The sequence below is a fragment of the Eretmochelys imbricata genome, chromosome 20 (assembly GCF_965152235.1).
Source record: "Eretmochelys imbricata isolate rEreImb1 chromosome 20, rEreImb1.hap1, whole genome shotgun sequence".
In the NCBI taxonomy this organism is placed as follows: domain Eukaryota; kingdom Metazoa; phylum Chordata; order Testudines; family Cheloniidae; genus Eretmochelys; species Eretmochelys imbricata.
The window spans coordinates 8306447-8586737 of record NC_135591.1 but is presented as its reverse complement, the minus strand read 5'-3'; the positions used below and the strand labels follow the sequence as shown (position 1 = coordinate 8586737).

The 280291-nt window shown below is 48.6% G+C and overlaps 2 protein-coding genes across 22 annotated transcripts; both read right to left on the bottom strand.

Annotated features, from left to right (window-relative positions):
* Positions 1 to 4781: 4781 nt before the first annotated feature.
* Positions 4782 to 25400, bottom strand: LOC144277508 (uncharacterized). Of its 15 annotated transcripts, none has more exons than XM_077838316.1 (7): positions 25271 to 25400; positions 17528 to 17560; positions 16101 to 16185; positions 14435 to 16008; positions 13953 to 14275; positions 11654 to 11884; positions 4782 to 6942 (listed from the first exon to the last, which is right to left on the bottom strand). In XM_077838316.1, the coding sequence occupies exons 6-7, from the start codon at positions 11682 to 11684 to the stop codon at positions 5333 to 5335; spliced, it is 1641 nt and encodes a 546-aa protein (XP_077694442.1). In that variant the 5' UTR covers positions 11685 to 11884; positions 13953 to 14275; positions 14435 to 16008; positions 16101 to 16185; positions 17528 to 17560; positions 25271 to 25400; the 3' UTR covers positions 4782 to 5332. The 15 variants fall into 15 exon arrangements, with proteins under 15 accessions (XP_077694442.1, XP_077694451.1, XP_077694453.1 ...); XM_077838325.1 differs by having other exon boundaries at positions 11823 to 11884; XM_077838327.1 differs by having other exon boundaries at positions 4782 to 6939; positions 11823 to 11884.
* Positions 25401 to 101833: 76433 nt separating this feature from the next.
* On the bottom strand, positions 101834 to 257704 carry WIZ (WIZ zinc finger). Of its 7 annotated transcripts, XM_077838307.1 has the most exons (14): positions 257484 to 257699; positions 241410 to 241618; positions 241149 to 241193; positions 165727 to 165787; positions 158708 to 161265; positions 158014 to 158379; positions 116742 to 116906; positions 114088 to 114594; positions 110349 to 110828; positions 107951 to 108487; positions 106896 to 107426; positions 105187 to 105630; positions 104052 to 104244; positions 101834 to 103447 (listed from the first exon to the last, which is right to left on the bottom strand). In XM_077838307.1, exons 2-14 carry the CDS (start codon positions 241534 to 241536, stop codon positions 103291 to 103293), a joined length of 6171 nt encoding a protein of 2056 aa, XP_077694433.1. In that variant the 5' UTR covers positions 241537 to 241618; positions 257484 to 257699; the 3' UTR covers positions 101834 to 103290. The 7 variants fall into 7 exon arrangements, with proteins under 7 accessions (XP_077694433.1, XP_077694431.1, XP_077694432.1 ...); XM_077838305.1 differs by having other exon boundaries at positions 241149 to 241618; positions 257484 to 257701; XM_077838306.1 differs by having other exon boundaries at positions 158711 to 161265; positions 241149 to 241618; positions 257484 to 257700.
* Between the last annotated feature and the right edge of the window lie 22587 nt (positions 257705 to 280291).

The following is a 280291-nucleotide window of genomic DNA, read 5'->3' as shown; positions in this document are numbered from 1 at the left end:
GTCTCTTGTGATTTCCTCAAATGGGCCTGGTGGGAGGATGCTCTCTGTCCACCCCTCACCTCTGGCCCTCCAGACCACACCATCAGGCCCCTGCCCCCGCAAGCCTCCCTGGCTGCATCACCTAAGCACGCTGCGTGACCTGTGAACTGCGCCCAAGGAACAGTTGCTCCACACCCATCACTTCCTCACCCTCATGTCTCACCCAAACACCTGGGACCTCCTACCACCCACGGAGGGTGAGGAATGCCGGTGTATTCCACCCTGTATTCTGTATTCTACCCTGGTCCCACTACACACCCAGGATATTATTTGGCAGCTCTTTCACAGAGCCTTGAGCACGTGTAGTTCAGCACCTCCCTTGACACCTGCTCCTTCTGCACTGAGGGGGAGATGCTGGCGAACATCTACCTTGAGTGTGCCAGATTGCAGCCCCTTTTCTGGCTCCTCCTGAACCACCTCCTCACACTTGAGCCACACTTTCCCCCTCATCTCCTAATATATGCATACGCCACCTGTGGCCCTATGAAGTTGCGAGACCTCCTCACATTAACCTCCTCCTGGCGTTGGCCAAACGCCATACCAGGAGGAGAAAGCTAGATGTGCAAATGCTCTGTGGCTGTGGGGCCTATTTCTGTTTGTCCCTGAAGTCACGTCTCCAGGCACAGTTCCTTTGAGGAGCAGTGGGTGCTGTCCAGCATTCTCTGTTTGGTGTCCCCCTCTGGACCCCTGCTTTTGACTCTGTGACCCTCACTCCTGTCCCTGTTTTTTCATTTGTTGTCCCCCACATTCGGTTGAGACCTGAGTCTGGTAGCTCCTCCCCTGAGGCTAGGAGGAGGGGCTGTTGATTGTGGGTGGGCTTCCCCCAGAGCCTCAATAGGTGCAGCTGCATTGCTATTTTTACCATGAACTAGGGTGGGTATGTTTACTTCAGCTGGAGATTACACCTCCAGCTCCCATACAGACCTACCCAATCACTCTGTGCAGTAATCCAATCACTCTGCAGCTCCAATTTTATTTCACACTGTAGCTGCTCTCACTCAAACTAGTCTAACTCCAGAGGAGTTAGCTCGAGCGAAGGCATAGTCTCAGAGAGCTCCTGTATAAGCAGAGGGATGTTGAGTAGGAGTAGGAAAGTGAGAGATTGAAGGAGCTCAGTTTATGTAACTTATCAAAGGTAAGGGTGACTGGATCACAGTCTATAAGCACATCCAGGGGGATATTTCTGACAGAGGAGGGCAGACGGAAATGCAATAGCTGGGAGCTAAAGCTATCCAAATTCATGCTAGAAATAAAATGCAAATGTCTAATAGGAGGTGAATTAAACAATTGGAATAACTAACCCCAGGATAGGGTGGATTCTCTATCACTTGGAGACTTTTTATCAATGACTAGATGTCATAGTTTAAACAGAAGTGATGGTAAATAACTGGCCTGTGCTAGGTAGGTCAGACTAGATAATCATTATGGTTGCTTTTGGCCTTAAAATTGATAGCTATGAATGGTCAGCCCCAGGGGTTCAAAAATCATGACTCAGGCTCCCAAAAAAACATGAGATTAAAAAAAAAGAATGTTTGGGAGTTCTCGTGTTTTAGCTTTTTGCATTTGTCAGTTTTTCTCTGCAACCACAAGGGCTAGAAACTGACTTTAAAAAAAAAAGGCTATCATTTTCACAGAGTAACGACTCCAGAAGCTGGTGCTTATAACGGATCACAAATTGATTATGGGTGAAGAATGCGATGCTGTTGCAAAAAAGACCAATGTCATTCTGGGGTGTATTAGTAGGAGTGTTGTATGTAAGACATGGGAGGTAATTGCTCCATTCTGCTTGACCCTTGTGAGGTCTAAGTTGGAGTACTCTGTCCAGTCTTTAAGAAAGAAGTGGACAAACTGAAGAATCCAGAGAGCAAAAAAAATTATCAGAGCGTTAGAAAATATGACCTGTGAGGAAATGTTGAAAGAATTTGACATGTTTAGAGAGGACTGAGGGGGGACACAACAGTCTTCAAACATGTAAAAGTTTATAAAGAGGACAGTGTCATCTGTTCTCCACGTGTGCCAAGGGTAGGACAAGAAGGAATCGGGTTAATCGGCAGCAAGGGAGATTAAGATTAGCTAGAAGGGAAAACGTTCTAACTTTAAGTACTGGAACAGGTTACTGAGGAAGGTTATGGAATCACTGTATCGGGGGTAGCCGTGTTAGTCTGTATCCACAAAAACAACAAGGAGTCCGATGGCACCTTAAAGACTAACAGATTTATTTGAGCATAAGGTTTTGTGGGTAAAAATCCCACCTCTTCAGATGCATGGAGTGAAAATTACAGATGCAGACATAAATATACTGACACAAGAAGAGAAGGGAGTTACCTCACAAGTGGAGAACCAGTGTTGACAGGGCCAATTCAATCAGGGTGGATATAGTCCACTCCCAACAATAGATGAGGAGGTGTCAATTCCAGGAGAGGCAAAACTGCTTCTGTGATGAGCCAGCCACTCCCAGTCCCTATTCAAGCCCAAATTAATGGTGTTAAATTTGCAAACACCTACAAGATCTTTACCAAACCTTAAAACTACAATACCCACCTGGGGAAGTGAGGAAACAGATTGACAGAGTGAGACGGGTACCCAGAAATCACCTACTACAGGACAGGCCCCACAAGGAAAATAACAGAACACCACTGGCCATCACGTACAGCCCCCAGCTAAAACCTCTTCAACACATTAGCAACGATCTACAATCTATCCTGGAAAACGATCCCTCACTCTCCCAGACCTTGGAAGACAGGCCAGTCCTCGCTTAGACAGACCCACAACCTGAAGTAAATACTCACCAGCAACTACACACCACACCACAGAAACACTAACTGAGGAACCAATCCCTGTAGCAAACCTCGTTGGCTACTCTATCCCCATATCTACTCTAGCGACACCATCAGAGGACCCAACCACATCAGCCACGCCATCAGAGGCGTTATATATGCCATCATGTGCCATGTGCCCCTCTGCCATGTACATTGGCCAAACCGACAGTCCCTACTTAATAAATGGACACAAATTGGACATCAGGAATGGTAACATACAAAAGCTGGTGGGAGAACACTTTAATCTTCCAGGATATTCTGTAACAGATTTGAAAGTAGCTATAATTGAACAAAAAAAACTTCAGAAACAGACTTCAAAGAGAAACAGCAGAACTAAAATTCATTTGCAAATTTAACACAATTAATTTGGGCTTGAATAGGGACTAGGAGTGGCTGGCTCATCACAGAAGCAGCTTTGCCTCTTCTGAAATTGACACCCCCTCATCTATTGTTGGGAGTGGACTACATCCACCATGACTGAAGTGGCCCTGTCAACACTGGTTCTCCACTTGTGAGGTAACTTCCTTCTCTTCATGTGTCAGTATATTTATGTCTGCATCTGTAATTTTCACTCCATGCATCTGAAGAGGTGGGATTTTTACCCACGAAAATAAACCTGTCAGTCTTTAAGGTGCCACCGGACTCCTTATTGTCTTTACAGAATCACTGTCATTGAAGGTTTTTAAGAACAGGTTAGACAAACACCTGCCTGGGGTGGTCTAAGTATACTTAATCCTGCCTCAGCATGGGGGGCAGGACTAGATGACCTCTAGAGGTTCTTTCCATCCCTACATTTCTATGATTGTTTTCTTAAAATGAGTTGCAGTTACTACTTCCAGTGCAGCTCCAATCGCGGCAGCACCAGTGTACACTGGCTTCAGGTTTAGATGACACAGTGATTAAAATGCTAATGCCTGTCACCACCCATCCCTGCAAAAACTACTGGAATACCACGTCCAGTTCAGGTGCCCACAATTCAAGAAGGATATTGATAAACCGGAAAAGGGTTAAAAGAAGAACCACAAGAATGATTAAAGGATTAGAAAACATGCCTTATAGCAGGGGTTCTCAAACTGGAGGTCAGGACCCCTCAGGGGGTCGCAAGGTCATTACATGGGGATCACGAGCTGTCAGCATCCACTCCAAACCCCACTTTGCCTCCAGTATTTATAATCGTGTTACCTATATAAAAAGGTGTTTTTAATTTATAAGGGGGGGGGGTCGCACTCAGAGGCTTGCTATATGAAAGGGGTCACCAGCACAAAGTTTGAGAACCACTGCCTTATGGTGATAGACTTAAGGAGCTCAATCTTTTTAGCTTAACAAAGAGAAGGTTAAGGGGTGACTTGATTACAATCTATAAGTACCTATATGGGGAACTATTTATTAGTGGGCTCTACAATCTATCAGAGAAAGGTCTAACACCATCCAATGTCTGGAACTTGAAGCAAGACAAATTCACACTGGAAATATGGCATGAATTTTTAAGAGAGAGAAAATTAAGTTTACCAAGGGTTGTGGTGGATTCTCCGTCACTGACGATTTTTAAATCAAGATTGGATGTTTTTATAAAAGCTCTGCTGGAGGAATTATTTCAGGGAAGTTGTATGGCTTGTGTTAAACAGGAGGTCAGACCAGATGATCATAATGGTCCCTTCTGGCCTTAGAATCTATGAAATGTAGGGAATTTTAAGAAAAATATTCTAGCCTTGACAAGGTAGGATGGAAAGAGCTGTAAAGCCAGTCTATGAGCAAATGCCTTCAGACCTTAGACTAAATATTGCCCCCTGAAAAGAGCAGCTGCATCTTCAGTGATCACAGGAAAAACTTTTGTGGGAACACAGATGGAGAACCCATAATAAATCCCAGCTGGAGGCTAGACAGACACAGCATCTGAAATGGGACACTAGGATGGAAAATGGGTATGCTGGAGCAGGTTTTATTTCATATGGAGAGACACTGCAATACAACAGGAAATAACATATTAAATCTTAAATATTAATAACAGTATTAAAAGAAAATTTAAAAAAATGGGACTAAAATCTAGGTATCCAAGAGGAACTAAAATCCTGGGATGGAGTCTGGCCAGAACAGACAAAAAGAGGGAACAAATGCTAGGGAGCTGCCCATGGGACTGAAATGGCCTGCATTCTGTCTCCCACTGTCTATGTAGACAGCCTGTCCATATGAGGTTGAAAGAATGCATAAGTTAGACCCCCTTAGACTTGCCTTATTACAGGTTCCTTAGCTCTTGTGGCAAGTGGGATCATCTCCTGGATATTGCAACAGGCGAGGATGGGGCAGGCAGCCGCCGCTGGCAGTGTGAAGAAGTCTAACTCCTGGGGAGGGTTTCTAGTCTTTGGCATTGTACACTCAGTAATTTCTCCCCTTATTAAGTGTCTTGCTGGCCCCATGCTGTTTACTGCAGTGTTGGGAGCTTGCTCTGGAAACAGACACATTGGCCCGGCCCATGTTCAGGGTTTCTGTGCTAGGTGGGTTCTCTGGTGCTCTATGAGGTTGGAGCTCCAGCTGAAGCTCTTCCCACAGTCACTGCATTGGTAGGGGCGCTCCCCCGTGTGGATGCGCTGGTGCTGGGCAAGGTTGGAGCTCTGGGTGAAGCTCTTCCCACAGTCAGAGCACTTGTAGGGGCGCTCACCTGTGTGGGTGCCCTGGTGCCGGATGAGGTGGGAGCTCTGGCAGAAGCTCTTGTCACAGATGGTGCAGCGGTAGGGCCGCTCTCCAGTGTGGGTGCGCTGGTGGCTGACCAGGTGAGAGCTTTTGCAGAAGCTCTTCTCGCAGTCAGGGCACTGGTAGGGGCGCTCGCCCGCGTGGCTCAGCCGGTGGCTCAACAGCTTTGCGCTCTCCCCAAAGGTCTTTCCGCACTGGGGACATCGGTAGGGCTGGTCACCTGCATGGCTGAGCTGGTGCCGGGTGAGGTGGGCACTGACCCCGAACCCCTTTCCACAGTCCCCGCACTTGTAGGGTCTGTCACCCGTGTGAATGCGCTGGTGCTGCACCAGGTACGAGCTGCGCCCGAAGCTTCTACCACACTCCCCACACTTGTAGGGCTTCACTGCCACATCAGCTCGTGGCTGGCTGCCGGCAATGCGGGAGAAGCGTGTCTCACAGTCAGCACAGTGATGTGGTCGTGGCCTCTGCTGGATGCTCTGGGTAAAGCTCTTCCCACAGCTGGTACACGTGCAGGCCAACTCTCCAGCGGCATGGGTGCCCTGGTGCCGGATGAGGTGGGAGCTCTTGTTGAAGCTCTTCCCGCACTGTGTGCACTTGTAGGGTCTCAGCCCCTTGTGGATGCGCCGGTGCTGGATGAGCGCAGAGCTGCGGGTGAAGCTCTTCCCACAGTCGGGACACTTGTCTGGCCGCTCGCCTGTGTGCACGCGCTGGTGCTCAATGAGGTTGGAGCTCCAGCTGAAGCTCTTCCCACACTCTCCGCACTTGTAGGGGCGCTCGCCCGTGTGGATGCGCTGGTGTTGCACGAGGTTGGAGTTCTGGCTGAAGCTCTTCCCGCAGTCAGGGCACTTGTAGGGGCGCTCGCCCGTGTGGGTGCCCTGGTGGCGCAGGAGGTGGGAGCTCTGGCTGAAGCTCTTGTTGCAGTTGGTGCACTTGTAGGGCTTGACACCCTGGTGCACACGCTGGTGCTCCGTCAGGTGGGAGCTCTGGGTGAAGCTTTTGTCACAGTCGAGGCACTGGTAGGGGCGCTCGCCTGTGTGCACCCGCTGGTGCTGGGCGAGGTTGGAGTTCTGGGTGAAGCTCTTCCCACAGTCAGAGCACTTGTAGGGGCGCTCGCCCGTGTGGGTGCCCTGGTGCCGGATGAGGTGGGAGCTCTGGCTGAAGCTCTTGTTGCAGTCAGTGCAGTTGTAGCGTTTCTCCTTGGATTGGAGCCCTCTCTCCCAGGGTGGGGATCTGCCCAGCGGCTGCTGCTCTCTGTCATTGCCCCCCAGCAGCTCCGACCCGCCAGGACTCTCTGAGCCCACTTCCCGGGGGATGTACCCTTTGGGTCTACCCCCTTCCTCAGGACATCCCTGCAGAGGGCTCTCCACCTCCTTCTCACTCATGTTCCCATCTGCTGGAACAAAAGAGAATCCAGGCATCACTCACTCACTTGCCCCCTGGGTTGGGAGGAAAGAAGAGCTGCAACACAAGAATTTTTGGGGGCAAAAGTTGGAAAGGGGAATGTGCAAAAAAGGTTTGCTGTTGGACCTAACAGAGAGCACTGTCACTTTAAGGGCATGCTTATTACAGGGCCTCTGTCTCTTTAAAGCCAGGCATTCTGGCAATTGTTGGGTCTAGGGCTCAGTCATAGTCGGCTGAAAGCAAGGCCTGCTGGGATTAGACAGATAAAAAGCCAAGCTGCTGTAGTAGTAGAGAAAGGGCTCTTTTCTGGGGTGAGCAGCTATGGGTGTTAGGTCTTTTCTGGCCTGAGCTTGGAGAAGGAACCTGTCTGGAACTATAAGCGTAGACTGATGAGAAAGCTAAGAATTCCCTGCAGCTCAGCAAAGTGAAAGGGCTGTCATCAGAGTCCAGTGGCAGGGCTAAGGGGAGCCTCTGTAGCTGAGAGGTGAAGGCCACTGTGATCCAAAGGAGGCAGGACTGTCTGCAGACTGTAGTCTAGAAGCATAAGGATAAAGTGTGGCTGGAATTGGGGGAGGGTGTCCTGTGCAAGTATTGGTATCTTTTGGGCCATTAATAAAACCAAGACCTGGGAAGTCAGGCTACTTTGGAACTACAGCTGAGGGGGTGTGTGTGACACAATGTTGCCAACTCCAGTGACCTCTATTATGTGATATTTGGTGTCAGCCCTACTGGCTGGAATTAAGAGATTGCATGAGAATTTCCGCTTTAATTCTTCAGAGAGGTTTCCTGCATTCCTGGCTACAAAATACTGCTTGAAAATGTGAGTGCTTGTGTGCCTCCTGAAGCTCAAAACCAAGAAGGCAGATAAACCTGGTTTTGTTTTCTTAAATCTCATGTTTTTTAAGTCATTTGTGGTTTGTTTTTTTTTGGGGGGGGGGGGGAGAAGCTGACAGTTTTTGAATACTTGTAGTTGGGGATAACAGTCACTGATGGAGGGTGGGGGGGAAACTGAGGCACAACTGTACCCCCGATGAAGGAGTGAGTTGAACCTCCTACACAAACAGACCAAGCACTGTGTTGCCCAAACATGTCTAGAGGGGAAAGGCAAGGAAAGCCAATGAGCAGCTGAAGTAAAACAGAGAGCATAGATGAAGTGAGGGACAACCGCCAAAAATCCAGCTGGGATTGATAAAACTAGAGCGTCTCCCCTCCAGCTCGCCCCATAAAAGATCTCCTTCTCCCATTACTACAGTGGCTTGGCTTTTATAGCCTTCTCATCTCAGCAGGTGTTGACAGGCTGAGAGCAAGACATGAGCTATAGGTACTACAAGTCCCAGAACACCTGGGGACAGAGCACCTGTAACATGAGTGCTCTTAAAGGCTGAAGAGCAAAACTTTCTTGCAAATTCCTCTTTCCCCCCTGCCCCCCTGCCACAAACAGTCTGTTTTGCAGTTCCTCTTTCCTCCCAGTCATCAGTGGGTAGATTAAAAAAATCTAGCATTTCAACAAAGGCATCAAAGAAAAGTTTATGCTTGATCTTGTTTTAATATTACCTCTCCCTGTGCTGCCATGGAGTGAGCTGGCTGGCTTACAAGGCAGAATGGGGTGAGAGGCTGCTGGGCTGTGCACCCCCAGAATTAGTTTGAGATACCCTGCTGGGCTGTCCATGCTTCTCCCCATGTGGCCCTGGAGTTGGCTGGGTTGTGCTGGGGGAACCCTACTGGGCTGTGCATTTACTGCCCCCCAGCATTCTCCCATACAGCTAGCTGATTGGGTTGCAGGGGAGAGCCCTGCTGGACTGTACATTTCCCCCACCCTTTCCCCATGCTGCCTTGGAGTTGGCTGAGTTGTTGGACCTAGCTAGGCGCATCCCCACATCACCCCTGGTGCTGCAGGGCAGTGCACACCCCTGTGCGGCCCTGGGGCTGGCTGGGTTGGGGGGTCCCTGCAGGGCACTGCACCCCCATGATGCCCTGAGGCTGACTGGGTTAGGGGTCCCTGTGGAACAGTGCACCCCTCAACTCACCCCATGCAGGCGGTGCAGGGAGCCCCTCAGCCTGGCCCCGCTTCGGGAGAAGTCCCTCGTTAACACAGGGCACTTCTGAGCCTCTCTAGCTGCTGGAGGATTAAGCAGCTCTGCGGTTGTATCGCTCCCATTCCCAGCTGCATGTGGGGCCGGACCAATCCACATGCCCTGTTCCTGCAGGACAGCCTGGGTCGCTCGCCCATCACAGCCAGGGCTAGCAATCCAGCCACTATCACAGTAGCGATACTGGGGGGTTTCCCTTGCTGCCTGGGCCTTTAAGGGTGCGTTTAGGGCTGGTTCTCCAGCGCTTCTCAGCCAACGCCAGGGCCAGACACTCACTTGGGTTAAAGTAAAATCTGCGATTTCTCTGTGATCACTGGACTCCAGGAGCTGGGGCTTGAAGAAGAGCCACAGAAGTCACCAGTGTCAAAATGTGACCCCCTAAACGCTTAGCGAGGCAAGTAAAAGAACCCCAGGATAATTAGTTAAAGAATAACAAGACTTTTAAAATAATCTCTTGATTTTGGAATGTGTGGCTGACTTTTGAAAAAGATGGCTTTAGGTAGTCTTTAGAGTTCAGGGCTGTTGTTGGGTGTGTTCCCCCCCCGCTCAGAACCATTTAGTTATGGCTTCCCCACTGCAGCACTTCTCATTCCATAAGGGGGTGGAGGGGGAACCCCAGCCACAGACTAGAAATGTTTTTAAAAATAAAAGTTGATATTGCTCTCAAGAAATTTGTGTTCTTCCTCTCCTGTCTTACATGACAAATACACTAGTTAAAAATTGTAGGGATTTAGCATTAAGGTGGATTTTATGATTGCATGCAAGTTAACCAGTGACATAACTTTTATAACATGTCACACATGGAGCAGTACCAAATTTGGCAGCTGTTGAGATAGTCTGTGCTTTGGAGAGCTTACAAGTGAAGACCCTGATCCTGCCAAAACTTCCCACACTGTGTAGGCTGAAAATTGAGTATTTGCATAAATCTTGGTAGAATCAGAGCTTAAACAAATAGACAATTCATTAAGGGAAGGGATCTTGCATACCATCAGGGTGATGGTTTGCAAATGTCAAGTTAGAACCATGATGTTTTGTGTCTTGCTTAGAGACCCAAAACTGAGACTGGATCACCCAGCACAATGGGTCCCCAAATAGCTTGGAGTAAAAATAGGGTTGGTTGGGTTATAATCCAGTACTGGGTAGTTTTTGCTCTTGTCATAAATTAAAGGGAAGGGTAACCACCTTTCTGTATACAGTGCTATAAAATCCCTCCTGGCCAGAGGCAAAATCCCTGCACCTGTAAAGGGTTAAGAAGCTACGGTAACCTCGCTGGCAACTGACCCAAAATGACCAATGAGGGGACAAGGATACTTTGAAATCTGGCGGGGGGGAAGGCTTTTGTGTGTCTGTCTGTGTGATGCCTCTGCTGCGGACAGATCAAGAAAGGAAGCAGTTCAACTCCTATAAAGTTAGGAAGTAATCTAGCTAGAAAATGCGTTAGATTTTCTTTTGTTTTTTGGCTTGTGAAATTCATTGTGCTGGAAGGAATATGTATTCCTGTTCTTGGGTGGGAAGTGATTTTTGGAGTCTATTGTGTGGTGGCAGGAATTGGTTTTCCAGAGGGAAAGAGAATTGGGGGAACTATATTTGGGGTGGGATGGTTCTTTGAACAGGGAGCGAACAGATTGTGGGATGGGAGGGAAGAGCGTTGTGTAGTGAGGAGGCCAGCCTGTGGGGTAACATTCACAAATCACCTCTTATCCTTTGACTCAGCCCCACGGTTGTGGTGGGGGAAATAATCATAACTGGTTGCAGCTGGGGGCCCTGAGGAAGCCTGGGTGGTGGAGATGGGCTCATTAGCCCTCTGAGTTTTTCAGTGGGCCTGCAAGACCCAGTGGTAGCAGGATTGATAGGGGGAGGGGTCGTGCGTAAACTTAAAGATGCTGGGAAGTTGCTTCAGTGGGAAGCTCCAGGGCATGATGCAGGCATGTTTATTTTGTTTGGGCTTCTGTTGCAGTGTAGGGAACAAAACAAGAACCATGCATGCAAGAACCATGCTGGGGACAGCAGCTGGCTTAGTGGAACTTCCCTGCTAACACTTCCACATAGCACTTGATTTTATCGATAAGGGTAGCCCCCTGGCTCCCAGCCCAGCCACAGCTCCACCGCCAGCCATGGCTCCGCTTGTGGCCCTGTGTCCAACCCCAGCACTGGCCCCACTCCCAGTCTGGGTTTTTTTTTTGGGGGGGGGGGGGGGGGTGGAAGAGGAGAGGAGGATGTGGACAGGGGTAAGAGGGGAGTGTGAGGTAAAAAGTTTGGGGACCACTCATCTAGGTTGTATTTCCCTAGTTTGTTTATGCGAGATAGTATCAGAAACCTTACTAAAGTCCAGATATACCACATCTACCACTTCCCCCCCATCCACAAGGCTTGTTACCCTGTCAAAGAAAACTGAGTTTGGCTTGACATGATTTGTTCTTGACAAACCCATGCTGACTGTTACTTATTAGCTTATTGTCTTCTAAGTGTTTGCAAATGATTTCTTATTTACTCCATTATCTTCCCAGGTACTGAAGTTAAGCTGACTGGTCTGTAATTCCCCAGGTTGTCCCTATTTCCCTTTTTTATAGATTGGGACTAGATTTGCCCTTTTCCAGTCCTCTGGAATCTCACCCGTCTTCCATGACTTTTTGAAGATAATCATTAGTGGCTCCGATATCTCTGCAGTCAGCTCCTTGAGTATTGTAGGATGTATTTCATCAGGCCCTGGTGACTTGAAGACACCTAACTTGAGTAAGTAATTTTTAACTTGTTCTTTCCATAATTTAGCCTCTGCTCCTACCTCATTTTCACTGGCATTCACTATGTTAGACGTCCAATCACCACCAACCTTCTTGGTGAAAACTGAAACAAAAAAAGTCACTTAGCACTTCTGCCATTTCCACATTTTCAGTTATTGTCTTCCCCCTCATTGAGCCTACCCAGTCCTTGATCTTCCTCTTGCTTTTAAATGTATTTGTAGAATGTTTTTTGATACCCTTTGTTGTTAGCTAGTTGAATCTCATTTTGTGCCTTGGCCTACATACTTGTGTTATTTGTTTATATTCATCCTTTGTAATTGGACCTAGTTTCCACTTTTTGTAAGACTCTCTTCTGAGTTTCAGGTCATTGAAGATCTCCTGGTTAAGCCAGGGTGGTCTCTTGCCATACTTCCTATCTTTCCTACACAGTGGGATAGTTTGCTCTTGTGCCCTTAATAAGGTCTCTTTGAAAATCTGCCAACTCTCTTGAACTGTTTTTTCCCCTTAGACTTGTGTCCCATGGGATCTTACCTATCAATTCCCTGAGTTTGCCAAAGTCTGCCTTCTTGAAATCCATTATCTTTATTGTGCTGTTTTCCCTCCTACCATTCTTTAGGATCAAGAACTCTGCCATTTCACAATCACTTTCACCCAAGCTGCCTTCCACTTACAGAGAGGAACTGGTTGAGAATTTGTGTCAAAATCAAATCTAGAACAGCCTCTCTCCTGGTAGGTTTCTCCACCTTCTGAAATAAAAATTGTCTGCAATACATTCCAAGAACTTGCTGGATAATCTGTGCCCGGTGCTGTGTTTTCCCCCCCTCAACAGATGTCTGGGTACTTGAAGTCTCCCAAAACCACCAAGTCCTGTGCTTTGGATGATTTTGTTAGTTGTTTAAAAAAAGCCTCATCCACCTCTTCTTCCTGGTTCGGTGGTCTGTAGTAGACCCCTATCATGACATCACCCTTGTTTTTTTACCCTTTATCCTTACCCAGAGACTTTCAACAGGTCTGTCTTAATGGCTATTAGCCAGGATGGGTAAGGAATGGTGTCCCTAGCCTCTGTTTGTCAGAGGGTGGAGATGGATGGCAGGAGAGAGCTCACTTGATCATTACCTGTTAGGTTCACTCCCTCTGGGGCACCTGGCATTGGCCACTGTCAGCAGACAGGATAATGGGCTGGATGGACCTTTGGTCTGACCAAGTATGGCCATTCTTATGTCTCCTATTTCCATCACAACCTCAGTCCAAGTGTATATATTTTAAAGCAACATCTCCTATCTTTTTTCCCTAAGCAAGCTGTACCCTGGTATACCAATATTCCACCAAGTCTCTATGATGCCAGCTATGTCATAGCTGTGTTTATTAACTACCATTTCAAGTTCCTGCTTATTCCCCATAATTCTCGTATTCATATACATACGTCTAAGATAGTGATTTGATTTGCCCCGTGTTTTCTCTTGTCTCTTCCTTATCCCTGCTCCCTCCCAGCCAGAAATGAGGACAATGCACTATAGCTTTTAATAATACAATATAAAATGAAGGCACAGGAAAGCCCTGTGGTTTATTATAACAGACTTTATCTGAATGACCCCATCATCCTGAGGAGTCTAGGACCTTCTTGTCCTGAAGATTGCTATAATTCAGGATCAAGAACAATATCAGGCTGGAAGGACTTTGAGAATTCATCATGTCCAGCCCCCTGTGCTGAGGCAGGACCAGCTAAACAGACAGCATCCCTGACAGGTGTTTGTCTAACCTGTTCTTAAAAACCGACTATTAGAAGAGAACTCAGAGCTCTTTCCATTCCAATCCATAGCTCTGTCACCACCCTATATTGCAGGACTCTGATCTGTAAATGGATCAAGGAGGCACCAGTAGGGAACAGCAGGATTTACTGGCCAGGTTTCCATGGTCTTTCAACTGGAAACAAACAGAGCAGTGCTTCACAGAGATTCTTCTGGTCTCCTAGAGAGAGCTCCGCTAAGTGGGGCATCCCAGACACCAGTTCCCCGGGAAATCCACTGAGTGGCAGATCCCCACCCCCAAGCTCTGCTACAACATCAGGAAGACTGGTGACTTAGGACCTCACTTAGATATAAGGGCTTTGTATTAGTCTGTGATGTTTTTCTGTTTGGTTCTAGATCCAGGCTCTGCACTGTCCTCCTTACCTGACGGATGTGTTCTGGGCACTCACCAGGAAAGGAGGTGCACTCCTGTCTTGCGAGGGAGGCGTTGAAAGCTTTCTTGATCTCTGCAGGTAGGTGGCATGGGTTGACAAGAGCGTTGAGTCTTGTGTGTTTGGGCGCCCTGCACCTCTGACTTGTGCTCTACCCTTTGATGGGTACAATAGCCTCAGACACAGCGGGACTGATGCACTCTTCCCTGCTGGCTGTGGAATAGGGACAAATCCACATTCGTTCCAATTTCCTTTTCTGCATGCGAGGAACAGTGCTGTGCTTCCAGGGACAGGGCTCCAAGTGCTGCGAGTCTCCTGGCCAAGGAGAGACCCCGTAAGTAACAGTTCCCAGAAGAATAGTTTGCTCAGTAACCCCAGGGATTAGCCCCATGCATGTATGGAGGGGGCAGGGGAGGTAGATTAAGCACTTCCTCAGGGTGGCTTCATTAGTCTCCTAGTGGAAAGAAAATTTACCTTCTGCCTGTAGACTCCAAGGTGCTGAACAGAGCTTCTCCCAGGCCCTTTGATGGTAGCACCACTGTAGGGACAGATGTTCCCTCCACGGCCCCTCACAATCTTCTCTAACTATTTATTTAGGAAGGTTTAACAGGTTTACAAATCTCTGCCATGTAAACGTTGGAGACAAAATAGTCATTACAACAGTGAGCTCTTCTTTAGAGCAACCTAGTCATACAATAAATCAGCTCTATTTCACAGGGTGCTACCACTTTACAATGCCCACAACACACGGGTTCTGTGATTTTATCACAGAGAGTGAAATCTGATTGCACATATCGAACAAGCCAGGCCTATCAAATAGTAATATTCAAAAAAACTGGACAGGTGCACTGATATTTTGCAGGAGAATGTACTTTGCGTATTGAATAAAGGTAACCAAATATCTAAGTAACTATTTGTCCTTTCTCTGTTTTGCCGAGTATGTAATTGGTGCATTAATTTTTCCATAACAACCTGCCACATTTTTTGAACCATTCCTCTAGAGTTGGACTATTTTTTTTTCCTGCTAGGAGGCTAGCAGTAGCTTAGCAGCTACTAGCAGATGAGATTAATTCTTCATTCTGTTTGTGTGACCATTTTTTGCTAGAAGGATTATCGGAGGATCCTTTAGAATAGATATCCAACAGTTTGTGAAGTTTGGTTATGAATTGTATCCCAATGCTCTAACAGCTGGGCACATCCACTGTATATATATACACAATCTCCTCTTTCATCGCGGTTTTTCCAACATTTATCCCCATTTAGTATCTCACCGATGTGAGGCACCATTGAAGCAGTATCTTAAGACATTTTTTTGTATCATGTTACAGTTGCTGCTCCTCTCTTCCAAATCAAACCCCGTTTCTCTGGGGTAATTTGTCAGTCCAAATCCTTTTCCTAGCATGTCAGATATGGACTTTTTTTTTTTTTGTTAAGAAAGTGGTCTGCAAAGATTGATTTGTTTTAATTCTTTTATTTCCTAACTACCAGATGCCATTGCTTCTATGAAAGTTTTCTTTTAAAACAAAAAGCTCTCTTTTCTAGAACGGTGAGAAACAATGTTTAACCTAAAGGTACTGGTACCATGGGAGAGTGGGTCAGTTAAAATTGTGATCTCTGAATAAATTAGAAATGTTCCTCATTGAATGCACCTCACACTCTAACGTTCTTATCGTCTCCTCACCCCTTTGTACATATGGGGAACTGAGGCACAGAGAGAAATGACTTGTCTGAGGTCACACAGGAAACTCATAGCAGAGGCGGGAATTGAACCCAGGTCTCCCAAGTCCTTAGCTCATGCCTCAATCATTGGCCCATCTTGCCTCCTACCAGGGCCTTAGCTGGAGACACTTGGGCTTGCTACGCCAGCTCCTGGAACTTGTCCTAGTTGAGAGACACTGCTGTTGGCTGACTCTTCTAGATGCCAGAAGAGCAGAAATAGGCTTCTCTGGCTATTCCTCAGTCCTTTGTCTCCTTCCAAATGCCAGGCAGCTCAACTTTGCCTTTCTGGATTGTCCTAGTGAGCTGGTTCTTGCAATAATGGAACCTCTCTGTGAAGAAGGAAGACAGGAGGGCCTGATGCAAGGTTGATCAAGCCAGAGAAATCCTGTCTCCTTGGTCAATAAAGAGCACCCAGACTTACCCTTGCTCTCCCCTCCCTGATCTTCTGGAGGATCTGGGACAGCATAAACACTGGATGGAAGGGATACCAATAACTCTGGCTGTACCTGAGACAGAACAGGAGCAGTGGATGCTGTGAGATCTCACCTCCTGGAGATGAATATCTCATGGACGCAAATGGATACATTTAGCCAAAGCACTGGGCAAAGGAGCTCGAGCCCACTGACTGATTGCTCAAGCCAATCTGCTTTGGTACTCAGCTTCCCTTTTAGGGTGCAGAGAAGTACAGATGATCTCTGCCTGAACAGGGGGCAGAGGATATTTGGTTCCTCCTTGCTCACTGATCTGTGGCATGGCCAATGTGTTCTGCAGTAACAATGTGAGGACTCAGATGCCGTTCTTAATGTAAGCTGTACTTTGTTCTAATGTCTTTTGTAGTTTAAGAATATTTAATAGCATTAGAAGGTAGTAGACAGAGCACTTACCTAGGAGTCAGGATACCTCAGATCTATTCCTGATCTACCACTGACCTAGAATATCTTTGGGGAAGTCATACTCTCTCTCACCTTCCCTCTGTCTTGTCCCTTTAACACTGATCTTAAATGGGGACCTTAAGTGATACTCTAACACAAGTAGTAAAACAATGACACTGCTAGCAAGCTCACCTTACTGTATATTTTGACAAAATAACTAGTTGATTGAAAAGTGGGAAAAATCATGATTTTTTTTGGTTTTTACAAAAATAAGTTTTCCAGCTAGCTCTGAAGATAGTGAAAAGGTCAAAATCCTTTGTAAAACACCGACTACAGTTTAAACTACCAGTCAGTAAATACCAAAAACAAAAAAAACACACCACTATACTGTTCTGCTAGTCAGTCTTTGTGGAGTGGAGAGGGCTTCCTTGTGCTAATTAAAGCATACAGATTAGGGAGATTCTCCCACTTAGCTGGGCATCACACTCTAGTCTGAGCACAGTGAGCATGGCCTCTGGAAAAAGACAAGTATTTATAAAGGGAGACCTGTTTCAAGTTTCAGCCTAAATGCAGACACACTGCCATTTTGTGTGTCTTTCAGGCACAAGAACTAGAAATTCAGTCTTCTGGCATGCTAGGACAGCACTTTAATCTTCAGTGCCATTTCATAGCGAAGTGATAGACAGAAAGACTGAAGGAAAACAGATAGTGGATACAAACTGTGCTGACTTCTGGGAACAGAAATATCTGGTTTTGTTGATGCACAGGGCAGAATAGTAAAGAGTTGACTGTCACAGTTAAATGGGCTATGCAATGCTGACCGAAATAGACTGGTGTGTGACCTAAGAGGATTTTATTCAGACATGGGGGAACAGATTTGAGCTGTGAAAACCTTCAATTTTATAATAATTTTTCTAACTGATTACATTAAATGACATTTGTTCATGATAATGTATTAAGATTTTACTATACTTGCCTCTGTTTGTCCCAGAGTTCCAGTTGCCATAACCTAGAAAAAGACCAAAAGGTGGTCAAAACCCAAGATTATATGGTAATGCCAGCTGTTCTAGCTAGAGCATAAGGAGAATCTATGCTATTTAAGATCTGACCATCAAATGCACCCAAATAAGCCAGACTGTATCACAGTGGATACTCCTAAAAAGAGATCAGAAAAACGTATATTACTCCGAAAGAATTCTGCACCTCTGAGCGTATAGAATTCATGTCCCCCACAGATAAGGTTGGGGAAGCAAAGGGAAGTCTCAAGAGTGGTCATGTGTCTCTCCCCAGCAGCACAGCACCAAGAGCAGCCAGAAGAGAGGCAAATCGGGGGGAGGGGGTGCCCTCCCATGAGCGTAGTTTAGGGAGGAGAGGGGGTATTGCTCCCTCAACAGAACCGATGGGGGCTGTGTGGGGTCACATGCCACTGCCTATTTCTGAGAGTGCAGAGCTGCCTGGATGATGGAGAGTGCCCCTCCCACTAGCTGACTCTGCCTCCTTGGTCCTGGTGCCAGTCATGCCCCTCTTCTATCATAGAATATCAGGGTTGGAAGGGACCTCAGGAGGTCATCTAGTCCAACCCCCTGCTCAAAGCAGGACCAATCCCAAACTAAATCATCCCAGCCAGGGCTTTGTCAAGCCTGACCTTAAAAACCTCTAAGGAAGGAGATTCCACCTTAATGAAAAAGTTTTTCCTAATATCCAACCTAAACCTCGCGCACTGCAACTTGAAACCATTACTCCTCGTTCTGTCATCTGCTACCACTGAAAACAGTCTAGATCCCTCCTCTTTGGAACCCCCTTTCAGGTACTTGAAAGCACCTATCAAATCCCGCCCTCATTCTTCTCTTCTGCAGACTAAACAATCCCAGTTCCCTCAGCCTCTCCTCGTAAGTCATGTGCTCCAGCCCCCTAATAGTTTTTGTTGCCCTCCGCTGGACTCTTTCCACATCCTTCTTGTAGCGTGAGGCCCAAAACTGGACACAGTACTCCAGATGAGGCCTCACCAATGTTGAATAGAGGGGGAATGATCACGTCCCTCAATCTGCTGGCAATGCCCCTACTTATACAGCCGAAAATGCCGTTAGCCTTCTTGGCAACAAGGGCACACTGCTGGATATGAGTCAACTTCTCATCCACTTTAACCCCAGGTCCTTTTCTGCAGAACTGCTGCCTAGCTATTCAGTCCCTAGTCTGTAGCAGTGCATGGGATTCTTCCGTCCTAAGTGCCGGACTTTGCATTTGTCCTTGTTGAACCTCATCAGATTTCTTTTGGCCCAATCCTCTAATTTGTCTAGGTCCCTCTGTATCCTATCCCTACCCTCCGTATCTACCACTCCTCCCAGTTTAGTGTCAGTTCTATGCGTGCTGGGAGCCATCCTGTTTTCCATACAATGGTGAGTGCCACTGGTGAGTCATTGCAAGGGTGGCTGAGGGGGGAAAAGAGGTAGTGGGGAAGAAAGGGGGATGGGATGTAGGAGTGAGGGGAGGGAGATAGGAGCGGTGGAGAAAGGGATAGGATGGGGAAGAGAAGCGGATGGGGGGGATCCTGGTGCTGGCAGCAGCTGAGGCTCCCCTATTAAGCAGGCCCATTGAACCCCCACTCTAATAAACCCCACACCCCTGCACCTGGACCACCCTGATGAGCCCTCCGCACCTGGACCCCCACTGAGTCCTAATTGGCTGCACCCAGACCCCCAAACCCAGCAAGTCCCACTCCCAGACCCCCTCGCTGAATCTCATCTCTCTCCACCTGGACCCCCCTGCAGAGTCCCATTGTCCCTGCATCTGGAACCTCCCTTGTGCATCCAGATCCTCCACTGAGCTTCCCCCACCCAGGGTGCCCCACACAAAACCCTCTTATCCCACATCTAGATCCACCTACACTAAGCCCTCCACAGTTGGACCCTGCTGGGCTGAGCCTGCCTGCCCACAACTGGTGCAGAGCCCAAGGGTGTTTCTGCAGCAGGCCCAGCCCTTGTGCTGTGCTAGGGTCAGGTGCAGCCTCACTGCAGAGTCCCTGTTCAATGGGTGAGGGGCCTATAGGGTGATCTCCCACCTCTGTGCAGCCAGTGGTCTGTGCTCACCACTGCTATGCTGTAGCCTCCACATTTATTTATTAACAAATAAAATTTGCAAAATTTTAAAAATATTGTGTGCAGCATTTTTATTTTCTTGGCGCAGAATTCCCTCAGGAGTACCATAACAACAACAAGTAGGAAACTAGAGCAGTGGTTTTCAAACTTTTTTGCTGGCGACCCAGTTGAAGAAAATTATTGATGCCTGTGACCCAACGGAGCTGGAGGATGAGGGGTTTGGGAGGGGCTCAGGGCTGGGGCAGGAGTGCAGGCTGTGGGATGGGGCCAGGAACGAAGGGTTTGGGATGCAGGAGCGGGCTCCGGGTGTGTGGGAGGGCCTCAGGACTGGGGAAGGGGGTTGGGGTGCGGGAGGGGGTCAGGGTTCTGGGATGGGGGGTTTGGGTGGGGGCACGGGGTTGGGGCATGGGCTTACCTTGGGCAGCTCCCAGTCAGTGGCATGGTGGGAGGGAGGGGGTTAAGGCAGGCTGGTCCCTACCTGTCCTTGCACTGCAGACCATGCTGCACCCTGAAAGTGTTCAGCAGCAGGTCCAGCTCCTAGGTGGAGTCATGCAAGCAGCTCCATGTGGCTCTCATCGTAGGCATCACCCGCCCAAGCTCCCACCTGGTGGTTCCCGGCCAATGGGAGTGTGGAGCTGGTGCTCGGGGCAGGGGCTGGACCTGCTGCTGGCCACTTCCGGTGGTCAGAACAGGTAGGGACTAGCCTGCCTTAGTCGGGCAGCACCGGCAACAGGACTTTTAATGGCCCAGTCAGTGGTGCTGACCAGAGCCACCGTGACCCATTATTGGGTCGCGACCCGCAGTCTGAAAACCACTGCTCTCGAGAGTAGTGTCCTTACTCATGAGTTTCTGTATAATGTTATTTTAATTCAAGCTTAAGTTTCTAGCACTTGTGTCTGAAAAGATACCCTTCCAACGGGAACTGGCGAGTTTTGTTTTTCAGTATCTATAGAAAGATGCAGCTTGGAACAAAGGCTGTTATTTGCCCAAGGCCTAGATCACAGCAACATCTTGGACTGGAAGGGAAGGAATCACTAGCAACTTGCTTTGCATCTGGTAATACAGTCTTAGGGATGGGATATGCTCTCCATTGCCTGTGCCCTCACTAGGGGCTTGTCTCCAGTACAAAATTTGTCATTTACTGATAGGTGTCATCATACCAGTGCAGAACATGGATTAGCTGCAATGGTAACCATGGCCAAAACAGTCAGCACCACTGGATTTTAACCAAAGTTTCTGAACCCCCCACTGCCAAATCCCTAGTACACAAGAATCTCCCTGCTAGGTTAGGTTCGGCGTGAATCCCCTTATGTGGGCTCCCAAATTCCTATCCAGACCCAGAGTAGGACTACACTGGATCTGCTACACAGAGTGTCTGTTGCAGAGAAGGGAGCAGGACTGATCACCAAAAAAGTTGTGAGCCAGTAGCTTTTTAAAACTGGCATTATCGTCTCCTCTTAGAACCTAGAATACACAAGTTTCCTGACGAGTTTTAGCATTTTCCTACATCAGCAATAGTGCTGCATTTCTAGCCCTGCAAGAGGCTGACTGACATGCTTCTGTTTGATGCTTGATAAAGAAAGGTGACTCCTCAAGATTACACACACCTCAATAGGTGCCACATACAAAGCGAGCTCACCTCTTGAAGTTACCATCAAGTCACTGAGAATTTTAGTTAGAAACTGGAAGACTTCACACTAGACGATACCAATTTTAAACAGACAACTCCATTCAAGAATGGAGTTACATACAGATGTGTAGTCTTAGTTCTTCTAAAGATAAGGAACAGAGATATAATGCCTACTTCCAATACAAAGATAGGAGGGTTTTGCTTTACCTTTGCTTCTTGTACATGTCTGGGTATGTTTTAAGCCACTTTATATCAGAGATACAGAAGTTAATACAGAACGTATTAAGCTGTAAATCATGCCTCCTGTATATGCAAAACATTTACGTAGAATCCTTTACCAAAGAATCATTTAACCACAGATATATGAACAGATAATGGAATCTTATTAACTTTTCTGCTAATTGAATCACCTGTACAGAAAAACTGAATCACTATAGACATAATATACTGCAGGAAAGGGAACAGAAGGGCAACCAACAACTCAATTTACAACAGGGCTAAACTCTAGCCTAGACATACCTTAAGTATCAACCAAAGTTATATTTCTGGAAGATTTGAGTAGAACCTGGATGTAGGGCCAGGTCCATCATCCACCCTAACACCACACTCCACTCATTTCACAAGGCCAGAAACATCAAAAAGTAACTGTATTAGATGAAGACTGGTGAATTAAGTGCAGAAACCCCACTCTGGTCTCATTACACCTCTGACCACACACTTTTGCACACAAGTAATTGTATCAGCATACTCTTCCTGCTCCGTCTGTGTTCGTAGCTGGCAATTTCTGGCACCCAATTCCCAAAGTCAACCAATTTCTTCTGTTATGCCACATTCATCTAGCTTCAAAGTCTGCACACATTCTTCCAGGGCTGAGCTATTTAGTTGTTTTTTTTGGTTTTTTAATTTTAATATGGGCATCTATTTTGCAATGGATACTCATCACATAAATGTGTTTTCTAGGTGAACAATGATAAAAAACGTATGTATATCGAGCCATTACTATGTTCTACCCCTACCCCCACCTCCTCCTCAAGAAATAATCCGATAATCCATACAAGCATTAACACAGACCTCAGATTAAGGCTTTTAATTCCACAAAAATGAAAACCGAGAAAGCCTCAAGTAATATATATTCTTAATATTTGCAACAGCCTACAAGGTTGCAGTCAAGGAGTACATCCTGAAAACCTTCATCTCCCAATATAAAATGCATTATTGTTTTGAAGAGGGCTACATGCTTCACATCACTTTTACCCTATTTCTACAAAAATAAGACTTTCCCTACAAACTGTATAATAGACAAGCAAAACTTCTATAGTTCCTTCCAATATACCACATCAAAGCTCTTTACCATACTACTTAATAGGGATTCTTAACTTTTATCCACTGATGACCCCCCAAACCAACCACTTCTCCTTCTGTAATGCCACATCCCAGAACCTTTTGTGCTGTTTCAGCAATGAAAAGAGCTAGCAGTTTGCTTTTGCAAGTTCTTTCACCTATGGTAGAGAGGGGAGGGCACCCAGAGCCACAGGGGCAGGGGAACACACTCAGAACCCCCAGTTTGAGGGTGGGTTGCAGAGACTAAAATAGAGGGGGATGTGAGGGTGGCATTCAGGGAACTTGTGGGGGGAGAAAGAGGGATACAATCAGCTGCAGGTGCATGTTATGAGCTGGACATACAGAAGCAACAAATTCTATGACCCTCTAGTTATGTTATGGATGACTGAAATCAGTTATTACAGTCAATGCATGTGAACTCAATCATTTAATATTTAAAAATACATCAAGCAAAAATTGTTCATAACATTTTCCATAACGAAGTACAACTTTCCCCTACAAGATAGATTCAGTTCAGAAGGTTCTTCACAACCATAACAAATGTAAACAGTTTTTACATTAAGCCTTAGAGTCTGTAGAAAATGATAGCAGTTCCATGACCCTATGGTTGAGAATACTTGCCATACCTGCACAGCATTGAACAGGCTGCCACCTTGGGGAAGAAAGGGAGCAATACAGTGGCCAGCTATCACAGTGCACAGTTGATCAGTGGAGAAAATCTCACTTATCAAGACCCATATCTCAAGGTGAACCCCTTATATTTAGACACAAAAGTGTCAAGCAAAGCAGGAGTTACAAACCCAATTATACTATTAATTTGTCCAAATTGCACACGTTGTATTGGAAGGTAACGTTCTGAACATTCCACATACAATTGAGTATACCAGAATAAGGCAAATTTCATAGCTAGATTAATAGTCTTTTAGCAGTACAGTATTATTGAATCTGAGCTCTAAGGTTAGTACTTTCCCTGCCTCCCCCCACAACCTCTCATTTTATTTAATGCAAAACGTGTAACCCAGCACCCAAAGGCAGTTAATTGCAACCACACTGAGGAAGAAAGAAAATCTCAAACCTGTAGCAAAAAGCAGCAAAGCTGCAAATTCTGGGCTACCAGCCGAATACCTGAGACTCTGCAAAGGACAATTCAACTACCCTTTCCTTTGTTTCAACAGAGGGTAGGAGAAGCAGGGATTGACGCCCCCTCTCATATGCAGAATCCCACATGCCTTGTCACCCTAGCTGGGTATAAATCTCAATTTCTCTCTCCCGAGCTCATCAGATGCAAGGGGAAGGGAAGAATCTGTGCCAGCTTTATCCTGCTTATTCCCCCACCCTCCCCGAGCTCATCAGCCAGGGATATTGGTGCCAACTTCTTCTTCTTGCTTATTACATGCCCTCCAAAGCCCATGCAATGGTGTGAGGGAGAAAGGAGAGAAGATATCACCATCACCTTCTCCACCCTTATTATACCCAATTCCTTCAAGCAATGGTGAGTGTATGTGAGGAAGCAGTGTAAATTCCTTCCCTCATCCATCGTTGCCAAGTGACAGTAAGGTAAGGGTATAATTAATTCCACCTTTACCCTCACAGTCTCCAAAACTCACAACTGACAGAATATTACCAGTGCAGGTTTTCCCCTCCCTCATTATTTATTACACACATACTCACACCAATGCAATGCTGCATACAAGGGGAAACAACGTCAGCTTCTACTCTAGTTATTATACCCCCATCACCAGAGGCCCATTCAATGTTGCGTATGTATGCATGTGTGTGTGTCAGTGCCAGACACACACACACCCCAAACTCTGTAACACACTGTGTGGTGGAGATAATGTGTGTATGGGGAGTATCAGGCCCCCTGTAATGCTGTGTGGTAGGGGGAGGGGATCAGTGCCCCACTAGGCCCCACGCTATGCAATAAGGGGACAGGGTCAGCACCAACACCCCACCAGGCCCCGCACCAGCCCCCCACCAGGCCCCACACGGTGCCATGCGCCAGAGGATCGGAGCCAGTGCTGATCTCCGTGCTGTGCCATGCCATGCAGCAGGGGGTCAGGACCAGTGCCAGCCCTCCTCCCCCTTGGAGCCCGTGCTAACCCCCATACCATGCCATGCAGCAGGGGGGTCAGGGCCAGTGCCACCCGCATGCCATGCCGTGCAACAGGGGATCGGGATCAGGGCCAGCCCCACCCCAAGGCCCCAGGCCATGTTTGCGGTAGGCTGTCAGGGTCCGCCAGCTCCAACCCCTTCAAGCCCCGTGCCATGCAGTAGGGGGTCGGGGTCAGTGGCGGCGGCGGCGGCCCCCCCTGCAGATCTAGGGCAGCTCTGTGCTATGGGGCCGGGGTCAGAACCGGCCGGGCCCCCACAAGCCCCATACTCATGCGGCGGGTGGAAAGCGACGGTCAGGTCCCCACCCGCCGTCCCCCCAGCCCCACGGCGGAAGCGGTGCGCAATAAGGAGCGAGCTCCTGGGCCAGCCCTTCGCCCGCGTCCAGGCCCGCCCCGGGGCGCCGAGGGCACGGGGAGAGCTCGGAGCAAGGCCCGCAGGCCGCGGGGAGGGACGGGGGAGCAGGAGCAGCGCAGAACCCCCCTCACAGACGGGGGCAGCCGGCCCCCGCCCCAAGAGCCCGGTCCCGGCAGCCTCTCACCTGAGTAGCTCATGACAGCAGCTCCACGTCCCACGCTCACCTCACACACTCACCCCGACCCGCGGCTGCCTCCTGCGACAGACGGTAACGGCAGCTGTCCAGCCCCGCCTCCCGACCGCATTGGACGCGCTGCTCCGCCCACCTGCAAGTCATTGGTGGCCGGGCCTGCCACGCACCGCCTCCCTCCCTGTCCACCAGAGAAATTTCCCGCTGTGCTCTGTTGCCATTAGAAGAAAAAGCAGTCAATCAAAATCACTCTTACTTTCCATAGGGTGGACAAATGTCAATCAAGAACCTCTTCAAATACGAAAGGCGGACATTAACGTCAATCGAAATGATTTTAACAGCTCATTGGTCACGCTATTTGTCAGTCATTAAACGCCAAAGCAGAGCAGTGACGCCCGTCTGGGCTCCAGGCAGACGAGAAGGAAGGAGTGGTTGACACCGGGCACTGTGGAACGCCCTAGAAACCAGATGAGTCCTGAAGAGAGAAGTCACAAAATCCCAGAAGCTACAGGATAAATACCACGAGCCGTATAGCAGGGCACACCGGAGAGATGGCAAACTGAATTAAATATAATGATAATCTGGCAACACAGGCAGAGGATGCAGCTGCTCCTGGTGAACAAGGAGCCATTTGCAAAATGACCCGGCTTAACAGCAGTAAACGACAGACACCAACAAACACTCTCATCAAAAACAAACAAGGACACCTCCTAACAACTGAAAAAGAACAAGAAATGCGCTGGACGGAGCATTTCAAAGAACTGCTGACCGGAGAGCCACCTAAAGAGGAAGCAAACATCAAGGAGGCAAAGAAGATCTAGATATCAACACAGACATCCCAACTAAGGAAGAGATCATTCAAGCCATCAAATCCTTAAAAAATGGGCAAGCTCCTGGCAAGGAAAACTTGAATGCAGAATTGTTCAAGGTAAATCCTAAATTAGCAACATCTATCCTGGCCCCTCAATTTACATCAGTCTGGGAAAGGGAAAAAGTGCCAGATGTGTGGACCAATGGGGTTACAGTGTAGATACCAAAGAAAGGAACTCTCAGTGATTGTAATAATATCACACTTTTATCTGTGCTAAGCAAAGTATTGCGTAAGATCATAGTCCAGCGTATATCAGAGGCAGTTGATAGCATTCTCAGAAAAGAGCAAACTGGTTTTTGGAAAGGACATGGATGTACAGACCAGATCTTCACTCTACGAAACATAATAGAAGAGTGCTTAGAATGGCAACGGCAACTCTACATAAAGTTCATAGAATTTGAGAAGGTTTTTGATAGCATTCACAGAACCAGCCTATGGCACATTCTGCAGGCATTTGGAATTCCTTTCCATATAATCAACGTCATCAAAAGCTTCTATTTCAACTTTACATGCAGTGTTGATCACAGTGTGCTCAGTGTTGAATTCAAAACAGGAGTACGTCAGGGTGTGTCATGTCTGCAATCTTCTTTAACATTGCCATCGACTGGGTAATGCGATGTACAACAGAAGACATGCCAAGAGGCATTAAATGGACACTCTTCTCATCCCTCGAAGACGTGGACTTCACAGATGATGTCACTCTCCTATCACATACCCAACACCATATACAAGAGAAAACAACTCAACTCAACATATTCAGCCAGAAAATCGGACTGAAAATCAACTGCAATAAGGCAATCATGATCTTTAATATTGCCTCACCATCACCCGTACGGATAGATGATTATGTTCTCACCAATATAGAAACATTCACATACTTGAGCAACACCATCAGCCAGGATGGTGGAACAAGCCAGGACATCCGGAACAAAATCAATAAACTCAGGAACACCTTCAGGAGCTTAAATACAGTCTGGAAATCATCAAAATACAACACCAAAACCAAACTCAAGATTTATCAGAGCTGCGTACTTTCAACACTACTTTATAGTGCAGAATGCTGGGGAATGAGAAAGTATGACATGTCCAAACTGTCTTCATTCCACACAACTTACCTCAGAAAAATCCTCTGCATCTTTTGGCCCAGAACAATCTCCAACCAAGATCTTCTGACACAGTGCAACCAAGAGGATCTGAGTATCATCATTGCCTGGAGGCATTGGAGATGATTGGTCATGAGCTTCGGATGGAAATTGATTCCATCACCAGAGTAGCAATAAGATGGACACCTGAAGACAAGCGAAAACAAGTCCACCAAAAACAATATGGCGAAGAGCTGTGGAAGCTGCGCTGAAAAACCTGGGGCACAGCTGGGAAAGCATTGAAAGACTTTCCAGAAACAGACAGGAGTGGAGGAGCTTCGACACTGCCCTAAACGTAACAGGCGTAATAGGAACATGATGATGATTGATGATGATGAAATGCCAAAGCAAGGAGGGGGGATTGGCTGAGATAACTGTCAATCAGGAGGCAGGGTCACAGGCAGTATCCTGCTCTCTGGTTGGTCAGAAGGAGGCAGGCTAGGCTGGCCTTAGCTGTACACAGACCCGCTTCACCTTAGGTACAATGGCAGCTCGGTGAGGTTGTGATGCTGCGGGCCCGTGTTAGGGCGGGGACCCAACCCAGGCTGGCTAGACTACGGTGCCTCCGCAGGGACATGGGGCAGTGCAGCTGTCAAAGCCTCCCTGCCGGGCAGCCCGAGGCTCGAGCCAGGCTTCCAAGCTGTGGCACGCAGCTGGCTGGCCGGCCCATGAGGGTGGTGACACCTTGCCCCTTGGGTGGGACACAGCGGAGTTAGAGTTAGCGCAACCTGTAGCTGCTGCACACTGAGGCATCTGCCCTGGAGCGGGGGCGGGATCCCCAGCGTGGCAGCCGCATCTGCACGATCAGGGACTGGGGCTGTGCTTGGGAGGGCACCACAGCAGCCGCGGGAGGCTTGGTGCCTCTCGCTGCGCTCCCCACGCAGCTTCCAATATACTGAGGAGTGGCCTGCATCAAGAGCAGGCCTGTCCTCCCTTCCTCCGCAGAGAGCCCCCCATAACCGGGCCTGGCCCTGCGTTCCCCTGCTGAACCAGCTGTGGGCCCCCCAGTCCTGCAGAGCCAACTATGGGCGTCCCGGTCCCACCTTCGCTGCTAAGCCACTGCTGGGCCCTGCAGACCTGTCTAAGCCCCACTGTCCGCCATCGATGGGCCCTGTGGACCTGGTCCCAGTCCCATCTTCCCCAATTGAGCCAGCTGTGGGCTGAACATACCCAGGCTACGCCCCCATCTTCCCCCACTTAGCCGTCAATGGGCCTTGCAGAGTGGGGTCCAGCCACCTGTTTCCCCGCCAAGCCAGAGATGGGTCCTGCAGACCAGGCCCTGACCCCACTTTCATCCACGAAGCCATCAATGGGCCCCACATACCCAGACCCAGTCCTGCCTTCCCCCACCATACTATTGATGAGCCCCATGTACCCAGGCCCAGTCCTGCTTTTCCCCACCAAGCCATCAGTGGGCCCTGCAAACCTGGCCCTGGCCGAGCTTTCCCCTGCCGAACCATCCATGGGCCATGCAGACACAGACCTGGCCCTGCTTTCCCCTGCCAAGCGATCGATGGGCCCCAGATACTCACACCCAGTTCCGCCTTCCCCCACCAAGCAATCAATGGGGCCCACATACCCAAACCAAGTCCTACTTTCCCACATCAAGCCATTGATAGGAGTGGTCCTGCTTTGAGCAGGGGGTTGGACTAGATGACCTCCTGAGGTCCCTTCCAACCCTGAGATTCTATGATTCTATGCTCCCTCCCACACGCAGGGCAGAGACCAAACCAAGGGTGGCTCCTTGTTCAGAGGGGTAACCTGAAGGGAAAGACAGGCTGAGAGCTGGAGAACGAGAGAGACAAAAGCCAGGACTTTCAATGTCTTGGGAAGACTTACAGATTTCCCAGGACAGCTACTTAAAAAAATGGACAGTCCTGGACAGATGGCAACCCTTACTCTGATTGAGCTAGCATGTAAAAACAGCAGTATAGCTGTGGCAGGTCAGGTTAGCTGCCCCACGTACATACCCAAGGTTTCGGACGGGATTGTACTTGAGGCGGCTAACCAGACCCCTGCCCCTGCAGCTGCAGCTACACTGCTTGGCACACGCCTTCCTCTGCTGCCTCCCAGGGATCTGCTATGACTAGCAGCTCTTCTACCTCCATATGAAGGGTCTCCCGCGAGACCTCTATGAACTGCCAGTCTTTTACCACGACCGGGAAGCTAGTCTTGGTGACCAGGTCTGCGGTGACCACCGAGGGGGGAGGACCTCCTTACGGAGCCGTTGGTACACAACCCCCATCTCGGTATGCAGGTGGTGGAGTCCCCCTCGGTGCACTGGAGGTTGGTCCTGGCTGGTATCACCAGGATTGGAGATCCAGGAGACTACAATCGGAGGGACTGGGTGGACCTCCGGGTGCCCAGCCGGCACATGGGGCTCTCCACCCCTTGCATCCCCCAGTGTATACTCCAGGAGATGAGGGCAGCCTTACTACCTGCCTCTCGTGCTTTTCTTGAGCGGGCCCTGCGGGAGGGTGCTCTCTGTCCACCCCTCACCTCTGGCCCTCCAGACCTCACCATCAGGCCCCTGTCCCACGAGGCCTCCCTGCTGCACCACCTGAGCAGGCTGTGTGACCTGTGAACTGCGTCCAGGAAACAGCTGCTCCGCACCCATCACTTCCTCACCCTCATGTCTCACCCCCACACCCGGGACCTCCTACCATCCACGGAAGGTGAGGAACACCAGTGGGCCAGTTTGTATTCCATCTTGGTCCCGCTGCCCACCCAGGATATTAGTTGGCAACTCATTCATAGAGCCCTGAGCACAGGTGTGGTTCACCACCTCCCCTGACACCTGCTCCTTCTGCGTTGAGTGGGAGATCCTGGCGAACATCTACCTTGAGTGTGCCAGATTGCAGCCCCTTTTCTGGCTCCTCCAGAACCTCCTCCTCACATTCTAGCCATACTTTCCCCCTCATTTCCTGATATATGCATGCCCCACCTGTGGCCAGGGCCGTCCTTAGGATTTATGAGGCCCCTATGCAGTATTATTAAACTGGTGCCCCTACGCTCCACTGAAGGCGGTCCCCAGCTGGTGACACTGACCCCAGTGTTTCGAGGGGGCACAGACACCCTGCCAGCGGGCCCCCAGAACCCTCCCCCCCATTGCTGACACACACCGAGCTTTGTATACAGCAGAGGCTGTGGCAGTGACTCAAGACAGGCTTTGCGCTGTCACATGGAGGCTGCATCTTGCCAGAGCCCATGGCCTTCCTGCAGCCCCTAGCCACGCCTGGCTCACCACGAGCATTTTGACAGGAAGTACCAAGCAGTAATAACAACAACAATAATACAAGTGTGCACCTGACAGAATGAGTGTGTGACAGAGAGAGAAACTGTGTGTGTGTGTGTTGGGGTGTGTGTCTCTCACACACACAGAGTCTCAATCTGTATTGGGGAACTTGTGTCACTTTAAGTCCCCTCACTTCCTCCTTCCAACCCTGCACCCCCGTTGACTCACATGCAAGTTTCGCTCTGCCTGGCCGCCCCCAGAGACCAAGTGGTGCATGCCGGCAGGGTCCAGGGAGGAACTCCGCTCCGGGCAGCGCTGGGCTAGGGCTGTGATGCTCTCGGCTCCCTGTGGCTGGGTTGGATCCAGCCGGAGTCTGGAGCCCTCAGCCGGCCTGGCAGAGGAGTGAGGGCGGGAGGGAGGATTAGGGTCGGGAAGAAGCCCGCTGGCCCAGCGCGGGAGAGGGACCAGAGAAGAAAGGATTCCAGCAAGGGTGGTGCCCCAAATTTTCGGGTGCCCTCTGCTACCGCATATGCTGCGTATGCCTAGGGACAGCCCTGCCTGTGGCCCCATGAAGTCGCTAGACCTCCTCACATCAACCTCCTCCTGGCGTTGGCCAAGGTGGCCATCTGCCATACCAGGAGGAGGAAGCTAGACATGGGAGGTGCTCTGTGACTGTGGGACCTATTTCTGATTGTCCCTCTAGTCACGTGTCCAGGCAGAGTTCCTCTGGGCTGCATCCACTGGCTCCCTGGATGCCTTTGAGGAGCAGTGGGTGCTGTCCAGCGTTCTCTGCTTGGTGTCCCCCTCTGGACCCCTGCTTTTGACTCTGTGACCCTCACTCCTGTCCCTGTTTTTTCATTTGTTGTCCCCCACATTCGGTTGAGACCTGAGTCTGGTAGCTCCTCCCCTGAGGCTAGGAGGAGGGGCTGTTGATTGTGGGTGGGCTTCCCCCAGAGCCTCAATAGGTGCAGCTGCATTGCTATTTTTACCATGAACTAGGGTGGGTATGTTTACTTCAGCTGGAGATTACACCTCCAGCTCCCATATAGACCTACCCAATCACTCTGTGCAGTAATCCAATCACTCTGCAGCTCCAATTTTATTTCACACTGTAGCTGCTCTCACTCAAACTAGACTAACTCCAGAGGAGCTAGCTCGAGCGAAGGCATAGTTTCAGAGAGCTCAGGTATAAGCAGAGGAATGTTGAGTAGGAGGAGGAAGGTGGAAAGTGAGAGACTGAAGGAGCTCAGTTTATGTAACTTATCAAAGGTAAGGGTGACTTGATCACAGTCTATAAGCACATCCAGGGGGATATTTCTGACAGAGGAGGGCAGACTGAAATGCAATAGCTGGGAGCTAAAGCTATCCAAATTCATGCTAGAAATAAAATGCAAATGTCTAATAGGGAGGTGAATTAACCATTGGAATAACTAACCCCCGGATGGGGTGGATTCTCTATCACTTGGAGTCTTTTAACCAATGACTAGATGTCAAAGCTTAAACAGAAGTGATGGTAAATAACCGCATGGAGTTCACTGGCCTGTGCTAGGTAGGTCAGACTAGATAATCATTATGGTTGCTTTTGGCTTTAAAATTGATGGCTATGAATTGTCAGCCTCAGGGGTTCAAAAATCACAAGTCAGGGTCCCAAAAAACCATGAGATTAAAAAAAAAAGAATGTTTGGGAGTTCTCGTGTTTTAGCTTTTTGCATTTTTCAGTTTTTCTCTGCAACCACGAGGGCTAGAAACTGACTTTAAAAAAAAAGGCTATAATTTTCACAGAATAACGACTCCAGAAGCTGGTGCTTATAATGGATCACAAATTGATTATGGGTGAAGAATGTGATGCTGTTGCAAAAAAGACCAATGTCATTCTGGGGTGTATTAGTAGGAGTGTTGGATATAAGACATGGGAGGTAATTGCTCCATTCTGCTTGACCCTTGTGAGGTCTAAGTTGGCATACTCTGTCCAGTCTTTAAGAAAGAAGTGGACAAATTGAAGAATCCAGAGAGCAAAAAAAATTATCAGAGTGTTAGAAAATACACCGGCCCCTCACTAGAATGTGGGGTTCAGGATCCATGCGCAGCACCATGTTAACGCGAGGACCCCGTTGTAGTGGGGCCGCGTTATCATGGATCCCAATTTAAATATTTAAATTAGGGATCCATCACCGTGACCGCACCATACCGAATCCGTGCTATAGCGACGCACGCTCTGGTGAGGGTCCGCCGTATGACCTGTGAGGAAAGGTTGAAAGAATTGGGCATGTTTAGTCTAGAGAGGACTGAGGGGGGACATGACAACAGTCTTCAAATATGTAAAAGTTTATAAAGAGGATAGTGTCATCTGTTCTCCATGAGCTCCAAGGCTAGGACAAGAAGGAAGCAGGTTAATCTGCAGCAAGGGAGATTAAGATTAGCTAGAAGGGAAAACATTCTAGCTTTAATGCCTGTCACCACACATCATTGCAAAAACTACTGTAATACCATGTTTAGCTCAGGTACTCATAAGTCAAGGATATTGATTAACTGGAAAGAGTTCAAAGAAGAACCACATGAATGATTAAAGGTTTAGAAAACATGCCTTATAGTGATAGACTCAAGGCATGAATTTTTAAGAGAGAGAAAATTAACAGTTTACCAAGGGTTGTGGTGGATTCTCCGTCACTGATGATTTTTAAATCAAGATTGGATGTTTTTATAAAAGCTCTGCTGGAGGAATTATTTCAGGGAAGTTGTATGGCTTGTGTTAAACAGGAGGTCAGACCAGATGATCATAATGGTCCCTTCTGGCCTTAGAATCTATGAAATGTAGGGAATTTTAAGAAAAATATTCTAGCCTTGACAAGGTAGGATGGAAAGAGCTGTAAAGCCAGTCTATGAGCAAATGCCTTCAGACCTTAGACTAAATAGTGAAAAGAGCAGCTGCATCTTCAGTGATCACAGGAAAAACTTTTGTGGGAACACAGATGGAGAACCCATAATAAATCCCAGCTGGAGGCTAGACAGACACACAACTATTATAAGACACAGCATCTGAAATGGGACACTAGGATGGAAAATGGGTATGCTGGAGCAGGTTTTATTTCATATGGAGAGACACTGCAATATAACAGGAAATAGAGTATTAGAAGCAAATTTTAAAAAATGGGACTAAAATCTAGGTATCCAAGAGGAACTAAAATCCTGGGATGGAGTCTGGCCAGAACAGACAAAAATAGGGAGCAAATGCTAGGGAGCTGCCCATGGGACTGAAATGGCCTGCATTCTGTCTCCGACTGTCTATGTAGACAGCCTGTCCATACGAGGTTGAAAGAATGCATAAGTTAGACCCCCTTAGACTTGCCTTATTACAGGCTCCTTAGCTCTTGTGGCAAGTGGGATCATCTCCTGGATACTGCAACAGGTGAGGCTGGGGCAGGCAGCCGCCGCTGGCAGTGTGAAGAAGTCTAACTCCTGGGGAGGGTTTCTAGTCTTTGGCATTGTACACTCAGTAATTTCTCCCCCTATTAAGTGTCTTGCTGGCCCCATGCTGTTTACTGCAGTGTTGGGAGCTTGCTCTGGAAACAGACACATTGGCCCGGCCCATGTTCAGGGTTTCTGTGCTAGGTGGGTTCTCTGGTGCTCTATGAGGTTGGAGCTCCAGCTGAAGCTCTTCCCACAGTCACTGCATTGGTAGGGGCGCTCCCCCGTGTGGATGCGCTGGTGCTGGGCGAGGTTGGAGCTCTGGGTGAAGCTCTTCCCGCAGTCAGAGCACTTGTAGGGGCGCTCACCTGTGTGGGTGCCCTGGTGCCGGATGAGGTGGGAGCTCCGGCTGAAGCCCTTGTTGCAGTCAGTGCAGTAGGAGCATTTCTCCTTGGATTGGAGCCCTCTCTCCCAGGGCGGGGATCTGCCCAGCGGCTGCTGCTCTCTGTCATTGCCCCCCAGCAACTCCGACCTGCCAGGACTCTCTGAGCCCACTTCCTGGGGGATGTACCCTTTGGGTGTACCCCCTTCCTCAGGACATCCCTGCTCTCTGCCTCCTTCTCACTCATGATCATAGGCCGTGAGTTAAATGGGCCCGTGGTGCAAGGGCTCCAGCAATATTCAGAGGCCGGGGGCCCAGCTCCGCCAATGTTCAGGGCCAGGTCTCTCCCCCAGCCCCGCCTGCCACCCCCCAGCACCTCGCCGGAGTGTCCTTCGGCCTCCCCTTGATGCCCAGGCTCCCAGGGAGTGGAGCATCTCTGTCTCTCCCCTGCAGCTCCATCCTGCCTCCCTGCATCAACTGCCGCCGCAGGGTCCTAGTGCCCCCCACTTCACTGCCAGGGCAGGCTGACCCTGAGCCTGCCCTTCCCCCTCAGACACTTTCATTTTCCAAGGGCACCCTCCACTAGCACAGGGGGCCCCTATGCCCACAGTCACCGCTCCTGCCCCATGCTGGACAAGGGTAAGCCCCCACCCCCACCCCCACCCCCAGTGAAGCTACAGTGAGGGGCAGCAGCAGGGGAGGAGGTGCACATGTGATGGCAGCCCCCCCCACGGCACCCACCGCAGGGGAGGTGAGGGGGCTTCCAGTACCGGAAAGGGGCCCTAGGAGCACGTGCAATCGCAGTGATGCGAGGTGAGTGTGGTGCAAGGGGTAGGTAGGGGGGCCCTCCCCTGGAGCTCACTGCTGCCTGTAGGGAGAGGGCTGGGGGAATCCTCCTCTCTGGCCCTTGCCCCGGAGCAGCTTGTCTGCACCCCAAACCCCACATCCCCAGCCCTGTCCCACCCCAGAGCCCTCACCCTCTGCACCCCTACCCTCAACCCTCTACCCCAGCCCTGAGCCCCTCCCACACCCCAAACCCCTCATCCCCAGCCTTCTGTCTGAGCCCCCCGCACACCTCAAACCCCTCATCTGCAGCCCCACCCCAGAGCCCTCACATTTTTACATTATTTTAAAAAATATACAGTAACTCCTTGCTTAATGTTGTGGTTATGTTCCTGAAAAATGCTAATTTAAGTGAAACGATGTTAAGTGAACCCAAGGAGAGACTCCCCCTCCTTTCCAGCCAGAGCTCAGGGGCTGCTGCAGTAGGGGAGAGAGGGAGAGACCCCCCTTCTTCCCAGTCCCAGCTTGGGGACTGCTGCGGCAGGGAAGAGGGAGAGACCCCCCCCTTCCACTCCTTCCCAGCCCCAGCTTGGGGGCTGCTGCGGTGGGGGAGAGAGGGTACATCCATTGCATTAGAAAGATTAAGACCACTGATATTAAAATATGAGTTGTGTGCTTTTATGTGTAGAACAAAAAAAGTTCATTATTATTTAGGGGTTTTTTAATACAGCACTTTTATCCAAAGTGCTTTACAATAGTTAGCTAACAGTACAAACAACATTTGGAAAGATCATTAAGTGGTCTGCCAAGACCCTCAGCAATTTTCAAGTGGTCCGTGGAAAAAAAAATTTGAGAGCCACTGCTCTAATTAATCAGCAATGTAACAATAAAACAACGTTAATCGGGATGACTTTAAGTGAGGAGTTACTGTATATTGGCTTACAAGGTTGGGGGGAGGAGACTTGGACCTGTTCTGGGCACCACCAAATATTATACAAACCTGTCGCCCCGCTCACGATCCCATCTGCTGGAATAAAAGAGAATCCAGGCATCACTCACTCACTTGCCCCCTGGGTTGGGAGGAAAGAGGAGCTGCAACACAAGAATTTTTGGGGGCAAAAATTGGAAAGGGGAATGTGCAAAAAAGGGGAATGTGCAAAAAATTGGAAAGGGGAATGTGCAATTTGCTGTTGGACCTAACAGAGAGCACTGTCACTTTAAGGGCATGCTTATTACAGGGCCTCTGTCTCTTTAAAGCCAGGCATTCTGGCAATTGTTGGGTCTAGGGCTCAGTCATAGTCGGCTGAAAGCAAGGCCTGCTGGGATTAGACAGATAAAAAGCCAAGCTGCTGTAGTAGTAGAGAAAGGGCTCTTTTCTGGGGTGAGCAGCTATGGGTGTTAGGTCTTTTCTGGCCTGAGCTTGGAGAAGGAACCTGTCTGGAACTATGAGCGTAGGCTGATGAGAAAGCTAAGAATTCCCTGCAGCTCAGCAAAGTGAAAGGGCTGTCATCAGAGTACAGTGGGACGGCTAAGGGGAGTCTCTGTAGCTGCGAGGTGGAAGGCCACTGTGATCCAAAGGAGGCTGGACGGTCTGCAGACTGTAGTCTAGAAGCATAAGGATAAAGTGTGGCTGGAATTGGGGGAGGGTGTCCTGTGCCAAGTATTGGAATATTTTGGGCCATTAATAAAACCAAGACCTGGGAAATCAGGCTACTTTGGAACTACAGCTGAGGGGGTGTGTGTGACACAATGTTGCCAACTCCAGTGACCTCTATTATGTGATATTTGGTGTCTGCCTTAAAGCCCTAATGGCTGGAATTAAGAGATTGCATGAGAATTTCTGCTTTAATTCTTCAGAGAGGTTTCCTGCATTCCTGGCTGCAAAATACTGCTTGAAAATGTGAGTGCTTGTGTGCATCCTGAAGCTCAAAATCAAGAAGGCAGATAAACCTGGTTTTGTTTTCTTAAATCTCATGTTTTTTAAGTCATTAATGGTATTTTGGGGGAGGGGGAAGAGAGAAGCTGACAATTTTTGAACACTTGTAGTTGGGGATAACAACAGTCACTGATGTGGGGTGGCGGGGGGGAAACTGAGGCACAACTGTCTTTCTGCCCCCCCCCCCCCATGTTGGAGGAGTGAGCTGAACCTCCTACACAAACAGACCAAGCACTGTGTTGCCCAAACATGTCTAGAGGGGAAAGGCAAGGAAAACCGATGAGCAGCTGAAGTAAAACAGAGAGCATAGATGAAGCTAGGGACAACCACCAAAAATCCAGCTGGGATTGATAAAACTAGAGCGTCTCCCCTCCAGCTCGCCCCATAAAAGATCTCCTTCTTCCATTACTACAGTGGCTTGGCTTTTATAGCCTTCTCATCTCAGCAGGCCTTGCTCTCAGCCTGTCAACACATGAGCTATAGGTACTACAAGTCCCAGAACACCTGTAACATGCGTGCTCTTAAAGGCTGAAGAGCAAAACTTTCTTGCAAATTCCTCTCTCCCCCCTCCCCCCCGCCACAAACAGTCTGTTTTGCAGTTCCTCTTTCCTCCCAGTCATCAGTGGGTAGATTAAAAAAATCTAGCATTTCAACAAAGGCATCAAAGAAGAGTTTATGCTTGATCTTGTTTTAATATTACCTCTCCCTGTGCTGCCATGGAGTGAGCTGGCTGGCTTACAAGGCGGAATGTGGAGAGAGGCTGCTGGGCTGTGCACCCCCAGAACTAGTTTGGGATACCCTGCCGGGCTGTGCATGCTTCTCCCCATGTGGCCCTGGAGTTGGCTGGGTTGTGCATTTACTGCCCCCCACCCCCAGCATTCTCCCATACAGCTAGCTGATTGGGTTCAGGGGAGAACCCTGTTGGACTATGTATTTTCCCCACCGTTCCCCCATGCTGCCCTTGAGTTGGCTGAGCTGCAGGCGGAGGGACCAGCTAGGCTGTGCATCTCTGCATGCTGCAGGGCAGTGCACCGCCCCCCACTCCCATGCTGCTGTGGAGCTGGCTGGGTTGGGGGTCTCTGTAGGGTGGTGTAACCCCCGTGCTGCCCTTTCGGCTGGCTGCGTTGCGGTCCCTGAATGGCAGTGCAATCCCCGTGCTGCCATGGGGCTAGCTGGGTTGGAGGGCATGTCAAAGCTGATTCCCCACTCTGGCACTTTGATTGCAGAAGGTGAGGGCCTGCAAAGATTTGTACTAATCTCACAAAGTTACAGCTTTTTTCTGACCTTGGATTGGTAGATGCTGCCACCACCCAAGTGCAGAACCCCTTTAAGAATCCAGGAAGGTGCACTTGGGAATTCCTTCCTGTGGGGTACCCTCAAGCCCTTTCACCTCACCTTCGGGGAAGAGCTGAGGGGAAAAAAAGGGAAATCAGCTGTTGCCACCAGCTAATTAAACAACATGCACAAACCTCTTAATATACAAGCAACCAATTCTGTTCTTAAAAAAGGTAAATTTTATTTAAAATAAAAAAAAAGAAGAAAATAACATCTGGAAATTTAGGCTTTTGCTAGATTTAAAAACAACAACAACAAAGATTAAGCATCAGATTGGAGGATTTGATGCTCAAAGCAGGACCAATCCCCAACTAAATCATCCCAGCCAGGACTTTGTCAAGTCTGACCTTAAAAACCTCTAAGAAAGGAGATTCCACCACCTCCCTAGGTAACGCATTCCAGTGCTTCACCACCCTCCTAGGGAAAAGGGTTTCCTAATATCCAACCTAAACCTCCCCCACTGCAACTTGAGACCATTACTCCTCGTTCTGTCATCTGCTACCACTGAGAACGGTCTAGATCCATCCTCTTTGGAACCCCCTTTCATGTTGTGGAAAGCAGCTATCAAATCCCCCCTCAGTCTTCTCTTCCGCAGACTAAACAATCCCCAGTTCCCTCAGCCTCTCCTCATAAGTCATGTGTTCCAGACCCCTAATCATTTTTGTTGCCCTCTGCTGGACGTTTTCCAATTTTTCCACATCTTTTTTGTAGTGTGAGGCCCAAAACTGGATGCAGTACTCCAGATGAGGCCTCACCAATGTCAAATAGAGGGGAATGATCACGTCCCTCGATCTGCTGGCAAAGCTCCTACTAATATGCCGTTGGCCTTCTTGGCAACACGGGCACACTGTTGACTCATATCCAGCTTCTCACCCACTGTAATCCCCAGGTCCTTTTCTGTAGAACTGCTGCCTACTCGCTCAGTCCCTAGTCTGTAGCAGTGCATGGGACTCTTCTGTCCTAAGTGCAGGACTCTGCACTTGTCCTTGTTGAACCTCATCAAATTTCTTTTGGCCCAATCCTCTAATTCGTCTAAGTCCCCCTGTATCCTATCCCTACCCTCCAGCGTATCTACCACTCCTCCCAGTTTAGTGTCATCCGCAAACTTGCTGAGGGTGCAGTCCATGTCATCCTCCAGATCATTAATGAAGATATTGAACAAAACAGGCCCCAGGACTGACCCTTGGGGCACTTCGCTTGATACCGGCATGCCATAGACATGGAGCCATTGATCACTACCCATTGAGCCTGACGATCTAGCCAGCTTTCTATCCACCTTATAGTTCATTCATCCAACCCATACTTCTTTAACTTGCTGGCAAGAATACTGTGGGAGACCATAGCAAAAGCTTTGCTAAAATCAAGGAATAACACATCTGCTGCTTTCCCCTCATCCACAGAGCCAGTTATCTCATCATAGAAGGCAATTAGGTTAGTCAAGTATGACTTGCCCTTGGTGAATCCATGCTGACTGTTCCTGATCACTTTCCTCTCCTCTAAGTGCTTCAGAATTGATTCCTTGAGGACCAGCTCCATGATTTTTCCAGGGACTGAGGTGAGGCTGATTGGCCTGTAGTTCCCAGGATCCTTCTTCTTCCCTTTTTTAAAGATGGGCACTACATTAGCCTTTTTCCAATCATCCGGGACCTCCCCCGATTGCCATGAGTTTTCAAGGATAATGGCCAATGGCTCTGCAATCACATCCGCCAACTCCTTTAGCATCCTCGGATGCAGTGCATCGGGCCCCATGGACTTATGCTTATCCAGCTTTTCTAAATAGTCCTGAACCGCTTCTTTCTCCACAGAGGGCTGGTCACCCCCTCCCCATACTGTGCTGCCCGATGCAGTAGTCTGGGAGCTGACCTTGTTCATGAAGACAGAGGCAAAAAAAGCATTGAGTACATTAGCTTTTTCCACATCCTCTGTCACTATGTTGCCTCCCGCATTCAGTAAGGGGCCCACACTTTCCTTGACCACCTTCTTGTTGCTAACATACCTGAAGAAACCCTTCTTGTTACTCTTAACATCCCTTGCTAGCTGCAACTCCAAGTGTGATTTGGCTTTCCCAGCCTCTGGCACACCTCACAAGATGGGACATAGGTAGAAAGATCCTTGCCCATTCCCTCCCAGTGGAATGACTTCCCCAAACGGTCTTTGGTCCTGTTCACCCCAGCATGGCCACTAGGGTGATCTTGGGCTAAGCTCAAGAGCTTTTCCCTATACTTAGTTGGAACTAAGGTCCTTTCATGGATTGAGAACTGGTTAAAAGACAGGGAACAAAGGGTAGGAATAAATGGTAAATTTTCAGAATGGAGAGGGGTAAATAGTGGTGTTCCCCAAGGGTCAGTCCTAGGACCGATCCTATTCAACTTAGTCATAAATGAACTGGAGAAAGGGGTAAACAGTGAGGTGGCAAAGTTTGCAGATGATACTAAACTGCTCAAGATAGTTGAGACCAAAGCAGACTGTGAAGAACTTCAAAAAGATCTCACAAAACTAAGTGATTGGGCAACAAAATGGCAAATGAAATTTAATGTGGATAGATGTAAAGTAATGCGCATTGGAAAAAATAACCCCAACCATACTTACAATATGATGGGGGCTAATTTAGCTACAACTAATCAGGAAAGAGACTTTGGAGTCATTGTGGATAGTTCTCTGAAGACGTCCACGCAGTGTGCAGCGGCAGTCAAAAAAGCAAACGGGATGTTAGGAATCCTTAAAAAAGGGATAGAGAATAAGACGGAGAATATCTTACTGCCATTATATAAATCCATGGTACGCCCACATCTTGAATACTGTGTACAGATGTGGTCCCCTCATATCAAAAAAGATGGGTAAGGAATGGTGTCCCTAGCCTCTGTTTGTCAGAGGGTAGAGATGGATGGCAGGAGAGAGATAACCTAACAGGTAATGATCAAGTGTACTCCCTCTGGGGCACCTGGCATTGGCCACTGTCAGTAGACAGGATACTGGGCTCGATGGACCTTTGGTCTGACCCAGTGTGGCTGTTCCTTATGTAACTGTCCCTGAGAATGCCAGTCCTCCTTGTCCCCACCAGAAAGAGTTTCCTTGTATAAGAGTTCTTCTTCTATAACAAACCTGGACCTATTAGAAGAGCTGAGAGGTGGTAGGTCATTCCGCGCCACTGTCCAAGCTCCCTTGAGGCTTTCATCTGCTTCCTGCTCTGCCTGGAACTGCTCCCTTGATGCTGGAGACATTAGTTCCTCACTGGGTTGTGGACTTGGGCTTGGTCCCACTAGAAGTGATGCAGGTGATGGGGGGTGTCTCCATCGATTGTGAACCACTCTCCGCTGGTGAACTAGTTTGTATTTCAGGCTCCGGTTGAACTTTTTGCACCGGTTTAGCTGCTGCTGCAAGTGCAGGCTCTCTGGCACCGTATGGCGCTGGCCCCCCTGACTCTTGTGGGGTTGCAAGCACAGGCTCTGGTGCTGACTGCTCCACCAATTCTGATCCTCGGGTTGGTTCTGGCTGGGTCCCAGGAGCTGGATCTACAACTGCTGCCATAGACTTTTGTCTGGGATCTGGTTCCACCACCTCTGGCTGGGTCCCCGGGCCTGTGGTATCAGGGGACACAGACTGGGTCCTTGTAGGAGGCTCAGGAATGGAGTTAGGTGTGGAGGCCTGTTTAGCCTGGCTGCGGGTGATCATCCCCACCCTTTTTGTTAGCCTCCATGATTGGCTAAGTCTTCTCCCAGCAGCATGGGAATGGGAATGGGATTATTGTCATAGACTTCAGAAGTCCGTATTCCTGACTAGCCCTTGTACTGGACAGGCAACTTGGCCGTAGGCAAGTTAAAAGAGTTGGCCTTCCTAGACATTTCCTGATCTACTTACATATCTGGGGTTTTAGATGAGTAGTTTCTAGGCCTTAAAGGGTTGCACCGTCACTTGGGCCTCTAGGTTGATGAATTTGGGGTCCACCAGGGATTGGTGAATAGCTGACACCAGTGCTCCAGTGTCTTTCCACACAGTAATCTTCCTCCCACCCACACTCACAGTTTCCCTTCGCTCTGGGGGTGTTTGTGAGGCATCTGGGCCTGAAGACTCTCGGTGGGATGGCTGGAGAGTAGGGTGGTAGGACGAGAGGGCATCTGGGGTTTCCCTGGCTGTGTGGAGGGCTCCTCTTTGCGAGATGGGGCCTTGGGCTGACTCCGATGGAGGGGTGTTGTCTCGGGTTGCCCCTTCTGGTATCTGTTCCAACTGCTACAAGCTTTCTTCTTCTCTGCCACCTCCACTCATTTACAGTTTTGGGCTTCCCATCGAGGATGTACCTTTCTATTTCCTCAGGGACACCCTCTGAGAATGGCTCCATTTGCAGTAGGAGAGACCAATCTTCCCGAGACTCAACATGTGCTCCGGATAGCCAGGCGTCCCAATTTTTTACAGTGTGATGAGCGTGCTGGGAAAATGCCACGTCTGGTTTCCACCATCGGGCTCTGAGCCACTGATGGGCCTGCTTGGGGCTTAGTCCCATCCAAATTCTGGCCTTGTGCTTAAAACGTTTGTACTTGTTCATGTGTTCTTTAGGCATTTCAGCTGCCACCTCTGCTAAGGGTCCATTGAGTTGTGGCTTCAGCTCCACAATATACTGGTCTGGAGGGATGTTGTACCCATGGCAGGCCCTTTCAGAATTTTCTAAGAAGGACTTTGTATCATCGTCTACCCTGTATGTGAGGAATTTCTTGGAATGGGGAGTGGTACCTGGAGAAGGATTGTTAGGGCTACCTGGTTGACCCACCTTAGCCATTTCCAGCTCTAAGCACTTCAGCTCCATTTCTACCACCAAGTGCTTTGCCTCTCTCTTCTCCTCTGCTTCCAAGCACTTCATCTCTCTCCTCTCCTCCGCCTCCAAGTGCTTTATCTCTAGGAAGAAATTCCTGTCTTCCGCAGTTAGAACTCAGTCTGGGTTAAGGGCATCCCTCCATCCTGGCACCGGGATCTTGGGTTGGGGAGGGCTAACCCTTCCCTCCTGAGAAATCCCCAGTCCCCCATCCCCTGCCTGCATTTCTATCATGGAGCTGGATGTCTGGGCTTGATCTTGGTCTGTCTTCTCCGTGGCATGCTGATTTGGGAAGACTGGTTGCTCTAGGATTTCAGTGCCCGACTGCAACCTCATGCACAGGGCTGCCCTGCTCTAGCCTAGCTATTTCATTGCCATGAAGCTAGAAAAATATAAACAGCTTGTTGGACTCCCTGGCTTTGCAGGCCAAACCCTTTGCGGGCCTGTTCCCCCTCAGGCAGCAAAGAAAAGAAAAAAACCAAACTACCTGGCTTTGCAGGCTGCCAAAAGGAAAAAGGTGTCCTTTTAAAATCCTGAGGTCTGTGCCTCTGGTTCAAAGTGATCCCACCTCTCTGCTACCAAGTCAAGACTGATTCCCTACTCTGGCACTTCAAGTGCAGAAGGTGGGGGCCCACAAAAAATTAATATTTGCCACTCCAGGCTTGTATTAAACACACAAGGTTACAGCTTTATTTTGACCTTGGATGGGTAGATGCTGCCACCACCCAAGTGCAGAACCCCTTTGAGAACCCAGGAAGGCGCACTTGGGAATTCCTTCCTGTGGGGTGCCCTCAAGCCCTTTAACCCCCTCTCCGCCAGGGAAGAGCTGAGAAAGGGTGAGGGGGAATGGAAATCAGCTGTTGTCACCAACTAATTAAACAACATGTGCACAAACCTCTTAAGACACAAAAATCCAATCCTGTTCTTAAAAAAGGTAAATGTTATTAATTAAAAAAAAAGAAGAAAATACATCTGGGAATTTAGATTTTTGCTAGATTAAAAAAAAACCAACTACAAGGATTGAGCATCAAGAATAGCTTTCTTGAGGTCCAGCTTAAAGGTTACAAGCAAAACAAAAGCGCCTGGGGTTAGCACAGAGGAATCCACAGCCATAAAGAAATAAAAGGGATAAACCTAATTGCATCTTCCTAGGCATTTCCTGATCTACTTACATATCTGTGGTTTTAGATGAGTAGTTTCTAGGTATGATACTGACGATTTTTCAAACCTGGCCCAAGCTTCTCACAGTATAACTGCTCCGTCTGCCTCTCCCCAAGAACAACCACACACAGATAAAAGGGGAGCCTTGTTTCAATTTTAAAAAGTTCTAGCCTTCCCACTGGCCCTTTTGGCCAGATGCTTACTCACTTTCTTTTACCTATGCATAGCAGTAAGACTTTTTAACCCTCTACAGGTAGAGCAATTAGCGAACAGCTACTAAGGGGGATTTTATAGCTATTGGCTGGTTGGGTGTCCATAAGGGAGCTCCCCCCCCTTCATTTATCACAGGGGGGTTCCCTGTAGGGTGGTGCACACCCCCTCCCCCAGCACTGCCCTGGAGCTGCCTGGGTTGGGGTCCCTGTGGGCAGTGCAGCCCCCCTCATTGCCCTGGGGCTGGTTGGGTTGGTTGCCCTGGGGCTGGCTGGTTTGGGGGTCCCTGCAGGGCTGTGTACCCCCCACGTTGTTCTGGGGCTGGCTGGGTTGGGGCGGGGATCTCTGCAGGGCTATGCACCCCCACACTGCCCAGAGACTGGCTGGGTTGGGGTTCCTGCAGAGCAGTGCACCCCGCTGTGTTGACCTGGGGCTGGCTGGGTTGGGGTCCCTGCAGGGCGGTGTACCCCCTGACTCACCCTGTGCAGGCAGTGTAGGGAGCCCCTTAGCCTGGCCCCAGTTCGGGGTAAGTCCCTCGATAACACGGTACCCCCTGTAGGGCACTTCTGAGCTTCTTTAGCTGCTGGAGGACTCAGCATCTCTGTGGTTGTATCACTCCTGTTCCCAGCTGGGTGCAGGGCCGGACCGATCCACACACCCCATTCCTGCAGGACAACCTGGGGTGCTCACCCGTCATGGCGCTGGCCAGCAATCCCCCCGCTTTATTACAGTAGCAATACTGGGGGTTTCCCTTGCTGCCTGAGCTTTTAGGGTGCACATGGAGCTGATTCTCTAGTGCTTCTCAGTGAACGCCAGGCCAGACACTGGCTGTGGTTAAAGTAAAAGCTGAGACTTCTCTATGTTCACTGGACTCCAGGAGCTGGGGCTTGAAGAAGAGCAACAGAAGTCACCAGTGTCAAAACATGACCCCCCCTAAAGGCTTAGGGAGGCAAATAAAAGAACCCCAGGATGATTAGTTTATTTTTAAAAACTCTTTATTCTTAATCTCTTGATTTTGGAATGTGTGGCTGACTTTTGAAAAAGATGGCTTTAGGTAGTATTTAGAGTTCAGGGCTGCTGTTGGGTGTCTGTCCGCCCCCCCCCCAAAAAAAAAAACAAAAAAACAACTGTTTAGTTACGGCTTCCGTGCTGCAGCATTTCTCAGTCCATAAAGGGGGAAGGGAATCCAGCTTTTGTCCCAACCACAAAGAGTAGAAATGTTTAAAAAAATAAAAGCTGATTGTGATGTTGTTTTATGGAAATATGCTTATGAGTGTGAATATGATGTAACTGGAATATGCTTTATGCAAAAGGTCTCTTGTAAGGTATCATTGCAAAGCTTGTGATCTATTGAGTGTGTTCATCCCATTTGTTTGCATGTATTATTTCTATGGCTGGAGTTAGGAGAATAAGATATAAACTTGTATTACTGATGTAAGCATATTAAGTGGAAGCCATTAAAGGTGCTTCAGAATCAATGACGTGTAAATGGCTCTGTTTACTTGCAAACCTTCCTGGGTATGTGCAGGCCAGCCCTGGAAGAATGGAGGCTGGGGTCTCACAGGACATGTGAACATGTCACCTGATACTGGAATCCATCTTAAACCTGGTGCTTTTCCATTTAGAAGGAGGGGTGGGGACCCAGAGAGACAAAAGATTCCTACCTTGTGCCAAAGCTATAAAAGGGGGTGGAACAGAACAAAGGGGGCTTCCAGTCATGAGAAAACCGCTAGTTTCCACCTAAGATGTCTGCTGAAACTAACAAGAACTGTACCAGGGGAAAGGATTGAGCCCAGACTAGGAAGGCGTCTAGTCTGTGAAAGAAGCTTATTGGAACAGCTCTGAGGGTGAGATATTACCTGTAATCAGTTTCTTAATGTATTAGGCTTAGACTTGTGTGTTTTTTCTTTATTTTGCTTGGTCACTTACTTTGTTCTGTCTGTTATTACTTGAAACCACTTAAATCCTACATTTTATACTGAATAAAATCACTTTTGTTCATTATTAATGAACCCAAAGTAAGTGATTAATACCTGGGGAAGCAAACAGCTGTGCATATCTCTCTATCAGTGTTATAGAGGGTGGACAATTTATGAGTTTACCCTGTATAAGCTTTACAGAGAGTAAAACTGATTTATTTGGGGTTTTGATCCCATTGGAAACTGGGTGTCTGGGTGCTGGAGATTGGTAACCTGCTGAGCAGTTTTTGGTTAAAATCTGCAGCTTTGGGGGCTTGGAGCAGACCTGGGTCTGTGTTGTAGCAGGTTAGCATGTCTGGCTCAACAAGGCAGGGTTCTGGAGTCCCAAGCTTTGGCACGGAAAACGGGCTCAGAGGTATAATCTCAGCACATCAGGTGACAGTCCCAAGGGTGTCTCTGTAATCGAACCCGTCACACTGATTTTGCTGTCAGGAAATTTGTGTCCTTTCTCTCCTATCTTACATGACAAATACATAGTTAAAAATTGTAGGTATTTAGCATTAAGGTGGAATTTATGATTGCATGCAAATTAACCAGTGACATAACTTTTATAACATGTCGCACATGGAGCGGTACCAAATTTGGCAGCTGTTGAGATAGTCTACAAGTGAAGACCCTGATCCTGCCAAAACTTCCCACACTGTGTAGGCCCAAAAATGAGCATGTGCATAAATCTTGGTAGAATCAGAGCCTAAACAATCAACAGAAAGCTCATTAAGGGAAGGGATGTTGCATAAAATCAGGGTGATAGCTTGCAAATGTCATGTTAGTACCATGATGTTTTGTGTCGTGCTTAGAGACCCCAGACTGAGACTGGATCACCTAGCACAATGGTTCCCTAAATAGCTTGGAGAATAAATAGGGTTGGTTTGGTTATAATGCAGTATTGGGTATTTTTTGCTCTATTTTTATTTATCTACTTTAAATGTATGACAGGGTGGGGGTGGCTGGCTGTGGGAGGTGCTAAGGCAGGCAGGGGTGAACTAAGGGGGAAGGAGCACTGAGGGGAGCAGGTAGAGTGAGAGCATGAGGGAAGAGTCTAGAGCGAGCAGCCAATCAGCAGAGGGATGAGAATGTCTAGAACTGGACCAGCCCCTGTGATGACATAAGTTCTTGAAATTCCCTGCTGCTGCAGCTGCTCCTGCTGGCTGGAGGCTTGGAAGGAATTCTCCCTTACGCAGATCTATCTGGGTGCTGGATGCCTCACACCTGTCCCTGCCTGCAATGTCCTAGCCTCTGGGAAAGAGATGGGAACAAGTTGTGGTGTCTGGGCTACTTGCATGGTGGCTAGGGACAAAGGAGATGGGGGTGGGCTGTGCATTAACTGCCCCAATAACAGCTATGTGGGTGAAACCAGACAGACACTACACATTACACTCTCAAATGAACTTCCACAGACAAATGATAAAACACCCTGTCATAAATATAAAGGGAAGGGTAAACCCCTTTGAAATCCCTCCTGGCCAGGGGAAAGCTCCTCTCACCTGTAAAGGGTTAAGAAGCTAAAGGTAACCTCGCTGGCACCTGACCAAAATGACCAATGAGGAGACAAGATACTTTCAAAAGCTGGGAGGAGGGAGAGAAACAAAGGGTCTGTGTCTGTCTGTCTATATGCTGGTCTTTGCCAGGGATAGACCAGGAATGGAGTCTTAGAACTTTTAGTAAGTAATCTAGCTAGGTATGTGTTAGATTATGATTTCTTTAAATGGCTGAGAAAAGAATTGTGCTGAATAGAATAACTATTTCTGTCTGTGTATCTTTTTTGTAACTTAAGGTTTTGCCTAGAGGGGTTCTCTATGTTTTTGAATCTAATTACCCTGTAAGATATCCACCATCCTGATTTTACAGGGGGGATTTCTTTATTTCTATTTACTTCTATTTTTATTAAAAGTCTTCTTGTAAGAAAACTGAATGCTTTTTCATTGTTCTCAGATCCAAGGGTTTGGGTCTGTGGTCACCTATGCAAATTGGTGAGGCTTTTAATCCAACATTCCCCAGGAAAGGGGGGGTGCAAGTGTTGGGAGGATTGTTCATTGTTCTTAAGATCCAAGGGTCTGGGTCTGTAGTCACCTAGGCAAATTGGTGAGGCTTTTTACCAAACCTTGTCCAGGAAGTGGGGTGCAAGGTTTTGGGAAGTATTTTGGGGGGAAGGATGCGTCCAAACAGCTCTTCCCCAGTAACCAGTATTAGTTTGGTGGTGGTAGCGGCCAGTCCAAGGACAACGGGGGGAATATTTTGTACCTTGGGGAAGTTTTGACCTAAGCTGGTAAAGATAAGCTTAGGAGGTTTTTCATGCAGGTCCCCACATCTGTACCCTAGAGTTCAGAGTGGGGGAGGAACCTTGACACACCCTCTCTCCCATGGGTGAGCACTCTGTATCTGACCTCTCAGTCCTCATCCTCAAGGGAAACCTGCACGCACGTCTCTCAGGGGTGGATTTTTCACACCCTTGAGAGAGAGAGAGAGAGAGAGAGCTATGCCGACGTAAGTTTTCAGTGTAGACCAGCCCTGAGCACCTTTCCCAGATCTGAACAAGAGCTCTGTGAAAGCTCCAAAGCTCGTCTGTTTCATCTACAGAAGTTGGTCCAATAAAAGATATTACCTCATCCACCTTCTCTCGCTCTTGTTAGGATTGGGGAGAGAAAGACACAAGACTGAGTGTGGGAGCACTGATCTAGGGAGCAGGGGACACATGTAATGTATCCAGTGATTTGAGTTTGGGGAAGGGGAGATTGCGGTGTTGACAACCCCACGTGTTCAAAAATTATGAGTCAGACCTCAAAAAAAAAACACATGCTTCTGGCTGAAAAATCATGATTAAGAAATACATTTTTGGCTTCATTTTCATAGAATCATAGAATATCAGGGTTGGAAGGGACCTCAGGAGGTCATCTAGTCCAACCCCCTGCTCAAAGCAGGACCAATCCCCAACTAAATCATCCCAGTCTGGGCTTTGTCAAGCCTGACCTTAAAAACTTCTAAGGAAGGAGATTCCACCACCTCCCTAGGTAACGCATTCCAGTGCTTCACCACCCTCCTAGTGAAAAAGTTTTTCCTAATATTCAGCCTAAACCTCCCCCACTGCAACTTGAGACGATTACTCCTTGTTCTGTCATTTGCTACCACTGAGAACAGTCTAGATCCCTCCTCTTTGGAACCCCCTTTCAGGTAGCTGAAAGCAGCTATCAAATCCCCCCTCATTCTTCTCTTCCACAGACTAAACAATCCCAGTTCCCTCAGCCTCTCCTCATAAGTCATGTGTTCCAGTCCCCTAATCATTTTTGTTGCCCTCCGCTGGACATTTTCCAATTTTTCCACATCCTTCTTGTAGTGTGGGGCCCAAAACTGGACCCAGTTCTTCAGATGAGGCCTCACCAGTGTTGAATAGAGGGGAACGGTCATGTCCCTTGATCTGCTGGCAATGCCCCGACTTATACATCCCAAAATGCCATTGGCCTTCTTGGCAACAAGGGCACACCGTTGACTCATATTCAGCTTCTCATCCACTGTAACCTCCGGGTCCTTTTCTGCCGAGCTGCTGCCTAGCCACTCGGTCCCTAGTCTGTAGCCATGCATGGGATTCTTCCGTCCTAAGTGCAGGACTCTGCACTTGTCCTTATTGAACCTCATCAGATTTCTTTTGGCCCAATCCTCTAATTTTCTCTCCTTTCTGCTTTCTGAGCCTTTAAGGTTACACTTGGGTCACATTTTTAAGCATTACTCCTCAACATGGGGAGCTGGAGACCTAGGGTGTGTCTATACTACAAGCACTGCGCCCCTGCTGCTGTAATGTCGACATTACAACAACGGAAGGTGTTTCTCCGTCACTGTAGTAAATCCACACCCTTAAGAGCCAGTAGCAAGGTCAGTGGCAGAATTCTTCCATCGACCTACGTGAGTACACAGTGGCAGTTAGGTTGATCTAACTATGTCGTACAGGGCACAAAATTTTTCACAGCTCTGAGCGACGTAGCTAGGTTGACCTAAGTTCTAGGTGTAGACCAGGCCTCATTTTTTTTTTAAAGTAAAGGGTGCTGCTGTTCTCACTCAGTCTTGTGACTCCAGAAGCTGGGGCTTTGGGGGAAAAAACACCAAATATTGCAAGACTTGTGAGAACTGGTGTCACTGAGACAGCCCTATGGGAGGGGGAGACAGAACTGATCATGGCGATCATTGGCTGTTGGGAAGGAGGGGCTATTCTGTTGCGGGGGTGGGATTGTGGGAACTAATTTTTGGAGTCTATTGTGTGGTGGCAGGAATTGGTTTTCCAGAGGGAAAGAGAATTGGGGGAACTATTTTTGGGGTGGGGCGGTTCTGTGAACAGGGAGAGAACAGATTGTGGGATGGGATGGGAGGGAAGAGCGTTGTGTAGTGGGGAGGCTAGCTTGTGGGGTACCATTCACAAATCACCTCTTACCCTTTGACTCAGCCCCAGGGTTGTGGTGGGGGAAATAATCATAACTGGTTGCAGCTGGGGGCCCTGAGGAAGGCTGGGTGGCGGAGATGGGCTCATTAGCCCTCTGAGTTTTTCAGTGGGCCTGCAAGACCCAGTGGTAGCAGGATTGATAGGGGGAGGGGTCGTGCGTGAACTTGAAGATGCTGGGAAGTTGCTTCAGTGGGAAGCTCCAGGGCATGATGCAGGCATGTTTATTTTGTTTGGGCTTCTGTTGCAGTGTAGGGAACAAAACAAGAACCATGCTGCAGGTGACACACTGCTGGGGACAGCAGCTGGCTTAGTGGAACTTCCCTGCTAACACTTCCACATAGCACTTGATTTTATCGATAAAGGGTAGCCCCCTGGCTCCCAGCCCAGCCACAGCTCCACCGCCAGCCATGGCTCCGCTCGTGGCCCCGTGTCCAGCCCCAGCACTGGCCCCACTCCCAGTCCCAGCTTTTGGGGTGGGGGAGGAAAGGAGGATGTGGACGGCGTAAGAGGGGAGTATGAGGTAAAAAGTTTGGGGACCACTCATCTAGGTTGTATTTCCCTAGTTTGTTTATGAGATAGTCATGCGAGATAGTATCAGAAACCTTACTAAAGTCCAGATATACCACATCTACCACTTCCCCCCCATCCACAAGGCTTGTTACCCTGTCAAAGAAAACTCTTAGTTTGGCTTGACATGATTTGTTCTTGACAAACCCATGCTGACTGTTACTTATTAGCTTATTGTCTTCTAGGTGTTTGCAAATGATTGCTTATTTACTCCATTATCTTTCCAGGTACTGAAGTTAAGCTGACTGGTCTGTAATTCCCCACGTTGTCCCTATTTCCCTTTTTATGGATTGGGACTAGATTTGCCCTTTTCCAGTCCTCTGGAATCTCATTCGTCTTCCATGACTTTTTGAAGATAATCATTAGTGGCTCCGATATCTCTGCAGTCAGCTCCTTGAGTATTCTAGGATGTATTTCATCAGGCTCTGGTGACTTGAAGACATCTAACTTGAGTAAGTAATTTTTAACTTGTTCTTTCCATAATTTAGCCTCTGCTCCTACCTCATTTTCACTGGCATTCACTATGTTAGATGTCCAATCACCACCAACCTTCTTGGTGAAAACTGAAACAAAAAAGTCATTTAGTACTTCTGCCATTTCCACATTTTCAGTTATTGTTTCCCCCCATCCTCTCATTGAGAAACAGGCCTACCCTGTCCCTGATCTTCCTCTTGCTTTTAATGTATTTGTAGAATGTTTTCTTGTTACCCTTTGTTATTAGCTAGTTGAATCTCATTTTGTGCCTTGGCCTACATACTTGTGTTATTTGTTTATATTCATCCTTTGTAATTGGACCTAGTTTCCACTTTTTGTAGGACTCTCTTCTGAGTTTCAGGTCATTGAAGATCTCCTGGTCAAGCCAGCGTGGTCTCTTGCCATACTTCCTATCTTTCCTACACAGTGGGATAGTTTGCTCTTGTGCCCTTAATAAGGTCTCTTTGAAAATCTGCCAGCTCTCTTGAACTGTTTTTTCCCCTTAGACTTGTGTCTCATGGGATCTTACCTATCAATTCCCTGAGTTTGCCAAAGTCTGCCTTCTTGAAATCCATTATCTTTATTGTGCTGTTTTCCCTCCTACCATTCCTTAGAATCACGAACTCTGCCATTTCATGATCACTTTCACCCAAGCTGCCTTCCACTTACAAATTCTCAACCAGTTCCTCTCTATGTGTCAAAATCAAATCTAGAACAGCCTCTCCCCGGTAGGTCCCTCACCAAAGGCTCTTACGTAAATTAAGTTGTCATGTGGAAACGTAATGGGAACGGAGTATTCAAATCAGGCTGCTTTGAAAATCTCAGCCTTATTTTGCTGTTGTATAGGGTGACCTTCTGTCCCGTTGTTAAAGAGACAGTCCCATTTTTTGGGATTTTTTCTCATATAGGTGCCTATTACCCCCCACCCCCGTCCCGTTTTTTCACAGTTGCTGTCTGGTCACCCTACTGTTGTACTAAACTAACTAAAGCTGACCCCTGGGCGGGGGGTCAGGGCGAGTATGGGCGCTACTTGTTGCCTGGGGGCATCTGCTGCTTGTGGCTCCTTTGCATGACACCTCCCGTAAAGTGACTCCTTCCCTGGGTGCATACAGGGCTTGGGCAGGCCGTACCTGCTGCAGGGAGCCTCACATCAGAGCGAAACCAGACTCAACAGCTTCCTGCCAGAGATATGAAGAATACGAGAAAGGAGTGAGAAACCACAGCCATCCCCCTATGACTTGTCCCCAGCACTGAACGGGCTGTGATTGCTCTTGAGAAAGCATTGTGCCTTGCCAGGAACCACCACCCTGGCTCAGTGGGTGCCCCCCAAGCAGTGCACTTGGGACTGACTAGCAGAAGCAGGACAGGAAACCTCTTTGGGACTGGCGCCCCTGCTCTTGCCACTGCCTGAATGGCAGGGGCTCTGGCGCGGGGAGGAAATGGACCACACAGCAGGGACAGACATATTGGAGCCCCTTCCTCTTCTATCGATCCAGTTTCTTACATGAGCGCCTGTTACCCGGGGGGCATCTGAGCGCCTCCCAGAGAGGAGAGTGCAAGGAAGAGACTGTGGGAGGGATAGCTCAGTGGTTTGAGCATTGGCCTGCTAAACCCAAAGTTGTGAGTTCAATCCTTGAGGGGGCCTTTTAGGGATTGGTCCTGCTTTGAGCAGGGGGTTGGACTAGATGATCTCCTGAGGTCCCTTCCAACCCTGATATTCTATGAGTCAAGAAGGAAGATCCTCTCATGGATTGAGAACTTGTTAAAAGACAGGGAACAAAAGGTAGGAATAAATGGTAAATTTTCAGAATGGAGAGGGGTAACTAGTGGTGTTCCCCAAGGGTCAGTCCTAGGACCAATCCTATTCAACTTAGTCATAAATGAGCTGGAGAAAGGGGTAAACAGTGAGGTGGCAAAGTTTGCAAGATGATACCAAACTGCTCAAGATAGTTAAGACCAAAACAGACTGTGAAGAACTTCAAAAAGATCTCACAAAACTAAGTGATTGGGCAACAAAATGGCAAATGAAATTTAATGTGGATAGATGTAAAGTAATGCACATTGGAAAAAATAACCCCAACTATACATACAATATGATGGGGGCTAATTTAGCTACAACTAATCAGGAAAAAGATCTTGGAGTCATCGTGGATAGTTCTCTGAAGACGTCCACGCAGTGTGCAGTGGCAGTCAAAAAAGCAAACTATGTTAGAAATCCTTAAAAAAGGGATAGAGAATAAGACGGAGAATATCTTATTGCCCTTATATGAATCCATGGTATGGCCACATCTTGAATACTGTGTAGAGATGTGGTCTCCTCATCTCAAAAAAGATATACTGGCATTGGAAAAGGTGTTGATATGACAAAGTAACTCTGCCCTTCAGAGTCAGGTGAGCATTACTTAGTCTCCCCAAGCAAGGTTGAGCAATTCCCCAGGTGGGGCCTCATGCAGTTGAGTTATTGCATTGTAGCTCCTTTGCTGGACAATGGCTGTTGATGGGTCGTTTGACACCCCACTCGGGTGTTGATTACTTTCCTTGCTGTTGCCTCTGGGCAGCTAATATCTGGCTGATTCCCGCAACTTACAGCATGTTTTAATGACAACCATACAATACAATTCTCATAACTTCATGTGCATTAATGATAGACATATATGGATAGAGAAATGACTTTCAGCAGATCATAACCTTTCCCCTGATACCTTACAAGGCCTGCTTTATATGTAAGATCACGATTATATGAAAATGAAGAATATGGGTGTTACAGCACACTCCCACAAGGTGTAGAATGTCACATCCTCCCTGAATGCACCTCACACTCTTTAATGTTCTTATCATCTCCTCACCCCTGGGAGGCAGGGTAGGGCTATGGACTATGGAAAAGTCCCCTTTGTACAGATGGGGAAACTGAGGCATAGACAGACGTGACTTGTCTGAGGTCACACAGGAAACTCATAGCAGAGGCGGGAATTGAACCCAGGTCTCCCAAGTCCTTAGCTCATGCCTCAATCATTGGCCCATCTTGCCTCCTACCAGGGCCTTAGCTGGAGACACTTGGGCTTGTTACATCAGCTCCTGGAACTTGTCCTAGTTTTGAGTCAGTGCTGTTGGCTGACTCTTCTAGATGCCAGAACAGCAGAAATAGACTTGCCTGGATATTCTTCAGTCCTTTGTCTCCTTCCAAATGCCAGACAGCTCAACTTTGTCTTTCTGGATTGTCCTAGTGAGCTGGTTCTTGCAATAATGGAACCTCTCTGTGAAGAAGGAAGACAGGAGGGCCTGATGCAGGGTTGATCAAGCCAGAGAAATCCTGTCTCCTTGGTCAATAAAGAGCACCCAGACTTACCCTTGCTCTCCCCTCCCTGATCTTCTGGAGGATCTGGGACAGCATAAACACTGGATGGAAGGGATACCAATAACTCTGGCTGTACCTGAGACAGAACAGGAGCAGTGGATGCTGTGAGATCTCACCTCCTGGAGATGAATATCTCATGGATGCAAATGGATACATTTAGCCAAAGCACTGGGCAAAGGAGCTCGAGCCCACTGACTGATTGCTCAAGCCAATCTGCTTTGGTACTCAGCTTCCCTTTTAGGGTGCAGAGAAGTACGGATGATGATCTCTGCCTGAACAGGGGGGAGAGGATATTTCGTTCCTCCTTGCTCACTGATCTGTGGCATGGCCAATGTGTTGTGCAGTAACGATGTGAGGACTCAGATGCCGTTCTGTATCACCCTTAGCTCCAGGTAGCCAACACCGAGTCTCCTCTCCTCCCTCATTCAGGTGCTTTGCACTGTTTGTTTCTGCCTGCAGAAGTTCTGCAGTTCTCCAGTTTTGTATATAACCCATGCTGCCGCAATCTTGTCAGAACCTCACAGATGTGGTGGTCATGGCTTGCTTGGTCACTGGAGTAGATCAAGATATCATCTAGATTTGTGACCACATAGTAGTCTAGGATGTCTCAAAGTATGTTGTTAATTAGGAACTGAAAGGTGGCAGGGGCTGAATATATATATTCTAGATATTCTAGATATTCAAAATACCCAGGCCTATTTCTAAAGGCTGTCTTCCACTCATACCTCACCCAAGTGGAAACTAGGTTACATGGTCCCCTGCAATCCAATTGGGTGAATATCTTGGCCAACCATTCTCTATCCAAATGCTCTGGAATTAATAGCAATGGGTAACAATTCCATAGTTATTTAGTTAAGTGCCCTGTGATCCATACAAAGTCTTAGGGAACTGTCTTTCTTTTTAATGAAAAGTACCAGCACACCTGTGGTGGAAGTAGAGTGGCAGATAAAGTCTTTGTCTAGGTTTCCTGGATGTACTCTCTTAAGGCTGCTAACTCTAGCTCAGACATAGAATATATAGTTCTGAATGGAATTTTAGCTCCAGGTTGAAGGTCTGTGGAACATTTGTAATCATGATGCAGGGGTAATGCGTCTGCATTTCATTTTTTGAAAACATCTGGTACTGTTGGTATTTTATGGGAAGGCATGGTTCATCATGGAGAATTGGCATTTCTGGATCCAATAGAGTGGCCACCGTGTGGGGGGCGCTCTGCGTTCTTAGATCAGGGTTCTCCAGCTTGGGTTCTAGGATACCAGATTCTTAAACTGGAAGATGGTTCTCCCTACAGAAGCTAGATGGGAAAGAGAACCTGGGCTATGAAAAAGGCCATGAAATTATCCCCTGCTCTTGAGTCAATCAAGGCTCTTTGCACTGCAAAGGTCTGCTTGTTCTGCAGGATCCACAATTGCAGGGCTGGCAGAGATTTTGACAGGGCATATGGATGCTGGAAGTCCTGCTCTTCCACAGTAGAAACAGAGATTTTCTGTCTCGGGTGCTCCAGGAGGGGCTGCCCCTCGTTTATCTGCATGAGCTCTGACAAAGTGTGGAATGTAGATGGGGGCTTCATGCATTCCAGTTGTCGTTCATGAAATATGGTGTCTGACCTGATAAAGGCCTTGAACCTGGCAGGAGGGTCTGCCCATGCCAGCTTGTCCTTTCATTCATTGCAGAGACTGAGCCGAAACTGATGGAGGAGTGTGACATCATTCTGTGTGGTGTCTGCAGGCAAGCATCTAAATTGTGTGGCATAGGAAGGGGCTGACACCAGAGTTTGCTGAAGCTTACGTAAGTTGGTCTCTGCTGTGTGAGCTTTACACAGGTCATCAAAAATGGTGGCAAATGCATGCAGGAAAGAATCCCAATTGGTCAGCTCTGAGTGGCTCTGCGCTAGAAGGGGAGAGGCCCGTTCTAGGGCTTCCCCCATAAACAAGCTAAGTACCTGCCCCATCTTGACCTGGTCCATGGCATATTCCTGGGGCCTAAACAGGAGTCTTCACTGGATAATAAACCCATGAAACTTGCTGCAGGTGCCATCCTATCTCCCTGGTAATGAAGCTCTGGGGCTGGTCCCCCAAGCTGGTGTTGTAATGGGAGATATGTGGGTACCCAAAGCTGTCCCAAGTGTTGCAACTTGGGAGCAATTTTCGGTTTGCAGATGCTGTACTTGATTCCTCTGCTTCTGGTTCTCAGCCTAGAGGACAGTGACCTGTTCCTGTGGATGTACAGGTCCTGGGGCATCAGTGAAGTGGGAGCCTCAGCAATGTCTGTACTCAGTCCAGGGGTTCAGCAAAAAGTCCCAGAAGAGTCCAAGAATGGTCTGAGCAAACTGTCAGGGCCTGTAACCTGGGTGGTCTGACCTAGTGGTCAGAGCCCGGAGTGGCATTGGGGTCGTGGTCAGAAGCCATGCCAAGGGTAAAACTGGAGTTGGAGGCAGGAGCCATGCCAAGGTCTAGCCAGAGTCAGCAACTGGAGTTAGGGTGAGGAAGCAGGAACCGGAAACAAGAACCAGGCGAGGGAACAAGAACAAGGAACGGGAACCAGGCGAGGAGGCAGAAACGTGGTCTCAGGGGTCTGGTCAGCAGCAGGCCCAGTAACTAGTGTGGCAGGAGCAAGAAGCTTTATGCTAAATGGTGTCCAATCAGTGGTCTGCTGCTAAACAGCTGATCCTGCTGAGTCACCACGCACAGCCTCTGTTTGTGGGTTATCAGCTGTAGGTTCCTTATCAGCTCTCAAGTGCAGCAGCACAGGGGGTAAGGTTCTCTCTCGGTGACCCCACGGGCCTGGTCTCGAAACCAGAGGTACCTGACATCCCATCCCCGTGCTGCTTAATGGCTACAAAAATCTCCTTGCCTCTCTCATTGGTGGTTCTGCCTGTGGGCTCCCCAAACATTAGCCTCCAGTACATTCTATGGCACCAGCAGCTGTTCTGGAAGCACAAACCCATGTGCTGGATGGAGGAGGTGGTATATATCCCATTGCCCCAGCTGGGAACTAGAGGGGCTCTAATGTGATACCAGTGCTGCTGCCAGGGATGTTCTTCATGGGGATACACCCCAGCCATGCATTCCCTTTAACCTTCGTTGGTGAGAGGGCTGGGAAGGGGTCACTCTGGGCTAACATCACCATGTGGGCACCAATGATACTGCCAAGAATGACCTTGAGCAGGTCACTGCAGATTATGTGGCTCAGGGAAGAAGGATAAAGGAGTTTGAGGTGCAAGTCGTGTTCTCGTCCATCCTCCCGGTTGAAGGAAAAGGCCCAAGTCGGGACCATCGAATTGTGGAAGTAAATGCATGGTTACACTGGTGGTGTTGGAGAGCGGGCTTTGGATTCTTGACCATGGGATGTTGTTCCAGGAAGAAGGATTGCTAGGAAGAGATGGAATCCACCTAACAAAGAGAGAGAAGAGCGTCTTCGCAGGCAGGCTTGTTAACCTAGTGAGGAGGGTTTTAAATTAGGTTCGCCGGGGGATGGAGACATAAACCCTGAGGTAAGTGGGATACTGGGAGGAAACACAAGGAGGAGGGTGCAACAGGGGAAGCCTCCTGATTCATACTGAGAAAGTAGGGCAATTTGTCAGTTATCTTAGGTGCCTGTACATGAACACAAGAAGCCTGGGAAACAAGCAGGAAGAATTGGAAATCCTGGCACAGTCAAGGAACTATGGTGTGATTGGAATAACAGAGACTTGGTGGGGTAACTCACATGACTCAAGCACTGTTATGGAGGGATATAAACTGTGCAGGAAGGACAGGTGGGGGAGAAAAGGTGGAGGAGTTGCACTGTATGTAAAAGAGCAGTATGCTGGCTCAGAACACCAGTATGAAACTGGAGAAAAGCCTGTTGAGAGTCTTTGTGTTAAGTTTAGAGGTGAGAGCAACAGGGGTAGTGTCGTGGTGGGCATCTGCTATAGACCACCAGACCAGGAGGATGAAGTGGACGAGGCTTTCTTTGGACAACTAACAGAAGTTTCCAGATCACAGACCCTGGTTCTAATGGGGGATTTCAATCACCCTGACATCTGCTGGGAGAGCAATACAGCAATGCACAAACAATCCAGGAAGTTTTTGGAGCGTGTTGGGGACAACTTCCTGGTGCAAGTGCTGGAGGAACCAACTAGAAGCTGTGCTCCTCTTGACCAGCTGCTCACAAACAAGGAAGAATTTGGTAGGGGAAGTAGAAGTGGGTGGCAACCTGGGCAGCAATGACCATGAGATGGTCGAGTTCAGGATCCTGACAAAAGGCAGAAAGGAGAGCAGCAGAATACAGACCCTGGACTTCAGAAAAGGAGACTTTGACTCCCTCAGGGAGCTGATGGGCAGGATTCTCTGGGAGGCTAAAGGGGGAAAGGAGTCCAGGAGAGCTGGCTATATTTTAAAGAAGCCTTATTGAGTGCTCAGGAAAAAACCATCATGATGTGCAGAAAGAATAGCAAATATGGCAGGTGACCAGCTTGGCTTAACAGAGAAATATTCTGTGAGCTTAAACACAAAAAGGAATCTTACAAGAAGTGGAAACTTGGACAGATGACTAGGGAGGAGTATAAAAATATTGCTTGAGCATGCAGGGGTGCAATCGGGAAGGCCAAATCACAACTGGAGTTGCAGCTAGCAAGGGACGTTAAGAGTAACAAGAAGGGTTTCTACAGGTATGTTAGCAACAGGAAGAAGGTCAAGGAAAGTGTGGGACCCTTACTGAATGGGGGAAGCAACCTAGTGACAGATGATGTGGAAAAAGCTGAAGTACTCTGTGACATTGCACTCCATATGTTTTATGGAAATATGCTTATGAATGTGAATATGATGTAACTGGAATATGCTTTATGCAAAAGGTCTCTTATAAGGTATGTGACGGGGCAAGGTCAGATGGCTACAGGAAAGTAGTGAGGAACAGGTATGTTAGTCCCAGGCTAAATAAATCCCTGGTACCATGGTGTGACATTATTGACATAAGCTGGGACCGTACAGATCATTGTTGCAACCAAAGTCCTGTAGTGGCACCAAATCTTGTATAAAGGGGGTCAAATGAGGTGTCTAAGACAAGGTTATGGTTTGCTGGTTATGATTATGCTGTCTATATGTGTGTATCATTTTTATAGTTAAAGTTATGAATATTGGCGCTCTACTGTCTGTATTTCAAACTTGTGCTATGCTTCTGGGGAACACTCCAGACAAGTTGGTGTCAGTTCTTCCTAGCCTACTGGATAGCCCATTAAGGACCATCAGTTATACAACTGACCCATTGAGAGAAGGCATACTCGCCTTATGACTCAGCAAGGTATGCAGGGACATGCCTATGGACAGAACTCTGAGGTTTTTCCATGCCATGTGATGGACAGCTTGTCTTTGGGACAAAGAAAGAAAGAGAACATGGCAAGAGACTATAAAAAGCTGCTGCAGCTCCTCCATCTTGTCTTCAAGTCTGCTTCTGACCTCTGGAGGAACTTTGCTACACTGAAGCTTTGAACGAAGGACTGAATGACCCATCCCAACTGTGGATGTACTCCAGAGACTTGATTTGAACCTGCAGTTTATTCTATCACTGCTGCAAGCCTGAACCAAAACTTTGCCATTACTGTATGTAATTAATTCCATTTAACCAATTCTAGCTCTCATCTATATTTCTTTCCTTTTATGAATAAACCTTTAGATTTTAGATTCTAAAGGATTGGCAACAGCGTGATTTGTGGGTAAGATCAGATTTGTATATTGACCTGGGTCTGGGGCTTGATCCTTTGAGATCGAGAGAACCTTTTTTCTTTTACTGGGGTATTGGTTTTCATAACCATTTATCCCCGTAACGAGTGGCACTGGTGGAGATACTGGGAAACTGGAGTGTCTAAGGGAATTGCTTGTGTGACTTGTGATTAGCCAGTGTGGTGAGACCAAAGTATGCTCTGTTTGGCTGGTTTGGTTTGCCTTAGAGGTGGAAAAACCCCAGCCTTGGGCTGTAACTTCCCTGCTTTAAGCAATTTGTCCTGAATTAGCACTCTCAGTTGGTTCCCACCATGGGGGAAGCAACCTAGTGACAGATGATGTGGAAAAAGCTGAAGTACTCTGGACGTTGTACTCTATGTGTTTTATGGAAATATGCTTATGAGTGTGAATATGATGTAACTGGAATATGCTTTTATGCAAAAGGTCTCTTGTAAGGTATGTGACGGGGCAAGGCCAGATGGTTACAGGAAAGTAGTGAGGAACAGGTATGTTAGCCCCAAGCTAAATAAAATCCCTGGTACCATGGTAACCAAATGGCAGTTGCTCCAGGTTAATCAAGACACCTGGGGCCAATTAAGATCCTTCTAGAAAGCAGTGGAGATAGCTAGGTTGATTGAGACACCAGAAGCCAATCAAGGGCTGGCTGGAACTAGTTAATAGCCTCCAAGTTAGTCAGTGAGGCATGTGTGGCAGGAGCTGTAGGAGGAAGCTGCACTGCTGGAGAAACTGGGCAGTTCAAACCCTATCAGGCACAAGGAAGGAGGCCATGAGGTAAGGGTGAAGTACATATTGAGGAAGTGGGGGCTGCTGTGGGGAAGTGACTCAGGGAATTGTACTCGTCCTGTTTCAAAAGGTCAGCTACCAATAGCTGCTACTATTAGGGTCCCTGCGCTGGATCCCGGAGTAGAGGGTGGGCCTGGGTTCTCTCCCCCACTCTCCACAATTAATCACAGAGACTGTGGGACAACAGAGACTGTGCGAGGGCGGGTTGCTTCTTCCCACCTCCCTTGCTGGCTTATGATGAAAATGGCTCAGTAAGCTGTGACCCTTGCCTTTAGAGAGAGAAGGGCTACATGGAGGGTCACAGTGAGACTCTGAGGCTAGTGTAAATCATCTTGGAAGTGCAGGACCCACTGAGACAAGGTCGGAGCTTTGTCACAGGTATCATAACAAAGGTTATAACCTACTGAATATATTTCTCCTATTTGTATGTCTGCATCATTCTTGTATCTGAAGCTAGAAATATGAAGTATAACTCTGAGGTCCTATTGTAATTATGCAAAGTGTGGGCTATTAATGGTGGTTTAGAATCTTGATGGCTCCCATTGACTAGGACAATTGGTTGTAAATGGCTCTATTTACTTGCAAACCTTTCTGTGTATGTGTGGGCCAGCCCAGGAAGAATGAAGGCTGGGGGTCTCACAGGACATGTGATCATGTCATATCACCTGATACTGGAATCCATCTTAAATCAAATAAATTAAATCAAATAAAAATTAAATCAAAATAAAATAAAAAAGGAGGGGGAGGGACCCAAAAAGACAAAAGATTCCCACCTTGTGCCAAAGCTATAAAAGGGGGTGGAACAGAACAAAGGTGGCTGCCAGTCATGAGAAAACCCCTAGTTTCCACCTAAGATGTCTGCTGAAACTAACAAGGACTGTACCAGGGGAAAGGATTGGGCCCAGACTAGGAAGGAGTCTAGTCTGTGAAAGAAGCTTATTGGAACACCTCTGAGGGTGAGATATTACCTGTAATCAGTTTCTTAATGTGTTAGGCTTAGACTTGCATGTTTTTTCTTTATTTTGCTTGGTCACTTACTTTGTTCTGTCTGCTATTACTTGAAACCACTTAAATCCTACTTTTTATACTTAATAATATCACTTTTGTTCTTTATTAATGAACCCAGAGTAAGTGATTAATATATGGGGGAGCAAACAGCTGTGCATATCTCGCTATTGGTGTTATAGAGGGTGGACAATTTATGAGTTTACCCTGTATAAGCTTTACAGAGAGTAAAACGGATTTATTTGGGGTTTTGATCCCATTGGGAGCTGGGTGTCTGGGTGCTGGAGATTGGAAACCTGCTGAGCAGTTTTTGATTAAAGTCTGCAGCTCTGGGGACTTGGCCCAGACCCTGGGTCTGTGTTGCAGCAGGCTAGTGTGTCTGGCTCAACAAGGCAGGATTCTGGAGTCCCAAGCTGGCAGGGAAAATGGGCTCAGAAGTAATTTCAGCACATCAGGTGACAGTCCCAAGGGGGTCTCTGTGACCGAACCCGTCACATAATCAATGCTTTTTTTGCCTTGGTTTTCACAGACAAGACCAGCTCCCAGACTGCTGCACTGGGCAGCACAGTATGGGGAGGAAGTGAGCAGCCTCAGTGGTGAAAGAACAGGTTAAGGACTATTTAGAAAAGCTGGACATGCACAAGTCTATGGGGCCGGATGCAATGCATCCAAGGGTGCTGAGGGAGTTGGCTGATGTGATTGCAGAGCCATTGGCCATTATCTCTGAAAATGTGTGGCAATCGGGATAGCTCCTGGATGATTGGAAAAAGGCAAATATACTGTCTATCTTTAAAAAAGAGAAGAAGGAGAATCCAGGGACCGACAGACAGGTCAGTCTGCACCTCAGTCCCTGGAAAAATTATGGAGCGGGTCCTCAAGGAATCCATTTTGAAGCACCTGGAGGAGAGGAAGGGAATCAGGAACAGTCAACATGGATTCACCAAGGGCAAGTCATGCCTGACCAACCTGATTGCCTTCTATGATGAGATAACTGGCTCTGTGGATATGGGGAAAGCCGTGGATGTGATATACTTTGACTTTAGCAAAGCTTTTGATATGGTCTCCCACAGTATAATTGCCAGCAAGTTGTAGAAGTATGGATTGGATGAATGGACCATAAGGTGGATACAAAGCTGGCTAGATTGTCAGGCTCAATGGGTAATGATCAATGGCTCGATGTCTAGCTGGCAGCCGGTATCAAGTGGAGTGTCCCAGGGGTGGGTCCTGGGGCTTGTTTTGTTTAACATCTTCATTAATGATCTGGATGATGGGATGGATTGCACCCGCAGGAAGTTTGCAGATGACACTAAGCTGTGGGGAGAGGTAGATACGCTGGAGTGTAGGGATAGGGTCCAGAGTGACCTAGACAAAATGGAGGATTGAGCCAAAAGAAATCTGATGAGGTTCAACAAGGACAAGTGCAGAGTCCTGCACTTAGGAAGGAAGAATCCCATCCAATGCTACAGATTAGGGACAGACTGGCTAAGCAGCAGTTCTGCAGAAAAGGACTTTGGGATTATAGAGGACGAGAAGCTGGATATGAGTCAACAGTGTGCCCTTGTTGTCAAGAAGGCTAATGGCATATTGGGCTGTATTAGTAGGAGCATTGCTAACAGATCGAGGGAAGTGATTATTACCCTCTATTCGGCACTGGTGAGGCCACATCTGGAGTATTGCGTCCAGTTTTGGGCCCTCCACTACAGAAAGGATGTGGACAAATTGGAGCAAGTCCAGCGGAGGGCAACGAAAATGATTAGGGGGCTGGGGCACATGACTTACAAGGAGCGGCTGAGGGAACTGGTCTTATTTAGTCTGCACAAAAGAAGAGTGAGGGGGGATTTGATAGCAGTCTTCAACTACCTGAAGAGGGGTTCCAAAGAGGATGGAGCTAGGCTGTTCTCAGTGGTGGCAGATGACAGAGCAAGAAGCAATGGTCTCAAATTGCAGTGGGGGAGGTCTAGGTTGGATATTAGGAACCACTATTTTACTAGGAGGGTGGTGAAGCATTGGAATGGGTTACCTAGGGAGGTGGTGGAATTTACATCCTTAGAGGTTTTTAAGGCCTGGCTTGACAAAGCCCTGGCTGGGGTGGTTTAGTTGGTGTTGGTCCTGCTTTGAGCAGGGGATTGGATTAGATAATCTCCTGAGGTCCCTTCCAACCCTAATCTTCTATGATTCTAAACTCTACAGTGGGAGCCCTGGTCATGCAAGTGTGCAGGGCCATTAATTGCCTTCTGCTATATAGGACTGTGACTACCAGCAATGTGCAGGATTATAGTAGATGGATCTGCAGCAATGGGGTTTCCGAACTGCAGGGGGCATGATAGATGGCATGCATAACTCTCTTTTGGCACCCACCCACCTTGCCACAGAGTACATCAACAGAAATTGTCACTTTTCTCTGGTTATGCATGTGTTAGTGGATCAGTAGGGACACTTCCCTGGCATCAACATTGGCTGGTCAGGGAAAGTGCATGACACTCACCTCTTTAAGAATGCAGGACTGATCAGAAAACTACAAGCAGGGACATTCCTACCCAACTGACAGCTTACCACTGGTGAGACTGAAATGCCAACAGCAATTGTGGGGGACCCAGCCTATTCCTTACTACCCTGGCCACCTGGACAGCATCAAGGAAAGATACAACTACCAGCTCAGCAGGTGCAGAATGACCGTTGAATGTGCGTTTGGTAGACTGAAGGAATGTTGGGGGTGTTTACTCACAAGGTTGGATCTCAGTGAGAAAAACATCCCAATGGTTATAGCTGCCTGTTGTGTCCTGCAAAGGGGGAAAAGTTGCCAACTGGGTGGAGGTGCAGGAACTGTCTGCTGAGTTTGAGCAGCCAGACACAAAGGCCGTTACAAGAGCTCAATGTGGAGCTGTGTGGTTGAGGGAGGCTTTGAAAGAGCGCTGTCAAGTCACAGTAGTGGTCTATGCTGGACTATTCTCTGGCGCTGGAGCTTTGGGTTCTGACAGGGCTTGTGTAGTGCTTGCTGTACATTTATAAATATTAGATGTGTTTTACTGAAGCTATGAATTATATGGTGCTTGCTTTACATTTATACATATGACTGGGTGTTTTCTTGAACCCATGAGTTCTGTAGTGCTACACATTTACAAGTACTGGGTGCATTGGGTATTGCTATGCATTCTGCAATATGTGTTGTGAACTAATAAAGAGAATCATATTTTTTAAAAATCGAAATTTAAGTGGCAAATACAGTCTAGAAATACAATGTGCAAAAAAACAAAAAGAAGAGTTCAACTCCAACTTTCAACATAAATGAACAGAACTTTAAACCTGAAAAGGCAGTGATCAGTGCCAGTCCCTTTAGTGCATTACTGTAGTCTGGTCTGGCTACGCATACCCTGACCTGTGAGAACCATAGCTGGTGTATGTGAAGCTGTGGCTTTCCTTGCTGTCTCCTGGCATGGAGTGGTAGGGTAAGGATGTGGCCCATGATGTACGTGTAATGTTAAGGGGTGGAGGGAGCTGCTATCATGGGGTTACCCAAAGAGTGGAGAGTCTGGGATTTTTAGACCTGTAAATCAACCAGGGTCTGCAACATTTGTGTTTGATTTCTGAGAAGCCCTATTGTGTCCTAGTGAATCTCCCTCTCCTTTTCCTGCTGGGACTCTGGGCCTTTCTCCTGTCTGCTCTGTCCTTCCCCATGTCGACTCTCTGGGCCCTGTATTCTCAGTCAGATGCAGCACTGGCTTGTAGGATCTCACTGAACATCTCCTCCTGAGTTCTCTTCTTTCTCCTCCTCCTCAAGGTCAGGCGTTCTGCGGGTGTGGAGAGGTCACAGCTCAAGGCCACCAAGGCAGCAACTGCTGATTAAAACAGATCGATATATCATGAATTTACAATCACAACAGAAAGGGAAAGATATGTTTCAAAATGCCCTTCCCTTATTGACATAAAACTTTTAATAAGAGATGTTTATTGACATTTCAGCTTTGCAATGCCTCTGCCCAGCACACTCTTGAGCCTCAGTAAGACTGAGTGTGGCCCATGGGGATGGAGGGAATTTTCTGTTGCATGGAACAATAACATTTCTCTCCCTAGTCTATGGGTACAATCAGTGGCACTATCTTCCAGAGGTGATGGAGATTTTAAATGATATCATGAGGGTGAGAAAGGCAGAGCTGCTGTTGGTGTCCCAAAGCTGCTGGGGCATGTATGCTGCTAGCCTGTTTACCATAATGGTACCAGAGTGGTGTGGGAAAGCGACCTACTGCCGAGAAAGAACTAAGGCAGCCATCCCTAGAAACTTTGGGAGAAAATTGCAGAATATCTCTGTGAAAGTTTCACTGAGATCTCTCCGGAGGATAAAAGGAACAACTCTATGTGCGTAAACAAACTGCTCTGCTTGGAGCCCCCTCCACATCTAACCCAATAGGGTAATGAAAAGCAGGTAACTCTACCTCTGATTGTTGCCCCGCTGCCTCTTCTCGTACAACAATGAAAAGTCGATACCAGTGTCTTGTTAATTTGTGGCTGGGCTGGGCATCGGCTTTAAACATGGTAAGGAAAAATGCATGCATGTACTTATTTATAAATGTCAAGGCTAGAAGGGGTCATGGTGATCATCTAGTTTGACCTCCTGTATGACACAGGCCAGAGATCTGCCCCAAAATAATTCCTAGAGCAGATTTTTTAGAAAAACATCCAATCCTGATTTAAAAATTGTCAGTGAGGGAGAATCCACCACAACCCACAGTAAATGGTTCCAATGGTTAACTACCCTCACTGTCAAAAATGAAAGTGTAATTTCCATGTCTGAATTTGTCTAGCTTCAGCTTCCAGCCATTGGATGGTGTTAGACCTTCCTCGGCAAGAGTGAACAGCCTATTATTAAATATTTATATTTATATCCATATCCCCTTCATCAGGCTCTTCTATGTTGGGTTGGCAGCACTGGCTAAGAGTCGCAAACTGGTCCTGGGTCGTGGAATAGCTGGATCCCCTGCTGCCTGTCCCCCCTCCTTCTTATCTGTCTCACTGTTAACAGCAGGGTCTTGGTTCTGGGCTCCTCTGAGGCACTCTGCAAGGTGCTGGTGGGGTCTCTGGCTAAATTCCCTCTGAGCTGCATGGCCGCGCAGCTGCCTATTAAGCCCAGTGCAAGGGCTCAGGGCTGCGGCAGGGAGAGATGCCTCTCCCACAGTGCTGACCTGCCGCAGCAGGGAGAGGCACCCCTTCCCGCCAGTCACAGCACGGACCTGTGGCAGCGGGGAGAGGCACCCCTTCCCACAAGTCCCGCCATGGCGGGGAAAGGTGCCCCTTCCCGCCAGTCCCAGCACAGACCTGCCACAATGAGCAGAGGCGGCAGGTTTGGATAATTTTTGGTGGTGCCCAGAACCGGTCCAAGTCCCCCCGGCCTAAGGCTCTGGGAGGGAGTTGGGGTGTGGGAGGGGTGTTGGGCTCTGGGAGGGCGTTTGCGTGCAGGAGGGGTGAGGTGTCGGGCTCTGGGAGGGAGTTTGGGTGGGGGAGGGGGTCTTGCGTGCAGGCTCTGGGAGGGAGTTTCGGTGTGGGAGGGGGGTTGGGCTGTGGGAGGGAGTTTGGGTGCGGGAGGGGTGAGGTGTCAGGCTCTGAGAGGGAGTTTGGGTGCAGGCTCTGGGCTGGGGCTGGCGCAGGGGGTGGGGACGCAGGAGGGGTGAGGTGTCGGGCTCTGGGAGGGAGTTTGGGTGTGGGGTGTGGGCTTTGGGATGGGGCAGGGGGTTGGAGTGCAGGAGGGGGTCAGGGGGTTGGTGCTTACCTCAGGTGGTGCCAGCCCCCCGAAAGCGACCCGCACACCCCTCTGGCAGTGGCTCGGTGCAGGGGCAGCGTGTGGAGACTGCCCCCGCAGGGCCGCAGGGATGTGCCGGCTGCTTCCCAGAATGGTGTGGAGTGGGCAGGCAGGAAGCTGCCTTAGGCTGAGTCTACACTACCACTTTCAGTGCTAAAACTTTAGTCATTCAGAGGTGTCAAAAAACACCCACCTGAGAGACAAAAGTTTTAGTGCTGAAAAAAGCCAGTATAGACGGAGCTTTATAGCCAAGAGTGTGGCTCCCGGCAATAAAGCTACCACCCGTCATTCGGGGTGGCTATTTTAAGTGTGGGTGGAGGGGTCCTTCTGTTCTCTGTGACCCTTGGGCGGTGGGCTCACAACACAACAGCCATTGTTGGGCATTGAGGGACAGCTGCGGCAGGACCGTTAGGGCAACATTCGCCGTGCAGTGCCTACGTTTGCGCTGCATCAACCTCAGTGGGTTGTCCATGGCTCGGTGCCATTTGGGGAGCTTTTTTTTTTTTTCACTGAATCACCATCATGGGACGCTCACGTTAGCCAAAGAGAAATCTGAGTGTAGACACAAGTACAAATCAGTCGATGCACAGTGACTTACGTCAGCGTCACTTTGTAGCATGGACTAAGCTTCTCAGGCTCTCCTGGGCTCTGCTGAGGGCGTACAGCAGTTTCGTCTCCTGAGGGCTGCAACACTTCAGCCTAACCCAAGCTATGTAGCTAGGGGCTCAATGGGTGAAAATGAATGGCCTGTGCTAGGCAGGGGGTCAGAGACTAGATGGTCTGCGGGTTCCTTTGGGCCTGAAACTCTGTGGAACGATGGCAAACAGTTGACTCCAGTGCAAGGGAGAGAGAATGTTGGACTCCAAGCAAGTGTCCTGCAACTGGCTACAGTAGCCGCTCTCTGCCAGCTGCACTGAGGTCGCACATCACAACCACCCTGTGTGCCTGCCTTGCCGGAGGTAGAGAAGACATGGAACAGGCCCAGGGATGAGCCTGACGACCTGCTTCTTGAGGACCCCCAGAACGCTGCAGCCAGCACGACACTCACCTCCCCAGTCGCTGGCAGAGGTTGCAGCAAACGCAGGCTCCAGCGGGCAGCTCCATCCCAGCAGCAGGTCTCCAGGGACAGAGAGTGAATCATCATGCGTTCGAGCCGACTCCTGGCAGTCTCTGCTGGGCCAGGCGTGTCAGTGGCTGCTGGGTGTTTGTATTACACTTTATTTAACGAAAAGGGTGTGACAACGTCCCCTGCTGATGGGGTGGAGGTTGCCCTGCCATGGCACCGGACGAGTGAACAAATGCATTGGCAGCCTCTGAGTTGCTGCCTGGTGATGCCACTACCCAGAGGCTGGTATGGGCAACTCTCACTGGCTGCAGTCTGGAGAGCCCCTCGTGTCCCTGGTTTTGCTGGGAAGGAAGCTGGTACCTGGCTCCTCAAGCACTAGCCACTGACCATTGCAGAATGGTGGGGCTGGCAGGGAGCCATCAAAGACTGTCCAGGACTCTTGGGGCCAGCAAAGAGTGTAGGCGAATGACCAGAAGGTGAAGGCGTTGACCCGAAGGGTGGCACACCAGGGGGTGAGAGGGATGACTCCACTGGCCAGGCCAGTGGTTAGATGGTAGCCTGGGTGCGGGGAGATCTGAGTTCAGTTCTGTCTACCAGACACCCTGTGCCCATCGTTAGGTCTCTCTGTGATACTAGCTCTGCCCCCCAGAGCATTGTGACTCTACAGTAACGGGGCTGTCTAAGCACCATCAATCGCTCCAGCCCCTTGTTACTATTGTGATGAAACAGGGCTTGGAGCTGGGGCCTGTGCTATTAGGAGAGCAAAGGGTCAGCATTGCTGCAGTACCTGGGGAGAGCTGTGCACTGCTGCCTGGGGTACATCACTGACCAGTGCTTGGCTTCACACTACAGAAGGGGAGAAGCTCTTGGCCCCTGGGCTGTAGCTGATGGCTCATCATGAAAGCCCCAAACCAAATGACTGCTACTAAGTAGGTTGTGTCCATGGGGCCAGAGGGTCTATCCTGCTCCAGAGCTGCGGCTCAACAGAGGGAGTGTCTTGTATGCAGATGAGTAATGGGAAATTCCCCACCCTCTGCTACTGGGCCAGGATTCCCTGGTGACCAGATCAGGAACAGACCAGTCCCCTTTTGAGCTGCGCCCGGATCTCTCTCAGGAACTGAGGCAAACAGAGAAGGGAGGCAGGGTTTGGGGGGTGGGCAACTCAAAGGCTGCAGGGGCAGGGGGTTGTGGAATCTACCACTGACCATGGGGCCCCTCCACTCCACCGATTCCCTCCTGCCCACTCCTGGGAATGGTGAACAACACTGGGGGACCCACAGAGAGTGTAATAACTACCTGAGATGGACCCTAATGAAAGCTGAAGCTAGAGGAGGACTCGCTCTGTAGGGGGAGGGGGGACACAGAGGCACTAATTCCAAAGGGCTGAAGGGAAGGATCTGAGCACAGGCTCCATGCTCCTTGGGGGCAGCAGATAGTTCCCTCAGCCTCTCCTCGTAAGTCAGGTGCCCCAGACCCCTAATCATTTTTTTTTGCCCTCTGCTGGACTCTCCAATTTGTCCACATCCCTTCAGTAGTGGGGGGACCAAAACTGGACACAATACTCCAGATGAGGCCTCACCAGTGCCGAATAGAGGGGAATAATCACGTCCCTCGATCTGCTGGCAATGCTCCTACTAATACAGCCCAATATGCCATTGGCCGTCTTGGAAACACTGTTGACTCATATCCAGGGCACACTGCCATATTCAAGGGCACACTGTTGACTCATATCCAGCGTCTCATCCACTGTAATCCCCAGGTCCTTTTCTGCAGAACTGCTGCTTAGCTAGTCGGTCTCAAGCCTGTAGTGGTGCATAGGATTCTTCCTTACTCGAGGGCAGGGACTGTCACATACGGTGTAGGGCTTATGATGGAGCCTTGATCAAACTGCTGCTGCAATAGAAATGAATGAGTCCATTGGAGCGAAATCACTTTGAAAGTCACTGTAGTTGGAGAGGGAACAACTGTGCTTTTCTGCTGGCTTTTCTCTGTGAGAATAGCAGTACTGGAAGGTGTTAATGGCTGCCATCAGTCACTGTGCTGCGTTAAGTCAATGCGTGTACCAAGCACCCTTCATTCAGGCTAAATGAAGGAGCAATGAAATGCCCCTTTGTGTAGCGATAGCTGGAAACAGAAGCCATTGCCCAAGGCACTGGCCAGTCATGTGGGTCTGAGGACTTTTTGCAAATGCAGGAGCTGGGCAGTGACTGGTCGCAACTGTGCATAAGGCAAAAAGGGTCGGGAAAGTGGGAGAAGCAGAGGTGAGGGCTGCCCTGAGAGGAAGCAGAGCCAGAGCTCTTCAGGCACAGGACTGGCTGGTGGAGCCAGCTAGGAAATCATGAGCAAGAAAACTGCCTGTTGCTGTTTGTTCCTGCTGCATCTATGGAGACAGGGTTTGTTGCAATCCTGTTTATTGCCAGACAAAGAAATATAGGACGTGGAGCAGCCATTTCTTCTCCTCATGGAAACAGTGTTGCAAGGCACTGAATATTGGGAAACTGCTTGGGCCAAAGAGATGGGTAGAAAAAGCCACCGGGTGCTTTGGGCCAGCCCATCTCCAGGGCAGGGGCACCCAAGCAAAGTGTAACTGATGGCTTACGTTTGCAAGGTGATGCTCTGGTCATATCAGAGTTAAATTTCTTAAGCCTGTCACCCATTAACGCCTAGTCTGGGCTAACGATTCAGCTGGACTCTGAAACCCATGTCTTGAAAACGTAACCCATGGGAAACAAACAGCTTCCATCTCCATTCTTGCCTCAAACAAGGGGCCTCAACCCCACCCCCGGGGGGGGGGAGGGGTCTTGCTGGTTGAAATTCTTTATGACCACGTGGTCGTGGTCGTGGTGGGGGTCGGGGGGGGCGGGGCTTAGCTAGAAAGATGCCTGTAGTGGTGGAGGGATGTGCCTGTTACACGCTGCAAGGGAGACACCAGTTGGCAGACAGGAGAGAACCGTCCCAGTAGCCGAGGGATATAGCATGGTGCACAGGCATGGGAGTTGATCCCAGAGCCACCTATGCTGCTGCCACCCAAAAGACAAGGCCCTAGTGAGGTCCTGAGGAGGGAACGGTGCCCAACAGGATTGTCCTGCATGAACATGGTCAGAGCAGGGGGGGCCTGAGACAGAAGACCAGCCTGGTGCTGCATGAGGTTCCTGGGGCTGAGGCTGTGGCCCAGCCTGGCTCATGGAGGGAGGAGCAGCCTTACCCCAAAACATGCCCCTTTGGGATGGTGGAGGGCAGCCTTGTAGGTTTATTTCGTTGTTTTCAGGTAGGACTATGGCATGATTCATCATCCTGCTCAGCCTACCCTGATCCCTTGGTGAGCTACTCATTGACCCTGGGAAATGGACACAGCCTCTGGAGAGGCAGGACAGCTGTGATCTTGTGTGTGTGTGTATGTGTGCATAAGTGAACACCCTCCTGGGAAGACGAACAGCCGCTGTGAGCTTGTGTGTGTTTGTACACATGTAAACAACCTGCTAACTTGGCCCCCCCCCGAGGAGGACGGCATGATGCGATTCTGTGCAGATTTCTGAAAGCCTGATGTGCACCCAGGCGAGCCTCACAACGCCCAGCTAGGCCATGCCTACACTTCACATGTTGGGTGACACAATTTACGTTGGTGTACCGCTGCCAGAGTTTTTATATGGCTTGTGTGTGTACCTACTTGGCTGCTTGTGCCCACACTGCATATACTCACTGTGTGTGCTTGTGTGTCTGCACAGCGTGGTGCACCACAGTGGGGTATCCCAGTGTGCCGTGCGCCACCAGCCAGCGCAATGACGTTTGGGAAATTTTCATGTGTTGAGGGGTAGAAATGAGTTACACAGGAATCTAGGGGTCAAGTTCCCAGCATGCAACTTTTGCCATCCCATTAGGACATCCAGATCCCATCATTTTTGCACATTTTTTAAAAAAGATCCCACAAACCCGCATAGCACTTTTTGGCCTCTGTCATCTCGGACAGAAGCTGGGAGCCTGAACGGCTCTACACTGTTCTCATGAACATTGAAAATGCAGGCTGAGTGATCCTGTGGCATTTACAGACCCGCAGGAGGAACGGCAACAACATGGGCCTTGACGATGTCGTCCAAGGCTGATTGCTAAGGGACATAGTGAAACCCGTTCAAGGCTGGTGGTGATAGAGCAGCTGCAGACAATGGAACACTGCATCTGCCCCTGTGAAATGAGCCCTGCCTGGTGGGAGCGCATCGTGATACAGGGTTGGGATGATGAAAACTGGCTGCAGAACTCTTGGCTGCGAAAGGCCACATCCCTAGAACTGTGTGCTGAGCTCACCCCAACCCACCAGAATGCGCTGCACTGACAGTGAGGAAGCGAGCCGTGATCACTCTCTGGAAGCTTGCAATGCCGGATTGATAGCGGGCAGCGGGAAATAATTGTGAACTTGGAAAATCCACTGTGGAGCTGCTGTGATGCAAGTGTGGAGAGCCTTTAATTGTCTCCTGCTATGTAGGACAAAGTGCAGGGCAACGTGGATGGATTTGCAGCAGTGGGGTGCCCGGACTACAGTGGGGGTGATCGCTCATATATTCCTCATTTGGCCCCAACCCACCTTACCACAGAGTACATCAACACAGAGGGCTGGTTTTCTATAGTTATGCAGTCAGTGGTGATGCTTCATCAACATCAGTGTGAGCTGGTCAGGGAAGGTGCACGATGCTCACGTCTTTAAGAACACAGGCCTGTTCAGAAAGCTGCAAGCAGGGGCATTCTCCCCCCACCGCCCCCAATGGGTTATCCTTGGAAATATTGAAATGCCAGGAGTGATCCTGAGGCCCGGCCTACCCCTGGCTCATGAAGCCACATACCAGCCATCTTGATAGCACCTAAGAAAAGATACAACTACCAGCTCAGTGGGGGCAGAATGGGATTTGAATGCACTTTCGGCAGATTGATCAGATACTGGTGGTGTTTACTCAGCAGACTGGATTGACATGAGAAAATCATCCCAATGGTTATAGCTGCCTGTTGTCTCCTGTGTAATATTGGTGAGGGAAGGCAGAAAAAGTCGCTGCGAGGTGGAGGGCGGAGGCTAAGGCAGCTGTCCGCTGAGTTTGAACAGCCAGACACAGGGGCCATTATCAGAGCACAGCATGAAGTTAGGTCGTTGAGTGAGGCTTTGAAAGAACACTTAAACAGCCAGCCCTATCAACGTGCTGTGCTAGACTGTTCTCCAGGCATGAAGCTTTGGGTGCTGGAAGGATTTGGGAGGTGTTTGCTGAAGATTTATAAACATTACATTGTTTTACTGAACTAGGCGGTTCTTACAGTACATTTACACATGTGCCTCGGTGTTTTCTTACTAATTTGTATTCTGAGGTGCTGTACACTTACCCGTATTGGGTGCTTTGAATATCGCTATGCATTCTACAGTATGTAGTGTAGAAACTAATAAAGCAGATTTTACCACTCAAATTTCTATTATTTGAAAAAAAAAAAACCCATCAAAACAAACTTCTACCATAAATTAGCAGAACTTCAAAATTGGAAAGGCAGCAAACATTTCTGTCCATTTCAGTGCACAAACATAGTCCCTTTTGGCTACACATACACCGGCCATGGTTCTCCCAGGTCATTGTATGTGAAGCTGTACTGTCCCCTAGTATGGAGGGGTAGGGATAGGGATGGGGGATGTTGGATGGGGTAGGGAACTGCTAAACTGGAGTTCTCCAAGGACTGTAACGGGTGGCGAGTCTGTGAATGTTGGATCTGTAGGTCAAGCAGAGTCTGTAGCATGTGTGTTTGCTGCCTGAGAAGCTCCTTTATATCCTGGTGTGTCTCCCTCTCCTTTTCCTGCTGGGGCTTCTGGGTCTTTCTCCATTGTCTCCTGATCACTCTGTCCCACACCATGCCATTGCCATGTTGGCCCATCAGGCATTTTATTCGCAGTCCAATGCAACACTAGCTTGCAGGATCTTGCTGAATATGTCGCCCCAGTCCTTGTTTTTCTCCTCATCAGGATCAGGCATTTCAAGGCTGTGGAGGGGGCACCCCCAAGGCTGCAACGGATAAAACAAACAGATGTATTTTTGGATTCACACTCAATGGAAATTGGGAGTTTCAGAAGTCCCTTCCCTTATTCCCATTTAAAAAAAATAAGACATGCTTATTGACACTTTGCCTCTGCACAGCACAGGCTCCAGGCCCAGCCATGGTGAGTATGGCCCATGAAGGGTGGGGGGGTGGGGGTGGGAAAGGAGAAAGGCACTAAGAGTTTTGATTGTATTAAACAATACAATGTTGGGTCCTCTTTCCATGGGTATGAGCATAGGACACTGGCACTGAATATTGGCACTGTTGTCCACAGGCGATGGTGATGTTAGCTGCTCTCTCACTCCTGAGGGTATCAGTGGCACAAGAAAGCAAGGCGGCTGCTGGCATCTTGAAGCTGCCGAGGCCCATATGTCACTAGCCTGTTTACTGCAACAGAGCCAGCTGAACTCATGTCTGAGTGGCATGGGACAGAATCCTACTAGGGAGGAGGAAATAAGGCTGCCATCCCATGAAACCTTCAGGAGAAGATTGCAAGAGCATTGCAGAGTACCTCCATGGCCATGTCATTGAGATGTCTCAGGAGGATGAGACGAACATCCCTAAGTATGTAAACAAACTGCTCCGCCTCCCCGCCTAACCCTACAGAAGAATGAACTGTACATGCCAGCTACTCCGCAGTTTGTTGCACTGCCATCACTCTTGTACAAGTAAAACAATGAAAAGTCGATACCTATGTCTTGTTAACGTGGGGCTGGACTGGAGGCCACCTTTACATTTAAACGCTGCAAGAGAACATGCATGCACACACTTACCTGAGGTTCTTCCCCCCTCATAGGGATTGTCCATGCCCAGCTGGAGGGACAGGCTAGACTGCAGTGGAGTCTTGAACAGGTCCTGGCTCATGGCATAGCTGAACCCCCGGCTGCCATGTCTCCCTGCTCACAGGAATGGTTTCTGTCGTGGTGTCCTTGGAGGTGGCCACTGTGGTCTGTGGGGTGCTGGCAGAATCCCTGCCAAGTATGGCATGCAGCTTTTTGTAAAGCTGGCAGCTCTGGGGCTCAGCGCCAGATGGATCGTTGGCCGCCCTGGCTCTGATATGCCTGCTGCTGTTCCTTTGCTTTCATGGGGCACTGCTGCTGATCCCTGTCATGTGCTGTCCCCTGCATCCCCTGTGCACTCTGGTCAGAGATGGCCCCATTTCTACAGCTGTTCTGTAGCTGTGCCGGCACAGCCTCTGCTTCCTGGAAGCCCAGGTGATCCCGTCTCTCCGGGCTCCTGCAGGCAGGAAGGTCTAGTGCATGGAGCTGGCCTGGTCAGTTGGGCAGTTGCACGCAAGGGAGTGGTGCTAGGCATGTACACCGTGCTGGGCCATCAAGAAAAGGCATTTCAAAAACATGCAGGAGGCATTAAAGGTGTGGGTGGGGCTGCCAGTCTCCATGACTTGAGGTCCTGAGGTCCCTTCCAACCCTGATATTCTATGATTTGTGACAAAGTTCCTCCTCTACCTTGGTGGGTCTTGCGCTTATTGGCGGATTTGCTCACCTTGGAGCTTCACGGCAGCCCTCAGCTTGGCCGTTTTTCTGAACCCACGGTCCAGGTCGACTCCTCCTGTGTCTGACCAGGAGTTGGGAGGATTTGGGGGGAACCCGGGCCCGCCCTCTACTCTGGTTTCCAGCCCAGGGCCCTGTGGAATGCAGCTGTCTAGAGTGCCTCCTGGAACAGCTGGGCGACAGCTACAACTCCCTGGGCTACGTCCCCATGGCCTCCTCCCAACCCCTTCTTTAGCCTCAGCATAGGACCTTCCTCCTGGTGTCTGATAATGCTTGTACACCTCAGTCCTCCAGTAGCCGCTGCCGAACCACTTGCCACTGGGGTGACCTCCGCTGCTGCCCCGTCCCTCCCCCGCTCAGATTCTGGGGGAGCCCCCCCCCAGCTGGCAGGAAGGCTTACGTCTTGCAAACTGCTCTGAGGAAGCTCATAGTAGGAAGGTGATATGGAAGGGGGGGGTTCAGCTGTTGTGACCTGCACTGGATGTGCCATGTTTGTCTTTCTTCCACAGGACAGAAGCGACTTTGTCTGTACAAAGTGCAAGCTGGTCTCCATACTGGAAGAGAAGATTGAAGGTCTGGAGCAACAGATAACGACCCTGCGTTGCATACGAGAAACTGAGGATTTTCTAGACAAAACTCAGGATAGGCTTCTAGGGGCACAAAGCTCTAAAGATATAGAACAGGTTGCACAGAGGAGCCAAGAGGCCAGTGAAGAAGCTTGGCAACATGTGACCTCCAGAAGAGGTAAGCGGAATGTCCGGGTTCCAGTAACACAGACACAGGTAACTAACCGCTTTCATGTTCTCTCCGCAGGTACCGTTGCGGAGAGTGGACCAGATGATATGTCTGGGGCGAGAAAGCAGAAGGAGACTCCGCTGGTTGGAAGGCATGAGATGCGATGTCCTGAGGTTGGGGGTTCCATGACCACCACTCCCAAGAGGAGAAGGCGGGTGGTGGTGGTCGGGGACTCTCTCCTCCGGGGGACTGAGTCATCTATCTGCCGCCCTGACCGGGAAAACCGAGAAGTCTGCTGCTTGCCAGGGGCTAAGATTCGCGATGTGACGGAGAGACTGCCGAGACTCATCAAGCCCTCGGATCGCTACCCCTTCCTGCTTCTCCACGTGGGCACCAATGATACTGCCAAGAATGACCTTGAGCGGATCACTGCGGACTACGTGGCTCTGGGAAGAAGGATAAAGGAGTTTGAGGCGCAAGTGGTGTTCTCGTCCATCCTCCCCGTGGAAGGAAAAGGCCTGGGTAGGGACCATCGAATCGTGGAAGTCAACGAATGGCTACGCAGGTGGTGTCGGAGAGAAGGCTTTGGATTCTTTGACCATGGGATGGTGTTCCATGAAGGAGGAGTGCTGGGCAGAGACGGGCTTCATCTTACGAAGAGAGGGAAGAGCATCTTTGCCAGCAGGCTGGCTAACCTAGTGAGGAGGGCTTTAAACTAGGTCACCGGGGGAAGGAGACCAAAGCCCTGAGGTAAGTGGGAAAGAGGGATACCGGGAGGAAGCACAGGCAGAAATGTCTGTGAGGGGAGGGCTCCTGCCTCATACTGGGAATGAGGGGCGATCAACAGGTTATCTCAAGTGCTTATATACGAATGCACAAAGCCTTGGAAACAAGCAGGGAGAACTGGAGGTCCTGGTGATGTCAAGGAACTATGATGTGATTGGAATCACAGAGACTTGGTGGGATAACTCACATGACTGGAGTACTGTCATGGATGGTTATAAACTGTTCAGGAAGGACAGGCAGGGCAGAAAAGGTGGGGGAGTAGCACTGTATGTAAGGGAGCAGTATGACTGCTCAGAGCTCCGGTACGAAACTGTAGAAAAACCTGAGTGTCTCTGGATTAAGTTTAGAAGTGTGTGCAACAAGAGTGATGTAGTGGTGGGAGTCTGCTATAGACCACCGGACCAGGGGGATGAGGTAGATGAGGCTTTCTTCCGGCAGCTCACGGAAGCTACTAGATCGCATGCCCTGATTCTCATGGGTGACTTTAATTTTCCTGATATCTGCTGGGAAAGCAATACTGCGGTGCATAGACAATCCAGGAAGTTTTTGGAAAGCGTAGGGGACAATTTCCTGGTGCAAGTGCTAGAGGAGCCAACTAGGGGGGGCGCTTTTCTTGACCTGCTGCTCACAAACCGGGTAGAATTAGTGGGGGAAGCAAAAGTGGATGGGAATCTGGGAGGCAGTGACCATGAGTTGGTTGAGTTCAGGATCCTGACGCAGGGAAGAAAGGTAAGCAGCAGGATACGGACCCTGGACTTCAGGAAAGCAGACTTCGACTCCCTCAGGGAACGGATGGCCAGGATCCCCTGGGGGACTAACTTGAAGGGGAAAGGAGTCCAGGAGAGCTGGCTGTATTTCAAGGAATCCCTGTTGAGGTTACAGGGACAAACCATCCCAATGAGTCGAAAGAATAGTAAATATGGCAGGCGACCAGCTTGGCTTAACGGTGAAATCCTAGCGGATCTTAAACATAAAAAAGAAGCTTACAAGAAGTGGAAGGTTGGACATATGACCAGGGAAAAGTATAAAAATATTGCTCGGGCATGTAGGAATGAAATCAGGAGGGCCAAATCGCACCTGGAGCTGCAGCTAGCGAGAGATGTCAAGAGTAACAAGAAGGGTTTCTTCAGGTATGTTGGCAACAAGAAGAAAGCCAAGGAAAGTGTGGGCCCCTTACTGAATGAGGGAGGCAACCTAGTGACAGAGGATGTGGAAAAAGCTAATGTACTCAATGCTTTTTTTGCCTCTGTTTTCACTAACAAGGTCAGCTCCCAGACTGCTACGCTGGGCATCACAAAATGGGGAAGAGATGGCCAGCCCTCTGTGGAGATAGAGGTGGTTAGGGACTATTTAGAAAAGCTGGACGTGCACAAGTCCATGGGGCCAGACGAGTTGCATCCGAGAGTGCTGAAGGAATTGGCGGCTGTGATTGCAGAGCCATTGGCCATTATAAATGATCTGGAGGATGGTGTGGATTGCACTCTCAGCAAATTTGCGGACGATACTAAACTGGGAGGAGTGGTAGATACGCTGGAGGGGAGGGATAGGATACAGAAGGACCTAGACAAATTGGAGGATTGGGCCAAAAGAAATCTGATGAGGTTCAATAAGGATAAGTGCAGGGTCCTGCACTTAGGACGGAAGAATCCAATGCACCGCTACAGACTAGGGACCGAATGGCTAGGCAGCAGTTCTGCGGAAAAGGACCTAGGGGTGACAGTGGACGAGAAGCTGGATATGAGTCAGCAGTGTGCCCTTGTAGCCAAGAAGGCCAATGGCATTTTGGGATGTATAAGTAGGGGCATAGCGAGCAGATCGAGGGACGTGATCGTCCCCCTCTATTCGACATTGGTGAGGCCTCATCTGGAGTACTGTGTCCAGTTTTGGGCCCCACACTACAAGAAGGATGTGGATAAATTGGAGAGAGTCCAGCGAAGGGCAACAAAAATGATTAGGGGTCTAGAACACATGACTTATGAGGAGAGGCTGAGGGAGCTGGGATTGTTTAGCCTGCAGAAGAGAAGAATGAGGGGGGATTTGATAGCTGCTTTCAACTACCTGAAAGGGGGTTCCAAAGAGGATGGCTCTAGACTGTTCTCAATTGTAGCAGATGACAGAACGAGGAGTAATGGCCTCAAGTTGCAGTGGGGGAGGTTTAGATTGGATATTAGGAAAAACTTTTTCACTAAGAGGGTGGTGAAACACTGGAATGCGTTGCCTAGGGAGGTGGTGGAATCTCCTTCCTTGGAAGTTTTTAAGGTCAGGCTTGACAAAGCCCTGGCTGGGATGATTTAACTGGGAATTGGTCCTGCTTCGAGCAGGGGGTTGGACTAGATGACCTTCAGGGGTCCCTTCCAACCCTGATATTCTATGATTCTATGATTCTATGAAGGGCCAGAGTAAGAAGAAGGGGAAGGCCCCGCTAAAAAGACCAGGCCCTCCATGGCAGGGGCTGCCCCCACTGCCGCGGCCCCACAACTGGCCGTGGCATCCCTCCCCACTGCTCCCTCCACCAGCTCTGCGGGTGTCCCTCCCACAGCCCCCACGGCATACGCCCAGGTGGTGGCGGCCCCCCCACCTGCCGCTACATCATCTCTCCCGCCCACCGCCTCCGTTACCATCTATAGCGGCCAGAGCCCCTTTCCCACCATGACCAGGAAGCATGGCATCCGTTGCCTCCTGGTGCACACCTCACCCCACGTGTGGGCGTTGGTGAGGGTGGTGGGGCCCACGGCTATTATGGCAGCCTCCAAAATGTATGGCAAGGTCGTCTTCTTCTTAACATCGGAGGCCGCCGCCCAGGAGGCGGTGGAGAAGGACCTGGCAGTGGTGGGGGGGGGCGTGTTCGTCCCCCTGGAGCCACTAGAGGACCTGGGCATCTGCCTCGTCCTGACCTCCGTCCCTCCCTTCCTTCCTAATGCCGCCCTGTTACCCGCCTCTCTACCCTGGGGAGCCCGTCTCTGTCCTGAGCCCTCTCCCATTGGGCTGCAAGGACCCCGCCCTCCATCACGTCCTCTCGTTCTGCCAGCAAGTGCAGCTTCAACTGCTGCCGGCGGCGTGGGACAGAGAAGCGCTCGAGGGGTCCTTCCTGGTCCCCTACCAGGGAGCCCATTACCGGGTGCACTATTCCACAGGGGAGGCCTGGTGCTACCTCTGCCGGGAGATGGGGCACGTCCAGAGGGACCGCCCCCTGGCCCGGCAAGGGGGGGCATCCAGGACCCCTGAGCCCTGGCAGGGTGCCAGCCCCGTCATTACCTGGGCCCCCTGGCTGCCCGGCGCCTGGAGCCACCCCTCCTCCTCCTCAGTCCATCAGTACTCCCGCTCGGGCCCAAGGGTACTTCCCCGCAGCACGCCCAGACGAGCGGGAGAGCCCCACCTCTGCTGCCTGCAATCCGGTGGGGCCCCTAGAGGAGGGTGAGGCAGGGATATCGCCAGGCATGGGAGAGGGCCTGCCCCAGGGGGAATCTTCCCTCCCTCATGCTGCCCCACCGCTGCCTCCCACGGTTCCTGAGCCATTGCCCCTTCCCCCCGACCCGACCCCCGTTAGCTGGCCCCCATATGGTGCCATGGAGGGCTGGGCCCTAGTTCAGGGGAAGCGGGGCAAGCGGAAGGCTCGAGTTCAGCTCCTTTCCACCAATGTGGAAGCCCCCCGGAAGACAAGAATGGGGGGCACTGATGCCGAGCCTTCTGCCTTGCCCGCTGGAGTGTGCCATCCCCTGGTACCAGCTGGGGAAAACGTGGCAGCACGGGAGGGCAGTACCGTCCCTCCATTGGAGTCCCTTCCCTCCAAGGCCCCCGATGGAGCCCCTCCTGTCCCATTACCATCTGGAGCCCCTGTGAGCCCCAGGGGGAGCGTCGCTTCGGGCACTGGCGGGGAGACCTCCGGGGTGGTGGAAGGAGAGCTCCCCTCCATCTACGAGGAGATTGAGGCCCTGGGTCTGACCCCAGTCACCCAGGGGGAGGACGACCCTCTGCCAGTGGGCCTCGATCTGAGTGACTTCACCCCGGCCCCCCCTTCTCCATGCTCCCTCCCCCTAACCACAGTTTCCGCTCCCACCTCCGAGGGTTCCCTGGGCTCCTCCATCTGCCTGGCCGCGGGTGGCACCCTGCTGTGTGCCGCCGAGCCCACTGAGGCGACGGCCGGTGCCATGGGGCTGGGACCCGAGCCCCATGGGATGGCCCTCATGGGTATGGGGCAACCAACCTCCTTCCCGGACAGGGACCCCACTGAAGGCTGTTTACCTTTCGATGCCGTGGCTGCCATGGAGCCAGAGCCTGGCATCATGGAGGGCTCCCTTCCCACCCCCCAGATTCCTGAGCTTGACCAAGAGGGGCCATTTCCCAGCGGCCTGGCTACTGGGGCCCAGGATCCTGCCTTTGCCCCTCTCCCTGATTCTGCTCCCAATCCCTGCCCTGCTCCTACTCTAGATCCCTGCCCTGCCCCTGATGCCAACCCCATCCCTGTCCCCTCCACTTCCTGTGATACCATTGCCGCCCCTGGGGCCGTCATCGCCTCACTCCTAGAGGACAGCCCCCAGGAAGCGGCCTCCATATTTCCCTGTCCCGACTCACCAGGGGCTGCTATCTTCCCTCCGCCGCCCCCAATCGAGCCGGGGTTTGAGGCAGACTGCGTGGCGCCAGCCCATCGGACGCCACGTCGGGGGTCCACCCCTTGTCTGCCTGTCTCGGTGGGCCACGGGGCTGTGTCAGTGGTCCCTCCGGAGGAAAGCCGGGGGCTAGTGACCCCGGGCCCCCATACGCCGCAAGAGGAGCTGCGGGAGTTCCTTGAAGATGTCCATGGCTCCCGTAACAAGGTGCAGCTCGCTCTCTAGCAATGGGGGGATTTCTGTCAAATCCTCCGGGCCGCAAGGGCCCTCAGGGGGAGGGTAAAAGGACCAGGAAGCAGGTCCTACCAGCAGGTCCGCCTCTTCCGTGACTCCTTACTCGCCTACAGGGTAGGTCACGGACTGTTGCGTGGCCCGTTGGGAGCCACGAGCGTCCCTGCTGGCAAGGATCCCCCCCAGCCCTCCTAATGACACCTCTCACCATCACAACATTGAACACCCGAGGCTGTAGGATGGGTCTCCACAGGTGCCAGGTACTCTCCTTCCTTCGGGAGGGGGGTACTCTCTGGTTTTCCTGCAGGAGACCCCTATGGATCCGGCCACAGAAGACAGATGGTGGCTGGACTGGGGGGACAGGGTCTACTTAGCCATCTCACAGTTTGTACGGCTGGAGTGGCGATCCTGTTCTCCCCCGACCTAGGGCCCTAGGTGCTGGGGGTTGCCGAGCCTGTGCCGGGCCATCTGCTGCACCTCCAGGTCCATATGGAGGGGCTCGTGGACAACCTCGTTAACGTCTATGCCCCGACATCAGGCCTGGAGCGGCTGCAATTCTATCACCTTGGATCCTCATGAGTGCCTGGTCCTGGGTGGGGACTTTAACACCACCCTCAAGGAGTGGGACCGCTCGGGGACCGAGCACTGCCCGGCTGCCATGGACATCCTCCGGGAGATAGTCGAACACCATTCCCTTGTGGACGTCTGGTGTGACCACCACCCGGATGACATTTCCACGTTCACCTTTGTCCGGGTGGAGGCCCATCGGTCGTGTCACTCCCGGTTGGACCGCATTTATTTATCACGCTTCCACCTTTCACGAGCCCACTCCTCCAGCATCCGGCCGGCCCCATTTTCTGACCATCATTTAGCCACCATGACGGCCTCCCTCTGCGTGGAGAGGCCGGGGCCGGCCTATTGACATTTCAACAACAGCTTGTTGGAGGATGTGGGCTTCGTGTCATCCTTCCGGGAGTTCTGGCTGGCCTGGTGAGGGCAGCGGCGTGCCTTTCCCTCGGCGTGGCGGTGGTGGGTCCTGGAGAAGGTGCGCGCCCGGCTCTTCTGCCGTGACTACACCCGGGGCGCCAGCCGACAGAGGGATGCGGCGATAGAGCAGTTGGAACGGGAGGTCTTAGAGCTGGAGAGGCGTCTGGCCACCAGCCCCGAGGATCCGCCTCTCTGCGGAGCGTGCCGGGAGAAGTGGGAGGAGCTCCAGGTCCTTGAGGACCATCGGGTCCGGGGTGCCTTTGTTCGATCCCACATCTGTCTCCTTCAGGAGATGGATCGCAGCTCCCACTTCTTCTACGCCCTGGAGAAAAGGAGGGGGGCCAAGAAACACGTCACCTGCCTTCTGGCAGAAGATGGCACCCCCCTCACGGATCCGGTGGAGATGTGCAGGAGGGCGAGAGCCTTCTACACAAGCCTTTTCTCCCCGGATCTGACCGATCCTAACGCTTGCAGAGTGCTCTGGGAGGAGCTCCCTATGGTCAGCGTGGGCGACCAAGACTGGCTAGAGCTGCCTCTCAATGGCCGAGTTCTTGGAAGCCCTCCGTCGCATGCCCACCAATAAATCTCTGGGCATGGGTGGGCTGACCGTGGAGTTCTACTGCGTGTTCTGGGATGTCCCCAGCCCAGACCTAGTCACCGTCTGGGCCGAGTCTTTGCAGAGTGGCGTCCTCTCTTTTTTGTGCAGGCGAGCCGTGCTCGCCTTATTGCTGAAGAAGGGGGACCTCCGCGATTTACGAAATTGGCGTCCCGTCTTGCTCCTCAGCACAGACTACAAAGTCATAGCAAAAGCAATCTCGCTGCAGCTAGGATCCATGCTGGTGGACATGATCCACCCAGACCAGACCTACACCATCCCGGGCCGCAGCATCTTTAACAACCTATATCTGGTCTGGGACCTTTTGGAACTCGGGTGTAGGGATGGTCTGTCGTTTGCCCTCCTGAGCACTCTGTGAGCGTTTGGCTTCGGACCCCAGTTTGTGGGTTTTCTCTGGGTGCTGTACGCCTCTGCAGAGTATCTGGTCAGGCTCAACTGGACCCTGACCAAACCGGTCAGCTTCGGACAAGGAGTACGGCGGGGTGCCCCCTCTCGGGCCAGCTGTACGCTCTGGCGATCGAGCCCTTCCTCTGTCTCCTCCGTAGGAGGTTGATGGGGTTGGCGCTGCGGGAGCCGGAGCTGCGGCTGGTCCTGTCGGCATACGCTGATGACGTGCTAATCGTAGTCCAGGATCTGGGTGACTTGGCACGGGTGGAGGCTTGCCAGGCCATCTATTTGGCAGCCTTCTCCGCCTGGGTCAACTGGGTCAAGAGCTCTGGCCTGGTGGTCAGGGATGGCTGCCAGGCGAGCTCCCTCCCACCCACGCTTCAGGCCATCTGGTGGAGCGCGGGTCTGCTGTTCTATCTCAGCGTTTACCTTTCTGCCACGCATCCCTCTCCGCCAGAGAACTGGCACAATTTAGAGGGCCGGGTGATAGAGTGGCTCTGGAAATGGACAGGACTACTCCGGTGCTTATGTGCTGGTGCTTAATCAACTAGTCCTGTCCATGCTCTGGTACCGGTTCTACACCCTGGTCATAGAATCGTAGAATCATAGAATAACAGAGTTGGAAGGGACCTCTGGAGGTCATCTAGTCCAACCCCTTGCTCAAAGCAGGACCAATCTCAACTAAATCATCCCAGCCAGGGCTTTGTCAAGCCTGACCCTAAAAACTTCTAAGGAAGGGGATTCCACCACCTCCCTAGGTAACGCATGTTTCACCACCCTCCTAGTGAAAAAGTTTTTCCTAATATCCAACCTAAACCTCCCCCATTGCAACTTGAGACCATTACTCCTTGTCCTGTCATCTGCTATCACTGAGAATAGTCTAGATCCATCCTCTTTGGATCCACCTTTCAGGTAGTTAAAAGCAGCTATCAAATCCCCCCTCATTCTTCTCTTCATCAGACTAAACAATCCCAGTTCCCTCAGCCTCTCCTCATAACTCATGTGTTCCAGTCCCCTAATCATTTTTGTTGCCCTTCGCTGGACTCTCTCCAATTTATCCACATCCTCCTTGTAGTGTGGGGCCCAAAACTGGACACAGTACTCCAGATGAGGCCTCACCAATGTCGAATAGAGGGGAACGATCACGTCCCTCGATCTGCTGGCAATGCCCCTACTTATACACCCCAAAATGCCATTGGCCTTCTTGGCAACAAGGGCACACTGTTGACTCATATCCAGCTTCTCGTCCACTGTCACCCCTAGGTCCTTCTCTGCAGAACTGCTGCCTAGCCATTCGGTCCCTAGTCTGTAGCGGTGCATTGGATTCTTCCGTCCTAAGTGCAGGACTCTGCATTTGTCCTTGTTGAACCTCATCAGATTTCTTTTGGCCCAATCCTCCAATTTCTCTAAGTCCCTCTGTATCCTATCCCTACCCTCCAACGTATCTACCACTCCTCCCAGTTTAGTGTCATCCGCAAACTTGCTGAGGGTGCAATCCACACCATCCTCCAAATCATTAATGAAGATATTGAACAAAACCGGCCCCAGGACCAACCCTTGGGGCACTCCGCTAGATACTGGCTGCCAACTAGACATGGAGCCTTTGATCACTACCCGTTGAGCCTGAAAATCTAGCCAACTTTCTACCCACCTTGTAGTGCATCCATCCAGCCCATACTTCTTTAACTTGCTGACAAGAATACTGTGGGAGACCGTGTCAAAAGCTTTGCTAAAGTCGAGGAATAACATGTCCACTGCTTTCCCTTCATCCACAGAACCAGTTATCTCATCATAGAAGGCAATTAGATTAGTCAGGCATGACTTTCCCTTGATGAATCCATGCTGACTGTTCCTGATCACTTTCCTCTCCTCTAAGTGCTTCAGAATAAATTCCTTGAGGACATGCTCCATGATTTTTCCGGGGACTGAGGTGAGGCTGACCAGCTTGTAGTTCCCAGGATCATCCTTCTTCCCTTTTTTAAAGATGGGCACTACATTAGCATTTTTCCAATCTTCCGGGACTTCCCCCGATCGCCATGAGTTTTCAAAGATAATGGCCAATGGCTCTGCAATCACATCCACCAATTCCTTTAGCACTCTCGGATGCAACGCATCCGGCCCCATGGACTTGTGCACGTCCAGTTTTTCTAAATAGTCCCAAACCACTTCTTCCTTCACAGAGGGCTGGCCACCTCCTCCCCATGCTGTGCTGCCCAGTGCAGTAGTCTGGGAGCTGACCTTGTTCGTGAAGACAGAGGCAAAAAAAGCATTGAGTACATTAGCTTTTTCCACATCCTCTGTCACTAGGTTGCCTCCCTCATTTAGCAAGGGGCCCATACTTCCCTTGGCTTTCTTCTTATTGCCAACATACCTGAAGAAACCCTTCTTGCTACTCTTAACATCTCTTGCTAGCTGCAACTCCAAGTGTGATTTAGCCTTCCTGATTCCATTCCTACATGCCCGAGCAATATTTATATACTCATCCCTGGTCATTTGGTCCCGGCCCCGGGTTTCCTGGCCAAGCTCCGGACATCGATTCTGGAGTTCTTTTGGTCAGGATTGCACTGGGTCCCTGCAGGGGTTCTCCATCTACCCCTGGAGGAGGGAGGGCAGGGCCTGAAGCATCTGCACACTCAGGTCCATATCTTCCGCCTCCAGGCCCTGCAGAGGCTCCTTTATGGTGCAGGTAGTCTGGCCTGGAGTGTACTGGCGCACACCTTCCTGTGCCGCCTCTGAGGGCTCTGATATGACCGGCAGCTCCTTTATCTTCATCTGAGAGGTCTTCCGCGAGTCCTTTCTGGGCTGCCGGTCTTCTACCAGGACCTCCTCCAGACCTGGAAACTGCTTTCAATGACCAGGTCCGTGGCGGCCACCAAGGGGGCAGATCTCCTTGCGGAGCCCCTGCTACACAACCCCCAGCTTTGCATGCAGGTGGCAGAGGCCCCCTCTGTGCACCAGAGGTTGGTTCTGGCAGAAGTCACGAGAGTCGGAGACCTCTTGGAGTACGACTGGGGAGACTGGCTGGAGCCCCTGATTCTCGCTCAGCGCATGGGGCTCTCCAGACCTCGTACTCCCCGGAGTGTACTTCAGGAGGTGGGGGCCGCTTTGCCGCCCGCTGCTCGGGTTTACCTCGACCGGGTCCTGTACGAGGGCGTGCCCCGCCCACCCTCCACCCCAGGCCCACCAGACCTTTTAATTGGGCCCCTGCCCCATGGACCCAACCAACCCTTCCCCCCCCCCTTCACCGTGAGCCGGCTGCATGAGCTGCAGCCCGTCTGCTTCCAGACCGCGCCAAGGAAACATCTATACACGCTCATGCTCCACACCCTTCATGGCCTCACCCTCATGTCCTCCCCCAATACAAAATGGTGGGACCTCCTGCCACCTTTGGAGGGTGAGGAGCCCCAGTGGGCCAGCCTATATTCCACCTTGGTCCCGAGGCCCTCTGGGGATATCAGTTGGTGGCTCCTTCACGGAGCTGTGAGCATGGGTGTGTACTTGGCGTGGTTCACCCCTATCCCAGACACCTGCCCCTCTTGCGGCATGAGGGAAACCGTGGCACACATACATTTGGAGTGTGCCAGGCTGCAGCCCCTATTCCGGCTCCTCAGAAATATTTTATTACATTTTTGGTTGCACTTTTTCCCTCACCTTCTTATTTATGCACTCCCTATCCGCGGCCCCACAAAGTCATGGGATCTCCTGGTCAACCTCCTCCTGGCCCTAGCTAAAATGGCCATCTATAAAACCAGAGTGAGGAGGTTGGCCAATGGAGTCTCCTGTGACTGTGGGGCCTATTTCCGATCCTCTGTCCTTTCACGTATCCGGGCTGAGTTCCTATGGACAGCGTGCACTGACTTCCTTGACGCTGTTGAGGAGCAGTGGGCACTGTCCGGGGTTCTCTGCTCGGTGTCCCTGTCCAGTTCCCTTCGTTTGACCCTTTGACCACACTCTTGTCCCTGTTATTTCGTTAGTTGTCCCCCGTATTTATTTGGTGTCCAGGTTCTGTGGATCCCCCTCTTAGGCTGCGGGGGGGGGGGGGGGGGATCCTTTAGCAGTGAGCGGGCTTTGCCTACCCACTTCCCGGATCCCAATAGGATTATTCTCCTATAGCCATCTGGCCTGACCCTGTCACAGATTCTATGACCCAGGTAGTGGAGTTTGCAATTGTGATCAAAGCAGTCACTGTCGCTGGAAATGGGGCATTGTGGGACAGCTACTGGAGGACTGTTGGGGCCATGCAGTGTCTAGATTTGCAAAGCTTCACACTCAGTATGTTGATCATGGCGGTTCAGGCAGGTGGTTTTACTGTGTGGCTGCAGACACATACACAAATAGGGTGACACAAGGCGCTTAAGATGACCTACCTGTAGTGTAGCCCACACCTCAGACTGAGGGCGAAGAGGCAGTGCTATATCTTCACGTGCCTGGGGCAGTGAATCAGATACTACCTCTTCCCCAGGAGCTGGAGGAGCACTGTGCACTGGCCACCCTGCATTGCCTGTAGCTGTTAGCTTGCCTGCTGTTTGGTCTCTGGCAGGCTGGCCGCACTCCAGAGCCAAACACACACATGGTCCATGAGGAGATGTAAATCCTGTGGATGAGGCCTTTAGTGCCTCCTGGAGGGACCAGCTGGAAAACCTCCCAGGCAGATACTGCCAACAGGTCCAGAAACCAGGTTAGCAAGAAACTCCAGGCTGCGTGTGGACCAGGAGGAGGTTAGGGAGCCAGGGGGCATGCGCAGTGCAGGTCTTGTGGGGCCTCCAGTGGCAAAAGGGGCCACAAGGACAGAAACAAAAGACACAGGTGCTTAAGCCACACCTTGGCATTTAGCTTGGAGGAACAAGTGCCTTGTTGGTCACATTCCAGTGCTGGCAGTACCCCTGCCTGATAACAAATATGCTAAGGGTGGTAGAGGGACTGCATATCACCTGGCCCTTGGACACCCTGTGCATCAGCCGAAACCCATGGCTCCAGTTGGCCATCTCTGCAGTCGGCTGGGGAGAAGCTTCACTGCAGAAGAAGGAAAGACTGTGCTACCCAGGCAGCTCCAGGAACAGAGGGATGCAGCTGGAAGAAGGAGCAGGCTATGGAGGCTTCAGAGTGACATGTACAAGAGATGCTGTATTCTTGAGTCCCCCACAAAGCATCATGGTGGCTTCAGAGCCTGAAGGTCCCAGCCCTTGGATACAGAGGTGGAGCTGTGGCCATGTGACTTGGGGAGCAGGGGAAAGGCTCATGACAAGGACAAGCCAATTCTGAAGAACAAGATTGACTTGTCCTCTCTATTAGTGCCCAACGAGTGGAGCAGTGAGAGAACAGTACATCAGAGCCTCCCATTTATCCCCAGCAACTGCAGCCTGGGCTTTGAGAGGAAACATCAATATTTTGCCCTGGAGGACTGTTGGCCCCAGTACAGAGCGAGCATTAACCTGCCTGAGCCTCTCCTCTTGGCAAAGCATGCTGGGAAAGAGTAGGATGGGCTGGGCTGAGGATGGCTTTGAAAGCCAAAGCTGTGGGCGTGCAGGGCAGGACTCACGCAACTCTATCTCTCATAGAAAGCCCTGGCACTCTCCGGCCCTTGGAACCCGCTGCCCTGCTCTGTGGGTTAGGGTACAGTACTCACATCTGGGATTTTAGGGGTGGGTGAGATGTGGGGCCATGTGCTCCCTGTGCTGGATGGTGATGGTGGATATTGGTCAGGTGGGTGGACGAGGAAATAAGAGGAAGTTACTCACCTTGTGCAGTAATGATGGTTCTTCAAGATGTGTGACCCTATGGGTGCTCCACTTTAGGTGTCTGCGTGCCCCTGCATTTGTAATTGGAGATTTTTGGTAGCAGTGTCCCGTTGAGCCCGCGCATGTGCTCTCCCTCCCTCGTGGTCTGCCTCGAGGCTATTTAGCACTGCATGGGTGAACCCCCCTCACTTCCTTCTCTACCACAGAGCCCTATAGAGAACTCCAAAGTAGAGGAGGGTGGGTTGTGGAGCACCCACAAGGACGCACATCTCGAAGAACCATCGTTACTGCACAAGGTGAGTAACTTCCTCTTCTTCTTCGAGTAGTGTCCCTATGGGTGCTCCACTTTAGGTGACTCCGGAGCAGTACCCACCACTGGAGGCTGGGACTTCGGAGCAGAGATTTTTACTACAGATGTTATACCAATAAAATAAAAACCAGCAGGATCTTATTAAAGGGGAAAAGGCAAAATGCCACATTTATTGTGAATACAGAAAGAATCACAGTAAGCAGTCAGTTATAGCTATAACATTCCATTCAATTTCATATTTATTCACACATTCATTCCTACACACACACACACAGGTTCTGCAAGGTTGTTATCATAGTTACCAGCCTTAGAGTTGCTCATGCCAAGCCACTGGCCAGGTGGCCTGGACATGAGGAGGGAGCAGGGCCTTGTCAGATGCTCATCTGATGCTCCTGGAAGTTGGTTTGCAGAATCAGACCCCAAAGCTCTCACTTTCTAGGGTCCATTTTTATAGGAATTTCTTCCTATGCCAGTCTGTGGGAATTGCTTCATCATGCTGTTGCTGAATCAATCAGCAGATGGCACATTCCTGACGGCTCCGTGCTGCCAGATGTTATCTTGTTCTTCAGTTCTCCCATTCTTGAGGCTGTTGGGTGGATTCCAGTTTGCCCTCCGGGGGTCCTCTGGTTATTTCCACTTGACGCCTTCTTCAACCAATGGACACTGGATTCTTAGGCTGGCACCTCCCTGTTCATTCAGTTATTATCCACACCAAGCATCCATCCACATACATCCTCTATCTCTATTTTAATCACAATTGTTAACAAAGCAAGATGAATACAACAAAAGGGGCGGGGGGCGTATCTGGGTGCTGTTTCTGTTGTTACAGAGTATTGCTTTGAGTCTCTCTCTGTGTGAGTAGTAGTTGTTACAAAGAATTGCTTTGAGAACAGACTCTGTCTTAGAATGTACTAACACAATTAGTAGCTTGCAAGTTTCACATAGAGAGGGAGAGGAACAGTACCCAAAACCAAGAAGCCCTCTTAATTAGTAATACCCTGGAATTTAAACTATGGGGAATCAAACTCATTTGTGATTTTAATACAGAACTTCTTTAATATGATCCAACACAGAGAGTACTGTGGAGTCGAAGATGGTGTCAGCGGCCAAATCTTCAGTGATCGCATAATGTTTTGTGAAAGTATGGACAGAGGCCCCAGTCATTGCTCTATAGATTGGGGAGATAGGGGTATCCCTATGGAATGGGATTGAGATAGGAACTGATCTCATGGAGTGCGTATGGACGGAAACAAGTTGCGCCTTTGCTAAGTGATTAAAGCAACTAGAGACCCATTTGGATAGTCTTTGAGGAGAGCTTTTGGATCTTTCTGTGGATGAAAGGAAGAGTTTGGGGGATTTCCTGAAGTCCTTAGTCCTGTCCAAGTAGAATGCTAATGTCCTTCTCATATCTAGCATATGCACAATTGTCTCCCAGTTGTCACAATGTGGTTTTGGGAAAAAACAGGGAGATGGATCTGTTGATTCATATGGAAAGTGCAGAAAAAGTAGGGAGAAACTTGGATATGGCCTTAGAGTCAGGTTTTGTTTTTGTTTTTTTTTTTAAAGACAAAGGCCGTGAAAGATGGGTGTGCCATCAGGGCCGCTATTTCTCCTATGTGCCTAGCTGAGGTGATGGCAATTAGAAATGCTGTCTTTACGGACAGGTGTAAGAGAGAACAAGTTGCCCTGGGCTCAGAGGGAGGTCTAGTCCAAGTCCTGAGAACTAGATTAAAGTCCCAGGCTGGAGCGGGTGGTGTCACATGGGGGAAGAGAGTCCCAATGCCCTTAAAGAGTCTACACATTAGAGGTTGATCAAGCTCCAAGTGGGAAGCCATTTTTGCCATGAGATGTACCTTAAGGGAGCTGAGTGAGAGTTTAAAATGTAGTGCAAAATCAGAGGGAGGAAAGGAGAGTTGTTTCCATCCAACAAACTTGGAGTTGTTTCCATTCTGTAGATAGGTATGTGGAGGGGTCAACTTGTGGTTGTGTTGCAACATGTGTTTCAGCTTGCCAGAGCAGTCTGCTTCTTAGTCTTGGAACAAAGAAAGATCCACGCCTGGAGGTGGAAGGGGCTTCACCCAGGGGCTGCGGTGAAGGGTCAGCGCATTGTTTTGAGAGAGCGGGTGAGGAATGGGCTGACGTCAGAGGAACAGGAGGGCATATTGCCATCTGTGCCAGGTAAGGGAGCCAGACTTGTCATAGTCAAGAGGGGCAATCACAATAACTCTTGCTTTGTTTCGTTGAATTTTCAACAGAATCTTGGATAGGGTAGGAAACTGGGAAAAGACGTACAAGTGGGCCCTGTCCGCTGGGAAGATGAGGGCAGCTTCCACTGAATGTTTCCCCAGAGGGTGGCTATATCTTGAAGCACCTGTGAATTCAGTATACACTCATTGTCGTGAGAAAATTCCCACTGAGACCGTTGGTTATTCCGTTCTGTATCACTTGTAGACAGACAGCTGAGATGAGCACATTGTGACGGGTGCATCAATTCCAATGTGAGTGCTGTCTTGTAGAGGGAGGGAGATTTGGCAGCTCCTTGGCAGTTTATACAAAACATACAGGTCACATTAAGTCCAGCATAACCTTTGTGTGTTGTTTTTGATGAAAGGCAGAGTTTGTGCACAGGCATTCCTGACAGCCCCTAGCCCCAAAAGAGTGATATGGAAGGTCATTTCTGTGGAAGGCCATTTGTCCTGAATCTTGTTGTTGTGTAGGTGAGCTACCCAGCATATTAGGGAGACATGTGTCGCAGGGTGGTGAATGTTGGCAGTGAGAGGAGCGCTCTTGCTTGTACTGCATCAGGTCGGTGCTGATAAAGTCCAGTCACTGTACTGGGGTTAGTATGCCACTACAATGAAGTGAACCTTGGAGTCTACCCTGCGTGGAGCAGTCTGTACCTATAATGATCCTGCCCCAGAGATAAGCAGTAGGAAATCTCCTGTACGATGGTTGTATTGAGATATGGAAGTAGGCACCCTGTAAGTTCAGGGCTAGAGATCAATCTCTTTGCTCTAGAGCTGGTCCTAACTGCTGTGAAGTAAGGTAAGGTGACTTCTGAGTGGCGTGACAGGTGTATAGATGGCAGCTGATGCTGTAAGGTATCATTGTTCAGGCCCCCAACCAGCTCATCAAAGTGCTTATAAGAAGCAGTTTGAGAGATCATGGACTGGGGTGCAGACTGTTCTCACTTTTGAGCCCTAGGCCTCTTACACTATGGCTCATAACAGCACAGAGATGGTGAGTACTGAGAAGATTGTGATCTGTGGTGTGGTTGAGAAGTATATCTTCTCTTCTGTTCCACAGTGTAGATTCCTAAGGAGTGTAGTGCGGTCCGAGGATGTGAAGAGAAAATCTGTCTTCTCCGCAAAGAGTTTGGCCCTTCAAATTGGAAGTCTGTAGCTCTTTGGGCAATCTAGAGAGGTGTAGCAAACAAAAAAAACCAAAAACCCCACAACCCACCTCAGTACCACTGTCATGGAGACTGGGTGGGCAGCTCTAACAGCTACATCCAGTGGTGTCTCTAGGACTGGTCTGGCTATTAACTGACCTTCTCTAAGACTGAATGGTCTGAATCTGTTCTTTTTGCGTTTCCAGTAATGTTTCAGAAACATCCTGGGTTTCCCAAGATTAACAAAATTGTTTTGGCCATGACAGTTTGGTAATTTATGACTCTAAACAGTAAAGTTGTCGATGAATATGCCATCTTGCAAAGCCTGATCACATGGAGTTGACTAGGCATTATGTTGCTTGCTTCATGCATTCACCGCATCCACTATGATGGAGTTTGGTTGCGGATGTTAAAAACAAAGTCTGCCTCTTTGGGGTTGTAGAGTTGTTTTTGTTTACACTCTGCTGCTGGTTGGTGCGATGGAGGCTGGCTCTGCCAGATGATTTTGGTAGGATCTAGAATCAGCTCATTAATTGGGAAGACAGTTCTAGATGAGAAGGTAGTGTGCAGAATTTCCACCAACATGTGATGTGTATCCGCCACCTCCTGTAAGGGAATCTGCAGCTCGTCTGCCACTCTCTTGGTAAGAGCCAGAAAGTTCTTAAATCTTCACCTTGTGATGAGGGGTGGGCAGCAAAGTCTCATCTGGGAGAGATGAGGAGAAGTGTGCTGAAGAGGTAGCTTCCTCTTCAGGTGTGGTCCCCCCCTTCTTCCCCCTTCTTTCCTGTTCTGAAAAAGCTTTCTCCTGTCCTCGCTCAGGTGCTCTCCAGCCCTGGCTCAGGTTCCAGGCTGTAGCAAACCATCTGGTGGACTCTCCCTGAGATACACTGGAGACGGTCGCGCCATGTGTGTGTATATACCCGAAGAGTTACAATATGGCCTTGGGAGGGAGAGGCAGGAAGGTAGGCATGGGTGATTGGCATGATGGAATTGGGGATGACCTTTGTAGTGTGGTGGTGGGCCACCTTGAGGGACCAGGGAATGATCTCCTCCTGGCCAGTGTCAGATTCGTCAGTGGGTAAGGGTGCCGCTGACTGGGGTATTGGGAGTATACAGCCCAGTGCTAAGAGCGATTCTGGGTGCCGGGATGTGCTCGATACCGGGGTCCTGGTACCAAGTAATGGGGATTGTGGTTCTTCCCCAAACATCAGGTCTCCAGGGTACCAGAGCTCATGCAGTGCCATGGGTTCATTTGGTACCACAGAGGAGGGTCCGTGGTACATTGTCAGTACTGATAGTTGGGCAGAGCACACCCTAAATGAGAGTTTTGCCCAGTACAAAAAGTTTGTTGGTGCCACTTTTTTAGAGATGGTATGGTAATTTTCAGAGTAGCAGCCCTGTTAGTCTGTATTCACAAAAAGAAAAGGAGGACTTGTGGCACCTTAGAGACTAACCAATTTATTTGAGCATGAGCTTTCGTGAACTACAGCTCCCTGGGTACTGCGGCCACAGGTCTCCAGAGTATCAGAGCACCTGTGCTACCATGGGCTCATCCGGAACCCCAGAGGAGTGTCTGTAATCGGTATCAACGGTTGGGAAGGTGCAGAACACTTCCTAGATGGGAGTTTTGTTGCATCTGGTACCAAAGGGTTTCTCTCTGCTGCTCTTTTAGAGCTGGTATGGTAACTGTGCCCTGGCGGTGCAGTAGCTGCCCAGAGTAGAGCCCAGAGCGGCACAGAGCCGAGGGCAGAGCTCAGAGCAGGGCCAGCTCACAGCAGGGCGCCCCTTCTCAGCTTTCAGCTTCCAGAGCTTCCCTGCGGAACTGTGAAGTGTGCGGCAGCTGAGCTCGCAGCAGGAGGTTCCTCTGCTGGTATTGTCCTACTGAGAGGGCCGCACTGGGGAACACCCCCTGGCTGGCCAGTTGCTCTGGGATCGGTGCCCAGACGGCCGCACTGGGGAACACCCCCTGGCTGGCCAGTTGCTCCGGGATCGGTGCCCAGACGGCCGCACTGGGGAACACCCCCTGGCTGGCCAGTTGCTCCGGGATCGGTGCCCAGACGGCCGCACTGGGGAACACCCCCTGGCTGGCCAGTTGCTCCGGGATCGGTGCCCAGACGGCCGCACTGGGGAACACCCCCTGGCTGGCCAGTTGCTCCGGGATCGGTGCCGAGACGGCCGCACTGGGGAACACCCCCTGGCTGGCCAGTTGCTCGGGGATCGGTGCCGAGACGGCCGCACTGGGGAACACCCCCTGGCTGGCCAGTTGCTCGGGGATCGGTGCCGAGACGGCCGCACTGGGGAACACCCCCTGGCTGGCCAGTTGCTCGGGGATCGGTGCCCAGACGGCCGCACTGGGGAACACCCCCTGGCTGGCCAGTTGCTCCGGGATCGGTGCCCAGACGGCCGCACTGGGGAACACCCCCTGGCTGGCCAGTTGCTCGGGGATCGGTGCCGAGACGGCCGCACTGGGGAACACCCCCTGGCTGGCCAGTTGCTCCGGGATCGGTGCCCAGACGGCCGCACTGGGGAACACCCCCTGGCTGGCCAGTTGCTCGGGGATCGGTGCCCAGACGGCCGCACTGGGGAACACCCCCTGGCTGGCCAGTTGCTCCGGGATCGGTGCCCAGACGGCCGCACTGGGGAACACCCCCTGGCTGGCCAGTTGCTAGGAGGAGCCTTTCCAGGGGGATTCTGCTGGTCGCTTCTTCTTCTTTTCTCTCTCTCTCTCCTCCTCTTCACCACTCGACCCCTTTTGAAGTGAAGACTCCGGGGACAAGCCGGGGTCACCACCCACCCGAGTCCTCTGCAGACTGAAGTGTTTTCTCTATAGGGAGGATTTTTTACTTCAGCTCCCAGCTCCTGTGAGGCTGCCGTTTTAGATGTGGCAGGTAAAGCAGTTCTGTGAGGGTCTCCCAGGCACAGTGAGCGTCTGGCCTGGCAGGAGAGGCACGGCTTGGAGCAGAGAGAGCCAGGCAAGCCCCTGGGCAGGGGTCTCATCCTCTAGCAGGGAGGAATATGCAGAAGAACGTCGTCTTTACTTTTTTTTTTTTTTTTTTAACTGAAAAAGAAAATAATTCTGAGTCTACCAGATGCCTGGCGGGGGGGGGGGGGGGGGGGAAGCCCCCAGCCAGGGAAGGAAAGTGAAGTTCTTTTCCTTTTTCTCTTTTCTTTTTCAACCAAAGGAATAAAATAAAATAAAACAAAACACTAGCCTGAGTACTTTTAGGGAGAACAAAGGTAACAAAACCACCACAACTTATGCTAATGACACAGATAAGGAAGGGACAACTGCTCCTTCTGTCCCAGGCCCAAGGCGGCAGAGAAGGAAGTGAGGGGGGTTCGCTGGTGCACCTCAGCAGGACACTGCTACCAAAAATCTCTGATTAGAGGTGCAGGGGCACACAGACACCTAGCGTGGAGCACCCATAGGGACACTACTCAAAGAAGAACATGGAGTTCCCTGAGAAAGTCTGTCAGTTGCTCTTTTAATGATATTTCCTCGGATTCTTTTTTGCACCTCCCCCTCTTGTCCATCCACCCACTCAGTTTGCACAAGCCCCAATTGCCCCTTTGCAACCCTGCCTTACACCCAGAGGTGACACTTGGTGGAGGGAGTCACCCTCCCCACCCCAGATTTCTGCCAGGGTGAGAGTTGAGCTGAGCGTGCTTGAGGAAAGGCACTAGTCTCTAGGGCTCCCCCTGAGCCCTGCTAGGAGGCACCTGGAGAAGGAAGAGAGATGGGGTGGGAGTGCAGCACAGCCAGGGGGGTGCAGGGAAGCCCTCTGAGTCCCGTCCCTTCCTCACCCACAGCTGCAGCTATCTGCTCGGCGGGAGGTGTCTGGAACCCACCCCAGCCTGCGCTGTGTCCGCAACAGGAAGGCAATGGGAGAAATGGGGCAGGAGCTGTGAAAGGATTGGGGGCAAGGTGGTGCCAGCATGGAGAGCGTGTGGGAGGCAGTGGGGGATTGGGAAAAGACCAGAGGCAACATGTGGGGCCATCCCCCAACCTTTAAATTGTGACACCCCTCATCAAGAGTTACAGGTCATCTCTGCTTGCACCATTCACCCCCTGCCACAGCTGCTCCCTTCAGCCTTTGCACCTACCCCCCTTCCCAGACTGAGGGCTGTCTTGGGCTTCTCCTGCCAAACTCCAGGGGATTTCCTGTGGCCCCTGTTGGTCCCCTATGCCCTGGCTGCAGCAGTGCAGTGAGATGCAAACTCTTCTCTGGTTTTTGATCATCTCCACCCCTACAGCAGCTGCACAGCCAGCGGCGCTGGAGTATGTCACATATTCCAGCCAGGGTGTGCAGCTGCACACTGGGTTTTGTTGTGCAAGAGGCCTGGATTTTAATTGTTGAAAGCAAGCGAAGGCTACCCAGAGCACAGCTTGGTCTTGATAACTAAGCAGAAGCTAGCGATACAGACCCCTTCATCAGCTGGCTGCGTTTAAAGGCAAAACACCCCCTCCCCCACAGTCTGGGACTGCTAACACCTGTCCCCCCCACACCTGAGGACACAGGTGGCACAATGGTGTGCTGAGGGATTCTAGAAAGGGGCTCCGGCTGGAATCCCTGGAGGAGTGTTTTGTTGGGTAGCTCGGAGGAGATTAGGCTATTTCCTTGGTGACTGGAGGTTGCAAACTGAACAGCTCAGCTCTACCAAAAAAGTGAACACGGTGGTATCAGGCTGCAGCTCTGCAACCTCAACCTATCACACGTCCGGGCCTTTCTTCTGCTCCCAAAAGATCCCCTGATTTGCCTGGGCCAGCACAAGCACTAGCTCCCCTCCTATCTGATTTGGCAGGTCCTGCCCACCAGCTGGGCTCTGAATTCCTAGTTCCTGTGGCCACACGCTCCCTAATGTAAAAAGAAAAGGAGGACTTGTGGCACCTTAGAGACTAACCAATTTATTTGCTCAAATACATTGGTTAGTCTCTAAGGTGCCACAAGTCCTCCTTTTCTTTTTGCGAATACAGACTAACACGGCTGTTACTCTGCTCCCTAATGTATCATTCTCCTCCCCTCCTTGTCACCTGAAGAGAGGCTCAGCCACCACATCAACTCCACCTTCAGCCTGCCTTTATCATAGCAGCATGGGGGTGGAGGGTGTGCTTCAAAGAGCCCAATGCTGGTAACAGCTGGCCAGCTCTCAGGGGCGCTACTAAGGCTGCTTACCACACTGGTAACCTCCCAGCAAGAAGAGATGCTGCCTTGTCCAGCCTTACGACTTTTCTCTGTGTTTTGTCAAAGGGAAAAGGAGGCGATTTGGACAAGACCTCAAAATACAATCATACAATCAATGCCATAAAATCCTTTCCTTGGACAGCTACAGGGAATAAGAAAAACTCAAAGCTCACAGTTTCAAAGGCTTTCACTGTATTTCCTGGTGTGTTTAACAAAAGTCCAGGGGGGTTCTGAGAATGGGGCTCAGCAGGGAGAATTATGCAACCCCCCAAAACATAACTGACTGGTCAATGTAACGGTAACCAAAGGGTTTATTCAAATCCAACTCCTGCTGGGCCCAAAGTCAGCCCTCTCCAAAGAAAGCAGCTGGACAGGCCTGTGGAACACGGGGAGCAGGGAGGGAGGTAAGCTGCAAAGCTTTCTGGAGTTAAGTGCTCAAGGGCTCTGGCACAGCTCAAGGGTTCACTTTGACCAGCTGTTCCCAGGTAACACTCCACCTTGGCCCTGCCTCTGCGAGGATTTTACACCTTTTTTCCAAGCATACACATGGCCTGAAGGTGGGAAATGCCTCAGTTCACTTCCACTCAGGGCTTCCACAGGGGATCAGAGAAATCAGACCTGACTTTTTCTCTACCCAACTCATTCACACGGAGGGGGAGGCAGCAGCAGAGAAAACAGACATTGTTTCATATAGCAGGTGAGATGAATCGACAATCCCAACTCTCAGCAGAATACAAGCTCCAGCTCAACTACAAGATACAGGAGACACTGGCTGAAATTCTCTGGTCTGTTCCGCATGGCTGGAGGGAGGCCTTGACCTTGATGAGATGCACAGAGGCTGAAGCCAGCATTCCTAGGGAGTCCTATCAGTTTCTGAGCTCCTTGCAACGTGAATATGCCTTAGCTTTGTGTTGCATGAACTCGTGGAGAGTCTCCATGGATGGACCCTCATTGCTGGCTGCCTTCCGACACCTGCAGTAGGCAGAGGCAATGCTACCCCTTCCCTTCTGGGCAGCTCAGTTACCGTGTGAGTGGAAAGATTCAGTTTTAATCTGGTGTTTAATGATTGATTTTTATGAGATTAGCTCTGTCTAGAAGACATGCTTTTATCTAGCCCCTGTGAAAAATTCTACAGCCTCTGGCTACAGCTGGTCAGATCAGTCATAGCCATTACTTCTAGCATCAGAGTCTGTGAATTGAAATTGGTGCCCATCGCTGTAGTGAAGAAATGTGAATTACAGTTACATGGTTTTGCTGACTCTGGTTTGAATGTTGCCTTCTGCAGCCATTCCATTCTGAACCAGTAATGGGGGGTAAGGGGGAGGGCGATTTCCTGCTAGTGCAAAAATCTAAGATACTTGGAAAAACATCTGCAGAAATTCCTAAAAACGAATCTTCCCAAGTCGATTTATTGTGGTCAGTAAATTAAGAGGTAACAATTCATAGAAAACGCCCAACTGGGTTTATCTATCAAAGCATCACAGAAGGAATTTTGCCTCTTAAATTGTGATGGTCCTCTGTGCAAACAACATCCGATTCCCACTCCTTTCTGTCTGGATAATATAAATGCACACACTGTAGGATGCTTGGCTTGGTTTCCAGAAGAGAAGTTTAATCTAATTTACATATTCCTAGGTACATTAATAACCAGAATATGCCCAATGAAAAAAGTTAAAAGGTAAATTCCTTCCAAGCTCTGCTCAGCTTGGGATTCCAAATAAAAATGAATGCTCGTTATTTCTACACAAAACTAGAGTTAAAAAAGTCGAGGTTCTATGCAGCTAGACATAAAAAGCAACAGCGAGCAGGGCTGTGTGGAGAGAGTCCAGGTTCTCCTGGAGAGCGCTGGCGACCGCCCCTGCTGCTGTTTTGGAGTCTGAATTGGCAGGAAAAGTGTTAGTAGCACTCAGCACTTCCCCAAAGAACCCTGGAAGCCCATGCCCGCCATTGCGCCTCCTGGGATAGGCTTGGCTGGTATTTACACACCTGAACTCAGGCAGGAGTTTACACACCCACCCTTCAGACAGGTGGGGTAGGAGGTCGCACTGCGGAGATCTTAAGACATTCTACAATTGAAGGCTAAGAAAGGAAAGGAAGGCAGCGTGCAGCCTAAAGCTACCCCTTCCGCTCGTGGTGGGTCACCGCCACGGGAAGCTAACAGCAACAGGAACCCACGGGGCACTGCACAATCTCAAGTGAAATGGTTAGGATGACAACTGGACAGCGAGAAGTTGCGGGGAGGGAAAGAATGAATGTAGACATTACGAGATGGGTGGAGGATCAGTAAATCCATGACTTGCCATTTAATGTGTGGGATAAAGTTGACCAATGATGTATTGTCTGGTGGAGAGGGATGGATAACATGCAGCGCAACCCAATAAGAATGGATTCTGACATCTACGTGAACTAAATTCATCATCATCTAAGGAATCGAATATAATTAACTCTAGGGCCATATACATAATTAACAACATTCACCATCACAGACAGAGTTGCTTTCTCCTCTCTCCCTCTCTTGTTACAGATGGCCTGATGGACCGTCACGTTTGCAATTCTCATCGAAACCTGAATTGCAACAGAGCAAACACGCACTCCTCTCCCTGGGACCAGAATCTCTGGACTAATCTGCATTCATTAGAGGGATCCCCACAATCATCCCCCTTCTGCAGGGAGCTCCCCTTCCTGGATGGGAAAACGAGTCTCATTTCACACTCTCCCTTCGTGACAGGAGCGTGTCCAAAGTGTGTCAAGATTCTGTGCAGCAGCCTCCTCGCCGGCTTCATGGGACCCCCATGGGGTCCCGTCTCCAGTCTGTATGGGTTGTCTCCCCCAGGAGAATGTCTTACGTCACGTAGTGCTCAACGCTGGCACTCCCATGCTATGCGAGTCAGCACAGGAGAAACTGGGCTCCGGGAGGCTGCAGAGCCCAGCTGTAAGAATTTAGCTACCTCCCCTTGGTAACTGTCTGCAGCAGAGTCCTTCAGCATGCTCCTTTGGAAATGTGCTCGTACAAGAGAGGGGCAGAGGGATGCCGGCCAGCGGGCTCTGTTACTGAGCCTCAGCTACGGCCTGCACCTCGGGGGCCTCTGGCTCGCTGCGCAGGGGGTCGGCTTTGGAGAAATTCATTTCCAGGATGTGTCGCTGGAGATGTCGCACCCACTCCTCCTGGATGGAGAGAGGACCCTGGAACTCCACCTCACAGAACCTGCACGCAAGGGAGGGCAAGGGGGAACAATGTCAGACCCTGGATGAGACGCTCATTGAATATTCTATTATGGCTCCAGTTGGGACCAGTCCTGTTGTTCTGGGCACTGCAGCCCAACCCTAAGGAGCAAACTCTGAGGAAAGGGGATGCAGATGTGCGCAGTGCGTCAGAGGAGGTTGTTTAACTGTCAGGACTTTGCATTGACTGTCAGGCATCCAGAGAAACCAGTCTTGGGGGAAGCAGCTACCACTGACCTCAGCACCAGACAAAGACAAACATGGCCCTTTCTGGAAACCAAACGTTACCTTAAACTCCACACATGGCAAATGCTAGGAAGGACCTTAAAGGAAGAGGGGTCCCATAGCCAGGACTGGCTGTAGTTACACAGCATGAAGGGGTTCGAAGACTAAAGGCACTAACGGCAGGCTGAGGGACAGCTACTGGCATTAGGAATCAATGTGAAATGCTACACGTAGGTGGGGTCTCTCTACACGTACTGCACAGTCACTGCCAGGAGTCCATGCCCCCAAGGAGAGAGTGCTGTGGACTGGGTGCCACCCAGTACTCCGGATGGGGAAGCATGGATCCCTCTCTGCAGACATACCTGCACTTCAGGGTGTAGATGTTACCCACAAATTTCACCAAGGATGTCTGCGGAGGCCTGGGGACCAGCGAGGGCACCGGTCTCATCCTGGGTGGGGGCTGGCGAGCTTCCTCCATTTTCTGCTGGAAGTCGCTGGCCTCCTCCTCTCGGGAGAGGGGGGCCTCTGGGGGTTTGGCTTGTCTTCGTTCAAACTCTAGGGCAGAAGAAGCATCTTCAGAACACAGCACCATTGGCAGACACATGCCGCCCAGGCTACAAGCTTGATGCTGAGCTGCAAGGGCCTACGATGGCCCCCCCGCTTCCCATCCGAGGGGACTGGCCGTATGATCCCACCATGGGCGGTACGTAATGGCTGGGGGGCTGGGGGAGAGGAAAGGCAGTGGCAGATTATTGCACTGGCCCATGGGGCCTGTGCCCAGGGGCCTCTGGCAATTTGGAGCCCCTGGAAAAATCTTCCCCCACCACGGCCTCAGGGCTGGAGGAGTTCTCACTCCCAGCAGTGGGGGCTCAGGGCCACGGGGGGCAAAAAGGAGCGAGTGGGGGCGTTGCCTCAGGGGGAAGAGGTGGAGTGGGGGTGGAACGGGGATGGGGCTACAGGGCGGAACAGCATGGCGCCATAGGCGGGCCCATGGGCAGAAAGGGGGAGGGGCTCCAAGCTTGGAATTCTGGCCAGGGCTGAGAACTTCATAGTGGTCCTGGCCGGGGCCAAGCTCTCAGCCCCCCCTGCCTCAGGCCATGCAGGGAGAGGCCAAGCTCCCAGCCCCCTCCCGCCTGGGGTCCACAAGGGGGCTGAGAGAAGCAAGCGGGGGCATGGCCTCAGCCGGAAGAGGCGGGGCAGGGGGCTAGCCTTCCCAAGGGGGAGCTTCACCTGCTGCCCATGGATCCCACCAGCCCTCACCAACAGGAACTGTGTCATCACGCAGTGGATTGGCTGGGGAGGGAGGCCCAGGAAACACAGGATGCCGACTGCCTGCCTGTGGGCTCATCCTTCCCTCCCTGGGGGTGGTGCTCTGGACAAGGGTCTCCCAAGCTTTGCCAGCCCACAACACCCCCAGAGAGTCCCCAGGGTAAAGGTGTTTGCGTGCTCCTGCTTGGCAGTGAGCTCAGGGGCAATAAGAGGCGGCTCCCAACTCACTGTTGATGTTCTGGCGATGCTCCTCCACCTTCACCAGTGACAGCGGAGAGGTGACCATGGGTCGCTCGCCACCCCCACCACTGCCCCTCTCCAGGAGTTTGCTGGGCTCACTGTGCCCCATTTCGCCCACCAGGCTCTTGCTCATCAGGGGTATGGTGCCTGGCTGCAGACCCAGGGGCAGCCTCTTCCCTGTGCTGTCCTGCTCCCGTGAGTGGGATGAGTTGCGGAACTTCTTGGTAAAGGGCCGGCCCCCCTGGATGTAGCTGCGATAGGCTCCGGCCTTCTGGGGCCTGTGCTTGATCCACTCGCTCAGTGTCTCGATGGGTGAGCCGTTCACACACCACTCAGTCACACCAAACTGCCGCAGATGAGCCCGGGCATGGCTGGCCAGTGCCTTGCGGTTCTCGAAGTAGAGGCCGCAGAGCTCGCAGCAGGCTTCACTGGCTGGAGACAGAGAAAGCAGGGAGTAAAAGCTTGCAGAGAGCCTGGGAAGCAGATGGCAGCCAGCAGATGGCAGCCAGCAAGGCACCACCCAGCAGCTGGAAGGCAGAGAAACACTGGGGTGCTACGATGCAGCAGGAAGGAGTTGCTTGCTCCCTGGCTCTCCCCCCAATCCTTCTCCTCCTCCGTGGTGTCTGTTTGGGGCGGGGCGATAGCATTTCCACAGGCTGTGGAATCTGCTTTGGAGCTTACCCTTTACCATCTGTAACCTACAAAATGGCTGGATCTGTCACGTGACCCAACTCCCCACAATCCTTTGCATCTGCAGAGGGCTGTGGGATGGAGTGGGCTGCATGATGATCGTTGGCCATTCTGTGGGTCACAGACCACTAGCCCAGGCTGCCCAGTAGTGAATTGCGCTACTTTGGCTACACGGTGTCCAGAGACCACCGTCAAAGCCCTCTGAGAGCTGCAGGGGGTTTTCAGGCCCGTCTGGGTAGGGAGGCAGCTAAACTAATCCTGCGGCCTGTGTCCTGAGGTGGTCTCACTGCTTGATCAGCCAGCTCCCTCTGGGTGTTGGTCTACTCTGCAGCTGGGAGGCTACTTCCCAGGGCAGGTAGACAGACAGGGGCTAGCTTTGCTCAGGCTAGTTCTTACAGCAGTGTAGCTGGGAATAGCACAGGTGGGCATCTCTGACTAGCCATCCGGACACATACCAGGTGGTCTGGGCAGGTCTGTATCCAAGTGACTAGTGTGAGCCATTGCCCGTGCTTCCCCAGCTACACTGCTATGGTTAGCCGCTCGCTCCAGCAGAGCTAGTGCAATGACCTGTGCTGGGCAGGGCTGCAGTATAGATGTATCCAGGGTAAGGGCTCAGAATATCCTCTGGTACCAGACAAGCTGCTCTTGTGACGTGACAGGTTTGTGGCACCAGATCAGAGGCCCAGAGCAGCGGACTCCTCAGTCCTTTTATGCTCCCTTGGTTTCTGGGCATGGGGTAGCAATGGAGGAGACAACAAAGCAGGAAGTCTCTCTGCTGGGAAGTGGGAAGGAAAGCGTTAACATCCCAGCAGGGTGCTACCTGTCCCCCTCTCCATGGGATACAGCTCAGCAGTGCTCTCCACCCGCCCATCCCTCCCTATAGGATGGAGCCCTGGCATGGCACTCCACTGGGCCCTCTGTGAAGGGACGCAGCCCCTGCAGGGCCTGTCTCCCCCGCCACGATGGAGCCCTGGCACAGCTCTCTGCCTGCCCCTGCCCCCACTTACATGTGTGCGAGGGCTTGTCATGAGCCGCCTTGGCTTTGAAGGGCAGCTCAGTCTGGATGTAGGTCTTCTGCTTCACTTCACCATGGCCCCCAAGCCGCTCCTCCTGCAGTGGCCGCTTGGCGGAGAGTGGAGTCAGGAAGCCCCCGTGGGGTTTGCTGGTGAGTGGTGAGAGCGAGATCTCGCGGCTCATGCTGGAACCACTGGGGCTGGGCTTCCCCGTCCTTCCACCCAACGGGGAGAGGGACATGGCCTGCAGCATTTTCCCAGGGGACTTGAGGGCTGCACCTTCCTCTGACATCGGCTTGGGGGGCTCAATGCTGGAAGCATGGGGCTCCTTCTTGATCATACAGGGCTTGGACTTCTTTTTAAGGATCTCCCGCAACGTGTCGATGGGTGAGCCATTGACAGACCACTCGGTCACCCCCATCTGGCGCAGGTGGGACCGGGCATGGCTGGACAGTCCCTTCCGGTTCTCAAAGAACTCGCCACAGAACTCGCACCGGATGTCCCTCACAGGGTCAGCACGGGAGGCTGCAGGGGGCAGAGACAGAGAAGGGAGTGCCTAGGGTCCCCAGGCAGCATCCAGCCAGACCCCTTCACACCACTGGAAGGCTCACCAGGCAGTGCAGACTGGCATGCCCCCGGCAACCTGCACACCACAGAAGATCTAACAGCAAAGGCTGGCGAGCCACACCTCTGCTATTGCAGCCCTCTATCCCCGTAGCAAGGAGGCACTGGGACAACATGTAGATTAAACAGCTGCTAATATTCTGCCACACCTATAATGGGGCACCTGAGGATCTCAAACCACGCTACCAACACTGTCACCCCCCATGAGAGATAAGTGTGATCCCCAATTAACAGATCAGGAAACAACGTGCCCAAAGTGGCCAGTGGCAGAGCTGGGAACAGAACCCAGAAGTCCTGACTCCCAGTCCCCTGCTGTGCCCAAACACTGATTTGTTTACCCCCAAGCTCTTGCCTACTATGGCAGGTGATCACTGAAGTCAAAGTCACCCCATCATGCTAGCAGGAGTGCTGCTGCTCACACTTACAGAGGTTCAGGGGGGACATCTCCTCCCGTGGAGACCAGGTCCTGTCAGATGGATGGGGCTCACCGTGGAGGCTCCCAGATATCATCTCTCGCTTGATCTCCATTCTCATTTGGTCTTGTTTCAGTTTCTTCTGAAAAGAGGGAGGGGCCATCCCTGGAAACATCTTCCTGGCTGTTGGGGGAGGGGAGGAGGTAGGCGAGTGTCCCATGGGATTTCCTGGCTGCTGGACCTTTTTGGGCATGGAGGGCACGTGAATCTCTCCTGGGCTGCGAGGCTCCAGCGATCCCATGCTGCTGATGACGGTCTTGGTCATGGCTTTCTGCCCTGGGGCTGGTGGGTTTGTGGTGCCACCCCGGGGCTGAGCTCTGCGCTTGAGGATCTCCCGCAACGTGTCGATTGGGGAGCCGTTGACATACCACTCGGTCACCCCCATCTGGCGCAGGTGGGACCTGGCGTGGCTGGACAGCCCTTTCCGGTTCTCGAAGTACTCTCCACAGAACTCGCACCTGATATCCCTCACAGGCTCCGATCCAGAGGCTGAAACAAGGAGGGGAGACGTGCATTTACTGTAGTACCTGGCAGGCGCAGCCCTATGCCATCGGGGCACTGGGACACTAGCAAGATCATCCCCCCCAACAGGACAGGACAAAGCAAACACGCCACACGCCAGAAGTCAAGACAATGGCAAAGCTGATCCCGGAGCAAACTCAATGAAAGGAATCAAACCATCAAACAATCCCTGGGAAATGCAACAGGCAAGGGCAGTGCAGGGAGGACAGAGCACAGGGCAGGCTTTGATGGCGGGGCAGAGAGCAGGCACTCTCGGTGAGCCTAAACACAGCAACCGCTATGGCTAGAGGCCTTGCTAGGAGCTGTGGTCCAGGAGGCCTGGGAGAATACAGTCACTTCAGTGTCTTCCTTTGTGTGAATGTCCTGCTTGCCCAAGGCTTTAGAAGTGGGTGTCTATGTGTGCTGAATGCTGAGGGAAGGAAGGGCACCTGCAGGCATGCTAGAGCCCGGATGAAGACATACATTCCACGTTTGTTTGAATCTCCTTCCCACAGACACTGGAATGATCTGTCCAGTAAGCCTGGCAACCCAGGTTTGTATCACGCACTGGCTTGTTGTCCACCAAGCAGCTAAACCAAATGTGTCCTTGTCACTTTTGGCTAATCAAAGTGCTGAGCACTCTTCCTTCAAATGCAATGTATCCTTAACCCCATCCCCTCTTGGCTTCTGCAGATCTCCTGCCTGCAGCGTGATCCGGGAAACCCTGATTTCTCAGTGTGTGCTTGGAAGGACCAAGAGGAGTAACACGACGCAGTATATATTTTTTGCCACCATAAGCAAGCTGCAGTCTGAGCCATGCAATCTCCAGGAGGTAAATGCTTAGCGATGAGCGGGTGCAACTTACACATCGTCTTACAGGCTGCTTGAAAGGGGGAAAGCTTAGCAGCCAGTCAGCATTAAATCACCAGTTTATGGAGAAGAGAGTTCACAAACTTGCCACAGTCCCTGATCACCCCTCCCCATCTGAAGGGGAAAGCAGAACCTGCCCCCTTCTCTGCACCAAGGTAAGGGGAGAATAGAAACAGATACCCTTCCCCCCGGCCCAGAACGGGGACCAGACTCAGGCCAAAGGCCTGATGAATGCTGGCCTGAAATGAAAGGACAAGAGAGGTTGATTCCCCCTCTGCCAAGGACAGACAGGGCAATTTCAACCCAAGATGAAAACACCCAGCAGTGGGCTTTCTAGCAGGGTCCAGGCACTGAGTCACCATGACATACTGTACAGGTTAGGCCACCAAGTACCCTAGAAAATGCAGCAGTCTCTGTGTATCAAGCAGCACTGAGAGAGCTCAGCCCGCACAAGGCGACAGGCGTTCTGCAACATGAGAGCACCAAACAGCCTGGCCTCCCCTCCCTGATCCAGGTGGTCAAGCAGTCAGAACCTGTTTGACTCAAGGATTCCTGAATGGATGGTGCCCAAGTGGGTGCCTGGTGTTACCTGGGAAGGGAAGGGGCTGGGCTCTTTAGCTACTCAGGACTGAGGTAGGAACGTGGTGTGTGTGCCTGGCTGAGGATGGACACAGAAGCTGTCTCAAAAAGTGGTGTGAGAGCACTTTATGGGGAAAAGGAAAATTAAAGGGCGTGCGACCAAGAGCCCAGTTTATTCTCTGTTATTGCCCTGACACAGAACCCAGGAGTCCTGACTCCCCGTCCCCTGGGCCACACTCCATCCCAGCACTGGGAACAAAACCCAGGAGTCTCGATGCCCAGTTCCCTGCGTTAGCCAAACAATGGTGAAGGCTCGATAGAGAGTGGCATCAGGCCTTGCTTAATGTAAACAAGGGGGAGAGGAGGAGGGAAGAGGAGGCAGTGATGAGAGAGAACCTACAGAGGTTGAGTGGAGACATCCCAGCATCTGAAGCCCAGTACGCGCTGGAGGAAAGGCCCTGTTTTCTTTGCAGATTGGCCTCAGCTGACAACCTGTGGGTTTGTGGCTTCAGTTTCTTGGAAGGTGGAAGGGAGTGAGGTGAGAGGATGGCTGGCTGTTTGCCCAAAGGCCTTGGTGGAGGTGGTTGTTTCATGTCTGTTGCAGGTGCTGCTGCTGTGCTCTTTGGGCTGGGTCTGTCCGAGCTCCCAGCCTCCACTAATGATTTTCTCTCACTAGGGAGGAGAGAGGAAAGACGGCTTTTGAAGTCTTCATTTTGGATGAGGTCATTTAAAACATCAATTGGAGAGCCTTTAGCATCTGGATCATTCACTCCCAGGTGTCTCAGGTGGGCTCTAGCATGACTCGATAACCCCTTTCTGGTTTCAAACCAGGCACCACATAACTGGCAGTCAATTTCTTTGCCCGAGTCACTATCTACAGCTGCGGAAAAAAAACACATTGATCATAATACATACGGTCACTGAGGAGAATGTCTTTCAAGCACCAGTTACAACCCAAAAGGGACTTGGTTCAAGTGGCCTGGGTTGTCTCTCCAATGAGAAGTTATATGCTGCGTCGTCTAGAGATTTTAAACAGGCAGACCTAAAGGAAAGGTAAATCATCATACTGGCCCACGCAGCATTGCTGCTGCTCCCTGATGGTTATGCTGAAATTCCATCAGAAACCTTGACTTTCAGGGCTTCTCCATCACTTCTGTGTCTCCATTTACAACATGTGCCAAACAGCTTTAGAAGGTGGTAGCCAAAGGCTGTGCACAGTAATCAGGGATCAACATTTTATTTTCTGTTTGCTGGCCCAGGTGCAGCCTCTGGAGAATGTTACTGTTCCTGAAAACCTGTGTGTTGCTCCTCCAGCTAAGCAGTCCTTCCCATATTACTTCAATAGCCAATATCCCATGAATTGCTAAATTTAGAGATTAGCGCTTTACACCATTTGAAAGCTGGAACTCCAAAGTGTCAGATGGCATAAGGCTCTAGTTTCAGCTCTAGCGGACCTCAGCGGTACCAGCTCCTACAATCAGGTCAGATTTAAAGTTGGAAAAAACAAGAAGATAATCAGAATGGAGTGATTTTAAATTCCAATATTTTGCGACAGGATGGGACTAAAAACAAAGCTTTAGTGTAAGTGCTAAATGTCTGGTGTTCCCTAGCCCCAGTTCTTTGCAATACCAAACCTTAAAACTATACTGGGCACACTGGCTCCTCACACTACCTGTGCTCCTTTGACACTGGTACAGAACTGAATACAACCAGCTCCAGAGCATTTTATTTCCCCATCCCTGCTGAGTAGCAAGGAACATCTCAGACCACATTTTAAACATGATCTGATTTTTAAAAGGGATTTCATTTTAAGAAGTTGGTGACTTCCACAAGGCCATGCATGGCAAGGCTATCCCACAGGTGGTACCAAGAGATTAACGAGGGCTGGGATTTTCTGAGGGAAAGAGCCCTCACTTGAACAGCTAAGAGTGAAGACTGGAACACTGTTACTGAGCACGTGCAGAATTGGTGCGTTGATCATTACAAGCTCACAAAGTTCATGCAAATTTCTGCAGCAAAACTGCCATATGCGCTTACAGTGGCAGTCTCTTCCATGCAAGTCTATGAATGTCAAGCAAGCACATAAGATGTCAAGGTAATGACAAACCTCTTGATTTGAAATCTGCACTCTGGTATATGGCTGGCTACTCTCCAAATTGCCCAGCCAGACCCCAGCAGCCTAGGTGAAGGTTAACACGTGGGCCCTAATATCAATGGGAGCACTGACCACTGCTGTCTCAGTGACTTGGATAACTGAGAAGTCTAGGCCTGGTCGTCGTAACTGAGATAATGAAGATTGGTACATGAGGATGCTAAGGCATGAGACAGTCAGAGAAACATGTCAAGCGGACAGTCACTTTCCCAACTGTTTCTTTCAGCAGAATAAGAGCAGCAGAATCACCCACATCTAATCAGACTGGATTCAGGGCTTTAGTGCTCAGGTAAACTAGGCTGTGGAAGAGTTCTCTAAGTGATACATGAAGGTCAGTCACCCATTTGGAATGACACAAACCTTGATGAACAATAGGAAGGGGGACTGGGACATGGAACTGTTCGTCTGCAGGGGCCTGGATAGGATGGCTGGTCTGTGAAAGTCCAGATCCAAACAGATGATAGACAAGACACATCAGCACAAGTAGGACTGATTGCCGCCTTGCTGCAGAGGGTGGGGACTGGATGTGCCACAGAGGCCAAATTCCCTTTAGTGCTAGAGGAGGTTGCTCCAGGTCATACCCGGGACCCTGGGGAAAGGGGAGTATGCAACAGCTTGTGCTGCTGCAGCCTACTTCCACGGAGAGAGGAATTCAGTCTAGTCCTGTCAGATCAAAACTAATGTTATGTGAAAAGTAACAGAAGTTAGGCTCCAAACCATACTCTGCTGAGCTTAGCTATGGCAGCATTTACAGTGTGTAAATCCATGGGCTGCCTGACACAGGAGATCTAGCAAGGAGTGGAGTGCATGTGCGTGGGCTAGAGGAGAGTGGGTAATTCGTTGTGCGTATTTAGGACTATTTCCAGTTGCCAATTCCACAAGCAGTCAGCACCCGATGCCTCACTTCTTGCTCAGGGTTAACAGACACTGAACTGCTGCAGCCCAGTTTGGACAAGAGCTGCTGAGAAAATCCACCTGTGCTTTCTATGCAGAACTGAAGAGTCTTCTCAGAACTCAACCACGCCGCGTTGAACAGTCGCTGCACTGACTCAGTCTGGCTTACGGGGTGTCTCAGCTCAGATTTTGTAGAAAAGGAAAGCTAGTTGGTTGGCAAACTAGTTCAGACTAGGATTCCTCCCAGCTGGCTGTTGTATCCCCACAGGGCACTGCAGGGAACAGTTATACAGAGTCTAGGAACAAAGCTGGAAGGCAGCAAGTGGCATCTTACAGGAGGGTGCCCTCTGGGAACTCCCCTAGGACTCCCCTCCAGGAGTAAGTGGGGTCAGGCGCACGGCTGATAGACTTGCTTAGCCCTCAGAACAGGACTGGGGGGATGCCTGCTGCACGCATGGAGAGAAACAGCAAGATGGACGACCAATTTGGCTGCCCTGGTACAAACACACAGCAAAAGCAGCAAGAACAGGGGTCTTTGAGGAGGTGGCCTGCTCCACTTCTCTGGCTTGAGAGAAATGTGGTAGGAGCTGGGGGGGGGCAGTGGAAAGCTGCAGGTGTAGCAGGGGCACTTACTTTACCCAGAACTGTTTGGGCGGGGGAGGAGAGAAGGAACGAGGAAACCCTCACCAGCTAAATCAGAAACAGATGACAACCACCTCCCACAATGAGCTATTAGCACTCATCCTCCAGAGACAGGAAAGGAGCCGCACGCTTGTCAGCAAGACACACGGAATGCAGTCCAGGACCAAGTTGGGACTCACTGCCCTGTGGATGTTTGCAAGGCATATCCAGATTAGATGGCAGCAGCCCCTATGGGACCTTGCTGGAAAGCTGCTGACAGCTACACTGAGTCCCACCCACGGCTGAAAGACAGGAGAGCCCTGCACCCATTCTCCCCACAGGGCAGCGAAGGGATGCCTTGTAGCAAGTTACCCAACAAGCCAGCAGCATTGAGTTTTGGTCAGCAAGTTCCCACACACTCAGCTCTCCTGCCACATATATAGTGGGAAACATCAAAGGTAAAGAGACTCACTTAGATTTAAGGGTCCTTCCTCCTCCGGCTGCGGCCACTGTGCTTTTGGAGAGCTCTGCAGGGGGCTCAGGGGCAGCTTGGGGGTCTTGTCCTCGGGGTGTTTCGGAGGGGGGGATCCCGAGAGCGTGGATGGCACTTTCTTGAGGAGGGGGGATCCTGGCTGCGAAAGGCTCTTTGAGGAGAAGCCTGGTGGGGACTTGATCGCTTTGTTCACCGGGGGATCTGGCAAGCGATCGCCTGTCTTGCTGAGTGACAGCAGTGTTGGCCGTGGGGAGCTGCCTGTGCCTTCTTTGGGGGAGCTGGATTTTTTGCTGAGTGTTGGGGACAATGGGCTGCTGTCAGGTTTGCCCTTCTGCTTCATCAGTTCATAGAGCAAGTCGATGGGAGCTCCACTGCTCTCGGACTCTGCCACGCCAAGCTGCCGCAGGTGAGAGCGAGCGTGGCTGGACAGGCCTTTGCGGGTCTCAAAGCAGGCGCCACAGACCTCGCATGTTGTGAGGTTTTGAGCTGAAAAAGAAGAGCAGCTGTTAGCGAGTCACAGAGCTCCACAAGATGCAACGCACAATCCCTGCACGTTTCATGCCGGGTGCCCTGGGCCTCAGTGCCTGGAAGCAGCCCCCGCATCCTAAAGTGCTCCTCTGAACTACTTTAACTCCCAAGACTACTTAAGCAAATGTAGCTATCTTTCTTCTTGCCTTGTCGCCACCTATCAGACCCCTGCACTGTGAGCACGCAGGGGCAAGCACTGCCTTCTGTCCACTTGTCTCTAGAGCACCTAGCACATTAAGGCGCTGACCAAGGCCTCTGGGTATCAGTGCAACCACCAGCAATAAACTGGAAGAAGCTGGGGATGAGGGGGAAGCAGACAACACGTCAGGCATGAGTCTGCAGTGTGATACGGCAGAAAAAGGACAACAGATCTGGGCCATCCCCCTACAGATGTTAACTTTGCTGCTCCCCTTGCAGTCCCTTTCCCCTCACAGTTTATTATTCTTTATTGTATTGCTTCTTAGGTTATAGTGTAATTCTCAGGCCAGGGACCATGGGTGACGTTTTCAGAAGCACCCATGTTCCTTTTAAAAATGGTACCCGAGGGGTTTCTGCTGTCTGTACAGTGCCTGGCCCACTCTGGGACCTACAATAAGGGATATGGTGCAAACTGAGCTGGCACGTTGTATACATTTCTAGGCATCTCATTATCAGCAAACCCACAAACTGGAAGAAACCAAGGGGCTGGAGGAACTCAGTTATGAGGTCAGACTAAGACTGTTTAAGTGAGCCCTAACAAGGACAGAGAAGGGACATACCTGCCTAAAGACATCTGAAAGGTGCAAACACCCAGGACAGAGAGGAATCATTTACAAAGTTATAAGAGTGTAACTAAACCAATCTCTTTCACTAAGGGCAGAATTCAAGACAGACACCAGGAAAAGCTTCCTGATCATGCAACCTTCTACTTACGCTGAATCACCTGCTATGGGAGGTACTGGACAAACCCACATTTGGAGTAATGAAGGTATCATGGGAACTGTCTTGGTTGGCAGTAGAGTGGAGCAGATAGCCTAAGAGGCCATGCAATGCTCCATCACAATGTGTGTTGTTTGGCAAATTGCCCATGACAGCTCTGATCACAATAAGGTGCTGTAGTCTGGGACCTCTAGCCTCCAGGGCCACACTAGAGTACTAAGAACAAAGATGGCAGCAGTCCCCTCCAATTTATTCATATTAGAGCCAGCCCTTCAGTTCATGGCAAATTGCCAACATGACTCCTCACCACAGCAATGTGTGAGCACTGCCCTGCTCCAACAGGACCATCTTTCATTCTATCATCCCATGCACTGAATAGGCACAGAGGCCCAGCCTGCCTGCCAGCTCCATTCCTTTCTCAGAGAGGGCACATTTGATGTTGTTTTGAATGAAGAGGGATTGCAACAGAAGAGCTCAATGGTGCTAATCCAGTGATTTTAAGAGAGACTACTTGAAAACTCCACCTGTTGCTCAAGGCAGACTAAAACCCCAGAGTCTCTTTCTGCCAAGTTATGATGAGGATGGAAGAAGTCTGAACTGCAAGTACATCAATGACCTTCCCACATCAATGACAATTCCCCATAATTCCGAGCAACAGGGAAACAGCCAAGGGCAAGGAGTTTTCATTTATTTTTAACATGACTTGCTGTCTATTAAATCACAAACAGGAATGTGGGGTCTGGGTAATCAGGAACAGGAGCCAATAAAGGCCTTGTCCTGTTCTTATATCCTTGGAGCACAGACCATCCTCTTAAAGTTTTGGAAAGTGACTGGCACACAGTAGGTGCGATCATCAATAAATCATCATCATCGAGCTCTTTCTTTACGGACATCTTCCCATTTTGTCACGCCCACTAGTTTGCTATTGTAGGGCCTCTCTTGTGTGCTGGTTCATGACTGCAAGATGCCTTGTAAGTGATGGACTTGGGCAATAATTTGTTCATGTAAGGAAAAAAAAGCTTAATTTTTTTTCAATGAAAATTACATGCAATAAAGAACAACAAAACAAGGCTCCCAGGGTTCCTCTGAAATAGCTGAGAAAAGTGCCTCTCCCTCAGTACGAGAGGCCAGCTGCTACGGAGATGAATTACAGAATGAAGTTGAGCCATAATCTGAAAAGCACTCACTTTTGGAATCCTGGGAGTCTGGCTTGTTTCCAGGAGGCTCAGGAGACAGTTTGGTCCCTATTCTGTTTGGAGTTTGATCCAATTGCCCGGCGGAAGTGCTCTTCTTTGGGATGGGTGGTGACCCCACTTCCATGGCAACCATTTCTTCCTCCTCAGAGGCCATAACTGCCAGGGAGAGAAGGAAACATTCAGTCTGAGCTGTAAACAGTAAAGCATTAATGAAACTCACTCAAGGGGAACAGTGAATAAAGGTTAAACCATTCCACATTTGATTAAAATAACCTACAAGTTACTCATTAGCTCAATGTTATCAGCCAGGCACCAAGAATGGAAGTGAAAAAATATCCCAGTTAATACTATATATTAATGGAAAAACAAGTTTTTGATAGGTAGGTTTACAGTAAACAGATGCTTTTGGAGCTGGATCATTAAGAGAATAGGGACTATAGCTCACGGATGCAAATGCAGGGGTCAAGTCATCACTGCATTGGAATATACAGAAATCCACAGTGTAAGCTTAGAATCATAGAATATTAGGGTTGGAAGAGACCTCAGGAAGCCATCTAGTCCAATCCCCTGCTCAAATCAGGGCCAACACCAACTAAATCATCCCAGCCAAGGCTTTGTCAAGCCGGGCCTTAAAAACCTCTAAGAAAGGAGATTCCACCACCTCCCTAGGTATCCCATTCCAGTGCTTCATCACCCTCCTAGTGAAACAGTGTTTCCTAATATCCAACCTAAACCTCCCCCACGGCAACTTGAGACAACTGCTTCTTGTTCTGTCATCTGCCACCACTGAGAACAGCGTAGCTCCATCCTCTTTGGAACCCCACTTCAGGTAGCTGAAGGCTGCTATCAAATCCCACATCACCCTTCTCTTCTCCAGACTAAATAACCCCAGTTCTCTCAGCCTCTCCTCATAAGTCATATGTCCCAGCCCCCTAATCATTTTTGTTGCCCTCCACTGGACTCTCTCCAATTTGTCCACATCCCTTCTGTACTGGCGGGGACCAAAACTGGACAAAACATTCCAGGTGTGGCCTCACCAGTGCCAAATAGATGGGAATAATCACTTCCCCCGATCTGCTGGCAATGCTCCTACTAATACAGCCCAATATGCCACTGGCCTTCTTGGCAATGAGGGCACACTGCTGACTCATATCCAGCTTCTCGTCCACTGTAATCCCCATGCTTCCATGCTATCAGCAGTGACTCAGGGAACAAAGAGTGGTATGAAATGATGGTATTCGCCACAGAGTGCGAAACACATTCCATATCTTCTTGTCTCTAGACTGATAGGACCGATAAGCCTCAGCCATGAATCAGGACACCACTGAGCCTGGCATCGTACAAGTACAAAACAAAAAGAGGGTCCCTGACCACTTCTTTGTAGCTAGTGAGTTGTTAGTTTACATAGCATCACTGATATCCATAGCGTTTTACAGTCAAGCCAACAGGTCCCGGCCTTGAGGAAATTACAATGCTGCCAACAATTCCTACTGTGTGTAGCACTTACTATCAGGACATCAGTAAGACTGTTCATAGCACAAGGACTATGCTGAGTAGTGTTTACATTACAAGGTTAGATGGCTGAAGGCACAAGAAGTGACAACCACAGGGAAGAGAGAACACAACTGGCTTGGTACATTGCTTCGGGGAGAACATTAATTACGGACAGTTGGACTGTTTATGTTGTGTTTGTAATATTTGCTTTATTTTCATTGAGAGCCAGCAGGATAGGGGAAGCACCCAGTGGCACAGCTGAGCTTACTGAGAGCAAACTGGATAAAAAAAGTTTTGAAGGGGTATTTGAACGGAAGGGTGCCTGGAACAGTATGACAGGGACACTGTACCAGGCACAAAGATCAGTTGAATCCCAAAGAGGAACAGACAGAAAATATTAAAGATGACATGAACAGAGAGGACAACGGGAAATCTCCAAAATAAAATGTGGGAAGTTTATAAAAATCACTTATTTTACCTACTTCTAGAAGCCATAAAACAAAACAAAAACTTAACGGTTGTTTAGAGAAAAACTGCACTGTAACACAAAAAGAAATTCATAGCAATGTGCCCAACTACAGGGGAGTAAGCCACTGCTCTTTAAAGGGCCTTAAATATTAAATGTGGTGTTTGGAGTGTTGTAGCCCAGGATATCAGAGAGACATGGTGGGTGAGGTAATGTTTTTATTGGAGCAATTTCTGTTGGTGAAAGAGACAAACTTTTGAGCTGAAGAAACGCCCTGTGTATGCTCAAAAGCTGGTCTCGTTCATCAACAAAAGTTGGTCCAATAAAAGTTATTCCCTTTAGTTAAAACAATCAAACAGGAAGCTGTCATTTTGACAGTTTGGAAATGCAAGGTAGGGCTTTAGCTGCTTTATTATATAACAGGAAAAGGCTGATTCTTTCAGTTATGCTAAGGTAAACTGCTACATAGATTTGGTTTTTATGGTTAGTTTTACAGATTAAAGTGACTCAAGCCTTTTCTTTTGGTTAAATTTAACTACAGAGCTGTACTCTGAAAATTTCTGAGGGTGACATCAATTTCCTTTGTTCTGTTTCATATCCTCAAACTGAGACTAGTCACTTTCTGCAGAAACACCTCAGCCTCACTCACTAGCCAGAAACACAAAACAGGACAAGAGTTTTTAAAAGTGATTCAAAAACAGTGTCTTTTAACAGGCTCTTGGTAAATATTGATGTTGCTTCCTGAGATTAGTGCTTGGGCATCATGATGATGCATAAAATCCTACAACATGAAGGGATGCGTCTGCTTATATGGTGAGGGCATCCAAAATTTATATCAGCAATGACTGACATCCCCCCCATTCCTGTCAAGAGTTTGGAAGAGTTAAAAACCCTCTTGCTTCAAGATAACAGGCAACTGCTACCTTTGGGGTTTAGGAAGTACCTTCCCCCATAGGCAGGTTATTCCACAGCTCTCCTTTACAGGGTTTCTTGCACCTTCCTTTTAACAGCTGGCACTGGCTGCTGTCAGGAACAAGAGACAGGGCTAGAGGGCCCCATAACTAGACTGGCAAATCCTCTGCTCCTAGATTCATGGTGTTAGAACTACTCCTCACTGGGAGGGCACAATCAAGGAAAAAGAGACCATGAGAAAGGGCTCAGACCTGGGAACAGCTACCCCCGACCCCAGAGGGGAGCCAAGTTTGTGGTCAGGGTAGGGGGCAGTAAGCCCAACCTGTCAATGTGGAGGAGCACAGAGCTGAATTGAGGGTGGGAGAAGGCAATAAGCCCAAACTGTCACTATATTTGGGGGAAGAAGCACACTGGGCACAGCTCCCCAGGGACCAGGGTGAGCCAGGTGTACTGGTAGAGAAGTAGTCAGCCCAGCCTATTAGTGCAGAGGAGCACAGCAGAAAGCACAGCCCCATGACACCAGGAAACCAGTGAGCCTGGCCTGTCAGTGTGTGAGAAGCAAAGAAATAGGCAGAGCCCTGCCATAGTGGGGGCGATCTGGAAGGAGGAGTGAGGACAGTGCTCCAGGCATCCTGTCAGTATGTGTTTTGTACGTGGGAGGAGCTCAGCACGGCCTCCTAGGAGTGAGGAGGCAGAGAGGGGGGCAATGAGCCTGGCCTATCAATGCAAAAGGGGGGCAGGGGAACGGAACTAGGTGCAGCCCCTAGGGAGTGAGCCCAGCATGTCAGTATCGGGGGAAGCTGGACACAGCCCCCAGGGTGGAGACAGGGAGTGCACTGAGCCTGGTCTAATAGCGTGTGTACTAGGCACAGCTGGGGGGAGTGAACCCAGCCTGTCAGTGCGGGGGGGACCCAGAAGCAAGCCCAGGCTGTCAGTCTAGGGCAGGGGGAACAAGCTAGGCACAGCCCGCCAGGACACCGGGGATCACAGTGAGCCCGGGCTGTCAGTGCAGAAGGTGATCTGGGCAGAGCCCCCCGGGGTGGGGGCAGGGCAGCGAGCGGAGCCCGGGCTGCCCGTGCGGGGGGAGGGGAGGCGCTGGGCAGAGCCCGGGGGTTGGGTGGGGGAGCAGGAAGCGCGCTAAACCCGGGCTGTCAGTGCAGGGAGGGGGGTGCTACATGGAGCCACGGGGGCGGGGAGCGCGCTAAACCCGGGCTGCCTGGGCAGAGCCCCCGGGGGAGGCCGGGGAACGGGGGCGGGGACAGACTACAGCGAACTGCGTCTTCTCCCCCAGACCACTCGTTCATCGACGGGAAGGGCCAAGGAGCGGGCTCAGACACCTGGTGAGACCCGGACCCTCCACCGCCGGGGAGGGGGGAGTCCGGCCTGCTCCCTCCAGCTCCCTCTCCCGTCTGGCTGCGGGCTGGGTGGGGCCGCTCCCGCCGCCCAGGCCCGCGGGTGGAGCGGGGGGTCCTCACCGGTCTCGGGCGCCGCCTCCAGCTCAGGCTCCCCGTCCCCGCCCTGCTCCTGGGGCCGCGGCGGCGCCGCCGCTTTTGTCACTTTCAGCGGCGAGGCGGTGGAGGCCGCCATCTTGGGTCCGGCACATGCAGGGCAGCCACAAGGCGGGGCAGCCGAGCGCCGAGCCACGGGCCGCGCCAGGTCAGGCGGGGCAGCCGAGCGCCGAGCCAGCCGCCTCCGAACCAGGCCCCACAAAGCCAGACAGGAACAGTCACCTGCCGAGCAATCGATACCCAGCCCTCGAGGCGGGAGCGCAGACACTTGCCACGCACGTAGGCAGGCCGGAGCAGAGGAGAGCCGAGCTCGCGTAGGGCCCACAGGCCCAGGCGAAGAGCCAGGCTGTGGAGGGCCCCAGGGGGCTGGTAGGGGCCTTGAGGCCGAGTCTGGCTGGTGCTGCCTAGGGCAGTGTCAGGTGGAGTTGCCCCCCCCCCCATGACCCCCTTGCCTTCTGCCGGCAGGACGGCACTCCAGCCTTGGCAAAAAGAAAAGGAGGACTTGGGGCACCTTAGAGACTAACCCATTTACTTGAGCATAAGCTTTCGTGAGCTACAGCTCACTTCATCGGAGCTGTAGCTCACAAAAGCTTATGCTCAAATAAATGGGTTAGTCTCTAAGGTGCCACCAGTCCTCCTTTTCTTTTTGCGAATACAGACTAACACAGCGGTTACTCTGAAATTCCAGCCTTCGGCCAACTGGTGCTTGGGCATCTCTCCCGTGAGGGGCGGCCCCGCTGAGCCCAGAAAAGGGGCCCCCTTTTCCCCACTCTTGGCTCATGCTATAGGTTCCCGCATCTTCACCTCCCCGGTTACTGAAATCCTAGTTCTCCCTCCTGCCCCTGGTCCCTCACACCACTCGACTTTTCCCCACATGGCCCGGTACGCTGCTAGAGCTGGCTGCACCTGTCCCTTTCCCCTAAAGCAGGCTCTCAATGGAGGCAGACTGTCCTGCTTGGCTCATGGCAAAGCCTGGCAGCAGGAGGTTGATAGATGGCTAATGTCTCTCCCCCTTTTCCTGCCTGTAGTGCCAAGAAAGGCTCAAGGAGGGAAAAGGGCAGGACAGGCCCCCTCACAGCAGCCCCAGGGGACAGGCGGTCAGAACTGATTTTAAATCCCATGCCAGTCTGCTAACATAGTACAGCAGGGACAGCCAACACATCCCTACTTACTGCAGCTCCTAGAATGCACTTCAGCATTAATTGCTCCATGACATGTCAAGAAGTGGCTCATTTTGGACCTGCATAAATACAAGGAAAAGAAAGTGCCCCACCCCCCAACTTCCCCTTTTTAAGAGCCAGAGAATGGCCTGAACGTAAGGGATGCTTTGCTGGATTTGGAACCACAAGGCAGCTAACGAGCCTTAATTCCAAATCACTCATTAACTTGTGCAATGTAAAGAGGAAATGATTTGCCTTCACCAGGAGAAGAAATACAGGTGACTTTGACATCGTTCTTAAAGAGGAAGTTACTCACCTTGTGCAGTAACAATGGTTCTTCGAGATGTGTCCCGCTTGCGTCCCTGTGCTGCTGCTCAGAGAACTTCGGTAGCAGTATCCCTTCAGCCCGCACATGTGCTGTCCGCCCCTTGTGTTCTGCCACAAGGCTAACCAGCGCTGCGCAGGCAAACCCCCCCTCAGTTTCTTCTCTACCACAGAGTCCTTGACAAGAACGCCAAAGCAGAGGGGAGGAGGGTGGGTCATGGAGCACCCATACAGACACACATCTTGAAGAATCGTTGTTACTGCACAAGGTGAGTAACCTCCTCTACTTCTTCAAGTAGTGTCCCTATGGGTGCTCCACTGTAGTTGACTCCCGAGCAGTATCCCTAATGGGAGGCTGAGGCTTCGGGGTCGAGTCAGTTATGGATGACAATACTGCGGAATCGAAGATAGTGTCGGAAGCAGTCCCCGGTAATTGCATAGTATTCTGCGAAGATATGTGCAGATGCCCAGGTTGCTGCTCTGCAGATTTCAGAGATAACTACATTGTTGAGGAAGGTGACAGAAGAGGAAACTGACTTCATGGATCATGTGCATATTCTGGATGGAGGTACGATGATGTGACCTGATCGCTTTGTCTGATACTCTCCAAATGGGTCTCAAACTGTGTCTGGGACGATAGTGCTGGGCCTTTAGACCTTTCTGCAGTGGAGAGGAAAAGTTTAGGAGATTTCCTAAAGGCCTTCATCCTGTCCAGGTAAAAGGCCAGGGCTCTTCTACGTCTAGTGTGTGCAGAATAGTCTCCCTGTTATCACAGTGAGGCTTAGGGTAAAAGGTCTGGAAGTAAATCAGCTGGTTTATGTGAAAAGACAAGGTCACCTTGCAGATTAACTTTGGGTGCGGTTTGAGAGTAACCTCATCCCCAAAAAATAATGTATGAGTGGGAAGTGACATAAATGCTATCTCCCTTATTCTCCTTGCTGAGGTGACTACCACCAAGAATACTGTCGTCACAGACAGGTTTTTGACCGAACAAGGCGCCATGGGTTCAAAGGATGGCCTACTCAGGCTCTTTAGTATTAAGTTCAGATTTTATGTTAGGGTGGGCTGTCTGGGTTGAGGAAAAAGGTTTACTGTACCCTTGAGGAATCATATGTAGTTGGGTGTGAGAGCACTGAGTATCCTTCTATTTGTTGATGGAAGGGTGCTAAGGTCACTAGGTGAACTTCGAGTGAGCTAAGAGAGAGTCCTGATTTCTTGAAAAAAGAAAAGGAGTACTTGTGAGCTGTAGCTTACGAAAGCTTATGCTCAAATAAATGTTAGTCTCTAAGGTGCCACAAGTCCTCCTTTTCTTTTTGCGAATACAGACTAACACAGCTGCTACTCTGAAACCTGATTTCTTGAGAGTCAGTATATAATCTAGGACCATTGGGAAAGTAGCAGATGTCGGGGAAATTTGTCTTGAATTACACCAAGTCTGACACCTGGTCCACTTTTTCAGGAAAGTACAACAGATAGCCAATTTCCTACTATATAGGAACACTTCCTGTACCTCCTCAGAGCAGAATCTTTCTATGTGCTGGAACCACGAAGGACCCAACCTTGAGTCAGAGTATCCACAGGTTGGTGTGGAGAGTGCGTCCTTCATTCTGCAAGAGGAGACATGGAGTAGGTTGAAGGGAGACAGGTGGACACATTGCCAGTTGTGACAGCTAAGGGTACCATGTTTGTCTCAGGCAGGAGGGAGCAATCAATAAGACATTTGCTCTCTTTTTTATTTTTAAAAACAGATCTTTTGATAATAGAGGGAACTGGAGAAAGGTGTATACAAGGTCCTTGTCCCATAAAAGGAGAGCATCCCCTAAGGAGTGCTGTCCGAGGCCTGTTCTAGAGCAGTAGCATGGACATTTTTTGGTCAGGTAAGTGGCTAAAAGGTCTATAGTTGCTTTCCACCACTGTCAGAAGTAGTACTGTTGAGTTCATTTCACATTTGTGGTCGTGTGGGAACTTGCAGCTGTGACTGTCCGCTATCGTGTTTAGTACTCCTGGAAGGTATGCTGCTGCTATTGTGACACTGTGGGAAATGAACCAGTTCCATAGCTTTAGTGCTTCTGTGCAAAGGGAGGGTGATCTGGCACCTCCTTGACAATTTATGTATTACATGTATGCTATATTGTCTGTCAAGACTCTTGAGTGTGTACCTCTGATTATCGGAAAGAAGTGGGTGCAGGCATTCCTGATGGCTCGAGTTCAAGGAGGTTGATGTGAAGAGACATGTCTGTGGATGACCACTTGCCCTATGTCGTAAGATTGTTGAGATGTGTGCCCTACTCTATGAGGGATCCGTTGGTGGTGAGAAGTAGTGATGGGGAAGGCTGTGAGAAGGGGATCCCTGTGCAGACATTTGCTGGGTCTTTCCACTAGTCCAGGGAGTGTTTAACTTTGGTGGGCAGTGATAGAGGTTTGTCCAGTCTGTCACTGTTCGGCCTGTAGACCAAGCTGAACCACGTTTGGAGGCACCTCATGTGAAGTCTGGCATGAGATATCACAGACATGCCTGCAGCAGTATGCCCAAGGAGTTGGAGGTAGTGTCTAGCTGATATTTGAGAGTTGGTTTGTACTGCCCCGATGAGCGTGGACAAGCTTTGGAACCTGTGCTGTGGTAGGAGTGTCATTGCCTGTAATGAGTCTAGATTGGCTCCTATGAACTCTAGGAGCTCTACAGGGGTGCACGTCAATTTTTGGATGTTCATCTGTAGGCCCAGATCCATGACCAAGTCTACAGCTGTTTGGTTGGCCCGAAAGGCCTCAAAGGAGCAGGCTCTGAGAAGGCAATTATCCAGGTAGAGGCAGATCATAATTCCCTTGGAGTGTAGGTGAGCTGTCACCATGGAGAGGACTTTGGTGAATACTCTCAGAGCTGATGAGAGGCCAAAGGGGAGTATTCTGTACTGGTAATGGTCCTGACCCAGGATAAATCTGAGGAATCATCTGTGGGAAGGTAAGATCAGTATGTGAAAACAGGCATCCTATATGTCAAGGGCAGAGAACCGATCTCCGTGTTCCAAAGATGGAATAATCGCTGCTAGTGTGACCATCCTGAATTTTTGAGCCTTTACAAATTTGTTCAGTGCTCTGAGGTCCAGTATGGGTCTCCAACTTCCCTCCTTCTTGGGTATCGGGAAATAAGACGTGTCTTGTAGGTGCTGAGATACAGGTTCTATGGCTCATAGACAGAGGAGGTGATCTATTTCTTGTGTTTCCTCAACAAACTTATGAGAAGTGTCTCTGAAGAGGGACAGGGAAGGGTATTGGGGGAGAGGGGCGGAACAGTTATTGTGGAACGAAGCAAGGGGCACCCACATGGATGTGATGGGTTGGTCAGCTGCAGTTGGTGTTGAAGGGAGTGGTCTGTCAGTGCCCCGACGAGGATGTCAAAACCGATGTTTTGAGGCAGATGGTTGTGAAGAGGAAGATTGAGGGCCTGATGTTTATGTTTGGAAATATGGATTTTTTCCTTTGAGGCTCAGAATGGCGTTGAGTTAGAGAATGGGGTGTGGGGGATTTATGCTGAAGTTGACGACTAAATTTTCTTTTTTGTCCAGGTGTATAAATTCCTAATGACTGGAGAGTGGCCCTGGAATTTTTGAGCACATGAAGGGACGTGTCAGTCTACATTGCTGCTCTACAGATGTCCTGGATAGGGACCTGTACCATGAATGCAGCTGAAGATGCTTGTGCCCTAGTGAAATGTGCCATCAGGGCCAGAACAGCCAGGTTGTAACGTGTGAATACAAGAGGTGATCCACAGTGAAATTCTCTGGGCTGAGACTGGAAAGTCTTTCATCCTGTCTGCAATTGCCACAAACAATTGAGTAGTTTTCCAAAATGATTTAATCCTTTCTATGTAGAAAGCCAGCGCATGTCTGACATCTAATCAGTGAAGTCTCTGCTGCTGGCTCTTGGCATGGGGTTTTGGATAGAAGACCAGAAGGCACATGTCCTGGTTACTATGGAATCGTGAAACCACCCTCGGGAGGAAGGCTGGATAAGGACGCAGGTGAGGTGAGAGCCCTAATCTCCAAGACCCTTCTAACTGAAGTAATGGACCCAGGAAGGTCTAGGACAACTAGGGAAGAGAACACGTTGCCAAGGGCTCGAATGAAGGACCCACGAACCTTGACAACACCAGGTTAAGATCCCAACGTGGAACTGGTCATTGTACCTGGGGGTATAGTCTGTCCAGCCCCTTCAGAAAATGACTACAAATCGAGATTGCAAAGACATACTGGCCATTCACTCATGGGTGAAATGCTGAAATAGCAGCTAGGTGGACTCTAATTGATGAAACTGATAGCCCTTGCTGCTTCAGGTGCAGCAAGTAATCCAGAATGAATGCTACTGATGATTGCGTGGGTGAGACACCTTTCTGCGTTGACCAGATGGAGAACCTTTTCCACTTTGCCAGACATGTAGGTCTAGTGGATGGCTTTCTGCTCCCTAGAAGAACTTCTCAAACCAGACTGGAGCATGCTAGCTCTGAGGGGTTCAGCCATGGAGCTTCCAGACCGTGAGGTAAAGTGACTTGAGATTCAGGTGACGCAGGTGGCTGTGGTCTTGGGATATCAAATCTGGAACCTCAGGTAGCCAAATTGGCATTTCCACTGACAGGTTCATGAGTGTAGTGAACCAGTGCTATCGTGGCCAGGCTGGGGTTATCAGGATGACTTGCGCTCTGGCCCATCTGATCCTTAGCAAAACCTCACATATGAGAGGAATGGGTGGAAATGAATAGAACAGATGACCCATCCAGGCAAGAGGAAGGCATCTGTCAAATATCCTAGACTGTGGCCCAGGAGGGAGCAGAATTCGAGACACTTCCTGTTGTGCTTGGTTGCAAATAGATCTATTTGGGGAGTTCCCCACTTCCACAAGACGGCCTGTAGGACCTCTGGATGAATAGACCATTCATAGTGGTTGGAGAAGACCCTACTGAGATGATCTGCTAGCTCGTGCTGAGAGCCTAGCAGATAGGAGGCCCTGAGGTGAATCGAGTGGGCTATGCAAATTCCCATAAATGAAGTGCCTCCTGGCACAGGTGAGAAGAGTGTGTTACACCCTGCCTGTTGATATAGGACATGGCTGTTGTGTTGTCTGCGAAGACTGACATGCACCTGCCCAACAGGCCAGGCGAACTGCCCTGAGCTCTCTGATATTGATGTGTAACAAGAGTTTTTCCAGAGACCAGAGGCCCTGAGTTTTGAGGGACCCCAAGTGAACTCCCCATCCCATTATGGATGCGCCTGTGATGAGGGACTCTGATAGTTTGTTCTCGAGAAAGGGACTCCTGTGCAAACTGCTAGTGGGTCCAGCCACTATAAGCCTTTTTAATGCTTGGAAGTGTGCTTCTGCGAGAGAACCCCTGGCCTGTACTGAGTCCAGAATTGCCCCAATTAATTCTATCCTCTGGACCAGGGAGAAGGTGGATTTCTACGCATTTATGAGCAGACCCAAGTCCTGGAAGATTGACTGAATTAGACTCACATCTGCCTCTACCTGACATCTGGACTGACCTTTTACCAGCCAATTGTTGAGGTATAGATAGATCTGGACCCCCTGCTTCTTGAGAAAGACCGCGACCACCAAGCATTTTGTGAACATCTGAGGGGCCACAGAGACCGAACGGGAGCACCATAAGTTGGTAGTGCACCTGGTTAACAACAAATCTGAAAAATCTGTGTTTCTGAAAGATGGCAATGTGGAAATAAGCATCCTTGAAGTCAAGGGTGGCATACCAGTACCCTGGATCCAAGGAGGGAATGATGGAGGACAAGGAGACCATGCAGAACTTCAGCTTCTTCATGAATTTGTTGAAGTTTCGCAGATCCAGAATCGGTCTGAGACCACTGTTGGCTTTCTAGATTAGGAAATAGCGGGAGTAGAACCCTTGGCCCCTTAGCTCTGGTGGAATCTCCTCCACTGCTCCTACCCTTAGGGGAGACTGCACTTCCTGGGCTAGAAGCTGCTCGTGAGAAGGGCCCCTGAAGAGGGATGGGGAGGGAAGGTGGAAAAGAGGGGTACAACAAAACTGAAGGGTGTATCCTAGTGCTATCATGCGTAGCACCCATTGATCCGAGGTGTTATGGGCCCACACCCGATAGACGTGGGATAACTGGTCTACAAAAATTGGGGAACTTGGATCCAAGCATTGTCCCGGCATGTCATCCCCGAGCGTACCATCAAAATGCCTGCTTTGACCCTGCCAAGTGTCTGGGGGTTGCAGATACAGATGAAGACTATGTCAGAGGTCTCCTCCTGTAGCCCCTACTCCTTCTCCGACTATAGTCTTGTCAAACAGGTGGGGGGAAGAAGCGAACTGCCAACTGTGGCGTATAATGATTCCTCACTGGGGATAGAGTGGGAAGGCCCAAGGATTTAAATGTATCATAGAATCATAGAATATCAGAGTTGGAAGGGACCTCGGGAGGTCATCTAGTCCAACCCCCTGCTCAAAGCAGGACCAATCCCCAACTATATCATCCCAGCCAGGGCTTTGTCAAGCCTGACCTTAAAAATATCTAAAGAAGGAGATTCCACCGCCTCCCTAGGTAACGCATTCCAGTGCTTCACCACCCTCCTAGTGAAAAAGTTTTTCCTAATATCCAACCTAAACCTCCCCCACTGCAACTTGAGACCATTACTCCTTGTTCTGTCATCAGCTACCACTGAGAACAGTCTAGATCCATCCTCTCTGGAACCCCCTTTCAGGCAGTTGAAAGCAGCTATCAAATCCCCCCTCATTCTTCTCTTCCGCAGACTAAACAATCCCAGTTTCCTCAGCCTCTCCTCATAAGTCATGTGTTCCAGTCCCCTAATCATTTTTGTTGCCCTCCGCTGGACTCTTTCCAATTTCTCCACATCCTTCTTGTAGTGTGGGGCCCAAAACTGGACACAGTACTCCAGAAGAGGCCTCACCAATGTCGAGTAGCTTGAGTCCTTCAAGCTGTGTAATTTAGAGTCTGTCTGCTCAGAAAAGAGCAATGTACCCTCAAAGGGGAGGTCCTGCAGAGTTTATTGGACCTCATGTGGCAAGCCCGAGGATTGAAGCCATGAGTTCCTGAACATAGTGACTGTTGAAGCCATGGGGTGGGCTGCCGAGTCCGACGCAACAAGAGCTGCAAACTCTGGTCTTGCTTCCTGAGGTAGCAACTCCTTAAACTTTTGCATAGAGTTCCAGGAATTGAAATTGTGTCTGCTCAGGAGTGCCTGGCTGGTTGGCAATCCTGAGCTGGTGACCCCCTGTCGAATAGACCTTCCTCCCAAAAAGGTCTAACTTTTTGGCATCTTTGGCCTTAGGTGTTGGTTCCTGTTGGCCCTGCCTTTCCCACTCAGCCGACACCTCCAGTGAACCCAGTGGCGTCTGTGTGGAACACAAACCCTTTCGCTGGGACAAAATATTTCCTCTTCTGTCCTTTTTGCCATTGGCTCAAGAGATGTCTGCCACTACACCTTGAAAGGGTCCATGATGGCATCATTCAGGGGCAGTGCCACACTTGCAGGGCTCGTTGCTGTCGATATGTCCACAAGAGAGCGGGAGGATTCCCTAATTTCCTCCACCTGGATCCCCAGGTTTTGAGCTACCCTCCTTAGGAGCTCTTGATGTGCCCCCACAGGAGGATTATAAGGTACAACATCAGTTCCTACGACTGCCTCATCTGGGAAAGAGGAGAAGGATGCTTGGACCGGCACTGAGCCCTGCTCTTTGCCTTCAGTACCCACCAGTGCTGTTTCCTGATACACAACAGTGGCCTCGGTACCGGAGTCTGGATCATGTTCTGGTGGTGGAGGTAGTCTGGGCTCCGAAGCCACCAAATATGATTTCCTGGCATGGGACCCAGTTTGCACTGGGAATGCCCAGGGCTTCCAGAAAAGCCATTGCATGGGGAACTGCCACTGCCCTGGTGGCCACACTGCTGGTCGGACCCCTTGACTCGAGTCCATAGCTGGATAGTGTCTAGACTGGTGACGCTGGCTTCTTTGTGAGATGTAAGACTCCACCTCCGAGTCCATCTCTGAGGATCCTTCTGGATACCAGGGTAGAGTGGTGCTGACCGGTGCCTCTGACCGGTGCCAGGAGTGGGAGGGGACTGGGACTGCGCCACAATGGCTGGTTTTCCCTTCGAAACTACCTGTGGCCTCGAGCCTGCAGTGGTCTGTCCTGTCGGTGCCTCCCCTGACAGTTCCCAGAAGGCCGGAGATGACAGTACTGGTAGCACCCGTAAGTCTCTCGCTGCCGCGAAGGCCTCCTGTGTCAATGCCACGGGTAGGATTGTGGGGTTCTGGTGCCCCTCTCTCAGTGGTGAGTCTACCGGTGCTGGACTCAATGGCTCCCTTTCCGGGACTGGAGTCAACAGCACGGCATGGAATGCCGGTGCCACAGGATGGCCCTAGCCAGGTTTCACTCTGGCAGTATCCCCGTCTTGCTGATCTGTGTTGGTGATTGGCCTCTGTTGGTCTTTGTTGCTTCATAGACACCGACGATGGTGAACCATGCCTAGTGTCTCTCACCGGAGCATCTCTCTTTGTCCCTGGAGATGCAATCGGAGTGTCTCTCCTTGGTGCTGGAGACGGGGAATGGTGCTGGGTGTCTCAAAGTAAGGCCGGGGTGCTCCTCACCGAGGCAGTCGGTAGTTGGTGATGGGTCTGAGTGTGCTGGCTCCGATGGAGGTCAGAGCACTGCCTCCATGAGGACAGAGCGAAGTTTAGCATCCCTATCCTTCTTGGTGCAGGGCTTAAATTCCCTACAGATGTTGCACCGCTCTCGCACCAGAGCTTCCCCCAGGCACTTAAGGCAGCTGGATCGGGGGTCACTCACAGATATAGGCTTGTGACAGGAATCACAAGGCTTAACGCCTGAGGAACGAGGCATGTCCCAATGCCAGGGAGGGAGGGGGGTTAATCCCGGTTAGTGAACCCTGCTAAGTAACTAAACTAATAAACTTACTTCTAAACTGCAATAAACTATATATAAACAAGAGTAGAGAGATTCCAGTGGGGAATACTTGCAGAAACAAGAACGAAAAGCAGTTCCAGCAACCATCATGAGTGGTAAGAAAGAACTAGGGGGGTGATGGGTCGGCAGGGACCTTTATATCGGTGCTATGAGAGCACAACTCCAAGGGGCACCAGAGCTGACCTGATGGACATCGCTGAGGGAAAAACACTTTCCAGCAGCGGTGCTCGGAGTGAGCACACACCTATATTGGAATGGACATGAGCAAGCACTCTAGGAGGAACCACAGCTGTAGAGATGAACCAAGCTGCTGTGTTGGCTGCATCAAGCGCAGTGTGACTCCGGGAGCTGATCAATAAATGTGTAGAGCTTGACTTAATTGATGTAGTTGTATTTTGCTGTCAGAGCTTGATAGTTTGCAATTCTGTATTGTAGCATGGTGGATAAATAGGCCTTTCTCCCAAATAGGGATTGGAGTGGTGACTCAGACCCCCCTGCCCTTGTGAACAGAAGAGAGGGCACTTCCTGTTCTCAAAGGCGGTGAAAAGATGGATTTCTGGCAGTCCCCATTTCTGGAATATGCTTTGGAGAACCTGAGTGTCTAGCTCCCTTTCATAGACTGTGGAAGAAGTGTCTGCTGAGGGCATCAGCTCTGGCGTTCTGGATGCCTGAAAGGCAGAGTGCTGAAATCTGGATCTGGTGGGCAACACACCAGTTCCAGAGCTTTGTGGCTTTGGCACACAAGGAGGGGGATCTTGCTTCTTCCTGCTTGTTGATTTAGGGCATGCAGGACATATCCATAATTGTCCTGCTCCTGATGAGGGGCAGGAAATGGAGGCAAGTGATCCTGACCGCCCTGAGCTCCAACAGGTTGATGTGGAGACTGGCTCTGTGGGCTGCCCATCTGCCTTGAACTTTGAGGGTGCTGAGGTGGGCTCCCCATCCTAACAGGGATGCATTGGTTGTTAGAGCCACTGATGGGGTTGGGTGACAGAAAGGGAAGCCCACATAAACACTGAGTTGCTCCTTCCACCAATTTAGTGACTTCTTTATGTGCAAGGACACGATCACCTGACTGTCCAAGGTGTCATTGCTCGGAGAGTATGTTGTTCTGAGCCAACCTGAAAGCAGTGAAGGTGTAGCCTTGTGTGACTGGCCACAAAGGTGCAAGCTGCCATATTGGAGACAGCTGAAGACAGTTCCTTACTGTGGTCTGAGGGCTTCCCTGAATTGTCCCTACCAGACCTGACAAGGTCACAAATCTGTGCAAAGGTAGGTAAACTCTGGTTGTCAGTAAGTCTAAGTATGCCTTTGTAAAGAAATTCACGCTGGTACCAGTTGAAGGGATACAGTTTATATTCAGCTGTAGGTCCAACTCCTGGAACAGAGCAAGGCCTGTCTGGGTGGAAGATAGCACTGCCTCGAAGGAGCATCTCTTGAGTCATCGAGGTACAGGAAGACCAGGATTGCTTCCTGCTGAACGTAAGCTGCCACTATTGTTAGAACTTTTGAAAACACCCTTGGGATGGAGGATAGGCCGAAGGGGAGCACTTGGTACTGGAAATTATCTTGGCCTACGGTGAACTGTAATGGCATTGGCACCTGCCTTTTGTGAGCACCCCCCCCTCTGGCCAATACGTGCCTGCAATCACTCAGTTTTGAATGGGGCAGCGCCCACCTCTTGCGGGTCCCTCCTTTCTGGTCGTGTGTGAGCCTGCTTTTCTTTCAGTTCTTACAACAGGGTGGCACCACCTCTCATGGATGTCCCTGGGCTGATGGTTTGTCAGCGGGTCTTCAGTGACGCATCCCTTCGGCCAAGTCTCACACACTGTCCCTCTTTTGGGGTATACAGTGTCTAGTTCTCTCTCACAGCCTTGGTATGGTGCCATAACACGAAGGCTTCCTCTGCAGAGACACTGCCTTCTTTAACAACCCAACGGGCTCATCTTGATACCCTCAATTGGTGTTCTTTCAGCAGCCCTCCCTAGGCTCAGTCTTCAGCCAGACTAATGGGCCCATCACGGTACTCTTGCCTGGTCTGGCTATGTTCTGGGTTCAGTCCACTGGACTCAGTCTGCCTGCACTGACCTGTTCATGGTCCTGCTGCTCTTCCAGCCAGCCAGGCACCCAGCCTTCGGCAGCCTTCCCTGGGCTCAGTCCTGTCTGCAGTAGCTGTCCGCAGTCTTCCTTCTTCGAATTCCAGGCAGCAACTGCGTGCTCTGCCTCTGCTGCTTCCTTTTATATGGTCCTCCTGACCCCTCATTGGTTGCTACAGTAGCCCCTCTATGCTGCCTGGAGGACTTCTCTGATCTTTTTCTGGGGTGGGGTGAGGAAGGGCTGCGAGGCCTTCAGCAAGGGGCCTCCAGGCCTAGTCCACCCAATCACACAAATCATATGTATTTCTTGTGCAGCGGGTATATAGTTACATGGAAGTAGGTGTTTTGTAGATTGAGGGCTGAAACAAATCCCATTCCTCCAGTAAAGGAATTATAGTTGCTAGAGTCACCATTCTGCTTTTGAGGCTTTACAAAAACTTGTTCAACAGTCTTAAATCTCAGATCAGCCTCCACCCTTCTTTGGTACTAGGAATTATTTTGAGTAGCACTCCTTGCCCCCGTGAGGGGAAGGGACTGGTTCTATAGCTCCTGATTGCAGGAGAGTCTATCTCTTGCCTCAGTAGAAGCTCGTGAGAGGGTTCCCTAGAGAGGGACATGAAAGGGGGGTGGAAGGGAGGTAGTGACATAAAATGGATAATATAGCCCACTGTTATGACCTCCAAGACCCATTGGTCTGTGGTAACCTGCTCCCAAACCTGGGTGAAATGGGCTAAAAGGCCCAACTGTAAATCCAGAGGAGTGGGAGAGTTTGAACCTTTCGCCAACACATCAAGACTGCGGTTTATTTGACGCATGGGTGGTTGTGGAGGGTGTTTGGGCAGCCCTCTTCCTCTAAAACGTCTCTCTCTTTCTGGGGGAGTTCCATGGGTCTAGGATATCCCGAGAATTGTGCAAGGTCAGTCTGTATAAAATGTTTCTTGTTCATAGGTGCGTAAATGCCCAGGGAACGTAGGATAGCCCCGGAGTCCTTCAACGTGTGAAGGGAATTGTTCAAGGTCTCTGAGAAAAGCGTATGACCATCAAAGGGGAGGTCCTCTACTGTGTTCTGAACTTCTCTCGGAAACCCCCAAAGTTGGAACCATGACGCCCTGTGTATAACTACCACCATGGAGATGGATCTGGTAGCAGGATCCACAGCATCTAGGGACACTTGGAGAGTTGTACTGGCAAATAGCTGATTCGCTGCGACTATGGAATTGAATTGCTCCCTGCAGTCACACGGCAGCTGTTCAATACAGGCTGTGGACTTGTTGTAATTAGTAAAGTTGTATTTGGCCATGACCACCTGATAGTTTGTGATCTGGAACTGGAGGGTTGCAGATGAGTATGACTTTTGCCCAGAGAGATCCAGTCACTTTTGGTCCTTGTCATAGGGGGTAGATCTTGAAAAGTGCTGCCTATTGCTGCATCCACTACTAAGGAGTTAGGTGGGGGATGGGAAAATAAAAAGAGACTCCTTAAGAGGCTCATAGTATTTCTTATTTCCCCCTTTTGCATGTTGGTGGAATAGTGGCAGGCGTTGGCCACACTATTTTATCTGGGTCCAGGAGAGCCTCAATAATAGGTAGCATCACTGTGAACTGCAAGATATCCAGCTTGTGTTGTGAATCCCTGACCTCCTCCAGAGGGATTTGCAGAGTATCTGTTACCCTTCTAATGAGATCTTGAAACTGCCTGAAGTTGTTGGCTATGGAAGGTGGTGGAAGCATAACCACATCATCCAGAGACGATTATGAGATGGGAGTCTCAGGGGTGGCTTCTTTATCTACTCTAGGCTCGTGCTCTTCAAATGTCTCTTCCCGTGGAGGGTGGGGGTGGATGGGGATGGGGAGGATGTGAAACCCTGGTCTGTCTCCTTGAGGGATGGTACTGGTGGTCTGGTATATTGCTACCAATAGGCAGCCCATGGGTCCCTATATGGCTATTGCAGGAGTCCATAATGAAGCAGGGGTGGCATACAATGCTGGTTCCACCATTCTTAGTGATCTGAATGGTCCTCCCTGTGACTGGCCAAAAGCAAATTCCCAAAGGAACGTAGGAGAACCCCTCACTGAAATCAAGGAGGCCAATTAGGAGTCTTCTTTCTCCACAGCCTCCTATGGTGAGGCAGCTATTGAAGACGGAGGAGAATCCTGTGCCACAGGATGGCCGCTTGGACACTGATGGCTCAGTATCAGGAGATGCTTGGTACCAGTCAACAACGGGGACTGGTTCATCTGACGCTGAGAGGTCCCTCGAGTATTGGAATTCCTGTGGTACCAGGGTCCTACACAATGCTGTAGCCTAGGTCACAATAGCTGAAGCCGATGGTATTGACAATGATGAGCATACTACTGGCATTGTAGATGTCTGGCACTGTGTCTTGATCAGTACTGAGGATACTGCTTGCACTGGTACCGATAGCTGGGTTAAGGTACACGATGGCACCAACGGCTGGCATGGTGTTGATGGCAAGGCTGAACTTGACGGTGCCCTGTGCTTGCCTTCCTTACTGGTGGAGGGTAGGAGTGCCCTATTGCAGTGGTTCTCAAACTTATTTGATTGCGCCCCTCTTCTTTGTGTCTGTAGTAGTTTATGCCCTCCTTCCCCTGGTGCCTGGCCAGCAGCCACCTCTCTCTGGCTGTCCAGCTCTTAAGGCAGAGCGGAGAGCACCCAGCTCTGAAGGCAGTGCCACTGCAATGCAGAAGGGTGGCAATACCATACCATGCCTCCCTTACTTCTCCGTTGCTGGTACTGGTGATGCTGCCTTCAGAGCTGGGCACCCAGCCAGTATGTGGTGCTCTCTGGCCACTCAGCTCTCAATGCGTACAGTAAGTTTTCCCCCCCACCCAAAGTGTCTCATGCCTCCCCAGAATATATTCCGCACTCCCCCGCCCCCAATTTGAGAACCTCTGCTTTATCGGAGCTGCGATTCTTGTGCTTGGAGCTCAGGAGTTCACAGGCCTGCCAGGACTGGTGGAAGAGTCCTTGGCCTCAACAATATCCTCTGAGCCTGAGGACCTTGACGGGAACCTGGTCTTTTTTGAAGTTGGCTCCTTAGAGTGAGAGTGTGCGTTCTTCTTTCTGAGATCCTTCCCAGTGGGCTCCAAAGACTTCCTTTCCTTAGGAGAAGCATGCCCCGAGGTTGAGGCAGGCAGGTCAGGAGACCCCTGCCCCATCCAATTATATAATTTGTTGAGGTCATTTGTTGAGTTCTGTCCTTCAAAGTGCCTGCAACCTCTCCCAGCTTCGTGTCATCTGCAAATTTTATAAACATACTCTTCACTCTATTATCCAAGTCATTAATGAAAATATTGATTAGTACCAGATGCACAATTGACCCCTGTGGGATACTGGTACTATTCAATATTTCCAGTGTTTACAAAGCCAGAGCCATCTCAGTGGCCAACAGCTATAGTCTCAGAGGGTGCTATTCCAGCTACACAGGAATGACTGGACACCCAGGACAAATTGCTCCAGATGGTTTTCAGGTATGTCCAAATAAATAAAAAATACATCTGGTGAACAGCACATAGGTTTGCAAGACATCTGGAAGATCTTAATTTCAGCCTTATGACTGACCAAGAGCCACTCATAACATTAAGAAATGGCAAAGATATGGAGAAGATATCCCTTAGATGCCAGAGACTACTCACATATTTGAGATTTAAATTTACATCAGCATAGGCACCAGCAAAGTCCCTAGTGGTGGCCAATATCTACAAGCCCCTAAAAACCTGGAAAGCCTAGAAGCGCACATTGGGGTCAGTTTGAATGGCCTGCCAGCTTCAGCCCAGAAATTAGAACTGATTAATGGAGCCACTAGTGCTATTTCATGGTTGTAAACTATATCCAAGTTTACAAGACATGGTTGACCTCGTTACTTATCAGGGTCCCGCATCCAACTAACACGTCTATGCAATGAGAAAGGAACTCTCGGAACCTGAAGCATGACCTATGGTGGTCATACTGTTGTCCCATGATCCCCCCAGGAAAACATGGGGCACAGGTACCAGCTTCCTCCAGGCCCTGGGGGTGCTCAACCCCCCACTCTGCCCTAGGCCCTGCCCCCACCCCACCTCTTCCTGCCCCACCCCTGCCCTGCCTCTTCCTGCCCAGTTCCACCCCCTCCCCTGAGTGTGCCCCGTCCCCACTCCTCTTCCTAACCCCAGTGCCTCCTGCATGCTGCAGAACAGCTGATTGTGGCAGGCGGGAGGTGCTGGGAGGGAGGAGGGGGAGCTGGCTGCTGGAGGGTGCTAAGCACCCACTAATTTTTTTCCATGGGTGCTCCAGACCTAGAGCACCCATGGAGTCGGCACCTATGACACTGGGACGGATATGTGAGGGGACATCAAGTTATCAAAAAGTGCTGGCTGTGAGCTGAATGTCTACATTGGCTCAGAATAGGGCTGGGTCTAAAACCCAAGGTGGCATCCTAGGATTTATTCCAAAAGGCCACACCCACAACTCATGCAACCTCACATACCAGAGCATTACAGTCTCGGCCCTGAAGGAGAAACGCTGCCTCTGTGGTGAACAGAAGACACATACCTATTTGGCAGCCAGTGACTATTTTTCTAGATTTGTAGAACTACCTCTCACTGCACTCACAAGGTAAAAAGACCTCTCTCTCTCTCTCTCTCTCTCTCTCATTTTGGCATCCGGAAGAAACACAGTCACTGACTGTGGAACACCATTTCCCATCACAGAATGCTAAGCTTTTGGGATACAGTAAGATGTCAAGCATATTGCTTCTAACCATCACCTCCCACAAGAGAATGGGCTGGCAGAGAGATTTGCTGTAGAATTCGCCTAGCAAAGACCTCCTATTAGCTCTGCTGAGCTCTAGGGCAACCCAAATCGTAATCACTGCAGTAAGCCCAGCTCAGTCAACAGATCAGAATGGTGCTGCCAACTTAGAGTTAACACCTTTGTCCTATGTGGCCCTGCTTAAAATGTGAAACAGAGGAACACCAAATCTAAGAGACCTCAGGCTTTAATTTGTATGAATACAGCCAGAAGCTCACCCACATTTAAGTCAGGAAACCCAGTCCTAACAAAATTAGATGAGGAAAAATATTGGACACCAGCTAATGTCATTGGACACAGCTGCATCCCAATATCCTGTGTGTCAATGATCAAGTTATTTGATACAGGAGATACAGGTGGTACCTTCCACTGGTTCCAAACTGAGCTGAATTTTGCGTGATCCAAGTGGAAACTACACCCTTATTGCCAGGACACTGTCCTGCTAAGAAGAGTTCTAAACCAAAAAGAATCTACTCTAGTAATGCAAACCCCTGTAGCATTCAAAAATCAGGAGTCAAACCTCAAAACCACCCTCAAAATTGGCTTAAAAATTATGAGATTATTACAGTAACATCTATTGTTTTTGTCTGCCGCCTTTTGTAGATTTTAGGGCCAGAAGGGACCATGAGATTCATCTAGTCTGACTTCCAGATAATCTCATCAGTGATTCCTACATCAAGCCCATAACTGCTGGTTGAGCTACAGCAGATCTTTTAGAAAGCCCTCCCATTCGGAGATAGAGTCTGCAAGTGATGGAGAATCCACCACGGTCCTAGATAAGGTATTCCAATGATTAATCACACTCACTGTTAATAATGTATACCTTATTTGTAATCTGAAATTGTCTAGCTTCAGCATCCAATCATTAGAGCTCATTATGCATTTGTTTGCTAGATTAGCGTAACATGAAAGTATTTAGAGACTGATAAAGTCAACCCTTAACCTTCCCCTGGATAAATTAAATACATTCTATTTAAGGTACTTGTCGTCTGGCTCCATTATCACAGTATCCCAGCACATCACAATCTTTAATGTATTTATCCTCACAACATGCCAGGGAGACAGAGCAGGGCAGTTATCCCATTGTACAGAAGGGGGAACTGAGGCAAAGATAGACTAAGTGACTCTCCCAAAGTCACACATGGAGTTTTGTGCCAGAGTAGGGAATTGAAGCCAGGCCTCCTAATCCCAGTCTAGCACCTTAATCCTTGACACCCTCTCTTCCTCTCAAAGGGCGTAAACGTAATAGAAGGCAGGGGAAGCCACCTTCCCACAAGTTTTGTGTGAGACCATTTCAGGTGTAAATTCACCCTAAAAGCATCCCAGGATGCATCCTTACTGCTGGCCTCTTGGAAGGGACTTCCCTCTGCTAGCTCCTGGGGTAGGGGAGCTGCCCTCATATCCCTCCCACATCCTTCCCTGGCATTCTCCTGTCATCTTCCCTATCCACCTAGCCTTTCTCCATCTCCCTGCTCCCCATTCATTAGCCCCCCAGTCTACTGCCTCTGCTCCCTCCCCCCCATCTCCCACCAGTTCCCTGTTTCATTTCTTAAATATAGAGTCCAGCTGGCAGCCATCTTCTGAGGTCAGCCTGTCTTCAATCTCATTAAAAATAATGGGAGGAGGCAGCCATGGTGACTTGGGGCAGCCTCACCTCCACCTAGAGTTACCACTTTTGAAATGCAAAAAACCCAGCACACCCTTTCCCCCGCCACCTGACAAGGCAAGTCTACCCCAACCACAAGGCAACTCCGCAACCCCCCCTTCAACAGCCACTGAAAGTATCTAGAGAGAGAACACAGAGATAAGATTGATAACAGTGCACACCTCCTCGCTCTCGTGTGACTCTCTCACACACACAAGGGGCACTTCTGTGTTGGTGGGCAGGCAGCGGCTGTATTTTCAACCATTTTGATCTGTTATTGCTTAAAACTGTGGAAGTGGGAACACTGCAGTATCTTTAGCTGGACACAAACGTTTAACATTAGATATCCCAGTGTATTGTGATAATAATGCAAATCTTTAGACCCACATAAAGAAACATGGCAGCTTAAATTATTTTTCTGGCAACAAGCCACCCAAGCCGGTCAAATACCAGCCAGATGGTAACCCTATCTTCTAGACCTGCAAAGGCTATATGTAAATGGCAACCAATTTGACAGTGGGGAGCCTGTAGCTTCGGTCCCATTGAAAGAAATGGGGTGGTGGCTATTTTGAGCAAGGACAAAAATTCATAAGATTCCTGCCAGATACCAGGAGATCTGGAGGAAGCTTTAAAAATGCACAATATTGCAAGAGCTGGCCACTGTTATACCTTTGAGACTCGATAACACAAGGGAATCAGCTCAGGGCTAGGAGATGAGGAAACTGTGACTCACCTGGCCTCTACAATTTGTTGATAAACAAAATCTTTTAAAAGATGTTTTTGTATAGGAAAAAAAAGTGAGTGGCTATGAGGACATGTGCACTGTTTCTTTAAACTGGTAGCAGTCGGCCAAGCAGGAAGGATCCGGGGAAGGTACCAGGCAGAACCTCAAGAGTGAAACAGAGGGAGAGAGAGAGCTGCTTTAAAGGATAGTCTTATTTTCCTTACTCTAACAAAGCTCCTTGTTCAGTTTCAGAAGCAAGTGAATTCTTTGCTGTTGTAACATGACCAGCAAGGGGTAGCAGCGCTTGTCAAGACCCGTAGTCTCTGGGACTAAATTGCTCATGTAATGGAACATAGCTCACTAGATCCTGTCACTCCAATGGCTGGCCATTCTGTTCAAGATGAAGCACTGCTCACTGAGACATTGTATTCTCCATATAGGCTGCATGGATCAAGGACTATTGAATGTTGGGAGCTGTGGTCTCCATGGGCCCAGATGCTTAGTTCAAGATGAAGCATTGCATGCTGGGATCTGTAGTCTTTATGAGTAGCAATACAAAATATTCAGAAATAGAGGGCAGCTGCATTCTGGTCTTGTCTGCAAGTCAGATGTGGCCCTTGGGTAACTGGCAAGTTGCCAACATGACCCACGCCTAGGTGAGATGTGGATGCTCCTGCATAGAGCAGGAGTGGGATGTGTATTTGTGGAAGAAGAATTACTTTCTAAAAATTATAGAAAAGTTTCTAACAAAAAATGTATTGGAATATATCGAATATGAGAAATAACTGGGAATTGTCTTACAACGCTTTATTAGATGCCCCCCAAAACCACAATTTTGCAATCATGATAGGCTTCTTTCACTAAAAAAAATCCTGTTTAAGAGGGGAGATGAAAGAATCATTAAAATATAACATCTGATATATTTATATATAGTACTCCTGGGGGAAATCTGCATGTGCGCATAATTCATGTGCTGTGCATATTTTTAACATATTTATGCAGAAAATAGTTTCTGCCAGAAAGTTCTGCCTTTTGCCCCCCAGAGGGCGCTGTGGCACTAGAACAGAGCAGCTGCTCCTAGCCAGCCCCAGATACCATAGGGAAGAGAAAGACCCTGCAGTGCCTTCTTCACAGCACCTGTCGGGCCAGATCAGGAGATGGGACATGGGAGACTGACAGCGTGGAGCACATAGGGCTGCTGGGGGTAACACACAGGGCATCATAAGGGATAGTGGGGGAGGACAGACTGGGGCAGGGGCTGAATGAGAAAGGAGGCGCAGGGCCACATGAGGGAAAGGGGCTGAGTGAGGGCATAGACACATGGGGACGGGGAGGGGGTGCAGCGCTACGTGGGGGAAGGGGGATGAATGAGTGAGGGCACGGAGACACATGGGGATGGGGGGGGAGGAGGTGCAGGGCTGCAGAAAATATGGAAGTGGCAGAGGTGCTTAATGACTTCTTTGTTTCGGTTTTCGCCAAGAAGGTTGTTAGCAATTGGATGTCTACCATAGTGAATGCCAGTGAATATGAGGTAGAATCAGAGTCTAAAATAGGGAAAGAACAAGTCAAAAATTACTTAGACAAGTTAGATGTCTTCAAATCACAAGGGCCTGATGAAATGCATCCTAGAATACTCAAGGAGCTGACTGAGGAGATATCTGAGCCATTAGCAATTATCTTTGAAAAGTCATGGAAGACGGGAGATTGGAAAAGGGCAAATATAGTGCCCATCTATAAAAAGGGAAATAACGACAACCCGGGGAATTACAGACCACTCAGCTTAACTTCTGTACCTAGAAAGATAATGGAGCAAATAATTAAAAAATCAATTTGCAAACACCTAGAAGATAATGTGGTGATAAGTAACAGTCAGGATGGATTTGTCAAGGACAAATCGCGTCAAACCAACCTGATAGCATTTTTTGACAGGGTATCAAGCCTTGTGGATGGGGGGAAGCGGTAGATGTGGTATATCTTGACTTTAGTAAGGCTTTTGATACGGTCTCGCATGACCTTCTCATAAACAAACTAAGGAAATACAACCTAGATGGAGCTACTATAAGGTGTGTGCATAATGGCATAGAGAGTACACTTATAAAGTTTGTGGATGATACCAAGCTGGGAGGGGTTGCAAGTGCTTTGGAGGATAGGATTAAAATTCAAAATGATCAGGACAAACTGGAGTAATGATCTGATGTAAATAGGATGAAATTCAATAAGGACAAATGCAAAGTAGTCCACTTAGGAAGAAACAAATCAATTGCACACATACAGAATGGGAAATGATGCCTATGAAGGAGTACTGTGGAAAGGGATCTGGGGGTCATAGTGGACCACAAGCTAAATATGAGTCAAGAGTGCAACACTGTTGCAAAAAAAGCAAACATCATTCTGGGATGTATTAGCAGGAGTATTGTAAGCAAGACACGAGAAGTAATTCTTCTGCTCTACTCCACACTGATTAGGCCTCAGCTGGAGTATTGTGTCCAGTTCTGGGTGCCACATTTCAGGAAAGATGTGGACAAAATGGAGGAAGTCCAGAAAACAGCAACAAAAATGATTAAAGGTCTAGAAAACATGAGCTATGAGGGAAGATTGAAAAATTGGGTTTGTTTAGTTTGGAGAAGAGAAGACTGAGAAGGGACATGATAACAGTTTTCAAGTTCATAAAAGGTTATTACAAGGAGGAGGGAGAAAAATTGTTCTTCTTAACCTCTGAGGATAGAACAAGAAGCAATGGGCTTAAATTGCAGCAAGAGCAGTTTAGGTTGGACATTACAAAAAACTTCCAAACTGTCAGAGTGGCTAAGCACTGGAATAAATTGCCTAGGGAAGTTGTGGAATCTCCATCATTGGAGATTTTTAAGAGCAGTTTAGACAGACACCTGTCAGGGATGGTCTAGATAATACTTAGTCCTGCCTTGAGTGCAGGGAACTGGACTAGATGACCTCTTGAGGTCCCTTCCAGTTCTATTATTCTATGATTCTATGGGAATGGGGGGGAGGAGGTGCAGGGGGATGGCTGAGTGGGGGAACAGAGACACATGGGGATTGGGGGAGGGGGTGCAGGGACACATTGGGACAGGGGCAGATGTGCCTAACTGAATGGGAGAGACTAGGGGTCAGCCAGAGTCTGCATGGGGGAAGCTCCCTAACAGTCCCCCCCGCCCCAAAAACCAGTTCCATACTTTTTCCACCAATATCCAACAGCCTTCCAAGTTCACACCCAGACTCCTTCCCAGCAATTACTTCCTCTCTCTCAGCTCCTCCGTTATCCCTGGCTCCCCCAAGCCTTTGCATTGCCTCTGAGGGGTGTGGGAAATACAGTTCCGTATTGTAGTTTAAATGAATTATTACTCAGAGTTCTGTATTAATATGCCTAGAAAGGAATCTATTTGTCAAAAAACATTTCCGGAATCTTTTTTGTTGTCTGTATTGTTACAGACATACTTGCTAACAGGTATTTTGAAATAAATTACCAAAATAATTTAAACTGGTATGATTATATTGTGTTATTTTGACAAATAAAATGCAGAATTTTGCAGAATTTTCAAATGTTGTGCATACAATTTTAATTTTTGGTGCAGCATTCCCCCAGGAGTAATACAGGAAGCTGAAATCAATGAATGCAAATCAGCAGTTAGGCAATGCAGATAGTTGATAAGGGAAGCTAAAGGTATTTATGGCTAGTGGGGTTTTTCAAATATATCAGGAATGAATGAAATCCTAGCAGTAATATAAGTCTGATACTAGACAAGAAGGGTAAAATTATCAGCATGATGCAGAAAAGGCCAAAGAATGCAATAAACATTTCTGTTCTGAATTCAGAAAGAAGCTGGATTATGTATCTGATAGTGATAATGAAATACTTTCTGTTCCATTAATAACTAAGGAGGACATTAAAACAAAAACTTTCAAAGTAAAACATTTTTAAATCTGCAGGAATGCATAACTTGCTCCCAAGAGTATTAAAAGAATTGGCTGAGGAGCTATCTGAACCATTGATGTTGATTTTTTAACAGGTCATGGAACGTAAAGGGAGTTCCAGAGGCCTGGAAAAAAACTAATGTGTAAAAAGGGTAAAAACGTGGATGGGTCTAGAAAACTTGAGGCTGGGCAGTTGGACTTCAGTCTTTGACAAAATCATGATGCGGCAGACACGAGATGCAGGTCAGTGAAGGGTTAAAATATGCTGGCATAAATAATGCCAGTCAAACCCCACCCCCCCCCTTTTTTTTTTAAAAAACAGAACAATCTTGATTTTTGTTTTATGCAATCACAATTTTTGTTGATAAAAGGTAACTGCACTGACACAATAAACTGAGACATCTGTAAGTCCTGGTAAAAATTAGCACAGTATCTATTTAAAAAAAAAAAAAAATCAATGCCACCTACATAAAAAGGATTAAAACTGGTGAAGTGATATGTTGCAAAAGGTAATTCTAAATGGGAAATCAAAATCCAGTAATCTCTAGTGGGGGGCCTACATGGATCGGTGATTGGCCCAGTACTATTCAATATTTATATCAATGATGTAAAAAATGACATAAAAATTAGTGGAGTGGTAAAGAATGATGGGGACAGGTCAGTTGTACAGACTGAGCTAGATAACTTGGTAGGATGGGTTCATTTGAGCAACATGCATTTAAAACAGCCACATCTAAGAACAAAGAACATAAATCATACTTGTAGGATGGGTTACGGTATTCTGGAAAGCAGTGACTCTGAAAGAGACTCTGGAGTCTTGATCGAAACCAACTGAACATGAGCTCCCAGTGTGATGCTGTAGCTCAAAGGGTGAGCATCATCCTCAGATGTATAAAACAGGGAAATATCAAAGCAGGACTAGGGGTAGTATTATATTGCTATAAAACATTATGAGACCATTACTGAACCCTTTGTACACATCTAGTGTCCAAACTTGAGAAGAATTTGAAAAATGGAAAGAGAATTAAGAATGATTTGTGATGTATGAAAAGACTACCTCGCAACGAGATACTGAAGATGCTCAATCTATTTACAAAAAGAAAAGGAGGACTTGTGGCACCTTAGAGACTCCAAGTTAGTCTCTAAGGTGCCACAAGTCCTCCTTTTCTTTTTGCGGATACAGACTAACACGGCTGCTACTCTGAAACCTGTCAATCTATTTAGTTTATTGAATAGAAAGTTAAGAGAGGACCCGAACATGGTCTACAAGTACCTACACGGAGGGGAGATTTCTGATAAGCAGAGGGCTCTTTGATCTAGCAGAAAAAAGGCATAACGAGACCCAATGGCTGGGAGCTGAAGCTAGACGAATTCAAACTGGAAAAAAGGTTCCAGTTTTTAACCATGCGGGGAATTAACCAGTGGAATAACTCACCTAGGGGTGTGGATAATTCTCCATCACTTGCAGTCTTGAAGTCAAGACTGAATGTCTTTCTAAAAGATCTACTCTAGCTCAACCGGAAGTTATGGACTGAACGCAAAAAAATGATTAGGTGAAGCTCTCTGGCCTGTGCTACGCAGGAGGTCAGACTAGATGATTAAAATGGCCTCTTCTGGCCTTAACACCTATGAATCTATGGGGAGGGAAAAAGTTGCAGTTTAGTCAGATCTTGAGACCACAATGTTGTCGTGCCAGTGGTGCGCAGACTAAGTCGAACAACTGGGGCTCCTTCAAGTTCATGAGATATTTTTTAGTGCATTATGCACAATTAAAAACATCATATCCACTTTTGTTGAGGCTGCAGCCCATTCACTCCATGCCCCCCTCTCCCCCGCAAACTGATTGAGATGTTCATGGAGTGCTACTAAGCTAAGGGCCTTCTACTTGGGGCTATAAGGAGTTGAGGCCTCACCTCTGAGACATACAGCCAGCGCCAGGAGAGTGTACTTCACTACAAGACTAAGTGAACTGGGAGATATGGAGCCAGGAAGAAGTTCTGTTACATTAGATTAGATTTCTTAATTTTGTAGGGGCTTTGGAGGAAGCGAATTGTCTGGGATATAGGGACCATAAATTCACAGGGTCCTCTTAGTCTGAGTCAAGTTCACAGGATTGTAGGCTATATTTGATACTTATCTGGAAATCCAAATCAGTGGAAGTTGTAAATTTCTGAGGGAAGGAGCCCAGATCAGCAGAGGTAACAGCTTCTCACAGTTGCCAGCTGGGTTTTCATGTGCACACACTTGCTGTGAAAGGTCGCTGCACACACTGTTAAACAAAACCTGGGCAGGCAAAGCAGCTCAGGTCACTCCTTGCTCTCATGAGTAACTTTCCATTCCTCACACTGAGCAGGAGACTATCACAGAGAGAAACAGCAGGAAGCTAGACTCCTCCCACTGGCGTAATGGAAACCGTGGTGGAAGAGAATGAAATACTAACAGAAATAGCTGTGCAAGAGTTAGCACTGGGCCAGTCCTAAGTCATGAGCTACCCTCCTGTGGATGTATTGCAGATCTCATGAATGACTACAATCCAGAAACAACTAAAAAAGGATCCCTCCTGATCTCACTCTGTTAGGGACAGACTACACTGCTGGATGCCTAACAGAACAGACTTTGTAAGGCTAGCACAGTAACCAAGGACAAGCTTTCTACTGCTTTAGATTGTGGCAGCTGTGGCGCACGCACGCATGCACAAGCGGCAGGATAGAAGAGCTTAAAATTAAGCCGGCAGGTGGAGCTTGAGAGGTGGCAAGGCTTTCAAAAAGGGAGAAAAAGACCTTCGGATAAACAAGCTGGGGCTAGGCCAAAGGGAGAGTCATAATGGAAGGTGGTGGAGCCTTCCTGGTTGAGGCAGTTCAGCATGAAACCTGCAGGGGGAGTTTGGAGAAAGGAGGTGAAAGGAGCCCTGTGCATGAGCACACAGACACACAGAAGTGCTGAGACTTTCTTTTCTCAGGGGGTACCTCATAGCATGCAAGTATGACAGGCAGACATATCCTCCTTGGAATACGTAGCCTCCAAACAGATATACTGGTCTCAGGCATAGACAGACATGAGTGTGAGTCTTTCCCTTGTCACTACAAGCAGGTAGCCACCAACAAGCCACACCTAGAAGGCTCCTTCTTAGAGCAGCTGGTTGCAAGAAAGGTGAGCCCTCTGCACAAATTAAAACCACAGACGCAGTGATCCATGAAAACATCAAAGAAAACCTCCAGGAAAAGCACAGCACGACCGATATCCTTTCCAAACGGATACACGTGTAGGGGCTGGCTTTGTGAAAGTGGCATTCCACTTTCAACAGGTGATGCTAAATCACAGAGGACCACTGCTGTGCACATGAATGGGAAGCCTGGGACCATGGTCAGCTCTAAGCACCTGCTGATATTTGCACGCTCTCTTATTAACCATCCAATCAGTCTTTGAAAAACTTTAGTTCACCAATGCTTGGGCTGCAAATGGACATTACAAAAACAACAGGGCTGCCTCTGAGTTTAGCTATGAAGAAGCTCTCTCTGCTGCATAAGACCTTCAGGTTCACTCACATTAGCTAAGTAGTGATGGGTTTATTTATCTCTGAGCACAATGGGGGCAGCTCCCTTTTAAACACTGGTTTGGGTTCTCTTTGAACAATCCAGCAGCCAGCTGAGATTAGGAACTGCTGGATTAGTTCAGACCATCAGTCCCTCTGAGCTGGGATAATCTCCCTGTTCTCTTCCATCATGCATCTCCTCTTTAACACCCACTTCTTCCAGCTGCTTTCCAGCCATAGGGGCAAAAGTCTACCTTGTTGGCGCTGCGTTGAATGTCCACAGGGCAGCAGGTAAACAAATTATACAAATGCACATTTGCTCCTTACATACTACTGCAGTTCAGTGTTGTGCCTATGGAAAACGACACATGGGTTTGGGTAAGGCAGCATAACGTCTGTTTTCTGTTTCTTCAAGATTAACATTCTGCTCTTTTAAATTAAGGTGCAGATCAGTCAAACAGGCAGGCACCATTGCTACTGCATCAGCTGTCCCATAACAGGAAGAGGTGAAAAGGTACAAGAAGTCTCTAGATCTATATCTAATATGTTTCTTGCATTTAGGGTCGATAAAGAAGGCACGGGAATGGCTGCTAGATATGAGAGCAATCCCCAGGACAGAGAAAGGCAACAACAGCTTAGGGGAGGAGAGCTATAGTATGTACTTGGAAGGATATAGATCATGAAGAACACTGAACAAGTGGAGAGGATAAACCATGGGCAACAAAACTACATCCTAGCTAAGTTTACCTCTAGTGAGGAGGAGCTTACATTTGCCTAGCACCTTCCATAGCAGAAAAACCTCAAAGTGCTTTACAAGCAATCAGCAAAGATCGCTTTGCCTGCCACTTAAGCATAGCCTCCTGTCAGGTGATACTGGCAGCAGTTTAACAGAGCACAATAGGCTAAGGCAGGAAGTGAAGAATACAATAACTACTTGAAAGTGGAGTGGGGGAAATTCAGGGAAGCAGAATAATTCCCCAGTTGGAATTTGACCAAGCCACTCCGGTTAACGTCCTGACTCAGAAAAGGCATTGTGGGGTTTTCAGTTACTACCAGGGCCAAGACCTCTTTACATTTCACACAAACATGACAGCTCGAACAGCACAATTCTCCCTTTGAGCCATTGGTTCAGTCCTGACTCAGAACGCAATTTTTTTTGCGCAACTCTATTTATACCTTGTGTTTTTCCATCCAAATACATGTCCCTAGTTCTTATTGTCTATCGGATCCAACTTAAAACTCTTGCCATGGGCTTGAGCATCAGATATTCCATTCCCCCCACCCCACTTTTATTTTCATTTGTTCAGATGCTTTTAAAAGCAATCAGATTTTAAGGTCAGAAGGGACAATTATGATCAACTGGTTCGACCTCCTACATAACCTAGGCCAGAAACCACCACCCAATAATTCCTGCATCTAGCCCATAACTTCTGGTTGAGCTAGAGCAGATCTTTCAGCAAGACAGCTCTTTTCCACTGATACTCTCTAGTTAGTTTTTATTTGTGTATCATGCAAATGGTGAAGTTTACAGGAAAAAGACAGTAGGAAGACTAAATTCTGGTCTACATCTAAAACTTAGGTTGACCTAGCTATGTCTCTCTGCGGTATGAAAAATTGACACCTCTGAGATGTAGTAAAGCCGGCCTAACACCCAGTATAGTCACTGCTAAGATGGAAGAATTCTAGCTACCACCTCTGGAGGGGTAGATTTACTATAGCAATGGGAATAGGCCTTCCATCACTGTAGCAATTGACTACACTACAGTGCTACTGTGGCATACCTGAGGTGCTGCTTTTTAGGGCTTTATCTGGCTAATTCCTGTAACACCAGACAATTGACATAACCTAGAGGACAATTAATAAAATGCTAAAAGAAATTAGTGTCTTTCTATCTTCTGCTGAAGCTGAGCTGCAGGTCCTGACAAACAATGTGTATCTTGACAACCGGGGCCCTGCCACCAGAAATTTATGGTTTAAATGTAGTCCCTGCCTGGAGAGAGGCTTCTCAGATAACCAGAGCCAACACCAGTCAGCTTTTTTCATGATCCACATGTGGAAGGGGACAGGAAAGAAACAGGAATTCTGTTCTGAGAGGTGTTATACATTCACCATTCACAATGGTCCAGGGACAGGTTTAATTCATCTCAGCTAAGCTTTATGATTCCCACAGCAACTGTAACTCCCAAGAGGCAGTGTGAGTTAGTAGTTAAAATCAGAGGAGTGGCAGATAGGAAACCTGGGTTCTATTCCTGACCTGCCACTGCTCCTTTTAGTAACCTTTGACAAGTCAGCTTGCCTCCCTGTGCTCTTAATTACTCACCTGTAAAATGGAGATTGGATGCGGGGTTGGTGTATAATACCCACCTTCATAAGGGGCTTTGAGATGAAGAGTGCTATGCAGTGCAAAGTCATCTACTTTACAAGCATAAATTCAACAGCAGACATAGCAAAACATAAAATACTATCTATGCCCAAAGGAGCAGCTGTATGAAACTCTTCACGTGCTGGCTTTTGGGGTTATCAATTGCAAACTACAGTGTCCCATTAACTTTTTTTGCAGTGACAAAAATTTATATATTATGGAATGAGTGTAAAAAAACCCCCTCAGAAGTCTCTCACAAGAGAGATTTGTTAGGTAATTCCTTCTCCTGACACTGAGTGCTAGAGGTCTTGAAGGAGCCATTTTAAAATTCAGTTGGACTCAAACTAATTAAAAGATTTACTCAAAATTTTCAGAAAGTAGATTTCTGTACTCAGGGACAAAGAGTCCTGTGGCACCTTATAGACAGACGTATTGGAGCATGAGCTTTTGTGGGTGAATACCCACTTCGTCGGACACATGACATGCATCTGACGAAGTGGGTATTCACCCACGAAAGCTCATGCTCCAATACGTCTGTTAGTCTACAAGGTGCCACAGGACTCTCTGCCGCTTTTACAGATCCAGACTAACCCGGCTACCCCTCTGAAGCTTGTACTCAGGGAGTGAGTGCTGTAAATTGGGGTGGATATGCTGTGTTCTCTATGCATAATCAAGAGGCTTTGTTCCCTATTTAAATGCAACACTCAAATCACTCTTAACTCTGAAGTTGTGACTAGCACCGACATAATGCTGGGTGTGTGTTAGTTACACTTCAAGTTTTTCAAGCTCTAAATATAGGCCTTTAGCTTTCCAGATTAATCCCCTTTTCTGAGATCCCACTGCCCCAGCACACTAGTAATGAGACTATAAAACAGAAAAAAGTAAGCAATATTTAAATCCAAGAGATAGCTTTTAAAGGATTTGCCATACTCTTGCCCGGGTTTCAGAGCAACAAGGCTTATCGCTGGATTTTCCCCACAACCATATAACATAACACACACATTTTGGAGTAAACAAGCTGATCGGGGTTTAAATAAGAAATGGAAGTGCAGGAAACTATTCCATTCAGGCTCCAGTACGGTACTAATCACTGGGGGACCTCAGTGCTTTCCGAGATGGCAAGATATTTCTTTACTGTTTCTTTGACCAAACACAGGAGTCCCATTTTATTTCTGTACTTCATGGGACAGGTTTTGGATAGTTTTTGACACTGTAGCAGCATCAGATGGATGAATCCGACTGTAAGGATTCCGTGCAGTAGCTTCAGTGTTCACATGATTGTAGCAGTAGTTTTCCTTAAGTAAAGCTTAAATGTTATGCCCTAAATGGAGTACACTTTGGAGGGCCCAGAGCATGACAGTCAGGTTGGCTTTGTATTGGGAAGTCAAGAGAATGCTATTTTTATGGAGAAAGATTCACACTGGATCACACAGCTACACAGTTCAACTATCGTGGCACAAAGTGACAGGTAGATTGGGGTAGGTAATTTTTTCCTGGACTTTGATAAAAGCCAGACAGTTGGCAATGCTCTGAGGCTGACAGGGTGTGATGTGTGCAGTGGTCAAAATTTAGCATGAAACGTTTTCAATTTAGGTACTGGGTCTACATTTCTTCCTAAAGGTAACTGTAATGGCATAACAATTGAGATAGGAATTAACACTAATATTAGCACTACTGGCCCTAATTAATATGCCTGAACTTAGAACATTCGATCAATCACCCTCATTTCTTGTTTGCATTTACAGTACACTCCTGTTTATTGGAATGGCCTGGGGACAGCTGGATTTTGGATAACGGGGTGTTTGAATAAGCAGAAGTGCTATTAACTAACATTGGGCTACTTGAGGGATACTTTTCAGAGTGGTAGCCATGTTAGTCGGTATCAGCAGAAAGAACGAGGAGTACTTGTGGCACTTAGAGACTAACAAATTTATTTGAGCATAAGCTTTCATGGGCTAAAGCCCACTTCATCAGAAGCATGCAGTAGAAAATACAGTAGGAATACACACTCACACACACACAACATGAAAAAATGGGGGTTGCCATACCAACTCTTAATGAGACCAATCGATTAAGGTGGGCTATTATCAGCAGGAGAAAAAAAAAACAAAACTTTTGTAGGGATAATCAGGATGGCCCATTTCAAACAGTTGACAAGAAGGTGTGAGTAACAGTAGGGGGAAATTAGCATGGGGAAATAGGTTTTCAGTTAGTGTAATGACTCATCCACTCCCAGTCTTTATTCAAGCCTAATTTAATGGTGTCCAGTTTGCAGATTAATTCCAGTTCTGCTGTTTCTCATTGGAGTCTGTTTCTGAAGTTTTTTTGTTGAATAATTGCGACTTTTAGATCTGTAATTGAGTGTCCAGGGAGGGTGAAGTGTTCTCCGACTGGTTTTTGAATGTTATAATTCTTGATGTCTGATTTGTGTCCATTTATTCCTTTACTTAGAGACTGTCCGGTTTGGCCAATGTACATGGTAGAAGGGCATTGCTGGCACATGATGGCATATATCACATTGGTAGATGTGCAGGTGAACAAGCCTCTGATAGTGTGGCTGATGAGATTAGGTCTCATGATGGCGTCCCTTGAATAGATATGTGCACAGAGTTGGCAATGGGCTTTGTTGCAAGGATAGGTTCCTGGGTTAGTGTTTTTGTTGTGTGGTTGCTGGTGAGTATTTGCTTCAGGCTGGGGGGCTATCCGTAAGCGAGGACTGGCCTGTCTCCCAAGATCTGTGAGAGTGAGGGCTCATCCTTCAGGATGGGTTGTAGATCCTTGATGATGCGCTGGAGAGGTTTTAGTTGGGGGCTGAAGGTGACGGCTAGTGGTGTTCTATTACTTTCTTTGTTGGGCTTGTCCTGAAGATGTCATCAATGTAGCGCAAGTAGAGTAGGGGCGTTAGGCTGACTCAGGGGACGAGAGCTGAGGAAGTGTTGTTCTAACGCCCCATCTCTACTTGCGCTACATTGATGACATCTTCATCATCTGGACCCATGGAAAAGAAGCCCTTGAGGAATTCCACCATGATTTCGACAATTTCCATCCCACCATCAACCTCAGCCTGGACCAGTCCACACAAGAGATCCACTTCCTGGACACTACAGTGCTAATAAGCAATGGTCACATAAACACCACCCTATACCGGAAACCTATTGACTGCTATATTTACCTACATGCCTCCAGCTTTCATCCAGACCACACCACATGATCCATTGTCTACAACCAAGCTCTAAGACACAACTGCATTTGCTCCAACCCCTCAGACAGAGACAAACACCTACAAGATCTCTATCAAGCGTTCTTACAATTACAGTACCCACCTGCTGAAGTGAAGAAACAGATTGACCGAGCCAGAAGAGTACCCAGAAGTCACCTAGTACAGGACAGGTCCAACAAAGAAAGTAATAGAATGCCACTAGCCGTCACCTTCAGCCCCCAACCAAAACCTCTCCAGCGCATCATCAAAGATCTACAACCTATCCTGAAGGACGATCCCTCACTCTCACAGATCTTGGGAGACAGGCCAATCCTCGCTTACGGATAGCCCCCCAGCCTGAAGCAAATACTCACCAGCAACCACACAATAAAAACACTAACCCAGGAACCTATCCTTGCAACAAAGCCCATTGCCAACTCTGTGTCCACATATCTATTCAAGGGACACCATCATAGGACCTAATCACATCAGCCACACTATCAGAGGCTCATTCACCTGCACATCTACCAATGTGATATATGCCATCATGTGCCAGCAATGCCCTTCTACCATGTACATTGGCCAAACCGGACAGTCTCTAAGAATAAATGGACACAAATCAGACGTCAAGAATTAGAACATTCAAAAACCAGTTGGAGAACACTTCACCCTCCCTGGACACTCAATTACAGACCTAAAAGTCGCAATTATTCAACAAAAAAAACCCTTCAAAAACAGACTCCAATGAGAAACAGCAGAACTGGAATTAATCTGCAAACTGGACACCATTAAATTAGGCTTGAATAAAGACTGGGAGTGGATGAGTCATTACACTAACTGAAAACCTATTTCCCCATGCTAATTTTCCCCCTACTGTTACTCACACCTTCTTGTCAACTGTTTGAAATGGGCCATCCTGATTATCCCTACAAAAGTTTTTTTTTTTCCTCCTGCTGATAATAGCCCACCTTAATCGATTGGTCTCGTTAAGAGTTGGTATGGTAACCCCTGCTTTGTTCATGTTCTCTCTCTCTCTGTGTATATATCTACATAATCTATATAGCTTCCTACTGTATTTTCCACTGCATGCATCTGATGAAGTGGGCTTTGTCCCACAAAAGCTTATGCTCAAATAAATTTGTTAGTCTCCAAGGTGCCACAAGTACTCCTCGTTCTTTTTGAGGGACACTGTTTTGGATAACTAGGACTTTTGGATAAGAGGAATTTGTATAATTAGAATTACACTGAAAATCCAAAGTGAAGGTCAGGGTCTCCCATTTTTTAAAACCTCTCTTCATTGAGAGCGATTTGCTACTGAAAGGCTTTTGGAGCGACTTAGCTGACTGAGGCACCTTCCCTTTCCATTCATTTAATTTATTAACAAGAACACTTGTACATTCTGGGAGTAGGGCTAACTTTTAACAAGCTCAACACAGCATTCTAAGTAAACAAACTGCACGTATTAGAAAAGCATCTTCTGCAGTCTTTCATGGAACGTGTGGCTTGAAGCTGCTGAAGTGCCAGCCAAAGACAGTAACATTTCTAAGACACTAAAACTGCTTATGAGCGTATGTAAGAGTTGCACCTAAGCAGTGCATCATAGCACTGTGTCTATGACAAGCCCATAGCTCACATCTTACTAGCAGCCAGTCACAAGGCTATATGTATCTATTGTGATTTGACTTGCCAAGCAGAGCTGTGTTTTTCAGATAAATTATCTATATTCATCTTCAAGAATCCTTTTAGACACAGCTAGGGTACGAGGAGCATGCCAGCACACCCTACATTGCATGCTCCTTATTTTAACTAGAGACAGCTAAGGTGACTGCTAAGTTTGGAATTCCAGGGACTGTCCTTTTTTCATCTGTTTCAAGGACTTTGAGAAAGTTGACAGGATATTATTGCAATGGTAGGAGTCAGCAGAGAGTGCTGTCATACACAGCCTTAGAAGTTCCTTTTATCGAGCTTTTAGTCTTTGAAGAAATGTTGTATTATTGTTAGTTTTGTCCTTGGAGAGAAGCTGTGGCAGATAGGAGCGCTTCTCGGTTTTATTCTCTGCAGTTGGAGTGAATTCTTGGGACAGAGAAGCTTCCTGGGAACTGGGCTGGGATTTCTGGAAGAGGGGATTGCCTGCGTGCTGTATGTGACTGCCTCTGCTCCAGAACTGGTGTGCATGGGTAGATAAAGCAAGGCACACCTAGGACAGACCCAGACTCTGCATCAGTAGTTTCTCTTCCACTGGGAAGCAGTCTTGCAAGGTCCAGAGTTCTGTCACCATTCAGCAGAAGGGCTACCCACAGATGGGTGTTGGAAGACTCAGACTCATAAACTTTAAGGCCAGAAAGGACCATCACGATCATCTAGTCCAGTGTTTTTTAGGTTTTTTTCATTTGCAGACCCCTAAAAAATTTCAAATGGAGGTGCAGACCCCTTTGGAAATCTTAGACAGTCTGTGGACCCCCCCGAGGTCCATGGATCACAGGTTGAAAACTACTGATCTAGTCTGACTTGCACATTGCAGGCCACAGAACCTCCTCCATCCACTCCTGTAATAGACCCGTAACCTCTGGTTGAGTTACTGAAGTCCTCAAATCTTGATTTAAAGATTTCAAGTTCAAATCCACCATTTACTCTAGTTCAAACCAGCAAGTAACCTGTGCCCCAAGCAGAGGAAGGCGAAAACCTCACTGGGCAACAGCACTGATATACTCTGCTTCTGTATCCAGGAACCCGACAGAAGTAGCCAGGCAGGCTACCCTGGTCTCTGTTTAAGGCACTGGATGGAGATTTGGGAGGTTTTGGGTTCAATTCCAGGCTTTGCTATAGACTCCATGCAAGCCCTTGGAGGAGTCACTTATAGGGTGACCAGACAGCAAATGTGAAAAGTCAGGATGGGAAGAGGGGGGTAATAGGAGCCTATATAAGACAAAGCCCCAAATATCGGGACTGTCCCTATAAAATCGGGACATCTGGTCACCCTCGTCACTTAGCGCCTCTGCACCTCAATTTCCCTAACTGTAAAACAGGCATACTAATCCTTCCCAATATGAAAGGTATGTCACAAGGATAAATTAACGTTTGCAAGGTGCTCAGACGCTGCAGCAGTGGGAGCCATTTTGCTACAGGGAGGCACAGAAAGATCCTGCCACTTTTTGGACTGCACTTCGGAACATGAGATTATATGTGTTGAGATTTGTAGGGCAGCCACTGGTTCCCTACAGCCAGAATTCTGGAATTAAGATTGGAATAGACTGCTCTGGTGAATGCTCTCTAGCCCTTTCTGATGTTAAAGGGAGCTATAGTTCTAGATTAATGCACCCACAGTTTCAGATAGACATTTTTTAAAAAACAGGACACTGGGTTTCTGTCACTTGCATCCACTAATCTGGGTGAGTTTACCAGCAACCAGTTTTGTTTGGGGTGGCTGATAGTTACTTTGAACACTTACCTGTCCCTCAGAGTTATGTTAGACTCCGGGAGAGTACAGCAGATGGGGCAAATGCACATCTTCTCAGGCTACGGACTCTACTCACACCTGAGTGCTAGTAGAATTAATAAATAACTGGAAGCCACTGAACTGGTCCCAGTGGCTTCAACTTTGCCATTTCTCCCTCCTACCCAAGTTCTGCCGAGTGAGGAAAAAACTGGGCCAACTCTCATTCCAGGTTTCTAGGTTTAGTGACAGAAACCTAATTCCATGCAGGAGATTGGTCCTTCTAATAATAATAAAAAAAATATCCTTCCCTTTCAAATACAGGTGACCGCTCCTAAGTGGTAAGACGTGGGTCTCTCCACAGGAGCTTTCAAGGTTGTGCTGTGTGTGAAGAGAAAGGCAGGTTCTTTTGTCTATTGCTCCACCACCACAGATCTATTTGCCTGCTCAAAAGCCAGTGTTAGGTTTCATTGGCACAGCTCAAGCTTCAGTTTGTCGCAAGACACAGGGATAACAATGTATGGATGGAGATTAATAACAAGGGGCCCAATTCTGCCACCTTTATTCATGCTGAGTAGAACCTTGCTCTGCAAATTGTCCCCTCCTTCGAATTCTACTCAGTGTAAGGATGGCAGGATCTGGCCTTAGATTAGCAGTAAATACACTTTCCAGCTTGCAAGGTAAGTTCAGGACTTGCTTACCGTCTCGGAAGGACTGCATGGACTCGTCTCCCCACGCAGGTGGGAACGGGGATAAAGGAGACCTTGGAATGCTGCATTCGGACATGGGGGTCATGCTTTTTCGGTATCCAAACCCGTGCATCTCCCTCTCTCGGTTTGGGGATGAAGGCTCTGTTCCTACTGCAGACTGCAGCATAGGGTGTTGGGATGAATTGGCCAGCAGCTCCTTTAAGATGTTAATTGGGGAGATGGTGAGCTCCCAGTTGGTGATACCGAAGTCCCTCAGGTGGGCTCTGGCATGGCTGGACAGACCGGCACGTGTATCAAAACCAGCCCCACAGAACTCGCATCGCATTAAACTGAAAGTACTTGGGTCAAAGTTGGCAACTGCGAAAAGAAGGACAATTTGTCAGCATCATCCAGGAGCAGCTAACCAATATTAAAAGCACCTAACAAATATTTCCAGACGTGGGAAGCCTGAGGGAGGACTTTACTGCACATAACATGGTAAAAGCCACAGCCAGGTGGTAATGCCAAAAGAGAAAAGCTTAACCAGATGAAAAAGCCATGAATGGATGTTGTATTGTGACAAGACTCTCCAAGATTCAGGCCAGCTACCATAATATACATACCCATCCTCAGTGGGAGGAATTAAAAAAAAAAAAGTTAAAAAAAGTTAAAAAAAAAAGTAAATAACAATAAATTGAGTACATACTACCTTTTTTCTTCTTCTTTTGGAAGGAAAATTTTTGCTCAATAGCTTTCACTTCTTCTGCTGAGATGAAATGACGGACATTGTAGCTCACACCCACCCTGTTCAGGTGTCCCCGCACATGGTTGGCTAGGCCAATCCCATTGTGAAACCTGTCAGGACAATATGGACATTTCCTCTCTTCATTCTTCAGCATGGGCGAGTCTGTATCCAAGAGGTCATCTAGCTCTAGGGAACCCTCTAGAGGGGAGTCCAGCAAGAGAATATCTAAGGGGAGGGATTCGTCCATCATGAACTCCCTGGAAGGAGCTGCTATTTTCTTCTTGTACAGCTTCCCCTTTGGCCGCTTTGTCTTCTGGGGATGAAGGCTCATCTCCTCTAGAAGGACAACAGGGACCATCTTCCGTAACTGATGCTGCTGTTCTTCCGATGCTATAGAAGAGTCTGTTGCTTTCAATGTGTCTCTGAAAGTTCTCTTGAGGGCCAAAGCAGACTGAGGAATAGCAAAGGGTTTGAAGCGTCTATTCTCAGTCAAATCTATTTCGGTGGTTAAAGAAATTTCCTCTTCCATGCTCCCAACATCATTTGCCAATGCCCATTTGTGCCTGAGCTCCTCCAGCTCCCCCGGGTGACTCCTGAAATTGTCCCCGTCACTCTCACGGTGGTGTACTGTGCTTTTTTTTTTCATTTGCTGCAGGGCAAACTGAGAATAAACTTTTGCTGAGGTAAGGGTGGACAGCCCTAAGTTTTTGTGCAGGGCACCATACGGGGCTGCTTTCCTGGTGTGAAACCCTGATGTCTGGAAGTCCTTTTTATTAGTCCCATTGCTTTTATTGAGTCTCTGGTGACCCATGGCAAAGTTCTGGACAGATTCATAATGGGATGTGCTTTCTCGGTGAGGCTGGGGAAACAGTCTCTCGGCTTTGCCAAAATAATCCGTCTCTGAAAATCGGCCTGGCCTAGCGGGGCTGTAGGCATCCCTGCTAGTTCCGGGCTGATTAGAGTCCTCTTCAAAAGTCTCTGTGTCCCAGGGAAGATGGGAATGGGCATATTTCATGTGTTCCTTTAGGATATTTTCATTGGGAGCGGGGAAGCTGCAGAGCATGCAGGTGCTGAGTCCTTTACTGCTGCTGTGTGGCTGCACCTGCAGAGGGGTGTGTTTGTTTGGTTTGAAGTGTTTGTAGATGTTGTGTACTGGGCTGTCATGCATTTCTTCACTGCCAACTCTGCCAAAGAGATTCACATTCTTCATGCCTTGGTCCTTCCTCTCCTTGACATGCATCTTGGCATGCTGGACGAAGATCTTAGAGGAGTTGGTTCCAAAAACACACTTGGGGCACTGCAGCCGGGCTTCTCGACCTTCGTCTGCAAACTCATTGAGCTTCTGGATTTCTTCAATGATTTTCTCCCTGGACTCCTGATGAAGCCTCTTGTGCTGCTCCAGAGAGCCAAGGTCCCCAAATGCCCATCCGCATTCATTACAGGAGAACTGACACTGACCCCCAACTGCATCTCTGTCTTGGTCCTGCCCTGGTCCCCGGTTATGCTGAAGCATGTGATCCATCAAGTGTTCCTTTTTCTTAAAGTAAATGCTGCATTCAATGCATGTGTACACGGTGGGATCCTCCTCCTGGCCAAGCTCGTCCTTTCCATGCTCCTCTAGCAAAACACTGCACACATATGGCCTCATCTCTATGTCATAGGAGCTGCAGGGAGTCGGTTCTAGAGACATCAGTGGGATTCGCTCCACAGAGTCTTCAGCGTTTACGGTCCAGGACTGTTTGCTGACAGCAAGATCTGCATTTATCTGGAGGTTTGGCTTTTGCAATGTCCACTCTGCAGCATTAAGAGAACTCAAGTCACTCAAACTGGCCTCCATTGCCAGCCCTGTCCTGTGGGAGGATACGCTCTCCACAGTTTTTGACTTGCTCAAGACAGGGTTTAGCGTTTTTCTGAATACCGGCAGAGTCAATGGACAAGGCACTTCATGCACGGCCTGTCCCCTGGTGGATAAGTTAGTTGCTACATCTGTTGGCTTGTTTATGTCTTTATAGTGAGGACTCGGACTCTCATTGTGCCCAGAAATCCAGTCAAACCTCTGAATGCTCTTCTTTTTTTTATCTAAGTGCTCTTTGCTGAAGGCGTCAAGTTGCTTTGGTTCATTTTTATGATATTTTTCCTCTCCACTAACAGACCGTACTCCAGGACAAGGGATGGAAGTTTCTGCTGTAGCATTGTGAGTGTTCAAGTCCTCAGAGTTGCTCTCCAGTTGATCAGTGTCCATCTGCACAGTATTTACAATCTTGGACTCCACTGTAAACGTGGACTCCATTGAGCGTGAAGGATTTACACACTGCATTTCCTTTAAGCCTGCTGAGTCCTTCAAACCAGAGAGTCTTTCTAAAGTGCTTTCTTCTCTCAAGTCACCTCCTCTTGTCTCCAGAGTGGAACAATCCCATGATGTGCTGCCAGACACAGTCATGCTTCTTAGCTCTGCTGAACCCCTGGAATCTGCTCTGTAAAACCCTTTCTTGAGTTCTACATGTTCTTCATTCCTGGTGCTGCAAATAATTTTTGACATTTATTAGCTGGTTAAAGGATATGAACCAACACTTCTGTTTACATAAAACACATCACTTCATTTTCATAGTTTTTAAAGTCAGAAGGGACTATTAGATCATCTAGTCTGAGCTCCTGCATAATAAATGCCAGAGAACGTCACCAGGCTTCCCCTGTATGTAGCCCATTTAAAATTAACAAGGCTGATCTGTTAATCATAGAATATCAGGGTTGGAGGGGACCTCAGGAGGTCATCTAGTCCAACCCCCTGCTCAAAGCAGGACCAATCCCCAACTAAATCATCCCAGCCAGGGCTTTGTCAAGCCTGACCTTAAAAACTTCTATCTCCCTAGGTAACGCATTCCAGTGTTTCACCACCCTCCTAGTGAAAAAGGTTTTCCTAATATCCAACCTAAACCACCCCCACTGCAACTTGAGACCATTACTCCTCGTTCTGTCATCTGCTACCACTGAGAACAGTCTAGATCCCTCCTCTTTGGAACCCCCTTTCAGGCAGTTGAAAGCAGCTATCAAATCCCCCCATCACTCTTCTCTTCCGTAGACTAAACAATCCCAGTTCCATCAGTCTCTCCTCATAAGTCATGTGTTCCAGTCCCCTAATCATTTTTGTTGCCCTCCGCTGGACGTTTTCCAGTTTTTCCACATCCTTCTTGTAGTGTGGGGCCCAAAACTGGACATAGTACTCCAGATGAGGCCTCACCAATGTCAAATAGAGGGAAACGATCACGTCCCTCGATCTGCTGGCAATGCCCCTACTTATACATCCCAAAATGCCATTGGCCATCTTGGCAACAACGGCACACTGTTGACTCATATCCAGCTTCTCGTCCACTGTAACCCCTAGGTCCTTTTCTGCAGAACTGCTGCCTAGCCATTCGGTCCCTAGTCTGTAGCAGTGCATGGGATTCTTCTGTCCTAACTGCAGGACTCTGATATATACTCAAATATATGAAGGATCGAAAGGACCTATTAGACTGCCTATTCCACTTTCTCCTTCCCCCTCCCAATGCCATGTGCAAGATGAATCTCTTTTGCATATCCTCAAGAACTTGGTCCAGTTTTGTTTCAAAGACTCCTACAGCGTTAGCAGCTTCCCTAGAGAGGCTGACCCACATATTAGAAGTGACCCTGTTAGAAAGGGTTTCCTGAAGTCCAGCTGAACGTTTCCATCATCACTTCCTGGATTCCTGCCTCAACCCACTGAAACAAAATATTTCCTTTCCCCTCTCAAAAATCCACCCCATCCTCTGCAGAGACCTTTGGGACAGAGTCTCCTAGACAGTTCTATCCCTCTTTCTACCAAGCTGCCCATGGATATTTGCTGCTGTGGGAAGACGGATATTTTATTGTGAGGCCAAACAGGAACCAGTGCGGCTTTCATAGAGCTTAATGGACAGTGCAGACATGGACCCTAGCACTCTGCCTTTTGGATCCATAAATTCCTTGGTTAGAAGGGACCATTATGATCATCTTGTCTGACAGCCTGTGTAACACAGGCCAGATAACTGCCCCGCAATAATTCCTAGAACAGAGCTTTTAGAAAAACATCCAATCTTGATTTCAAAATGGTCAATGATGGAGAATCCACCAAGATCCTTGGTAAGTTGTTCCAGTCATTAATTACTCTCCCTGTTAAAAATTTACATCTTATTTCCAGTCTAAAGTAGTCTAGCTTCAACTGCCAGCCATTGGATCATGCTTCAACCTTTCTCTGCTAGATTGAAGGGCCCATTATTGTTCCCTATGTAGGTACTTACAGACTAATAAAATCACCCTTTAACCTTCTCTGAGTCCAGAGATAGGAGCCTGGGGGCTCCTCACCAGTGGCTTGTTCAGAGGAAAGCTCTACTAGCTGGCAGCTCTCTAGAGGAAGTGTGAGAAATTAGGATCCATTTTGCTCCTCTTTATTGTTTTTTGTTTCTCCAGCTTCAATATTCTGTACAGGGGTCACAAGCCAAGGGGGGCAGGAGCAGCAGGGCAGCTTACAGAGAAGTCCTTGGCTAATTCCATCCTCTCACACCTTGGCGGGGCCTCAAAGTAGAGAGAATACGCCCTAAAAAGCTTCCTTCCCACACCTACTCTTTCTACACTGGGGCACAGAATAGGACAGTGCTAACCGCCTGCAAGGATCCTGAGGGCTGCATCTCATCTGCAGTAAGTGGAGCAGGGCACTGCTGCTAAGGCAGTTGCAGTCTTGTGGGGAGCCATTACAATCTCCATCATTCACAGACGATCCCTATGGATCCAGTTTTGAAAGGGTCGAAGGCTTTTTATTGCCAACGTGGCTGCTGGTAGGAAGGGGAAGAAGAGGGGCAGATGCCCAAAGGGACTAGGGTTCGAGAAGCAGTGCCTATAGGTCAGCTATGGCTAAAATTTCAACCCTTGGGGCAGAGGTAGTGCAGAAATCTAAAAAGAGGTGCCTGTGGACACCACATGAGGGCAGCTGCGGATCAGATTGGGCTCCTTTTCCCCTCTCTGCCAGTGACCAGCTGCTGAACTGCTCTGAGCCACTCCTACTCCCTCTGCAAATACAAGAATAATTATTCTACCCACTTTACAAAGTGCTTGGAGATCTATGGATGAAAAAAAGCTAGGCAAGCGTCTTTATTAAAATGGAGGTGCAGATGGTGGACACCAAGGTCCCAGCAGGTTTTGATTGAGAAAGAGCATTACATGCTGAGAGTGATATTTCTGATGGCAGCTATCAGAGGTACCGCTTCACAGACCATTGGGTTTAGCACAGACAGTGCAAAAGGCAGCACACTGACAGCCATACAGACTCCAGGCCTCTGTATAGCCAGAGAGCAAGGTAAGATTCCGCCACACACCGGCTTCTGCCAATATACCTTATTCCTGGATTACAAGAACTACACTTGAATCTCCATGGCCTACTCAGTCCTCGGCTTCTCTGTCGTCAGTGACAAACATGGCAGTGATTGTGTGAGGTGGACGCTTGTCAAATAACATCTGGGTTGAGATCCCCCCTTGTTCAGTTTGTATCAGCCACCAAATACTAATAGCTTTGGCTTGTTACAAACCTGGTTCAGTGGAAACCCCCTGAATATCTTATCAAATCAACCGAGTCATCCAATATACCACCTCTCTCTCATTCCAAACCTTCCTCATAGAAAAGCACCGACTAAGACTTCCACTTGCCCCTTATGATGTGCACTGGGCCAGAGAACCTAACAAACAGGGGACTCAAATGCCTCCAAATGCAGAGGTGACCAGAGGTGATAAAAACCACAACAGTCTCAAGTCTATGAGACAGGATAGCATTATCTAACAGGTCAAGTTCTACTGAAGTGAGAACAAAGCACCTTTGTTGGCTAAGACAGAACAGCTGCCAAGCCCACAAAATTCCCACACAGCACTGCCGTTTTCTGTTTTAAGAAACCTCCTCTCCCCACAAATTCACATCCATTTTTCCAGTTCAGTAAAATCCCTTATTTTACCCAAGCAAAATAACTGCTGGTTGGAAGAGAGTTCCTCTATGGTCACCAAGGATTACCATATACACTGCAAATCCCAGGTGTATTATTAAGAATAACTCAATAAGGAAACTCCTAGCCCAGGAAGGATCAGAACACTGAGCAACACTGGATACAAAAATAAACCCATTAAAATGTGCTGGGCACCAGTTATGTTGCATAAGCAAGATAAAAGAGGGGGATTCTGAGCAGGTCAGTGGTCCATACTGCCCTGCAGAATTATCACTCAGTGCCACAATGTGGGACACACAATATCTGACATGCTTTCTCCATCGTGTTCCACAGCTACTCCCTGAACATCGCTCAATCAACCTTAAATCTCTGTTACGACTGCCAGCCTCCTGGAAGATAATGGCTGTAGGCGGGCCCCCAGTGGCCATCATAGTGGCACTGGGAGAGGAATGGTAGACTACCTCGCCTCAGACACCCCCGCAGGAGGTGATGTGCATGCAGGCAGCTGGAGGATATGAGGGAAGAGCAAAACAAGAAAAAGCAAAAGACTGAATGGCAGGTCATGCACCCCATTCCCTCCCAAAAGCCACTTGGTAGCATGTTATCATGGGAAACACAGGTTACTTGAGAGGTGTAATCGGGCGAACTGGGTTTGATTCCTCATCCTAGTCTTATACTTTAAGACTGAAAATGTTGCACGGGTTGGGCTTGGAGGCCCAATGATGTCATCAAGCAGGACACCTAGGCTGGACTGCATTTAGCCCTGGCCTGGCAAGCGTCAGTCAGAGTAAGATGCCCACCGTTGCTCAACAGCAAAGAGTGGCACTGGCTGGCTCCAAAGGGGAGCGCCTCTTTGGCCAGGAAGGATAATGATGGCAGGGGAGGGGGCATCCTTAGGGCTTTACTACCTACAAGCTCAGTTAAAAGTGAAAGTTCTCGGGATCGGTTCCGTGGCAGTGACACAAATGTGTGATTTATCCCAGGAGTATCAGCACTTACCAGAGTTCGTTCCTGTGAGGCGTGGTCGGGACAGCACCACAGAGGGCAGGATCGGGCTCATCTGCAACAGAGAAAAGGAAAGCTTCAGTCGATCAGGGCCGAATCTTGGCTTCTTTACTGCCATTTGGAATAATGTCATTTTGTGTTAAAAAGCTTTCCTGGCAGATAATCGCCCCCTCCTCTGCTTCCGCTGTGCCTCCTCCCCTTCTGCAGCCGGGTTGAGATTACTGCCGCATTTCTAACCCACACTTAAGAGGGTTTAATCCTGTGCACCAATGATTTGATGTATAATCATTCTTGCAGTAAGCAGTTTAAAATAAAAATGCACATGCTTCAATGCCTGGCTCCCACCCACCCTCTCCTGAGAGGAGCAGCCAGTCCATTTGAAGTCAAGCCACTGGGTGGTGGTGGATTTTTTGCGAAGAACCCCTGCAAAGGGAACCTTGTGAAAATGATGGAACCTGTGCAGAATGTCACACAGTAACACAGTGACGTGCCCTCTGCTGCCCTTGAGCTGGAGTGACCTGCCCTTAGGCTAGAGGTATCCATTCAAAATGCTTATGCAAAGGATCATTGTCCTAGCCCAGTGGTTCGCAACCTATTTATTTTATTGTGGGCCACATGTTATGTGGGCCGAATCAAATACTACCTCTATGGCCCTGAGGATGTCACATGGGCCGCAGCTCTGTGCTGATTGAGCCGCAGGCCGAGAACCACTATCCTAGCCTATTGCTTTGACCACATCATCCCTCCCTAAGCTGCTTGACTTCACTTCCATGGCCCTTTGTGGACTATCCCCACACCCTACTTATCTCCCATTCAGTATCAAAAGGTCTACCCTTGCCTCTGATCAACCCACGATCCTAGCCTCCATCGCCCACTTGTTAAATTTTCAGATAGCACCTTTGTGCTTTCTCCCATGCTGCCCCACATGCTCCCCATAAACACCCACAAAACGAACTCATTATACTCCTTCAAATCTCTCCTTTGCCATGATGCCTACAAAAACATCACAACAGTTAGGCCGCTGGTGTGCTGAGAGCCCTGCCCATCAACCTGATCACAACTGTTTCATTGTTTCCTTATGCCGCCCCATCTGTCTGTATCCACCTGTTATCTCTTCTCTTACACTTGGACTGTAAACTCATTAGGGCAGGGACCATCTTTTTGTTCTGCATTTGCACAGTACAGCGGGGTCCTGGACTGTGACTGGGGTTCCAATGTGGTCCCGTAACCCAAATAATAAGAACAATTTCTGTGTTCCAGTGAAAGCCTGTTTGCACCCTACACAGCCTTCGAGCTCGACTTCCAGGCACAGCCTGTGGGATGAACGTTTATCCCAAGAACACAAAAGCCAGCAGCAGGGCGGAGCTGTTCAGACTCTACGATGGGTATCCACATTAAGTCACAGGAGTGTCAGGCCAGGGAGGCTGCACTTGTTGGAGATATGGACAATGTGAGCAGCCATTAAGGCTGGGATTTCCAAGAGCCCAAGGGAATTAGGTGCTCAAATGTCTAATTTCAATGGCTGTTGGATACTGAACTCCCATAGGCTGCTTTGCCAATTCCGTATTGCCCTGGTCTGGAGTGTCCTCAGCGCAGTGGTCTGCTACACTGCACTGTCAACTCAATACAGGGATCACCTTTTACCAAACATGCCTTCTGCAAGCAGGGATCGAAGTGCTGTCAGTTCAGGAGAACTCCAAAATGAGCAAAAGTAACTCAGGGAAAACCACAGTAAGACAGGCCTCTCAACATGCCCTATCAATCTTTGGTACTTATCTGCCCCTCCCGCCTCCATTACCATCATATCTGGACGTCTCACAATCACCTCACAAACCTCCTGGGAGGCAGGGTAGCACCGCCATCCCTATTTCAAAGAGGGGAACTGGACACAGAGAGTGAATGACCTGCCCCAGGACACACTGGAAGTCTGTGACAGAGCAGAGAATTGAACCTGTCTCTCCCAAGCCCCAGACTAGTGTCCTAATCACTGGAAAATCCTTCCCTCCAGTCAAAAAGGCTAAGAGAATGTTAGGAATGAGTAGGAAAGGGATAGAAAACAAGAAAAAAAAATAATCTCATGCCACAATATAAATCCATGATGCACCCACACCTTGAATACTATGTGCAGTCCTGGTCCACCCGCCGTCTCAAAAAGGATATAATGGAACTGGAAAAGGGTCAGAGAAGGGCAATAAGGATTTCTGAGGTGTTCATACCAGGAGAGACTACAAATATTAGGGCTGTTCAGCTTAGCAAAAAAAAGAGACAACTAAAGGGATGGGGGGAATATGACTGAGGTCTATAAAATCATAAATGATGCGGAGAAAGTGAGTAGAGAAGTTTTATTTACAATACACAAACCAAGGGTCAACCAATGAAATTATTAGGCAGTAGGTTTAATACAAACAAGAGGAAGTACTTTTTCCACAATACATGATTAACCTCTGGTACTCATTGCCATGGGACATTGTGAAGGCCAAAAGTATAACTGGGTTCAAAATGAACTGGATGAGTTCATGGAGGATAGATCCATCAGTGGCTATTTGCCAAGATAGTCAGGGATACAACCCATGCTTGGGGCAACCCTAAACCTCTGACTGCTAGAAGGTAGGAGGGGAAGACGGGGTGGATCATTCCAAATGTCCTGTTCTGTGCACTCCCCCCCGAAGCTCTGGCACTGGCCACTGGTCAGAGACACAATACAGGGCTAGATGGACCATTGGTCTCACCCAGTCCGGTAGGTCTTAGGATCTTAACAATGGCACCGGCACCCTGTCCACATTAGGACACGCAACGTAGCTCCACTGGCGATAGAGCTAGTATCGGCAATAGTGGGATGTTTTAAACCATTTCCCTAGAACAGACAGGGTCTTAGACAGTGCAGACCTACACTACTGTAGATCCCAGCTAGCAGCTAGTACACTCTATGGAGCATAGGCGTGATATGCTCCATGCCTGAATCATCTCTAAAGCAAATGACAGCTGAAGCTTTCAGGAAGCACAGGCTGTGTTACATAGAGACTGCAGTGCACAATTCCAGGGCCTGCTTCTCCATGGTCCTGCTGCCACTTTACCCGCTTTGCGGTAGTGTAATTGCCACCATTGTGAGCTGACAGCGTTTGACAGCTACTTTGCTCTGGACTATCCAAGATGCAGGGCAAGGGAGATTCAAGGTGCCAGTGTCCATGTCACTCCAGTCTCTGTTCTGCCAGAATAGTCCTGCCATGCGGATGGCTCAGGTTGTCAGAACAGTAGTCAGTTAAACCCGCCTTGCTTCCCGTTTAGTTTTAGAATCTCAGCCTGGTACCCATGTTTGATTTCTGTCACCAAATGGAAAAAATTCTATATCCTTGTCATGGTAAATCAACATCTCATGACCCTGCTTCGGTCATCATCATCTCGGGTCACAGTTCTCCTAGCAGCTACAATGCTGCCTTCCTCTCCATCCCAGTATCCTGTAGCTACCTGGCTGTAACCCAGGAAGCCAGCTATGCCTTAGGATTACCCAGTTAAACAAAAAGATACAGCCTGCAGAGACCACAGGTCCAGGCTCATAGCGCTCCTGCACCCTGACAGATCGGGTGAAGGGGTAGTCAGATCGGGTGAAGGGGTAGTCAACACACAGGATTCTTACACAGTAACCAGAGAATTTACTGAGCATTTCACACTACAAGCAGAGATGAGGTTCAAAATGCACCAATTAACTTGTGCAACAGCCACCAACATAGACCGTACAAGGGAGCTGGGCCATTACTAATGAGAGATCCGTTAATATTTAGCCTTAAGACAAGTTACGGAGAGAGAGGAAATGGGAAGCTGCCAACACTGACAGAGGCACGATGGGCTCTCAGGGAACGTGGCACTGCAGGGGATGCAGGCTCAGACCTCGGAGAGCTACTTTAGACATTTAATAGGGTGCAGCCCCCTTCCTCCTCTTCCATGGAAGAGAACAGTTTGGATCTTTCCAATCCTGACCTTCTCATGGGTGTTGCCTCTGTGCTTTTTAGCGTCTGGGGTTTGCTGTCCTCCTAACAGAGGAAAGCAAATTCCAAGGCAGTGACCTCGTAATTTTCAAGGATCTTGCATTTGTTTCATGAAGCGCCAGTTACATTTACTGTGCGATAAAAATGACTGAATAATAGGATACCCCAAGCAAATGCAGAGTCCAGAATGTTGTCGTAGCTATGAAGGGAAGTGAGGAGCACAGACACCGTGGTAATTCAAAGAAAAGAACTTTTACTTAAAGACTCAGGCTGAGATTTAAAATCATGGAGTGGACGTGTAAGCCCCATTAATCCAGAGTCCAAAATCCTCTAGTCCACTTTGAAAATCTCAGCCTTAAACATTCTGCCTGTGATTCAAAAATATCTCCCAGAGTGAGTGCTGAATTCTGATCTCATTTACACCAGTCTACAACCAGAGTGACTCCAGTGAAGTCTCTGGGCTTACTCTGGATTTACACTGTTTGGTGATCATGTCTGGCCTGAAAATGCAGCACCAAAGGACAATGTTCCTAGGATCCAGAGAGAATGTTTCAGACACTTTTCTTTTAAAGGGGAATGGTAAGAGAGCCCGGTAACAAATGGCAGGATCATGTTAAATGGGCAGTGTTCAGGAAGCTGAGTCACACCAGTCTGGAATGCCAAGGGGGAGGGGACAGAAGCTGCAATCTTTAAAATGTCATGCTCCAAAAAATGGCAGATTTTAAAGACTTCCAAAATATACGGCGCATAGATGGCATTTGGGAGACAGGCATGTAGCTATCTGTGGAGTGGCAGAGAGCACAGATATGGAGAGGAGGACAATGGCAGAGGTGGTTCCCAAGTGTTCTTTTGTTCTCGGTAGCTCCAGCATGGCTCCTATTTTTAGAAACTGTCTCCTTTAGAGGAAAACATGCAGTGATTTATCTTCCTCTGGATGAGCACGTAGCTGCACTCCCTGCAAACCCTGGTATCTTGGAAACAGTAAGAGACAAGGGAGTTTAATGTCTTGGACTTGGTGGGTTCAATTTTACTCTCTATGGTAATCCAAGGACAACTTCTCCTCTAAGTCGCAAGAGTAGGGACTGTATATTTTTCCAGGAGAGAATGAATGCAGACTTTACATGCTGCTCTCAACAGCAGCATCAGTTGCTCTCAAGTTTATGCTCTTTCCATGAATTACAGGAACATTCAAGAGGTAAAATGCCACCATTACCCAGACACAGGCCTTCACTACTCTGACATATTGCACTAGGGAAATTCAGTCCAACAGTCTGGGACATTAAGACATTTTCAAAAGCGAAAACACCACAAGAGCGCATAGCGAAGAGGCGGCCAAAACATGCAGCCAAACAAAAAAATAAGCTTTACATGATGGGGTTTTTCATAGGAGGCACCACACGCTAGAGCAAGAGTAAGAGTCCTTCTCTACACGATGGACTTAATTCTAGATCACGGGTGGGCAAACTACGGCCTGTGGGCTGGATCTGGCCTGTCAGGGCTTTGGATCCAGCCCACGGGATTGCCAGCCCTGTGGCACAGCAGGGCTAAGTCAGGCTCCCTGCCTGCCCTGGCCCTGCTCCCGGAAGCGGCCAGCACCATGTATCTGTGGCCCCTGGGGGGAGGTGAGGGCAGAAGGGTCTGTGTGCTGCCCTCGCCTGCAGGCACCACCCCCCTGCACCTCCCATTGGCTGGGAATGGGGAACCGCAGCCAATGGGAGCTTCAGGGGAGGTACCTGCAGGCGAGGGCAGCACGTGGAGCCCTCTGCCATCCCGTCCCCCCCAGGACATGGTGGTGGCCACTTCTGGGAGCGGAGTGGCGTGGGGCCAGGGCAGGCAGAGAGTCTGTCTTAATCCCGCTGTGTGCCGCTGTCACCCCAGAGCCGCTCAAGGGAAGCGGTGCCAGGCCAGAACCGGCACCGCAAACAACATCTGCACCCCACACCTCCACTCCATGCCCTGAGCCCCCTAACCCTCTGCCACACCCCTCCTGCACCCCAACCCCCTACCCTGAGCCCCCTCCCACACCCCACAGTCCCTCCCGCACCCCAACTCCCTGCCCCAGCCCTACATTTCCCCACCCAGATGAAAAAGTTTGCCCACCTCTGCTCTAGATAAACTCTTTGCTGAGGGCTATTTACATGCCATGTTTTAAAGTTCAGGTAATTGTGAAATACCAACTTTTCAAGAACACCACTAAAAAAAAAATGATCTGTGGCTCATTTAGAACAACTAATGCAACTTGAACCATGGTAAAGAGGTGAATTGCATATTGAAGGGGCATCCATTACCCATCAAGAGCGTGAAGATTTTGCTTAGTCACTAATCTATTATCAAAAGGAATACCCTTGCTCACATGGCATAGCAGATGTGGAATAATTCAGACATGCTTTGTGTAGGTGATAAAGCTTGTAAAGCACAGAACCATCTTTCATTGCACCCACTGAACTCCCAAGGAAAACCGCTAATAGAGACTCATATAATAAATAGCCCCCAGTCTGGACTGGGAAGTGACGTACAACTCTATAGATGTGGATGGGATATACCATCCACAGCAACAGAACTCCTCTGTAATATCTGAATGCAGAGAAACGTTCTGCAAAATAACACCAGCTTCATCATAAATGAAGGTCCCAAGAAGGACTATGCTAATTTCAGAGGCATCTCTAGAGAGAGCTATAGGGAGCATGGCCTAGAACAGAGGTTCCCAAATTGTGGGGGGCAAAGAGGAACGTTGGGGGGGGAGGGCACAGCAGGGCCCAGGTCAGCCTCCATGGGAGGGGAGAGTACCACTTAGCCCCTCCCGGCCCTCATCCGCGTCCCTGGCTCCCGTCCCCAGCCTCGGTGTGGCTCTGCTCTTGCCCCACCCCTAGTCTTGGCCACAGCTCTGTTCCCTGCTTGGGACTGAGGCTGGAGGCAGGGCTGGAAGCGGAGCTGCACCTGGACCCATACCCAGTTGCTGCCCCCCACTGCAGCCTGGTTGCGGCTCCGCTTCCACTCCTGGCCCCAGCCATGGCCCTGCTCCTGGCCTCAGACCCACCCCCAGCTGCGTCCTTTCACCTCTCTGTAACTCAGTTTCCCCATCTATAAACTGGGGATAATGATACTGTCCTCCTTTGTAAAGTGCTTTGATACCAGCTGATGGAAGGTGCTATACAGGGAATGGGGATTATTATTAATAAAATGTTTCAGACAGATTTCTGGACAAAAAAGCATGGTGCCCACAAATAGTAAATCAACATGAAGACTGTTAGAGTGGGCTTTTCCAAGGCATTTAGCATTGGCCTGACTCCCACATCAAAGTCAATCTTAGTGTTACTTAATGAGAGCAGAATTAGGCCGAAGCGGAAGGCTTTGAAAATCCCACTCTTAATATGTGATTTGTACAATGCAGCAATGACTAAGGGAGGCAACATGCACGCAGGAGTTGGTTAGGATGATCTAAGGCAGTATAACTAGGAGGAATGGGATAAAATACAGAGATGGAAAATTTAAGCTGGATGTTAGGAAAATATTTCCTTAGTTGCAGAGATCTATTCAGTTGCGCAAAGGTCTCTTCAAAGGATACAGTGAAAGACCCATTTTTTGAGACATTCAAAATTAGACAGGGCAAAGTCCTGGAAAATACTTCGTAGCATTCACTAGCCAAGGACAGACAAATAGGACTTTTCCATCTCTAGCATCTATGGTCTTAGAGACACCATATACTCAGGTAGTGTGGTGGTGGAAAATGCACTCCTGTCAAGGAGTTTGTTGCTGTCTCACAGCTATAGAAAAATGTCCAGTGACCAAACAATCACCTCAACAAAGTCTTTATTGACCTGAGCAATGCCTTGGATTATGCTCAGGTGTCTCAGTCTTCAGAGGCTTCTGAGATAAATTTTGGCACAGGCAAGACAAACACATTTCTGCATCTCCACAGTAGCATTGTTAGAGAAGTCTGTACAGACAGACAATGTCCAGCCATGGCATTAAGCAAGGGTGACAGTCATTGCCTGATCTTCATAGTAACAGAAGATGAAGCAAATCATGGTTTAGCTCTACAATACTAAATTCCACTTGAGCAGTTTCTTTGAATCTATGGTATTTCATGTAAGAGCACAGGGACTGGAAGAGCCACTGCTCTACTGGTGACCTTGCACAAGCAGGTAACGACACTATCACTGTCTTGTCCCTAGCTTGGAAAGCAGGGATTCTACAGTCCGCTATTCTAAGGCAATGCTTCTAAGGCAGAGTAACCATCAGTGCCAACAATATAATAGATTAACCCAAACAGCAGGGTCTGTGCTAAGCAAAGGGTAATGTGTTGACTGAGACAACCTTGGCAGTGTCTGCTTGGACTATGAGGAACATATCAAGTCAGGCACCAGAATACCAACTACTGAGCTGGCCTTTTACATGGCTGCTTGTGGAAGTAACATAGTGTTTGCCCGGGCACATTAAAGATTGCTGCCCTACTGTACGGTGTACAGATACTAACCTCTTTACCAATGCAGCAATAAAGCAGCTCCCATACCAGATATGCTCGGCAGCTTTTGGTTACAAGAAAACCAAGATAAAATCATACTCTCTCCTGGGTATTTATTTGGCCCCAGCACCTTAGTATCTGGGCACCTCACAAACTTTAATGTATTTTCCCTTTTAAACCTATGTGATACAGAGCACTGCCATTATCCCCACTGTACAGAAGGGGGACCTGAAGGGCAGAGAGGCTAAGAGACACCCCAGATCATACAGGGAGTCTGTGAAAGAGCAGGTCCCCCAAGTTCTAGGCTGCTTTTCAGTGGGGCTGAGCACTTCCACTGAGAACAAGTAGAATCAGCATATCTGGAAAAAATTCAGATGGTAGGTCCCCTCCCAGCTTGGTATTGCCTGCAAACTTTATGTGTCTAAATCATTGATGAAGATATTGAACAGAACCGATCCCTGTGGGACCCCACTCAATATACCCATCCAGCTTGACTGAATCATTGATAACTACTCTCTGGGAATGGTTTTCCAACCAGTTATGCACCCACCTTATAGTAGCTTCATCTAGGTTGTAGTTCCCCAAGTTGTTTATGAGAAGACAGTTCAAAAGCCTTACTAGAGTCAAGATATATCACATCATCTACTGCTTCCCCCCATCCACAAGGCTTGTTACTCTGTCAAAGAAAGCTATTAGGTTAGTTTGACATGATTTGTTCTTGACAAGTCCACACTGAGTGTTACTTATCACCTTATTATCTTCTAGGTGTTTGCAAATTCATTGCTTAATTATTTGCTCCATTGTCTTCTTGGATACTGAAGTTAAGCTGACTGGTCTGTAATTCCCCTGGTTGTCCTTATTTCTCTTTTTATAGATGTGCACTACATTTGCCCTTTTCCAGTCCTCTGGAATTTCTCCCATCTTCCATGACTTTTCAAAGATAATGGCTAATGGCTCAGATATCTCCTCTGTCAGCTCTTTGAGTAGTCAAGGATGTATTTCATCAGGTCCTGGTGACTTAAAAATTTCTTACACAAGTTAGATGTCTTCAACTTGTTCTTTTCCTATTTTAACCTCTGATCCTACCCCAGCTTCACTGGCATTGACTATGTTAGATGTCCAATCGCTACTCACCTTTTTGGTGAACATTTTTTCTTTGAGCTTGATGTGGATGTAAAGTGCAGATCATCATGGCCAGACCAAAATTGTGCGATACCTTCTGGCCACCTGCAGGTGAAAGAGGAGGTGTTTTGCAGCTGTGGCTATTCAGGGCAGAGCTGAAGGGAGCTCCCAAGGGTGTAAATTGTTAAATCCATTTAGATACAGATGCCCCTAAAAGTGGGAGTTGTTATGCAGGAAGGGTGCTCCCCCTGGCTTCACCTTCACCTTATTTGGGTTTTGCTTCACTGAGATGACAATTCTAGGCACTGTGCAAGCAGGAAATGGAGTCATTTATGTTTGGCATTCAGGTTTTGCAGAACTGGGTGCTGTCTGCATACTGCTGGGGCACCAGCCTGCACCGCCTCACTAGCTCTCCCAAAGGCACTGTATGAATACTGAATAGGAGGATAGTAGTTTGGGTTTTGTGCAAGAGGAACGTCCTGAGCCATTTCAGGACATTTCCATCAACCTCTGCTGGAGAGGGTCAGAGCAGGACAGGAGAGCTGGGTGATCAACAACATGAAATGTTGCAGAGATGTTAGGCAGCAAGAGCATGGACATGCTTTCCCTTTAGCCTGGAGATGACCTCATATTTCTCCTTGCCACGGCAGACACACAGATTGAGCAATACATTCAGCAGGTGCGGGGAGATGGTGGAGTGTATGCTCAGGAGACTGAAAGCTAGATGGATGTGTCTGCTGAGCTGGAACGACTATTCAGCCACTAATGTATCTGTTGGCTGCACTTTGCATAACATATGTGAAAGCAAGTGAACAGTAGAGCGCTAAGACAGCCAGACTGACAGCAACCCACGAATAGCCAGACAGACAAGCAGTTCCACCGGAGTTTGTCAGTATGATGCACAAATAAGGAATGATCTGTCCACACACTAGAGAATTAGATCCTGATCAAGTGAAATGAATATAACTTCTGTTTTAAAACCAGCCTCTCAATCATAGAATATCAGGGTTGGAAGGGACCTTAGGAGGTCATTGGTTCAAAGCAGGACCAATCCCCAACTAAATCATCCCAGCCAGGGCTTTGTCAAGCCTGACCTTAAAAACTTCAAAGGAAGGAGATTCCACCACCTCCCTAGGTAACACATTCCAGTGCTTTACCACCCTCCTAGTGAAAAAGTTCTTCCTAATATCCAACCTAAACCTCCCCAACTGCAACTTGAAACCACTACTCCTTGTTCTGTCATCTGCTATCACTGAGAACAGTCTAGATTCCTCCTCTTTGGAACCCCCTTTCAGGTAGTTGAAAGCAGCTATCAAATCCCCCCACATTCTTCTCTTCCGCAGGCTAAACAATCCCAGTTCCCTCAGCCTCTCCTCATAAGTCATGTGTTCCAGTCCCATATTCATTTTTGTTGCCCTCCACTGGACGTTTTCCAATTTTTTCACATCCTTCTTGTAGTGTGGGGCCCAAAACTGGGCACAGTACTCCAGATGAGGCCTCACCAATGTCGAATAGAGGGGAACGATCACGTCCCTCGATCTGCTGGCAATGCCCCTTCTTATACAGCCCAAAATGCCATTTGCCTTCTTGGCAATAAGGGCACACTGTTGACTCACATCCAGCTTCTCGTCTACTGTAACCCCTAGGTCCTTTTCTGCAGAACTGCTGCCTAGCCACTCGGTCCCTAGTCTGTAGTGGTGCATGGGATTCTTCCGTCCTAAGTGCAGGGCTCTGCATTTGTCCTTGTTGAACCTCATCAGATTTCTTTAGGCCCAATCCTCCAATTTGTCTAGGTCCCTCTGTATCCTATCCCTACCGTCCACCGAATCTACTTTTCCTCCAAGTTTAGTGTCATCTGCAAACTTCCTGAGGGTGCAATCCATGCCATCCTCCAGATCATTAATGAAGATACTGAACAAAACCGGCCCCAGGACCGACCCTTGGGGCACTCCACTTGATACTGGCTGCCAACTAGACATGGAGCCATTGATCACTACCCATTGAGCCCGACAATCTAGCCAGCTTTCTATCCACCTTATAGTCCATTCATCCAGCCCATACTTCTTTAACTTGCTGGGAGGAATACTGTGGGAGACCGTGTCAAAAGCTTTGCTAAAGTCAAGGAACAACACGTCCACTGCTTTCCCCTCATCCACAGAGGGAGTTCTCGTCATAGAAGGCAATTAGATTAGTCAGGCATCACTTGCCCTTGGTGAATCCATGCTGACTGTTCCTGATCACTTTCCTCTCCTTTAAGTGCTTCAGAATTGATTCCTTGAGGACCTGCTCCATGATTTTTCCAGGGACTGAGGGGAGGCTGACTGGCCTGTAGTTCCCAGGATCCTCCTCCTTCCCTTTTTTAAAGATGGGCACTATATTAGCCTTTTTCCAGTCATCCAGGACCTCCCCCGATCGCCGTGAGTTTTCGAAGATAATGGCCAACGGCTCTGCAATCACATCCACCAACTCCGTTAGCACTCTCGGATGCAGCGCATCCGGCCCCATGGACTTGTGCTTGTCCAGCTTTTCTAAATAGTCCCAAACCACTTCTTTCTCCACAGAGGGCTGGTCACCTCCTCCCCATGCTGTACTGCCCAGTGCAGTAGTCTGGGAGTGGACCTTGTTCATGAAGACAGAGGCAAAAAAAGCATTGAGTACATTAGCTTTTTCCACATCCTCTGTCACTAGGTTGCCTCCCTCATTCAGTAAGAGGCCCACAAGTTCCTTGACTTTCTTCTTGATGCTAACATACCTGAAGAAACCCTTCTTGTTACTCTTAACATCCCTTGCTAGCTGCAACTCCAAGTGTGATAACAGGCTAACAGAGGGAGTTTGCCTGGGATCTGAGAGGAGGTACGCTAAGTGTTGCACTAGTGGGGCGGTGTTGGTGAGTATCTGAGTGTCTGTTGCAGGGACAGTTTGACCATGTGCTTGATTGTTTGAAAAGTGTGAATTGGGAGTGCTTTGTTCCAGGTGAGCCTTGAGTGGGCCTGACTGTTATAAAAAGCCAGTCAACTGCAAACCAGCTGAGCGGCGAACAGCAGAGCGGCGAACAGCGGGAGTTCGCCTGGTGAGAGCCCACTGAGGCTTACATCTTGCAGGCTTCTCTGAATAGTTACTACAACTCCTGAGGAAGCTCACAGAAGGAAGGTAATATGGATGGTGAGCGTTCAGCTGTTGTGACCTGCACAGGATGTGCCATGTTTGTCTTTCTTCCACAGGACAGAAGCGACTTTGTACAAAGTGCAAGCTCGTCTCCATATTGGAAGAGAAGGTTCAAGGTCTGGAGAAACAAGTATTGACCCTGCGTTGCATAAGAGAAACTGAAGATTTCCTGGACAGACGTCAGGATATGCTTCTACAGGCACAACTTTCTGAAGATTCAAAGCAGGCTGCGCAGCAGGGACAGAAGGATGGTGAGGAAATTTGGCAGCATGTGACCTCCAGAAGAAGAAAGGGAAGTGTCCACGTACCAGCAATGCAGATACAGGTAAGCAACCATTTTCTTGTTCTCTCCACAGGTACCAATGTGGAGAGTGGACTAGATGATACATCTGAGGGAAGGGAACAGAAGGAGACTCTGCTGATTGGAAGGCATGAGATGCACTGTCCTAGGGTTGGGGATTCCACGACCACCGCTCCCAAGAGAAGGAGGCGGGTGGTGGTGGTCAGGAACTCTCTCCTCAGGGGGACTGAGTCATCTATCTGCCGCCCCGACTGGGAAAACCGAAAAGTCTGCTGCTTGCCAGGAGCTAGGATTCAAGATGTGATGGAGAGACTGCCGAGATTCATCAAACCCTCCGATCACTACCACTTCCTGCTCCTCCACGTGTGCACCAATGATACTGCCAAGAATGACCTTGAGCGGATCACTGCAGACTACATGGCTCTGGGAAGAAGGATAAAGAAGACAATAAATTAGACAATCCCATTTATTGGCCCAGAAAAGAAGTTTCTGAAGAAATGGATTACTGTGGGATCACAGCTATATTCTGGATGAGGTTACGTCCACAGCGAGTGAGTTCATGGAGGTGTGAACTGCTATTGTACTGATGTTGAAAGGCAGTATTGCTGTTGTGCAAAGCACTCAAAGAATAAACTTTGTGTGGCAAATTGCCAGTACGATTATGATGGGTCCCACGCTTCCTCTTCTTGGGGGGGGGAGGGAATAGCACTGGGGCTACTCTCTTGCGAGTGCCTCTCATTTGCACACATTTTCCTTCCCATATTCTTGCAGAGAAGTAAGATGCCTGAGAAAAGGTTAGGAAGAAGTGAGGGCTTTGGTCTTCTAGCCAGCCATGGCACTTCTCCAGACTCTCCTCTACTTCAATTCCTCCAAACTGCACTCTGCTCCAACTCCTCCTGGTCTGATTGAAGCAGGGGTTTTTTTATCATGTGACTGGCTTCAGGTGCTCTAATTAGTCTATAGCAAACTTTCTTCCCTCTACAGGGAATAAGGCTCCCTTCTAGTACTCTCCTGCTGCCCTCTGGCCATGCTGTATCACATATCCCCCCTCCCTGCTCAACAACATGGGGCTGGGCTACTTGGGACGAGAGGCAGTGCTGTCGTGATAGGCGATCAGCGTTGCCGTGTTGGCTTCTGGCCCTATGCTGTACCCGGAAATGGAAGGGCTGCAGGGACAGGAACCACCTAGTCACTCTTGAGTTCTTCTCCTTGTTTCTGTGCATTCACTGGAGTGGGGCGTGGTCTGTCACAAGGGTAAACCGCTGCCCCAGTAGGTAGTAGTGGAGAGTCTCCATAGCCCATTTTACCGCCAAACATTCCTTTTCAATGATGGCGTCCTTTTGTTCCCTGGGGAGGAGTTTCCGGCCGAGGTATAAGATCAGGTGTTCCTCCTCCCCTACCATCTGTGAAAGGACGGCTCCTAGCCCTACCTCCGAGGCATCTGTTTGTAGGATGAATTCCTTCTCGAAGTCTGGGGCTATGAGTACTGGATGGCAGCAAAGGGCTGTCCTTAAATCTGCAAATGCTCCTTCTGCTGCATCAGTCCACTTTACTATCTTGGGGCCCCGAGCCTTTATCAAATCCGTCAATGGCCCTGCTCTTGTGGCGAAATGAGGGATGAATCTCAGATAGTATCCTATGATCCCTAAAAATGCTCTGACCTGCTTTTTGTGGACTGGTCGAGGCCAACCTTGTATTGCCTCCACTTTGTTCCATTGGGGTTTCACCAAACCTCTCCCTATTACATACCCGAGGTATCTGGCCTCAGCTAGCCCCATCGTGCACTTGAGAGGGTTGGCAGTGAGGCCAGCCTTCCAAAGGGTGTCTAGCACCGCTTCTACTTTTCCGAGGTGCGTTTCCCAGTCAGGGCTATGGATGACTATGTCGTCTAGACAGGCGGCAGCATACTTGACATGGGGTCACAGCAATTTGTCCATAAGTCATTGGAATGTTGCAGGGGCCCCATGGAGTCTGAAAGGGAGGACAGTGTATTGGAACAGGCCATCAGGTGTAGAGAAGGCAGTCTTTTCCTTGGCATTCTCGGCCAGGGGAATTTGCCAATATCCTTTGGTCAGGTCCAGAGTGGTTAGCTATCGGGCCTTGCCTAACTGATCAAGTAGCTCATCAATTCGTGGTATCGGATAGGCATTGAATTGGGATACTTCATTCAACTTCCAGAAGTCATTGCAAAACCTCAGGGTGCAGTCAGGCTTGGGGACTAGGATGATAGGGCTGGACCACTGGCTGTGGGATTCTTTAATAACCCTGAGTTCCAGCATCTTCTTCACTTCTGTCCTAATTTCTTCCCTTTTAGCTTCCAGTATTTGGTACGGGTCTTATCGTCACCCTTACTCCGGGACTGGTGACAATATGATGTTGGACCAGTGTCGTACGGCCTGGCTGTGTACAGAATGTGTCCTGGTTCCTTTGGATCATATCAATGACCTCTGTTCGTTGTTCTGGAGTTAACTCAGGAGATATCTTCACCTGCCTCTGTGGGTCATCTGTCAGGGGTGGAGCTCCCCGAATGACCAGACATATCTCTCAGTCACACCAGGGCTTCAGTAAATTGATGTGGTAGATTTGCTTTGGCCTTCGGTGGTCTGGTTATCTGACCTTATAGTCCACCTCCCCAATGGCTTCCACTATCTCGTATGGTCCATGCCAGCTGGCTAGGATTTTGCTTTCTGCTGTCGGCACTAGCACCATCATCCGTTCCCCAAGCTGAAATCTCTGTACTTTCACCCGACGGTTGTAATATGTCTGCTGGGCCTCTTGTACTTTTTCCAAATGTTCTCGTACTAGGGGTTACTTGAGTTATTCGCTCTCTCAACTGTCACGTGCTCAATGACATTCTTTCCTGGGTTGGGTTGTTCTTCCCAATCTTCCTGGGCAATATTTAATATTCCACGTGGGTGGTGTCCGTATAGTAGTTCAAAGGGAGAGAAACCTGTGGACGCCTGGGGGACTTCCCGTATAGCAAACATTAGATACGGTAGAAGGGTATCCCAGTCTTTTCCATCCTGTGCTACCACCTTCCGGATCATACTTTTAAAGGTACGGTTAAACCGCTCGACCAGTCCATCTGTTTGTGGATGGTAGTCTGAGGTCCTTATGGCCTGGATGCGGAGTAGGGTACATAAGTCTTTCATTAATTTTGACATGAAAGGGGTTCCTTGGTCTGTCAGGATCTTCTTAGGGATGCCCACTCTTGCAAAAACCTGGAGTAGTTCTTTTGCTATTGCCTTGGATGTGGGGTTTCTTAAAGGAATGGCTTCTGGATACCACGTGGCATAGTCAAGGATGACTAGTATGTTTCGGTGGCCCCATGCTGATCTTTCCAGTGGGCCCACTATGTCCATGGCTATCCTCTCGAAAGGGACTTCAATAATAGGCAAAGGTACTAATGGGGCCCGCAAGTGAGGTCGGGGGCTATGCAACTGGCATTCAGGGCAAGAGGCACAATAGCGCTGGACCTCTGTACATATTCCTGGCCAATAAAACCTTCTTAGGACTTTATCCAGTGTCTTGACTACTCCTAGATGTCCCCCAAATAGATGACTGTGAGCTAACTCTAGTACTGCCCTTGTGTGTTTCCGTGGGACTAAGAGTTGCTCTACTTCTTCCCCTCGTATTTGCTCTATCCTGTACAACAGATCATGTCTGAGCACATAATATGGCCTTGGGCCTTTGGTCTTTCCTTCCACAGGTACGCCATTTACTTCCACTACCTCCTCCCTCACATTCGCATATAGTGAGCGGGTCATTGGCTTGGTCCTGCCCGAAATTCTCCCGTGTGGTACCAATCTGACCTAATTCCAGGGGGCCTGTTTCTACTCCGCCCCCTGGATTGCCCCTACTTGGGCTAGGAACCGCCTCTGAGTCCTCACTGGCCTGAATTATCTCCTGGCCTCCTGAACGGGTTCACCTACCAACAAGGGAGGTTTTTCTGGTTCTCTGCTAGAATCCTGGTCCCTAATCTTTTATCTGCTCTCCTTTCCCGCCTAGACTTTCAGGGTTTTCCGGGGGATGAGAAGAACTCTGGGGCAAATTCGGCAAATGCTGGGGTGAGGCTATCTGTAGGTGCCTCCATCTCAGCCTGGGGGTTGCTACCCTCCCCTGGCTCTATTGGGGGGAGTAAACTCTCAAACCCGGGGAAGTCCCTACCAATTAAGACAGGGTAGGGGAGCCTGGGGACCACCCCTGCAGTCACCCTGGTAGTATTCCCCTGGATCTCAATCCATACTGGGATTGTGGGGCAGAAATTTACGGTGCCATGAACTGTGTTTTTGGCCTGGGGAAGTTGGTCTTGCCCCACCAACTTCCCCACGACCAGCGTGACAGCACTCCTGGAATCTACTAATGCTATGGTCTCAATACCATTCATTTTTACTGATCTTATATACCCATGCGAGGTCATTGCGACCCCTACCGGGCCAATTAGGCCACATTGCTCCCTGTGATCCCCCAGATTACATTACATAGGCTCTTCTCTGTTGGGGCATTGGGCTGCTATTTGCCCCAATTCCCCACACACATAACATTTCCCCCTTATTCTGGTTGCCACCGTCTGCCTGGGGCTATTTGGCCGGCCCTCACATCCCTCTCTTCCCAAACCCCCAGATCCCTTCTTGGCCTCGGGCCATTCCCCGGTGTCTTTCCACCCAGTTACGGTTCTCCTGGAGTTCTCGATAGTCCGGGGCCTTGGGTTTGGGACTGGCTTCCTGGTTTGCCGTGTCTCACCCCCTTGGGTCTGGAACAGTTCGCGGGCTGCCAGCTGTCCTTCCACAAGGGCAACCAACTCATCGTAGGTGGAGGGGTCATTCTGGCCAACCCAAGCCCGGAGGCCTGGTGGTAGCCCCCTCATATACCGGTCCAGTACCAGGAGTTCCGTCATCTTCTCAGAGCTGAGGGCCTCAGGGCGCAGCCATTTCCCGGTCAGGTGGATCAGGTCAAACAATTGCGATCGGGGTGTCTTGTCCTCTGTATACTGCCACTCATGGAACCTCTGGGCTCGCAATGCCATCATTACTCTGGATCTGGCCAAGATCTCTGCCTTCAATTGGGGGTAATCTGCTGCAGTCGCTGCGGCCATATCGTAGTAGACCTTCTGGGCCTCCCCCACACAGGAACGGGGCGAGGATGCCTAGCCTCCCGCAGGGCTGCTCTTTCAAAAGCCAGGAAGTATGCCTCCACATCATCCTCCCATGTCATTTTCTGTAGGTAGTGGCTGGCCCATATGGTCTGGGTCCAGTTGCAGTTCAGCTCCATAAGGGCCTTCATCTGGTTCACCAGCTCTTGCAGCAGGGCTCAGTCCTGGGCAGCCTGACTCATCAACAGACGATTAGTCTCCTGCTGCATCCGAGTCGCCTCCTTTTGGGCGATTGCTTGGACCCGGGTAGCCTCCTGCTGTGTGGCGGTGGCTTGTATTAGGGCCTTGACCACGTCGTCCATCTTAGGGATGGGAAGGTTTTGGCTAATCCTGGTTTAAGTCCCCAGCGTGTAGATCCCACACCTGACACCATGTGTGGCAAATTGCCGGTACGATTATGATGGGTGCCGCGCTTCCTCTTCTGGGGGTTCAGGGCGCAGTTTCCTGCCCTTGAACTAGAGTATCTACTGTCCTACTAGAAACCCAGAGAAGGATAGTGGAGAGGAAGGGACCCGGGCCCGCCCTCTACTCCGGGTCCCAGCCCAGGGGCCCTAGGGATCGTGGTAAACCACTTGAACTAGTGCTCCTTCCCCTGGGCTACTTCCCTCTCTTGCTCTTCAGTTTGTGGGGCTTCCTGCCTTCCATCTCTGCACAAGCTGGGTGTCTCTTTACCTAGGGTCTTGGTCATCTAGCCAGCCATGGCACTTCTCCAAACTCTCTTCTACTTCAACTCCTTCAAACTGCTCTCTACTCCAACTCCAAACCACTCTGCTCCAACTCCTCCTGGTCTGATTGAAGCAGAGGTTTTTTATCATGTGACTGACTTCAGGTGCTCTAATTAGTCTATAGCAAACTTTCTTCCCTCTACAGGGAATAAGGCTCCCTTCTAGTAATCTCCTGCTGCCCTCTGGCTATGCTGTATCACATTTGTTACACACAAACAAGCTGCACTAAGTTTGAACATACAAACCAGAGAAGGGCACTGGGGCTATTCTCTTGCGAGTGCCTCTCATTTGCACACATTTTCCTTCCCACATTCTTGCAGAGAAGTAAGATACCAGAGAAAAGGTTAGGAAGAAGTGAGGGCCTAGTAGGACAGTCCCATAACTGCTGTTGCCCTGAATTATTGCACTATCTGCCAGTATCAGGGCATGAAGGATGCAGGTGCAGGGTCAAAGAAGCAGACATTTTCATATTCCTTTAAATAATTCCTACTGGATCTGTCTGTTCTCCCTGCACATCTCCCTCTCATTCTTAACGCATTCCTGCATCAGTGCCTTAGCCTATCTTTTCATAGCGACTCTCATTTGCGTTTCTACAACTGGCACATCTACTCAGAGTCCCTATTTGGGTCTCTGTGCATTTCCAGGAATAGATCCTCTCTCCTCTTCCCTCTCCCTGGACCTCACTATGCAAGGTTCCACCTCTGCAGAGATAGGTCCACCTACCTCCCTGCTGGCTCTGGGTCACCTGTTCTGCAGGAGTGGACGCTACAACGTAAAGCAAATGGTAGAGTTAATAACAGACTCCCAGCCACTCTTTGCAATACCAAAAATGCCAGGAAAGCAGAGAGATTCCAAGTCAGGTTTGCATTCCAGTGCCTACTTGGAAGCCCCTCTCTCCTTGAGCTACAAAGGCTAAGGACACATTAGAACTCAGATACAACACTTAAAAAGGTGGGGTAGAGGTTACACCATGATATGGGAATCAAGATCCACCCTTCTGGAACATTACTCAGCGAAGAGCTGCATGCCTGCTGTAGAGAGCCCCTCCTCCACCTCCAAACTGGCTCAGCTGCTACCTCTGCAGCCATGCCAAAGGTGCTAGGTCTGCCCAAGAAATCTTGACATCCCAGCAATGTACCAGGCACCACCTGCTTTGCTCCTCTTTGCTCTGGTTTATGTAGTTCTCAGAGTCTGTTTAGCACCTCCTCTAATGACCAATGTTCCCTCTAATTTTTGACAGGCCGTGTGCACAGAAAATTTCTTCTGTGCAAATTGTGCTTCTGTGCAAATGTGTGTGTGCACGGTGTTTCGCTGTGTGTGCAGGGTTTAGGATCTGTGTGCGCGCGCGCATGTGCGTGGCTTAGAGGGAACGGTGCTAATGACTAAGCTGCAAGGTGCTCCTGTGCCAGGCTGGGTGGAGTCCCTAGGATTCGGATGTGCACTCTGTAAACAGGTACATTTCCTGGCTGAGTAGGACGAACTGCTGCCATCCTGGGCCTCACTATACTGGACCTGCAGCCTCTATCTTCTCATGGCACTGCTTTTGGCAATGCCCCAGTTGCTCTGCTACCCCAGTCGTACGCTAGGGCATGCATGCGACAGTCATACAGCCACGATCTCTCCCCTCCCCAGATGGAGACCTGAATCCACAAGGCAGCCTCAGGCCAACGGGAAGCACACTCGCAGGATGGTCTCCTCAGAGCCAGGCCAGCCACAGTCTCAGGTGCAAGAGCCTTTCAGTGCTGACACCGGCACGGTGCCGTCCAGTGACCGGAGACCGTGGGAGCAACACGTTTATAAAATAAAACCATTTTTCAGAATGGTATAATTTCAGGCAGAGTGTTATTAAATGGCTAGAGCAGGGGTCAGGATTCCCCTTTCTGCCCTGTTCTACTTTCTGCCTTTCCATTTGCACATCTATTACAGGGGCATAGTTCCCACCTCCCAAGAGTGCTGGGAGGCTAATTATGTGTAAAATGCATTGGGGTCTTTGCATGAATGGCACCAGGAGTGTGTATTTGCATTACCATAGAGTCTAGGAGCTCCAGTCACGGACCAGGGGTCTCAAAACACCAGCAGCCTAACTGTTGTCAAGTTTGTTATAAAGCATCATTATTTGCCTCAGCTTTATAAAGGCTTTGATCTGTCCTATGACCTCGCTGTTATGGCCACTGGACCATTCAGAATATTCCTTGTGACATGAATGAGTCATTCCACTAAATTATTTTACAACAAGCATTGTCTCACCAAACCTTCGACCCACTTCAGCTTCCAGATTGTTACTTAGAGGAAAGCTTGGTTACAGAAGAGTCAAGCTCACACCCATCTCCCAACTGTTTACATTAGCATGATCTCATATTTCAACCACTCTCAGCCATCTCGCCTCCCAGGAAACTGGTTCGTGGGTCACTTTGCTTAATCTACAAGCCATTACTAAGATGCCAACATGCCACAGGTATTGAGCTTGGCTCCTCTGCATCCAGGGACCAGCAATATATCAGACCAGCAATATAACCTTGACTTTTACAAGCCACCACAGCACACAAATAAAAAACATTGAGAGTTTCCCCTCCCAAAGCCTGCTGCATGCCATGCCTGGCTCGTAGGCTTTCTGCAGCAGGTTGGAAGGGTAGCAAGACAGTAGACTCCTCACTGCTAGCTCTGGAGCCTGGGTAACTAGTTCCATTTGGCCTGTGGAACATCACCTCCTCCTGCACTCGGGCTGGGTGAGTGCTTGGAGACAGTTTCTGGAGCAGTATGTCAAGGCAGAGGGAGAGGGAATTAAATAAAAGGTCCTTCTCACTGTTCATAGCTCCCAGATGTCCCTCATATTTAAGATATTTCTCAGATCTAAGCTCAGAAGCATGTCTAAAGAGCTTCACCAGGGGAAGCTGCCAAAGCAAGAGCTGAAGATTTATGAAGCTGACCCTTGTGTGCTGGCAGTCAAAGTCTTTAAGGTGCTGGCAGATGTGAAGCAGGCTCAGTGTGACATCAGAGCAAAGGCTGGTGAGTTCTCTCAGTCAGCAGCGCTTGTTTCATCAGTCCTCTCTTCTAGCTCCAGCAGCTGTCCTGGATACCTCCCTCTCCATCAGACAGAAGCTAGGGCTGCCTCCCTCCCCAGCAATCGCTTTGGGAAGGCAGGAGATTAGCTGTTGCGGTCTTCAGCTCCACAATAGCTTTATAAATGGTTTAAAATCTGGTTTTTGATGGCAATCCTGATGGACCAGGGATCATCTCTCAGTGTCTGTACAGCACCCAGCACCAGGGGGCCCCAGTCCCTCCACGGCAGGGATTCTCTTTCTGGGTCCGTACAGCACCATGGGGTCCCAATGGGGTAGCCAACCCTCCAGGATTAGCCTGGAGTCTCCCAGAATCGACACGGATTTCCCAGTGACTACTGAAAGTATTCTGGGATTTTAATAATGTCATTTTCTCAAAATATCCTAGGTCATGTTGTAGGGAAAAAAAAATCTCCCGAAATACCTTTAGTCAGAATTGGCAACTCTAGGTCCCAATGAGGACTTTGGGCTCTACTCTGATCTGTTTAAATCAGGGGTGGGCAAACTTTATGGCTCAAGGACCACATCAGGGAATAGAAATTGGATGGTGGACCATGAATGCTCACAAAATTGGGGTTGGGGTGTCGGCTCTTGGGTGGGACTGGGGATGAGGAGTTTGGGGTATGGAGGGTGCTCTGGGCTGGGACCGAGGGGTTCGGAGGGTGGGAGTGGAATCAGGGCTGGGGCAGGGGTGTGGGTGGGGCTGGAGATGAGAGGTTTGGGGTGCAGGAGGGTGCTCCGGGGTGGTATCGAGGGGTTTGGAGAGGGGGATCAGGGCTGGGGCAGGGGTATGGGGAGAGGCTCAGGGGTGCAGGCTCTAAGCGGCGCTTACCTCAAGCAGCTCCCAGAAGCAGTGGCATGTCCCTTCTCCAGCTCCTATGTGGAGGTACGGCCAGGCGGCTCTGCACCCTGCCCCATCCGCAGGCACTGCCCCTGCAGCTCCCATTGGAGCATTGGAGGGGGCCACTGGAGCGCGTAGGAAGTGAAGTAGGGCCTTGCTGTGGCTTCCAGGAGCCGCATGCAGCCCCTGACCCAGTGCCTTGGCTGGAGCGGGGCTGAGCGGCGTGGTGCAGCCCCCGACCCAGCGCCCCGGCCGGAGCGGGGCTGAGTGGTGTGGTGCGGCTTCCGGGCTAGCTTAAAATAGCTTGCGGGCCGTAGTTTGCCCACTCCTGGTTTAAATATTATTGTACGAAAGCATCAAACAAATTGATAAAGGACAATAACAAAGGCACTATTAAAAAACCAGGGTAATGGAGCCTAAGTCCTACAGCGCTGTGAAACTCTGTTTCCTTGCTGAACCTCAGCTGGCAGGGATTGAGAAGCACATTCCATGGGCTCTTTGCCCTGCTTTTTATTCCAGTTTGTACCGATCAAAGGGGAAAAACTCTGAATGAAAGTCATCTTCCAGTGGGGTTCTTCTGGGGGAAATAAATTGCTCTTTTGTGTCTGTACAGCACAATGTGCAAAAGGGTAACAGTCTATGACTGGGGCTCCCAGATCCTATTGCAGTAGAAAAACACACCTTTCCCCAGGAGCACACACTAAGGTCTCACTGGGTTTAATCAAGCCTGGTGGTAACCCTTGACTTAACTGTTCAGCACTTAGGAAGTCTGAGTTCAGTAGCCAGACTGGGCTCTTGCAAATGGCTTGATACAATCAGATAGTAGCTTGCCCTGTTCTCTGCTTCCCCTAGAAATCACAGGACTCCAGCCCACATACTGTGTGCTGTATGGGGAGAAAGGCTTATTGCTCAGCCAGCTATACACACAGCCCATGGCGAGAGGAACCCTTCTCAGTGCAATTCCCAAGTTACTATTCCTCTCCTCAACTGCCATCCTGGAACAGACCATCAGCCTGGTGCCTACCCCCTGCCTTGCCAGGGGAGACCATCAGTTCAGTATCCCACTTTCTACTATACTGTAAATGATGCGTGTGCCCATCTAACCCTATATTTCACTTCAGCAACCCAGCTGCTGTGGGATCCTGCCTCTGACAGAGGCCTGAGCCATTCACATATTCCACATTTGTTCTCCTTTGACACCTCTGAGCAGTTACAGAGGTAGAGACCTCTCATGAAGTGGTTTTGGCAACAGATGGCAGGAAGAGATGGAGAATATCTATGCTGAAAGAAGAGAGGAGGTGGTGTTGGATGTGCTAACTTGGCAGCAAAATAAGCACTTACTTGTCCAAGCACCCGGAGGACTCCAGTGTTTGAATATAAATTTTATTGTTAATCAGTGTTTGTGTAACTCAGACTCACAATGGGTGGATCTGTCCCCCTCTTGTGTCCACACTTCATACTGAGGTTAATGAGTCTGCTACTGCCTCTGGGGCTAACAGAGCTGAACCTTTAGCTCATGCAGCAAGGACTCCTACTTTTCAGCCATGAGGTGCAAGGTTCAAATCCTTGCAGACAATGAGCGCGGGGGAAGTGGTTTTAGGGGCTCATGATCATTTAGCTACCACTTATACTACTCCCGGCATTCACAGCTTCTCCCAAGCACATAGATTTCTATGCAGGTTAGCAGTACTGGCTGGTCTAGACTGATCATTGTCTTCTATCACACATCTGGGGGAATACTCAGTTATAACCATCTAGGTAGCAGAGTAGCGTTAATACCCAGCAGACTCCAACAGCAGCCACAGCAAAAAGACAATTACCTTTTCCATAGCTGATGTGTTGCTCAAATGTGTTGCTCATGTCCATTCCACTTAGGTGTGTGTGCTCGCCACATGCACCGGTGCCGGAAGTTTTTCCCTCAGCAGTATCCGTAGGGGACCGGCTCTGGTGCCCCCTGGAGTGGCGCACACCTGCTGCGGTATATAGGGCGCCGCCGGTTCCCCCCACTCTCAGTTCCTTCTTGCCGGAAACTCCGACAGTGGGGAAGGAGGGCAGGTTGTGGAATGGACATGAGCAACACATCTCGAAGAACACTAGTTACAGAAAAGATAACGGTCTTTTCTCCTTTGAGTGATTGCTCATGTCCACTCAACTTAGGTGACTCCCAGGCAGTACCCTTCGGAGGTGGGTAGGAGTTCATGGACGTGTAGATTGCAACACAGCTCTGTCAAACCCAGCGTCGCCCCTGGCTTGCTGAGTAATGGCATAGTGGTCCGTGAACATGTGCAGCGAGGACCACGTCACAGCTCAACAGGTGTCCTGGATCAGGAAGCGTGAAAGGAAGGCTGCCGAAGATGCCTGCACTCTAGTCAAGTGGGCTCTGATGATTGGTAGTGGAGGGACTCCTGCCAACACGTAGCAGGTCCTAATACAAGAAATGATCCAGTTAGAAATCCTTTGCGTGGACATTGGGAAGCCCTTCATCCTAACAGCTGTAGAGATGAAAAGCTGAGTCGACTTACGGAAAGGTTTTGTCTGATCTAGGTAGAAAGCCAGAGCCCTTCTTATGTCCAAAGCGTGAAGGCGCCTCTCTTCACTAGTCTCATGGGGCTTAGGGCAGAAGACCAGAAGGATGATGTCCGGGCTCATGTGGAAAGCAGACACCACCTTGGGAAGGAAGGCAGGGTGGGGCCAGAGCTCGACTTTGTCCTTATAGAAGACTGTGTATGGCGGTTGAGGTCAGGGCTCACAGCTCGGAGACTTGCCAATGTCACTGCCACCAGGAAAGCTACCTTCCACGATAGGTGAGATAGGGAGCACGAGGCCAAAGGCTCAAAGGGTGGGCCCATGAGCCTGGACAGAACCAAGCTGAGATCCCACTGAGGGGCCAGGGACCGGACGAAAGAGTCTCTCGAGGCCTCTAAGGAACCTGACAGTCATGTCATGAGAGAACATCATCTGCCCCTGGATTGGCAGATGAAAGGGCGAAATGGCCACCAGATGCACCCTGATAGAGGAGTGCACCAGGCCCTGGTTCCTTAAATGAAGCAGGTAGTCCAAGATCGACTGCACTGAAGAACGCAAAGGAGATGCCCCGTTTGGCTGCCAGTGGGAGAACCTCGTCCACTTTGCCAGGTAGGTCTGCCAAGTCGAGAGTTTTCTACTCACAAGGAGGACCTTCTGGACCCTTCCGAACAGGCCCATTCATCTGGGTTCAGCCATGCAACATCCACACCATGAGGTGGAAGGACACAAGGTTGGGGTACAAGAGTCGGCCGTGATCCTGTGACAGCAGGTCCGGTCAGTTCTGCAGGGGCCAGGGAGGGATTGCTGACAAGCTTGATAGCATCCCAAACCAGTGCTGGTGAGGCCACACCAGGGCGATCATAAGAGACAAGGCGCAGGTTCATTTTCACTAGGACCTTGCTGATGAGCAGAACTGGAGGGAACGCATACATACAACGCCCATGGCAGGAGGAAGGCGTGGGAGTGGGAGCCCTTGCCCAGATCCTGTCTGGAGCAAAACCTGTGGCACCTCCTGTTCTGCCTGGTGGCGAACCAATCCACTTGGGGAGTTCCCCACCTCTGGAGGATCATGCCAGCTACCTCTGGGTGGAGCATCCACTCGTGGTGAGAGGAGAAGTCCCTGATTAGGTGATCTGCTAGCGTGTTCCTGGCACCCAGAAAGTGACACGCTTCTAGATGGATTCCATGGTTGATATAGAAGTCCCAAAGATGGAGTGCCTCTTGGCAGAGGGCCAAGGATTGTGCTCTGCCTTGCCTGTTCATGTAGAACATCGAGACAGGTGAGGTAGGAAGACTGCTCATGCTCTGCCCACCGCCATGAGCTCTTTGATGTTTATGTGTGGCGTCGATTCCTCTGGGGACCACACACCTTGCATCTGGAGGGCGCCGAGGTGCGCCCGCCAGCCACAGTCGGATGCGTCTGAAACCAACTCGACTGAGTGAGGAGTGCTGATGAAGGGAACTCCTTCCGGGACTTTCCCGGGGTTGGTCCACCATAGCAGCGAGGTAAGCACAGTCGCGGGAATGGGGACGACCTTCTCCAGGTGGTCCCTGGACTGGGGGTAGACCATCGCCAGCCATTGCTGCAGGGGTCACATCCAGAGCCTGGCGTGGCGCACCACATATGTACACGCTGCCATGTGACCTAGTCGGCACAGGCACTTCGTGGAGACTTCCGCGATGAGGTCCGTCAGTACCCTGAATCCCTCCAGTGGCAGGAACGCCCTGGCACAGGTCGAGTCGAGCTCCGCTGAAATGAACGCAATCCTCTGTACCAATCCTCAGAACCACCATGGATTTTTTGTTATTCACCAACAGGCCAAGGCGACTGCAGGTGGCTAACATCGCAACATCCCTTTGGACCTGGGACCTGGCTCTGCCCCTGACTAGCCAGTCGTCGAGGTATGGGTAGATCTGTACACCCTGAAGTCTGAGGTAGGCAGCCACCACCGACATGCACTTGGTAAATGCCCACGGTGCTGTCGCTAGGCCAAACGGGAGGACTGCAAACTGATAGTGGTTGGGACCTACCGTAAACCAGAGGAAGCATCTGTGACCCTTAAAGATGGCGATGTGAAAGTACGCATCTTTCAGATCGAGGGCAGCTTACCAGTCTCCCGGATCCAGGGAGGGGATGATGGAGACCAGGGAGACCATGCGGAACTTCAGCTTTGCTAGGAAGCGGTTCAGGTCTCGCAGGTCCAGGATAGGTCATAGACTGCCCTTGGCCTTTGGGATTAAAAAGTAGCGGGAATAGAACCCTTTGTTCCTGAACTCTGGAGGAACGATTTCCACCGCACCTAGCTGCAGTGACCCCTCTACCTCCTGTGTGAGGAGACTCTCATGAGAAGGGTCCCTGGAGAGGGACCTGGGGGGTGGATGGGGAGGAGGGGTAGAAAGAAACTAAAGGGTAACCCTGCACCACCATACTGAGAACCCATTGGTCCGATGTTATAGATGCTCACGCAGGGAGGAAAGGAGAAAGGCAGTTGGCAAAAATAAGGGAGGGAGGATCCTAGAAACAGTTTGGTATGTCACTTTCGGGCATACCCTCAAAATGAGCGCTTGCCCACCTGCTTATTGCGGGTCAAGCTTGACTGAGAGGCCTCTTGTAGCCTCTGGATTTCTTATGGGGAAGCTCCTGGCGAGGGTGGCTGGAGGGCGCCGTCTGCAGGGCCTCCAGTATGGACAGCACCCGGAGCTGACGGAGGTCTCTGCCACTATCCGGGGTAGCCTATGGGGAGTGGGTTGGGCTACATTGCTCCCTTGGAGCTTGGGCCTAAGATCCTGATGTGGGTGAAGAGTTGCCCAGCATGGGACTTTGATCACACCCAGTCTTATCCTTTCCCTTGTGGGAGGTTGGAGACCGTCCTCGTCCCGTCTTCTTGGTCGGAGCCACGGATGGGGACTGGTGCCGGCTAGTGGACGTTTCCAGTGGGGCACTGTGCACCGAGATCACGGTACTCGGCGCCGAGTACCGTGTATTGCTCCAGCGCCGGGGTGAGGGCCAACTCCATAAGGAGCGCTCTTAAACGAATATCGCGCCTCCTTCTTAGTTCTTGGCTTTAAGGACTTGCAAATTTTGCACTTCTCACTAATATGTCCTTCGCCCAAGCAACGCAGACAACTGCTATGTGGATCACTAATGGGCATGGGCCTCTTTCAGCAATCACAGGGCTTAAAGCCTGGGGATTGGGGCATGCCCCGACCCAAGGTAAGTTCCCATTCGGGACCTACAAAGTCTAACTATAGCTAAGGGATTTATAAACACTAATAGAAAACTATAATACACAGTATAATAAAAAGGATAACTAGTTTGTGCGAACAAGCAGCTTCAGCATTAACTGAAGAAGCAACAGTTCCAGCACCGTCACAAGAAGGAACGGAGGGTGGGGGGAACTGGCGGCGCCCTATATACCCGCGGCATGCGCGTGCCACTCCAGGAGGCGCCGAAGCTGGTCTCCTATGGATACTGCTGAGACAAAAACTTCCAGCACTGGTGCCTGTGGCGAGCACACACGCCTAAGTTGAATGGACATAAGCAATCACTCGAAGAAGAACAGTCCCATACTATTTGGTTCCCTGAAGAGCAGATGTAGGCCATCCCCATTCATCTAATGGGACCCGCCCCTCAATTCATACAGCAAGCCATGTTGCTGCTCCATTTCGGCTCCACCAGGACTGGAGGATTTTACTTCTCATTCAACACAGCCCTTGGAGGTTTGGCATCTTATAGCCCACTCAAGGGGTGTCTTTCTAAAGCATCTCTTTCCTTCCATTGCCAGCAACTCAGGTAACGTGACAGAATATCCCTTATAAATGGGCCCTGCTGAAATCCTGAGGTGCCTAAGCACGAGTTTGTGTCTTCCCACAGGGATTCTGTTGTGTTTTTCCTCACTGGAGAGTGATGTCCATCTTCCTCAACTCTTTATTCTTGAGAAACTGCCCAAGTTTTACGGAGATTCTGGCCAGAGACCTCCTACACGACAGTGTTAGGGGTAGAGCTGGAGTTTTAGCATGCTGCCTGTAGTAGAGCAAAATCCTAAGAAAACACTGTGCCTGCTGGCTCCCTCACATGGACTACTGTTTGGCTGTCCCAGTTAGCAGAGATCAGGAAGCCCTGTTTACAACTGGAAGACAGACACGTAGGAAGCGTGACACATCTCTGGATACTAGCTGAACTCCCCTGTAATGTTTCTGGACACTGAAATCTGCCATGATTTCATAGAATTTGAACATCTGGATGAAAGATTCTACTGAGGCTAAATGGAATGCAGTCCGCTTCAGGATACTGAAACTTACTGCTACAGATGTGTGCGCATCACATACAGCAGGGGTGCCCACATGGGGCTCTTCAGAAGTTAATATGCAGCGCCTTGTCTAGGCACCAATTCCGGGGCCGGAGCTACAGCCGCCAACTTTCCAATGTGCCGGGGGGGTGCTCACTGCTCAACCCCTGGCTCTGTCACAGGCCCTGCCCCCACTCCACCTCTTCCCACCCACTCCCCTAAGCCTGCCGTGCCCTTGCTCCCCCCCCCCCCAAAGAACCTCCTGCAAGCCACGAAACAGCTGATCGGGAGGTGCGGGAGGGAGGAGGCAGCACTGATCGGTGGGGCTGCAGGTGGCCGGGAGGTGCTGGGAGCAGGGTTGGGGGAGATAATGGGGGGGGGGAGGAGGGGGGCTGCTGACGTGTTACTGTGGCTCTTTGGCAATGTACATTGGTAAATTCTGGCTCCTTCTCAGGCTTAGGTTGGCCACCCCTGACATACAGTAAAGAACACCATAGCCTCCTATGTTAGAGACAGACACAGGTACAATAGCACGAGAACAGATGATTCTCAGCATCACAGAGTGCCTTTTGGCAGCCAGAGCCAAAGAAGTGGAGGAGCAGGCAGAGGGAGGGGAATAAATAAAACCAGAGCTTTCTCTCTGTGAGCCACACCTAGCACCAGAACCTTCCTGGCAGGAGGAGGTATTGTGTTGTATGGATTTGCTACAACCTCAAAGGCCAGGCTGTAGAGGATGCTGTCCTTTAGTGGTGTATAAACCTTGTCATAAACATAAAGGGAAGGGTAAACACCTTTAAAATCCCTCCTGGCCAGAGGAAAAGCCCTTTCACCTGTAAAGGGTTAAGAAGCTAGGATAACCTCACTGGCACCTGACCACAATGAGCAATGAGGAGACAAGATACTTTCAAAGCTGGAGGGGGAGAAACAAATGGTCTGGGTCTGTATGTGTGATGCTTTTACTGGGGACAGAACAGGAATGGAGTCTTAGAACTTAGTAAGTAATCTAGGTAGATATGTGTTAGATTATGATTTCTTTAAATGGCTGAGTAAATAAGCTGTGCTGAATAGAATGGATATTCCTGTTTTTGTGTCTTTTTGTAACTTAAGGTTTTGCTGAGAGGGATTCTCTATGTTTTGAATCTAATTACCCTGTAAGGTATTTACCATCCTGATTTTACAGAGGTGATTCTTTTTACTTTTTCTTCTATTAAAATTTTTCTTTTAAGAAACTGAATGCTTTTTCATTGTTCTTAAGACCCAAGAGCTTTGGGTCTGTGGTCACCTATGCAAATTGGTGAGGATTTTTATCCAGGAAGGGGGGTACAAGGTTTTGGTGAGGATTTTGGGGGAAAGACATTTCCAAACAACTCTTTCCCAGTAACCAGTTAAACGTTTGGTGGAGGCAGCAAAAGTCCAAGGGCAAAGGGTAAAATAGTTTGTACCTTGGGGAAGTTTTAACCAAAGCTGGTAAAGATAAGCTTAGGAGGTTTATCGTGCAGGTCCCCACATCTGTACCCTAGAGTTCAGAGTGGGGAGGGAACCTTGACAAACCTTAAACCAGAAATTAAAACTAACATGAGGAGGTGATACATAGACAGCAATATTTCAGCAGTTAGAAGAGATATATGCCAGTGGGGGCTGGGGACATCCAGAGTGAGATAAGGGGCCATGATTACACTACAATGCTCAGTTTCCCCACCTAAGGGATGGGGAGAGAGGGACACTACACAAGAGAGCCGACAGGTTCCTCTGCTGAACAGTAGCACAAGAAGAGGATCCGCTCACTGCATGCGGAAAAGCACCCGGTTCCCCACTCTCTATAGTCTCAGAGCTCAAAGGATGAGGAGAATCTTCTCTGTGGTGCTTTCCAGGGCCAGTGCAGTGCCATAGAGCACCACTGGCACACGCCCAAACTTGTGCAGATGATCTGAAGACACCCAGTCCACACATCCATTCGCTCTTGCTTTGCACCAGGAGCCAACCTGCCCCAGCAGTCATTTAAAAAATGATCTCCTTTCAGAGGATCATCTGAATTTGATTATTTTTACTTAAGATGCTCTACATTTTCTAAGAAATATGGGACAAAAGCACTTGACCCTGAAGACAGAGCAACACATCCTGTTGGTTTTCCTACCACTTGCCAAGGAAGGATCTCAGCCAATGACATAACTGTCTGTGTTCCCATAGCTTTCTTCCTAAGATTCTTGGGACCAAATTTTCAGCCAAGGCTTTAATCAGGTCTCTAATTCTGTGGGTAGAAAATTACAGCACCATTTCCCACCTCCAATTTAGGTCACCAAGAAATCTAAATAACCCCCTTTTTGCTGCAAATTGGGACAGACAGCTAAATGCTCTAAACTGGGAGCATAAAATGGTTTCCAGAAAAATGGGGAATGACATCTGAAAGTCCCTTTATTTAAAAGTCACATAAAGCAATCCTCTTTGAAGAGGAATATCACTATAGCTAGAGAAAAAAGGTCATGCAGATTAGCATGAAAGAGCTGTAGAGTATTCAGACATAGCCTGAATATGCAGGCCATCTGAAAACCAAACCACAGGGTTAAGGAATCAAGTATTCAAGAGTCAAGAAGCATAGCTAAGGCTGAAAGTTTAAACCTTAACTCTGCCCTCTTGTGCTTCTGCCTTAAATTATGGGGCCAGATTTTCAACTGGTCTAAAGCAGCATAGCTCTACTGATGTCAATGGAGCAGTGTAAACTCATGATTTTATCATGAGTCTCTCAATATGTGGTGTTTCATTTAAGCCCAACTCCTAGGATCAAAAGTTTAGGAGAATCTCAACTTTTAAAACTAAAGTTTCTCACCCTGATGGTTGCAGAGAAAAGCTCAAAAGCAGGCCCTGAGTGCAGCCTAAGGGCTCAGAGATAAGACAAAGATAAAGGACCCAAAATGTACTGTTTTAATCTCTCATGATTTGGGTGGGGAGGGGAGACTCAAGATTTCTGGCTGCTTGCAGTTAGTGATACCAATGAAGCTACACAGATGTAGAATCCAACTGGCAATTTCTTATACAACCCTGTTTACAGCAAGTTACAGCACATACAGCCTCCAGATTTGGCTTGCTTCCCCTCCCCCACTTCAAATTTCACTAAGGGTACAGGCAGTTCCAGACTCAGTGCAGCTGGGCAGAAACTCAGCAGGAGCCCAGGGATTGGCCCTGCTTTGAGCAGGGGATTGGACTAGATGACCTCCTGAGGTCCCTTCCAACCCTGATATTCTATGACTAACAGACTCACCACGGCCTCTTGCGGGAGTCAGGTGCATGTATAGGTTCTTTTGGCACAACAGATTAGCTAAATCCCTCGCCCGCATTCACCATGTGCATACGGACCTGGGCAGGAAGGTTTAAATAGCAGGATAACTACCTTGGTTCTCCAGGGTTTCTCACCAACAAGATTTTGATGATGCTGGGTGGTGAAAGGAAGCACAGAACAGCTTGCTGAAACGGTGGCCTTTTCACCTACCAAAGACACACATCTGCAGACCAGATTGCAGTGCTTCATGGCTCCTCACTAAGCTGGAGTGTGTCCATAAAAAGCTTGCTCATCCCTTCCCGAATGGCCAGAAACCCCATGACCTATTCCGCCTGATGACAAGCTGGTCACAATCCTACCCTGCACCTTCTACCCCTGTGCACACAATGGCTCCCCGACCTCACCACATACAGATCCTCCCAGAGACCAACTTCTTCTGCAAAGCCTCCCCACCTGTAATTCTAAGTTATCTAAGGTAGCTTCTTTCTCTGGCTCTCCCAGAAGAACTTACTTCTCTAGTTCCAACTTCTAGAGAGCATGGCCCTTTGGAGACAGGACTGGCTCATCTGTGTATTGTACAGCACCAAGCACATTGTCAACACATTACATAGAAATGGTGTGTACCAACTCTCACACTATGGTTTTCAAAAGCCTCAAGGAGTTTGGTATTCAAACCGCGTTGAAATCCAGGACAAAGTTAGATGACTCATTCCCTTCAGCTCCTTTGAAACCAAATCCCTAGCCTTAGCTTACATCTTTTAATGAATTTGGATTGGTGCCACTTCCAAATATCAGGATGCTCTAACCAAAGTTAAATATGCTAATTTCATGGGTATTCTTGCTAGAGGGAGGAATCAATGTGCAAACCTACTGCAGAGTCAAGACATGCAGAACGATCAGTTAATACTTCAGCAGCTCCTTCCACTGGCATCTGTAATGAGGTCTGCAGTTACTTCATGCACACACTCAATCTTGATTTTAGAGTGCATAGCCACTCAGTCTTCTGCTTACGCTCTCTCCCACTGCAAATTTTTGTTTCCTTCACCATACCTCACAGGTCCTCTGAATCCATTCTTTGGTATTAATATCTGATAATACAATACAGAGTGCAGCAACAGGTTGTTTTGATCTTATTCCTAGCTCGCTGTTTTCCAGCAACCACATTCTAAGGTATCACAAATTCATCCTTGGAATCCTGAATTGTTCCATCCAACTTTAAACAAGATTTAAAATGACATGTGGCAGAAACTTCCCTTGTCCTTTCAGCAGATGCTGACATTTTCTTCCCAAGGTGTTGAAAGGCATGTAGACTCAGTCACAAGCTCTTGTTCGGTTTCATCTCTGAAGTTATCAGTTTTCACAGCACGGTTGTTGCTCTGATTCTACTGGCGCTGAATGCAGCCAATTCAGACTCCTATTCCCCTTCCCTCCAAATTTCATCAAACTCTCTTAGCAGCCTCATCAGGTACAGGATCCTGTCAGCACAAGGCCTGACTGCAAACCCTCCTGTCTTGCCAATAACTGCAGTGGAAGCAGGACTGGGACCTTGGAGGCAGTGGTAGGCTGCTGGGCACCGACTTGCCTTGAATTGTTCAAAACCATCAACTGGTGACAGACTCCATGGTTCAGTTGAGATCTCACCAGAGGTGAAAGTAAGCTGGTATGCCCCGGTAGGGCGTACCGGCAAGAGCCGGTGCACTGTACTGGGGCAGCCCGGCTTCCCCAGGCAGGGCTGGCTCTAGGCACCAGCAAAACAAGCAGGTGTTTGGGGTGGCACATTTCTAGGGGTGGCATTCTGGCGCCGGCCATGCGCCCCTAGAAATGTGCCTCCGCTGCCCCAGCTCGCCTCCGCCTGCTCCCCTGAGCGCGCCGCTGCCGCTCCGCTTCTCCCCCCTCCCTTGCCATGCGCGAAACAGCTGTTTGGCACGGCAAGCCTGGGAGGGAGGGAGTAGCCGAGCGGCGGTGTGCTCGGGGAAGGCGGCGGAGCGGAGGTGAGCTGGGATGGGGAGCGGTTCCTCTACCCTCCCCCCCGTTACTTCCTGCACTCCCCCACCACCACCACCCTCGCTCACCTCCGCTCCGCCTGCTCCCCTGAACACGCTGCCTCTCCCTCGCCTGGGAGGGAGGGGGAAGAGAAGAGGAGCAGTGGTGCGCTCAGGGGAGCAGGCAGAGCGGAGGTGAGCTAGGGTGGGGGATTGTGCGGGGGGGGGGGGAGCCGCTGGAAGCAATGGGGGCGAAATGCAGCACACCTGGGGGAGGAGGAGGTTGGGCGGCCAAAAAAAAAGTTTTTTGCTTGGGATGGCAAATATCCTAAAGCCAGCCCTGTCCTCAGGGGGGCAATTTAAAGGGCCTGGGGCTCCCAGCAGTGGCTGGAGCCCCAGGCCCTTTAAATTGCTTCCAGAGCCCCGCTGCTAGAGCCCTGGGATAGCTGCTGCGGGGCTCCGGTGGTTATTTAAAGGGCCTGGGGCTCCCCTGCTTCTATCACCTGGGCCCTTTAAATAGCCGCCGGAGCCCCGCCACCGCTGCTACTCCAGGGCTTAGAGCCTCTGGGGCTATTTAAAGGACCAGGGCAGTAGAACCAGGGGAGCCACAGGCCCTTTAAATAGCCCCCAGAGCCCTGGGCTGCTGCTGCTACCCTGGTGGGGGAGGAGAAGGAGGGGGAGCACTTACCTTACAGGGTGGGCTGGGGCTGTCTCTGACTGCCTCAGCCCCACCCCTTCCGGGGGCCAGAGCTGGCCCTAGCGTACCGGTAAGTCACTCGACGTACTTTCACCCCTGGATCTCACCACGCCTGCTTGATATGGTGTGCCTGAGGGATCCTTCTCAGGTTCCTCTTCTTGGTATAGCTGGCGGCTGTCAGGGCTTATAAAGCTGTCCTCTCTGCCACTGAATAATCAACCAGTGATATGTAACTGCTTACAAGCCACCCAGAAGTGGAGTTTACATGCATGCCATGGCACGCAAGTCAAACAAACTGAGATCTCATTAGTTCCAAGTTCTTGCTGAGCAAGGATCCAAATCTACAGATTTCATTTGACTGAACCTGTGTACTAACTACACAGGATTACTTCCTTGATTCTACTCTGGCCTCTTTCTGGCTCCTCTGCACTGCTGGGGTGGTACAAAGCTAGTGCAGCCATCCAGCCGTGGATTTAGCTGGCATGGGGGAATCCCTGAGTGACACAGTTTGCACTGCTAGGTCTTACTCATGGTGTGCCAGGGGTGTGGCCAGAGAATGTTATGCAGGAGCAATCCCCTGCTGTGTAATGGCCTGTTGGGGGCTGTTACTAGCTAGCATAGTTTACAGCAGATCTGGGACTACTCCAGGGACAGGAACACTGTAGAACTAATCCCAAGATTGCATTGCTGCAAATGGCTCCTTTGTGATGAGAATTCAGCCCCAAAGAGTCTGAGGCTGTTCCTCTGACATTATATTATCTTTTGAAATGGCAGCTCTGTTCCATTTCAAGACCATTTTCCATTTCCTACAGTATTTGACCAAGCAACAAGAGTCAGTGCCATTGAAATGTGCTTCTGATGGTCTCAAAACTCAATTAATGCAGCTTGTTAACTGTTGGAGTACCATGTATTATCAATGTTCCTGGAGTTCTTAGGACCCTACACCAGACTTGCACTTTTGAGCACTCTCACCAGATGGGGAAGAAGGAACCCATATCTCCATAAACTCTCAAATTTATCTCACTGATATTTGATTCCAGTGGAGATATTAAGGTGCCAGTTATTGCTCCACAGTTAAGGCTGAGCTGAGTTTAAAAGCAGAGATTCAACCTCTTATTTTATGTATGAAAAAATCATAGAAGATTAGGGTTGGAAGAGACCTCAGGAAGTCATCTAGTCCAACCCCCTGCTAAAGCAGGGCCAACTAAATCATCCCAGCCAGGGCTTTGTCAAGCAGGGCCTTAAAAACCTCGAAGGATGGAGATTCCACCACCTCCCTAGGAAATCCATTCCAGTGCTTCACCACCCTCCCAGTGGGATAGTGTTTCCTAATATCCAAACTAGACTTCCCTGTTGCGGGGTCTTATTGGAAACCTGGGAGGTGCCCACCCACTTCTAAAGGCCCCTCCCCCAGTCTAGGGGGAGGGACCACTGGACCAAGTACATGCGGGGGACAACTAATGAAAAACAGGGATTGGAGTGAAGGTCAGAGGTTCAAAACAAGGATACCGGATAGGGACACCGAACAGAGAACCCCGGACAGCACAATCTGTTCCTCAAAGCTGTCAAGGGAGCTGCCCAGTGGAACTCTGCCCAGATACGTGAAACTAGGGAGGCTTCAGATATAGGAGTGAACTGCGCCAGGTGCACTCCCTGAAGGAGCTGCCAACCGATGTCCCCGGTGGACCGTGGGACCAAGGTGGAATAAAGGCTGGCCCACCTGGGCTTGAGATGGAAGATATCTTCAGATGGAAGATAGTCCCACCATTTGGTGTCAGGGCGGGACAGAGGGTGAGGAAGTGCAGTGTATGGAGCACGACTGTGTACCGATGGTTTCTAGGCACGGTTCGAAACCGGGACCGGCTGCAGGGTATGCAGCCAGCTTGGAGTGTAGGAGCGGGGAGGCCGGGGAGGGGCTTGCGGAATCACAGAATCCTAGAATATCAGGGTTGGAAGGGACCTCAGGATTCCTAGTCCAACCCCCTGCTCAAAGCAGGACCAATCCCCAACTAAAATCATCCCAGCCAGGGCTTTGTCAAGCCTGACCTTAAAAACTTCAAAGGAAGGAGATTCCACCACCTCCCTAGGTAACGCATTCCAGTGCTTCACCACCCCCCTAGTGAAAAAGTTTTTCCTAATATCCAACCTCGACCTCCCCCACTGCAACTTGAAACCATTACTCCTTGTTCTGTCATCAGCTACCACCGAGAACAGTCTAGCTCCATCCTCTTTGGAACCCCCTTTCAGGTAGTTGAAAGCAGCTATCAAATCTCTCCTCATTCTTCTCTTCTGCAGACTAAACAATCCCAGTTCCCTCAGCCTCTCCTCATAAATCATGTGTTCCAGTTCCCTAATCATTTTTGTTGCCCTCCGCTGGACTCTTTCCAATTTTTCCACATCCTTCTTGTAGTGTGGGGCCCAAAACTGGACACAGTACTCCAGATGAGGCCTCACCAATGTCGAATAGAGGGGGACGATCACGTCCCTCGATCTGCTCGCTATGCCCCTACTTATACATCCCAAAATGCCATTGGTCTTCTTGGCAACAAGGGCACACTGACTCATATCCAGCATCTCATCCACTGTAACCCCTAGGTCCTTTTCTGCAGAACTGCTGCCGAACCATTCGGTCCCTAGTCTGTAGCGGTGCATTGGATTCTTCCGTCCTAAGTGCAGGACTCTGCACTTGTCCTTGTTGAACCTCAGATTTCTTTTGGACCAATCCTCTAATTTGTCTAGGTCCCTCTGTATCCTGTCCCTACCCTCCAGCGTATCTACCTCTCCTCCCAGTTTAGTGTCATCTGCAAACTGGCTGAGGGTGCAATCCACACCATCCTCCAGATCATTTATCAAGATATTGAACAAAACCGGCCCCAGGACCGACCCTTGGGGCACTCCCACTTGATACTGGCTGCCAACTAGACATGGAGCCATTGATCACTACCCGTTGAGCCCGACGATCTAGCCAACTTTCTATCCACCTTGTAGTGCATCCATCCAGCCCATACTTCTTTAACTTGCTGGCAAGAATACTGTGGGAGACCGTGTCAAAAGCTTTGCTAAAGTCAAGGAACAACACGTCCACTGCTTTCTCCTCATCCACAGAGGGAGTTCTCGTCATAGAAGGCAATTAGATTAGTCAGGCATCACTTGCCCTTGGTGAATCCATGCTGACTGTTCCTGATCACTTTCCTCTCCTTTAAGTGCTTCAGAATTGATTCCTTGAGGACCTGCTCCATGATTTTTCCAGGGACTGAGGGGAGGCTGACTGGCCTGTAGTTCCCAGGATCCTCCTTCTTCCCTTTTTTAAAGATGGGCACTACATTAGCCTTTTTCCAGTCCTCCGGGACTTCCCCCGATCGCCATGAGTTTTCAAAGATAATGGCCAACGGCTCTGCAATCACATTCGCCAACTCCTTTTGCACTCTCGGATGCAGCGCATCCGGCCCCATGGACTTGTGCTTGTCCAGCTTTTCTAAATAGTCCCGAACCACTTCTTTCTCCACAGAGGGCTGGTCACCTCCTCCCCATACTGTGCTGCCCAGTGCAGTAGTCTGGGAGCTGACCTTGTTCAAGAAGACAGAGGCAAAAAAGGCATTGAGTACATTAGCTTTTTCCACATCCTCTGTCATTAGGTTGCCTCCCTCATTCAGTAAGTGGCCCACACGTTCCTTGACTTTCTTCTTGTTGCTAACATACCTGAAGAAACCCTTCTTGTTACTCTTAACATCTCTTGCTAGCTGCAACTCCTAGTGTGATTTGGCCTTCCTGATTTCACTCCTGCATGCCCGAGCAATATTTTTATACTTCTCCCTGGTCATTTGTCCAATCCTCCACTTCTTGTAAGCTTCTTTTTTGTGTTTAAGATCAGCAAGGATTTCACTGTTAAGCCAAGCTGGTCGCCTGCCATATTTACTATTCTTTCTACACATCGGGATGGTTTGTCCCTGTAACCTCAATAAGGATTCTTTAAAATACAGCCAGCTCTCTTGGACTCCTTTCCCCCTCATATTATTCTCCCAGGGGATCCTGCCCATTAGTTCCCTGAGGGCGTCAAAGTCTGCTTTCCTGAAGTCCAGGGTCCGTATTCTGCTGCTCTCCTTTCTTCCCCGTGTCAGGATCCTGAACTCGACCATCTCATGGTTACTGCCTCCCAGGTTCCCATCCACTTTAGCTTCCCCTACTAACTCTTCCTGGTTTGTGAGCAGCAGGTCAAGAAGAGCTCTGCCCCTAGTTGGTTCCTCCAGGAAATTCTTTCCTAGTTGCACCAGGAAATTGTCCCCTACACTTTCCAAAAACTTCCTGGATTGTCTGTGCACCGCTGTATTGCTCTCCCAGCAGATATCAGGGTGATTGAAGTCTCCCATGAGAACCAGGGCCTGCGATCTAGTAACTTCTGTTAGTTGTCGGAAGAAAGCCTTGTCCACCTCATCCCCCTGGTCCAGTGGTCTATAGCAGACTCCCACCATGACATCGCCCTTGTTGCTCACACTTCTAAACTTAATCCAGAGACTCAGATTTTTCTGCAGTTTCATATTTGAGCTCTGAGCAGTCATACTGCTCCCTTACATACAGTGCAACTCCCCCACCTTTTCTGCCCTGCCTGTCCTTCCTGAACAGTTTATATCCATCCATGACAGTACTCCAGTCACGCAAGTTATCCCACCAAGTCTCCGTTATTCCAATCACATCATCATTCCTTGACTGTGCCAGGACTTCCAGTTCTTCCAGGCTTCTTGCATTTTTGTATAGGCACTTGAGGTAATTCACTGATTGTCCCTCTTTCTCAGTATGAGGCAGGAGCCCTCCCCTCTCGCGCTCTCCTGCTCGTGCTTCCTCCTGGTATCCCACTTACCTCAGGGCTTTGGTCTCCTTCCCCCGGTGAACCTAGTTTAAAGCCCTCCTCACTAGGTTAGCCAGCCTGCTTGCGAAGATGCTCTTCTCCCTCTTCGTTAGGTGGAGCCTGTCTCTGCATAGCACTCCTTCTTCTTGGAACACCATCCCATGGTCAAAGAATCCAAAGCCTTCTCTCCAACACCACCTGCGTAGCCATTCGACGGTCTCTACCCAGGCCTTTTCCTTCCATGGGGAGGATGGACGAGAAGACCACTTGCGCCTCAAACTCCTTTATCCTTCTTCCCAGAGCCACGTAGTCTGCAGTGATCCACTCAAGGTCATTCTTGGCAGTATCATTGGTGCCCATGTGGAGAAGCAGGAAGGAATAGCGATCCGAGGGCTTGATGAGTCTCGGCAGTCTCTCCGTCACATCGTGAATCCTAGCTCCTGGCAAGCAGCAGACTTCTTGGTTTTCCCGGTCGGGGTGGCAGATAGATGACTCAGTCCCCCTGAGGAGAGAGTCCCTGACCACCACCACCCGCCTCCTTCTCTTGGGAGAGGTGGTCGTGGAACCCCCAACCCTAGGACAGTGCATCTCATGCCTTCCAATCGGCAGAGTCTCCTTCTGTTCCCTTCCCCCAGATGTATCATCTAGTCCACTCTCCACATTAGTACCTATGGAGAGAACATGAAAACGGTTACTTACCTGTATCTGCGTTGCTGGTACATGGATGCTCCCCTTTTCTTCTTCTGGAGGTCACATGCTGCCAAATTTCTTCACGGAACAGGGGCTGAAGAAAAACGTCCGGAGGGCCAGGGGTGACCAGGGAGCGCCATCTCACAGGGCTCACCACAGGAAAGCGAGAGAATCAGGTGAGAAGGCAGCCTTCACCTCTTGGAGTACGCGCCTAGGAGTTGGAAGGGTGGAAAGCCCCATGCGTTGACCGAGCACGCAGGGCATCACCCAGTCCCCCCCGGTTACCCAGTCCTGCCTTGAAGGGCTTAAAACAGCCCTGGGAGAGGGCTGGGGCAGGGGAAAAGCTGGGCTGATTGGGAAGCAGCCTCAGTTCTGGCCACGCCCCAGTGAGGGCCCAGCTGGCCCTTGTAAGAGCGCAGTGGGCCAGGAGCAGGCAGTCTCTCTCTAGCTTGCTGATGGAGAGGGGCCTGGCTGCTGGGAAGCTGAATAGAGTACCTGAGGGGAGCAGGGCTGGGGTGCTCCACCTAGTAAACCCCAGGCCGTGGTCTTGTCAAAGGCCAAAGGTACAAGGGTGCAGCCCAGGGTAGGCCAAGGCACCAGGTCCAAACTCCTCTTGTCTAGGATGAGTGGTGTTTACACTGCAGTCTGCCCCAGAGAATGGGGGCTAGTTGATGATTGGCAGTGGTCATAGACTGAGGTGAGGTGGGGGTAGAGGGTTGGGGTTCCCCAGGGTGGGGAGACCCATATGTGGGGGGTACTGCCAGGGGCAGCACCCTGGCATGAAAGGGGGCACTGGGGTCTGGGAGGGACATGGGGGCCAGCGGGACACTGGCCTGCAGAGGGTGCTCCAAGGCTGGAAAAGAGCTAATTCCCAGAAGGACACCAGGAGGCGCTGCAGGGGTGAGTCTCGCAATGCTACACTCCCCCATGCAACTTGAGACCATTGCTCCTTGTTCTGTCATTTGCCACCACTGAGAACAGCCGAGCTCCATCCTCTTTGGAACCCCCCTTCAGGTAGTTGAAGGCTGCTAACAAATCCCCCCTCGTTCTTCTCTTCCTCAGACTAAACAATCCCAGTTCCCTCAGCCTCTCCTCGTAAGTCATGTGCCCCAGCCCCATGATCATTTTTGTTGCCCTCCGCTGGACTCTCTCCAATTTGCCCACATCCTTTCTGTAGTGGGGGGCCCAAAACTGGATGCAATACTCGAGATATGGCATCACCAGTGCTGAATAGAGGGGAATAATCACTTCCCTCAATCTGCTGGCAATACTCCTACTAATGCAGCCCAATATGCCGTTAGCCTTCTTGGCAACAAGGGCTCACTGCTGACTCATATCCAGCTTCTCATCCACTGTAATCCCCAGGTCCTTTTCCGCAGAACTGCCGCTTAGCCCAGCCTGTAGCGGTGCATGGGATTCTTCCCATCCTAAATACATGGTAATCTCCCCAGAATTACTGTGCTGCTTTTCTGAGCACAGAAATTATGCTCTAATGGATTCAGTTATGAATTCTCAATTAGTTTACAGATTCATAGATTCTAAGGCCAGAAGGGAGCATTGTGACCATCTAGTCTGACCTTCTGTATAACACAGGCTGGAGAATGTTGCCACAATCATTCCTAGAGCAGATCTTTTAGAAAAACATCGAGCCTTCATTTAAAAATGGTCAATGATGGAGAATCTACCATGACACTTGGTAAATTGTTCCAATGATTGATTACTCTCACCATTAAAAATGTATACCTTATTTCCAGTCTTGATTTGTCTAGCTTCAACTTCCACCCATTGGATCATGTTAGACCTTTCTCTGCTAGGTTGAAGAGCCCATTATTAAATAGTCGTTCCACATGTAGGTATTTATAGACTAATCAGGTAGGTATTTATAGACTGAATCTCCTCCGAGTCTCACTGTAAGGCATGTTTTCTAATCCTTTAACCGTTCTTGTGCTCTTCTCTGAATCTTCTCCAATTTATCAATCATTCTTCTTGAATTGGGACACCAGAACAGGACAAAGGATTGCAGCAGCAGTCACATCAGTGCCAAATACAGAGGTAAAATAACTGCTCTACTCCTACTAAACGTTCCCTTATTTATGCATCCCAGGATCAGATTAGTTCTTTTGGCCACAGCATCATAGAGGGTGCTCCCATTCAGCAGATTATCCACCACAACCCCAAATCTTTTCAGAGCCACTGCTTCCCAGGATAGAGTCTCCCATCATGTCAGCATGGCCTACATTCTTTGTTCCTAGATTTATACATTTATCTGTATTAAAACACATTGTTTGCTTGCACACAGTTTACCAAGCAATCCAAATAGTTCTGAATGAGTGACCTGTCCTCTTCATTAGGTGACAAAAATTGGAGGAGTGGTATCTGCAAACTTTATCAATGATGATTTTATATTTTCTTCCTGGTCACTGATAAAAATTTTAAATAGTGAAGGGCCAAGAACCAATAAGTGTGGGAAACCCTGGAAACACACCCAATCAATGACTATTCCCTGTTTACACTTACATTTTGAGACCTACCTACCCACCCATTAGCCAATTTTTAAATCACTTAAGATATGCAGCATTAACTTTACATCATTCTATTTTTTTTTTTAATTAAAATGTTGTGTGGTACCAAGTCGACCACCTTACAGAAATCTAAGTTATTACCTCATAATAGGTAATTACCTATTACCTAATAATTACCCAAGTTATTATCTTCAGCAACAAAACTTGCGATTGTATCAAAAAGGATAAAGTTAGACAGGATTTATTTTCCATAAACCCACGTTGATTTGCATTAATTACATTACCCTCCTTTAACTCTTTATTGATAGAGTCCTGTATAAGTTGCTCCATTATCATTGTAGGCTGAGAGGCTCACAATTACCCGGTTGCTCCTGTTTATTCTTTTAAAAAACTGGCACAACATGAGCTTTCTTCCAGTCTTCTGGAACTTCCCCAGTGCTCTAGAACTTATTTTAAAAAACACACAAAAAAACAAAATAAAAACACCATTAAAGGTCCAGTGAGCTTTTCTCAGACAACTCTTAACTCTTGGGTGCAAGTCATCTGGACTTGTGACTAAAGTAACACATTTTTAAATCAGCTTTTGTTTAACATCCTCCAGAGATATAGTGGAATAGAAATGAGACTATATAATTTTTCCCCAAATATAGAACACTTCTACCTTTCTATTGAAAATTCTACCATTTCCATCTGGTAATTGACCAGTACCATTGTCAGGATTCTTTTTGGTCCTAATATATTTTAAAAAACACTCATTGTCCTTAATTCTACCTGCCATAGATTTCTCCTTGTGTTCTTTTGCTCTCCTCATCAATTTTCTACAATTCCTAACTTCTGATTTATATTCATTACGTTTTATATTATAGTTGCCTTCACTTTCCCTTAACAGTTTGTTTTTTTTAACCAATATAGCCTTCCTCCTCTGCTGTAGGATTGTGGCTATTTTGGCATCGGGGGTGGGCGAACTTTTTGGCCTGAGGGCTGCATTGGGTTTCAGAAATAGTATGGAGGGCCAGTTAGGGAGGCTGTGCCTCCTCAAACAGCCAGGTGTGGCCTGGCCCCTCTGGGACTCCTGCCCCATCCAATCCCTCTGTTCCCCGAGGGTGCCCCCTGGGACCCATGCCCCATCTACCCCCCCCGCTCTGTCCCCTGACCGGTCCCTAATGGCCCCCTGCTGCCTGATCCAACCCCTCCTCTCCTTCCTGACTGCCCCATCCAATCACCCCTTCTCCCTGTCTGCCCCTGGAACCCCCACCCCTGACTGCCCCCCACCGCCCCATCCAACCCCTCCTCTCCTTCCTAACTGTGCCCCCCCCTCCCCCCCCGGAACCCTGCCCCATCCAACCGCCCCTTCTCCCTGACAGCCCCTGGAACCCCTGCCCTCATTCAACCTCCCTGTTCTCCACTCTGACTGCCCCCTTAACGTGCTGCCTGGAGCACTGGTGGCTGGCAGCGCGGCTGCACCAGGACAGGCAGCTGCGCCACCCACCTGGAGCCAGCCACACCCCACGCAGCAGGGGCCGGGCAGAATGGTCCTGCGGGCCAGACGTGGCCCATGGGCTGTAGTTTGCCCACCTCTGTCTTAAAATGATTCTAATTGAGTTAAAATTAACTAAGAACAGGTCTTTCAAGAAATTTAAGACTCAGGTCAGACTTTTTGTCCCTTTTGGCCTGGAGGGACAATTTAGGTGACTAGGTAAGAGACTGAAGTCCAGGCATCCATGGTAGCATTCTCTGAAGTGCTTCCAGTTCCACACGCAGGGTCAGTTAGACGAGCAGAAGTGCAGGGTCTCACTGCGTGGAAGAGACAATGGTGTAGGGAGGAGGGGATTAGATTTATTAGGGACAGGGGAAAGGGGGAGCCTATACAGGAAGGATGGGCTCCACCTAAACCAAAAGGGAACTGGACTGCTGGCACAGTTTAAAAACTGTTCTAATACCCTTTTTTAATTTTAAAGGGCTGGGGGAAAGCTGACCGGTGTGGAGGAGCACATGGTTTAGATCCTTAGGGGAGGATCTATTAATAGAGGTTCTCTATATCCTAGTAAGGAGGAGAGGATGGAACATGATAAAGTACAGGTAGGATCTCATGAGAAACAGTTAAATGAAAGAGACCCATTCAATTATATCACATAATGGCAGACAGCTAAAAAGTGAAAAGAAAAGGAATACTTGTGGCACCTTAGAGACTAACCAATTTATTTGAGCATGAGCTTTCGTGAGCTACAGCTCACTTCATCGGATGCATACTGTGGAAACTGCAGAAGACGTTATATACACAGAGACCATGAAACAATACCTCCTCCCACCCCACTCTCCTGCTGGTAATAGCTTATCTAAAGTGATCACTCTCCTTACAACATGTATGATAATCAAGTGGGCCATTTCCAGCACAAGTCCAGGTTCTCGCACCCCCCCACCCCCACCCCCCAAAAAAAACACCAAAACCCACACACAAACTCACTCTCCTGCTGGTCACTTTGGATAAACTATTACCAGCAGGAGAGAGAGTTTGTGTGTGTGTGTTTTTTGGGTGGGGTGGGGTGGTGAGAACCTGGATTTGTGCTGGAAATGGCCCACCTTGATTATCATACACATTGTAAGGAGAGTGATCACTTTAGATAAGCTATTACCAGCAGGAGAGTGGGGTGGGAGGAGGTATTGTTTCATGGTCTCTGTGTATATAATGTCTTCTGCAGTTTCCACAGTATGCATCCGATGAAGTGAGCTGTAGCTCACGAAAGCTTATGCTCAAATAAATTGGTTAGTCTCTAAGGTGCCACAAAGTACTCCTTTTCTTTTTTGTGAATACAGACTAACACGGCTGTTACTCTGAAACCAGCTAAAAAGTGACAACTTGAGTGCTTATATTCAAATGCTAGGTATCTAAATACTAAGATGGGTGAACTAGAGTGCCTCATATTAAATGAGGACATTGATATAATGGGCATCACAGAAACTTGGTGGAATGAGGATAATCAGTGGTACAAAATAAATATATATTTGTCCTTCCTATGTATCTATATATAGAGAGAATGAATAGGTTGTGCTGGCTGGGGAGTGGCACTAGATGTGAAAAAAGGTGAATCATAGAATATTAGGGTTGGAAGAGACCTCAGGAGGTCATCTAGTCCAACCCCCTACTCAAAGCAGGGCCAACCCCAACTAAATCATCCCAGCCAGGGCTTTGTCAAGCCAGGCCTTAAAAACCTCTAAGGATGGAGATTCCACCACGTTCCTATGTAACCCATTCCAGTGCTTCACCACCCTACTAGTGAAATAGTGTTTCCTAATATCCAACCTAGACCTCTCCCACAGCAACTTGAGACCATTGCTTCTTGTTCTGTCATCTGCCACCACTGAGAACAGCCTAGCTCCATCCTCTATGGAATCCCCTTTCAGGTAGTTGAAGGCTGCTATTAAATCCCCCCTCACTCTTCTCTTCTGAAGACTAAACAAGCCCAGTTCCCTCAGCCTCTCCTTGTAAGTCATGTGCCCCAGCCCCCTAATCATTTTTGTTGCCCACCGCTGGACTCTCTCCAATTTGTCCACATCCCTTCCATAGTGGCGGGGGGAGCAAAACTGGACACAATACTCCAGGTGTGGCCTCACTAGTGCTGAATGGAGGGGAATAATCACTTCCCTTGATCTGCTGGCAATGCTCCTACTCATACAGCCCAATATGCTGTTGGCCTTCTTGGCAACGAGGGCAAATGAAGTAAAAATCTTAAATGAACCAAACTGTACCACAGAATCTCTATGGATAGTAATTCCATGCTTGAATAAGAAGAATATAGCAGTAGGGATATACTTCTGTAAACCTGACCAGGATGGTGTTAGTGACTGAAATGCTCAGGGAGATTAGAGAGGATAAACCAATAAAAAACCCAATAATAAAGGAGGATTTCAGCTATCCCCGTGTTGACTGGGTACATGTCACCTCAGAACAGGATGCAGAGATAAAGTTTCTTGACACCTTAAATGACTGCTTCTTGGAGCAGCTAGTCCTGGAATCCAGAAGAGGGGAGGCAATTCTTGTTTTAGTCCTAAGTGGAGCACGGGATCTAGTCCAAGCAGTGAATATACCTGAAGAACTTGGTAACAGTGACCAGAACATTTAACATCCCTGTGCGGGCGGAACCACCACAGCAGCCTTTAGCATTTAATTTCAGAAAGGGAAATGACACAAAAATGAGGAAGTTTTAAAATTCCTGTTTAACAAGGTACAATGCCAAAAGTGAAATCCCTGCAAGCTGCATGGAAACTTTTTAAAGACACCATCACAGAAGCTCAATTTAAATGTATACCCTCAAATTAAAAAAAACTAGGTTCACAAGCCTCAGAGGCATTTGCTCCCCTGGCTACATGGCATCTCCCTTCTGTTTCCAAAATCCTGCATCAGACCTGACAGGGAAAGAGGTACTTTTGACCTTGGCTCTGCATGGGCAGCCCCAGCTCCATAGCTCAGAGCTCCTTGGGACCCAGGGGGTAGCATACACAGTGTGACTAGACGACATAGCGATTGAAGACAACCTATACTGGAAACAAAGGACAGCAGATTTTGGTTATAGTATCAGGAAGGAGAATCTGAACAGCTATTATGCCTTCCATGGTACTAATAAAAAAAAAAAACACAACACACTTTATGCTGAAAAGCAAATAGAAAATGGTCTATTACTTGAGGTGAACTGAAAGAGGTGGCAGAAATAGCATGAGATATATTGCACCTTGCTCTAGTTTAGATATGTTACATTGTTAATTAATTAGAATTAACTTAAATGTTGCAAAAGCAGCTCTTTTTCATCAGCTGCTATTTGTTCCACACAGGCCCCAGCTAACTTTGTGCAGCTTGTCATGACAAAGTTATTTGAATAACTTTTCCCAGAATGCAACACTCCAGGATCTCAGGGAGCAATGCTGCAGCTGAATTTTAAGAGGAGGTTAAATATTATGGCCAAGAACTGCTTGCAAACCTACAAATACAGGATTAATCTGATCTTGTACTTCACGCATTAAGGCTTCACTGCTGGGGTCAGAAGGAAGTTACTTCATGTCCCCCACTACCACCACCCCCCTCCCCCAACCCTACACAGTCACTAGGCTTGGATTGGGGAATTGTTTGCCCTTCTGGGAAGCATTTCGTGTGGGTCATTATCAGAGGCAAAAATGAGCTTGCATAGGCCAATGATCTGATTTAGTATGGGTAATACCACATTCTAGCCTCACACTTTATGCCCAGCTGTAAGTAAGTGACAGGCATAGCCCCTTTCCGGCCCTCAAGCATTTCCCTGAAATGGCTTTCGGAGAGGAATGGCGTGATTGTGTAACATCGCTGAGTAGCCTTGTAACATGGTGCCGCTGGGGGAGAGAGCTGGGAACGTCCTAGTTTGAAAGGCTCTTGAGAGGGAAAGGCGGCAAGAGGATCCAGAGCCTCTGCCCGGATTGCCCCCAGCAGCTTATTTTTAAAATGTGCCCTGGTTAGCGTGAGTGACAGCATGGGGCATGCACCTGCTCTTGGGTGCTGTGGGTGGGAGGCTATTTATAGAGGTTGAAAGACTGGCATGGCAGGTGCTTAGTGAGCTCGGACAATTGCTACCAATAGCAAGATTAAACCCTTTCCTCCACATCAGGGACCATCCTGGCTGCTAATCAACAGGGAGAGAAGAGTTTGGGAACGGATCCCCCATGAGCAAGGTCAGCTGACAAACCCCAAGCACTCACCTCCCTTCCAAATTACTTTGCCAGAGACTAGCGCTGCAATGAATAAGCATTTTATCAACTGTGGCATGGTCCTGCTGGTGGCATGTTCAAGGACCACGTTGCATGCCTCCTTCCCACCGGCCCCCACAGGGAGCCAGTTTGCCTAAATACAGATTTGTTTTAATGAGGGGCAATCAGGGAGCTCTGGGTCAGTAATCAGTTCTAGGGTACAGTCAGTTAAACCAGCAAAACTCTTGGATGAGACTTAAAATTGAGGCCCTGATCAGTCCATCATCAGAGAACCTTTTGCACTTTTTGCAACAGATATTAATTCCACTGTGCATCCTGGCCAAAGCTCTATTAGTGATTACCTCATACCTAAATCCTGCCCTCCTGGATCTTCTACTGGACACTGTATTCTTCACTTTTTGTCTAAAACTGATTGTGTAAGTGTTGCCATTAAACCAGCAAATTATGTATGAAGCAAAATTATACACAGGTCTGTAAAATGCTTTAGGATATTCCATATGAAAGACCCTATATGAACATTCTTACTGGATTACAGATATTAAAAAAAATAAAAAGGATTATATTCTCATTTATACAAAAGCCAAAAATACCTTTGTTCAAACAAGATGGCTCAACATAAAAAGTTACACAAATTCAGTGTTAGGATAAGAGAAATGTTAATGAACATTTTATATTTACAAGATTACCTTATTATTCATAAGGAATTGGGAACTGGAGTGCTGCTATTAGAAAATTAAGATCAAGGCACTAAAACAGCCAGCATATTAAAATACTACTGTAAAGTTAATAATCAGTGTACGTGAAACAAAGAATATAAAGTTTCCCAAAGCACTTGTCAGTCATGCAGGGATAAGTCATGCAGCCACCTTTGGGGTGGCACATCGCAGCCATTCTGTGGCAGCTACACTACAAAGTTTTGTGGGTTGTTTTTTCCTCCAAATATCTGTTATATGCAAAACACTTCATTAATGCAACAGTGATCTGAACACAGTCAGAACAAAGGGACAGTAGTTACATTGCACACACCTGGCCAGAACCTCAGCAGGTGCAAACAGATGAGGCTCCATGGGTTTCAGTGAAGCTATACTGATTTACACTAGCTGAAGACCTGGCCTAGGGTATATTAAATATATTCACAGGCTAACACCAGAGATGAGCTCTGTGATAGTCTAGTCCAGGGGTTCTCAAACTTCACTGCACCGCGACCAATGTTCCCTCTAATTTTTGACAGGCCATGTGCACAAAAAATTTCTTCTGTGCAAATTGTTGTTTCCATGCAAATTTTTGTGCGTGCGGGATTTAGGATCGGTGTGTGCACACACACATGCACAGCTTAGAGGGAACAGTGACTGCAACCCCCTTCTGCCAACAAAAATTACTACACAAACCCAGGAGGGGGGACTGAAACTTGAGTCCACCTGAGCCCTGCTGCCCAGGCTGGCAGGGGCCAAATCCCAAGGGCTTCAGTCAGAGGTGGAGGGCCTATAACATGAGCCCCACCACCCAGGGCTGAAGCCTTGGTCTTCGGCTTTGGACCCAGATGGTGGGGCTCGGGCTTCAGCTTCGGCCCTGGGCCACAGCAAGTCTACCAGCCCTGGTGACCCCACTAAAATGGGGTTGTGATCCACTATGGTGTCCTGCCCCACAGTTTGAGAACTGTTGGTCTAGTCTGATCACCTGTATATCACAGGAATTTCCTGAATAGATTTCTGTTTGAACTGCAGCATGCCTTTTAAAAATAATAATAATAATAATAAATAATAAATCAGCTTTGATTTAAAGATTTCCAGGGACAGAATTCACCACAGCCCTTGGTAAGTTGTTCCAAAGCTTAATTACCCTCACTGTTGAAAATCTGCAAATTTAGACTAGAAATAACATGTCTAGCTTCACCTTCCAGCCACTGGATCATGTTAGACCTCTCTCTGCTAGACTGAAGAGCACTCTTATCAAATATTTGTTCTCCATGTAGGTACTTCTAAACCACCATCAAGTCACCCCTTAACCTTATTTTTGTTAAGCTAAATGAGAAAAACTTGTTTTTGTTAAGAAAAACTCTAAAGGATTAGAGAACCTGTTTTACAGTGAGACAATCATTCTTGTGGCTATTCTCTAACTCTTCTCCAATTTATCAACATCCTTCTTCAATTGTGGACACCAGAACTAGTCACAGGATTGCAGCAGCAGTCTCACCAGTGCCAAATACAGAGGTAATATAACCTCTCTACTTCTACTTGGAATTTTCCAGTTTATGCATCTAAGGATCTCATTTGTTCCCACTAGGAGATTATTATCCACCATGACCACCAAATCCTTTTCAGAGTCCCTGCTTCCCACAATACAGCCTCCCATCCTGCAAGTATGGCCTACATTCTTTGTTCCAAGATGCATATATTTACATTTGGCCATATTAAAAGCTACATGGAGTTGATATTCTAAGCAGCTAAGAATTGGAGCCATCACCATGACATAGATACACTAAAAACACTAGGGCTTGTCTACATACAGAGGTGGTATCGGTTTAACTAAAGGTGCAATGTTGCAGGTGTTTCATTAGTAATAAGATACACACCAGGCAGGCAGAGCTCTAGGAAAGATCTTTATTATGCAAGTTGAGTTGCCGGCATTACTTGCTGATGCTCTCGTGTTTGAGTACCAACAGATTGTGCCCTGACTTGCATTCTTGAGCCCTGATGCTACAAACTGGTTCCCTCCTGAAACTTGACCTTTTCTCCAGTTCCCCTCATCATACTACAGCATCAATTTAGTTAAACATGTCCAACTTTGCATGTGGACACATTACACTGATTTAAGCCCAGCTAACAGGGAACAAGTAAACCAATACAAGCCAAGTTTAAACTGATAAACGTGTGTCCACATTAGGGTTGCCAAGCCTCCCGCTTTGGCTAGGAGTCTCTCGGAATTGGGCTTGATCTCCCAGAGGTGACTGAAACCAATCCAGGAGATGTTAGGCCACTAAAAGTCCAGCGGCGCAGCAGGGCTAAGGCAGGTTCCCTACCTGCCCTGGCTCCCAGAAGAGGCCGGCATGTCCGCAGCACTTAGGCGGAGCCACAGCCAAGGGCTCTCTGCACACTGCCCCCACCATGAGCACCGACTCCACAGCTCCCATTAGCCAGGAACAGAAAACTGCAGCCAATGGGAGCTGCTGGTGTGGTGCCTGTGTAACCCACATACCTCCTGGGTGTGGTGTTCTGTGCCATCTAGTGGCACTAAGGCCACTTAGAGAGGGATATAAAATGAGTGTGTTCTACAGCCTTAGCTAAGAGCCAATTGGCTTTTAGCTCATGCACTAAGCTCCAGAGGTCCCAGGTTTGATCCCGCCTGCTGACGACCAGGGTCTGTCAGTGTTACACCTGCAGGCAGGGGTAGTGTGCACAACTGCCTGGCTGCCCCTGAGCCTAGGAGCCGCTGCTGGACATGCCACCACTTCCAGGAGCCACCCAAGGTAAGTGCCACCCGACTGGAGCCTGCACCCCAACCCCCTCCTGCACCCAAAACTCCCTCCCAGAGCCCACACCCAGCATCCCCACCCACCTGCCCTAGTCCAGTGAGAGTGAGTGAGGGTTGGGGAAAGCTAGCGATGTAGGGAGGGGGGCTGGACCGAACAGGGGATGGAGCAAGAGCGTTTGGGTTTGTGCGATTAGACAGTTGGCAACCCTAGTCCACATACAAAGTTGTGGCAATTTTACAAAAATCACTGCAGCATCACACCTTTACATAAACTGGACCAACTATGTGTCTGGAACTCTGCACTAAACTGTTACAGGTTTTTACAAATTCACAATGCCAAGGGCAATTATGAAACAAAAGCCTCAAGTAATTGCTCATGCATAAAAGTGGATTTTTAAAGTCACTGCAACATGCTATACAAGACCTAGGTATAATTGTAAAAAACTTATTACTTTTAAATAACTTTTCAGGGAGGAATAGAAGTTTGAAAACTAGCTCCATGTGATGGGCAGCTTGTAATTCTGTGCAATGTTTAATTAACAAACAAAAAAACCCTCAAGGTCTCTCTCACCCCCCCCCCCGCCAAAAAAAAAAAAAAACACAAAAAACCCCCACCTTCTTTAAGGATTATATGCTCAAACATTTTATAGAGGAAAAATAAATAAATTAAAAAAGGAAAAACCACCACCAGGTCAAGACCAAGAACAAAAAGATAAAATTGTCACATTACCACCAAGGGATGATGACGTTTTTAATGGAAACAAAGATGCAACCTTTAAAATAAAGCTGTCACCACTGCAGAAATCATCATCCATTTTCCTCTGGCTCATTAGGGAAAATGAAGAGGAACTCTGACACAAGGCAAACAGAAATATTTCCATGTTAAGAGACACTATACTATGCCATGAATGTCGGTCTTCTAGCAGACCAGAGAATGAGAGACCTGATTAAAATGTTCCATTTGGTGAGCGGGAGGGAGGGAAAGATGCTTTACTTAGGGAAGAAAGAAGTCACTAGTGGCCTGTGTCCAATATAAGAGAATTAGGCAGCTCAGTAAATTATGCAGATGATCCATTTAGGATTATGCACATAGAAGCAAATTCACCTGCTTTTGGTGCTCCAAAGAGCAACGCAGGTTTTAAAAGGCCGGAAGGCCCCGTTAGGCTCTAGCCAGACCTCCTGCAATACACAGGCCATAGAATTCCACCTAAAGATTCTGGCACCCAGGCCAATAATTTAAGATGAAACTAGAGCCGATTTGATCCATGTTTTGAACAACTGAGAATGTTCCTTATCACAAGGCTTGGTAGAAGGGAGCCACGTGACAAGACTTCAGATGTGTCTGTAACAGGGTCTTTTTCTGAAGCCTGAAAGCTGGAGCGGTCCTTGAATATATATGTGTGTGTATATGTTTGGTTTTTTTGGGGGGGAAGGCGGTTGGGGGGGGAACGACACGGGACACAATGACACTTTAAGGGGCAATACTAAGGTTATTCACCTGTGACTGTAGTTCAGGCATGCTGCTTCATGTATTTAGGCTTGTGGGATATAGGGCTTTGGCAAGGTACAGGCGCACAACACGGCTTCAGACTTCCCTAAAGCAGAGGTCCTGGGAGCCAGATTCCTGGATCCACCTGTAGCGTACAGACCCTATTCTCCCTTTGCTATTATGCCTTCTAATTAGGGGAAACAGGAACCTAGTGTGCCGGGACCTACAATTGGACCCAATCAGTGAGCAGTTCAGAGATTGTGCTGCTTCCGAAGGCTTCAGTGATCTGAAAGGAGCTAGCTGGTGCAGACAATCTCTTCTTGGCACAGGAAAAGCCTCTGGCTAAATGGCCTGTCTGTGCGGAGCTGCTCACAGTCCAGTAAAGGGCAACGAGAGAGCTTCCACATTAGCAACCTCACTAAGTGAAAAGAGAAAAGTCACTATGGCTCCAGGGATGGCATCCCAAACAGTCGCTTGAGTCCCCAAGGACTATTCTAGTAGGACAGGAAGGTGAGTCCAGCAGTCTGGGCACTAGCCTACGATTTGGGAGACTCCGATTCAATTCCCTGCTCTATCACAGACTCCCGGTGGCACCTTGGGCAAGTCACTATCTCTCTCAGCCTCAGTTTTCCATCTGTGCAATGGGAATAATAGCCCCACCTCACTCCACAGGTACCACTCCAAGGGCAAGACTCATCCATGCAGGAGATGGAACTTTCTCAGGGCTGCGTGAGACTGTGGAACAAACTCCAGCGAGATCTAGGAACCTTGCCTCCAAGTGTGAGGCGCATGTCTTTGACCTGCCCTTGCTAGTTAAAAAGTACAGAGTACAGCAGATGTTAAAAATCCACAAGCAATTTCCCCACCCCGAGGAGAGGAAGACTTCAACATGAGAGATGCTAGCCTGTCACTTCTCATGCTGGGACGGAAGGAATTCGGAAACAGTGAGGTACAGCATAAGACACTGGAAAGAAGAGAACTGTAGGAGCAGAGAGAATATTTTCTTCATTTGGAAACTGCGTGGGTAAAGCGAGACAGGAATTTCCATATTCCTGTTCCAAGTAACAAGGAGAGAAGTCACAGGTGACAATACTACAGCAGAAAACCTGAAAATTAAACAGAGATCTGTTCTGTTCTGCCAGTAATTAAGAAATTATTGCAAATCAGAGAGTGTAATGCAAGCACCAGGCGAGCAAAGGCTGTAGAACTCCTCTATCACAATTTATTTATAAGCAGTTTTCTGACACTGCACTGCAGTGCTGTCCACAGCAGGTGTCCTGGGTCCCACTGCAATGACCACTACGGGGACTTCCCCCCTCTGCCCTTTCCTCCCCCAAAAATGTATTCACAAGATATGGGGCCTTAGCTCTTGAGACAGAGGACTTAAATACAGGCTTTCGGGGGGGCTTTTTTTTTTTTTTTTTTTTTTAAACATTGATTTTTTAAAAGCCATTTACTCAGGTTAACCTCACATTGCAAAGCAAAAATCCCTCATGTCCTAACTGTAAGGATGATGGTTCTCTAGGGAGGTGGTGGAATCTCCTTCCTTTGAGGTTTTTAAGGTCAGGCTTGACAAAGTCCTGGCTGGGATGATTTAGTTGGGGATTGGTCCTGCTTTGAGCAGGGGGTTGGACTCCTGAGGTCCCTTCCAACCCTGATAGTCTATAATTCAATGGTACAGAGCAATCCAGATCACCTCACTCCCACTGCACAACCAAACCTGCAGGAACCTGGCCTATAGTGGTCCTGACCCCATCACTGCACTGACTTGGCTGGCTCAGAGAGGCCTAGGGGAGCTAGCGAGTGAGCTGGGTGTAAGTGAATCCGGTCGAGGGAGCCATTTTGGCAATCTGTTGGGCTTTGGCTTCCACTAGCAACATCTTCAGCCCTGGAAAGCTGAGGAGTGAGAATTCCTGTGGGAAGCAGAGAGCCCAAGCAAATGGCTCCGGCTCAGGAGACGATGCAGCACTGGAGAGTGGCCTGGCTGGACAGATGGAGGCGACTGCATTCCCTCAAATTTTCAACAGCTGCCTACACATGCAGCATTACAGGGGACATAACAGGAGTGGGTCTCCTTCCTTCTCCACTGATGGAATGCAAGGTTCTGCCACTTGACTTTGTAGCCATACAGTCAAACAAAGAGGAAAGTGGCCCTAAGCAGCTTCTTTCATTCTCTAGTGTGTGGCTGCAGGCTCAAGTGGAGCTCTTGAGTTTTGCTCTATTGGCAAAGGAAAACCAGTTTATATATTCAAGAGACTACGGGCAGGAGTCTCCCTATCGGGTAAGTGATCTCTCCAGAGCCACAGGAGAAGGGATAAGCCTGTCCTAGAGAGCGCTCTTAGCTACAAGGACAAGCCCCTGATGAACTCAGGAGAGACACTTGGATGAATCATGAGATCCTCTCCCACCACGGGCAGCTCCACTTACAAATCAGAAGAGAGAGTCAGGGGGACAAAAGGACAGAGAGGGAAAAGAGAGACTGAGAGGGAAGAAAAAAGAAAACAAAGACATGGAATACAGGCCGAATCTAATCCCTAGCTCCGTGCAGTGCATCCTGGGTACTGCCTGTGGAAGAGGGGCTATAAAAATTAGACTGGAGATGCAAACTTTAAAGCAACTTATTCACCTTTGTGAATGGGAGCAGGAGAGTTTTATAACCAGTTTTTATGTATAAGTTTCCAAATATATAAGGTGTCTGACCCTGTGCTAGCCTGAATGTGTGTCATCTACAAAGACTGCTGGATTCTACTGGGGTAGCAATGAGGAATGGTTATTTTTTATTAGGTGTATTATGGTAGCGCCAGTCATAGAACAGGGCCCCACTGTGCTAGGCACCGTATATTATTTATTAGCAAAAAGAAAAGGAGTACTAGTCTCTAAGGTGCCACAAGTCCTCCTTTTCTTTTTGCGGATACAGACTAACACGGCTGCTACTCTGAAACCTGTCATTATTTATTAGGTGTAGTACAGTGATGCTTAGGAGGCACAGCCATGGCCCAGGACCCTGTTGCGCTAGATGCTGTACAAATAGGGTGACCATATAGCAAGTGGAAAAAATCGGGATGGGGTAGGGGGGTAATAGGTGCCTATATAAGAAAGAGCCCCAAAATTGGGACTGTCCCTATAAAAATCGGGACATCTGGTCACCCTATGTACAAACATGCAACAAAAAGATGGTCCCTGCTGCATAAAGAGCTTATGTGCATACAAGCTACATGCTTGGCATCCAATACTCTATCAATTTAATATTTTAGGTTGGCTGCCAATAAGATACATAACGTTTCAGGAGAGCCAGGCACCCTGTTTTCTTTAATATTCTGCAGAAACTTTTATCTGCTCTTCCCAAATGAGCCAGGTAATAGGACCAGAGATCAGAGGCAGAATCTAAAGAAGTTTAAGAATTAATAGTAGGAGTACTACTATGTGGTATCCCCTATGACCCCCAGTCATGGACCAGGAACCCATTGTGCGAGGTGCTGTACAAACCTGGGACAAAAAAAGACAGTCCCTACCACAAAGAACTCACAATTTTAACAGGTACAAAAATAAGCAAAATATCTCATGTTCCCAACCATCTCAAGCAAGACCCAACAGAACAGATCGTTCTTCGAAGTTAAGAAATCCAGTGCCCTCAGGACAGATATGAATGATAGAATGTTCCAGCCTCCCCAAAAATGGATGTTGGCTAAAGTTATAAGCATCTGAAAAATAGACATAATACATTTAATATACTCATCTGCTCGGACAACTACATTCACGTAGATAAGGGGTGTCATACTCAGCCTGTGGGGAGGGCCAGATTACACTAGCAATTATGGCTGAAGTTACACTGAGGCTCTCCTACCAATAACAGCAACACTTGCGTAGATTGAGGGCACAATATGGCCCTGAGGTAATAATTAAACCTTTAGTTATTGAAGTCACATCTGTATTTGGCACCACTCTAGACAAAAGTGACCCCAAGCACTTTAAGTCCAGTGCTATTTCTGCCCTTGGCTAATCTGGCCATTTGTCTATGTAGTAACCCAATTAGCACACAGCATTGCTATAATGACACACAAATTGGTTGCAAAATTGTGTACCTATATTATAGAAAAATCTGGCTGAGTGACATCAAGCTTAAGAGTTAACACCTTACTAAAACAGACAATAGCCATTCACAATACCGGTGCCATGTTTCAATCTGTCAGACAACACAGGAAGAGAACTCTGCACACTTGGAATGTTTTATTCACAATCTTAAACTAGAAACTCAGTCTTGCCCATTACAACATGCATACAGAGCCCTACTGAAGTCAAATGGGGCTCCCTGCAGCCACAGCAGTCCATCTGTTTGATGTGAATTGCAGGATCAGGGCCTCATTTGCAGAATCTGAATCTGTTGTGGTGTTAGATAAATCTCTCAAGTGAGTGAGGTGCTTGACATCGAGAGCGTCAAGACAGAATGAACACTGCAAGATGACTAAAGCTGGAGGAAAAAGCCTGTTGCTATCATATTGTAGTATTTGTGAAATTGTGTACTGTTCATGTAATTAAAGAGACTATCATAAGGCATAGGCTAAAAAGGAGACAAGATTAAGCTTTTGCAGGCAACTTAAGTATTAGGAAACAAAGCACAATTCTTAGCTATGTAACTATCTCTTGACAGAGAAGCATTATTATTAAGGTTTTCCAACACTTCCCATTATAAGATCCTGTTTTCAGTTGCTTATAATTTTGCATACTAACTCTTTGGGTTGAAATTTTCCATGCCCGTTGTCTACCTCAGGCTGAATTGTTTTGGAAAGTTTCAGCCAAAACAGTTTAAGTTGTTTCTGAGCCTAGGGAAAATACGTTGTTTTGCCACATTAAAAAATTCTTACAATCATCTCATTGAGACTCTCTAGTGCTCGGATGCTTTGGAGCAGGAACTTGAAATTTGGCAGAGTAGGGCGATGAATAATCACTTAAAAAAAGGCTATTAGATGTAAGCAGAGAGCCTACAAGGAATGGAAGAAGGAACTGACTGCAAAGAAAACTATATCTTGGAGGTCAGAAAGTATAAAGAATTGCAAAAGCTGAGTTAAATCTTGTAAAGGAAATTAAAAGCAAAATAGGAAGCGGTATTTTAGACACAGTATATGTAAATAAAAAGATCAAGAAGAGAAAGTGGGGCTGCTATGGAGCAAGGATGGGTAGAGATTAAAGATAAACTAGGTATGACCCAAAAACCAAATGAATACTTTGCTTCAGTTTTCAATAAGGATGATAATGTAGAACATGGGGGCAGAGGCAGAATGGCTGATGGGAAGGAGTGTACAGAAATGGAAGTTTCCACATCCGAGATGGAAGCAAAACTCAGTTTAATGTGTCAAAATGTCCATCTCCAAATACTGAAAGATTTGGCACATGAAAGTGCAAGTCCAGTAGCAGGGATTTTTAATTAATTCATCTATGAAATTGGGGGTGGTGCAGTATCACTCGATAATACCAAAAGTCAGACCTATATTTAAGAAATGGAAAAAAGTGACGTTGGCAACTGTAGACCCATTAATCTGACCTCAAGGCTTTAGAACAAAATTTTGAAGGAAAGAAAAAATAAAGCTATGGCAAATGAGAGAAATGCAAGATGGGTTTACCAAAGGTAGACCACATCAAACTAACGTGATTTTTTTTTGGCACTTGCTTTGTTGACAAGGGAAATGTGGTAGATCTAATCTACTTTGATTTCAATAAAGCATTTGATATCATACCACATGGGGAATTAGTTAAACTAGAGAAGATGGAGATCAATACAAGAATTGTAAGGTGAGTAAAGAACTGGCTAAAGTAGTGAAGACAACAAGTTGTATTGAAAGAGGAACTATCGGGCTGGAGGGAGGTTACTAGTGGTGTTTAGGGATTAGTCTTGGGACCGATTTAATATTTCCATTAAGGAGTTCTGCATAAAAAGGAGCTTGCTAATGAAATTTCCTGATGACAAAATCAGAAGCACTGGCAAAATAAAGACGACTGGAACACTATACAGGAAGAATTGGGCGACCTTGATAACTGGAGCAATAGAAATAGGATGAAATTTCATCGTACAAAGGGCAAAGCCCATTTCTCCCCCTAATCTGTTTCCCCATATCCAGTGGTTCCCAGTCTCCATCTCCTCTCCACACCTCCTATGCCCACCCTGGCTCCTCTTTGCCCAGCCAGTCCCAGTTCTCATTGCAAATTCGAGCCTCAAGCAAATAGGGTGCTGTAAGCACCGAGAACAGGAAACAGCTGAGCAAGAGCTTATATATGGGGGTGTGGCATGACCAGGACACCAACCGCCCCAGTCTCCACCTGTTGATACAGGAAAGATACCCTACCTGTTTGGGGTGATATGGAAGCACTGTGTATAGGGAAGAATTACCATGGCCTGCTAGAATGCAGTGGAGGGCAGTTTTGAGACAAACTTCTACAGATTCATACGCGATAGACTAATCACAAAGCTCATCTGAATCGGTCTATGGTTCACTGTGCTAGTGATTTGACCTTGTATTCTTGACAGAGAAATGGACCCAAAAATGAAGAAAAAGCAAGGGATGGGGGGGGGGGTGCAAACAAGCAAGAGCCCAGTGGCACAGGGAGAAGAGGAGGGAGAGGTAAAAGGGTTAAATGTAGACATCCCCCCCCCCCCACCACACACTTCCCCTATAAGTGTTATTAGATTAGTCTCCATAATAGCAAAGCTACCGTCATCCATGACAGGGAGGCTAGGTTGCTTGAACTATTTTCAATTTCTGGGTCCATCTCCCTAAACCATTTTTAAGCTCCAGGCCTCTCAAACTACTTTTCAGACGGCCCCTCCAGGAGAGGGCAGACACAGCATGGCCCTGGGGGGAGCACCCTGAATAACATCCCAAGTGCCACATGACCCACAGACAAGCCAGATGCCACTAGTTAAACTGGAGACATTTTCATGGATATGGCAGGGGGTGAAATGAGTGAGCAGGAAAAACAAGGAGCTGAAAGATGAAATTAAAGCTGGTATCTAACCAGTCCTGATTCCACACTCCAGGCCCTCTCTCACGTTCCCAGTCCCTGATGGAGCCCTGTGGATGCTGGTCTGTAGGACTGTTTGCCGCACACACCACTGTGCAAACCCAGGATCTTATACAGATTACTTTCCACATAAAATATTGACATTGCAGCCACAAAGGGTCACCGATCACTTAGGAACTCCCCATATACCCGAGAGCAGGTGCCAAGCCATGTCTGGGTTCAGAGGGCCAGGAATTCCCTCAGTGGCAGCCTGACAACCAACCTTCATTCCAGGATTCCCTGCTTGTGCTGCTCAGAGCCAGAGCCAAGCAGCAGCAGCTTAATTCAGAGATCTGCATAGCACTCCTATGGCAACAAGCCCATTCACAGGATCTGCACTGAGCCTCATACAGTAAAGAGCCAGATCATGGTTCATCAGGCATGTGCAGTCACACACTGAATCATTCTTTTGTTAGCACTCTCATGGGGCAGCATGCAGCATAATATTCCACAGCATTCTTCCATTCTCCACCCCCCCGCCCTGTTTTAATTTCTCCTTCTTACAGTGCCCCCCCCCCAAAGTTCCATATTGCAGCCACCATTTTTCTTGCCAAGGATTTATGAATGGCATTGGCAAGTTCCATCCAGATTATCCAAAGGAGTTGCTGTAAGCAGTGGCCAGGGGAGAGAAGGGGGAGGAGGACAACCCAACTATCCATCCCCAGCGCTCCTGCCACACATAGGACTGCCAACTTTGCACAAACAAATTGACAGAGCAAGAACCTTTTCAAACTTTTTCCAGCCCAGATCCACATACCTGTCCCATTCCTAGAACAAGAACTCAACATATGTCTACACTGTAAACAAGACCTGTGGTAGCAAGTCTGAGAACCCAGGTAAACGGACTTGAGCTCACAGGGCTCATGCTAGGGGGCTAAAAAGGGCAGTTTAGGTGTTCAGGCTTGGGCTCGAGCCCCTGCTCTGAAACCCATCAAGGGGGATGGGTCTCAGAGTCTGGGCTTCCACCCGAGCCCAACAACTCCACTGTTATTTTTAGTCCTGCGCATGAACCTCATGAGCCACATGAGCCTCATGAGCCTCATGAGCCAGTTGACCCAGGCTCTGAAACTTGCTGCCACAGGTGGTTTATTTTTGCAGCGTCAATGTATCCTCAGAGCGATCCATCTCACCTGGAGAGGCGAAAACTGCCCAGACACCACAACTGTACCCTGCTCTCACCAGAGCAAAACGTCTAATGCCCCGGCACCTTCGGCATGGATTGCCTAGAACACGCAGGCTCCCAGGAAGGCACTTGGCAGTAGGGCAGGCCAAGCCATTTGGAGAAGCTCTATCTAGGCCTGACCCGACACCTTTGCTGAAGGTTTGTCCTTTCAAGCACGCTGAGTGGATCTATGGGAAGCCACAGAAGGCTGGCCAGGATACATGTGATTAGACAGCATGGGACACCAAGCAAGGGGAGTAAATTTGCTCTGTCACTTCCCTCTTCTATACTGCGTGGTGGCCAGGAAGGGGAAGAGATATTCCAGTCTATTGTTACACACTCCCTTTCCATAGAGCAGTTCAGAGCTATGATATGCATGGCTTGGCAAAGTTTAACACAACCTTTGGATTGCTGCAGGTGGAGGGTCATCTTTCATTTCTGGCTCTTTGGACCTTTCACAGCAGTATTTGATTCAGCTGACCATGATCTTCTGTTGACTTGTCTGCAGCATTGGCTGGAGCAGCATGGACTTGGTTTTTTGCTGATCTCTCCCAGGAATTTCTGAAATTGCCTATGGAAGGGAATTTACAAGTCTGTGCTTTCAAATCTGTTTTGGGTCCTTTAACCTATGTGCATTTGTATGGTAACCACTGGGATTTCCTTTTTCATAGATATGGGCTATATTACGCCCCTGCTAAAATGATTCAGTTTTTACCACTTGATTCTACACACTCTAGTGCTAGCCAGCTGCCAGCATGCTATTGAAGGTAGCTAGCAGGGAATCCTATTAAATTAAGTCACTACAGGCTGAAATGTTGTTAATTGTACAAGAACGCTCATTAAATCTGGTTTCTTTAGCGAGCAGTTTTGATAACGCAATTATACCACCAACCAATGTAAGAGGCCTGCATGAGACACATTAGCCACTGATAAATGTTCTGCTTCTCTTACTAAACTGCCTTAACTGTCTTCATACTAAAACAAGTGGAAGTTCATTGCACAGAGAATGGATATGGTGGAGATGCTAAATAGTGACTTATTATCCCTGAAGTTAACTGTTATTGGACACAAAGTTACCTGGGTCCCAGAGACTAAGATTTAATTACCAGGATTCAGTGATCGAACATAACCTGGGATTCAGCCTGTCACCAGGAAGAGAAAGAAGCTCAAGCACTCCAACACTGGCTGGCTGGACAACCTTGGGCAAGTCACTTCACTGCTCTGTGCCTCAGTTTCCCCTTCTGTAAAATGTGGGATTCCCAGACTGCCTTGCTGTAAAAGGGACAGCATCTTATCACACAATGGTTGTTTCAAACATGACAGATACGACCAGGTTTTTAACTAGACTCAGATTATCCATCCAGATTACTCAAATGCTACCAATACAGTTTCACGCTGATCAGAAAGGCATTATCAATTTATACTTTAATATGGGTACCTTGCAGATTCTCTCTCTGATAGTATCTGAGCACCTCAACGTTTACTGCATTTATCTTTGCAACCACTCACCTGTGAGCCAAACCAGGTCTATCCCCATTTCACAAATAGGGAAATGAAACAGAGTAAGTCACTCACCGAAGGTCACACAGGAAGTCTGACACAACAGGGACTTGAACCCAGCTCTCCTAAGTTTTAAAGTAGCTCCCAAACCACTGCACCTCACTAGAAAGGGCTGTTTTCTTTCTGTGACAGGCTGCGAAGGTATGTCTGGTCAACCTGTTAACTCCATTTTTGTTCTGTGAGCACCCACCTATGAGGATTTGGCTTTGCCCATTCATTCTGGAGCAGCAGCCTGACACCTACTGCACAGACTATGTCTGGGAAGCTGACACAGAGCAACCAAGGGTCATCAATATTTCCTAGCTCTCCCCTGCTGGAATGGTGGGGTTGCTATGGGCAGGCCACTGACTTGAACAACTCTCTGCCCAGAAGCCAGTGTGGGGGTCAGAGCATGGAAATTGCCCAGCAGAAGAGCAGGGGCGGAACAGGTGTCAGAGTCTGCTTTAAAAAGAGACATGCTCTCTAAGCAACTGTGTAGTTTCATTGCCAGAAACAGAAGACACAGCTGGAGAGTGCGCAGCCAGGTAGAACTTTGCCTCCCCTTTGGCTCAGGCCAAAACCAGGACTCTCAAAAGGTGGCAAGATCAGACTGAGGGGACTGCATTCAGGAATGTTTTCCCCATAGATCTGTAACTCCCCTGTGCTTTTTAAGAGTAAAGCATGTGTGAATGGGAAATCCCTTAGCATAGCCCATTCATTGCTTTACTGCCACAGTGTCCCTGAAGGGCATAACTAGGAAACCAGAACTTTCTCAGCCAGGTACACTCTGGGGGAACATGTCTAAGTAATTGGGGGCTTGGCAGGGCTGGTTCTGGGGTCCAGACAGCCAGACTGCCCAAGAAGAGTGTCAGATCCAGGAGGGTGCAAGACAGAACCAGAGTTAGGATCAAAAGACTAGTCACTGCCCAGACCTAGGGTGCTGAGCAGCATGTGGGACCCCATCACAACAAACTGGTAACCATTCAGAAAGAGGGACTAGACCAGGTTGTGCCACAAATTTTATCCATCAGGGCTAGAGCCTGCCAGTTGCCAAGCACCCTCAGTTCTCACCGATGTGGGTGGACCTTCACACTCCCCCAGATCTGGCCCTGAGGTCATGGTGTGATGGGAGGTGATTAGATGTCAATAACTGAAATTAACAAACAAAATCAAGGCCTGAAAATCTTTTAAGTATTAGAGTGCCTTGACTATAGAAAATACAACTGCAATATCTCCCAAAAATGGAGTCTATTGAAGCATTTAACACAGATGTGACACTGCATTTGATTGTATTTATGAAGAGGCACTAAGAAGAGTTCAATATTACTCATTGCCTCTATGGAGCATTTTCCTTTCCCAGCACTCCACTAGTTATGATACCCAGTTCCTTCTGGCCAGCTACAAGATGTGCCTTTGTGAGCCATTCAACTTCCTTTGGGTGCTCTCTCTGCTCCACCAAGGTCCATTGTACCTAGTGAGGAACCCAGATGTGGACACTGGACCCTGACTGCAGCTTTACTAACTAAGAGGGAATGTCTCGCACGTGCATGTCCCAAGGCAGCACGCAGGAGGCCTACACACAGGTTTTGTGCCAGTATAACTATGTTGGTTAGGGGTGTGATTTTTCTTTTCTTATAAACCAGTGGTGTTATACCAATACAACCCCTAGTGTGAACACTTATACTGGTATAAAAGGGCCTTATACCACATAACTTATTACCCTCCTCCTATGGGAACAGTTATACCAATAAAACCTCTTGAGCTTTACTAATCAGATTATCATTATTTGTATTACCATCATGCCTAGGAACCCTGGTTGCTGTCCAGGGTCCCATTGTGCTAGACGCTGTACAAAAAACAAACAAAATGGACAGTCCTTTTGCCTACAATCTAAGTAGTTAAATTGTACTATACTATACCAGTTATGTGCACACAATGCCTTTAATTTGGGGCTTTTCCAAGAGATCACCACATACTCATCCGATTTCTCTACTCTCCACCTGGCTCCTGCTCTACGTTGCTTGTTAGAAAGCTATATTCTCCCAGCTTTGTTTCCAGTCATTCCTTGTCCCCAGCACATAATCTGGATTTAACCACATTCCATTTCATGCTGACCCTGAAACACTTCTTCAAACTTCCCTAGTCCTTGTGCCATTTCATGCTCCCCCATCCCCCGAATTGGGAATAGGCAGTTTGGGTTATTTTACCAGTTCCTCCAGATCCCTGGCCCAGAGTGCCTAGAGAATCTCACCCCAACATGGCACAGCAGTACTCCTGGTTACTCTGAGCAGTTCATGAGACAGCTTGTCCTGCTGCTAGGCTGCAAGGCAGATGACGTCTTTCTGATAACCAGCAGATACTCTCATGGGACTGGATTAAATATCTAGAAATATTATACTCATTAAGTTTCCCATTGCTATTAAACATGGGATTTTTCAAGCCAGGACGAGGTTAAGAGAAGGGTTTCACTCCAACCATGCAACTGTACACTCCAGTCTCAGCCCAGCTGACTTCACAGAACCCTTTGCTCTAACCAGAGTGTGACACAGCCCACTAACACACTCGGTGGAGAGAGACGGTCCATGCTTTTGTGTGTGCCACTGCACGAACGGGATACAACGTTTTCCTTCCATCCTATACACAGAGACAGAGGGCTTGGCTACATACAAATTTGTCCTGGTTTAATTAAACAAATGTAAACTGATGTGGTGTAAACATATGTGGATATGCTTATATCAGTTTAGACTGTCCATACCTAACTTACCACAGTTTAACAAAAAAAAAAAAAAATCACATCACAGTTACCCAGGTTTAACTATTGTGTTTAGCCCACATCCTGGTGACTTTTCCCAGTCCCCTTTAGAGCACCAGGCTGCCAGCCCAGCCTATTGCTTGTGGCTTTATCAAAAAACGTATTTAGGTTGGATTGGAATCATCTAGCCCTGCATCCTCCAAGCCATTAAACTGTCATTTAAATGCTTAAAGCTTCCTCATCATCATAGAAGCTCAGCTCATGCTTTCTTCGTTCCCCAATGGCTCCTCTTGAAGGATCAGCTCACTGCTCCATGTTCTCCACCCTTCTGGCAAGTCCCCTGGGTTAGTGATTTATTGCAAATGATTGCTAACGAGCCCGCCATTTCCACTTGTATGGCCTTCAAAACTTTGGCGTGGAAATGGTCAGGGCCAGCCCATTGAAAGGGTTTATCCTATCTGATTTATGTTGTGACCAGTCTCATCTGTCATGACCTGCAGCCACGTCACCTCCTTTTAAAATCCTGTAGGCTCCCAAACACAGCATGGCTTGGCATGGCCAGTATTGGATGTGGGTGACCCAGCAGGACGCACTCTATCCCCCAAATCAGTACTGACCCAGATGTCCCAACACAGTGCTAGGGGCCGCTGTGCTGCAGAGAGAGGTGCTACTCACTCAAATCATCAGAAAGGAGTGAACAGCTCAGCACAGGGGGCTACCAGAGGTGCCCCAATCGAGGGGAAAGAGGGCTGAGGGCCTGACCACGTGTACTCATTAGAGACCCCACGGCAGTTTTTGTTAGTGAAGAAACGTTACCCATGATATCCCCAGACACAATCCAAACTGGGTTATGTTTTGCCTCATAAAATTGCCCTTGCTCTTTCATTTGGATATGGCATTCCTCTTCACTTCCTGTCCTGAACAGACGTGCAGTGCTGATGTGTACATTTAAGCCTTGGACTTTTACATTTCACTGGCAATCAAAGACAATCCCAATACATAAAGGGAACGATTCCGCCACCCTTACTCACGTGAGTAATCTCATGAATTACAAACTTGGGGTCTAAAGCACTTGGGGTAAGAAACACTATGTAAATGTAAATCGTTCAGGCTTATGCCAGTATTTTGCCAATTCAGTTCACTGCAGTGATGGTCTTTGAATGACAGTATTTTGGGTTCCACCTTTGGCCTTTAACACATTAGGTGATTAACACAGTAAAAGCTGCCTTGGAAATTACTAGAGATGATGCATCAGTAATGAGACATTTTAAAGGAGGTTTTTCCTTTCTCCCTCTCACCCCCTTCCTCCAAAGAGTAAACAAAATTTCAAGCATGGAAGTCATTGGGGACTCAACAAATCCACCACACCCTCCCAACGGTGCATCTTACTCATGTGGGGCACTGTCTGCTCCAACAGATAAGATTCTAATGCAACATGTGTTATGATGGTAAGACAAGCACACATCATGGAAAATAAGCTTTAATAGACAGCCATAACTCAAGCCAGAGATAAATAAATTCAATAGATTCAATAAATACTACAGATTTTTAAACTGTGCACTAAGCTGCCTATTCACGGAGGTCATTAATAATGCAAATAACCCACCCTTGTTAGGCAGGAGAGTCCTGGTAGTCTACTTGGTCTTCACCATGAGTTCTGGCCAACAGGAAAAGACCTAGTTTTAGCAAACCTAGGGGTGGGGGGAGCAGAAGAGTCCCAAACACACTCCCCCCAAATAATTCCTAGAGCAGATCTTTTAGAAAACCATCTAATCCTGATTTTAAAATTGCCAGTGAGGGAGAATCCACCATGACCCTTGGTAAATTGTTCCAGTAGTTAATTACTATCACTGTTGAAAATTTATGCCTTATTTCCAGTCTGAATTTGTCCAGCTTCAACTTGTTGGAGTGTGTTTTCTCCGACAACCCTAGGTTTGCTAAAATTAGATCTGCTCCTGTTGGACAGACTTCATGGCGAAGACCAAGGAGACTACACCAGGACTCTCTTGCCACTGGATCATGTTATACTTTTCTCTGCTAGACTGAAGAGCCGGTTATTAAATATTTGTTCCCTATGCAGATACTTTTAGACTGGAACCAAGTCACCCCTTGACTTTCTTGTTAAGCTAAACAGATATAACCCATTGAATCTCCCATTATAAGGCATATTTTCTAATTCTTTAACTATTTTCATGGCTCTTTTCTGAATCCTCTCCAATTTATCAATGTCAATCTTGAATTGTGGACCCCAGAATTGGGCACAGATCGATGCCAAATACAGTGGTAAAATAACCTCTATACTCCAACTCGAGAGTCCCATTTGTGCATCCCAGGATTGCTTTAGCTCTCTTGGCCACAGCATCACATTTACAGCTTACATTCAGCTGATTGTCCACCTCAACCCCCAAATCTTTTTCAGAGCCCCTGCTTCCCAGGATAGAGTCCCCTATCCTGTGAGTATGGCCTACAGTCTTTGTTCCTAGATGCAGACATTTACATTTAGCCATATTAAATATTAAAATGCATACTGTGTGCTTTCACCCGGTTTATAAAGTGATCCAGATCACTCTGAATTGTGACCTGTTCCCTACTTCTCCCCCAATTTTTGTCATCTGCAAACTTTACCAGTGATGATTTCATGTTTTCTTCCAGTTAATGGATATTGAAAAGAAAAAAAAGTTATAGTGTAGGGCCAATAACGATCCCTGCAGGACACCACTAGAAATATCAACGATGAGTCCCCATTTACGATTACATTTTGAGACCTATCAGGTGCTGAGAACCTTCAGGTTTAATGCTATTTGTTCCAAGTGGTTGGCAGTTCTTGGGTTGGTTAGACACAGTCAGGGTCAGGAGGCCCCTAATCTGACACCTTGCACTTTCCCCTCTCCTCCACCACCAGGTTTGCAATAATAATAAATTCTTTATATGTCACACATACCCTTCCCTAAATACATGGTTCATATTTTTCTGAAATAAAAGCCAGTGCCAGCAGTTATGAGTAAGGCTAAGATTATGTCACGGAGGTCACAGATTCTGTGACTTCCAGAGACGACCTTGATGTTTTCTGCTTCAGCCCCAGGGTGGTGAGTCTAGAGCTGTCAGCTGGTGGGGACCCCAGAGCTCCCAGCTGCTGTGGGTGGCAAGGAGAACCCTGGAGCTCTCAGCTACTGCAGGCAGGATCCTCCTCCCCACCTGCAGCAGGGCTTGGGCTCTCATCCCCTATCAGCCCCATTTTGTAACAATTTTTACTAAAAAAAGTCAGACAGGTCACAGGCAATAAACAAAAATTCACAGAAGCCCATGACCTGTCTGTGACTTTTACTAAAAATAATTGTTACAAAATCTTAAACTTATTTACAAGCAACCCTATAACAAAGCAAAGTGTACTCTTCCCTAGCTCCTTCCAAAGATCTCAGAACACTTTATGGACACTAACCAAGCCCCACAACCCATCTGAGATATAGGGAAGGATTATACTGCATAAACCAATCAGAAGGTAGGGATGCTGAACAATGATTGACCCACAACTGTACAGTTTTCCAGCAAATTTTTACACCAGATTATGCAAATCCCTTCCCACCAACAGGCTATTGCACTCACAACTCCCTGTCCCCAAACAGCACACAGCCACCTCCACTCCAGACCCCACCCCACCCAATACCAGTTATTAAAAGGAATTCCTCACTGGGGGAGGAAGTGGGCTGAGCTTTATGGGAACAGAGCCAGCAGCGGGGAAAGCCCAGGATGAGAGGAGTTCAGGTGGCCATGTCTGGGTGGGGATTTCTGAGGACATCTGTCTATCAGGTCAGAGGAGCTGGCTGCTGTCATTCAGAGTGCAGAGGATGCACAGCAAGAATCACTACAACTCCCCGGTGTTAACTCCGCAACAGCCACGGGGACCACGGTCAACCCAGGAGGTTATGTATCCTCAGTGGTTCCTATCTCCAAGCGTGACACTGGATGAGACTCAGAGGACAGTGGGTTTTGCCTGCAAGCTATCAGACATTTACATGCAGGAGCACTGAGAGGCCTCTGCTCAGTCAGGCCAAGCCCCATTGTGCCCAGTACTCACAACACCGGTACATGACAGCCCCAGCCAGCACACAATCTAGAAGACAAGGCCTCTAGGTGAATTTAAACGAGCTGTGTCACAGGGTGGCTGGCCTCATTAAATGAAGCAGGTCCACCCCCTGTGTACTAGGGCAGGTGCTCCCAGTCTGGCCAATTAAGAGGGTGGGGCAGTACGTGGGGTCATAAGGAGGCAACTTGTTGGGAAGAAAGTGGGAGGAGCAGCAACAGGGAGTTCCTGGAAGAGGCTGCCAGAGTCCCCTGGCAGGGGAGATAGAGGGAACCTGCTTGGGGGAAAGGGCCTCCAGGGAGAAAGCCCTGTGAGGTGGGGCTCAGCTAAAGAGCACAGAAGAATCCTACAGTAGTCCCTGAAGCAGGAGGGGCTGAGAGAAGCAAAGGGGAAATTCCCCTGGAAGCTGTAGCCCCAGGTGGGCTGAGGAACTGTGTGTTTGTAAAATAAACCAGTGCCTGGAGAGGTACTCTGGGTATGAAAGTGGGTCCTGCGCAGGCTGCAGCCAAGCCAAACACCTGACAGACCATCTTTTTGTTCTGTGTTGTACAGCACCTAACACCATGGCTCCTAGGTACTACTGTAGCACACCTAATAAATAACATACAGTGCTAGTGCAATGGGGTCCTGGGCCACGTGTGGGGCTCCTAGGCACTGCCACAGCACATGTAATTGATGGTAATAATGACGAGAATTAAACAAACCAGCTGGAGGAGGACCAGGTAATAAAAAAAGGTTGGTTCGGCATAAACTAGCTGTGCACACAGTTGATGGTTTTCCCCAACCAGCCAGAATGGATTCTAATTTGCAAAGCATGAGGCACATAATTCACAGTGGGGAGAGGTGAAAATGTTGGACCAGGCCACCCACTACTTGGAAAAAAAAAAAAAAATGTCCCTGGTCTGGGGAGAGAAGAAAGCAGTTTTTCCTCCTCCATCACATCAAGGCAAGAGACAGCAAGAAATTTATGATGGGGGAGTCACATGCCCTGGAGCCTCCTGTCTAGGCACATCGTTTAAAGCTCAGAACTTTGCACCTACACCATGGCGACTTTGTAGTCCATGTGTGATGGGTAATGTATGGAGAAGAGAAGAGACACTGTCAATCTAGCACAATGGGGTCCTGGGTTTTTAAGTGCTACCACAATACAATGATAGAGGACAAGAGGATCTGTGGCCCAACAGCTGAATGCTTTTCCTAAGGGAATTCCAAAAAGTCACTGGTCTAGGCAGATCGATGAACTAGGATCCTGTTCTTGGAGGTGTGAATAAAAGGATTAACCCAGTTTACCCCTTTTAGCATGTGCTTGGAAAGGAATGGTTCAATGCTGTTTTATTTACAATGTATTGATTCCAATTGTCTTCTGCACTTTCTATCTATCCATCCCTTCATGGTGTTTTCCTCTATTCAGCTACTTCTGAAAAGTTATAAAACAAAAACAGATTGGTCTCCAATGCTATGCCTGACTTGACACTTGAAGAAGGAGATTGTCTGCCCAGGACAGAATACAATGATCTGGGAGTGAGGGCAGAAATTCCATGTCTGACATCTTTACAGGGGTATCATTCAGCACAGGCAAGTGCAATGCCAGGCCAGACAAGAATTCAGTCATTTCAAGTGGCCACAGGACTGTCTATGCACCAGCACCATCCTGGCCCTGATCACACACTTGGATACAAAATCAAACCCTGGGCACCTGCTGTAGCCAGGCCAGATAGAATCAGCACAGCTCCTTTCCCAGCCTCATGAGGCACATTTTGCACCAAGTATCCATCAGGAGAAAGCTGGACAGAAATTTCTGATGCAGCAGAGGCAAATAAAGACTATGTGAGATTTGAACCTTCACCAGGGCCAGGATCCTGCTCTCATTGACATCAGTGAGACCTGGCCTTAAATTACGAGACATTAAAGAAATTGGGCTCCTCTCCCAGGAGAGAGAGACATACACACACACAAATCAACAGAGTGACATTTTTCACACTAATAAGGACTTCAATCCATAGATGAGGAAGCTGCTTATTAACAACGGAACTTAGGCGGAACTTCTCTGCAGAGTCAAGAACAAACATATGAAATAAGCGGCTAGGGAAGGTAATAGGACACAGCATTTGAGAGAGAACTGGAAAGGGCTGCAGCAGGATTGTATAGCAAGGGCTAATGCAGGGGAGAATAGCAAGAAAGTGGTGGGGAGTAAAGGTCCCTTCTTTGTTGTTTCTATAGTAGGAGCTCTAGATTTTTTAAATGGAGAGAATGGATTTAGGCATGAGCCTTCCAGGCCTCCCCTCAGCCAGCACAGAGATTGCATTCATAATCTAATTATACAGAGCAACACAAATCCATGCCCAACTAACAGTCATGTGAGCTCATACACCCATCTCACCTGGAGAGGCCACTGTTACTGGAGATAATACACCACAGCCTCCTTCCCCCAAAACTACCTCCCAGCCAGGATTCCTGGGTGCAGTGGGTGGTGAATGAAGCCACTTAGATAACGCACATCCAGGCCAGATGATTACCTGGGAACAGCTGCATAGCTAGAGAACTTCTCTCCCTAGTTCTTAGTATAGGACTAAATAGCAGGAGGGCATCACACAGAGCCCAAAAAGATAACTGGCAAGCCATAGGTTCCTGGGAGGTACAGCTTTTCACAGCGACAAGGAAACTGTAACCAACAGCATGCTTTGTGCCTATGAACTCCACTTAGCAAAGGAAGAAATCACTCCAAGTTCTCCAGGATTCCTGTTTCCACCTGCTAGCAGAGGAGTCTATCTCCACAGCTCTGGACTGGTACAAGGAGAACAAGTGGGAGGTAATGCAAGCCACAGATGTGCAAAGGGCCTAATTAGGTCTCCCAATGCAATTGTTAGTATGTGTTTTAATACATAGAGGCACTGCACTTGAAGATACAACATACCCAGAGAGTTACTATGCTAAGCAAATAGTAACTCCCCCCCAATTTACATGCACAGGTCACTAAATTACCAAGTGCCACTGGCGTTTCAGCATCTGACTGGCACCATTTAATGGGTCTGACAAGTCTAAGATTCATGAATTGAACAGGCAGTTTTGATGTGGCAAGCAGAACTCCCAAGAGCTATTAGCTCATGACAGGTTTCAGAGTAGCAGCCGTGTTAGTCTGTATCCACAGAAAGAAAAGGAGGACTTGTGGCACCTTAGAGACTAACCAATTTATTTGAGCATAAGCTTTCGTGAACTACACTCACTTCATCAGATGCATTCAGTGGAAAATCATGACTGTGCCACTGAATTTTACATCCCTATCTGTGGTGCTGAACTTTAAGATCGTTACCATGTTGCTAAATTACCAATTGGCACATTACATTTGGATTCTCTTCTGGTTGCCCCAACATATGTATGAGCTCAAAACAAACTAGAACAGGCACTGTTCAGCATGGCTGTGTCATTATCATGCTCCCTCCCCCTCTAAAACTCTCAACGTCACAAGGGGAAAGATCTTGGAGCTATTCACCTAGGAAGGAAGCCCAGTACTGCACTCATATCCACAGCCTATCGGCAACAGGGAGATCTCCATGTGGAATACCATTAATTCCCCGACCTCTGAGAAAGTGAAGCCAGGAGAGATGGGGAGGAGGAGGGGAAACAGCTGTGAAAGGCCCAATGCCCAGGAGCTTTCATCAACTGAGTGCTACCAGGAGCTGCACACCAAGGCAGAGGCTGCATGGCTGGCCACGGCAGGCGGGATGATCACCAGGGACAGTCCACTGCCAAGAAAGCTCAAAAAACCAACAAAAAAAAAAAAAAAAAAAAACCACACAACCCACAACCCCAGCAAACCCATTATCTGCTAGCCAGAGGCCAAAACAAAAGATGAGGGGGTCCCTCCCCACAGCCCCAGCCTGGAGCTGGTGAGACGCCTGGATACACACCCCTTCCCACTACCATCAGATGCTGGGAAAGGCTGCAGATGGTGGAAGGAAAAGGGTGCTGTTCATGGACTTTGCTTCTTTTCTAGGCACGTCTGGCTCATAGATACTGGATACATTTGAATGCCTCCCCCCGCCATCCCATCCTCTGGTTGCTAGAAGCATCTCTTGACTTTGCCCACAGCCTCCTGAAGGACTCCTCCCTTCTCTCCCGCGAAGATCTCCAGTGTCTGCCTTTCTCACTGCTTAGAGCAGCAGCAAAGGAAAACTGGTAGGGATTCTAATCAGTTTCACTGCAGCCTGCAGGGTCCTGAATAGCAGCAGCTGCACTAAGCCGTGTCTCCTTAACTCACTCTGCAAATGAGCGGAAGCGGGGTGCCAAAGCAGTCTGCAGACTCAGGAAGACTCGCTGCTCTGCTGTTCCTTTTAGAAGGTTTCCAGCACCACCACAAATGCCAGGTATATTTTTAAATGAAAATTAAACTCTGCAGCAATCTAGGCTTTTGACCTCCCTTCTGTTCACCAGGAAAGAGGCTCTGACTTGCCATTAGCCAATGGTACTGGAGTCCCACCTATTGATTTATGGTGCGGAACTTACCTGCCACGTTGTGTGCTTCCAAAGCAACGTCTGGCTCCTGACGGGCTAGAGGCAAGAAAAAAGTGGGATCCTTCTTACGGCTGCACATGTCATCAGCACCCGAATTCCCTTTCCCGTCTCTGCTCATGGCTGCCACATTGTCGGAAGCATAGAAGGCAGCCTCCTTAAGATCAGTCCCCCCTTCCACTGATGTCCCTGATAGAGCTGCACTCTCCAGAGGCATTTTTGCATCTTTAACAAAAGCAGTTATTCTCTGTTCACCTTGGGAGCACTCAAGGGCAGCAAAACCTTCTTTGTTTGGCTCCAATGTCATTAACACGCTTTTGCCTCCATCACACTGATGCGCTCTCTGCTGCTCTGATGAAGAAGTAGAGACAGCTTTCTCCATTCCTCACAGATTCTGTTGTGTCACTCAGGAAAAACAAACATCAGGACTTCATAGGATTCACAGGCAGCTGTAGCCAGAAAATCTAAAAAGGGGAAAAAATGATGAGGATTTCTCAACTGCAGAGACACTCCCCAGCCTTCCCTGGTCACACCTGCTCTCTTTAGGCCCAAGGGCATGACCTGGAGTAACAGATAGTAACAAAAGAATCTTACTGTGCCTTTCAGCCCAACATCTTTACAGTGTCACTACATGACTGGCTTCAAGTGGGGCAGAGCAGCAGCTGTTTCAGCCGTGAAGTGAAAAATATCGATACCCAGTTACATCCCATACTGGGATTTAAGCAGGACACCCAAGTCCATGCCCTTGGTGCTATGGGATTCCAGGAGGCAATTGGTCAGGACTTTTGTTTTTCATTTCCATATGTGAACATGGCATCTCTGGCAGCACAGTGCTCTCTAGCACCATGCTAGAGCATTGAAGCTTCTACCGCAAGAGCTTGTTGAGCCTAGGAGCATTTCAAGGTGATGCAGAAAGGCTTGGGGAATGAGAAAGAACAGTACAGTGCCCAAGGCACCACATGACCCTGTAGGAGACTGACCTGCTTAGCAAGATTCTGCATCACTCCCTGGCCGCAGGGTTAGCATGGAACAAGGACGAAAAAGGCTAAACGAGGTTATACAGGTGAGAAGGGCAGAAGGTGGAAGAAGCTGCTAAATGGCCAATACAGAGACAGGAAAATCGTTTAATATCTGTGCCTTGAGAGCAGTGTATCCTGCCGACACCTTGGTTCCCTCCTTGCTGGAGGAGTCAATGGGGAAAGATACAAGATGTCTGGAGCTACCCACTGGTGACGTAAGACCTTAGTGACATGCCAGGACATGTATGTGTACATAAAGACTGGTCGTGTGTCTATGTGTATCATGAGCTGTTCTGCAGAAGGGCAGGATTATTCCACTGGTCCCTACCATGCAGCATCTCTCCTCATTCACAGGCTAACACTGCACATTTCCATCACACATTGTTGCTTTTCATTTGCACCATGCTTCCTGTTACTACAGAGCTCCGTTATCCTAGGAGCATTTTCTGTCTCCAAGTTTTGTGTTTAGTGTTGACCTAACACATGTAAACGCTCCTAAAAAGGTAAAACACACAAACTTTCAATATCCCATATAATTACACGTATCCACCCTCTGTGACAGGTTCAGGTATTTTCATGGTATACATGCTCTCCCTTTATATCACCAGAGGCTACTAATAGCTGCAGTTACATTTTTTAAATGGCATTTCATGCTGGTGAAAGGTACCATGTTAACAGACTATTTGTCCCCAAGCAGGTACAGCAGCAGAAGTGCCAGCATATCTCCCACTACCTCCCCAGGGGTAAGAGGTCTGCTACACAACAACTTGTTGGGGCCACCAACAAGGAGGCTGTAGTTCTGCAAAATGGACACCTACCTAAGCAGGATCTGGACTGAAGCTAGCCACTCACTTCATGTAATCCAAAGAGAAACAGATTTCAGTTACCACTCTCCTGGGATGCACTTGAACCAGCCAACTAGAAGCTAAAGACTTGGTACAGTCCCTTACCATCTCCCCAGGGATTTATACTGCTACTTACAGCGTTCGCGCGCCTCACAAGCCACAGACATCCTATACACACACACACACACAAGTTTGGGTCTCTTCCTGCCCCCCACCCACCCATCTCCACCCCTCTGCCTGTTGAGGGGTTTTGGGAGACAGGAAGGAGAAAGGGAAAATGCTCAGCTAGTTATTCTTCCTGAGAGGTGGGCTTTATTGTAAGGCAAAATCTTGTCTCCATTTGCTTCCCCAAAGGCAATGAGATGTAGGACTGTTCTAGTCTCTCATGGAAGAAGAGTTCCCCAGCTATGGGCCAGCAACTGAGAATGCTCATGTCCCCTGGTTCCCATGAGCAACACCTGTCCTGTTGACAGTTCTACTGTTCCTGAGGGCCACAGCTTCATGGTAGGTCCTGACTGCAGAGTCAGCTCCAGTCCACTGAGGGCTTTGGGACCTTGAACTTGTTCTAGTATTAAGTAGACAGCCAGTGTAGTGTCTGGGGCACAGGATGATGAGCTCATGTCAATGTGCATTACTTAGCAGGATGGGCACTACATCTTGAAGCTCACACTGGTTCAACATCTTTCCTTAAATTCATAGCTACCATGCATTGCATTAGCCATGCCTAGAGGTTGCTGCTGCTAGGTTTGCATCTGTCCCAATGAGACTCACCATCCTAATCGGTCACAGGTGTAAGAAAGCAATTCTAGCACCACTCGCTCTTGGGGCATGGACCCAATAAAGGGTCCCTAGGTGGTTTACCACTGTGATGATCAGAGTGCAGACACAGTAAACAATATGACGAGGACTACTTCAACATGGATGTCAAGATGATTATTGATCCCAACCAATCCAGTCACACTGGGGATGAAGTTACTGTATAACCAACTTCAAATCACTAGTAAAAGTGAACAAAACAACATTTCATAGTGGGTCTGAACAGAGCCTGAGCTATACTCAGGGAAAAGCAGTGACAACCATAGCTCCCAGAATCATAGCCACCATCTCTCATGGTGTGCTGCAAGGCAAAGTTATTATTGCACGTAGGAGGGTAAATCACATACATGAGCTGGAGAGGAGATAAGGCTGCCCTACATAACCCCAATATGGCCATGTTTCAAATAAGCATGAATGGCTCCAGACTCTACAATCCAGAAAGAATGCTAGCGAAAGCACAAGTGACAGCAAGCAAATGTACCAGAGAGCTAGAGAATAAAGGCACATGAGTAGAGGGAGCAAGAGAGCTAAGTTTACGTAGTAAAGGAAAGAGAAGGCCAGAGGAGAGACATGAGTCTATAAATACCTTCAAGGTAACAATATAAATGAAGGGAGGGAATTATTCACTGTCTCCTAAGAGGCTATTACCATACAAGGAGCAATAGCCTGGAGCCATTTACATAAATTGTTCTTAACCATGAAAGCAAAGGATCCCTAGAAGAGATGATAGGAGATGGAGTCTCCATCATTGCAGAGAGCCAGGAATGAGCAGAGACCAAGCATTTCTGGGAATGATGTAGAGAAGAGTCCTATGAGCTCTGCAAGTGGGGAGGTGAGGAAATCAAACTGAATACCTGTTGTGATGGGCTTGATTCCCTATGATTCTCTGCCACCCCACCACAATTGTGCCAGCTACTCTACAGGAGCTACAAAAGGGGAGGAAAAAACCTGAACCAAACAACCACACGTTACCATGTCAGTAACACAATGAATTTGATCTTCATCCTTGTCTCTTTCAGAGCTTTCTGGAGAGGACTCGCACTGAGGAACGCTTGGCTCTCCCCGCAGTGTTGGGGAGGAGGGGACACAGCCACTGCACAACAAACAGAGATGCCTTGTGCTTATTTAAGTCTCACTCTTCCTGTCCCTGCAGCCTTGGCTCTCACACACAGTCCCCACAGAACCAGGCATTACAAAACAGAGGGCATCCCAGCAAGGAAGCCCAGCCAGTGCCAGTCACTGAGCCAAGGCTGCAGGCCTGGGTAACCTGCTACCCCTACCTAGTCTAGTTTCACCCTCAGCAAGACACACAAAAAATTGCTTCATATGTATTTGCTCTTTTTCTAGCCAGCAGGGGTAGGACCTACCAGATGGCTTTGATTGCCAAGAGCTTCCTTTAGCAACAAGCACCATTCCACGTGGAGCCAAGACACCTGGAGAGGGCTGGCTGACTCCATCAGTAGCCCATGCATGGCGTGCCAGTGCAGCACTAAGTCCAAAACACGGACAGTGAGGATCTGCTGAAATCTTTTCCCTAGGTTTTTTAGGAGTCCATTGGGCTCTTTCCAGTCAAGCCTACAGCTGCACATTTTCAGTGCTTCAGACTCTGTACAAGTCCCTCAGGAACATATATAATCACCACACAAAAAAACCCACACTGACCTCCCACTGGGATTCCCAGCATGTACCCAATACTTTAAAGACTGATACATGGCTCTCCTCAAGGGACCCTTTGTGCTCACTAAAACTGTGAAGGGTCCCCTCACCCGGCCCTTAGGGCACGGGTGGGCAAGCTACGGCCCGGGGCCGCATCCAGCCCTCCAGACGTTTTAATCCACCCCTCAAGCTCCCGCTGGGGAGTGGGGTCCAGGGCTTGCCCAACTCCACGCAGCTTCCAGAAGCAGTGGCAGGTTCTCCCTCCGGCTCCTATGTGTAGAGGCAGCCCCAAGCCCCAGGAACTACAGCCAACGGGAGCTGCAGGGGCAGTGCCTGCAGACAGGGCAGCGTGTAAAGCTGCCTGGCTGCACCTCTGCTTAGGAGCCATAGGGGGGAAATGTTACTTCTGGGAGCTGCTTGAGGTAAGCGCTACCCGAAGCCTGCACCCCGACCCCGTCCAGCGCCCCAGCCCCGATCCCACTCCCACCTTCCGAACTGCTTGGTCCCAGCCCAAAGCACCCGAAGCCCTCACCCCCACCCCTTGCACCCCAGCCCAGAGCCCCCTCCCACACCCTGAACGCCTCATTTCTGGCCTCACCCCAGAGCCCACACCCCCAGCTGGAACCCTCACCCCCTCCCGCACCCCAACCCACAATTTCATTAGCATTCATGACCCGCCATACAATTTCCATACCCAGATGTGGCCCTTGGGGCAAAAAGTTTGCCCCCCGCTGCCTTAGGGTCTCACATTGCAGTGCCCATACTCTGCCCCAGAAGAGCTGGACATGAACACTAAGGATTCTCTCAAATGGCAGGAAGATGTCACTGCCATGTGGCACAAGATACCCACTCCCTCTGCCAAGGAACCAAGTGTTCCCTCTCTAGAGTGTGCCAGCCCGAGAGAGAGAGAAAACAGGCTTCAGACGCTGTGATGCCACATGAAGACCAGAGTGCTAATTTCTTTGCTGCCAGCACAGCACTTGTCACCTATTTTTAAAAGGCGCAGTAGCGAGAAGAGGGTGACTCATGCTTCTCAAGTGCTTTCTGCCCAAGGATCCCAGAGCACTTCAGACATTAGTTATCCCAGTTTCACAAATAAGGAAACTGGAATTAAGACAAAATTTCTTTGCTTAAATAAATACAGAATACCCACTAGTTTGGGGCATCTGAAATGAGCCACTTAATACAGAGCACCTGCAGCTCCCATTGATTTCACCTGGAGTGGAGGATGCTCAATGCCTCTGAAAAGAGTAGCAAAAGAAAACCCCTGTCTAGAGAGCTGAGTAACTGACCCATTGTGTCCACTCACGCTCCACATTAGGAAGCGATCCAGGCCTGCGGGCAGTCAGAGGTTTCGCTTCATGTAGTGTACATGGTACCACAGACCCGCAAAAAGCCAGAGCCTAAACAAGAGGCAAGATTTTCAAATTCTAATTTCTAGCACTCATTTCAAACACGTCTCTTCAGAGCTCTAGAGAGACAAGGTGGTTGAGCGAATAGCTTTTATTGGACCTACACTGGATCCTCGCGAGAGCATGGGATTTGGGATGCATGCGCGGGACCGTGTTACCATGACTACTAATGAAAGTTACTAAATTTGGAATCCATGGCTGTGACTGCGTTATAAGTGAATTCACGCTATATAGATGCACATTCTAGCGAGGATCCACCGTTCTTCTATTTATGCAAGAAATCCAGAACTATCAAAGAAGGAAGCTAGTCCAATAAAAAGGTATTGTGTCACCCAACTGGTCTCTCTAATATCCGGGGACCAACATGGCTACAACTACACTGCATATATTCAGAACTCTTACAGTTCTGACCACAGAGGAGGTTTTCTAGAGACTGGTTGTACAAAGCATATGAAAGTCATTACCTAGACACCAGGTAACCCTAAAAATATTCTCCATGGTGATGTCAACCCTAGTAGAGCACAATAAAAAACAGCATTTCTAATCTTCAAAGCACTTTACAAACTAACTCACTCCAGTGGCATTGACTAAAAGGAGTCAACATCAACTCTATATGATGGATGTCATGGTGCACACACACCTCATCAGGAGACAATATGTGTTAGGGGCAATTTTAATTACAGTTTACATCTAGAATCTGTGGAGTTCTCATGGGTTCCCTCCTTCTTGGAAAGGGCTAGTTTGTTTCTGTGCGAGGAATCACATATAACCCTTTGTCAATGCCATGCATTACAGAGGGAAAGTGGCTGGGAGTGGGGTGAGCAGGAAAGACTCACCAGCAGGAGAGGGAAAGTTTGAGAACCCAAGTAGTGCTATTTGGAGCATGGGGGAAAAGCAGGAGATGGGGTTCCAGATACCAAATTAACCTTGTACAGCTGCATTTCCAGACCCGTCCAGCTCCAGAGACCAAGGGGAGAAGCAGAGAATAGGGTCTCTGGTGCTGCTACCAAGACTTTGTGAGATCGTGAATGGGCTTGTGGGAGGTACTTCCCCAGGACACTCTTGTTAAGGGATGACCATGCTACAGAAAGCCTGTGAATTCCTGAGCTCACACAAACAGTATGCTGAGAAAGTGAAAAAACCCAGAACAAGGAAGTGGTTATACAAACAACTAACAGGCCAGCAAATCTCGGGAATTCACTCAGGACACTAGATTTGTGGCCAACTGAAGATTAAGAGGTAGCTTGAGCATAGTCTATAGATACCCACGGGGGAGATTTCGGCTAGTAGGGGGGCTCTTTAATTTATCAGACAAAGACAGAAAAGCTGAAGTTAGACTGAAAATAAGGCACTTAAAAAAAAAAAAAAAAAAGGTCAATTTACCCTTGGCATAACTGATCTAGGACCTGTGATGCATTATCCATCACTTGAAGTCTTTAAATCAAGACTAGATGTCTCTTTCTAACACATACACTCTAAGTCAACAAGAAATTATGTGCTTGATGCAGAAATTATTAGGTGGGGTTCTCTGGCATGTGTTATGCAAGAAGTCAGACTGGATGGTCATAGTGGTTCCTAGCCTTAAAAATCTATTAATCAATTTCTTCTGCCCTGCTCTTTCTGGAGTTCCGGCCAACATAAGAATTTCTCTTTACTGGTACCCTCCTGCTCCTTTATCCCTGAATCTTTATCTGACCCCACCAAGAACTCTCTTAACAGCCACAGTTCTAGGTTATGCAGCAGGATCACAGGCAGTGAACACTTCTCTGCTGAACCTGCAGACAATACCTGGCCACTTCAAGTGCATCCAGAGTCACCAGCTATCGTGACCCTAAGCAGCCCAGCAGAGTAGCTGCCTGGTTTCTGTAGCAGCCCAGTGGTAGATTAGCTCCTGGAAGAACATTCAGGTCATGAGCACCAATGTCATTAGCCTATAAAGCAAGCAGAGGATTTGGCATCCCTGTACTGGCCCCAATATAGTATTTTTGAATTATAAATAATGGACAGCACCAGAGCATAGTAACATGTAGGAGGTTTTCCCAAGTGTCTTACAATGAAGCAGCCATAGAAGAGTAGATTGTCTGACTTGGATGATAAATAGGCAGAATGAAGAGCATTATAAAAGAGAGGAGTCTTAAATTATATATCAGGAGTCAAGGTCATGCATCTGAGCAGGAGAACAAACAATGGCCCATAGACTCTCCCAGTTTCATTGACAGCCACTCCCAATGTACATTGGATTCTTCCCAGAGTGAGCCACCGTGCAGTGGAGCCTGACAATGCTGCCATGCCTAGCACAACCCACAGATCACTTTCTCTCTGCTTTCAGCTTGCTGAAGGGAAAGACCGGCAGAACTTCTGCCAAGCCCGAGGCATCGGAAGGAAGACAGTCTCCACTCCGTGGAGGCTCTAAGGGATAGAGACAACAGCAGTGGCTTGCTGGTACGTTGGAGATTAGAGTGTGCAATTTGGTGAAGATCATAGAGGCTTTTGACAAGCTAGGAGTCTGACATTCAATTCCGCAGTGGCTAGGAGGAAGGCTAGTCACTGGAAACCTGCTGTTGACCACTCAACACCATCTCAGACTTTGGGTAACTGTATCTGGGGTGCTTTAGACTACTGTTATTTTAGATGTGTGTTTGAGAAAATAAAAAAAAAAACCAAGGATTTTTGGGTGAAAGCACTTGTGCGTACCAATCATTTATCAGACAGAGGAGCTGTGTCCACATTGATTTATGTCCTGAAAACAAAGATTAGTTACCATAGTTTCGGGTTCAGAAAATCCCAGGTAACAGAAAGACTCTCCAAAATGTTCTAGCTCTGTGTCCAATCAGCAGTGGGAATGACACTTTCTTCCTCTCTTCCCAAACTGAGAGCCCCTATTCCCTCAGAATCACAGGCTGCTTCCTGTGGGTAATGATGCACACAGACAAGGACCTTCGCCACCGGTGACCCACCACCACCACCACCCAAACTGTTCTTTATGTAGCTTTTTGGATATTTTGCACAATTAATTCTTTTCACTTTTCTAATACAATCATGTTCTCTAGTAGCATTTCCCCAAAGGATAGAGGGACACACTTGTAAGTAGTTAATTCATTTTATTACATAGCAATGATTGACTGACATCACATCAGTCAGCTCAAGAGAATGCAAGTTAATAGAGGACAAGTCCCTCTTCTTCCCCCTTCCCAAGTAACCCAATGAACCCAAAGCACCTTGGCACAGCACAAGCACCAGCTGTGTAGCTCTCTTAGGGTGATCAGATGTCCCAATTTTATAAGGACAGTCCCAATATTTGGGGCTTTTTTTTTTTTTTAATATGGGCTCCTATTACCCTTCACCCCCATCCCAATTTTTCACACTTGCTATCTGGTCACCCTAAGCTCTCCTATCATTTTAGCTTAAGTCAATTAAAAGAGATTTAAGCTAACCCAATAGCATCCACACATATACAGCAGCTACACCTGTTTAAAGTCACACCTTTAGTTAAACTGCTGCAACTATGTGTTTAGACTGAGCTGTCGGCTGGTGTTATCGCTCCAGGTAAACTGGTAAATGTTCAAATCTACATGGTGCAGTACCATGGGACATATTTAGCTGGGGTGCCACCACTGAGGTCCATTCGATACTCTGCATCTTGTCTTGTGTTTCACCCACTCAAGTGACACAAAAGCAAAGCCCCCCTTCCCCCCGCACCCACCCTCAAAGAGCCAAACAAAATCCTGAATGTGGACATGGCCTTGGTTTCCTCCTTCTGTCCCAGGATGCAACCAAGGCCATGTCCACATTCAGGATTTTCCATGAGCGTAGCTACTTGGAGGGAGCTGTGCTGGTGCAAACCTCCGTGCAGACGAACTGCACCAGTGCAACTTACCTTCGGGGTTTGCTCAATCAGCGCAAACCCCCTTGACACCAGCACGTCTACTCTAGTTTAGCTAGACCAGTGCAAAAAATCATGGACACAGGCAAGCCCCAACCCACTCTATTCCAGTGGCTACACAAAATCAATGGGGTTATCTTGGCAACAAGCAGCAGAATTTGGGCCTGGGTTTCTAGACAGGGAACTACAGGCCAGTCAGCCTCACCTCAGTCCCTGGAAAAGTCATGGAGCAGGTCCTCAAGGAATCAATTCTGAAGCACTTAGAGGAGAGGAAAGTGATCAGGAACAGTCAGCATGGATTCACCAAGGGCAAGTCATGCCTGACTAATCTAATTGCCTTCTATGACAAGATAACTGGCTCTGTGGATGAGGGGAAAGCAGTGGACGTGTTGTTCCTTGACTTTAGCAAAGCTTTTGACACGGTCTCCCGCAGTATTCTTGCCAGCAAGTTAAAGTATGGGCTGGATGAATGGACTGAAAGCTGGATAGATTGTCGGGCTCAACAGGTAGTGATCAATGGCTCCATGTCTAGTTGGCAGCCGGCATCAAGTGGAGTGCCCCAAGGGTCAGTCCTGGGGCCAGTGTTGCGCAATATCTTCATTAATGATCTGGAGGATGGCATGGATTGCACCCCCAGCAAGTTTGCAGAGGACACTAAACTTGCAGGAGTGGTAGATACGCTGAGGGGTAGGGATATGATACAGAGGGACCTAGACAAATTAGAGGACTGGGCCAAAAGAAATCTGATGAGGTTCAACAAGGACAAGTGCAGAGTCCTGCACTTAGGAAGGAAGAATCCCATGCACTGCTACAGACTAGGGAACGAACGGCCAGGCAGCTGTTCCGCAGAGAAGGACCTAGGGGTTACAGTGGATGAGAAGCTGGATATGCGTCAATAGTGTGCCCTTGTTGCCAAGAAGGCTAATGGCATTTTTGGCTGTATAAGTAGGAACAGCAGATCAAGGGATGTGATCATTCCCCTCTAGTCAGCATTGGTGAGGCCTCATCTGGAGTACTGTGTCAAGTTCTGGGCCCCACACTACGAGAAGGATGTGGAAAAATTGGAAGATGTCCAGCGGAGGGCAACAACAATTTTTAGGGGGCTGGAGCACAATGACTTATGAGGAGAGGCTGAGGGAACTGGGATTATTTAGTCTGCAGAAGAGAAGAATGAGGGGGGATTTGATAGCCGCTTTCAACTACCTGAAAGGGGGTTCCAAAGAGGAGGGATCTAGACTGTTCTCCGTGGTAGCTGATGACAGAACGAGGAGTAATGGTCTCAAGTTGCAGTGGGGGAGGTTTAGGTTGGATATTAGGAAAAACTTTTTCACTAGGGGGGTGGTGAAGCACTGGAATGGGTTACCTAGAGAGGTGGTGGAATCTCCTTCCTTTGAAGTTTTTAAGGTCAGGCTTGAGAATTCTATGAAATTCGCTGGAATGGGAAGACTCATCACACTCGCAATCTCATAACCCTTTCCAGTGAATTCCTGCTACTGGAATGGTTGCAAAACAATTTCATATGTGACCTACTGATTTCATTCAACTATCACTTGGCACAAATGTGTGTTTGGCCTGAAGTTTTCCATACTTGGTCTCAGGAGAACATGAAAACTGGCCTCTAGTTAGGAAAGACCATTCTTATTTCATTAGCAAAATACATATTTTCCACCCCAATTGATCCTGTCAAAAATCTCTCCTTGTAAACCAGTTTCTACGGAGTGTCACTATTTCTCCCCTTCTCAAACACCTGTTCAGTTGTTTTTAAATTGCACGATGATGGGTCGCGAGGTGATATGGTGATCTCCACACCTCTTTTTAACGTTCAGTATCTCACCAGGCTCCTCAGAAAATCTGCATGAGAAAGATCATAAACACAACACAATCCTCTGAGCTCACATTTGCCTCTCCAGGAATCTAGGAGGTCTAATAAAAGTTGCAGATCCCTCAATTGTGGGGCTACCACACGATTTTTATAGCATTTTGAAAATTCGATGGGTGTCATTTAAAAAATGTTTCTATCTTTCCTCTTTGCCAAGACAGCATCCCCCATCCATGTAAACAGATGCACATTTGTCCTGTTAACCCAGACTTGCAGCAAAATGCCTCTTGCCAAATGGAAGCATCATAAACTCTTTCCAGCTCCATTCACCTCCTTGAGATGCAAGCTTCAAAGCTGAACCAGGGAATTTTAATGCTAAAGTGGTTAAGTATGGGCAATCACCTCCTTTCCTAACAATCAAAAACAAAGCTCTTCCATGCCAGAGCTCTGCAAGTGGAATGTTGTACGTACACAGTTATGCATCTAAAAAACTTACTTCACCCAAGCTGCCCACACTGTATACTTTGTGGACCAGAAACACATGCCCAGCAGACCCCACCATAGAGAGTCAACAGGCTACATGGACTTAGGTTCTTCCCAGTTGTTTCTTCAGGCACCCAGGTTCTTCTCTAAGGGCCTAGGCACCTAAGCATGGGGGATGCTGCTGCTATCTAAGGCCTGGTTTACTCTTAAAACTTATACTGGGATAGTTATGTTGCTAAAAGCGGGAGTGGGGGGAAGAAATCATACCCTTAACAACATAGCTGTGCCAATAAAACCTGCAGCGCTGCCGACAGAACAGTGCTCCTGTCGGCGTAGCTAATGTTATTCGAAGTAGTAGTATTCCTGTACCAGCAGAAGGACTCCTATCAGCTTATGCTGTGTCTACACTAGGGCTATGTAAACATAGCTATGCCCACATAGGCTCCGTAGTGTGGACATGGCCTACAAGCAGGATGAGGGGCAACATGAGCTGCTCCCAGGGGCCAGGGCCAACAGCAGGACTGAAGTGCTAGTCACCCCCAAGAGCCATCAACAGATCCATAGCCACCAGTTGGAAAGGAAAGTCTAGGGGAGAAAGAGGCAGCGACTGGGCAACAGGTCAGACTGCATGGGGAGAAAGAACAGCAGGACAGAGGAAAGGGGAGCAGGAGATAGTGTGATTAACTTATTTTTAAATGGGAAGGACAAATAGACACAAAACACTTCCCTGATGTTACTCTTCCATGAAGGATTTGCTGTAGTTGCTATAGAGATACTGCATAATCAGCCAGGGGATCATGAATTTGTCTTAGACACTTCTTCCCAAAGACACACTCCACCTTATGAGCAAGTCTGAGAACCCCATTTCATGGTACAGACTTAACAGCATAAAAAACAGTTTAAAATAGCCTTTCACAAGAGAGGTGCGCACAGACCCATGCCGTGTCATTGAACCCTAACTTTTGCATCAGATAGATTATTTAATCTGTAAAATTTAATCTTCCATGCAAAACAACTATTGGTGAGTCAATGAAGATAGATGAAAATAAGAACAATTGTTCTGAAATCAAATCAAATGGGAATTCAGGGAACTTGGGAAGCTCCCAAAGCAATTCCCCCCCCCATTAATGGCAAAGCCACATCAGGGGCTGAAGTCAGGTTAGACAGGATCCCATAAGATTTCCTTCCTCAGAGAAACCTCAAAAGATCAGCAAGACATCTCCCAAACGCCTGAATGGCATGGATCTTTCTCTGAAGTCACACTAATGAGAGCATTTAGCAGAGAAAGAGGGGCTTTTCTGCTCCCAGAGCTGGAACTGGAGAGGGATGTATCCCCAAAGGAGATCTTCCTTCTCTTCTGCTTACACAGTCGTAGTGCTGAGGCTAGGCAGGCTGGCGAATCTAGCAACAAGCATTTAGCTATATGAGGCTTTGCTGGTATTTGGATTATCTGAACTTTGTTGGTGCTAGGATCTTTGGGGAATTTGGCTCCAGGGTCTTCCATGACAATGAACTTACTGAAGAATCTGACAGGGAGAGATTTCATGCTGCAGTAGGATAAGCAGAGATATAAGCATTCAGGGACTTCAGCAACGTTATCTGGGAAAGCTATCCCTGGGGCACCTCTCTCCCCCCAGGATGCCAACATTCCCTTCCCACTACCAGTAGGGTCCCATGGCCATGTACATTTCTGCACAACTGTAGGGGTTTTTTTAGTTGCTATCTAATTATACTCAGTTTCTCCCCCACCACCAATTAAAAAAATATTCCAGCCTTTCTGGTTGCAAAACAAGCCTTCAAAACACATCCCATGTTTAAGCAATGCCCAAGTCTGCAGACAGCCTGAAACAATTGCTCTAGAGGGGGACAGGGGAGATGAACTGGCCTATTCACTGTATTGGGCTGTACTCTGCTATTTAAATGCCTACATTGTTAAATTATTTCACTGCTGATCACCTTTTATGCCAAAACCTGCAACTGTATCATACCTGCTGCCAAAGCCTCCAGCTTCTCCCTCCCTGCCTGCCTGCCTGCCCGCACGCCCTCCAGCTCCCTCCAAGGCAGTTGCTGACTCTCAACACAGAAATCCAAGCCTTGAAAAAAACTGACAGTTCAGAGGCTGCATAAAATAAACTATAATGAAGGTTCCTGTACTTGTGAGGGGGAGAGGGCTACATAGAACACAATAATTCAGGTATGATGAACCTCATGGGATGATACCTTACCCATTAGCATGAATCATAGAATATCAGGGTTGGAAGGGACCTCAGGAGGTAATCTAGTCCAACCCCCTACTCCAAGCAGGGCCATTCCCCAATTTTTGCCCCAGATCCCTAGATGGCCCCCTCAAGGATTGAACTCACAACCCTGGGTTTAGCAGGCCAATACTCAAACTACTGAGCTATCCCTCCCCCCATGCCCATTAACTCCCTGCCCCAGGCAACACCAGGGAGGATACCTCCCTTCAGGGGCCACCAACAGCATCACTTCCTTGAAGTACAGTCAATTGCCCTATTGCCTTCTTTGCCCATGCCTGTAAGGATCCCCCATACCTCCCATGCCTAGATCACCAGCAGCCTTCAATTCTTGGGCATTACCAGCCTCCCTGTTGCATCATCTCCTACATCATCAGCATCCCTACTCCATCAACTCCACATAACCCACTCAGGCACCATCAGCATCCCTGACAGCTCCTTTAGAGAGGGCTGTATCAGCCACCCTGACATAATCCAACCACAGTCACTGGCTAGGAAGAAGCTTGCAACAGATGAGTCATGTCACTTAGTGGCCTTCTGGAAGATGCTCGGACAGCACAGTGATAGGCATGAGAACCTTGAATAGAAAGGTTCCCTATCTCTCCTCCCGCCACTGGTGTGTTACTTTATGGGGTTTTACATCTAACTCCAAAAGATTTGGCACTGTGTCTGGTCTCTACAGTAGGATTTTTTCATCTTTAAATTCTCACCGTTGCTATCCATAGCTGTGCTCCATCTACGGGAGCAGTGCTGGGAGCACTAGTGGCCACATGGTCTAACCAGCCCCCAGCGTTTTAAGCACCCTACTGTCTCACTCTGCTCAATGCAGCTCTAGATTACACTGTGGTTAGAAGTGCCAACAGCTGCTGGCACAGTATCCACACTGCCACTGGTGAAGCTGAACCAGCAGCAGCAATGGAAGAAAACTTTAGGGAGAAAATCCTAGCATGGCACATCCCAGAGCCCTCCCCATGCCAAGCATTGTGCCTTATGCACTAGCTGCCTGGTAGGATGATCCTCATTGTTATTGGCATTATGTTAACACCTAGGAACCCCAATCAAGGAGCATGTTCCCACTGTGCTGGGAGTTGTACGGACAAGTAAGAAGTCAGACAGTCCCTGCCTCAGAGAGCTCACAACCTAAATGTCAGGCAGCTCAAAAGAGGTGGACATCAACCTGATGCCCCCTTTCCTCATGAAAAGACAGCGTCCCTCCTGCCTCGCCTCCCCTCCCCAGGCCCCATCAGCTTCCCTCTCATTTCCTTCCTGGAGCAGCATCAGCCCACTGCCCCCTACCCCAGCAGTCTGCCCTCCACCCCCAGCACCTGTCTTTCAGCACCGCAGCATCCACCTGAGCTCATCTCCAGGCACCAGCCTCCCTGCTCCCTCGCTCACCATCATTTCCCCAGCTACGGAGCACCATCAACTCCTGCTGACACCTGCTGACCCCCAGTTCTATCAGCCTCTCTGCAGGACACCTGGCTCCCAGCCACCCCAACGACTCCTAGCACCAGGCTCCCAGCCCTTGATCATCCCCCTGCCCCCTCCCCTGACACCAGCCTTCCATCCGCAGGCACCTGGGACTCAGTTCCCTCCGCCATCCCTCCCAGACAGCTGGGTTGCCCTTCCGCACCTCCAACCCCCTTACTCCCTTCCCGGAATAGCTACGTCCCTTCCCCAGCTCGGGCACCGGGGGCCCCACCCCCAGAATCCCCCCCTTGCTCCCCTCATCTGCCGCACTGCATGCCCCCACAACCCAGACACCTCGGGCCCTGCCCCAGCAGGTCCCCGCCCCACTCCAGACACCTGGCGCCCTGCCCCCAGGATTCCCCCCGTGCCCCACACCTGGGCCCCCCGGCATCCCTCCGGGCGCCCCGCCCCGGACACCTAGGTCTCTGCCCCCAGCATCCCCCGCTCCCCGCCCCGGGCACCTGGATCCCTGCCCCCACCCCCAGGGCTCCCCGCGCCGCGCCCGGACACCTGGGGCTCTGCCCCCGCCCCACCCTGCCCAGCTTTCAGCACTCCGGACGGGGCCGCTCCCCAGGCTCCGCGCCGCCCCCCCGCAGGGCCGGGCCGGGCGCCGAGCCCCCGGGGGCGGCTCCGCTTTGTCCCGGCCGGCCGGGCTCCCAGCGGACACTCACCCGGTCACGCGCCGTCCCCGCCTCCCGGGCGCCCAGGGGGCCGGGCCCGCAGGGCTCCTCAGCGGCCCCGCAGCCGCCGCCGCCTCCTGCCCGGCTCCGGCCTCCGCAGCAGCACCAGCGCTGGGGACATGGTCCCTTTAAATCCCCCCCCTCCAGGGGCCCGGCCAGTCCCGCGGCTGCCGCTGCCTGCGCCGCTCCGGCCGCTCCCCCGCCCCCCTTCCCGCGGCGGCGCCGCCAGAGCGCGTCACTGAGCGCGCGACATTGCCGCCGACGACATCTTGGAAGAGGCAGGGGAGGTAAGTGCCAGGGCCGAGGCCGGACCTCTCGCGCCTCGCGGCCGCCATGTTAGGAGAGGCTTAGGAGTCCTTTGCCAAGACCATGGCTTCCCTCCCAGCGGCACGGTTGGATTACGTCACTCGCAGCGTGACGGTCAGAGCCCCCCCCTCCATCTTGGGAGAGACAAGCTACACGCCCCATTGTCGTGGCTCAGGTGTATTGCGTCACCCAGTAGCGACGGCTATTCGCTACCGCCATCTTAAAAGAGGCAGGGGAGGCAGAGGCGCGACCTAGGGTCTCGTTCCTCCGCGCGTGGGTAGGCAGCTCCACGCAGAGGGAGGCGGGCGCCCCTCCCTCCCAGGTAGGGTGACCAGGTGTCCCGATTTTATAGGGACAGTCCCGATTTTTGCATCTTTTTCTTATATAGGCCCCTATTACCCCCTCACCCCTGTCCTGATTTTTCACACTTGCTGTCTGGTCACCCTACTCCCAGGGGATAACAGGCTTGGGGTCAGCCTCCCCCCGGCCCCCAATGGATGACCGGCTTGGAGGAGACTGGCAGGCTCTCCCCACCTCCCACAGGGTGACAGGCAGGGGGAAGGCTCTTCTCCCTCACATTGGGTGACCTACGTGGGGGGGTTACCCCCTGCCCCTTATCGGGTGGGAGCCTCTCTGTGGGCAGCAGGCGTGGAGCTGTGCTGCAGGTGGCTGCGTGTCCTTCAGGAGACTCGGGGTAAAAGTAACCCCTAGAGCAGGCGTTCTCAAACTTCATTGCACCGTGACCTTCTGACCAAAAAAAAAAAAGACTACACCACTCCAGGAGTAAAAAGAAAAGGAGTACTTGTGGCACCTTAGAGACTAACCAATTTATTTGAGCATAAGCTTATGGTGGCACAAGTACTCCTTTTCTTTTTGCGAATACAGACTAACACGGCTGTTGCTCTGAAACCTGTCACTCCAGGAGTGGGGACCGAGGCCTGAGCTCCGCCACCCCAGGTGGGGAGGCCAAAGCCGGAGCCCCACTGTTCTGGGTATGGGGACCAAAGACCAAGGGCTTCAGCCCCAAGTGGGAGGCCTGTAACCTGAGCCCCACTACCCAGGGCTGAAGCCCTCATGCTTTGGCCCCAGGCCCCAGCAAGTCAAACGCTAGCCCTGGCAACCCCATTCAAATGGGGTTGCGACCCACAGTTTGAGAACTGCTGCCCTAGAGCAGTGGTCTCCAAAGTGGGGTGCGTGCACCTCAGGGGGTGCACCAGAGGATCCCAGGGGGTGCGCGGCAGGAGGAACGCTGCCGGATGGCACTCCGCCATGTTTTTTTTCTTCAGCGGCAGCTCTGCACCCCTGCGGCAGGTCTTCCCTCCTTCTTTTTTCGGCGGCATGCCTGCGGTAAGTCTTCCCCTCTCTTTTCTTCGGCGGCACCGTGGGGGTGCGCTATCCAAAAACTTTGGAGACCACTGCCCTAGAGTGATATCAGTGGATATTAACCCCAACCATGTGACACGGATAGTCACGGTATTTTCTGCTCATCACATGATCAGTCCCCACTGACTCAAGAAACTGGAGCAAAAAAATTCTAGGCTAAGACAATGCCAGGTGCTGTCGTTCGTTTTGGGAGAGCAGTAGTTTCCAAAGAGCGTGTGCCTGGCAACCCGCAAAAGAAGTGGCTACACCACAATCTGCGCCAGTACCACTAACGCCACTAAAGGTCAGCCTAAAAGGAGGGCAGACAACATCAAGCAGAGCAAGGAGAATGCTGGCATTTCTTGCTAAAGACCCAGAATTCTGCTGACAAAAGGAACACTCCTCCAGCCTGACAATGGGAAGGTAGTGGAGCTGTAGTGGTGGTCATGTGATCAAAACCCCACTGATGTCCAGATAGAATTATTGCCAGGTGTGCAATAAGATTCATAGACTCCAAGGCCAAAGGGGACCATTATGATCATCTAGTGTGACCTCCAGTACAACACAGAAGTTCCCCAAAACAATTCCTATAGCATAGCTTTTAGAAAAGTGACCAATTTTGATTAACCACGAGAATAATTTTGCAATTACCCTCACTGTTAAATTCAGACAAAGTAAGGTGTAAATTTTTATCTAACTTCAACTTCCAGCCATTGGATTGTGTTATTTCTTTCTCTGCTATACTGAAGAGCCCATTATTAAATAGTGGTTCCCCCTGTAGATACTTAAGTCATCCGTTAACCTTCTCTTTGTTAAGCTAAATAAATTGGGCTCTTTAAGTCTATCACTCTAAGGCATGTTTTCTAATCTTTTAAATCATTCTTGTGGGTCTTCTCTGAGCCCTCTCCAATTTATCAAGATCCTTCTTGAATTTTAGGCATCAGAACTGGACACAGGATTCCAGCAATGGTCACACCAATACCAACCATAGAGGTAAAATAACCTCTCTACTCCTACTTGAGATTCTCCTGTTTATGTATCCCAGGATTGCATTAGCTCATTTGGGACTAGGTCATATTGTGAGCTCAAGTTCAGCTGATTATCCACCACAACCCCCAAATCTTTTCCAGAGTCACTACTTCCTAAGATAGAGCCCCCCATCTTCTAAGAAGGGCCTATGTTCTTTGTTCCTAGATGTATAAGTTTACAGTTAGCCATATTAGAACACACTGTTTGCTTGTCCCAATTTATCAAGTGATCCAGATCACTTTGAATCAGTGACCTGTCCTGTTCATTATTTACCACTCTCCAAATTTTTATGTCATCTGCAAACTTTCAGTGGTGATTTTATGTTTTCTTCCAGGTAATTGATAAAAATGATAAATAGCATAGGGCCAAGAACCAGTCCCTGTATGACCCCTGCCAATAACACACCCAATCAATGATTCGCCATTTACAATTACATTTTGAGACCTATCCATTAGTCAATTTAATATGTGCCATGTTAATTTTTTTATTGTTCTAGTTTTTTTAATCAAAATGCTGTGTGGCACCCAAACTTCTGTAAGGCATTTGATTAAGTATATTACATCAACACTATTACCTTTATCACCAAACTTGTAATCTCATCAATAAAGATATCAAGTTAGTTTGACAGGATCTATTTTCCATAAAGCCATATTGAGTTGTATTCATTACATTACCCTCCTTTAATTCTTTATTAATCAAGTCCCATATCAGCTGCTCCATTATGTTAGTCCAGGATTAGTGTCAGGCTGTCAGGTTATCCCATTTACGATTTAAAGAAATCGGCACAATGTTAGCTTTATTCCAGTCTTCTGGAACTTCTCCAGTGTTATAAGACATTGAAAATTAACATTAAATGGCTGGCAAGCTCCTCCGGCAACTCTTTTAAAACTCTTGGATGCAAGTTATCTGGACCTGCTGATTTAAAAATATCTGACTTAAGGAGATTCTGTTTAACATCTTCCAGCGATACTAGTGGAATGGAAAGTGTGTTATCACCAAATGATGAGACTATGTCATCTGTTTTTCCCCAACTATGGAACAGAAATACTTATTGAACATTACTGCCTTTTCTGCATTATTACTGAGAGTTCTACCATTTTCACCTAGTAATGCAGCAATATCGTTGTCAGGATTCTTTTTGTTCCTAATATATCTTTTAAAACTCCTTATTGTTCTTAACTCTGCAGGTGATAGATTTCTCCTTGTGCCCCCTTGCTTCCCTTATCAGTTTTCTATAATTTCTAATTTTTGATTTAAGAAATTTCAAGGATGTTTTAGTGCTGGCAGGGTAAGACCTCCAGGATGTGTCACTCAGATTGAAGTCCCCCCCCCGATCATTCAGCTTTTTTTCCTACACATTGCAGACAGGCACATAAGGAAATGGTCATCCTTTTCCCTAGTGTGATTTGGTGGTCTGTAGCTGACACCAACTAATACCCCATCTTGTGCTTTATTGGTTAGGACATTGATCCATAAACATTCAAGAGGCAGAATAATCCTCTCAGCACTTGGGGCTTCAGGTCATGCATCCTAACTTCCATCCTAGACATCTCCATTTCCATGTTCTATTAATTAGCTGTATTATTTTGTTAATTTTGATTGGTATAGTACCCAGGGATATTGACCCCTTCATATGACAAGGGTGTAGACTTCATAAACAAGACAAGTCAGCTGTCTCTTACCAGCTCTCCTGTGTGTCACAAGTTTACGGTATTGGGACCTGGCAATCACAAGTGGTTTGGGAGTCTGACATCCATAGTTACTGAAAGGTGCATGTGACAATGGTGAAACTAATATCTATCACGTCTCTTCCTAAAGTGTTTTTCATACTCTGGAAGCTCAGTATAATCAAACAAGCGTGCTAAGAGGGTATTAGCAGTCCACAATCCATCATCAGGACAGTCCCACAGTTAAGCACCCACACGTCAGGCAGTGTCAAAATTAATGTTAATGAGAGCAGATCTAGGAAATTTCAGCCTAAAAAGTTAGTCTGGGAAAGTTATTTGTGACTGAAAATAGGAAGTTGGAGTGGAAACTGTTGTGGAACCTTAATTTTAGCTATTGCTAGTCTTGCAGCTACGGTACACTGCTGCCATCACTCTCCACTAAAATGCAGCCACATCTGGGGCAATGCAGCTGTTTAGCACCACACAACAGCACACATCAAATTAGTTCAGAAAGTGAGGAAGGGAATTTAGTGCATATCATTATCCAAGCTGGAATTGGGTCAGGACGCCAGGGTTAATTCCCTTAATTTCCTAAAGAGAGTCTGGGATTTTTAGTAGCCAAAAGTGGTTTTTCATCCCCTCCCCAAGATGGCATCCCAACAACAGAGCCCCTCCTAATGCCATAATGGGGTTTAGTACCAACTCAGAGGTAAAGGGAAGCACACTGTATACCTCTGCATTAGCGCACTTTCTGTCACACAGCCCAAGATTGGGGGAAACAGGCTCAGAAGTGATTCAAGAGAAAAAGCTCCTCTACTGAATCACTAACACTTCCTGAAGCCTCCCCCAGCAACGCGCTAGGGCACTGGTGTGAGTGCTGGCCCTTGCTATTTTCCCCACACCGTTCCCCATACAGATCTCCCTAGTACCACAATGAAGCATTGGGGGCAGTGCTGGCCCAGAGGCCCCCAATGAATGACCCACAACATTCCCTCTAGCACAGCTCCCTCTAGCACCATGCTGGGATCTTGGGGTCAGCATTCATCCTGAGAGGAGAGCACTCCCTACTAAATGATCCTCCCCTCCTGCAGCACAGTGATCCCCACAGCTCACTATTGCCAACCTAAGCATTCAAAAGTCATGAATTGGATACCAAAATAAATAAAATCACAAGCCTGGCTCCAAAATTATTCTTTCCCCCATCAGCTTTCTGATTTCAGTGATGCACCCCATTCATGAGCCAGACCGCAAAAATCATGAGACTGATTTAAAAATTAATAAGGTGTGTGGAGAGGAGACCAGCTAGGCACTCCAGCCAGTCAGGGCAGAAGCAGCCAATGCAGGGACATTTGGACATTCAGAAAACTTCCTTCAGTTTTGACTGGACTTTCTCTGCCATGTGCTGACTGGCTGTTTGCTCCAACCCTCCCCTTTCTCACATTGTCTCTCCACTTCAGCATTACTCCGTACTTGCCTCTCCTCCTCTGCCCTGTCCACCTTACCTTCCTTCCCTTATCTTTCCATTTAGCTGATCCCCTCCTAACTAACCCCCTCCTCCCCTAAATCAATCAGTCATGGAACTACCATGCCATCTGCTGCCGTCCTGTTGTTCACTCTGCTGGGGTGTTCTACCCCTTCCCCACCTTGTGTTTGTCTGGTCTGTTTAGATTGGCAGGTCTTCAGGGCAGGGCTCATCTACCAGTCTGGGTTTGCACAGCACCTAGTACAATGGGGGCCCTGATCTCAGCAGGCCCTTAGGCCCTGCTGCAATCAGCCTGTTTAATAAATACAGGTTTTGATCTGGCTTCTGATTCTTTACCCCTCAGGGAAGCTGCCTTCCCTACAATCACTGCAGAGTGAAAATTCAACCTGAAATGCACACACTGCCTGTGGCTGCTCCCACTCTCCCATCCCTAGCCCTCAGGTTGGGAAGCTGTCATTGTCTCTCTCTCCAGTCCTGTCCTGCCTCACTATTCCAGCCTATCCCTTCTGTCTCTTGGTCCTATATCCCCCTCACTCCACCCACTCCATTCTCCCTGTCTCTACAGTTGCCTTGTCTGCTCCCAGGTTCCCTTCCGTGCCACCATGTTCTCCTAGCCCCAGTCTCCTGCCCTGCGATCACCCGTGGTCTTTTATCCCCCACATATTCTATCACCCCCCCTCTTTCCATCCCCATATTCACCTGCTCTTATCTCCGCTGAAGGCAGCCTGGCTTCCATCCCACTGGCAATGAATAGCGGATAGCAGTGTCCATGTTCACTGGGGATGTCCTAGTCACCTTCTGCAAAGGGGAATGGTGGCCATCTTAGCTGAAAGCAGCCTGCCACTAGTCCCATGGCAGTGAGAGGTGGTGGCCATTTTGAAAAGAAACAGAGCAAAGCTTTGGAAGCTAGGCTCAGGTTCCCCCTTGGGGACACCCTGCATTGCTCCCCAGGGCTGGCTTGGTGACAGCAGGCAGTGCTGAGCCTACAGCGGGGACCCACCTGCTCCAATGTATCTATGATAACCCTGGGTTCACAATGCACCCTGAAAACACAACTGGCTGTACAGGGGAGGCTCCTTCAGCCCCAGGGTGTGGGAGCTGCCATCCCACCCCTCCCTGAGCACTAGCCTGCTTCCCTGTACATCCACCCTGCCCCTCTCCATCTCCCCACCTGCCCTGCCCACACTCCCATGTGCCCCCCATATTTCTCTCTTCTTAGCCCCCCCTTCATCCCCTCTTTACCCTCTCTGCCTTGTACAGGCCCCTGCACTCCTAGCACCCACACCCATCTGCACATCTTCCCACCCAGCACCTTGCGGGGGAGGGGGTCAGCCCCTATACGCCTTACTGAAGAAAGATAAAGTTTGGATATGGGAAAAGCTTCAAGAGGAAGCCTTCTGCCAGTTGAAACAAGCTTTGATTAAAGCACCTGTGTTAGCCTACCCTCAACCTGACAGGCCTTTTCACCCACAATTGGCCACTACGGAAAAAGAACTGAGTGCAGTACTGCTACAGGATGCCGGAACAGAAGCTTGCAGCATTTGGCTCAAGGATACTCAGCAAGGTAGGAAGAAGGTTTTCAGCTTGTGAAAAGGAAGAATTGGCACTTGTGTGGGCTCTCCAACACTGGGAGTATATTGTGGGGGTGTCTCCAGTCATCCTGAAGACCACACACACACACACCTGTCAAATTGTCTGGAAAGATCAAAGGGAGAGTATCTATCCTGAGACTTGCAGAATGGACTTTGAACCTGCTGAATAAGAATGTGGAAGTAAAGGTCAAAGATCTATCAACCATGCTGTATGCACTACTAGTCCAAGGGGAGGAACATGAGTACCCCATTCTGCATGAAGATCCAGAGCCACTGGAATCCCCATTCAAAACGGGGATTTCGTTTGAACAGGCCAGAGACTTGGAGTTAAAAATATGGTTTGTGGACGGAAGCTGCTTCTATCATGAAGGAAAGCTCTGCCCCGGGTATGCTGTCCGGCAGGTTGATACCGAAAGAATCCACACTCTGCTCTGGCAGCCAAGGTAGTAGCTATCACAGCGGTTCTTGGAGAGGCAGATCCAGAAGATGATCTTCTGATATGCTGAGACTCTGATTGGGCTGTTCAAGCATTCTTGATCTGGATGTCTATATGGGTGAAGAGAGGCATGACTTCAGCAGACTGGAAAGTCATTGCCCATTCCAAGTACCTGCTGTATGCTTGGAAGAAAGCAGTATCCAGAGAGGGAAAGGTCTTTGTGTTGAAAGTGAGAGCACACCAAAAAACTCAAGATGAAATAGCCGAATTGAACAATAGGGTAGACTCTCTGGCAAAGAAGGCAGCACTATTAGGTCCTGATACTCTCTGGATGAAGACAGTGGACCTAATCAGCAAAGTGCAACCTGCTCACCCAACGCTACAGCAATCAGACCTTGTGGTACTCCAGAACCAAGATCCAGAGATTTGGGATTTGGTTAAACAGGGGGAGTCTAAGAACTTTAGGATCTTTAAAACTAAAGATGACCTTGTTATGGCTGTCAGAAAAAGTAACAGGGAGGGAACTATAATGTGTGTCTAAGGAAAGAATTTGTTGCTTTGGCTCATGGCCAGCAGCATTTGGGCATAGAGAAGACAGTCAATAAGATCTTGACTGTGGGGTGATGGCCTGGTTATGTGAGGGGTATAGATCATCACATGCACAACTGCCTACCCCGTCCAGAGAACAACCCTGACAGCAAGGTAGTGAAGGGACCCTTCCTGCACCAGCCCATAGTAGATCCATGGTCTAGGTTGCTGTGACATTATCTGATTAAAATATGACCAGCAAATCATTGTTGCTACCACTGTTCTATATAATTGCAACAAATCTTATACAAAGTGTGATGCATGGCCAGAAAAGGGTTAAGCATCCTGAAGGATAATTGACCCAGATTCAACCTTTAGAGACATGTTAGAAAAGTATCTGCAAAAAGAACAGAAGTACTTGTGGCACCTTAGAGACTAACAAATTTATTAGAGCATAAGCTTTCGTGGGCTACAGCCCACTTCATCGGATGCATAGAATGGAACATATATTAAGAAGAGATACAGACTAACACGGCTGCTACTCTGAAACCTGTTAGAAAAGTATGTGAATGGTAATTAGGGCCATTCCATGGTAGATAGGCAAGAAATTCAAAATGCAAACCGATATTACTCATATCTTGCTAAATGTTAGCCATATAAACAGTTCCTGTCTGGCACTATAGCTGTTGATTTAAAGATTAAAAGGGAATATTTAGATGAATCTTGGGTGAAATAATGTCATTGTTTATATGTCTCTTTAAAGATTGTGATAGACTGCCTAATGGATAAATTGCCTTATGTTAATCTGTGTAGCTAATTACTGGTGAGGCTTAGGAAACAGGGCTACTTCAAAGTATCCATGATTGCCTATTGTTCGCTTAAGGACTCCAACCTGTCAAAGAAGGCTAAAAAACTGTATAAAAGATCCTTGGGTCTTGATTCTTTTTATCTCAGATCTGCTTAAGCTTCATCAGGGGAAGTGTGAGTTGCAAGATTGAGATCTCCAGTCCTAATCTGGATTCACGCTGAATATGAATATTGGACTGTAGCCTATGAACTAATTCTGAAAGAACTCTTTGCAACTACAAAGCTCTTTGCAACTACAAAGCTCACCATCTCTACTATGAATCTGATCTCAAACTGTACTCATGTCTGTATGTATACTGATCTTTTAACCAATACTCACTCTTTTCTTTAATAAATTTTTGTTTAGTTAATAAGAATTGGCTGTAAGCGTGGATTTGGGTAAGATCTGGAATATTCATTAACCTGATCCTTTGGGATTGGTAGAACTTTCTTATATGATGAATAAGATTTTCAGTAATCCTCGTCATATTTGACTTGGGTGTCTGGGTGGAGGCCTGAGGCTGGATTGCTTTAAGGGAACTGTGCTGTTGGCTTCTGGGTAACCAGTGAGGTATTATAGAAGCTGTTTTGTGCTGGTTTGGTAAATCTAAGTATTGGGTTGTCTGCCCCATTCTTTGCAGTTCACCCTAATTGAGTAACTCCAGTGTGACACCCTAGGACCCTGGTCACAGTTGCAAATCGATTTTATAAACCCATTGCCTCAGACTGGGCGAGGTAACAAGTACTGTCTGGTAGTGATAGATGCTTTCTTGAAGTAGGTGGAAGCCCACCCAATGAGAAACACATCCAGTACTACAGCTAAGGTGCTGCCAAAGCAGATCTTTTCCAGGTTCAGACTACCTGATGTAATCTATTCTGACCAGGGCCCTCACTTTGTAGGTGATATGGTTAGGTGTATGTGTCAGGCATTTGGGGTAAAGCAGAGGTTGCATATTGCAGGTCACCGTCAAAGTTCAGGTTTAGTAGAACGAACCAATAGAATCCTAAATACTGCATTGAGAAAGATAGTGAAACAAACAGTCAGGTAAAGATTGGGATAGGAAGCCCCGACTGATTCTCATGACACTAAGATCAACAGTAGCTTCACATAGGCTTACTCCTCACGAGGTCCTGACAGGCAGACTCATGAGATCCCAGAGCAGTAGTGGCTGGGTGGAATGCCATTGAATGATTATCAGCCACGGGTTCTGACAGATAAATTCATGAGTGAGTTGTTAGATTCCATCAGTAAGATCCAGAAACAGGTTGTGGTCAACCTGAAGGCAAATAGAAAGCTAATGGACAAACATCTGGGGAACACCTCAAAGGTAACCAAGTGGAACATCAGGGACAGAATGCTGTACAGGTTTTATATGGAAAAGAGCCATGAATTGAGCCCCAGGTGTCTGGATCCTGTTGTTACTGTTAACAAATCAAGTCCCACCATTTACCAGGTTGAAATTAAAGGGAAAAAGAAGCAGGTTTTAAAGTGGTTCCACTCTTCCCAATTGAAGAGCTGGAAGGGCCAATAAACATGTAGAGGAAGGCACAGGTGAGCTCTGACAGTACTAAATGCTTAGAGGAAAATGGAGGTTCCAGTGAGCTCTGTCAGTACTAAGCGCCCAGAGGAACACAGAGGCTCCACTAAGCTCTGTCAGTACTACTTGCCCAGGAGGAAAGCAGAGGCTTTCATGGTGTAAGTCCTAGTAAAGGTTTGTCAGTGCTAAATATAGTAACCTGTCCCTTCTCTTCCTTTGCTTTCCAGGTGCTACGGAAAAATGCTCTGGTGTATTTGTTTATGTGTATGGGCCCTGCATTTTGGAAATGCAGTGACTGTTAACACTGGTGACCATTTTAGTTGTGAGGCTAATAACAGTTACGTAATCCAAGGAATGCCTCTTCAACTTAATGGCACCATAGCAATATACGCAAATGAACAATTGACCAATTGTTACGTGGTCTGGGAAGACAAGTCCAGTGGAAGGACTATGACTGCCTTCATGGTAGACAGTGAGTCAAATGTAACCCTAGAAAATGCTAATGGAGACACGCTTGTATCCGTGTTCAGATTGGATGTTGGATGCATGTGGATAATTAGTGATACTTTTCTCACTGGCTGCACTCTTCAAGTGGCAGTAAACAATGGTTCACTTTGTTCATATGTGGAAACAAAACTGAATAGTTGGATGAAAGTTGGGGTAAACACTATTGATATTGTAATCAGTGTTAAGTAAGAGCTGTAAAAATTAATTTGTATACCCCTATTCAAATGTTTACTGGACACATGCAGTGTATCAACTTCACAAATGTCAGACATTTTGGTTCACAGAATAAGAACAAGTTTTGTGAGTATGGAAATGTTACATTCAGTGTTAGGTGCATAAGTAGCATTGATGTAGACGTAAATGTAAACGGTACCGGTAAATGGATTCACTGGCCTGTATGGTCTCAGGAAGGTCAAGGAAGTTACTGTTGTTTGTAGACCATATAAAAGTTATATCGGAGCTGTGGTGGTGAAGAGGGACATAAAAAAAAAAAACTACTGCTGATCGACCCTTGTTACTCCCTGAAAAATAATGTCACTTCAGTTAGATATCTCTGCGTACAGTATAAGTATGCACCTTATGTAATGCCACTCAGGGTGGGATGGTACTTCTGGCTGGAAAGCATCACAATAAGGAACTCTAGACGGAGCAAAAGAGACACCCTAGCTATGATCCTTGGAGGGGTTGGCACTGGCCTAGGTGTCCTTAACACTATAGATAAGGAAATCTTGGCTAGCAAGATAGGGGCTATAGGTGCAGATATAGCTTCCCTTTTGCATGCACAGACAACATCCCTAAACCAACTGAGTGGGATGCAATGTAGAATTGCTAGTGTACTGCCAGGGTGGTTAAGGATCCAGGAGCAGGATCATCTGAATATTATAACTGCTTTAGATGTCCTGCAGACCAGTGTGTCCCTGGCCCTGTCCTGTATGCTGTCTCAGGACTAGATATTCACAGTAGCAAAAGATCTAATCAGAGATGGGTTTAATGGAGTTCTGCCAATAGAGTTGAGGGGAGTCATCTGGAGAAACTTCACCATCTCCTTTGAACAAGATCACCAACAATGGTGGAGGTTAGTGAATTTCTCTTACACAAATGAGATTATAATTATTGCATTTGTCTTCACTATTGAGCAGGCCCAGAAGGAACGGATTTACTCTTTGGTTCCACTAGGACTTAATGTCAGTTAGTCTGTCTTTATGCTGGTAGAGTTGAATAGGTGGGTGTACGAGAAAGAGGGTACCTACAGGAGTGTTAACTTGAACTCCTGTGTAGAGTATGGTATAGGTTATACCTGTGGCTCAGGGGTAATTGAGACATCCCATATCTGTTTAGATCCTAAAGAGGGTAAATGCCACTACAGAGTAAGTGCCAGTGATTATAACTGATCTGTTATTGTATTTGTGGATACAAAATGCATCTGCATTAGAAGTTGGTATCCAAAGTTTGTGGTAAATTATTTCTATGAGGTATTTCACAATCCCTACATTAACCCGTGCCTGTGCTCTGTACCATCTGTGTGATGAGATGTGGTATTGATTTTGTTCTGACCAATGTGTCAGTGCAAACCAAGAGCATGCATTATGTGCTCTATGATCATGTAACACCAGTATACATGGGTGCAAATCTTTCTCTGCTCAGAGAGATTGTACATCGTCCAGAGCTTAGGCAGCAGTTGAGGCAGCTGGAGAAAGATGGAGAGGAGGTGATGCTGACAGTCCATCACTCCTCTAGGCAAATAAGGACGATTCTGAAGTGGGTGGCTTAAGAGTCTAGGTTCAGCCACTGGTGGGAAGGATTATTCAGTGGGTCGACTAATCTGAATGAGATATGGAGTATCTTCTTGCACCCAAGAGTAATGGTATTGATTGTTCAGATTCTAATGATAATAGGAATGGTCATATTGGTTTGTTAGGTCAGAAAAAGAGTTAAAAGGGTTACCAGTATTAACCAAAGGTTAATATCAGGGTAGTACTTGGAGGTAATGGTTCCTTTCACTCAACAGCTGTGAAAGAAATTAACCAAGGGTTTAAATCTAGGTAACATTTGGGGTTACTTGGACAATGGACAGACTACCTTATACAGATATAGTAATGTGGGGGCTCAACATTTGTATTACTGCACATGGCCACGAAAGAGGGGAAATGTAAACAGTGAATTGCCATTTTGGTTATTCTCACACTCCTGTGTCCTCCATCTTAGATGAGCTTCTTGTTGTCTCTTAGTCGCAATTTGGCACCCTTTTTCCAAGTACTTGTCCCTGATTGGACAGTCACAGCTTTGTTGGTGTTCGAAATCTTTTAGGCGGTCCGTGTAAGTAACGGATACTGCAGCTGCCTGGATACTGCTGGCAAGTCTGCCCAGTAACCAGAAAGAGCGGGAAAGGATGTGTGATCAATGTGAAAATCTATATAAGGACTTGACACACAGCAACTGGTTGCAATCTGTCCTAGTGGCAGCCTGTGTCCACGTCTGGTCAGGGGAAAGCAAGAGCTCCAGCTTTGTTAGTACTATATAGACTGGTTCATAGAATCTCAGGATTGGAAGGGACCTCAGGAGATCATCTAGTCCAACATCCTGCTCAAAGCAGGGCCAATCCCCAATTTTTGCCCCAGATCCCTAAATGGCCCCCTCAAGGATTTAGCAGGCCAATGCTCAAACCACTGAGCTATCCCTCCCCTGCCTATGAACCAGGTAGTACTATAGACTTGGGGAAAACAGAGGTTAGCTCTGCTAGTAGCGGAGATGAAGAAAAGACGATGAGGAGACATGCAAGCTTACCATTGCTCCTGGCCCTTTCCTTGGCAGAGGTAGTCCTGACGGCAAGTTCCTGAGCAGTGTCTCCTGGGTTCCAGAGGCTGGTTCCTGGTTGAAGACTTCAGGGTTCTAGATCCGTTACCCTCATCCTTGTTTCCTGTGTGGATACGGTATTATAGAGACTTTTTATACACCTGTTTTCCACTTTTGTTTTGGGTTTGGGTTCAGGCTTCATGCCACAGTTATCTTAAACCTACTGTGTGATTTGTTAATAAAATCCTTTTTGTTTAAGTATATCACTGATAGTTTTCACTGTCGGGGAAGGTTGGTGGAGGTGTGAGGATGACAGTTGATAGATGCTATTGTGGGTATTCTTAAGCTGGGAGGGGTCCTGTTATTTTGGATTCCTAATTGCTCAGGCAGTTCAGGAGGAGTAAATTGTGTGACCTCTCATTGAATTGTGTAACATCACTGTTAAAAATGCACCACTTATTTCTAGCCTGAATTTGTCTTGCTTTAGCTTCCAGCCGTTGGATCCTGTTCTGCTTTTGTCTGCTAGATTGAAGAGCCCTCTCCTAGCAGAAATCTTCACAAAGCATGAGCTCATGTGGGATTGTTTTCTCACATGCTAACTGTGAATCACACCCTAAACCAATAAACCAAACCTAGCCTAACAAACTGACACAGGAAGCAGCTGTTGTGCTTGTCCTGACTAGGAAAAGTGGCTGGACTTAGCCCACATGTGTTTTAGCTGTAGATATCTGCCACATTGGAGCTAAAGGCCTTGCCTCTACTCCTGAGCTAGGTCACCAGCTCAAGTTAGCTAAGCTCAAGCCAAACTAGACTACTTGTCCTAGCACATGCTTCCCATAGCGCTTCCTTTAATGCCAGCAGGGCAAGGCCAGCTCCACAAAGTTTGTCCTTCTTTTGGATTTACGGAGGGACCCAGATCCTCAAAGGTATTTAGCTTCTAACTCTCATTGATTTAAATGGGACTTAGGCACCTACGTGCATTTGATGCTCTGGGCCTTAGTGTCTAGAAATGGAGAGAAGTGAATGATGCCCCCTCTCACTGTGTCCTATCTGTAAGCGCTTGGGGGCAGGGGGCATGTCTGTGTAGCAGAGCACCTGACATAACTTGGGTGCTGTAAAATTAACAAAGAGTGAGGGCCTTCACAACCTTCATGGAAATCCCACCAAAACATCCTTAACCTTGCTGCGAGCTGTCAAGTGTTCTAAGATAATTCCCAAACTAGGTCACCCAGCCCAAGGTCTGCTGTGTGGAGTTCTCCCTGGTGGAGAGTTCGGCAAAGGTCCCCAAGCATCACATTTGCTGTCAGTTTCATTTTTCACTTATTACATTTCTCTCCCTCAGGGATGGGATTCCAAGAGCATCCCTTCTGGGGAGGGGAGTTATAGTGGGGGATCTGGGACACAGATGCCCAAACATGTCCTAGAAGGGAGATTAAATCTGTGTCCATCCATTTTCTGGATATTAACCCAAGGGGTCATATGTGGCCTTAAAAGCTAAGAACTAGCTGATTGTCTGGGTTATTGCAAGATGTTTGCATGCAAAATTATAGAGTTATGGTCCATGTATGATATTGTGTTCCAAATCTGTTTGGAAGAAAATCACAGGCCTGACCCACTCAACATGAGAACAGTGGACTCCTTTGACTGAGCCAGTTTTTGTTTACTGGGTGGGGAAGAGGCAGCCTTGAGCATACTCAAACGATTCCCAGGTGAGCTCTCAGAAGGGGAGCCCCTTGGGGTAAGAGACAGTGATCTATGATGGTACAAAATTGAAGAACGGGCACATGTGGGGACTCTGCCAGTGTGGGACTCTCATGAAACTTGATCCCAGTTTCTGGAACTGGACAAGCACTGCAAGGAATGAATTTTGGGTGAGAGAGACCTTAATTAGATAGGAAGGCGACTTGTTAAGAAATGTAGGCTATAGATTGCATGTTATGGGTTTTCTTTTCTTTTTTTAACCTGTAACCTTGTTTCCTAACCCTTACACTTCCTTCTAATTAAATTGTTCTCTCAAGCCCTGGTAGATACACTTCAGTTTGTTTTTACTATAATGCTGTCTCAGTGCCTTGTGCTAAGGAGAGCATTGAACTGAGCTGAAGCTAGTGAATGGGGTGTACTGCTTTCTCAGAGGCAGCAGTGTGGTCCAAAGACCCCTTGATACCAACTGGCAGAGGACACACAAGTACACATGAGTTACAGGAATTCCCTGGGTCTGGGATCTACGTACCAGACCCAGTCTGCCAAAAAATATAATGTAAGGTCACTAATGAAAGTCTGTGTCACACTGGTCATCATAATCATTGTGATACATATGGACAGAAAATAAGCAAAGAGTTGTGTATATACTAAAAATTATGTTCTCTACGTCTGTGCATTAAGGCAGGTCACCAAAAGGTGAACCACAGACCCGTCAGGCAGAGGGGAAGAGACGCTATCTCACTTGGGCTGGTCGTGTGAAAATTGAGTATTGTCTGGTTCACAATGGTACAAAGGGACAGTCTGAGCAAAATGCTAATGGACAGATTAAGGGGGCTGCAGGAAAAAAACAGCTGGGGTTCTCCTCCTTAGGAGTAAGACAATAAACTTCTGAAACTGGATCTGGACTGCAGATGAACCCCCAGTTATTCCTTCAATCTGTGAGGACAAGCAGCCAGCTGGCTTGAAATCTGCCACTAGAAATAAGGTGTAAATTTCACACTGAGGGGAAGTTATCCTTGGTAAGTTAAGTTTCAATGGTTGTGATGGATTCTCCATCATTGGCAAATTTTAAATCCAGGTTGGATATTTTCCTGACAGGTCTGCTGTTGTTCAAACACGAATTATTTTGGGGAAGAAGAATGAGGGGGGATTTGATAGCTGCTTTCAACTACCTGAAAGGGGGTTCCAAAGAGGATGGATCTAGACTGTTCTCAGTGGTAGCAGATGACAGAACAAGGAGTAATGGTCTCAAGTTGCAGTGGGGGAGGTTTAGGTTGGATATTAGGAAAAACTTTTTCACTAGGAGGGTGGTGAAACACTGGAATGCGTTACCTAGGGAGGTGGTGAAATCTCCTTCCTTTGAAGTTTAAGATCAGGCTTGACAAAGCCCTGGCTGGGATGATTTAGATGGGGATTGGTCCTGCTTTGAGCAGGGGGTTGGACTAGATGACCTCCTGAGGTCCCTTCCAACCCTGATATTCTATGATTCTAAGGTCTCTGGCCTGTGCTATGCAGGAGGTCAGACTAGCTGATCACAGTGGTCCCTTATGGCCTTGCACTCAATGAACACATCTTTGTCTGGGAGAGAGTTCTGGCTCTGGTGATACCACCTGTTACTGGTTATTGATTTTCAGCAGTCTCCCCAATATGCTAGGTGCTTTGCAGACACAAAGGAAGGGATGGTCCTTTCCCCAAAGGTTTTACAGCCTCCAGTGTCTCATTTCCCACACCTGCCTGGCTGATTGTGGGGCATTTTTGCTCCTCCAGGAGCAGGCATTTTCACCCTTATGCACCAATGTTCCTGGGCCAGGATTAGCAGAGTGGTGCTGAGGTCCTGCGAGTGGATGGTGCATAGGCCGTAGGCTTTCCTCCCCTCCTGGCATGCTTCCATTTGCTTCTGGGGCAGAGAAATCTTTGGAAGTACCTGCTAGGACTGAATGAACAGAAGAGAAACATGCATGGATGTGTTACCTCCTTTCTTGGTTTGGCTCCTTGCTGTGCAAGGGAATGTGTCTCCTTCCTGTCGTGTGCTGTTCCTGCTTTTTCCCCCATGAAGGGTTTTGGCAACCTGCACTGTTGGGACTTTTACTCTTTGTAAAACAATTTCGCTGAATATCCTCAACATGCCAGGTCCGGCTACACATTGTTGCACTGGGGGCTGGGCAATCACACCTTGCTGAAGGTGTTGGGTATGACAGCTGCCTTCCATTCAAGCTAAAGGAGGGGGCAATTAAATGCTTCTTTGTTTTATGATAGCTGAAACAATGGAAAACCACTGCCCAACAACCACATCCTATGCAAGCTTGGGTAGTGGCTGGGTCTTGCAGTCTAAGAAGTTCCACGGGGGTGGGGAAGTGATTGGACTGAGGTTGTGCATCTGTACTGTAGCAGAAACACCAAAGAAGCACATGGAGAAAGCAGCAAGGAAGCCAAGATGGTGCAAAAAGAAAAAAAAAAATCAGTTTGATCTTGAGAAAAGCTAGGAGAAAGCGAGCTTTTGGGCTGAGTGCTGGCTGGAAAGTGGTGGTGGTATATTGAAAACTGATCTATCATTTTAAATTCTCAGGGGGTTTCCTGGCCCTGCTTGCAGGCTAGGAGCTCTGTAGGGAAGTGTATGATCTGAATCCGTCTGGAAACAGCCTGCAGCAAGAAGGGGTGTGTTGTGCTTCTCTGCCAGAGGGAGGAGCCTGCTTGGTCTCTATTTCGTATTCTTGTATGTTATCATTCTGAACTCTAAAAAGTAAACCACATTGGATTGGAAGGGGTTAAGGAGCTGCTCTGGACCCAGGATGCTCTGCACCACCACACCTGCAATGCACGCACAGGCTGCAGGAGCTGAAAATGGGATCAGAGTAGCTCACTTGTAGTTAGCAGACCTGCCAACCCTTGTGAATTTATCACGAGTGATGCAATTCCTAAGTAAAATTAAACCTCACTCATGAGCGAACTATCAAATCTCAGGATTTTTTCAGCCCCAGCAGTGGGGCTCTGGCCTCTAGTACCTTTTTGTACTAGAAAGGTAAGTTTCTAGCCTGCGTGGTGGCAGAGGAAAATGGGACCTGAGAGCACCTTTTAAAGGGCCAGAAGGGAAATAGAGAACCCACTTTTTTTAAAAAAAAAAACCCTCAATTTTTAAGGCAAATCTCCTGATTTTGTGGGGTCTGACTCATGATTTTCCAAATGATGAGGGTTGGCAACACGAAGGTGGCCAGTGGAGGTGAGCAGACCTGCACTCTGAGGCTCTGCAGAAGGAACCCTGAGGGGGAGGCCCAGCAGTGGGGGGCCCTGACTGTGGATGGTCTACCCAGCCTCCTGTAGGAAAAGGCTTCTGGAATTTTGTGAGGTTGGAGAAATATTCTTTGTTTTGTTTGCATGTCTTTGCTGTGCCCTCTTGCTTGGGGAGGCTGGTAGGAAGTGACCTGGGAGGCAGCTGCACAACAGTGCAGGGAGCGGGAATCCTTTGGGTGCTGGACTGGAACCTGGTGGAGGGATGGGCCTGGGTTTTCGTACCTGCCCTGAAGGAGCTGGAGGCACAAAGCCTATCCCGGATACTGAGACTCAGGATGAGGAAGACCCCATATCCCAGACAGTCTTGGCTCTGGGACTTCAGCCAGGTGAAACCTGAAGCTCCTTGCTGGCCAGTAGATTTAGTCTCTGTTGGAGTCTTTACTCACCCTCACACAGTTTGTGACCTGGCTGGCTGAATCACAGAAAGGGACAGAGCACTGCAGGGCTGGTGTGTCTATCAACAGAAAGTGCCAAGACAGAAGAGTGCCTGTCATGCCCTTGCCTGACCACGAGGTGGTGCCTGTGGGGAGCGGACCCACCTGCCTGGAGAGAGCAAAGATAATGAAAAAGAGGAAGATTTGGCAAATCTGCACTCAGACTTGAGCAGCATTTTTATGCCAGGGCTATAGCAGCTACTGAGACACCAAAGGCTCTGTTCCCAACATTGGCGGGAAAACCACATTTACAGTGCTGAAAGGCTTCTCTTTTCCATGAGAGCCTGGTGAGCTGGACATGAGCCTCTAGAGACATATTACGTGTTCCTCCCCGCAATTTTTTAAAAGAGCGAGATAAGTTTTATTGAAGAAACCAAAGAGAAGGGGAAAGTATCTTTGAATTTTTGGCAAGCTGGAAAAAACTGTCGGTTTGGTAAGTTTCTGACAGAGGCTCTCAGAGATCAGTTTGGTTTTGGTATAAAACACTCCGATGAAGTGAGCTGTAGCTCACGAAAGCTCATGCTCAAATAAATTGGTTAGTCTCTAAGGTGCCACAAGTACTCCTTTTCTTTATCCTGAATTAAGAGGCTGTTGAATATTGTGTATAACAAGAAACTGCCACTAGAGGGAGCCATGAAGATTGCACTCTGAATCCAAAGGAAAAATGCACAAACATTTGAAAATAGCCTGGCCCCATGGAGCTAGGAAGAAGGACCTCCACAGGGGGTGAGGATGATAATGGCACAGGCTTGGACATATCATCCCCCGTGTTATTTTAATGCAAAGGGAAATTATGTGACCCTGGAACTAGATACAGGAGAGTCAATGCCAGAGGTCACTCAGGGGGTTACAAATCACCCGGGGGACGATTGATACACTCAGGTGCTTTACAGAATTACGCAGAATGGGCAGAAGGAGTATTAGGCAGTCTCCCAGTCACTGCAATATATAAAGGTAGCTGTTCCCCATTAGAGTTAATTGTAATGGAAGGAAATGGTCCCCCGTTGATGGGCAGAAAGTGGGTATCCAACGTTTGACTGGATTGGAGTGTGGTGCACCACATGCCAGACAGGGAGGGGGAACTACAAGAAAACTACAAAGCTATATGTAATACAGACATGGGATTGATAAAGGGCCCAGCAGCAAGGCTGGTTGGGTCTGACAAGGCCATTTCTAAACCCCTGAAGGCTAGACTGTGACAAAATGGGAATTTTCTGTAATATTTTTAATGAAGCCTATGAGCTTCAGGGTTACTCTAGGGGGTAAAAAGGCTTGTTTGCTCTCTTCAGAGGCTCAGACTCTGGTGTGAATGGCTCCTAGCTGTCTGTGGCTTGGACCCCATATCAATGGAGTTTTCAGGAAGACCATGGCAAACCCAATCACCGAAACTTTGATACCAATGACCATGGATGGCCCACTTCTCAGCCGGAAGCAAACAGTGTTTGCCCAGCTGGAGAACAAAGAACTGGGGAGGTGCCAGGGTGTGATTAAGTGTTGGCTGCTGAGGGCTTCTGGGCACACACGTGAACTGGGACAGAGTGATCAGAAAGACCGAGCTCTGGGCTCTGTACTGACCAGAATGGACTCTGCTGTAACTTCCTTTTCTCTGTGCTTGCCAAGGACTTCCTTTGCTGTGTTCCAGCCAACTAATAAACTTTTCTGTGACAGCACTGGCTGGGTGTCCCTGTGGATGCTGGTGGAGGAGGAGCATTGCTCCCTGCGATTGTACAAGTCTCCCTCAGAGACTTGCTGAGTGGTGCACACGGTGTGAAGCAGGGGTGCTGAAGGCCAGAGGTCCAGCCTAAGGAGGTGATGAAGCCATGTGTTTTCCCTGGAAGAAAAGTGAGGCCACTAGGGGGGTCTGGCCTCACTGAAGGAGTTCTCCCAGAGAAAGTTGCAAAGCCGGGCTCATAGCACCAGTCCTGTGACAGAGCACTGGATTGGTGGCAGAGACCTGTGCCATATGCTCTGCGATAGCAGAAAACCAAATGGAGGAATTGCAAAATGGTGTAAGTTCAAGTTCATTGAATGGGCTGCCCCAGTTGTGTGTACCCCAAAGAGTGATGGCAGCAGAAGAATTTGTGGGGACTAACATCACCATAAACCCCGGGCTGAAAGTGGACCAGTATCCAATTGCTAAACTATAAGATTTATTTGCAGAACTGGCTGGTGGAGTGATGTGTCCCAAACTAGACTTGTCTCAAGCCTACCAGCAGGGGGGTGCTGGAACCAGATTAAAAATATCTGACCTTGAAGCCACATAAGGGGCCATTGGGTGTGAAAGCTGACCTTATGACCCCCTTGCGGGGAGCTAGTGCACCTGCTGTGTATCAAAGAGTAACGGTCAGGCACGGCAGGGGGTGAATGGTGAGGACGGTTATTTTGATGACCTATTGATAACAGAGGAATTCAGAAGAACTTTTAGAGAGGCTAGAGGAGGTTCTACAGAGATTGTTAACTCTAACGCTATATTTTTGCAAAGATAAGTGTACGTGTTTCAAAATCAGGTTACTCGCTTGGAGCATTGTGGTGGTGGAGAAGCGTAAACCCGTTAAAAGAAGCCACTGAGAATGCACCAGCACCACAGAATGTCTTGGCGCTTAGATTGTTTCTGGCCCCGTTAAACTGCTATGGAAGGCTACTTCCAAATGGAGCCACATTAAGCAGTCCGATGTCTGCGCTGTTATGGACAAATACAAAGCCAGTTTGGACAGAAAAGGAAAACAAGGGTTTTGAGGCTGCAAAAAAGAATCGGAGTCATTCCAGGCTCCTGGACCATTTCAGTCTGGGATCCCCTAGCACTGGTCTGTGAGTGAGGCCTCTCCTGTAGGCGCTGGGGCTGTCACTGCACACACTGGTAAAGATGGGAGTGAGAACCCCAGAGAATTCACTCCAGAATGTTCTCAAAGGCTGAGAGAAACTATTCACAGATAGAAAAAGAGGCTTTCGGCACCATTTTGGGGGTAATTAAACTCCATGAGGAACTGTTTAGACAAATGTTTGCCCTCATCACTGATCATAAACTCTAGGCCCAAAGGCAGGGGTTCCACTGAACTGAGCTGAGCTTCAGAGATGGGCTGTGATCTCAGCTGCCTACCAGTAGGTGTGCATCATACCCCATCAGAGGCACTGTCCCATTTGGGTCTTTACACAGGGAAGCAGAGAGGAAAACCCTGTGTGTACAGTCTCTTTCCAAGATCACCTCTCTATTACAGCTAAGGAAATTGCTCTGGAAACAAGCAAAGACCCCTCTTTAGTTAAGGTGATGCACTAAGCACTTTCAGGGTGG

What these genes read in the sequence shown, in the direction of transcription:
- LOC144277508 (XM_077838316.1), bottom strand. Translation starts at nt 11,684, where the DNA reads ATGATTATCTTCAAAAAGTCATGGAAGACGG. An exon ending in CAAAAAGTCATGGAAGACGG is followed by an intron (nt 6,943 to 11,653) that starts GTGAGATTCCAG and finishes CTTTTGTTCCAG; the next exon opens with CAGATGGGAACATGAGTGAG.
- WIZ (XM_077838305.1), bottom strand. Translation starts at nt 241,536, where the DNA reads ATGGAGAAAGCTGTCTCTACTTCTTCATCAGAGCAGCAGAGAGCGCAT. An exon ending in GGAAGCACACAACGTGGCAG is followed by an intron (nt 165,788 to 241,148) that starts GTAAGTTCCGCA and finishes TCTCTGTTGCAG; the next exon opens with ATGAGCCCGATCCTGCCCTC. An exon ending in GGAAGGACCCTTAAATCTAA is followed by an intron (nt 110,829 to 114,087) that starts GTGAGTCTCTTT and finishes TTTTTTCCGCAG; the next exon opens with CTGTAGATAGTGACTCGGGC.